Here is a 288,358-nt window from a genome sequence, read left to right as displayed (position 1 = left end):
CATGATCCAAACCAGCAGTCATCTTAATTTAATGGTCAAATGCAGACTGTATCTCAAATACTCCAAAAACAGTACATGCTCTTTTAGCAATTTGAGTAACTAAATAATTGATCCTTAGACCTTAAAATGAACATTGATAGAATGTCTTATAGAATAAAATCTTAACATATTCAACACATGAGGACAAGTGCATCAGAACAGATCTTATTTATTCCTGCAGTTGCTTTTCATGGGTGAGTGATCATATATATCATATATAGCATTTTGTGTCCTTTATAGCAGATTGTAATTGGAACTTTTATAGCATTCCACATTTTCTCCACATGTATGTCTGACAAAATGAATGTTTATTATTGGTCATTTTCAATAACTCTGTGAACCAATTTTTTGCGATAGATTCCCTAAATACAGGGTTAATATGCAAACGCAGATGGCCCTACCTATCTATGAGTCAAGTAACAAGCATGCCACTGTGCTACCAGATTGTGTAATGAAAAAGATAAATAAATGTGAAGTATACAGCAAAATTTTAATGATCTGAGGTCTGGTTATAGAGACAGTCCCGTTGATACGTGGTATGAAGTGGTGGAGCACACCTGCCTTCTGCCTGCTTGACTACCCACTTTTATTTACTCACTCTCAAATTATTTCAGGCTTATAGTTGACAAAGATAAATGGGAGGATTAATATATATTGGGCTAATCTGGAAACGTGCAATAGGGAGCGCCAAGGCTGGATAGTATTTCCCTCAGGTAACCAAATGCAGGCCCACTGGATTAGGATCCATTTGCAGTAAGGCTTAACTGTGATCCAAAGCCATTAGCAGAACATGGCTGCAGGAAAAGGAAAGCAGGAGAGGCAAGACACATTTTAACTGCATACTGCTGACTAATTCTGTTGTTCGTACAGTGAGGCATATGCAGAAGTAGTAAATATATGCTTTAATGCAGTTTAAACTATATATCTGATGTTGTTCTAGTCTTTATTTATTCGTATTTGATTATTTTTCAAAAACACTCACAGCAAAACATGACATGGAATGACTGTATGTTTAAATGTACTACTACTAACAAAAAATCCCTTTAATTAAATAAATGGACTGTTTTGTTTTTTATTTCTGTAGGCTACTGGTTTGATACATGCAATACACATCATAAAACAGTAGATGGCAGTAGAGATTAAGCATGAAATTGGAAAGCCCTCCAAATGTTTTCACGAAATCTCTCAACAGAATTAGTTAAATCCAAGCCCTGGTCAACAACATCTTTAGTAGGTTTAAGCAACAACTTTAATTTGAGCGTGACCTTTTCTGCTAATCACAGCCAGTCCGAAGAGAGCGCTATAAAACACAGAGCAGCTGGTGATAAAGAGCCCTTCACATACGGCAGGTGGTGCGTCTATGTGCGTGCAACATCTCTGCTCCACACAGCAGACCCGGTTATGGCTTTATGGCCCTGTACATGTCTTCAATCCTGCCTTCTCCTCAGGTAAGACCACCTGTCGGAGGCGAGATAAGGCAGAGAGAGGGGTTCTGTGGCGCACAACAATTATTATCAGCTTGATCAAATCGACTCGTGTGGTGTGTGCTTTGTGACAAACTCATTTTATAATACAAGAGAAGGCTACAGCAGCTTTTTCAACGCGTTACCCTGCCTCTATTTTTCCACATGAGGGCACTGTTGCCTTCCCTCCAAAAACGCAGCCCCAAATGAAATAAAGTGACTTGTTAGCTGTTTTTCAGTATGCCTACTTTTGCAATCTCGTGGGAAAAAATTGCTGAAAAACGAAAAAAAAAAAAGAGAAAAAGTTTTTTGTTTTTTTTTTTGTTTTGTTTTTGAGTCTTTTTAATAACCCGTGTCATGGCATCTGTGGCTCCTAAACTCTGAACATGTAAGTGTGTACAAGGTAGCCTATCACACCACTTCCTCGTGTAGTCAATAGAGTTCTTGATTAATCTTTATTGTATTTTCTACAATCTTGAGACTTAAAGGACGCCTCTGATGCCACCACTCTCACCAACACCACCATCGAATTCAAATAATTAACATAAATTACAATGAGAAAAGTATAATATAATATAAAAGACACAAAATAAAGACATGAACAATTACAAAAAACATACCTCGCTGGCTAACCCATACTTTGGAGGCAGAATGACCTTTTAACACAAGTTTATTCATTCACTTTATTTTACTACTGTTTCTCAACCAGGTGTGCGTCTCTAACAAGGGCCCAGTGGAACCGAAAAAAACAACAACAGTTCCTACCTGTTCACTACCAAAATAAAAGCACAAAATCTTCTCTTATGCGCATATTACTTCTTATTCAAGAATTAAATATAAAGTAAATCAAAATTGTGCCAGTAAAATAGCCTTATGGTGCTCTAAAAATCTGAGTAAACGTTACGCAAAGTGCTTTTCTCTGACTGTTTTTCTCCTATTTTTCTTCATGATTTACCAACATGCCTGTGAGATCAACAGATTAAGAGCTAACCATTTTTCATCCGGGTGCTCTATACTTTTTGCAGCCTTCATGCGCACTAGGCCTAAATCGAAGGATCTCTGAACAAACAGTTCTTTATGACAGAGAGCGAGGTGAGTGGCTTTAAACACTACAAGGCAGACATCTCACCAAGCAAACACGAGAGGCACCGTGCGGACTCATCCACTACCTCCTGATTTTGTTATCAGAACTTTGATTGACATTACTTCTACCTCAGTGATGCCGTGTGTTGGCTAATTGTAGTATAATGTATAATCTGTAACACGAGCACAGGCCTATATTTTATCTTGAGTGGGGAGTAAATTGTATTATAATCAAAATTTTAGTGGCGGTTGTGTCTTTAAAGGGCATGTATAACGCTATTTTCTCTGTGTTATAATGTTTTCTCATCACAAACAGATCTTGAGTTGTGTTTTGTTTCATTCACACATGTTTAACACTCAAATCCTGCATATTTAGGCTGAGTTCTTCTCTCAAATAGAAAACACTTTTCCACCTTGTGATGTCATGTGGTAATATAGGAAGTGTTCCACTGTGTTTTTAAAGTCCATACACTTTTACTAGAATCATTTGGATAATTTCAGATCTGGAGTTACCAATTTCTGCTGAACTAAAGGTACTACTAAAAGGTATCTGTTAACTTGAAAACAAAAAGGTAGAATATGTAGCATGTGTTTACTGCCTCTGGTTGGTTTTAAAAGGGAGCTGTAATAACAACTAAACCTTAATCTGTATATTGAGGTTACATATGCATTTTGCTTATTTTCAGTATGAACAGGCCATGGATGTGAAAGCTCAGAACCTCCAAAATTTTACATGCTCTGCCTCTAAGTAAATTGTAAGCTATTTATTGATTCTGATCTTTATTGTAGCCATACAAATTACAGAATATTTTGTCATAATTAATGCACAGCTCCTTCAGCACTTAATATAGACACACTTTTAATCTACTGTTTAATAAGTGATGAACTAATGACTAATTCTTCCCTTAACACTTATCCTATCACAGCATACAGGGAATTGCCAGTTTTCTTCATGGGCTTTAGCAGCTTTCAGCACTTACATCTGACTCACTCTCACCTCATGCATCTGAGAGAGTCTCAGCCACAAAGTGTAAAAGCAACAAATCTGGCAACCCACAGAGCTGTAATGTTAACAGGTTTCTCCTTAACCTGTTCTGCTTTACTGTTTCTTCAGTGTGAAAGTTGATGACAGATTATTTTATTGCTTCCCCACCTTTTAAATCTCAGAGTGCAGTTTATCTGAAGTGTTGAGGTAGACTGTTACAACACTGCCTGCTAATGACTGGAACACAGCACAGCTGCACATTTCAATTCAGTACGTTCTAAATAAAAGACAAATAAAAGACCCAACGCACCCATTATAGAAATATATATTTCCAACATACCCAAACTTAATCATATACACTTAGTAATTAAAACATACTCATAAGTTTTACTCTGACAACCATCAAACAATGGTTCAAAAGCATAAAGTGGATTTATAGCTTGCACTGAATACTATATAAAATGTAATGTATGTAAATAATGTCTATTTAAATCTACTTGTAATGTATTTTAAGTAGACATTATGTAGTATAGTTTGTTTTTGTAGATTATCTGTAGAATTGCAGTCACGTTCAGGTGTTGGTGCTGGTGATATGAGCACCCATATAGCTCCATATACAACAGACTGCCATGCTTTATGCTGGGACACTTGTTTTCTTAAATCAGTGTATACCTCTAATGGTAATGCCTTATAAATAATCTATCTATATAATGTTCTCTTTCAGTCCTGAAGTTTTAACAAAAGCTACCCACATGGCTGGACAGCCAATCAAATCCACACATGGCAGTGATACTGGCACATCAAAATCGTTTTTGGGCATATCCATTTACGGATGTTTCAGCCAAAGATTTCAAGCGTCTAACCAAATTAGCAGTCAAATTAGCAACAACATCTGCTATGTACGTTAACGTCACAATTTTTAGGGGACAATACAAAATGACCGCAGATGTAAATGCCCCTCTTTTCTAGTCGGGATTTAAAATCATAGTCATTAAGATCACCATTGTGAGGAATAGGAAAATATCATTCAAGGAATCAATATCTATTTCCATATGACAGAAAAAATAATAATAGACCAGAAAGCTCATGCAGATGGTTCATGCAAGAATGGCTGTTGAAAGTGTCCATCTAAATACTGGTGTTAACAGCACCAAGGAAAGAAGCAACTGCCACAACTGTCATTCAGGCTCCTTTTTAATTCAAACAATTTCACTGCCCATATCTTTCTCACCAGTGCAGCTTATTTTCTTCTTTCACGCAATTTCCTTGAGTCCTGTTTGTGTGCTGCCCCCTTCAGCCCCATGGTTTAAGCAACAAATCCCACTTGTGTGTCCTCTGAATGCCTGACGGACATCTTAGCCAACACTTGATGAAAACTCTGTGATGGCCTTTTTTGTGTTGTTATGGTTTGGGTCTTTCCCCAGTGCCAGAGGAGGACTGCTTTTGCAGCCGAGTGTGACCGGGACACTTAGTGGCTCACATTAACGACTCTAATTGGGAAAGTGGGCTCCGTTTCAGGGTCAGTGACACACTGACTGGCATGTGAGGAATGTGGCCGGGTGGCACTCTCAACAGACACCTTCACTCAGGCTTCTGTCAATGCTCTTTTAAAGCAAGTCTAACAATGGAACCAACACAAACGATTACAAAGACACAATGTCAGGCTGAACAATTATAAGAAAATATTTTTACCACACCAGAAGTATTTATATCTCAAGAAATATAAGGTGCTTTAAATCTTGGTCCACAACTGTTAAACTTTCTTCAGCTGATTGCATCTACTTATGTTATGTTGCTCCAGCAAAAGGATAATGGTAATATAACTATTACCATTAACTGCAACTGAATCACAGTTTGAATGACTGTAATTAGCAAATAGCAATAGCATGAATGTGTCATATAATTTCCTGTACTGTAAAATGTCCTATCTCCGTGGGGTCTTTTCATGCGTATAAAAACCTAGGTCCTTGTATGTCTGCACTAAATATATTTAAAACACAAGTAGGACATGTTACCACAATTGCAAATGTGTTGGGAAAAAAACAATTGAATATTCCTCCAGAATGGTTCTACTTACTCTTTCTTATTGACTAGCCTTTACCTATACTCATTTACACTTTTAGCCTGCATTTAGACATTTACTTTACACATTTAATGCCCTGTTATTGCAGAGTGTATTTCTGAAATGTGACAGCATAACACTGAAGCTGAATTGTTTTTCAGATTATCATTATGAAACAGACTTTCATTATGAAATTCGTGCTTCTCGCAGGAAATGCATTTTAAGAGCATATTTCTGTCTTTCCTTTCAAAGCCTCTACTGTCATGGGAAACCACTCTTGAGGCACTTTGAGCTCTTTCAGATTCCCATCCGAACAGTGCAGACATGTTTTGGTCCTTTTGTTCCCGTCTGCTGCAGATATGTGTGCTTTGTTACCCAGGGAGTGGTGGGCTATTTGTTATTGTTGCACTGTGAACAGAATTAGACGAGCTGTTGCTGCTTGGCAACTTGGCAAGTTTCACTCTCACATTCTGCTCCCCTTCGGCATCACCTGGCTAATTTATCAAACGATTGATGTGGCTTGCTTCACATTGTGCTCCACGCCCTACCAGTCTCATGAATGAAAGCCTTGTATCACTAAAAATGTTCTTTTACACACGGCTGTATGGTCATTTTGAAAAGTTGCTCTCTTTTGTCGCACCTACTAGATTGATAAATATGCTTTTGTCATAGTCTGAAACTATGATTTACATATGAATCCGAAGGAATGCAATAATTCAGTCAATTTCTATCTACCTAGTAAATGTAAATGGCTGGTTATTAATGTGTTGTCTAGCTCACTTCACCACTACCAGCTGCAAAGGCAGGCAGCTCAGATGTGGCTTTCCTAATACCTACACTATGACTCCTCTATTCTAACTTAGCTGACATTGTCCTTTATAATGTGCAATGCCTTTTTGATGTTAAACAATACTCTGCTCTACGACAATTCAGAACACAGGTCCTGCATGTCTTGAAAGGGTAGCATGTTATAATCTTTCCTCATCAAACACAAATACTTGCATATTTCAAACAGAAAACACTCTTCTCCACCTTGTGATGTCATGTTGTAATACAGTAAGTGCTCCAGTGTGTTTTTAAATTCCAAACCACTTCACTAGAATCATTTGGATAATTTCTGCCTTGGAATTGCTGATCTCTACTGAGCTAAAGGCAAAAGATCGCTGTTACCTTGAAAACTACCGCTAAATGACGTCGCAAGGTGGACTGGAGGATTTTGAGCTTAGGAGATGTAGACAGACTAATAATGCAGGATTACTCAAACGTGTGAATGAAACAAAACACAACACGAGGTATGCTTTTGATCAGGTAACATCATTCTAACATGCTTAAAGCTCACAAGAGTTCATTTTGTGTAATAAAGGACATTTAGGCTTAAATGTTAAGTTTTAAAATCTGTATAGTAAACTACTTTGTTCTTTCTGCCCTGTATGTAGTTTTAATATATTATTACAATTTCCATCACTGTCCAGGTACATGTACTGAGAACCACATATTCAAATATGGGTACCCCCCCAAAAATTAAAGGTACCCAGCCCTAATTCTTTGTATAATTTTAACTATAGTCATGATGTATGCGTGATCTTCAGTGATATGTGCTTGTTGCAGAGGAAAGATGGAGAGAAGAATTGAGGAAAAAAGGTGTGTCCCCAAGTGACTCAGTCTGCTCCCCTGCATCAGCTCCCCCCCCCGCATACACACACATCACACACACCACACACGCCACACACAGTATACAGGAGAGTGGCAGTGCAGCTCGCTGATTGCTCTCTGCATTAAACAGGTTAATCTGTGCAGGAAAAACAATACTATTTGACTTTGTCAAACACTCCTGATCACACATATCGTATCAACTGTCAACACCAAAACAACAAGTCCCACACAGTGTTTAGGTTTTGATTTTGGATTATTAAGATATTGTGGCTGTGATCCAGTGCCCTGTGGGTGACCTATCATTTGCAACACTGCATGCCAGCTCGTGACCTCATGCACACACAGCCATGACACTTGATGAATGGGCTCCGAGGTGAACCCTACATGTCTGTCCCAGGTCAGCTCTTTGTGCTGATCCTTGAAGGGAGTGGTCAGCTTGTCCAGAGTAAATTGATGTTGCTTCCAGGAAGGAGGCAACTTAAACAAGAGCCCATAGTAGGACTGGCTCGACCTCTTTATGTGTAACTAGTCTAACTCTCTCACTCACTAGGGAACAAAGGGAAACCACTTTCAGTTGTCAGTCAGAGTTCCAGTTTACCTTGATAACTCTGGCATACTGTCAAACTTTAATCTATAATAGGTGTGTTTGCAAAGCAAAGAATGCCTAAGAATGATCTATTTGCTTGTATCTTAGGTCGTGTTTAAATGAATGCATTACATAAACTCTTTCTGTATTTGTTTGTAAACATCAGGAGATGACGTGCTGAGTAAATTTACTCTGTGTGTGTGGTCACAGAGTGCAAGTTGCACTGATTCATAAAGCCTGCATAGCTGTTTGCTGGAATGGATATGGCCTTGGCCATTTAGTGTATTGACACTGAATAAATAAAAACATAGAACATGCTGAGATGCAAAGACGATATACAACACAAGTTTAAAATATGCTGTCTTGTAAACATGTATCATGCCCTCCCAGTTTTGAAGTCAAATTTAACTTCCATCCTGTGACTCTCTTTGTGTTTACTTCGATGCTCTTGTCATGACATGGAATAAGGTTTCCTCTTTCAGAAATAGCCCACTCATTTACAGCTCCGCCTGACTGTTCTGTGCTAATGTAGTAGATGTGAAGTGCGCCGTCATGCTGAACGTGTTGAACATGCTCTAACAGACTTGCCGCCTGGCTCCTGTCTGCTCCTCTGTCTGTACTGCACCTCAGAGAGGGGATTATGGGCCTGGAGGACCCACTGTATGGATGGCGTATGAATGCGTGGAAGCGAGGTGACAGACGGGACAGATCGCGTCTCATCACCAGTAAAGCCTCCAGGCTCCCAGAGGAGAGCAGAGCATCCCTCACTGAGCTACATAAAGGGCCGCCGCAGACCAAGGCCTGGTCAAGGCCTAAGCTATAGAAGCCCTGACATCTGGCTTTCTTCTATGCTCCATCGCCAACCTGCTCCCCAGTCTGGCAGCTATATGCACATCATTATTGTGCCTAATGCGCTCTTGAATCAAAGTCAAAATTTCGGCCGGTTATGTGTTTTTATTGCCAACCCCAATTTAACTTCATGCCATTTTGTTCATAGTGTGTTCTACCTACATACTGTATAGGACAATGGTGGTATCAGTCTATCAATCTCTGCAGTACAAAGTGTGCTCTGTGTGTTGCGTTTTGGCAAACAAAGTGTAAAGATAAAATTATGATGAAACAATAAAGGCAGGCTCAATCATTTTGAGGGAAGATACACAGCAGGTGGTAGGAAAAGCTCCGACAGAACCCCTGATTTGTGCAGAATTGTGTTGCTTAAAGGATATGGCCACCAGATGCCCATTTGGATGAAAATCTAGGTTTCAGTCTAATCTGTCAATTTCACAAGCCAAAAACGTGTCAGCTTCATGAGGCAAGCTAGAAACTTTAGTATGAACACTGTTCCAAAAGAGTTTTTTACTTTACTACACTGCGAATAGTTAAGCATGTGTTTACAGCTTGATTACAATTATGTTTTATTAATCTTACTTACAAATATAAAGCCATAGCGTTTTTCTGCTGGAACCGTGTCTTGGCACTGAGCGGAGTGCACAGACCTGAGCAGTCCTAGGATTGAAGCCATAGATGGCAGTGTTTTGCCTTCTTTTCCTCAGCCCTGTCTGCTCGGGAGCCCTGCACACTGTGTTCTCATGGAATATGCTTTCACATGGCTGTGTCAAGGCAATTTATTACTTGGCACTCCATATTATTTGCTCCAGCGCCATGTTCAATTATTAAACACATAACCACACTTTCTTATTTTCTCATTATAGAGGCAATAACACAGAATAACAACAATTATATTTTGCCAATTTATAATTTATTTTATAACATTCATGTTTTAAACCATAAAATAATTCAACTTTATTTAATAATTTTCAATTAATAAACTTTTGTTTTTAATTGTGAATCATTTAACATTTATGCTGACTTTTGTAATATTTGATGTGTACCTGTATTATTTTACATTCATTCATTATTGTGTATTTTAGGTAAACTGGTTTCATTGCATTTACAGATCTAACATCTTTTCTGAAGATTTGAGAGTGGTATAGATCTTTAGCTTGGACTTGCTTTTATATTGGACTGAATCATAAAATGACACTTGAGATAAACAGAATGTTTACTCTCCCCATGTGAGCAGAGGCTGATATGTAAATGCTGCCTTATTCTTTCATCAAATTTGCATTTAGCCTCTTAACCAAACACTACATGGCTCCAATTCAAACAGTGCTAATGATGGGTGGCTCTTTATGACCGATTGCCATATCGGCAAAAAGAGAAGAGCAATTTAACCTGCAGTGAAAAGACTAGAGCAATGTAGCTGTGTGAGTGGCGGATAGTAATTGGATGAAGTTTGCAGTGAACTGCCTGTGTTTTGATGCTCTGGTGGCTCACTGCGCTTCGGCTGGCTCTTCGCCTATTTATCATTCCCTTTTTATCTGCTGCTGCCAGACCTTTCCACTGCTTCCATTCTCGGGCCGGCTAATCAAACAAGTTTTTAATAAGACTAAACAGCATCTCTACAGTCGGAGAACAGGCTCCAGGAGACAACGCTCGTCACCTCTACGAATATCAATGAATGCTCCAGTACACTGCTGCCTCACAATCAATATAGGCACAAAACTTTCCAATAGCCTCTATCATCTCACTTTGTCATTTTTATTTCATAATGATTTTTTTTGTTTTTGAATTACAAGTTGAATACCATCTGCTAGGCCACTTCTTCCTTCTTAATCATTTCTGTAGTATTAAAGCACTTAGAAGGATAAAACTTCCAGGTACCTTTAAAGCAGCCAGCCCAGTGCACTTTCCCTCCCTGTCGTAAGATGAAATTGATGTCCTGCAGCCTACCGCAAGCTCACCAGCTGCTGCTTGTCAGCACAACCATAGAGAAGTTAACAAGCTCAAAACAAAACAAGTGACAAACCCCAACAAAGAGAGTGGACGGGGCCTAGCAGGGCTGGAGCTCCCATTGGTCCACCATCACCAAAGAAGGCCAAGGCAGAAAAGGGAACCTTGACTGGAGTCTTGCTAGGTAACTGAAGGCTCTGTGTGTGGAATGTGTCTCGCTGGTCCCTGTATCCCACCCTGTGAGTCCTCTGGCCATAGGTCACGCAATTTGTCTTTGTTCCAGATGCCTCAATTATGTATTTCCTTCCTGATAAAACGAGATGTGGTGCCCTTGGAAGGGGACAACAAACCCACATTTGAGTGTGCCTGTCAAATTGCTATCTAATTGTTGCAGGGCTGCAGGGGGAGCTGATATCTGCCTTTCTGTGGCCACCGGCTGCCGGCCCGAACGCTCACAAAGCCGGGGATGCCACACACATTCTGTTTGTTCTACATGAGCAAACAGATTGTAAACTGGCTGATAATTTTTGTTCTGACAATGTCATTTACGGCTGTCAGCCTTTTGTCTGCTCTGTTTGCTTTATTCAAATATGAACCGAGTGGACCTCCCCTCCACCGCTCACTTCTGCATTAAAATCACATCAATTCACTTCCATTTTGTCTTATCTGAAATTCATTGGAGGCAATCACTTGGTTGAATGCCCAGCTGTTGCCATGGAGACCTAAGGTCCCGTGTGGACTTCAGAAGGATTAGGAACTTCTGAGATTTAAGTCTTGAAGTACACAGTTGCTTTGTTGCGTCTCCCTTTGATTTGATGAGGAGGAATTTGCCTTTTCTAACTTCGGGCAGAGGTGAAATAAATCTGTATATTTATTAGCATCCTTTTGCCACATTGATAAATATTCATCTACTTTGCTTCTTTCATCTTCGGCGCAGGCGCTTCTCTAGCATCTGTATTCTCTCAGTGCTTCTATAACAAAGACACTAGCCCCTTACTGCTCTGCCATGTTGGGTGGCAGCACTGGCACCTTGTCACCCTGCTGTGAGCCTATAGAGTGCACCCTCCCAGGACACCCAGCATCAGTCCTGAGGCATCTCCTCTTTGTTGGGCAAGGTCAGACCTCAGAGCAGGGCTCTGAAGCGGGTGCAGATGTGGCTGTTTAGTGTTTGGTTTTGTCTGCTCTCTCTCTGTCTTGTCCTCGCTGCTGCCAGGGTGCTTAGCCCATAATAAAGAAGGCCTTGGCTCCTGCTCTGTGAATTGGCTTTTTGATTTCCTTCGCCTTTACAGCCAAAAGTACAGAGCAAACATTGTGAAGTAAATGGATTCATTTTTAGTTGTGCCAGGCTGTTTGTGCACCACTGAGAGCAGCTCCTTTTTGTCCTTTTTACTATTACTGCGAACATCTATTAGAGTAGCCCTAATTGTGTGCACTGACAGACAGTTTTCAGACCTTAATGCATTCCAAACATATTCTCACATCTTTTGAAGCGTCTTTAGATTTAAACAACAAAAGGATCGGCTCGATCAAAACACTAACGTTAAATATTCTGTGGACATATACAGTCATTTGCATCTAATTTCCTTATTAGATTGTCCCATACAACTCAACTGTTTGTTTGCAAGAGCAAACAGCACTTTCTAAAAAACGTCACAATTTTGTATAAAATGTTGGACTCCTATAGTGTTGTAAGTGTTGAACCATGCAGTCAGTACTCTATCCTGAGTAAAATGCCAATAATATTCAAAGGTTAAAAATTGGAGAGGTAAATAGTAGTTGCCTCTACTGACGTGGTGTCACCTGGAGCATCTAAACAATCAATGCACATTTGCAACTTGATATTTACCTACCTTTGACTTCATTGGCAGCCCTTTAATTTAAGGTCATTTTGTCAGATATTGCATGACTTCACAAATACAACACTGAATGACTAAAACTGAATGTAAAATAAGATAATTTTATGTTCCCAATATGTGGTCAAATTATGTTAAGTTTTAACAGTTTTAACCATACCTTGCTCTAGGTAGAAAATTAAGCTTGTTTTCTCATTAACAGGTTTCTCTCGCTGTGAAAATTGCAGATCTCTCAAAGATTTGCACAGACGTTGCCAAAGGTTTTGACAGAGTCTTGCCACTGCCTGTTGAGACACTATTTCTTCTATGGAGGAGGATTATTCTCAAATACCAGCCACTGTTTGAACAAAAGGAGCTGATGACGGCAAATTAGGCCTAGGCTTTTTCTGTTGGGAAAAAGAAGAGAAATCTCTAAGGTCTAACACGGTGGTCCCGTTTATTTACAATGATATATTCATGTCTTGCTGACAAGATTATGGAGGAACAATGGGGGATATGGGGATGTAGAGGATACGTACTCTTGCGTTAAGTAGATCATTGCTCTAGGAAAAGCTTTTTCTGAGAAAAAGTTGATGTGATGCAACCGCGTGGGTTCCACTTTGGTCAAGGACACATCTCAGTGGTTCGTTGACAGTGGTTGGTGCCAAGATAGAATGGAAAATCAATGCAACTGACCCGTCCAAGCCAGTGTACCTATAGGCTGACTGAGGTCACTGTCAGAAAGATCTGGCTCAGCAGAGTACACACAACTTTGAAAGGTCCACTGGGGCATTATTTAACTCAACAGAGATATTGCACATCAATATTGCTGCTGAAATGCATTAGTAAGCAAAATACATGCCAGAAGAGGAGGTAGAGGCACAAGTAGATCAAAGATTGAGATCTGACAGTGAGTGGAGCCTCCTCTGCTGTGTTCTGCGGCCTCTGCTGGGGCTGTCTGCTGCACAGTTGGCTGTGCTATTGATCTCATTTTGGCTTAAGACACTTCATGTACCCTGAAAGAGCGCAGCACAAAGCAGTGACATTGATAGGGCCACACTGAGGTGGGTCTTTTTGTCCCTGCCTGTGTGTGGGACCAGGGCTAATCGTGGGGGGTGGGGCCTTACGGGCCACCGTAGAAAGTTAAGATACTCACAAGCTTCTTAGGGGTTAAACTGAAACACTGGGCCTGCCTTCTAATCTGCCCGTGTAACACTTTTCAAGTCATCAGGTTTGTACCATGCCTAATCCTCCTAATCTACTTTGTTGTCTAGACATCTTCTGATGCCCAACGTAATTTCTAAGCATATTTTCAATGTTGTAGATATGGTATATTGTAAACATAAAGCGTCTCACTGATGCTTTGCCAAGGTTGACTCCCACAGTGAGTAGTGTTTGTACTGAAGGGTTAAACCTCTCTTTGTACACTGTCTGAAAGGGAAAGTCATCTTCCAAAGCAGTGGCTGTCGACAGGGCTGCCGTCACACACAGACCGCCTGCATGTAGCCACACGAGATTCCCGCCTGCACATCTGGCCTTTATTTTCGTAGCTAAGGAGTAGCTAAACAGTCACAAATCCGAAAACAGATTTGTTTTTTTAGACCCAGGTGGAAGAAATGTCACTTGGAACAGATGGAATTTTCATGCATACTGAAATTTCCCTGCAGTTTATGTTGAGCAAATCATTGTTTGGAGCAGACAGCATCTTCTTTTTGTGGTATTTTAAAGGAGTCCATTTTGATAGGATTAGCCCATTGCAGGGGCCTTGTTATAGCAGATTTAGTTTTGTAAATGTAGGAGCTTTATTGTGCTCTTTTGAAAGAGAGGTGGCCACCCAGATTCTGGAGCTGGAGACTCTGCCGGCAAAGCGCAACTGATGCGCCTCCCACAGAAGAGCAGCAGCTTCCGGAAGCCAAGTGGGTCATTGATCTGAAGCATAGATAATGACTTATATTTAACTGGAGAGATGCAGGTGAAGAAATGCCACCACAGTGCAAGCAGGGCACAAATGATGGAGGCCAGAGCAATTGAGTGATTTCTCGTTTAACCATGGCGGCAGCTAGAATCAAAGGTTGAGCGTATGACATGTTGTGAGACAGTGCACTACCAGAGCTGACCTTTGACCCCTTCATTTTCCTTTAAGTCAGAGTGGCCTCTTGCTGCCAAGGGACTTCTAAAAATCTGTCTTCAATCTGGAGCATGGGAGGACAAGATGTAATGAAAATATTGGTGCATAATCCTGATTTAATCTGAATTTGGTTTCATTTTATTGATTTGTATTGAATTATATTGCAGTGGTGTCTTGACAGGGATTAAGCTTTAGAATTACACAGAGCCCTTTGTTCTTATCTAGCGTTTCGCTGCCACTGTGTGGCTTTACAATGCTGCAGCATGTCACTTTAATAGGGTGTCCCTAATGAGATCATAATAGTGATCTGCTGTTCTGATTAGCATTCAATAGACTTTGATCAGCATGTATTATCAGATTACTCAGATAGCCCACCTTTGGATTAAGACAAGGTCCACCCTCATTGTGTTGTGTGCTAGTGAAGAAAGAAGGGGGTGTGGGACACTGCAGATTAGGCCCAATGCCTCCTTTGTATGCGGGAAATACCACTTTATCAGGCAGGGCTGTGTTGAGCCACGGGGTCCCTCTTCCAGGGAGGCACTGTGATGTGCCTCGGCCTCTCTGCTTTTGTCAAGAGCCAGTCACCAGTGAGGGATGACACACCCCAATCCTGCCATGTTTACCCAGGGAAATAATCACTAATTTTGGAATAATCGGGCCTCCCGCTGACCAAGACTAATTGAACAGTTGCATGCCTGGAAGGAGATGGACCAGCTTTACACTTGGTCTGCCTTGTCAATGTTGTTTGGCCATGCAGCTCTCAGTGATTGATCCCTTGGGCCAGGCTCTCACTATGCAGCAGAACACACAGAAACAGGCCGCACATATATAGCACATAATTAGTCATGAATATGCCTCTGTACCCCTGCTGAGATGATCCCAGCTTTTAGGAAGAGGAATGCTGGATTACCCATCACTGCTATTTGGACAAATCCAAATCATTGTGACGCGCAGTGATCAGCCCGAGAAAAATGTGACCCAGTCTAACCCTTTGGAGAAATTGAATTTCATATGTGGAGATTTTCTATTCATAACTACTGAGAACATTTCCATGTCTGCATTGTGACCTGATGCTTCAATGTTATTGCCAGCTTTACCAAATAAAGCAGCAGTGTGCACTAATGCATGGGTCAGTGCAGTTGACATTTTCACAGCTGGAGTCAAAATATGAGTCCAGATTTTTTCACAGAGGATTTAAGAAGGCTCATTCCCTTCCAGCCCACCAGTACATTTGATCATAGTTACAAAGTAACAAAGTCATTCTTTGAATGAAGTAATGGAAAAAAATCTATCCATCCTTTTTACTGACATCAGACGGCTTAATACAACAAAGAAACTGGTGCAAGTGGTTCACGCTTTGTTTGCTTTTACAAGAAAAAATGTCAGAGCAAAAGTTCATCGTGAATATGACAAAATATTATTTTAACTGCCTTTTAACTACAACAAAACAATCACAGAAATATACAAATTATGAATGATTGTATTATTCATTTAAACTAAAATATTAATGTTATTAGTATGCTTCAGGCCTCACGTTAGGGGGATAATCCTTCTTTAATATGTGTAAACTGAATGTGGAAAAAGATGTTGTTTATTTACTTGAGGCGAAGCAAACACATAATATATGCTTTTAAATATTTCCCCAAACACATTTGCCACAAATGTTCCAGTAGCAGCAGCACACACAGACAGAGCCCGGCACAGGGAGTGGGCTGATATCAAGGTTCCATCTGCTGTCAGATCAATATTTTGTGCAAGCCTTGTAGGCCTGTCTGTTTACCCTAGGCATCTGTGCTGCGCATACCAACCCTGCACGCTGTTTGAGCATGTGACTGTGTAATAATGGCAGATAGGGGAACTAATAGCCATTGCAATATCTGTATCTTGACCCACTGTGCCTCCTCCTAATTGATCTATAGATTAACATCAGACACATCAGTCAAGGGTTAACCTTTTCTGTTAGCTGCACTGTCTTTGCTGTGGATTATCAAGTCTTTGGAGCACTGACAGATACTTGTAAGTGAGAGGCCAAGTCTTTAAATTTTTTTCTTCATCAATTTTATTTCATTTAATTTGAAAGAATACGGTGAGGAACAGTCTCTTAACAGTATACATAGGACAGTACAATCCCTCCTAGATATTTTTTGAAAACTATATTTTCCATTCATGTAGGCCGTTGTTTAGAGTTTACCTTTAAAGAGTGCCTGGTCTTTAGCTAATCTTTCACTCACAAAGTGTCTTTCCTGTGCTGCAGACGGCGGAGGTCAGGCCAGTCCAACTGCGCTCGGCTCTCACTTCCCCTGGCCTATATGTACACTTGGTCTGGCTATGTAAACTTTGACATGTGGGTGTCAATCTCTCCCATATTTACCATGGGCTTTATCAGACCATGATTAGTTTTCCGAGCAAATTTGGAGGTAAAAAGAAAAACACCACGAGCAGTATGTAAGCCAACAGTGCGTGTGCCACTGTTGGGCACTGCATATTTACAAGGGTCCGGCTTGTTTTGCTAAGGCTTTCTCTGTAGGTACATGTCAACTGAGGGCTTGGGAGACAGGGCTTTATCAACAAGGAGGAGAGGGTGTGTTCACATGGTGTCCACTGCAATAGACCTGTGTAGGCTCGGCTTGGCACTGAAACTAAAACTTCTGTGTAACATAGAAAGAAAAGGAAATGGAAATAGTACTCGACTCCAGGCAGTTAATTTAGTCTCTGACTGATGTCTTGTCAAAATAATATTTTTCATTTATTGCCTCGCACAGTGACTGCATAGACATTCTGGAGATTGAACTTGATAGGATTATATTTGTGGACACTGGTCAATGACATATGAGAGGCCTAAGTGTTTGCCTCAAACAAATGGTCCCCACTAAACGTGTACTCAAGCCAGAGTAAATTTGATTGTGGTGAGTGGAGAGAGGAGGCTGCCTCGGCCATTCCTGTAAACACGGGAGAAAAAGAAACATTTGCTATGACAAGGATAAAGCAAAGATGATAATAGCATGCAAATGTTGGCACATGTGGCAGACCAGTTTGCTTTGATGGACCTTGAAGTGTACTTGCAGAATAATGACACTGACTTTGTCTCCTTCATACCCCTCTCACAAATCATGTTTGGCAACAGTGAAAATGTACATCAGGCACTCATCACAATGCACATCCATGATATATAATTTTTTTTTTATTATATGCCAGCACAATATTATGAACAACATTTTTTGCAGGTGGTTTGTACATCTAATGCATCTGGTCATGCTGCGAGTATGTAGCTTTATAATTCAAATTTCAGAAAAGTATTGTTTGTTTGTATTGTTTTAGTCATGGTGAAAAATAGATGTATTCTTAGGTTATCATAAAGGACTAAAACAGAGCAGCGGTCAAACTGAGTGTAAATGGTCTTTATAGTGACCAACAGCAATGTTGTCTCAGCATGACTTCAACACCAGTATGTTCAAACTCCTCCATGTTGGGCTCTAATCCTGAGTCAACTGTCTTTATCCACATCAATCTCACCACCATTGACACAGATCTTATCAAAAGTTATTAATTTTCAAGTTCTTTTTCCCATGTTGCCAAGTCTGGACCAATGAGATTGCATTGTGTGCGGCGTCATGGTAACCAGGGGGAAGCTTGGTCTCTGTTTAATAAACGGACCTGAGCGAGGGTCCCATATTGACCACTCAGGAAGAGATTAAACGCTGGTGACATTTCTGAGGTGGAATTTGCAATTTCCACAAATATGAGGGCGTCCTGGAGGCCGGCATGACAGCACATAAAATCAATACAAATAACCTGAATCCCTAATACCTTGATCCCTGTTAGTGGAGGGATGCATTACAACTAAGACAGTGGAAGTGGAGAGCACAGGCCCCCCGTGCACCCCCCGCTGGCTGCTGCGGCTCAGGGCTGGATGCTATCGACTGTCTCCAGACCAAACACACACGCAATAACAATGATGTGCAGCACTGCTCCCATTCTCTGCATCTCTCAAACATAAAGCTCTTACAAGGAATGCAATAGAAAGCTTGTCACATGTTGTCTTTTACTCAAAAGTCTCTTTAGCACAGGGTATGAAATATAAATACACAAAGCTAAAACTGTCTCAAAACTTGCATAGTGTCCTAAAATACATAGAATTTAAGAGGCCAGGAAAACAGTGAAACAAACTCAGGTGTTCAGGCCAACTTATACTCTTATATTATATTAACTTTATAAGCATGACTAAATTAGTTTGGTTAAATTTATCCATTTAGAGACAATAAAGGCTTATCTTTTTGTACATTATCTAACAGTAATCCAAGACAGCCTTGAAACAAGAAATAGAATAGATGGAATATAGATGGGAAACAAATATATATATATTTTTTTAATCTAATTTTTCCATGCCTTTAGTATTATTCTGTTTTACAATGCATTTATTATGTTTTAAGAGATCTTGTGGTTTACTGTGCATATTGAGAATAATAAATTTTTGGCAATAAAAAGTATAAACTTTGACCATGATATTATTAATTTTGGGCTTACCTGTATGCAATTAACAGTATCTTCATAAGTAAACATATTATACTTCATAAATGATCACTGATACCATTCATAATCTTATATAATACTTTAATATGATTTTTAATATTAATGACACTTAAAGGTTGAAATAAAGTTTGCATATAATAAATATATATTATATTATTATAGGCCTGTGTCTAACCAATAATACTGTGCTACTAATGCTTAATTGTTTGAGTAATACTTGAGTTACCATAGCTATTAAATGGCACACATCACGTTACCCAAAGCCAATATAAACATCTGTATTGATATAGAGACTGTGAAAAAATATATCTTTGTGAACACATTGGCCACACCCGTCGTGAGTCACCACTCTGCGCAGGATTAGTGGGTTTACCCCAGCTTTAGCCGAGGGGAGACGCAGCAAAGAAAACAGCTATCCTTCTTTATATCCCCTTTTTTCCTCTGTTGCAAGAGCCAAAAATGTGATGGGGGGATGGTGTAATTTGTCGTCAAAGGTGTTCTTCTCCATGTCTGACTGGAGTTTTTATTCTTTAATCTCTCACAGAAGGGCAGGTGAGGCAAGGCAGGTGCGTCTTTTACAGCTCGCACAGCAGTTGGCCGCTCTTCAAAGCAAAAGGCTCTGTAAATGTCACACAACTTAGCGTGAAACAAAGCTACTCAAATGGGGCACAAGTTGGGAAATTTGCCTGTATTGTCAATGCTGGAGAATGTCTTTGTGGACGGGATAGCATCAGCTTCAAAAATCAGCTGTTGCTTCGTTGTGATTGTGGTGTGGAAGGAGTTGGCTTTCTATGGAGCTGATAACAGTGCACCTGCCCGAGCTACTTCCTGTGTCTGACCAGAGCGAGCCCAACCCCTCCCACTGTGTAGGAGAACTACAGGTGTTCATGAAACCACTGGCCTTTAGCATGCACACTCTATTGTATAATGTCCCATCTGGATTAACTTGTTTCAGTCCCATAACCTCGTGGTAAGGGGAACGCTTGTTTTTATAACACTGTGTTCTAATACAGTTGCTCGTATATGTTTTTATGCTGAAAATAAAATAAAGAACACTAATATTGACTAATTATACACTATTAAGCATTAGTTAAATACATAATTTCATTCCACTCCAACCGCCCACTCCTTTGCGGTTCATAGTTGGCTGGATTTGATCCCAGCTGCGTTGGGTGTGGGGCCTGAACAAGTCTATTGCAGGCCTAACATTAATACAGTAGATAGACATAATGGGCACCCCAGGGGGAAGTATTATGGACCTTGCCACTTTATGAATGCACTTTACATGCAAAGATTGTCATTTTATATTTGTTATTTTATATTATATTGTCACATACTGGTCGGGATACCTGGTAGTTTGAGGCTGTGTGCTAATAATAATAAATGCTTTGTTAAAAAGGATTGGCATAGAAAATCATTTGCTTCATAATGTGTAGGCATGAGATTTGAGATTGAGATTTATCTATTTATTTTGGGCAAGAAAGACATTTGCATTCTTTTACAACAGAATATATAACATTAATGAAATCATAGCAGAAATAACAGCAAAAAATAAATAAATAAATAAAAAATTTGCCCAAAAAGGAGTGGGATGAAGAAAACTTTTAATTTTTATTTAATCCCACCCCACTCTTCTAATCTAACACAATGAGCTTTCTTTTGCATTTTTCAGACATTTTACATTAAACTATATGAACTATTTACAAGTGCGGACAAAGAGTCACTGTTATAGTTTGGTAACAGAACTGTATTGTAATAATACATAAGGATACCAACAATGGTAAGGAAAATTAACAATACCAACAATGGTAACAGATGGCACAAACCAGCAATGGTAAGGAAATAACAAACATAAACAAGAGCTACAGAAGGAAGTATTGCTCTAAATATTAAGACCCACTCTCTATATACTGTGACCAGACCAGATGTTTATAGAACAACTTAAATTTCTGGATATTTTGTTATTGCTTGAGATGTGTATCCAGACTGTTCCAGAGTTTTACACCACATACAGATGCACAGAACCTTTTACGGGTAGTTCAAACATTGGGCAATTTGAAATTTCCATACCCTGTAAAATGATAAGTTCTCTCTCTCATTTTGAACAAGCTTTGTAGATTACTTGGTAGTAATTTGTTGAATGCTCTAAATAAAATTACCAGTGTATAATATTTTACAAGGTCAAGAATCTTTATGAGCTTGGATTGAATAAAAAGATCATGGGTGTGTTGTAATTTCTGTTCTTTATTTCTATTTATATCTTTATATTTTATTGTGTTCTGATTTTATATTATATTGTCACATACTAATGGTAGTTTGAGGCTGTGTGCCAATAATAATAAATGCTTTGTTAATATAAAAGGACTGGCATACACATTTTTGTAATGATGTAATGAAAAAATGCTTATAAAAAGTACAATTATTTTGTGATTTATAGCAATGACTTTTTGTGACTTTTCATTTCCAGTGTAAATTGTTCAACCCCTCCGACTGCTCTCTTCTTCTTGGTCTTACTATTTGTTCTTATACCTCCTCGCGCTGTTTCTTTTTCCAGGAGAATGTGATGACTGATCCCTGATGGCAGTGTCCCATAAAGCTCACCTGTCAGGAGGCATTACATCTGCACGTCCTGCTGGAGAACAGTGGGAATCCCTCCGTGCTGATACCTTAATCTGGCTTTTTCAGGACCCTCCACCCTCCTGGAGTGGTCAGCGGAGGGACGGGAGGAAAGGGTCCGGGATCCAGCTGACCCATGACGCTGAACTGCAGGTAAAGCTCTCAGGAAATGACATGCCCGGACATAGCGACTTCTCAGGTTTTTTTTTTTTTTTTACTCTACCCCTCCCTACCACAATGTTTGCAGGAGGGCGAGATTTCAAAAGGCAGTGCCTGGTTAAAGCCGCCATCATCATTACACTAAGAGGCTAAACTGTGGCGGCGTAATGTGTGTGCCGAGTTACTCTGTCTGTTTGAAGGGCCCTCAGCATAAGTGTGTCAGCTGTTGACACTCCCCATTTAATATTGTTTGAATTTTTCATCAAGATCCCAAGCCCTGTTACAAGAGCCCTTTTGTTTTCAAACTTGTTTGTACATTCTTTGTGTGTGTATTTGAGGAGGCATTTATTAAGTTTGCAAGTACCTTTTTCCCTTGCTCTGTCAATGTTGGTGTATACACTTCATTAACTGGCTATACCGGCGCACTCTAGTGGTCTTTGAGGTAGCAGATTTTAGTGGATTCTTTTCATTTGTGTGGATTTTGTAGCTGTGAACCTGAAAATATTTAAATTTGAATACACATTTTGAAATGAAGTTTTACCATTACAAGATAGGAGCAGTTCTGTCATGAGTTTCTTGGAGGTTGTGGGCAGATAGAGTTTAGTAGCATTTGAAATTAAAATAAGAGTATTTACCTTTAAATAAACAGCATCAGAATCTGTATTTTTTTTTATTGTTTTTCTTGGCACACTCTGTTGGGCCAAGCAGCTCCTGTTAATTATTTACTTAAATAGATATTTTTTATCCAAAGTCTGAACAGTTGCCTTTACCCTTTACCCTGTTTGCCATTCATCCAGCCAGCTGGCATCTGTGATCATTTATATAGTATATGTATATTAATTATATTAGTCCCTCACATGTAGACTCTTTTGTGGCCCTGGTAGAACTTACAATGCAGGTCACTAAGAAAGGGTGACAAAAACACATGCAGTTTAAATATAGCCTTCCCTCAATGCATTTCCATTAAAACAGCTGGGTGAGTTTGTGCTGCGTGCATTGAGCCACGTGAAAGTTGATTCTGCCTTTGTGCTCCTATCTTGTCACTACTCCCCCTTTACTGCCTGCCTTTTGTTGGCTGCTTTGTGTGCGCGCCATCCCGGTGGCAGAGTCAGCCTCATAAAAAGAGTTCATTTTGAATTCACTGGCCTCCAATGAAGATGGGAACTTTCTTTTTGTGCCTTCGTCCATAAATTGTAGCTAACTCACTGGGCCCTGTCAGCCTTTCTCAAAACATTGTTTATGGAGCTTTCTTACCATTTCCTCATTGTTAATTCACCCATGGAGGTAATTGGCCTGATTAGTCTGAGTCTTTAGCTGCCATGAGACAAACCTATACTTAATGTTGACAGTATATGATTCACATAACAATGCTTGTCATATTTAATGTGAGATATAATAGTATAGTGAGGTGTGCTGCTATTGCATACGTTGTTTATGTGGCCTATCAGTTCATTATTGGTTGTACTTCAGCCTAAATTACAGTTCATTTATGTATATACATTTTTTTGTAATTTAACAGATCTGTGACGATAGTTGGCATCTCCAATGTATAGAATAAGTTTAAAGTCAATTTATGGCTGGGACTACCATGTAAAAGATCAGACTATGCAGGTTAAGCAAGTTAATAGTAATAATAGTAATAAAAACATATTATGATTGTTTTGGAAGAGGTAGAAATACCAGTTTATAGTTTATCTTAAATCATTTACACAAATCTGCTGTAATCATTAACAACAATTATTTTATTGACATTCAACATCACACATAGGCAGAGTTGAAATCATAAATAAATGTGACTGTTTGCTTGTAATAGGTCTGTATTAATCAGTGTCAGCGTATGTTGTGGGTTCAGGAGTGTGTTTTCATTTCGCTGTCAGTTATGACACATTAGCGCTTTCATTAGCTTTAGGATGAGTCCTCTGTGTCTACAGGTAAAAGTCAACAGGCTGATCCCACCCACGGAGCAGCTGTCAGGGACCTGAATGAGCCTTTACCTGGGAGAGCAGCGTGGGGCAGGGGGCCGGGGGAGTGAGGGGGGTAGGGGGGTAGGGGGGAGCAGGGCGGCCAGTCCAGGGGGTTAATGGAGCTCTGGATGGGACAGCCTCCTGTGTGAGATGGGATCTTTCAGGGAGCCCGTCCTTGTCATTTTCCACTAGCTAACTCATTGTTCCACCCCCTCTCTCTCCTCTGTCTATTCACTTCACTTAGGCCCTTTCTGATGCCAGGCGAACACACACGAACAAGCAGCGACATGCGCACTTGTCCACACACACAAAACAACACAAACCACAAAGTCTCTAAAGAGCTTTCTTATCTTATCACTATTGTCATCGCTCTATCATCCACAGCCAATCCTCTTGTCTACCTACCAACACAATTAAAGCTTTCCTTACTGTATGGACCATCTATAAACTATTTTTTCATCTCTTTTAGTATTCTGTTTGTAGTGTTGTTTGCATAACGTATCCGGTGCCAATTATGTACCCATGCAGTATTTTCATTTAATTATAGGCTTTACAAATGAAAATCCACTTATTTCAATGGGAGAATATTTTATGTAAATCTGAACTGTGCATTTTAATTCACACAGTAATAAAGAGAACACAAACTTATTGTTAAAAGCATGTTTATTGAATCAGTATTTCATAGCTATAGTTTGATTATTTGAATTTAAACTGTTTTGTGGTGCTACAGTACACAATATAATAATCAAATGGTAATAGTGTTCCAGTGCAGTGCTTTCCTAATTGTCGGTTATGTTTGAAAGTACCAGGGTTGATCGAACATTTTAATACAAGTTACAAATATGAATGAATGATCACGACAATAATTCAGCTATTCAGCTATCTTGGTTTTAAAAATATTGTATTATGAGTTTGGAAAAACAGATACAATCTTGACTTATGTTGTCCTCAAGGTCTTCTGCCTGGAGAGGTGATCAAAAAAGCGGACAGATACCTTTTTAAGATTCTGACATTGGCATTAAAAAAAGCTACAACAAGAAGCTGGCTTGAAAGGACATAACAGACAAGAAATATATTCCATGGAAAGACTGACTGACTGACTTTTCTGCGACTGAGAGGACACTTCATTCACTTTCATCAAACTTTTTACAAAATGGTTGAAATACAAACAAAAAGAGACTTGATTCACCCTTCAACATCCTTGTTTTTTGTTCTTTATTACACAAAACTTGAAAAATATATATGTTGTATTAGGATGTGTATCAAACGAAACAGATTTCCTGATCCCGTCTTAATTTTCTCTGTTCTTTTGTTGTCGGCAGTCCATCCTCTTGTGTACCTCCTGTACCAGCGCTGACGGAAAGGATTGTCTGGTTTTATTAATATGACAGGTGAGTCGGCCCAGCTGCTACCTGTAAACGTATGCGTGTATGCATGTGTGCGTGTGAGCGTGCGTGTGTGTGCGTCAGGTAGCAGCTGCTTCATACACGCAAAGCACAATTCATATTTTGATATTTTACACCCTTCTTATCAGCTCCAGCGCACTGTCCAGACAATCCCAACACTGCAGCCGTATTTGTACCCTATTGCTCTTGTATATTACTACTTTGTTTACTTCCTGGCTAGCAAATTGCCGCTGTAATCTTCACATCCCCTTCGAGATAGCCCAATAACACGCAGTGCTTTTGTATCTACACTTTATGGGGCAACTCATATGTCTAGGTTTAATACTGAGCTATTGACTCAAGTAATTGAACACAAGGGATGCTGGGTCATATTCATAAAACATGCGGAGACAGCGAGGGCTTATTGGAACGGCAAAGGGGCTCCACACCGGGTGCTGTCGTGGCTGTGTGGTGTTGAATGCTGTTCAGGTGTGACAAAAGGCTTGACGTAGGGTTTCCAACTCAGTTCAGCATCATTTATCACACGGACAAAAGCAGTTAATAAAAGGGAGGTTACTAATTGTGCTAAACAAAGTTGCTGTCACCTGTAATTGATGAAGAAGCAGAGAAGGAAATTAAGAAGAGGCAGGATATAGACGCCACATTTTGAGGACTTTTTCCTATTCAAGATATAATATTTAGATTTTTATATTGTTAATTGCTATGGTAATTGTCCTAATGTTTCATCACTCTGGAAACAAAAGAAAGAAAGGGAAAAAATATTATTGTACAACTAAACTGGTAACGTGTGTGATTTGTTTGTTTGAGTTTTAGTGTTAATAGGAAACATAACAAAACAGTTTTATTGGATATTGTTAATAATTTCATTTTACTATTTGTGCTAAACAAAGTTGCTGTCACCTGTAATTGATGAGGAAGTGGGGAAGGAAATTAGGAGGAGGTAAGATATAGACGCCACATTTTGAGGGCTTTTTCCCATTCAAGATATAATATTTAGATTTTTAGCCAATATTTAGCCAATGGATACAAAAGAAAGAAAGAAAGAAAGAAAGAAAGGGGAAAAAAATTATCATTGTACGACTGAACTGGTAATGTGCATGATTTGTTTGCTTGAGCTTTAGTGTTAATAGGGAACATAACAAAGCAGTTCTATTGAATATTGTTAATAATTTCACGTGTTTTGACTTCAAAAGGTTTTATATTTTTGTTTTTAATTGAATTGTTAAAATTCAGCCTACACCAGTTGGCTTTTATTTTGGAGTGTTATATAATTTTATTGTTAGAGTTGATTTGTTTGCTTGAGTTTTCTTGTTAGTAGGGAACATAACAAAGCAGTTCTATTGGAAATTGTTAATAATTTCACGTTGGTTGATTTTATTAACAAATTTGCTGTCACCTGTAATTGATGAGGAAGCGGAGCAGGAAATTAGGAGGAGGTAAGATATAGACGCCACATTTTGAGGGCTTTTTCCCATTCAAGATATAATATTTAGATTTTTAGCCAATATTTAGCCAATGGATACAAAAGAAAGAAAGAAAGGGAAAAATTATCATTGTACAACTAAACGGGTAATGTGCGTGATATGTATGCTTGAGTTTTAGTGTTAGTAGGGAACATAACAAAGCAGTTTTATTGGAAATTGTTCAAATTTCACATATTTTGATATTAAAAGGTTTTATATTTTAGTATTTAATTGAAACATTAAAATGTGACCTTCATCAGCTGACTTTTATTTTGGAGTATTATATGATTTTATTGTTAGAGTTGATTTGTTTGCTTAGATTAGTTTTAGTGTTAATAGGGAACATAACAAAGCAGTTCTATTGGATATTAATAATTTCACGTTGGTTAATTTTATTAACAAAGTTGCTGTCACCTGTAATTGATGAGGAAGCGGAGAAGGAAATTAGGAAGAGGCAGGATATATATGCTACATTTTGAGGGCTTTTTCACATTCAAGATATAATATTTAGATTTTTATCTTGTTAATCGGTATGGTAATTGTCATAATTTTTCATCACTCTGACACCCATGGATACAAAAGAAAGAAAGAAAGAAAGAAAGGGAAAAATTTGTATGCATAGATTAGTTTTAGTGTTAGTAGGGAACATAATAAAGCAGTTCTATAGGATATTGTTAATAATTTCACGTCTTTTGACTTGAAAAGGTTTTATATTTTTGTTTTTAATTGAAACGTTAAAGTTCAGCCTACATCAGCTGACTTTTATTTTGGAATATTATATGATTTTATTGTTAGAGTTGATTTGTTTACTTGAGTTTTAGTCTAAGTAGGGAATATAACAAAGCAGTTCTATTGAATATTGTTAATAATTTCACATGTTTTGATTTTAAAACGTTTTATATTTTTGTTTTTAATTGAATTGTTCAAATTCAAGCTACACCCGTTGGCTTTTATTTTGGAGTATTATATGATTTTATTGTGCATAGTTAGTTAGCGCAATATCTCTGTGAATAACTAATGCACAGATCCATTGAGTCTCACCCACTGTTGGCTCATAAGAATTAAAGCCCTGTAATAGATGTAATAGTTGAGCCGTCCATATTATTGAGTAACAGAAGTTAAGAGACGCCCAGGCACTATAAAGCAGCTCTGAACAGAAGTCGCACATATTTTATTGGTCTTTAGTGAGGGAGCCTGCAGACTGGCTGGCTGATTGGCAGATAGTGACGGCCCACTTAGTTAACACAGTCTGAGGACAGAGCCGGCCCTGCGCTGACCCGTGACACCAGCTCTGTGGCATGCTGGGTAATCTGTCAGCCCCATCCACCAAAACTCTACCGTTAAAGTTTTATCACTTGGCATAAAAGAACAAATGCAACCTTGGAGGGTCATTTTCTAACTGACCTTTTGGAGAGAATGGAGATTTATGTTGTCACTAAGTGCTGAGGAAAAGTTTGGGACATATTTTTAGAGTAGGGCTGAAGAAAATCTTGTGTTTGTTCAAAGATACAATAATGAGACTTGGATTTCAAGATCTTCCATGAAAAATCCGATATTACGCAAAATGGACTTTAACTTTAAGCCGTGTAATAATGTTGTTACCTCATCAAAAACATACCTGGAGTTGTCTTTTGTTTCATTCACACTTTCATTAAACCCACATTATTAGTTTGCCTGTTCTAGGGATGTAACGATAACCGAAATATCGTGATATTGTATCTCCAAATTTCTCACAATAATATCATGGACCATCACAATATATCGATATACAAGTCTCTTTGCTTAAATTAAGAGTTCTGGTGCAGCCAAAGCTAAATAAGATTAAAAAAAAAAAAAGACAGAGGGAACTACATAGACCATGATCCTTTGCTCCATTTCAGTGTAGACTACATGAAGAAATAACAGTTCTAAGCACTTGTAAGTATTAGTTCTTTGTCAAGGCATTTTAAAAGGAAAAAGTCACATATTAGCCTCAAATATCGCAATAAATATCGTAACGTGAGATGTATATTGTGAAACTATTGTACAGAGAGATTTGAATATTGTTAGATCCCTAATCTTGAGCCTCCCCACCATATTGTGAGCTTTCCCACGGTATCTCAATAAATATCGTGCCGTGAGGTTCATACAGTGACAATATCGTATCGTGAGACTTGGATATTGTTACACTCCTACGCTGTTCCACCTTGTGATGTCACTCAGTGGTATTTTTCAAGTTAACACTTACCTTTTAACTTTTGTTTAGTAGAGATTGGCATTCCAGGGCTGAAATTATCCAAATGGTTCTAGTGAAGATGTATGGAGTTTAAAAACACATTGGAGCACTTTCTGACATCACAAGGTGGAACAGAGTGTTTTCTATTTAAGAGAAGAACTCCTAAATATGCAGGATTTGTGCATTAAACATGTGTGAATGAAACAAAACACAACTCCCCGTCTGTTTATTATGAGGAAATGACATTATAACATGGCTTAAAGCTAAAGTTTATTTTGCAGACTTATGTTATAATATTGTATCCTCATGAAAAACAGACCTGGAGTTGTGTTTTGTTTCATTCACACATGTTCTCACACACAAATCCTGCATATTTAGGCTGAGTTCTCTCAAATAGAAGAGAGAAAATTATGTAATATGGTCCTTTAAGTGAAAATGCTTTCCACTTTGGGACCAACCTCTTGAGATAAACAATCAAATATGTGTTCCCACAGTAAATGGTAGTTGCAGTGCATTGAAAGTCATCTAAAACCTACACCAAAATTTATTTTAATCATGCTTCTACTCTATGGCTTGTCATTTTACCTAACTTCTCTTGGTGCACAACTTAAGTAGGTAAACCCTATCAGGCAAGAATCTCATTTTCCATACAAAACGTATTACTTCATTCAAGGTGTGGGCCTGCCAAAAGACAACGGGTTAATGCCGCTGCTTAGTGCTCACTTTGCTCTTTTCAATTTTTCTAGTATTGTCCCGAGCCAGATCAAAGCAGCTTTCATGTCTTGCTTCATTACTGGAAAACTTTTCTTTGATTGAGTTGAGTCAGCTCAGACAATCAGGGACTGGACGACTTTCAGCGCCGCACAATGAACAGGCCACAAAGATGTTGCCTCAAATCCCCTCTCGAGATGCCCCCCTCTCTCGCTCACTCTCACACACCCCCTCACTCACTCTCTCTGTCACACACACACACACACCCACACACACTCTTGTCCTCCTCTCCAACATGGCGGAGAATTACAGTAAGACCCCGAAAAGTGCGGATTTGTAATTCCTCTCGTCAGACTCTGCTCACGGTTGGCGCGGGATAAATCCGAGCAGGAAGCTGGAGACGAGATGAGCCACTAGCAATATATACTAGCCAAATCCTGTGTGAATAATGGGAGAGATTGTGCTTCAGGAGGATATGCATTTTACACAATAAGCACAGAACATCACTTTATAAATAATGTCTCAGTATCAGTAAATATTGAACAGGTAATTGTGAGTTGTAGCTATAAAAAACACTGCACTTTAATATGACAAATTAATGATTGATTCAATTACTGATAATTAACAGAAATAATGACTAAATTACAAGTTTGCTGTCTTACTCTCATGTCACAATTTATTTTAATGGGGTTAAACCAGTATTAAACCAGTGTAAACCCTTTCCGTCTGTTGACTTCTTCTTTGTATTGTTTCGTTTTTGACTGTGCCTAATGACCAAAGAAGTAAACAAAGCAACAGATTTAATGTTATCAGCTAATATCATCCAAAATACTTATATTACACACTTATTAACTATATTATTATTAACAAATACTAACAGTAGCTATGCATAATCATTTGTACTTAAACATGATGCGTGCGGACAACACTATAATCATTTGCAACATAATTCCGTAGTTCTACAAAAATAGAGAATTTTTTTTTTTGTTTTTGATGGAAACTTGCTCCATGTGGATATAAGTGTTCGATTATTGTATTAAATAAACACGCAGATAAGCCATTACCAGTCCAAATGTGCTCGAAATACTATCCAGATGTATGTATTGTGTTCATTTTGTACATCTTTAAAAGCAACTAACAACTAAGTTTAGTTGATTTAAGCTTAAACGCTTCACTTACACACACCATTATTAGAAAAAAAGTATTTTATTTCTGCCTGATCCTTATTGAACATTTATGGTTCTTTCACACTCTCCCTTTCGAGTAGATTTAGTCATTGCTTGCTCACTTTATTCTCAACTGTGTGTTTTTATTGAAATTTAGCTGACATTTTTGTTTCCATATTTTATTCATGCAATTTCCACAAGAAGTTCTTTCTTTAATAATTTTATTTCACATTGAAGATAGTGGTCCATATCACATTTTTTCAATCCTTTTTTTTTTTTGAGGTGAGCAAACAAAGCACAGACTGAATCCTTGAACACACACGCCTGCCTCTGACTCTCAGAATTGGGCTGCAGAAGTCACCAAAAGTGCTTTAAATTTGCCCCAAACTTCTGGCCTTCATCTCCGCCACATTTTCCCTTCTTTATTGACACTATATTACTCATTCTCCTTTACAGCTTAATTTCCTCTCCTGTTGATTCAAGTTGTTTGTTTTGAAATATTTTTATCATCTTTCCAGTGATAGTAGTTGCTTTATAGGTCTCTGGTCATATCTTAGAAACCTCCATTGGCTAAAGACAATCCAAATATTTGTTTCACGGAGTAGAAAATTGAAACGGGCATAAACGGCGTCTATTGTGAATTTTCGGGCCTGATAATTTTCTTTTCTTTCACTGGGATGGCCAATCAGAGGGGAGCCTTTGTTCTGTTATCAGCCTCTGTTCATTTGTCTGTGAGCGGAAAAGCCATTTTAAGATAAAGCGTGATGTGATCTGATTGTGTTATCATGGCCCTGTGACTCCCCCTCGCATCCCGCTGAGCACATGACAAGGTTAAGTGCTGCAGCCAGGTCTGACTTCAGAACCCATAAACAAACCTACTGCTACTTCTTCATTAGCCAATACTCCAGGGCTCTTTAATTTGTTATGGCCTCCTCTTGGCGTTTGGAGAGCAAAAGTGTGCAGCCCTCATACAGCATTTGACACCAGGGTCAGTGGAATTGCCCCACTTGAACCAAAAGACATTTAGTTTGGTTTGGAAAGTGAAAACTGGAACACCATTAATTTGTTTGCTCTCCCACTAGTCATGACCACAGCAAATGCCATCACCTCAAAGGAGCTCTCGGCCATCCTCACTTTTATTTGTTTGTTTCTTTGGCGTCTGTGAGAAGTTGTAGAGGCTGGCCTGCGGCGGACACTGGACTCAATGGGGGGATGACTATATGGCTCTAGCAAACAGTACGCTCAGGCCAGTGCAGAGCTGTATGGTGCGGGGTGGGGGCGCTGACGCTGATGGGAGGGGTGGGGATTCATTTAGCCAGGCATAGCTGCTCTTGTTTGTGGTTGTCCCTGACAGCGTCGCCAGTGCTGCTCCAAAGCACCTGTGTTTGCTCACTAGCTTTCCCCCAATCTGCTCGAAAAACGCTGTGAGCATGTCACATGGCGGCCAGATAGCCCAGGCTCCATGGGAATACAAAAGCCGGGGCTTTTAGAACAGTTAATCATTAATGGAGGCCTCTCTTTTGTTCCCATTCAGCTCAGCTCTGACACAGCTCTGATATTACATATTGTAGACAGGTCAGACGTGGAAACGGCCAAGTGCGACGACAGAGATGGGCCGTGGAAGTTTCCTTCAACCAAGGCCATTTGCATCTGTACAGAGAAAAGCAGAGAGAAAACAACTTTAATTCACACATATTCTAAAGTGATTATTTAACACTTACATAAGTCTTGTCACTATTCATTCTCCATATTTTCAAGTTTGGAAAATAAAGCTTTAAAACATTTTAGATAAAAAAAATCCTACCCTTTTTTCTATTTATAAGAGGGTCAGGCAATGCTGCTTCATCATTTTGTTTGCTTTTTGTGTTTGTCAAATTTTGTCTAAGGCCAACAAAAGGTGTTATATCGGGCTTAATAATACTTGTTGTAGCTGCTTTCATTATAGTCCTTTAACTCTTATATTCCTTTCTGCAGTTATGATTACGAATTCATCCCTGTCCAAATGACTATAAACGCTCACAGATATGGCTGAAACGGCACTTTACTAACCCAGCAATTAATTAACATGCCCCTAATCTCCGTTTGCTCTCCATCTTCAACTGTCAATGAGCAGCCCGAGCTCATTTTACGCCTGTCAAAGTAGGATTTAAGCAATACATGAACATTCCCAATTTCACAATAGCACCACCAAATTTATTTTCCAGATTACACATGGGTACAAAGCTCTAAAAGGCATCATCTCTTATCATTCATTTAGCTCGGCATGCCAGTGGTTCATTATAAAGGAGAGAGCCCCCCCAAAGTGCTAACAGTGTGCTGGATTTGGAGAGGTCGGCCGGAACATTTATGGCTAAAAGTGCAGCACAAGAACAGGCAAAGTGGCCACTCAAAGCAGGATGCTCTAAGCACTAAAGTCAATGATTAACAACGCACATTTAGCCATATCTCACTAAGAGGAGAAGTAGTCGAGATAAATAGGCCTGTGTTTCGGGGAATAAAGTAAAAAGGCTCTGACTGCAGTGCAAACATACCAGCCCTAATGTTGGTTTCTTTAGGAACTTTTCTTGTAACAATTCAACTAACTGTTCCCAAGCTGATCTACAATAGTGAAGTGACTCATACTAACGTCATATATGACTTCCTGAAACCTGTTATCAAAGCACAATAGTATTTTTGTTTTGTTTTTTTACTGTTAAATAAAAATTGTTATCATTTAAAAGCATCTGAGTCGTAAATCTACCTTTTCCAGCTTGCATACAGTGTTTATTTGCAAACCCTGGTCAAAGATGATAAGAGGGCAGCAGTGTCACCCAAATTGTACCCCGCAACCAACGCATGCACAACCTACATAAAGAAGCAAAAAACAGAACAAAAGTGCTAATAAATTGTGCGTAGGCAATAGGGAAATAAATCTAGTTAGAGGATAGGCTCAGCATGTTTCAAACAAAAGTTCCTGTTTCGGGTGTAGGGAAGGTGCACGGTTGATGGATAGCTCAGCAAACATAGTTGACATACCTGGCCAATGCCATGGACCGGTCACAACCCAGGACTGAAGGGGACATTGTGTTAGCATTTGAGTGAGTGTGTGTGTGTGTGTGTGCGTGTGTGTGCGTGTGTGTGTGCGCGTGTGTGTGTGGACCCGCCTCTCTCTACTCGTGCCGTGGGGAACACTTTAGTCAGCTACAGCCCTGTTTGACAAAGACGCAGGCCTCTATATAAATCCCATCCGACTATTTATTTGATGCACACTTGTATACCTTGGCATTGTTGATCCGCCCTGAGGGAGTTGGAATCTCGGAAATCTGAAATAGTCAGGGTGCAGGTCGGATTTGTACTCGCAAATTTTCAATGCAAGCCATGAACAGCAATAATTTAACAGTTTCTGATTTTTTTCATACCATATTTATTTGATCTTTTAAAGCATTTTTAATACAACATGAAAGCATGCGGTAGTATTTTTTATTACTATAAATACTAAGAAGTGAGTGGCTTGGTTCAGGTAGTTGGGAGCGTGGGAGTCGGGTCAGTGCGCTCTATTGGATGAGTGGTAGACCTTTATGGGGAACACCCAGGAATGTTTAGTTAACTCGCCCGTCGTATTCAAGCATGTGTGTCAAAGGTGTTTACAGGGTGTTGACATTCACACTCTGCCAGAGGTAATATGTGGAGGCAGCCAGCACTCAGCCTCATGCACAATGAACGGAATCATATGGAGGAATTATAGGAGATTTAAATAACGGTTATGATAATGATTTTTACATTGGTGATCAACACACACACACACTCATTTATGTTAGAAACATGATTCTCTCCTCTTAATATCTGAAAGAGACATTTTCATTTTTTAACCTAACCTGCTCTGATTACAGAAATTTAAAATAATTACATTTTGGAGAGAGTACATTTTGTAAACTATTTTGCAACATTATTATTATTATTATTATTATTATTATTATTATTATTATTATTATTATTAGTAGTAGTAGTAGTAGTAGTAGTAGTAGTAGTAGTAGTAGTAGTAGTAGTAGTAGTAGTAGTAGTAGTATTATTTATAAATTTATTTATTTTTTTCTTTTATTTTTATTTTTTTTACTAAATATAATAATAAAAAACAATTAAGCAATATGCAAATTGAACAAATCACTTTTGCAGGAGTTCTGGGTTTGAGATCTAATGATTCTGTTCCACTTGGACCACAAATGTGCTCTTCATCACACCTCAGGCCTTATATTTGCTTTGAGCAAAATTGTTACTTATGTTAAAGTCTAAGTAATTTCTCAAAAAAAAACCAAAAAAACAACAACAACAACATATATATATATATATATATATATATATATATATAATATATATAATTAAATTATTATTATTTTTTTTATAAAATTTAAAAATATTGTTTATAATTGGCTTAAAATGCATTGTTTGTCTGTTTGTTTATACATATTTGTTTTCTTCTTTGTCTATGTAATGATAACATCATATTAAATAACTGTACAAATAAAATAAAAACATATATTTGGTTATGAGTTTATTGATTAAACATAGTGTAAAAGTGTAATTATTAAGTCTACTATCATACCTTATTACGGTCATAAATAGTCTATAAAGAAATGTCATATTTTGTAATATTTAACAGCTGAGGCAGATGGTAAATTAATTATTAACTGAGGCATTAAATATCATAAAAAATTATATTGTTCTAAATAATTACATGTTACATTCTCAAATTATAATTTTTGTTCCTGTTCTTCAGTGAACTGTCCTTTGTATTTGTCTGGGCCATGTTCTCTGTAATACTTTTGCATATTTACATTCTATTACAAATTCAAATGCAAAAAGCCACACCACCGTCTGACCAGGATTAACTTTTCCTACAGGGGATGCCAGTGTGGACGTGATGCCCGTGTGCAGCCTGTCAGTCACATGACCACCCACGAGCCCTGTGCCCCCCTCAGCGCTGCCGCCCCCGAGGCCTCACCTGTGGGAGCGTGGTCCGTCACATTAGAGGAACAGCTCTGCTCTTACCCACATTTAGCTGCTGAACCTCGGCGCTCCAGCTATCACTCAGGGCACGATTGTTTAAGGTAATTGGAGGAGTGTTGTAAGTTTCCTATGAGTCACCCGCAGTTCTTTTCTCCACCCATGAATGCTGGAAGATTGTAGGTCGTAGTGAAGTTAAGAAAAAATAGAGCCCTCTTAACTCATAAATTACACGGGCACGGACAACCTTAAGCGGTGTTGAAATGCCTGGAACAGGGCTTTATTTGAGCGCTGCTGGAGCGTGAAGCTCAGAGCACCACCCCACAAGCAGCCCAGCTCTCTCAGCATGCACAAATAGACTGATTTATCTTGTACCTGCACGCTGACAGGCTAGCACAGCGCCACAGCACACTGAGGTGCAGCTGAAACCAGCTCTTAATATTTTTAATGATGCTGCTCTTTGCTCACACCACAGGTCAAAACCCTGTGTAAGATGCCTCATATAAATGAAGTGGTGTCTTAAAATTGAGTATTTGTGCCAGTAACAAAAGGACTCTCCTTCCTGGGACCTGTCTTGGCACAGCCGCTGGCACTTTGAAATGTGAGCTGGTAGATCAAGAGCTTAGGCATTACAATAAAGCATTTGTGGCATTGTTGTTTAAGCACTGTATCCCTGCGCTCATCACTTCCTGCGTTACACATACAAATGTGGGAGCTCTTTTCTCAAAGGTTATTCTGCACAACATCATATTGTGGTCCGCTGCATGACCACCCAAGGGGTCGGGGCCCGGGGGGAGGGGAGGTGTGTTTGTCTTTAGGCCAGAGTCTGCTCACATGCATGAATATGCTGCCTCGTCTTATGTGTATTGATCCTGTGCTACGTCCCGCCATCTTCTATTTTCTTTGTTTGTTTATTTTAAATACTTTCACTATTGTTGTTTTACCACACCAGACTGAAACAAGGCACTACACTCATGCTCCCATTTCCTGCAGTGCAGACCACATTACATCTATTGAGTGTGAATACACATTCGGCAGCGAACTGGTCAATGTAAATGCAAACACACACCAACAAGCCAAAACAAAAGAGCACAATATGGATGCTGTGTGGGCCCGAGCCACTACACTTGTTTGCCCTCTCCTTGGGCTGGAGCTGCCATTAGGTCATATAATGAGTGCATCTCATTCCACCTCGAGAGCCCTCAGCCGCTCTCTACTTTGGCTGGAAAAGTACAGCTCTGTGCGCTCCATAAACAGGACTCCTCTCTGTTTGCTTCACTTTTACAACGTCTCCCATCTTCTTTGAGCTGCAGTGGCCCTCTGAAACCAGAACACAGCATTGGCTTATGCAAAGCACGCTCACTATCTCGCCCAGTGCTTGACTTTAGAGGAGAAGAGGAGAGGGGTCAGTTGTTATACCCCTCCTCCATTCGTGGGCAAACTAAGCGCGATTCATGGCCTAAACGAGTGCACATGCTAAGGTGAACCGAGATACACGCTCGATAACCTTCCAATTAGACAACACAGTGATGTCAGCCGAATGCTCGTAGATAAATGACCATACAGTATGGTGTACAATAGGAATAAAAAGTGTAGGGCAGCTGGACCCTTATCTGGCTGTGGAAGAAGAAACCAGGCAACAAAGGGAGGCCTAAGACTAAGAAGCTTGATGCATGGGAAAGCCATGGGCCGGCCATTGTGGCTGCCCTTCTGCTGAGCAAATAGTCCAAACTGTTCATTCCCCATCTCCTATTCTCTGGCCCGTACATTGTTTGTGTCCTTGCATTTCATTCTGACTGGGGAAGATTGCTCTCAGGGCCAGTGAGCAAACAGTCCAGAAAAGAGCCAGCTATCTCCTGCCGTTCCCAGGAGAACTAGCATTTTTATTTCAGCTCCAAGCTGTCAAAGGATTGAGAGTTTATGTCAGGATCCTGAATTAATTGCTTTAAGCCTTGGGGCCGACGCCTGCGTTTTTATCACCAAATGTTCGGTAAAATGTTTCCTAGCAAATTATGCACCCCCCCATGCCACCTCTTCCACTGGCCAAACATTTGGTATTGGATACATACAGGATGAGTTTCTGAGCACAAATGATGTGTTTAGTTGTTGTGACAGCACAATGGCGTCAATAGTGATGGGCTATAGCACGGCTGTCGAGGATTTGGTGGAATAAAGGCAAACAGCAAACTTTTGTGTGTGTTTTTTACCCTTTCCATGACGCTAGGTACATGAGCCAAGCTTGGCAATAAACAGAATAAGCTTACAGATGCCTCAATAAACCATCACTGTTCAGACATTTGGTGGACTGGGCTGTAAGGCTCCAAACTGTCCTCTGAACTGCCAAACTCGCTCCAGAAGCGTCTGTCATCTGCAGCTTCTGCTTACATAATAACTATACATTTGGATATGCAGCCTGTCTATAGAGAAAGCTAGATCCAACTAACTCCTTTTTATCTCCTCTTCATCATTTTCACTGCCATCTCTCACAAATGTCTCCTCATCGCACAGGTTCAAATCAGCTCCAACTTTTTGGCTCTCATACAGTCTCTTAATTAGTGTTTCAGATCAGGATATCCCAGTGAGATCTGAGCGAGCACACCGTAATGTTTTTGTTTTCAGCACATCTTTATCTTTTGCAGAAAAATGTTTTAGACTAGGTGGACTTTCAGAGGCACACATAAATTAGTGAACCTGTTTCTGCCATCTGGACACCTTTGCTTCTCTGTACACAAATCCAACCATGGCATTTGCATTTCCAAAGCATTGGAAATATTGTTTGTTTTAATAAGCCTTTTAACAAACTATGTATCTTTAGCTTTTGGAGGACGACAGCTGACATGTTGCAGTAATGATTAGTTGAAAAACACTGTCGTTTCCAAATGGTTTGCATATGAAGGATGCCTGGTTTGCATGAGGCCACTTGTCCAGCTGTCTGAAACAGTACACTGCCTTAACAACACTAAAGCTTCAAATGGACGAGAGATTCAATAGTGAGGGCTTTGTTAAGATCACTTTAGGGAAGATGGATGGGTGACCAAATTACTATGCTCAGTTTATCTTAATACAAGCTTTTTTTTTTTTATTTTAGACTTATTTTTTTCTAGATTTTTTTTTTACTTTTATAATTTTTTTTAATGCGATACATACATTTCTCAACACTTTTTTTTTCAGAAATTGATTTCAGGATGTGGAGTTTATAATGTGAGTACTTTTTAGATTTTGGTGCTACGTATTTTGAGTCTTTTTGAGTTTTTGTGCAATGTAATTTGGTGTATAATGATCTAGGTTTTGTTGCTCAGTAGAAAAACATGTTTTTTAAGGTTACACAATTTAAGATTCATCATTCTCTGTCAAAATCTCCACAGGCCCTCCTCACCTTACGCTCATCCTCGCTTGTTGTCCTCTATAAATCTTGCCCAATTGACTTCCCAGATCTGAGCGCATGCTAAGTGACAAGTGCTGTGATGTTTGTGTCAGTGTGGAGCAGGCGAGGGTTAAATAGTGAGCGTCAGGGGACCAGTGGAGTGACGGCCTCATACTTCAAACCTAATCTGCCACAACAACCTCCTCCCCACCGCCACTCTAAATGCCTCCGCCGTTTATATGAGATTAAAACAGGGATTAATTTGATTGGAGTCAGGGTATGGGAATTCATTAACGGGCTGACAGTGACACTATACACGGGCAGAATTTAATTTGAACTCGTCCCATGGGAAGCAATAAGGGGTGGTGTTGAGATAGGGGTTTTTAAAAGACAAGGAGCGTTGTTGTTAAAGGCTTTTGACACTGTAGTGGGGTGATTGGTTGGGAGACTGCGTGATGTAAAAACGTGAAACATCTCATTTGGTCTGATCTGAACATTTTGGGATATTGTGGTGCGGCTGTGCAGGAAAAGTTTGCACGTAAATGTAAATAATTTCTCAAAATGACAAAAACTGTAACGCATATAATAGGAAATTTCAGTATTATTCATTTTGGGGGGAAATTTTTTATGTAATTTATCTGGGCCTCAACTCTCAGCAATTAATAAAAATACCCAAAGTAATCCTTTGTTTGTTTAGTATCTACTGTCCAAAAATCCACACATTTTTGGTTCAATTGCAAATGTATTTCTATCAAATGGAATTTAACAGCGGAATATACATAAACCTGTCGATAAAGCCTTAACAATAAATTCTGATATATTGTACAGAGCGCTTGGAAGCAAACTGAATTAAAAGAAATGGGATCAAAAGATTAAAATTTTCTCTTTTTCCACCCACATGGATCAGGACGAGCTCTTGACACTCACAGAACCATGACCAGCCTTTTTCACGCACATTTGGCCCTCACTCAAACCGTATTAAAATCAGCACATTATTTGAATGTCAGTGATTCTCATGAATGTTGAAATGCCATATCTTCTTTCGGCCCTTTCCCGACAAGCAGAAGCAGTTGTAAAAGGAACGGCATTAAATTCAACTAGCATTCAGATTACAGAATTCGCCCTGCACAGAACCGGTCTGGCATTCACTAAATTGGACAAATCCCATTGTAAGATAGCCTATCAGGGGTGTACATGTCCACATAGGAGAACATATGCAGACAAAATATTGGGTAGTTTGTTATTCCGGAGGCGGCACTTGGGGGGCACACGGGCTTGTTTGCCTTTGCCGGGAGAGGAGATTGGATTGGGGGTTTAAATGAATCGCTGGCGCACCACGTTTATAGGTTTCATTAACTTTTAATGAGTTGGGTGTCCTTCGTTGTGATTGGCTGGTGAAGATCTGGCTCTACTTCCTGGATCTGGAGCACTGGGGAGATGTTGCAGCATGCTGTCTTTCATACACCGGCCTTGTGTTGCTAAATGGGAAAAACTTATTGTGTTGATCTGCTGTATTGTGCCAATGCTTCAAGTAGGTGTGAAGCAATGAGGAGCTAGTAGAAGTATTATTTTTATTGTGGAAATGTGAGAGAACTCAATGTAGACCCAAGAAAAATATGCTTTTCTTGCGCTGATGCAAATTACTGTTTTTGAATTTGACTCTAAGCCCCATAATAAAAATAAAAAAAACTAATTAAATAGATAACGCTTCAGCTAACCATTTTGACTTCAACATTGCTTTATTTATTTTATGTTCTGATTAATTTACTTACTCTTTTTTTATTTCTTTTTCATGTATCAACTACTGCTCCCTTTATCGTTCATATTCTGTACACCTTTTGCCATACTGAACCATGAGACCTCTATTTATAGGAAGACAAATCAAAGAAATGGACCATATTCTCCAGGGGAATAAAGGAATCTTAGCAAATCGATTATAGCAAAGCAGACATCTAACTGACATATCATTTTATGGCAACCTTTTCTTCCAGAAGATCTCAGAGTGCCATAGGGAAATGCCTGTAAAAGCAAATATAATCAATTTTCTGGTAGTGATTCCAAACTTCATATTTTGAGCATCTTCTAATCTCGCAGCAATATAGTATCTTTCTGCGTGATTGGACACCCGCTTATTACCTGCATGAAAGCTTAGATTTCTCCTTGAGCAGCTTATCTCCCCTGTGTGCCTGAGCCTCCCTCCTCTGAGCCATTCATCTATATTTTATCACATTTCTCTGAAAGTGGATGGAAAGTTCTCTTTTTTCCCACATATTTACATTATCTCCACAGATTTCCAGGACGGCCCTTCTTGTGATTGCCTGGGTTTGGTGAGGGGCCGAGGTGCAGTGTTCCAGCAGGACAAACACTGACCATCCATCCACTTCCAGACACATAAAAGCTGCAGAGACAGCAGCAGAGGGGTAGAGAGGGGCTGAATGGTGCTCTTTAGGTCAGTGCGTCCCTGCACCAGCTGCCGCCGCCGCCGTGCACTAGTCAATGGGCATTGTTGACGGAGCTGTGTGAGTGTGTGTGTGAGTGGACATGATGGAGTCCCACACAGGAATGTCACAGAGTGGTGTGAGAGGAGCCCGGACACATCACAGTCTGAGGCCGCATTCTCACCCGCTCACCGCCCGCCTCTGCCCTGCTTTTTCCATACGCTCAACAGGAATCACACCAAATACCTCCAGCTTATGGGATTTCTTCTGGAACTACACATTTTGTACAAAAAAGGTCATTAGAGCACCATAGGAAAATTGATTTTATAGTAATTATTAAATGGTGCTCATGTTTGCAATGAGCTATAATTTTCTTCAAAATAATACAATGAATAATGTTTTTTTTTTTATTGCTAAATCTAATTTGAAATAACAACAAAAAACTAAGCGTTTAATATATATATATATATATATATATATATATATATATATATATATATATATATATATATATATATATATATATATATATATGTATATATATATTTGCTTCTTAGGAGTAAAACCTACCAATTATTAAACCATAATTCTATATTTTCCTTTTTAAATTATTATTTTATATTGTGCATTTTGCTTATGTTTTATAGAGCTTGTGTACGTATTTTTCTTAGGCCTATTTAGTCTATTCATTAGCCATTTAAGATTGCCCTTCAAAATATTTGGTAAGAGGGGAAAGTGATACGGCTTTGTTCAGTGAAATGTCCAGAGAAAAGCTTTGAAAACGAATCCACATATGTGGCGCACGCACGCGTATCGCGGTGCCACGGCGCACAGGCCGCCCGCTGAGCTGCCAATGGGTGGCTGTAGGGCTCTGACTCTGCGGGGCTTTAATATAGTAAGGGCCGGCACTTGGGCCGCTCACAGGCTGGATTAGCCGTGTTTCTGCTCAAAGAGGAGTTAAGTCCCGCTATCGTGAACGGGCCCTCCCCTGCAATAGGCTGAGACAGAATTACAGCTTGTTGGACCGGTGTCCCGCCGTCTCCATGGAGACAGATCTACTTGGGTGTTCTGGTGCGCGGGCTGCAGCACGCTGCTATAGGTGCGGCAGACAATGAGCCAATACACTGCTCTTGCATGGCATAATATGATGCACAACTTTGGACATAATGAAACCAGAAGTAACACCAGGCTTGTCTGGGGACCAGAGCCTGCATTTAATTTTGTTCTCGTAAAACAACCCGGGATATCTGCGCTTTTATGTTTCTCGTAAAAGTCCAGTGGCCTGATAAAAACACGGTATCTTTACAGGTCTACAACTGTTGACACCCATGGGTGGCACCGCGCCGTAGACTGACTCATTCGGTGAAAATAGAGGCCCAAATTTGCCTCAGCTTTAAAATCCATTGCCTTGAGACATCTGCCTCCATTCATAACGAGGCATGATAAGAAAGAGGAAACAGTTAACAGGCGTGCCATGTAAACGGGTAAGCTGCAACTGCATATGTTGATATGGCCTCAACACATATAATAGACAATGCGTAAAAAGTAACCCTACTTGTTGCGGAGCATGAGAAAGTAATATGCAAATGTGACCGAGAACATGCAAAGAAATCACGTTAGAGCAGTAAAAGGCTCAACAGGCTTCAGGGCTATCCTTTATCCTGTTGCTATAACAACAAATGTGCCTATCTGTGATGGTGTGCCAGGAGCCAAAGTTCCGCGTCTGAAAGATGGACCCATGAAAAAAAGGAGCTGTGTGCGGGGAGGTGGTCCTGGGCACGTGCACCCCTAGGCTTTAGAGCTGATTGAGGTTGGGTACCTTTGAACCAGTAACACCGAAAGGCCAGTCCCATTTCCGTGTGTCTGCTGGAGGCTGTCCCTGCATCCACATCATGCACTGACCAATCAACACTTACACGTTATTATTATTATTATTATTATTATTATTATTATTATTATTATTATTATTATTATTATTATTATTATTATTATTATTATTATCATCATTATTATTATTATTATTAATCAATAATAATAATAATAATAATAATCCGTGAGTATTAATAACCATTCATAATAATAGGCCTTATAATAATACGAGTGTTACAATAAACGCTTGATATTTGTTCTACAAAATACACACCAGTACAAAGCAGCAGATCAGATATGAATTAAAAAACACTCAGAACCAATACATTTTTTTTCCCCGTCAAATTCAACCCGAATTGTGTTTGTACCCGGACGTTTGATTCGTGCGTAAAATGAAGACTTCCAGTTATACGATGTTTTACCGATGCAAATTACGCGTCGCTCACTGCTTTTCCCGCGCAGTACATCACTCTCTGTCACAACAGCAAGAAACATGAGGCAAGCCCCTGGATCACACAAGCCCCAGATGCCTCAGCTTTGCACCACCCTATCTCAAGATTCAATCCTTTCTCATGAATTTAGGATATGAGCCTCCTTACCCCTCCTTCTGCGCTCCTGGTCCGGGAAAAGGCCACCACCAAAGCAATATCTACATCCCATAGACGATTTTAAAAAGAGAAGTAAAAGCTTCGTACCTGCGCAAAAACAGCCGGTGCTTGACTGGTTGTTGGCAAGCCACACAGGAACCCATTGTAGAAGCTCGCCTTGTGCCTTCTGCAAAGGGCTCCAGACATCACGGCATTTATTTGAGCTCAAACTCTGTCACTGTTGACTTTAGCACAAAGCAAAGATTTCACTGCCCCGCTAGTTAAAAAAATGATTATTTTACCGAGATATCGATCAGTGTGCTATAAAAAAATCAGCTTAGCATTATATGTCTAAAATGAATAGAACCAAATTTAATGTCTGTGTAAATTTACAGAGAGCTACAGCGTCCTATTCAAAGTTTACACTTGTGCAATTTGGTTGGTGTGTGTACTTTTCCTATATGTGGGCATAGCCTCGACTCTATTGTTTATTCGCCTTGTTTATTCGCAGATCATGATGTTTAAATTGTGATCTGTAAAGAGGGCCTGGCTTATAAACGCACTTTTAGACCCTAGTTGCGTTCAGAAGGAGAAGGACCTGCGTGCAGGTGTCTGCCTCAGAATGGCCTTGGATTTGAGCTGTTAGCCGGACACAGGAGAAGAGCGCTTGGGGTCCTGTCCTACAACAACTACAACTACTAACCTATATCTTATCTAACGAGAGGGGAGGTTCCGACTGCTTTCAAATAGACGCAGGACAATGGGGGCCCAGATTGTGGGGAGAGAATTTAAAGCGCGTCTCTGTTCCCAAATCAGCCTCCTTTTCCAGCGGCCATTCTCCTGCGCCGCGGGATGCTGGTTTATGTGACAAAGACACTTAATCTTGTTCACTCATCTAAACTGTGAGGTGTGTGTAATGGGGATGAGTGGCAGCTTGTCACACAGAAGTCAGAGTGACAGTAGGAACCAAAACACAACTGACTGTGGGAATTTGAATGATTGAAAATCCTTTTACGTTTCACCTTTACGCACTGACAAAAAATATCAACAGTGTCTAGTTTTGATCAAAAATATGTTACAAAAAACAGCTGTAATATTTTAAACAAGATTCGCGTTTTGTGTCTTACACTTTTGCACGTTAATCGTTTATTCCCTTTGAGTTCTTCTAGTTTGTGTTTGGGATTATTAAGCATATGTTTGTTTTGTTTACTTTTTCTGCATGACAAATGGAGATCTTTGTGCTCATGTTGACCAGCAAATCTATTAATCCCTTCTATTCGAAACAAAAGCGTCGCTTCTGTAAGAGATGTGACTGTATGAAAATAAATTGTGCACGCGCTTCAAGTGTTTAGGCTCCTGATCATAGTAGATTCACTTTGGCGTGTAATCTGTTTAATAATAATAATAATAATAATAATAATAATAATAATAATAATAATAATAATAATAATGGTCAGAGGCAGTGATTGTTCGAGAAACAAAAGAATAACACTTTAATATAGATTCCTTTCTTGTCACTACAAGAATACACATATACAAGCCATAAATAGAATTACACAAATGATTGAGCGTAACGTTGAAACCAAACTCCGGTTGTGTGAGTGCATGAATGCAAATGTACAGCACGCTCGTCTTTGTATTTCGGTTTGTTTTATGTCTTTGGGTCCTTTCTTGAACAGATCTGTTCACATCACTTGAATTATTATCAGCATTAAAATAATCAGACTACAAAACAAACTGGACAGCTAAACCGGTGGGAAAATATTTCAAATACATATTGTACACAAATTCTATAGATTTTTACAAATGTACAAATAGAAGAGATGAGTCCGTGTGTATTATGAGGAGTTCATGATGGGCCTAGAATACACGCCTTGGTAATATGTAGTGTCCGGAATAGAGGTGGAATCTAGACCGGTCTTCCCCGCCATCGAGCCCATGGAGAGCGCGCCTGCCATGGGGGAGCCGTAGCCTGAATAGTGCATGACCTGTTCGTAAGTTTTAAGGTCCATTTTGTGGTGATGCTGCTGCTCCGACATGAGGTTGTTGATGGAAAACGGGTGGTTGAACGAGTAGTGATGCTCGGGTTTGAGGTGGCCGTCGTGCGCGAGCACTGAGTGATGCTGTGACATGAGGTGCTGCTGGCTCTGGGACACGGGGGATGCGGCCGCGGCGTGCTCCGGGCTCAGGGCCTGGCCGCTCTTCATGTCCGCCAGGGCCCTCTTATGCTCCCCGGAGGACGAGTTGGAGTGAGGGGACTCGTTGCCATTGCAACTCTCAGAACTGCTGTGGGAGCCGTCTCCTGATTTCCGAGAATCCTTCATGGATAGTTTCTTCTCACACTTGAATCGCTTCTGTCTCCGCAGGTAGCAGCCGTTTTCAAACATGTTTCCTGAATCTGGGTGCAGAGTCCAGAAGGAGCCCTTCCCGGGCTTGTCCGGGGAGCGGGGCACTTTGAGGAAACAGTCATTAAAGGAGAGCGAGTGGCGGATGGAGTTCTGCCAGCGCTGTTGGTTCTGTCTGTAAAAGGGGAACAGGTCCATGATCCACTGGTAGATCTCAGCTAGGGTGAGCATCTTGCTCGGGGACTGCTGGATGGCCATGGTAATAAGGGAGATGTAGGAGTATGGCGGCTTGGCGTGCGTGTAGCTCCTGCGGTATGTTTTGGGGTCCCTGGAGCGGTTGATGTTGCTCTGTCCGTAAAGAGGGCTCATGGCGTTCATGTTGGTGTATGAGCTGATGGCGTTCATAGACGCGGGCTGCGCTGTCATGGGGCTCATGCTCGGGCTCAGCGCCGCGCTCATCGCAGTCATACCCGCGCCCATACCATTCATGGCCCCGGTGCCCGGTGACATGCCCGTCATGGAAGGACTCATGCCAGTATTGACGTAGGACATGTTCATGGAGTTGGCCGCCATGTTGGCAGTGCTGCTCATGCCCGACATGCTCATGTAGGTGTTCATAGAGTTCATGCCCAGGCCCGTGTTCATGTTGCCCACAGAGGTGTAACACTGCAATGAGAAAGAGCCGTTAGTTCAGGAGCGCGCACACTGAGAGAACACTACTACTTTTATTTTTCTCTTAAATTAAGTGTGAATAAAGCGTTTTAATTGAAGTATAACACATGTGTCATTGTTCCAGCTTTTGTCAGTTTAAATAAAATTTCAAATTCAAAAAGAAACCGACCATTAATGGAAACTTATGTTTTAGAGAGGCACAAATTATTTGTTGATCTCTGCGAAAATTATAGTCTGCGTGTCCGTGTTATTACGGCCGATCTGTCAAAAACGCGAGCAAAATCTTTATTAACCCAGACTGCTTCATGTTCTCCCAATGAGGAAGAATACATTAAAAAGTAAGGTAAAATGTTTTAAATAGTTTTAGCCTCATTTCACACTGTCCAAAGTTCCCATAGCTGTATTTCACGCAACTTTGGTGAGGAGAGCGCGCTGCGTAGCTTCGCGTTGAGATGGGGGAGGATTTGGAGGCGCCTCAAGTCAATATTTGATCACAAAGTTAATATTATCTCAGGGCTAATATTGAGTTGTATAAAATGGGATCGGCTTTAGACAGGGAAAGAAATATATATTTAAGGTACCCACCTCGGGCTCTCCGTAGTAGGTGCTCCAGTCGGTGTGTTCGTGTCCTTCCATTTTAACTGCTCCAAGCATCATGGAGGACTTCCACAAAGCGTCTCCCAGCAGAGGAAAAAGCCAAAAGTGCGGGTCTAATAGGTGCTCGTAGACTGGGGACCACTGGGTTTGTATCGGCGGTGTATCCCTTCAGTGGAGGACAGACGCATGTGATGGCCGTGCTCCGTCTGTCACTGAGTGCTGTTCAAATGACGCTCCGTGCTGCCTGTTAGCGCTGTGATATAGCAGTGTGCGCCAGACAAGCCTCCAATCCCTACTTCTACGCCTTGGGCCCTATTTGAATAATCTCCTCGCACCTAGGCGTGAGACTCCTCAAGCTTCTACACCACACCCCCACCCCTTGACGTCCCCAATTGTACACCTGCGGCCAATCAAAAGAACAGTTTCATATGAAAAGCTTCATTAGAAAGTTCGTTTATTGTAGGATCTGTTTGTGTTTAAAGACCTTTAGGAAAATAAGGGTTGCTCGGAGATGCCCCTGGAGCGTTTTTCTAAGCAGAACCTACAAGAGTGTGTATTTCACTTTGACCAAATTTTTATACAGAATTTCACCATTTCGCATTTTAGAGATTACATGTTGTTTGGAGAAACGTTTTTACGCATGGCAACGCGGAACAGGAAACACAAGAGGTTAAAGTCTAAAGGTGTATGGATCATCTAAACATAAACTTCTTTACATGTTCATGCTTATTTAAGCATATAGCCGAGCCTATGTTATCTGAAATTACTAAAAAGTAAAAAAAACAAAAACAAATTAAACATATGCTAATCAAAGCCTAAACCAAACTTTTGTAAACAATCTACACTGAATTGAGTGCTTGGGTTTGCTTAATTTTTCTTTTCTTTTTTTCAATAGTTGTTAATTACTACTTCATTTAGTAAAAGTACAAATACTTAGAGTAATTCTTATTCTTTGGGGGAAAGTTTTTGTGTAATTTATTTATGTGGACCACTTAACTAGTATTTGTAAAAAACAAAAACAAAAAAACAAAACAAAAAAAAGGGGTGTTTTGAGCGTGGGTTTGTAGAAAACTGTTTGATTAGAGTTCAATAAGTCAGCCAACGCAGCATTACGACGCCCTCTGTCGGTCATTTCTAATTAAGCTTTTTAATACTCCATATTGTTGTTTTATTATTACAATTAAAGTCTAAATGCAATAATACTGTATGTTTCACTTTGATTGTTTGTGCGTAATTAGAACATTTAACAAATTATTTATAATTTTCTTTAGGTCCAATGTATAGGCCCAGGGAATAGCCAAATTAAAAACAGACATTGTATATGTTTGTACATGGGTTTCACGTGCGTCCTTTTAGTGTGTAATGAAATATTGCTGACTGGCTAAATGAGATCTATTCACACACAGCATTTTTTCATCCAAACTTTAACAACAGCTCTATTTAATCTTTCTTTTAGCATTCGTAGTGGATAGGCTATCCACTTCAGATTCGCCCCGAGGCCTCAGTTTCTCCCGCCGTACTGTATATTTGTATGGCACAAATATTAAGGTGAGGCTGTAGTCCGGTCGGCCACGTGTCGTTGGTTGTACATCTATTTGAGCGCATATTTACGCAAGAGCATAACTATCCGCATTGAGCCCCATTAGTAAAGGCGAGTAAACCTGTCTTGTTGACGAGGGACTAACAGACTCTGCTTAACTTGGAAATGAGATCATGAGAAAAAAAAAACTGTGTGTATTTGAGGACTGAGTATTGGCACTGCACGGAGAGTAGGACATGGTCAAATCTGTGCTTTTTACGCATCGCCTTTGCGCGGTCAAGTCCATTTTACAGCCTTATGTTGATAGAGCATTAGCATAATGATAATTCAATGAAAACAAATAGGAACGTGTTTGCACTCATACGCCACATATTTATTCTATGGTGGAGGATATGCCTTTAATAAATCAAGAGGTAAAATAGGACGAGCGCAGTGAGCATCTCAAATATTATACACGGATGTGAGTTAGTGCTGACCACAAAGAGAACCCAGGAAGTACAATCCAGATTTATAATTAATGAAAATATTTTCTCATAGCTTTTATTAAAATGTTTGCTGTAAATGCTCTATTAAAATTTGAGCCGGCCTACCTAAAGTTACATTGGAATGGTCGATGACCTAGCAAGCATTATGTTTCTGAAAAAGATATGTAGCTAATTCTGTGATTAATATTTAACCAGATAGCATTTTGTCACTTGGCTGAAGGTCACATTTTGGATTTAGTCAAAAACAAATGCACTCCAGGCATTTAAGCATACCCTACATTTATAAAATATGTTTACTTTTGAGGATAAATATTTGTAATTATTGGCATTATTAACCATTTTGTAATATTTTGTAATGTGTTTTGGGAAAACATGTTTAGACGTTTTTTCTTAAAAATATAAAATATTATATCTTTATTCTGACTATGTTCTTAAATTTTTCTTGAAAACCTCTATTGTAGCATTCGTCCTTACAACTCATTTATCACCTCAGATTAATTAGGCTCCATAATAATTAGTGTGACATTTGGTACATCCAGGTGTCATCCGTTTAGTACCTATTACAAGAACAATAACCAAAGTGTGAAAAGTTACATTAGTGAGAATAAAAAGGTGAAAGTCTCACACCTACATGTGTTAGGGCCCTAAAAGGTCCTTCTAAAACCCAGAGTGGGTCTGCTGCAGGTCCCGTCAGATTCTGCTGCTGTCCAGAGGGGCATGGGGCAGCCTATGGGGGTAGAGCTTTGGAGGTGGAACATTCCTTCAAACACCCAAGGGTTGTTGGCGAGAATGTGTTAACACTAAGATTTTAGATTGGATTCAATAAAACCTGGAACAATTAGCCATTGTCCTTCCCAAATCCTTAAGACTGTCAGAGAAAGGCCAGTGTCAGATAGTTACTCAAAGCAGTTATTAGTTATTAGCAAATAGTTATTTTTTTATATTTGTACATATTTAGTTTATTCCTTATTGTTCATCATTTTAACCTCCATGGTCCAAATGACCGTAAAAACATAATTTATTCAATTCAAGGTCTAAAGAGAATTTCAAAATCAGAACATTCCCAAACACAGAAGGGCTGCTGTCTTAAATTTACCATCAGTGAATTGTTTCAATAAAGCAAGGAGCAGTTTGAAGCCCTCAAGTATGGCAAAGAGTAAAAACCTCACTATAACAAGATTTCATCTGAAAATGTCCACTCATACAGTTGTGTAATACAATGAGAAATTCATGTACACCATTACTAATATTTCTCTATACTAGTACGAGCTGTGTACATGATATAAGACAAATGTCTGTCATAATCATTCCCCTCTGAGATTACAAATGCTTAGACAGTAATTGTTTTATTATATGTTCCTTTATTGAAAACTACTGACATTATATATTAATAATAATTGAATGAATTAGGTCATTAAGCATATCTTTTTGCCAACTCTTTTATATATTGACTAAAAGTATGTCTTTGAACCTGTATTTTAGATTCGACTGAATAAAGAGGGGTCCTACCAGCACACTTTGTGGTGAGTACTTATCAGAAGAGGGTAAAGGGGTTATAAGCGTGTAATTCATCAGAATCTGAGTAATAATCCAAAGTGCCCTCTCACAGAGGGGCAGAGACACTGTTTGCTGCCCACTTGTGTGGGGACGGTAAACATTCCAGAGCCGGGCTGCACTTTGGGCTCGCCATTATCTGCCACAGCTGTGACAACGCCTGTTGGCTGCAGGTTTGTGGCTGGCCACACTGTGTTTACCTGGAAATGAATCTGAAAAGCGACTGGACTGGGAAGGCACACAAGCGGCTAAATAAAAACTGAGAGTGGTTCCTGCAGAGGGAGGGAGTCCACAGTTATTGCACTGGCCCCGGTGGGTCAGGCAGCAAACACAGCCCTAAACGCTCTAAGGATATCCTCAAATACGCACCGTTTGATTCTGACTGGAATGTGGTTGGGAATGCCATCCGATATGTCTCATGTTGACTGTATCCAAGGCCTCAGAGATCCAATACTTTCTCCTTGTCATGCTAAAGGGCTCATGTTGACCGCTGGCCTTTTTATCAAACAAGTTGACAGGTTATCTATTGGACCACAGGGAGAGACACAAGAGATCCCCAGAGATGCACAGATCACATAACGCTGAGGCAAAAAGTTCTCACTCCTTTTTTAAAAATATGCTACTTCTTCTTCTTGCTACTTATATTCATAATTGCTTTTTTGGAGTATGTTTTGTAAAGATACAGTTATGCATTTAACATTACTGACAGCATGACAGTAAAGCAGAACAGAACTACGCAGCACTTGGTGGGGAATGTGATGATGCAAAGTGACGATTTTATTTTATTTTCAAATACTACTTAGTACTTCTAATCTAATTATTTTCTTTGTGAGGCTGTATTTGTTGTTGCTCGAATACAATTCCAAAACAATTTAAGAAGATGGTGTTTTAGTTGTTAATTAATAGAAACAAATTCATATTTTGAATCATTACAACGTACACCATTTCTATATTTCCGTTGTGGTGTTTCAATGTACGCTGGGCTGAAGGATGTGGCAAAGAAAGAATCAGATGGATATTTGATTCAGTTTCATTTTTTAAAATCGTTTTTTCTTTCAAGAGAAATTATTTGAACCCAGAAGCTCACATATTGACCAAATTAAAATGTGGTAAACATAAAATATATCTATAGACAATTTATGCAAATACAGTGCAAAGATGAAAATGGTAATTTGACATTGGCACATTTATGTATCTGTGACATGTGGGTGACTTGTTGTACAGTTGCATAGAATATGGTATAAATGTAGTCCTGTATTGTTCACTGTAGGCACAAAGTTACTCTTGGAGAATGGGCTCCTTCTCCATCTTAACTTCACAAACATTGACACGAATGACCATTTGAACTCCAAAGTGTCTTTAGAGACAGAGGGTTAGCTGTCGACCTCTCGATTAAAAGCTGATCATTGACAATTTCAAACAATTGGATTTTGATTAGTGTAAAATCCAATTAATTGCACAGCCCTAATACACACCATTAACAATTTTGTGTATTCTGCAAAACTACTCTACTGGATTATTTTGCCAATTTAACTGTTTCGATGTGTATCTTCCACTTTAAAACAATTAAATTTCAGTACCTAATCCTCTATAAGATCTCCTCAGGATGATTTCTTGCTGTTCTGGAAAGTTTTCTGCACCAGGCCCGCTCCAGATGTGTATTGGAGCTGGAAGATGTCATATCACCCAATCAGCACATTGTTATTCATTGGTGGGCCAACTGCAGAGTCAATACACATTTAATCACACTTCCAAGGCAATTAAAGCAGGAGGGGGGTAATTTGGGGGGGCAGGGGTCTCCCGGGACGCAGCCCTGTATCTGAATATTCTACAGTCAGAGCCATCCCATAATCCAGCCTGGGTTATGGAGGTCCACACTCCATGCTGTCGCCCGTCACAGGCCTGTCTGTCTGAGCTGATGAGAGGGTAAACCTAGATAGTAATTAAAAAGTTATCGGATACAAAGACACGCTGCAGGGAAATTACCTATTTATTTGAATAGTAGTAAACATAGAGTTACACAAAACATTATATTTGTATGTAGAGAAGACTGTAGAGTGTATACTGCTCAAGCTCTATATGTGGTATTAAACTGTTATGATTTTTATTTTTATTTTTTTTTTGAAAAAAAAATTACGTCTATTTTTTCACATTGGTGTGGTTATGTCATATTGATTTGATATAATATATGTACCATCAAAATAATTCATTGATTTAGCTATATTTCAGAAAAAAATGTAGTATTTTATATTAGAATTGCTGATCTTAAACCACAAGAGATGTCAGATGAAATCTGAAAATGTGTATTACTTATTGACATTTTAGTGACAAATATTATGGTCTATAGCTACATAAACATAAAAACATGTGCGTTCAATAATTCATATTCAGTTTTAAGATCTTACAAATGTGAGATGTCAATTTTTTTAATTTATTTATTTATTTATTGGAATCCAGATTCTGGACATTTCATTCTCTTGGCTATAACTATTGTATTCATAGGTTTCAGCGTCCTGGCACATGCAGCATTTTGAAGAATTTGGTTTAATTTGTTAATTGATATAACAAGATTTCTTAAACCTTAACTTAATCTTATTTTTTTTTTTAAAAATCTTAAATCTTAATCTTAAACTTAAATGGATATCATAAGCTTTTTATACAATATATACAAAAAAACAACCACAAAAGCTGTAGCATCAGTACCTTAATCAGTATTATAAGCCATAAATGACTTAAATGGATCAATCTTTTACAGTCTTTAGATCATTTTTTTCTCCACAATGACTACAATTCCTCCATTTCCTGCATCAGCCATGTGTGAAAAGCTCTTGACAAACCTCGCACACACGGGCCTTCATCTTGGCTCTACATCTGAGAGAGGCTTTTGCTCTATTTCCTTTTTCCATCAGGCAGTCAGAGGGGCTCATATCTCCCCTGCCCTCTTATCTGTATGCCGGGGCTGATGGGTAAATTCAAGTTTGGGATTACCTCTTGACGGCTGACCTGAACCCATCATCTCATTATCCCTTTAGTTTCCACGCAACAAAATTTTTCACTGGGCTAAACGCTGGCTTCATTTGCAATGCATGGGGTAGAAATTAAAAGCTGATAGTGGAGGATTTATATATCTAGTCTACACATTAGAGCAGGGCCTATATCTTGTGTTGTCTGCTTCCTGTATGGACCTGGGCCCATCCATATGCAGATGACTAATTTGTAGTGTTTACAGAGCAGCACAGGGGGAGCGGGAGGCTGAAAGGACTGCAGCCTACGTGTCACCCGCAGCTAAAGCCTGCCCCAGCCCTACAACATAAGTGTCCAATCTGTGTTTACTTACCCGTGGACACACCGGTGGCTAACTCTGGCTCTGGACCCGTAAATTTTGGCTTTTTACAGGCAGTGACAGCTAGCAGGCTATTGGGAACAGGGGACCCAATGACACAGGCACTCAAGAGATTAGCACCTCATCAGCCTCCTGCAGCTTCTGACAAATACAGTCTCGGCCTCCTTTAAGACACAATGGGGCGGGTAGTGTTAAACAGACCCCCGCTAAGAGTGGCCCCCGCCCGTTCTGCCAGGGTCACAAAACTTCCCCAGTCTGCAGTGAGGCTTCTGGACCACAGCTGCTCATGAGGGTCCTTCCCCACAAGTCCCCGGCCGACCCCGACCCCAATTGGCAAGATGTGTGTGTTTCAGGTGAGCAAATATTGCCACTTGCCTGAGAGTTGAATAGCCATAGCGCTGAATGAGGGGGGTTGTGTATTGTGCCTTCCTGCTCAGGGACGGGGTTGCACATGTGGTCTTACGCAGCCAGAGATGAGACCTGAGACCGGGCTATGGGGAATCCTGCAGGCACAGCTGGAGTCAGCAAATCAAACACACCTTCAGCTCATCTGCATTTGCCCCAAGCGAGACACACATTTCCAGTGCACGCTTCCTGTCATGGAGGCCACTACAGTCAACGAGCAGACAAAAGCGTTTACAAATGATGCCACACACATACAGGGGATGTGTGTTTGAAAGTCCTAATACACATTTAAAGCCAAACAATACACACTACAGAAACATTTTATGAATAAACAGCTGGATCCAAATTAACAAACATCACAACCATCTTTTTACACCTAATTGTCAAATTGTAGATTCTTGATTGTAATGTGAGCTGCCACTTAAATACTCATTACATTGCTGATTCATTATTTATTGTCTTTGTCATTATGATCAGTTTAGAATTTGGTATAGGTTTGTTTAGTATATACTTAAAGTAACATACATGAACATTCACACACAGGCAGTGGCTCCCTCTTTTCTGCATCACTCGAGGAAAAACTAAAACTAAAACACAACACTACCCAAGCCAGTCCATCTTTCCCACAATCAGGGAATAATGTTGCTCCATAAAATGCTTCTTTATAAAAAAAAAAAAAGAAAAAGATATTTACATAACTGTACACTGTAGAATATACTTCTTTTCCCCAGATGAATGTGTATGAAGCAGCATTTGCTATTATATAAATTCATTCATGTTTTGTGTGCCTTTTATAACATAGTATTGAATGCATTTATACTTTTTGGGCACAGATTCTGTTAAAAATAGCAGTATATCAGATCTATAGAAATAAGTCATGGTCTCTGGGAGAGTGAACTTAACTGTACAATTACTGATGGTGAGTGGGAAAATGTTTGGAGCAATACAAAAATATTGTGTGTTTGCAACAGGGTTAAAGCAACTCAGCTTATAGTTGTCTCCCCTTATCAACGTAATCAATTTAAACCTAGCTCTTCACCGTTGTGTTTGAGGTGCAAGAGCAAGACTGGTGCCCTCACACACTGTTTTTGGTCTTGTCCAAAAGTGCAACAATTCTGACAATTGACTGGACAAGAAATACAAAAAATTCTGTCTGTAAATTTGACTAATAATCCTTTATTTCTTTTGCTTGGTGTAATTGACCTCATTGTGAAGGACAAGTATAACAGAAAATTGTACCGGATGCTGGCTTTTTGTGCTGGAAAAACTCTACTAGTGAATTGACCAGACCCCCTCTAAAACTCAATGGTTCTTGGTTTTGTTTCTCTCGATTACTTGACTTGTCGGCTTCATCAAAAGGACAATATTTTTAAGAAGACTTGGATGTATCTGTGTCTAATATATGAATGGGCCAATGTTTGTTTTGTTTGTATTGCTTATATTGTTATTATTTTGTTAATTATTTTGCTTAGACTAAAAGGCAATAAAATATATATGCAAAAAAGTCATGAGCTTTTTATATAGAAAAGAGACAAACTGATGCTTTTCCATAAATATTTTCAACTCAATTACTATGTTTGTCATTAAATTATAGTTGCATCTATTACTCTATACTATATTCTATTTACAGCAAGTAAAAAGGTAATAACTAGGAAGTGGCTTAAACCTGAGTGACCAACAATTGAGAACTGGACTGATATTGTGCAAGAGAAAAGGTTTCATTTTTATTGCAGGTGCAGCTGGACTTTTTTTAAGATGTGATCTAAATGGACAGAGTGTGTAAAGCTGGTGAGATCAGACTTCGTATTAAACTACTTCAATGTTGTGTTAATTTGTGAAAGAGGTTCTCTGGCTCCCCAACCTGTTCTGAGTTTGTATATTTAAAAAAAATGCAAAAGGAGGAACGTGTGATTTCAAGAATTGCATCTGTTGACCTGTTTCACCCACATTAATGTGCAAACAATAGCCTCATGTAGCAGTTATGTGTGATGTGACACTCCATTTAAGGTCTCCAATACACACACACGTCTTCTGCTATAAAGGCTGCTGCAGAGTCACATGGGTCTACAGTGGAGCAAACGGCACACTGAGATTGCATTGAGATTAGAGATACGCTCTTGCCCTTTTCCAAGGACACAGTAATACAGTTGTATGCTCAATTTGAATGACTCTGAATGTAACCGTCTTAATATAGTTTATTGAATTGTAATAGCTTGATATTATTGAACTTCCTAATACACTTTTATTTATCATCCTTCCTCAGACAATGTTGACCAACCAAAAGGCCAGCAGCAGAATGCCATACCAGCGACGACTACAGGGCCAGCTTAGGTAAAGGCTACGTGCTGCAGACAGCTGTGTATTGGGCCCGAAGATGATGTGTCAGCACTGAGACAGAAGACCACCTTGATCCCCCGTACCATCACCCCCTCTGCCCCACCTCTCTGTAAGTTCAAACACACATGTGGGTATAGCCGCTTTTTGCCGGGGACACTGTGAAATGGAACCCAAAGACAAACAAGATCACTCTCTCTCCTCCCGGACCAGAGCTTGTCTGGGGTGATGGGGTTTTTGTTGTTCCGTTTGTTTGCTTGTTTGGTCTGCAGTCCATGGATACCCCAGCGTGGAGGAGCGTATAGAGAAGAGAGGACGAGTGGAGGAATGAAGGAATGAAGGGAAGGAGACAAGGATATGGGTGAGGAAGCTAAGGAGGACAGACAGACCTCCCCGTGAGGTGACAAGAGGCCTGCTGAGGAGAGACCAAAGCAAGGAAGCTTGACAAATACACAAACAACAGGATCAAGCATACAGACACATATCATTGTTTCCTACTGTTATTTCACACATAAATCTGTGGTCCCCTAAGCTGAAGGTCAAAGGATCAATTCCAGCTTGGACCAAGTTCTGTCATTGTGTCCTTAGGCAAGACACTTCATCCACCTTACCTAGTATGAAAGCAGTGTGCGAGTAATTGCTAGTGGTCAGATTGGCAGCCTCAGTTCCATCAGTTCGCCCTGTGATTTTTTATTATATTGGTTAATAGATATATTTACTTAATATTTAGAATGTATTTGGATAATAATTAAACAGCTAAACGATCAAATTGAGTGTGAAAGATGAAATGTCCATAACAGTGCACCTTTATAAGCTTTCAAATAAAGTCCATAGTTGATTTTATTCATAGAGTGACACCTTCTGGACACACTGAGGACTGCCTGTTTTGGAGAGAAAAGCCAGGCTTAAACGAAAGCCTTCATCTATAGAGATTATAATAGGTTGAGAACTATATGTGTCCAGATTAATTACCTCGCTGATATATTATGGATCATCATTATCAATATAAACAGTTTAGAATTTGGTTAAAGCATAGGTTTGTTTACAGTAGACAGACAGCTCTAGTAGTAAAAAGACAAAATAGTTGAAGTCATACTAATTACTCAGTAATCATCATATTACATCTACCATAAAGTAAATTCACTTTTTATGGAAGTCTCAAGAATCAAGTGCATGTAGTGATGCCATGTTTTACTCTGGAACAGCTACTGCACCATCATGAAATAGGGTCTTTTTCTCTAAGGCCCGTGGGCTGACTCCAGCCCTCCACGTCCCTTTGACTGGACCCCCAACCCCCACCGCTTGAACTGGCCCTATGAAGCAATCCTCAAAAGTTCATGGCCTATTTTACTTTTTGGCAAATAATAACATGTCTGCATCTTGTATTTTGTAGATTTTTTCAGTAAAAAAATGCTATTTATATGAAGTATTTATATTAAAATAATTATATTAGGTATTTACATTTGCCGCCAAATTTTTGTCACCTGACAAGCTCGAGATCAAACAGTGATAGGCAGTGTAGTTAAGGATAGTAAAATGACTCATATTAAATTACAAAAACTTGACAGAGAGTGCTGAGTTTTCAAAGAACAGTGGACGACTGATTGTTTTTTTGTTCAGTGTAAGGAGCAGTTGTCTGATATGTAAAGAAAGCTTGGCAGTTTTCAAAGAATATAATCTTCCTCGTCAGGGTCATACAATTCTGTTATACGGCCGACCCGACCCCTGCCCCCATCACAGTCAAGAGCCATAATGTGGCCCCCAGTATGTATGTACACATTTATATTGGCTTTCAAAATACATTATAAAGTGCCTACAATACATTATAATGTGCATACAAATATAACTGTTGAGTGTTATACAGACCTATTATTTGGCATACAGTTTGTAGTTCTATTCCACTTTTTAACTTTCAACCTAAAATTATTTAAAAGTCAACATGATATTGTGTTGTCCTGCTCAGAGTCCCACTTTTTAATTGATGAATGCATGTATGAATTGTATAAAAAGTAAAATTTACAAAGAAAACATGATCATTTGGTGTATTTTTTTCTCACAATTAATGTTGTGTGCACTGGCTTTCTGAGTTTTAATATGTTGGCACCAATGTCTATCCCAATCTCTCTATGCATTATGGACTAATAAAAGTGCAAAATCATATTGTGTTATTGCATTTATTAGCTAGTCCCTCTTTTTGTACAATATGAGGTCTTCACTCTTGTGAGAATGTCAGTCAGATTGCACATACAGTCAGCCAGTGGGGGGAGACATTGCTCTGAGTATGCTACAGGAGCCCACACATTTTGCAACATTCTTCACAGACGTTTTGCTGCTCACCCTAATGACTCATCATGAATAGTGGTTTGGGGATTACCCTTTCATTACACACATTTGACCAGCCTGTCTGTGCCTTCTCCGGCGTGTGTCTAATGTGGTTTTCAGACCTTGCAAACACAGACCTTGAAATTTAGCAAAGAAGCATTGAGCAATAACACAAACTTCATTACGCTACTTCAAAATAGCAAAAGTGATGCACCATAATCATTTTAAGTCTATTAATTTAGTTTTCAAAGTGGTCATTGTGTACATGCATGGCCAGTAGAAGTAAGAAAATTATAAAAATAAGACAACCCAATTTTTAGATCTGATTTTTGCTGTGTGTTTACATGCCCATGAGAAATCTGATTACCAAAAACTGACATATGTTTGTTGATTAATGGATTTTAGGAGTAAGATGTATTTGAAATGCTAAAATAACTCTTTCAACCCCTAACATTTTTTCTTTTATTTTTGTTTGTGTCACATTAGTTAGCTTTTTTCCATTATTTTCCTTGTCAAAAACCAACACGTGTGAACAAGCTGAGAGAAATCAGATTACTCACATAATTTCAATAATATAACTCAGAAATCAGATAATGATCATATTTGTGCAGTACATGTAAGCATAGGCAGTGTTAGCATGTAGTCTTCCATAGCCACGCTCTCCTCTTTAAGTATGTCATTACTCTCTTGTGGTAAACTGCTCAGTGCGGTCTGTCAGGCAGCTGTGGAGAATGGAGATTGACATCTGAAACCACTACACACACACTCCGCTGGATGATGCAACAACCTCCAAATCGCTAGGCATCATTAGGCATTGGTTTGCTAAAATTTAAGACAGAGATTTGGAAAAAGAGGCTGAAAAGAAGCAGCTACATTTCTTTTGTTACACCTTGGCAGTAGGGGTGATATAGAGATGAACCAAGATCAAAAGTTATTTCTAAACTTTATACTGAAATACAGAGCAGTGGGGTCAATGATGTTAAATATATAAAGGAAAAAACAGGAAAAAGAAGGAGGGTTTGTGATTGGAAGAGTGGGAAGACTGTTTGAAGAATAATGTGAAATGCATAGCATCCATCAGTTGGAGAGAATTTGTCCGGAAGAATGTAATACGCTTTTTTAGGGTTTTAGGGTGCCTTCACAGGTTGTTGCTATGGGCAGGGATACCTCTTGTTGGAGAAAGTGTGGGACGGTCATTACCACATATTGGGAATGCCCAGAACTTTCACATTTCTGGTCTCAGGTTAGGAGCAGTATTGAAAAAGTTCTCTGTTACTTGACTGTACAATTTTGAGACAGTGTACTTTGGGATAAGGCTTGCCCATCTTATAGAACATAAGAAAAATATATTTATAATGTATTACTAGCTGCTGGAAAGAAGTGTATTACAAGAACATGGCTTAGTGATAAAGTACCTTGCCTTAAGAATTTTTACCTCCGCCAAGGAGGTTATATTTTTGCCGGCGTTTGTTTTTTTGTTTGTTTATTTGTTTGTTTATTTGTTTGTTTGTTTGTCTGTTAGCAACATAACTCAAAAAGTTATGGACCGATTTTGATGAAATTTTCAGGATTTGTTGGAAATGTGAAAAGGAAGAACTGATTTCATTTTGGGGGTGATCCGGAAGAAATCCTGGATTCTGGATCACTTTGAAATTTTAGTTAACATTGTAGTAAATGGGGCCAAAAATTTTGTTTCTCAATATCTCGGTTAATTATTGACCAAACCCCATGAAATTTGACTCAGGGATGGACAATGGGATCCTCTTTCATATTCCAAAGGCTGATCCGGATCTGATCCAGAAGACTGATTTTATCGCAATTTATATAAAAAATAGGGGTAGTCCTTGGCGGAGGTCTGCGCTCTCTGAGTGCTTTTCTAGTTTTATTTTGTTTTGTTATGATTACTCTTTTTATTACCAAGCTTTTTTTGTTAAAGCTTGATAATCTTTGTAATACATGTACAGTGATTTTGTTTATATTTGGAAAAGGAGAAAGGGGACTATATATGACATGCTGTGTCAGTGTACAATATATTTTTTTTCTTTGTTTCCAAGAAACTTAAATGGAAAAATAAAATCAAGAAGCAATCTGTTAAGAGACATTTTCAGTCGCCCTGTGTGTTGAGATCAGTTTGGAACACATTAAAGTTAAAGATGTTTTATTCCATAGGTATCTGAAATATACAAAACACTGACACCTGCCAATCCAGTGGCAACATAGACCATAGATAGGAAGGAATAGGAAAATGGAATGTACTCCCAACTTCTGTGCCAAACTGTCATAGTTTCAATTCATACAAAATGGACGATAAAAACTTCATATACAAATGTAACATCCAACGGATAGAGTCTTTGACAAAGGAATCACGTTCAAAGCATTGTAACACATATTCAAGAAATAGATCACATGAAAATAGGTCTGTAGACAGGAGTGTGCTGCTCAAAAAGAGTCCATGTTGCACGTTGCTGGCTTGGGGTGGCTCCATTATTGCATTAAGAAACTTTTCAGAGTTTGGTTTTGAAACAAGTAAAATACTCACGATGTTAATTTAAACAACAAAAATAACAAAATTAAGAATACATTAAATTGAACACATTTTAAGGAAACAATGAGAAGACCATTGTGCCACTAGCAGCTCATTCTCCTTGGAGTAGAGACATGTACCTGCTCGTGTGGCTGTGCGCTGTACCCCCTTCTGTGCTCAGGACCAACCTGGGTGTCCAAGAACTGTAGCAGCGTATAGTGTTTTCTGTCCATTTGCCATGTTCATTTGTAAATAACATAGTGCAAATGCCTAACACAATGAGTGAACTGAAAATTAGCCTGTTCCAGTTTTAAGACAAAGAATGAATGGACACCGTGAATCCCTTGTGACAGTTGCCCTTAACTCCTTATTTGGGTAAGCTCTCTGGTCTCCCATCCTTCATTAAAAAACAGACATTAATTTACGTTTTGCATTTTGTATTGCTGATTGTATAGCTAAGCATGGAAGATTCAGACTTCACAATCAACAAAAACATAACACAAACATGGAATGACTTAAGTTCATAAAAGGAGAAGTCAAGAGTTTTTTGCCAACAGTCACTTTTTGTGGTACACTTCCCCCACATTTCCTGATATTTCTTATGTTATTTAAGTCTCTACAGGGCAATTCCCCACCTTATTTTAAAACTGTTTCCACAACAAACTGTTCTGGGGGTTCTGAAGGGGAAATCCACAGCTCCCAAAGTGTCAGGTTAAAAAGTCTTTGCACCAATATCCCACGTGCACAAAGTGTCCTTCTCCACTAGGGGTCCTCATCCATGTCATCTAGGTTAGGAGCCATGATGAAGTGTTTGGGGTAAACAAGACAGTGCTCATCAGCGTACTCCTCCCAGCGCGCATCATCGCTCTCATGGGTGATGTAACGCTCCCCTCGCCGCGTCTCAAACTCACGCAGGTCCAACCATGTTTGGTAGTCCTGAGGATGGCATCAACAGCTCCATGTTTACCCCAAGTCATATATACAGTATATACAGTATTATGTGATATAAAATGAAATATGCTACTCACTTGTAACCAGGGATGGCTCAGACATTTGTCAACGCTATATCTCTTTCTCATCTTGACTTGTAGGAGATTATTGATCAAATCAATAGCTGTAAAATGTCCAAACATTTGATTAGATGTACAAAATGTAACAACAAAGAAGGTTTTTCTTACTGTTTGTTTTTTGTGTTCAATCATTTTGTGTAATAACAAATATAAAAACATGCTTTTCTATTGAATTCATAATAAATCAACCCATACAATTGTAACTGTAATATACACATATGTCACCTGTATGTTATTAATTAATACATTTGGTATAATTATGAATCACTTCATTACATCAGATCATTACATTGTATTTAAATAATTATAAAGGCATTTGAATTCAAATGAAAACACTAACTAACATGGGGAGCACATAATTATTTACATGCTAGCAGTATATTTTTTTACCATTGTTGATTTTTGATACCATTCATTCAACTTTTTATAATGAGGAAGCAAAAATAAAAAGGGATTTCCATTGACCACAGTGATGATCTGTGATGTGTTAAAATGAGATTGGCAACAAGTGGGAGAAGAGTTTCAGTCTGACGCAAAGCTACCAGTGCACCCGCATTACCCACACATTACGTAGTGAAATAAACTTTTACCCTCTGTGGAGATGTCCTTCCAGGGAGCAGGGGGGTACATAAATGCAGCGTTCTGTATCTGGTCATTAATGTCCTCGTCCTCATTGAAAGGAAATGTCCCACTCAGGCTCACATACACAATGACCCCCACTGACCACATGTCCAAGGAGCGGTTATAGCCTTTACTACGCAGGACCTCTGGAGCCAGGTACGCAGGCGTGCCCACTACCGACCGCCGGAAGGACTTCTCTCCAATTATACGGGCAAATCCAAAATCACACAACTTTACCTAGAGGGGTTAAAAGACAGTGATCAACATACATTTGAACTGTCTGGGTTTACAAGTGACTCACTGCAGTGTTTACCTGAGGAAAGGGCTCAGCAGAGGCTAGTAGTACGTTTTCAGGCTTTAGGTCACAGTGAACTATGTTTTTGAAGTGCAGATGCCTCAAGGCCACAAGGATCTATAGATATTAGAACAAAAACAGGTATTGTGAGAAATAAGGTACAACTTTACTGTCCCTTTAGGTCTGGAGACAGTCATTATTGGTATTTTTCACATCAGTAATGCATCATCATGCTGAACTATATTCAAATGCCCAATAGATAATAATCAACAAAAATGTTCCCCTTTTGAGATAAATTATCCACTAGTTCAGCCATTAACAGTGTATTGCCAGTATAATTGTCAGACAAATCACTAAGCATACGAATACCTCTAAATGCTTCCATCTTATTTCCACATACATCCATATGCTCTCCTCTCATCATCTCATTTATATTAAAGAAGTCTGTGGAGTTAGCTCAGCACGCACGTCTGCCTATGGCCCTGTACCAAACCTCAGTGCGGCTGGCTCTCCGTCCTGACCCTGACTTTGACTGAGGACCTCCAGGCCACATCAATACTAAGCCTGCACCAACTAATGGGGCTGTCCTTAATGGCCCCGCTGCTGTCTGGGACTGTGCAAAGGCCCTGATGCCCTCCCAATCAGACCGCAAAGCCACCAGTGCATTGCAGGCTGTAATTCACCGCCAGGGAGGAGGTTGCGATGCCAGGCAGACCGTCCCTGTAAACAATTCTCCTCAATAATGTAACCACAAGAATAAACAGGCCCCGGAGCTAAGGCAAAAACGCTATGTGCAGTATGCCAACACAGGCTAAAAGCGTGTGCTAGGAATACGCAGAAAGTAAGCAGAGTAATAAAACAATTACAGTCAAGTAAATCAGAGAGTAGAGAAATGCCAAGTAGGTTGAAACTTTAAGCAGTTTCCAGCAGTATTAAGCAGTGATTCTCAAACTGTGGGACATGGGCTGCCTCTGGTGATATGGGCGGATATGTGTTTTATTTAGAGACAAACCTATTAACGCTTTGTGCTCCTTCAGGTTAACCATTACTTAAAATGTTCTCTAAAGACCTGGTATAGTCTCATTTATTATAGAACATATTTAGTCCCACGTTTAGATCTTTCAGGCCTCCAAAACTACCATCAAAAATATTATCTTAGGTGGTACTTGGTGTGAAAAGTTTGAGAACCACTTGCTTATTGATTTTCAAGTAAAAATAAAAGGAGCAATGGTTACACCTCTGACCTGTGTGACAAGGAATTTGGTGATGCGTTCAGGTAGTTTGCTCTTCTCACTGGACAGGATCATCTCCAGCATATCGCCATGCAACTTCTCCATGACAACAAAGACTCGCTCTGGTGTCTCAAACATACACTCCAAGTTGACGATTCCCGGATGATGCAGGTTCTAAGAAAAAATAAATGATTACTATTTAAGCCGCACTAAGAGGTTTTTGCCTGTTACATTTAGAAGCATGGCAGTACCTGTAAAATGGCCACCTCATTTCTAAGCTGACTCTCCTGTTTAGTGGGAAATCTCATCTTGTCAATGACCTTGATTGCCACATCCCTGCCGGTCTTGCGATGTTTGCCTTTAAAATATATTTTAAAAAATGTTTATAATCATGAATCTGAAACTTAGTAAAGAGATTACAAAAAAAATAAAATAAATAAATGTCAGAAAGAAAATAATGCATGGGCTCTCTACCTCCATAAACAATGCCAAACTGTCCAGATCCCAGCACTTCATCAGAAAATATTTGATAGATTGAAGCAATATCCTGGAAACAAAATGCACATAGAAGATAGTTTATATTTACAATTTATGCACATTTAATCAATGCAAGTAAATACTAATTCATGAAATATAAATAATGTATAACTTCTGTTTTAAGCTAAGAAAGAAAGAATGAAAACCTGAATGAAGAAGAAAGAATAAATTGTGGGCAACAGTAGCTACCAAAGGAGCTGCTAACAACACTCACAACCACAGTAGCAGCTAACTACTGTAAAGGGTGCAGGCAGGCAGTGCTGGGAAATTGTGCAAGAGTCTAAAAAAAATTCTCACCACATTCTCCTGGATCTGGCAGTTAGACACAGATATGCTGATGGACAGCTCTTCTGCAGAAGAAACACAAAATGTTTCCACATTCAACAACTTCAGTTTGACCGATACCACAGAATTAAGCAGCAAGTCAACTTTTCACTGCACTTTTGTTTTGAATGTTTCTGCAGCTGGAGGCAATATGTCACAGGCCAGCACAATGAAGCATTTTATTACTCATGAATTGCATATAAAATTGATCTGGTGAGATATGTGTGACAAAACAGAGTAACTATGTGATCCCTTTTATTATTGGAAATTTATACAGCCACAGACCCTTGTTGTGCATGTTTCCCCAGTCATTAAAACCCAGAGATAAAAGGCAGAGAGAAACAAGACATCACAACAAACTGTTCAAAACATTTTCCAATATGTAAGAAGACTTTGATTTGAATACCATATTAATTACTTGATTAACATCAATAAGTACAGTACACCCAGTTTCTACTGCAGTAATTAAGCTGAATGTTTTTGCTCTTGATGGTGAACACATGATTAATGAATACTGAGCTTTGATAATGGAATTTCATTTTCCTTCATTCAAATGTTGCTTGTGGATATCATGCACAATACACATAACCACAACCACATGGGAAGCAAGGCTTGACAAAAGGCACTGTCATTCATTATACAGGATATATACAGGATATATATTCCTGATTTTCTGTGTATATTCAGTGGTTCAAATTTGTAATGCTCCCCAAATAAATATATACCCTTTATATCCTATATTATTATAGTATGTCATGCAGTCTGACTTACTGTGATCTTTGCCCGCTCCAGTTCCACAGGCCACACTGGGCTGAGGGGTCACTGGCATGAGGGCCTGTCTGATGGCTTTTTCCCAGCCCTGAGCCACATCCAGACCCACTCCTGAGGCGGCCAGAGCAGGGCTGTGGTAGTGACTGCCATTATTCTCCCCCACATAGTACACCATGGTGGCCGTGATGATCTCAAAGCAGTGTGCGTTACTGCCCTGTGCCAGGTTCCGGTAGTCCCTTGGTGGTTCAACCTGGAGGATCTCAGACAGAGGAATTTCCTGTGTGGAAATACATTGAATTAAATATACAGTATACACAAATGACAACAAAGAAATTTTAACAAAACTGCAATAAGAGCATGAGGACCTGTATGAAAATCTAATACACTTACTTTAAGCACTTAAATATAACAAATAGGTCCTTAGTGCAAGTCAACAAATATATCCACTCACACTCTGGTGAAGTTCTCTTCCTGGGAGTCGTTATCACGCTGATGTTTATAGTCCAAGTGCTAACCTAAACCTACCCATAGCAGCACCAACAGAGAGGACACTTGGCTTACACTTTAAAACTCCCCCTTCCTTTCCAAACTCGCTGTCAAATCAAAGCAAAGTGGGAGGGGCAAAAATGAAGAAAAAGTTTCAGCCAATGGGGGTTGAAGGAGGCACACGCTGTAGCCTCCATGTGGCTGACCACGGAGTATCGCATGAAGTGCTTGTGGTTAGTGCACCTGGGTCACGTGAGAGGGCGCTGCGGCGGCACGAGTGCCCCACTTCCCTGATTACAAGGCAGGCCAACAGGGCCCCCTATGAGCACGAGCCTCTGGCGCTACCACAGCCACACAAGACCAAAGGGACTGTATCTACTGTTTCACCACAGTGTGGGGGGGTATGGGGGTGCATGCTGGAGTACGGCACGGCTGACACAGAGAAGCCCCTCACCCCATAAAGCTTCTTCAGAGAAAGCCACAAGTACAGGAGTCTCATCTTCAAAAAGGCTTTATGGGTTCCAAATGGTGAAAATGGTTGCCATGCCTGGCAAGCAAGCCACCACTAGACCATGCTAATCAGATAGCAAGAATAAAGAAAAAGGGAAGAGGGGACAGTAGCCACACACTGATGAGAAGTGCCTTCAGACCTTCACTTAAATAAAAGGAAGCCCAAACAGAAGTCCCAGATGCAGGGGGCTTGTGTCTGTGGTTAAAACACTTAAATTAGAAACATTCTTCCTTTTTCACTAAACTGAAAATATTATATACTCACGAACCCACCCATTGTAAGGTGCTACTGACCCATGCCAATACCCAAAAAACACTTGAGGAAACATTGAGATGTTTTCTCTCACAGAGTGTGAGTAGTTAACTGTTTCTTACAAAGAAGTTGCAAAAGTTGCTGTTATATACATGGAATAGCCATGCTGGATCTGAATCACTATACACCCACAGTGAGGAGAAACACAGAGCGACACAAGTCCAATGTAGTCCATTTACAGCACACACAACCACATGTCCAAGTCTTTTTCTCCAGCAACACATCCCACCTGTCATCCCAGTGTGCCACTACTGAGACTGTTAGCTCATTCTATAATCAGTAAGGACACGATTACACTGGACCATCCCAACTCTGATACTGTGACAGGACAGGGACAACATAGGTCAATCATTACCAAAAGCATTCATTATAAAAGAACATATAAAAAAATATATGGATATACATATTCAAATGTATTTTTTGTTCTACGTAATGTAAAGTAATGTTTTCAGTTTCTGTGAAATGCTATAAAGTAGGGATGCATGGTATCAAAGTAACAGCAGACTTTCCCTTCTTACAGAGACTGCTGCACAAGAGAAAAAATCACAGGGAAATTTGAGCAGAACATACTGACTTCAGTGGCTTGTACATTTGCATTGTGAACCGTCGCCCATAACCTCTCTTACTACTCATGAGCTTCTACTTGAATTATATGTATAGGCTCAGGATATGTGATTACATGATGCTTACTTTATAGAACTTGGCGCCAGTGTCATTCTGGAAGAGGGTCAGACTCTTGCTGTCCAGTCTCCAGTAATGTCGCTTCCGCTGTTAAAAGAGGAAACTGGTTACTCCATATGTTAAAGTTTATTTCTGTATTCACTTTCTGTGTGTCTGTGTTGTGGCTCAAATGATTTTTTGTGGGTTATACAAAACACTTTATATTCAGTGGCGGTAAGCTACTCCCGTAACCGCTCATGCACATGTTTCAGACAAGTCAAGGCACATGCAGAGTCTTGTACAATGGAACCGAGAGTGGGATTTAACAACTTTTCTTAGCCACTGTTGTGTCTCCCATATGTGGTGCTTTCATGCTTACCAGGTTGTCCCTGCTGGTATAGTGAACCATCCAGCCCTCCTTCACCACAGTGGAGCTCCGCCTTTTAGTGTGTTTGATGGACTGGACCACCCGCATCAGGGGGATGTTGCTACTAGTGGAAGGACTAAACACACAAACACAATAACTGAATTAGACGGTGCTGTAACTTCTTTTTTTAAATTGTAGTTTGAAATGTAAATTCTTAAAGCATTTTTGACAAGTGCAGAATATCTGTTTAAAAAGCTGCCTCTGACTTTTGAGTCCAAATGTGAAAGAAATACTTTAGTGTTGAGTTAGTAGTAAGTCACAGTTTGTCATACATGTGGCACCTTATAGTTTTTATGGGCTCCTCGTCCTTCTCTCTGTCTAAAAAGGGTGAATCCATGTCAAACATCCTCTCGTCTGGTGTGGATGGCTCCTCTGGGTCGTCCAGACTTCGACTGCCATCAATGTCGCCACTGTCTACCTCCATTGTGTCCATGGTAGTGTCTGAATCTGGACCAGGGCTCGCAGGCTCTACATACACAAGAAAGTTTCAGATGTTCAACAGTGCTATGATAATGTCATCAGTGACAGACATTTCCATACCTCCATTGAAATCCACCTCCCCCAGACAGTCTCTCGGTACCTTTGAAGCACATCTCTTATGGCAGTTGAATCGACAGTCTAGTAAATACAATATACACATTTAGAGTTTTTGAATGACACCTGGAGCACCTCATAAACAGTAAATATAATATTTACCTTTACATTGCATTCCCTGTCGAAAAAGGCCCTTGAGCAGGCGTTTACAGTACTGGCAGATAGTGGGGCGGGTGTACGTGTGAATAGCAAAAGTGTGTGGGACTTTAACCCGACCCAGAACCATCTTCTCCATCCAGATGGGCCGTCCACTCCATGAGAGAATCCGTTTACCCGCTTCCTGATGGGACCTCTGCTGCTAAAGATGAAGAATAAATCAGACATGTGAATCAACACAAGTGGAAAGAAGAAAATCTGAAGAAAATGAAGAAAAACATTTGTGGTCAGTTAGGTAAACAGACTAGACAAATCAGTATAATAATGAAATACATCTGATGGGTGTAGACTAGAGGGAAAAGGTTTTTATATTATCAGTGTATTATTAAGACAAAACAAAAGACAAACAAATGTCTAGCATACTTTTCGAGTTACTTTAAAAGAGGACAGTGACATCATTTGGTTACTCTACAGTAAACTCATAAAAATTGTCCCAAAAAACCAAAACTAAATATTACATCTTTCAAATGGGAAAACGTTCTCAAAATGTTGCATATAACAAGCTATGATTTTTACTTTAAATTCACCAATTTAGATTTGTATGTTTCTTAAATGAACTTTCTACCATATATGGACACTAACTCATTATAAAAAGAAAAGATGACATCATCTAAAGTTATTTTAAAAAGTAAAAATGTACCTCATCCAGGACAACCACAGCACTCTCAATTGGAGGGGGCCGTGGGGCTGACAGCGATGGTCCGGGCAGTGAGACATTAGACAACCTTCTTTTTTTGAATCCAGTACAGTTGTTCGGGATCTTAAAGGCACAACGCTTGTGGTAGTTTAGCCCACATCCTGGAAAAATATGTAGGAAAAAGAATAGATTATAATACATTGGTTTAATACTCAAACTCGTGCTTTGATATGAGATATTGAGACAGTGAGGATGTGTAATGCCTCAAATTAACCACAAGAGGACTCTAATGAGCTGGTGAATTTATCACCTCTAAGAGATTAACTAAATAATAACTATTAGGTTACACAGCATCAGATTGTATTTCACTATGTAAAAGATCAGCTAACACTATTAATGTATATAAAAAGACATTTTCTATGGTATGTATCATGTAAAAAATAATAATATTCATTCAAATACCCTTAGCACAGTGGGGACAGAGGTGTTCAGATGTTTTTAAGAACAAACCTTCACACTTGAGGCCCTGCCGGACCAGGCCCCACAGCATCTCCCCACAGTAGTCACAGAAGGTGGGAGCTTTGTACGAGTGCACGTACAGCGCATGAGGGCGAATCTGGAAGTCTTCAACTGTAGCTTGAGCTAAAAACAGTGGAAAAGAAGAAATAAGTAACTAAAGTGATATTAATAATTAATAATTTTTACTCTCACTTTTTCCTCATAGCCCATAACCCCACAGATTAGTGCTTCCCCACTACTTATTTTTGTTTGTCCTATCCTTGTTTTATGTTAAACTATTGTCTTTTAAGTGTCTTTGAGTTACCATTAAAAGCACTATATAAAAACAATGTACTATAATTATTATCATTATTACTATTAAGTTAAAAATAATAATGTAAAGTAAAGTATACATGGAAAATAAAGTTCAGTGTAAAATTAAATGAAGAGACTAGCAGAGACTTTGCAAATGTGGAATGTGTGTATACTTTATCATCCACCGTGCTATTACTGGAAAGCAGCAGCAGAGGGCATCACATCTGCACGGACGGAATTTGGCACCATTTTGACACATATATTTGAACCTTTTGGCACCTGTGGCACATGTAGTATTTTAAACATAAAATGTTGATACATTTGGGAATCATCTAAAATTTAATAACACGGCAAAATATCCCATTAGATGCCACAGATTTCTTTAGTAATCTTAAAATATTACTCCACACATTCAGATTTCAAGGTAAAGATTAACACAAGTTAATTTTTACATTCACACAAGCAACAAAGCATTTGTTGGTAACACCACTGTGGGAATGTGTGAGTGACTGTGTGCCCACAAATCAAATCACAAATAATGACACTGTAAATGCAATTAATAGCTCACAAAACTCATCTAGTAAATGTGTGGTCATATTATCTTAATAGTAAACCCAATGACTGACATGTTCCGGTGAATCAGGTGACAAAAAATAGCAAACTTGGCGGAAAACTGCCGTCACCTGATGTTTTGTGCAAACAATAGCCTAAGGCTCTAATGTGTTTAGTGCAACCAACAACAATGTAACAAAGAGTAAATCATTAAGAGCTGAGACACAATCACATAAATGTGTCCTTTCAACAAGAGGCAATTTACAGTTTATTATGAAGAGATTTGTGTGTGTGTAATCATTTCAAGGATCTCCTAAGATGTTTGATCCAATATAGTCCCCCGTCCAGAACACAGCTGGTGAAATTTGGAGTTTGTTTGGAAAGAGAAGAAAGCTACTACAGATCACATGTCAGAGGGGGGCATAGCTTCCATCCAAAAACACATAAAAAGAGCATTAAAGAGTCATTTCACAAACATCTGCAAAACAAAACAGTGCTTCTTAGCAGTCACTGTGTTATGTAACGCTTGTCACGCTAATTAGCATCAAGTACGGCCAAACACAAAATCAGCACTTCTTGCATGCCAAATACACTATCTGTAATAGCAATTTTATAATATTATAATTTGGTAGAACTAGAAACAGACAAGATTTGCTATCTTTCATGACAATTAACAGGTAGATATAAAATAAAGTGAATAAATCTTAGGTCTCGCACTATCATGGAAACTTCACAGTGCAATATTCACTGTAATACTGTGAGGACACTTTTTGAAAGACAGGGGCATTATTAAATCAAAATGGAAAAATANAGAGATTTGTGTGTGTGTAATCATTTCAAGGATCTCCTAAGATGTTTGATCCAATATAGTCCCCCGTCCAGAACACAGCTGGTGAAATTTGGAGTTTGTTTGGAAAGAGAAGAAAGCTACTACAGATCACATGTCAGAGGGGGGCATAGCTTCCATCCAAAAACACATAAAAAGAGCATTAAAGAGTCATTTCACAAACATCTGCAAAACAAAACAGTGCTTCTTAGCAGTCACTGTGTTATGTAACGCTTGTCACGCTAATTAGCATCAAGTACGGCCAAACACAAAATCAGCACTTCTTGCATGCCAAATACACTATCTGTAATAGCAATTTTATAATATTATAATTTGGTAGAACTAGAAACAGACAAGATTTGCTATCTTTCATGACAATTAACAGGTAGATATAAAATAAAGTGAATAAATCTTAGGTCGCACTATCATGGAAACTTCACAGTGCAATATTCACTGTAATACTGTGAGGACACTTTTTGAAAGACAGGGGCATTATTAAATCAAAATGGAAAAATAAAATAAAACATTCCTGATTTTAATCAATAATACACTTTATTCTTAAATATTCTATATCTATATATGAAAACAGACAGTAGTGTTGAGAATGTGGGTGTAAAACAGATACAGGACACAGTGTCAGGCCAAACCTCAAACCTCATGGTCCACTGTGCCCTGACCTTGTGTGCACATCACAGCCTGTTTACTCTGCACGGCTCCAATCACATCACCTACAGCAGGAAGCTACAGGCCGCTGCTTTTAGTCTGCAGCCAAGAAAAAGCCACTTTCTCCATCCCACAGACATGAGCTGAGACTCTCGACCACAGCCACGACAGGTTGGTTAAGTGCAATACACAACAGACAAATTTAGGCCGGAAGACAATTGGGAATGTAGATTGTTGTGCTCAAGAAATTCCAATGTGTGTTAACGCTGCACAATTTTGGAGAAACTGCAATTGTGAGTACATTTGCGATCAGTGTTTTTGAAGTTTTAAAGTAGGATTCTGCTCAGAGCACATGGGAAACAACATTAACATTTGAGAGAAGACTGAAGTTTGGCCTGATAATAATCTTTTGTACTTCTGTTTGTAGAAGTCTAAGCTACAGGCACAGCAAACTTTTTGATAGGAAAGACAGGATATTAACTAAATCTAAATAATTGTAGCTTTTATAATTTGAGAATTGCACCAACTCAAATTGCATTTTCAGTTTGACTGTGATTAATGTATGTTCTGTGAAAATCTAAGATGGATTGTCAGGATACATCAACCATGTAAATTTAGTGACGCTTTCTTCCTGGATATTTCTGCAATGAATGTTTTTCCCAATGGTAAAGCAAAACGAAGCTAACACCATGGATTTAGAGAGATTGTACAGATTAGACAAAGAGAAAGCAGCAGGGAAATGGAGAGCAAGATCGCCGACACAAAAGCAGAAGACAAACAGAAACAAAAAAGAGGAAGTTCTTCAGTCTTCAATCAACATTCCTTAGTACTGATGCCTGGTGTAGCCTTAGATCCTGCTAACTATACAGTCAACCCTATCTAAATCCCACAAACAATGCACTCAGCCCTGGAGAGAGGGGCAGATCTGCAGTGCAGGTGGTGTGAGGTGCCTCCCAGTGGAGACAGATTACAGTGGAACAGAGAGTCTAAGCCTGTTGGGTCCCTCAGTGCCACACACAAAGCACCATTTAAGGACGGAAATGATGAAGAAATGACAAAAAGCACCTGTCGAGCAACTAACAGTGAATATGAAGAAATGAATGACTTTGTTCCTCATACTGATCCATCTCAAATGTGGATTCATATTAAAACAAATAAAATGGCTTTCAATATTCATTTCCTAAACATAAACAATACAAACTATTAATCATTGCCATTTAACACAAAGTAATCAAAGTCTGAACTCTGCTCCAAACCACATGATTTTACTGGCAGAGAACTGGCTGTGAACCACTTGAAAAACCCAAGCTGATCACTGACAATTAGAAACGACTGAATCTCAATCTGGTATACAATGTGATTAATTGCACAGCGCCATGCCAACATCACAAGTGAAGTGTAGCACTTGAGAGGTGGGTTTATACAACAAGAAAAAATAGGCCAAGGACACATACAGATTTAATTTTAGTGATTTTGTAGAAGAACATATTGTGATGGCAAGAGAACTGGGTCAGAGCATTTCACAACAACTGCAGGTTTGTGGGGTGATCATTTATGGTGCAAAAGTGATCTGTTAACTGTGTTACAACAGGTAAATCCGAAGGGTGGCCTGGACCAATAGATAAAAAAAAAAACAGCTGTTAGGGCATTATGTGTTAGCTTGATTCATCAGCCAGTTTCACTTTGTGGAAACCGCCTGACCTGATTAGAATTTGTTCTCTGAACGGTAGGTAGGTACTTTTTTATTTAACCAACTGCTGCTGTTTGGTTGTGACATACTGTATGTAATGTGTCGCTAACGGGGCTAACTTGTATAGTAAGCTTTTCCCAAATCCCATAGGAAGAAGGGCAATAACATCTTTCCCCTTGATAAAATTCACCAAACATTCTCTTTGTTCCAGCTTTAAATCCTCGATCTCGGGAATCATTGCCAACACAGAATGTATGGTGTCCAAACTCGCACTTCCTGGGTTCTTGCAAACCGTCTAGTGTATTCCGATTCCTGACCTAGTAGTTGGATAGAAATGAAATTGAGCGGAGGCACTAGGTGGCACCAATCTGGCTAATTATGTGTGGTCCAGCTATAGATTTACAACATACTGCATGTGTTACAAGATTTATTACACTGGGCATATACTGCACGCTGGCCAAGCACCCACCTGAGAGAACCACTTCAATGAGGTCCCCTTCGTGGATGTCCTCCGCTGAGGTGAGACGCTGCAGGATGTTGTCATCGTGCAAGTCGTGGCGGAAGAGCAGGATCTTGTCATACATTCCGAAGAAGCCACATTCTGGAAACTGGGAGACAAAAGGAAATGTGAAATACCATAAAGGCATGTGGATTTTGAATTGAGTCATACAAAAGATAAAAGACTAGCTAGATCGTAAAACACGAACATTCATCATAATCTAGTCAGTTTAAGATGTCAAGATTATTCGGCTAAATCATAATATAACAATAATACAGCTGGTCGCATAGTTGAGCAATGATAATGTATTGGGCAACAATAATGAAATAAATATTATGGATTTCACTGTTGTTTGGTAATGGTGTCAACAACTGTGAATAATTGTAAAATTGTGATGTTTCTCCTTACAATAATTTTAACACAAAAATGTAATATCATTACAACAGTAAATACTAGACTACGTCTCTCTAGCAAAACTGAGCATTTCATTTGTTTTTATCACATCATCCCATCACTTTGCACTGTTTACCTTGTGAACTCATGTATATTGCGGAGATATTTTTATTACTTATTTCTAGGGATGTAACAATATCCAAATTTCTCGGTACAATATTATCACGATATGCATCTCACGGTACAATATTTACTGCGATATTGTGGAGAGACTAATATTTAATTTTATTATTACTTGTACATATACATTTATATAATTATGCCTTATTTTCTTATTTTACTCTTGCTATTTTTGCAACTTATTTAGAATTTATAATTACTGCTTATATTTTCTCTTTGTCATTACAATATAATGTAATGTGTGAGCTATAGGGGTGTAACGATATCCAAGTCTCACGATACGATATCGTCACAAATGAACCTCACGGTACAATATTTATTGCCATATCTTGGAAAAGTTCATGATATGGTGGGGAGGCTCACGATTAGGGACGTAACAATATTCAAATCTCTCGGTACAATATTTACACAATATACATCTCACAGTATATTTATTGCAATATTTTGTGGAGGCTTACAAACAAAACTGTTAATATGCAACTTTTTCCTTTTAAAATGCCTTGACAAGACTTAATCCAAAGAACTAAGATTTAAAAGTGCTTAGAACTGTTATTTCTTCATGTAGTCTACACTGAAATGGAGCAAAGGATCATGGTCTATGTAGTTCCCTCTGTCTTTTTTTTAGCTATTGCTGCACCATAACTCTTAATTTAAGCAAAGAGACATATAATTCGATATATTGTGTTGGTCCACGATATTATTGTGAGAACTTTGACGATATGATATCACAATATTTTGGTTATTGTTACATCCCTAGTGAGCTACTGTGTCCAACCAAGTAATTTGTCCTAAAGTTTGTCAAAGTCAAAGTGTAATAGTTTTTGTGTAAGTATATTTATTCTACAGATGTTCTTATGACTTACAATATATGTAAATGTATAATAATAACAATGTATATTGTGAATAGAAACAGTGATAAAATGAAGACAATGATTCACTACAAAGTTGCAGACTCAACAATGTCATTCCAAATATCAGGTCCAACTGTAGCAGACACAAGGAGTACAGCTGAGCAAATCGCCATTACAGTCACATGATGAAGGAAGAAGGGTGGGTCAGGGAGACAAGGAGAAGGAGGAGGTAAACATCCTGAGACGAGTAGAGGAGAGTCAGCGCACAGGAAGTTCAGCGCCAGTCAAAACTGAGTCACTTCCTGTGCTGAAGGCAGCTCATAGCCTGCTGCAAACTCTCCAGCAGACAGAACACGCTGAAATATGGCATACATGCAACCTGGTCCTTATCAAGAGGCGTCTTTGAATATCTAGAGGAAATGTCACATCACTCCTCCACCAGGAAGTTAAAACCACCTGTATGTTTCCATTTGGTCCACTCTTCCCCTTCCCTGACACTTTTATACAGTAGAATCCTCAGGGAGCCTCATCTCCTGCACAGGATAATAACATGAGAAACCAGGAAAGTTTCTGTCCGGAGCTGTGATTTAACTGTGAGACCTGGGTTCAGCCTTGATGCCCAGAGCAGTGGCACAGTCCGGCCCACCAGCTGTTTCCATGTAAAGGAGGGTCAAGTACAATGGGCTTCATGAAACAATACAGCTGTAATGTAGGGCAAAAGAGCTGGCGCAGAGTCTGGGCATGGGACACAGAAGACACCTGGATCACGTGACTGCCAAGAAATACACAGTCCTGGAAACAGAGGGAGATACAGGGCGCTGAGAAAAATGTGTGTATCATTTGACTCCTGTACACAACTTAGTCAAGGGTCATCTGTCAAGAGGCAAAAACATCTACATACAACCACATACAGCGACAAGCAACAGTGTTTTTCAAGGCCGGCCTGCCGATATGCTAGAATGAAATGTTTCTACTCAAAACTTGGGTTATGATGACTACAACCTCAGTGGTGTCAAAGTGTGAATAAAACATGAATCATTGCAATCCCAAGCAAAGGTGATGATATCCTTCCTGTGCTGGCTGCTGTGTCAGACTGGGGTTGTGCTAGTCACCCCACACACCGGATCTGGCTTCACATGTTTGAACACAAAATATGTGTATGAATGTGAACAGCCACCTCCTCTTGACAGCCCACGTGAGCCACTTTACAGAACTGAACACTTACAGAATACAGGCAGTGGCAAACACTGTATTGCTTCCATGTAATACAATTTAAAAAATACTGTTCGATGGTCCACTCTTGGATGAATGATATAACTTTCATGATTAAAGTTAATAAATCTATCTTTAACCTTATTCAACAGGCACGACTACCTCCACGCACCACTGTGTGTGAGGTCTTCGGTGAAGCTAGAAGAATGAGAGGAAAGGGCCTTTGCACTAGTCCTCTTTTGTTAAACTGCATAATCTGCTATTGATATGCTAAATCTTGTTAAAATGAATAAAGATACAAGATAATGTGAGGAGCCATATCTAATAATCTGTTCTTTGTATGTGGCCTTTCCCTTCCGGCCTCACCATCAAGTCATGTGCAGTGATTTGCATAATAATTCTGCATTCTATCTGATGCCCTTTCTGTGGCTTTTATCCAGGTTTAGAAGTGGCACAAAGAGAAGAAAACTCTATTGTGCAACTCCAGAGGATAAATCATACTCCAAACATGATCTTTATCCAACTGGATGATTTTGACAAATTTGACATCTCAAAGCCTGTGTCAGATGGTTTCCTGCATGTGTCTGCTGTCCCTGTAACACAACATAAAGACTGGGAGAGCTCTTAGTCACAAAGGACATGGGAGTGCGTGAGGAGAACAAAATGTGCATGTTGTGATGTGGTCAGGCGTTTGGGCGTGCATGTGCGCTGTACGGCCAGAGGGGAAGCAGTGTGCAGAGCCGCTGACAGATGGCCATGTGATTACAGTAAGGAAAAGTATGCTGCCTGTCCTCAGCCTGACTAACACCTTTATTGGGCTGGCACAGGACCAGACCTGAGACAGTTACACACAATGTCCAGCTAAGGTATGGAAACAGCAGCATGAGCAAGTAATACAACAACTGTATTCAACTGTGTAGAGTACTGCACTATAAACAAATAAGATTTATAAATTGTTACATCTGTAATACTTCTTGAAAAAGAGTAAGACATTTGTGTAGTGTAGTGTAGTACTCTATATATCATATATTCATGTATATATTCATTCAAGTATGTTCATCATTGCAAACAATTGCTACTAGACTATTACTGATGACTATACTTGAATTAATGTATAGTAGTACTACACTATAAGCTAATATGATTTTTTAATTTGTTTCATCTTAATTACTTATGCATGAAAAAGTAAGAAATTTTGCATTTGACTGGGAGTGAGCAATATAATGATGAATATAACTATACCAACAGTATAGAGTACTGCACTATAAGAAAATATGATTTAGATGTGTTTTAAGCGAGGGTGCGAAATAGTAATTAGTATTAATGGTAGTTGTTGTAGTAATGATAATTACAACTATGAATATAAATAAATAAATACAAATATAAATATAAAAATAAATACATAAATAAATAAATAAAATGATACAGCACTACAGCAGCATAACTATTATTGTATTATTGTAAGCATTTTTAGTTAGCCAGCCAGTTAACTTCCTAATCTCTTGACTGTCTTGAATACATTCATTGAATACAAACGATCTTTTGTTTCATTTTGATACATTAAACAGAACCTGTAGGCTACTGTAACAGTACAGTGTTAAATATTTGTAAAAAGTTGTAAAACATAACTAGTCATCAGGTACTGTGTGTAAGAGCAGTCAGGAGGTGAGACCCCAGGACACAGAGCCGGAGGTGGTCAGATAAAGGCGGTCACAAGATTCATGACACAAGGTTTTTTTTTATTTCACACATAAATGAGCCCATTGACTAATACAAAGCTTATTACTCAGCACAGCTAAATACTAAAACATCCTGCTACTTTTTAGTTAGTGGCAAAACTGTTGAGGCTTAAGAAAGATTTAGCCGATAGTAAACAGGATACATGTTGTTCTCAAATACTTCACTGGAATTGTTATGTTATTATCACCAATCGGACTCACTGTCTTTCGATTTTTTGTCCTCTTATGCACATAATAAAAACAACCACAACACTGGAATTTTAGAATAATTATCAATGGTTCAGTTACCTAAACAATTACAGGTGCAGAGTTGTTTTTAAATTAAACAAATCTAACAATTATATGATGGTCATAGACACAGAACTTGATGCTATATCATGTCTTAATTTCTTAGTTTATATTCGGAGTGTGAAGGGTATACATATACTACAATATTGAGCTACAAATCTTGCTGCCCAAAAAATGAACTGTACATATGTTTCTTTGTCATTTGAAGTGAGTGCATGGAGGAAAGACTGAGAAGCATGCTCCATTTCATTTGGACATTAGTAGCTGCTCCTCTGTTTGCAGACACAGGCCAAGAAAAACACAGTGCAGCTGGAGGCGGGGGGGGAAGCTATACGGAGCTGAAGGCTACTATCCTCATATGGTTCCTATTCAAATGTGTGGAGGATCTGGCCACTCATCCACTCCACAGAATGCACATGCTCGCCCTGCGGCTTCCTCCTGAAGGGAAACTTCTCTGTTAGCAGGACACACAGCCCCCGGCCAACAACTGAGGCACCGCAGCCTTCAACCCTCAGCACAGACTTAGGGTCATAGGGCTGCACCATTTTGGGAAAAAACTGTGGTTTTCTGTCAAATATTGTGATTGCTATTAGATTTGTGATATGTTGAAAAAGTTCTGTTCTGATTTTATTCATAGTGCAGATTGTGAAGATTGTGAAAAACTCCAACAGAGAAGACTGAAATATGAACTGATAAAGTAATGCATGTATCTCATATATTTCTTAAAATGTTTGTAGAGGTCTTAACTAGACAGTATACATACAACACTATGTTTCTATAAAATGACAGAATAATTTGTTCTTCGCCTCAGACAATCTATTTTTCTAAATTACTGCGGTCTTTGCCAATTGATAATTACACAAATTCAAATTGCAATAAAAATTTAAAAAAATCTGCCTCTAGCAGTTGGTAATATTTAGACTAGAGTGTTGCATGTGCTAACCCACTAACACAATATCACTAACAGCTGCTGCAGCTAATAGGTAATGTGTAAACTGCCATTGTAATTGTACTTCGAAAGTAGAGTATGTGGCAAATGTTTGCAGAACTATGGTTATGACACCTGCTCTGTCAAACCACAGAGTGCACTGGTAAAACACCAAACTACACCTGTGCCCTGTTGTCACCACTAGTCATTGTTTGGAAAATAAATGGGAATCATTAGTAGATTGTGTCTCATAAAGCAGAAGATCCACAGACAAACCACCAGTGGAGTGGACCAGTTGGACCAAAAATACTAGTGTGGTTCAGTTATGAGGATATAAGAAACAACTGACTGCAAGTATGTACTAAATATGCACAATGATCCTGCAGCGACGCACACCTGATCATAGGGCCTCTGGGGACAGCACACGGGTTGCCTCTTGCTCCTGATTGGTTGCCTCAGTAAAAATATAAGACAGAAGTTTTTGAGTGAAGACATTTCGCTGCTCATCCAAGTGGCTTCTTCATTTCTGGTGAAGAACTTTTCTTTTTGCTATAACCAAAGATAATGAAATTTACCTTAACCATACATTTACCTTAATCTTAAGTTAAAGTTATTTTGAAAGAAGTTTCTGTGGCCTGTAGACAAAGTACTACTAGTACATACAAATTAAGAGAGAAAAGTCTGATCAGATCAAGCTAAATACTGAAGCAACAGGCCAAATCTAATCTGTGATAACTGAAATGGACAGCAAGTGCAGGGCAAAGGAAAAGTCATTTGGATGCAGCGCACAAGCTGAACCAATAGCCCTACTCCACAGACCACAGGATGATTGGAGGGTACGAGTCAAAGGAATATGGAAAAAGGGAGGGGCTCAAACTGGCAATGGACAGAACAGCAAGTACAGCTGGAGAAAATTATACAGTGACATAAGAAATTAGGCTCAAAGGGCTGATTACTTCCTATAACGTGAACCTGAAAAAGTCAATTAAATACACCAGTCTATTAAATGCACCACAATTGTGATCAAATAAACTGATAACGTGTAACAAACTCAAAATGTCTCTACTTTTCTGACATAATTATGTTTCCTATACATAGCTTTCCCTGTTGGATATTATTGCTTTGCTTGGAATGTTCCACAGTATCGCATTAAACTTCAAGAAGATAAATGATGCTACCAGGCCATGATACAGAGAGGACGAGGGTGCTCACCTGAGACAGCTATAAATGAATAAATACAAGACAGAAGATCAATAATATTTCTATGGAGACAAGCAGGTGACATACTCGCAACCAGAAAAGATACGGAGTGCAGCTTTTTATTAATTTTGTGTTTCAGAGAATGTCCCAAAGTGTACCTAACCCTGTGCGCATTTGTCACAGTTGATTTCCAGCAAAAGTGCTGATGATGGCCAAGTGCAGTCAGTGTTAAACTAAGGGGCAGGTGTGGTTAATATGTGGAAGTGTAATATCCTCTCTTGGTGAACTTTCAATGGCCACAAATTTATGAATGAAGTCAAGAAGTCCCACAGGTGAGTGACTTCAGAAGGACATGGTGTCAAAATGCAGACCACTTCAATTACATTTAAACCCTGTTCAGCCAGCATTAAGAGATTGGAGTGATGGGGGATTATCTGACTCTGACCAAAGTCAAGCAAAGTGGGGAACATTTGTGTGACCTACAGCGCTACAATAAATTCAACTTAGTATTTTTGACAGTTTTGGCTCAAGCTTAACAGCAGCCTCGCATGTTTCTGTGTCTCTTATAGAATTTACCAGCAGACCTGCCCAAGCCACTAGTGTTTTTCACTGGGGGACCCTCTTCTGTACTCTGTCATTGCCTGACTCTTGTGGCCAGGACCTCAGCTCCGCCTTGCCACTTGACGTTTAAAAGCAGAACAAGAAAGGAGAAATGTGCATTACAGATGGTAGAAATTACTTAGTACACTTAACATCAGAGAACATTTTCCCTTTTTCCTCTGTTTCGGCCTTTTCCACTAATTACTCCAAGACTGAAGAAGTAATTGACTTTTGAACAAGCTGTTTTTATATTAACAAGTTATGGTTCATTGTTATGATACACTTTTACTGTTTTACTTTTATGTCTAAAATCTCCTAGCTACAAGAAATGCATATATAAAGTCAGTTACAGATACTACATACTGTTTTTGGAGCGTTTTTGATATACGACCATATACCGGGTGCTTTCCAGGAATTTTGTACATCATCATAGATAAATTCTGTGTGTTTCTGTATACTCTGGGGTAACACATGGTTGCCAATTTGAAAGAAGCATGCAGCTGTGAACTTATGGCGTATAACAGGAGATGTGATTTATCTGATCAATATTGTCTTTAGTTGTAATGTTTTTTTGTTTATTTGTCTCTTTGCATTACATTTCTTCACATTCCTGTTTCCTGTTATGGGTAGAACTTACTCAATCATAAGGTGACAGTTAAGTTTTCCATTGACATAAACTATGTTATACAAGCTTTGTGCAATCGTTTAAGTACATTACAAAGATTATGCAAGTGCTGTTACATCACTCATGAGATGTTGGGCGCTAAAGTCATCGCTTAGTCGAAATAAACTATTCACTTTTCCCGTGGCCTAGTTCTATCTGACCCAAGAGAATCACATCATCCTCCAAAAATGCGAGAGTGAAGAAGAATGCACTGCCTGGCCAGACTGGCGGTGCGGGCTCACCAGCTGGCTAACTGGGAGCCATTCTCAAGGAGTCGTGAACTTTTGTACACCCACAGCTTCTTACACCCTGGTAGTTGCATGAGAGGAGGACTATAGCACCACAAAACAGGAAGTGCTCAACAAGTGGAAGCAATGGGTGTTTATCTCATGCCATTCATTCAAACCCACCAAACAGACGGGGCCCCGCAAAGAAACAAGAGAGCTGGACCAGCCTCTGAGGAGCTGTCAATAGGACATCACCAGTGAGATCTACAACGGCATGGTGAATTTCAGCTGGGAGAGAGTCAACAAACAACAGGGCTGACATAAGTATTATGCATTTTCCTTCTCAGATTTGGAGGAAACTATAGCTTTATCAAATCAAACTTTCTGAATGAAAAAGTCATGTTAATGTGATATCTGTTTATTTTTAAATGGACCGTGAGTCAGGAAAAAGTTTGAACTGAAATTAAATTTCTGGGGAATAGATTACATTAAAATTGCTTATTTATGGTGTTCAAATCTTCATATCTCTTAAACAATTTTGAAATTATAATGTCACATAACATATAGTCATGATTATAGATTAGTTTAATCAAATATGGTGTATTCAAATTATTGTTCACCTTTTTGTAGACATGACCACAGAGTGCACTTGATCTGAACCTATATAATACCAGACTAACCACTAGCATCAAGATAAATGTGGTCCAAGAGCCACGATTATCAAAACCACATTCAGATGAGTACAAAACACAGACTGAAAGTGAATCTAGTGCATGGTGTGTGTGCCAAGTCATGTGGTCAGCTCCTTAGCCTGTGAAGGAATGAGGCGTACAAAATCTATACAATGCACTGCTATACTGAAGGGCTGCATGACCCTGTCAAACAATGAGATAAATTCAACGCTAGAAGGCCCAGGAAATATATGAAATATTACCCTTAAACCCATGAAACTTTATACACAGTAAAAAAGAGCAAACAGCCATCTGGAAATTTCACAGCTGTCCTAGCAGAGGCAAGAGACTTGACTGGGAAACTCTGTGTATCCCTAAGCTATGGATGGTCACAAGTACCTATAAAGAAAGAGCCTGCTTCAAAGTAAATGAAGAGAACTGAACAAAAAAGGAAGCTAAAATGAGGCTATTGAGTCCAGCACTGGCTCTAGGCCATGTAACCAACTATTGATCTGTGTTTTTACAAAGGCCAGTCACTCAGAGTTTGAACTATGTAACATCACATCTAAAAAACAACAACATTATGGCATCTGAGGTGTTTATGGTGTCCTCCCGAACCAACCCCAGAATAAACTATGACCAAATATAACAGCATGAAAATCAACAACCCTTTGTTACTACGCTTGTGCATGTCCAAACCACGTCCAGCTGTAAACTGAAAACAAGGAATGATTTTAGTAAAGGAGAGCATCATTCTGCAAATATTGTAGAGTCATGTTAATAAAGCTGGCCCGCAAAAGAGAACATACTTGTAGAGTTGAAGTCAAGATATTACACAAGTCAGGTTATTATTTCCTTGTGTTGCTGTTGCGGCCTGACACCTGAGTTTGTGCTGACCAGAGACATCACGGGGGAACTGTCAACGCCTTGGCTGATGTCATGAGCAGGAAAAGCAGGATGAGCAGACTTCTATAAAGGATCAACACTGTCATGCAGATGCAGCAAGAGCAAAAGCAGGGAAGGACAAGGGAGTGCAACAGAAGGATACAGTCATATTTTCCAATAATATCAAAGCCATATGGTTGGTTTTTAAGAAGCTGCCAAGGCTTTGCACAATATGGTACAATTCAATAGAAACTGTAGTTACCAGACTTAGACAAACTTTATTGATCCACAAGGGGAAATTACTTCTTACTATGATAATAGCAATTTTGTGCATTATTCATTCACTCCACACTTGATGGTGCTAAGCTATATTGTAGCCACAACTGCACTGGGGTAGACTGACAGAAGCAAGGCTGCCAATTGGCGCCATCAGACCCTCCGCCTATCCCAAACACCCATGCACACACATTCATGACTAGGCATGAAGTGTCTTGCCCAAGGACATTTCCACTTCCACCCCACTGCTGCACCTGGTATTCCCAGCAGTGCTCCATCCAAGTAAAAACTTGGTCCAACTTTTCTTGATTTTCAAGATCTGAGGAGATCAGGCATTGACAAGGTGTTAGTGCCTCAAATATTACACAATATACAGCGCCCTGATTATGATTATGATCAAATATGGAAAAAAAAAAACTTCTCAAAAACTCAAAACAACTCTTTTACTGTGTTATAATCATTTTATTGTAAGGCAAAAATATATATAATTTTGGCTGCCGATGCCAATTATTGTCAGAAAACTCTAGATTAACTAATATGGTGTGTTTGTATGTGTTTTAATTTGTTACATTTGTTACAGTCTTAATTAGTAAAGCAGTGCCAAGTATGAGCCAGAGTAACTATAGGCAGAAAAACTTTATCTTCCCCTAAAGAGGTACATAAAGTATAGAATGTGGGTAGTTTAATACTACACCATATTATCATGTGACAGGTTTGCAGTGGCCATTCTGGCTAAAAAAAGACAAGAAAGGTAAAGAGAAAAACAAGAAACTGTTCAGGGACAGCCATTTGCAATATGTCAAGGGCAACTTAACTGAAAAGGGTTGAGGACTACTGCAACTTCCTTCCTCCTTAAACAACTTTTCTCATTTCTCCCAATCCTATGTGTATTACACATCAATAATGTTTTTTTTTCTGTTCTATGGACACACTGTTCACCGCTCACTTGAATCAGCAGACCTCATAAAGAACAACAACATTACTCCGCTTCTCTGGAATGCCAACTGGGACATTGGACCAGCTCTTATCTGATATCCGATGACTTTTACTTAAAGTTAATCAAAGTAACATTTAAACAGCGCAAACACTTGTGATACAGTATACAAACAGCTACTGAGGCTGATTAAGAGTGCTTTGTTTAATCACCATCACTTTTATTTAGTTGATGATAATTGCAAAAGCAAATTCAGTAATCAACATTATTGGCCAAAGGCTGAAACACAGCGTGCTGTGTATGCACGCACACAGACGCAATTTCATTATTCCAGGTTATGGAGCAGCAGCAATCCATCAAGATTACAGCTGCAATAAATACATTCACTAAGCTAGGTGTGACCAATAATGTGCAGTATGTTATGAACAATATGTTTAGTGTCATATCAGGGTCAAAATGAGCTGTTTGATTAAGAGCTTTGCAGTTTTAAGTATAAAATATAGTATGAGAGTATTTAGTATATATAGAGAGAGTATGAGCCTTTGTGTTTCCAAATATGAAGGCTCATGTCTCTGATTTGTTGATCACATTGTCACACATTCCAAAATCTAAGGTCATCCCCATTGTTGAGGCTATAGACCATTGTAAACAAATTCTTTGATGCACTACATCATAGATTTATTTAAATATGTTGGACAATAGCACTATGTACACCATGGCCATGTTATGAAACACAAACAAGGGACATATAGTATTTGTAGGCTTACTTCAAAATGAGCAGACTTTAATGGGAGGATGTTTACCTTCTGGTCCACAATGGAGCAGACTAGATCTTTGACAGATGACAGCGATGGGTCACTGGGATCTAGGTTGACTGTTTCTCTAGTCAGGCCAATTTGCAGCAGGAAGGACACCCCTTGGAAGGAACCGCGGGAGTTAGTGGGGCTGGGGGCGTTGTGGCTGCCGTTTGATAGCCGTGTGTAGACTGGCCCAGGTGGACTTGGAGACGGAGATGGGGTGGATGGTGCAACTGAGGGCGGAGGGTGGTGAGGAGGGAGAGTGTGGAGGAAGGCTCGAGGTAAGGCTGGGGGAGACGAGGCAGACATTGGAGTTTTTCCGATAGTGACGTGAACAATGATTAAGTCTCAGTTGTATTAAAATGTGTGGATATCCACTCAAAGAGTCAAAAGGTCTATACAGTAGTCCTCTCTTTTAGTGAGTTACATTTGGTCTCTTAAATAGGAACAATCTTATATATCCAGTCCTTTTTATTAAACTGTTATAAGAGTGGCCCCCAACACTCTGCAAACACTTCAACAAACTTCATATGGAGCTCCTTCTCCGTGAAGTCCACTGTGACCACAGGATGCCTGTCACCACAAACACACATTTTAGTTCATTAAGACAAACTTTTCATCCTTACAAATAAGGTGATGATTAAAAGTTGGGTATCAGGGGTGAGTTCTTGGAGCCTACAGTGGGCTACTTCTTACACACTGAAACGATGCTTAGTGTATCACAAATGTTTAACATAAGACCCATTTTACTCCGAAAATAAATACACTTACAACTCTAAAATAGTCTATAGGATAATTAAATTGTGAGCCGGCAGATGAGAAATACTTTTTCAAAAAACATCTGGATCCAAGGCTCGAACACATCTGCACCCCTCCTACTTGTAAGTGGCTCGCTGGCAGAGCACAAGTCTTGTCTCGAATGCCAGCAAAACAAGGTTATACAAGGATCTGGATTTGCACATTCTCGTCAGATTATGTTGCACAGTAACTGTATTTTTGGCCAAATGTTGGGTTGCACCAAAACACTGTGGTAGATGTGTGAGAAAAACGCGTTACCTCCACAGTCGGCGAAGGGCGCCTTTCTTTCCATTGTGACTGAAGAAACTTTGTAACTTCATCAAGTGAGGAAAGCAGTCCCGAAACTTTACTGGTCTCCTCTCGCAGCCAAAAGCACGACGGCGCGTCCCGGGTTAGATTCAGAAACATTAGAAAAAGTCAAAAGCGCGACGATGTAGATCTGGTTGCTCATTTTCTCTTATCTTTATTCCAAATTGTAAATTCATGCGCATCTTATTATCCTTCCAGCTGTGACTACTCCCCCTGCTTGACGAGAAAAGAGTAGCGGCCGCGACTGGGGCTTGGAGTCTTTTATTATATCCGCATAACTGACTTTCCATGTGAGCGAAGGAATATTTGAACTACACTCCCTGTAAAGCAATGGCGCCCACAACGGTGCACGAACCAATGCGCATGTGCCTTCCTTTTCCGTTATTTTAACAAGGGCTGCCCAGAAAAAAACTCTGCACTTCAGACCATACTAGAAACTTAGAAGTGGAGTTGAAAGGAACTTTACGTGCAGCTCTAACTTAATTTTATTGGTTTTACGCACAGACTTCTGTTTTATAAAGGCTTTGGTCTTTGGCTTTTTGGTAGCCTACAGGGAAGATGTTTATTACACTGTCAATAACAAATTAATGAATTAAATTACAAGAATTAAAACAAGACTGCTATATATCTAGCCATTCCTTATGAAAAAATAAAACACACACAATAGAAAATAAAATACATGAAAATGTTTATTAACTGGACAAAATATACTTGAAATAAAATCTTTTACATTCTTAATACTGCGGAAAAGTTTGGTCCACTGTGTTGGCCCACGCCATAAGACCACCACAAATGTCTTTCACTGTGATTTGGTCTATTTCTGATCCACTCATTTCTTCCAATATTTTCACTGCCTTTTGGGAGAAATTGCCCAGCTTACAGATTACAAACACTGGAAAATAATAAGACAACATTTTAATACCATATCATGCATTACTAATAGCTTGCTGTATATTCAACAGATAAGACTAATACTGTTTTGCCATCTTTTGTAACTGAAAATTTAAAAAAATGAAATGATTAGATTCATACAAGGGGAAAGTTAACTTTAAAGTTAACTTTAAAGTTAACTTTAGAGTTAACTTTAGCTCATTGGTATATAAAGACCACAGAGATAAATATTTAGAACACTAAAATAAAGTTAATGAATAGTGATTTTTCAAGCAGGCCAGCTGTCCAGGTTGACAGAACCTGCTTTGGAAAAGGGATTGCCTAGCAACACCATTACAATCTGTTACTAGCAGTGTAAGATATGCCACCACGCACACATTTTGAGACAACAGCATGGACTGTGAATATGTAAACTTGGCTTTACGTGTCTGGTCATTTTAAAAAGCATGAATAGTCATGAGTGGTGTTTTGATACGTTACCTGCAGGCTGGCAGTCACCTGCCATCTGCTGTTTCAACTGGCTGATTCTGTCCCTTAGTAACTGGATCTGATCACTCTTCCTCTCCTCTAAACTTGAGAGTGGGATGTCTGGCAGCAATATAAGCAATATAACCAGGCAAACATATGGAGGAGAACACATGATCCCCATAGACAGAGCCATATCTGGATCTGGATCAGAAGGATACTGAGGGAAAAGGGCAAGTGGCATATGTCCACCTCCACATCGGGACGCACATCCAAGAGAATATGGGGGTCAGTCCTGTCCAATATGGTTTTATATTCCTGCAATTATGATAAAACTTGAATTACATTTTAAAAAGTAGGAGTACATACATACATGTTGATGTTGTTAAATGTAGAAATAATTAGTTAGGAAACCAAATGACTCAGCAGTGGGATTGACTGAAGGTGCTTTAAATTAATGGATACTCTCTAAATCAGTAGCTGTGCTGTGTCTAATTGAAACTCTTGCACAATCTTCATTAGCACAGAATCAGTGTTGATAACATCTGTGCACATAATGACTCATCTGGTTTGAAAGCACCCATTCTGCTGGAATATTAAATAGCTCTACACTCTTGTCCCAAACAGAACATTCTTTTCCATAACAAAATTATCAGGCCAATTTTAGGTCATTTCCTATTCAAGGCTGGGTCACTACTGAGATGCTATCAGTTTATAAATGAACATAAAATCTTAGAAAATTGGTGGTAATTTTATAATAATCATGGCCAAGTATAAACAGAGCATAAATAACACTTGTTTTAAACTTAAGGCTCAATACCTTCACTGTAATTCGTTGATCTCTGGAGAGGAGTTTGAGATTTTGACACTGAAACACAAGAAGCATTTTCATACACACAGTGATTGACCATAACATTATGATACCCTGTTTAAGCCACAGACCCTGCAGTAATATGAAATAACCTACTCCTGTAATAGAAACAATGGCTGGATACCTTAGGGATGTACTTTTAGTAGCAGGGAAATAAGCTCACAAAGAAATGAATGTCACAGAATGAGACAACTATCAGTGACAAAGCTTAAATAACAATGGACATTTATACAATGGAGAAATTAAATGGGAAGTTCACTGGAAATGGACATTCTACCAATTACTGGTATAAGTGGGACAAATATGCCAAGCTACATTATGCCAAACAATATCTACTAGTTTTTGAATTGAATTGTTGTTCCCTCTGTGTGTCAATCTTTTATTGTTTATTTTATATGTGTTTTTTCCTATAAAATAAAAATAGATGTAAAAACGTATGTAATAATAATAATGGTTCTCAACTATTGGACCAGCCTACACAGTTTATTTTGGTATTAACCCTTTATAACCAAACCAACCTTATCTGTTGCAGCCGATCCACAAAAGGCTTCATAGTCCACAAGTTGGGTAACACTGGGGTTCTCTCCACACACTGCACAGTTGGCCTGTTTGGGTCGGAGCTTGATGGATCTGAACCTGGTCTCCAAGGCATCAAACATTGCAAGCTGTTGGCCACAGGAAGCTAGCATGCATGGTTAAGGAAAAAGGCTACTTTGTTTCCCTGCTTCTATCCCCTATCCACCTCAGCTAAGAGAATGGAATAAGCTGGCATCTGTCCTGATTGTGTATAAATGTCATCTAAACTGAAACTAAACAATGCTTATCAAGGCCAGGTGTTAGCAAGTGTGTTACAGTACAATAGAAGAACAGGATGCAAAAAATATATCTTTTATATGACCATAAACATTCAGTCAGTCAGATAAGCTCAAAGAGTTTGTAAATTGATGTCATATGGTAAAATAGTAGAATTGTTTAGTGCACTAAACAAAATGATACATTGCGCATTTGTATGGACTATAAACAAAGGATGCAACCACGTCCTGAAGCAATCTTGAGAACCTCCAGCGCCTGCAAACACCCCATTATACCTGGAACTAAATCGACAAAAATACTTTATAGTAAACATTAAAAAATGTAATAGATGCAAAATGCAGTCTGACTACTACTCTAAGAAGGATATATGTAATCCCTCAGTCATCCAGGTAGATTTCATAGATAGAATTCAAATTTCTTTTGCAATACTACTATTGCAGTAAAATGTTGCAATTGTAACTGTTAACTGTGGCTTGCTTTGTTATTGCAAATATATTTTAACATTTGCAAATATCTATTTACCACATCATAAAATTAAGCTTATTAATCTTAATTAATCACCAACAAGGAGTTTAAAATATACATACACAAATGGATTTTTTCACAAAACAATAATGAAAAGTTACTAACCTACTCCCAACACCCCTCCATCTGAACAGTTAGTCACTGTCTCTGGGGGTGGAGGGACAGGATAGAGACATCTGTAGCATGGGCCTCCTTTATAGTTGTAAACTGTTAACTACAAATTAAAATACAGGTACAATTACAAATAGACATTAAACTCAAAAGTATTTTAAAATTGTATTTAATCTCACCTGACCCTCCATCCTCAAAGCACTTGCAGACACAAGTGGCTTTCCGCTTAAAACACAGGCATCATTCACCAAATAGCGTGTAGGGACATTGTCTGAACAGTCTGCCACAATGTCATATGTGAAATTAAAGGTTAAGGAGATACATTCAAGACTCACTTACTAAGGCAGTGCCAAGTGTGTTATGACATGTATACAGTAGAATGAGCGTGATGCAGAAGGATATTGTTCAATAAGTTGCAAGGCATTCTCCGATGATAGTTGCAAGTGGTAGGGAACACACTCCACATTTGGGTTCAGCCTGTGGATGCATTGTGTCACAGTTAACATCCTTAATAAATTCATATCAGGCATTATATTCTATCTGACTGGACGTAAGAAATGAGATACATTTGGAATTTAACAAACAACAACTCCCTCTTGTGGCTGTACGAAATATTTGCCATGACAGGGACAACTTTTAAAAAGTCAAAAAAGGATACGCTAACAAATATTATATATTATGTATATTGTTTAACATTTACTGGTAATTTGTAAGTCTTTATTTACACCCTTAACCGCCTGTTTTCCTCAAGCCTTAGCATAAGCAGTAATGTTGTAACAACCTTTGAACTGAGTACGTTGCTGACAAAGCTTTAGCTTGTCCTTGGTTCTCCTCGCCATGAAGCACCTGTCTGTGAAGATTACTAAGCTCGACCTCGTCATAGTCCAGCAGACCAAGGCGTCCTGTTTAAATTTAAGAACAACATATTAATCAAACTATAACAGTTCAAGAAAACATGGAAGCACGTAGCAATAAAATATAATATTACCTATGCCTGCAGCTGCAAGATACTGAGCAAGAGGACAGCCCAGCCCTCCACAGCCCACAACCAACACTGAGGTCTTAGACAAGTTTAACTGGCCTACAAGCAGAGATGTTTGAATCTGAAAATGTATTTAGTATTTAAGAGACTTTATGTTTTATATTACGTTGCACTACCTTGGACACCAAGCTCGGGAAGAAGAAGTTGTCTGCTGTAACGCATGATCTCTTCATTAGTAAGTGAAGCTTTGGCTTCTAAAGGGGATAGGGGCTTCACCTTTTCCAGCAGCTCCAGAGTGATGCTTTTGTTCTTGAAAATAAATAAATAAAACATAATATGCAAATCTGAATCTAAGATAAAATGCATTATTCTGTCTATATATAAACATGCTACAAAAATTACCAATAATTAGTGAGATCATTAACAGTATATTCTTCCTATAGCCTATTACAGTTCTTTGTGAGATGTTTGATTTTACCTTTTCAAAATGAGACAATCTCTTCTTTAGAGCCATAATCTCACTGTCTTTCTCATTGAGCAGCTCTTTTAAGCGTTTCTCTTCGCGTGCGTCCATTACTGTTACAAAGCAAAGTATTCCTTTAGAAGAATTTTGTAGACGCACTTATAAACACACACTGACAGACATGCAGTCTGGCGGCTCCAGCACAAGAACACATCTTGGCTAATCTTCCGGGTTTCTACGTCACAACACCATGTGGTTTATGACCACGTGGTTCATGCCATTTGAGTTATAATCACTATAGTTTCTACGATTTATTGCCTTTATCTAGATTTTTACAAATGAGTTACACTAGAAACAATAAGATACTTTTGTTCAGAGGCAACTTCATCGTAAATAATGTTAATTGTAATTAAAAGGCGCGAAAGGTGATAGGCTAAGTCGATAAAAGTAGTCAAATATATATATATATATATATATATATATATATATATATATATATATATATATATATATATATATATATATATATATATATATATATATATATATATATATATATATATATATATATATAAAGAAAACTTGAGCATATATTTTGTATTCTGAGTATATTTCACCACTGAGTGAATGGACACGCTCACAGTGACGCGCAGTGGCGGTGCGCGGTGTTGAACGGCGCTGAGAGCCACGGGTCCTCCCTCCTGCCTTTCACATGATTCGTAAGCTTGTAGAGAGGACAGCCTGGAATGTGGAGAGGAGCGACGACAACGATGGCTGAGCGGACTACAGCGTGTTTCTTTTACACGATGGTCATAGTGGTGACATATATCCAGTCTAGTTATGGGGTCCCTTGGACACAAGAAAAGGTAAGATACCTATTGCTTCTATTCCTTTCCACCTTGGCCGTACATTGAGATGTTTTGGTAATACTTTTTCACATTTAAAAGAGGCATATCTTCTGTTGTTTACAGTTCATTAAATCTCAAAATTTCTGTTTATTAATAGCACATACACTACAAATAAACAACTTAAAATTATAGTTTATAATACATTTTTGAAATGAGTGCTGTCTTGTATAGGGGAATATATAATATATATTAACAGTCTAATTTTGTGGACTCTGATAAGGTCCATACTCAGGTAAGCATCTGTTGTGAACAGTAATTGTCATTGACATGCACTGGAAGGCTGCTTGGTAGTTCATGTTCATGTACTCTCGTCTTCTTTCTCCCTGGTTGCTATGGCAGCAAGGCCTCCATCATTGATCCTCCACAACTGCACATCTCGATATTTATAGACTAAACTAAGAGGACCCCCCAGTTAACCCTGAGTAAGCTTGGCAAGCTTACTTGTGGGGTGTACTGGTCTTGTGACCACATGAAATTACAACCCTGGAGTGGAGCTGCTCTCTCTAATTATGGCAGGGGTGTATGACTCATAGACAACCCCCAACAGGTTTCGTAAGAGCATGTTTTGATTCTGAAATACAAAATTGTATTTTATTTTATTTTTCTGAAGTGAAGAAAACTGTGTTTTACCTGTGTTATCTACATTCGGTTTAATTGTCACCATAACAACCAGGGGTTTGTACATGTGACCTTTGTGTTCAAATCAATAATAAAGTTTATGGTATTAGACAGTCAATATTTTTTCACTATTGATTAAAAAGTAAAATAAAGATAGTGAATAATCAATAGAATTCTGCTACTTGCTCTGGTAACGATATCTGATATCTTGGTTGAGGTACCTCAATGATACTGTTACATAACAGTATCACTGGCACATAGTAGACCATGACTCGGCTTTTTCGATTGTGTCAATAATGTGTCATCAAACCACTTGTTTATAATCTTAATATACTGAATAACTAGTTGGGGTATCACAGCAAACATTTATCTCTTTACAGTAATTTTATGCATGAATCCCATTCTAAAACCTACATTTAATATGTTACTCTTCCTTTCAAATAGTTTGTGATGCCTTGAAAATGCTGTACGTTTTGTCTTTTAGCTGCAGCACAGAGCCACCATGCTAACACCAGAAGAGATCCGGACAGCTCTCTCTCACACTAACTTGGATCAGATGTGGCAGAGGGATTTAAGACCGCTTCTTGTCACCAGGTACCCAGGATCTCCGGGAAGCCAGGCTGTACAAGAGGTGAGTAAATATACATAATTCTCTGTCTACACAATAATAGCCAAAAAGTGTAGTATGTAATAGTCTTATAACTTCTCTATAGCACATCAAAACAACCTTGGGATCTCTGAGTGCAGGATGGGAAGTGACAGAAGACAGGTTCATGTCTCAGACTCCATATGGCCCCCTGCCCTTCACTAACATCATTGCCACTCTCAACCCTTCAGCCAAACGCCGCTTGGTGCTGGCCTGTCACTATGACTCTAAGTACTACCCCCCACAGTTCCATGGCAGGGAGTTCCAGGGCGCCACGGACTCTGCTGTGCCCTGTGCCATGATGCTTGAGCTGGCACGGGCCTTGGATGAAGAACTTAAAGCTCAGAAGGTTAGGAAACACTTTTTATAGTAACTCAATATGCTGTTTTGACAAATTGTTCCTTAGTTGGCTCATGTTTCTATGTTTATGATGTAAATCTACCAATAATGAAAAGTACATTATGTATTCCAGTGCTGTTTTGCTTTGTCAGGTCGCTGTTTGCCCACAAAATAGACAGAGACATGACTCAGCCGAATTCTGCTGTCTATCAGTGAAGCATTCAAGAGACATGAAAAGACTTATTATTATTATTAGAGAAACAGTGAAGCTTTAATTTGATCATCTAGAATGCCATCCTCACAATCAAGTTGACAGAGTTAAATAACTGTTGAAGTATTCATCAATTAAATAATTTAAATCAAAAATCATAAATTCTTTGCTGTATACTAATTTGCTGATCTGCCTCTTAACTATTATCATTTAGTTTCTCAAGTGCATCTGTTGTTTATACAAATGTCCACAAGGGGTCAGCAGAACACTGTGATTGAGCCGAGGAGTGACATTTCATTGTCTTGTTAATTGCCTCATAGAGCTCCAACCCCAACCTGACACTGCAACTGCTCTTCTTTGATGGAGAAGAGGCTCTGTTCCAGTGGACAGCCTCTGACTCTCTGTACGGCTCTCGACACCTGGCTGAAAAGATGGAGTCTACTCCTCACCCCGCAGGAGCCACAGGGACCAACCTGCTGCATGGCATGGTATGAACTCCCAGCAGATCACAGTCAATATAAAAAAGATCTTTAAACAAAGGAAATTCTTCAAACAGTTCCCTAAGTTACTAAAACCTTCTTGTTTCAGGATCTGTTTGTCCTGTTGGACCTGATTGGTGCCCCCAGTCCTCGCTTTGGAAACCAGTTCTCCAGCACATTACGCTGGCTCACCAGACTCCAAAACATAGGTATAATCTCTTACGGACACATAAGTTTTTCTCTGCCACCTTTACTGTCCAAATATAAATGTGAATTCTCAATTTAAGAAGAGAGCGCTTTCAACATCTAGAGTAGGTTGAATGTAGAGTCAAAATCCTGACACTGTGATGAATATGTTTTATTAGTCTGTCCCTCCACTTTGCATGTTTTAACTGCATGTGCACTGCAGCACTGGTGTATTATTACTGCCCTGCCCTACCCTCTGCAAAGTAACAAGGTACTGACCTGATGTTTTTATTGTAATTTTTTTATCTTTTTTTTTTATCATTGTTTTCACAGAACGCCGTCTTCACTCCATGAACCAACTCGTGGATCATCCAAATGACATTCAGTATTTCTGGCCAAATGTTCCTGTAGGCCGTGTCCAAGATGACCACATACCATTCCTAATGAGAGGTACTTCAGACTATACTATGTTCAGATTTTATTTGTTTTACTTGTCAGATAATATACTCTTTACTTTCTGCACAGGTGTGCACGTTCTCCACCTCATCCCCTCTCCATTCCCAACTGTCTGGCACACATTTGATGACAATGAGCAGAATTTGGATCGTGCCTCCATTCAAAACCTCAATAAGATCATTCAAGTCTTTGTACTTGAGTACCTCAATGCCAAACCAGCAGTTTCTACAAACCCATCAAATGCCCCATGAAAATCTGTATTAGAAAATATACTGCACTAAATCTATGAACAAGAGTATCAACAAGTACACTGATATACCGTTGTAGTCAAATGTATATAAAATCAAATACTTTAAGTAACTCTAAGGCCCCATTTTTTCCTCGTGAAGGCTTCAGTCACCATCATTCAGATCAGCACACACGATCCTCTGTGCTAAAGCTACACTGCCTTCTTTATAGTCCCTTTTAATGCTTAGACTAGAAATCTAAGAGTCAATGTTTGTATTCCAGCCCTATATTAGGAAGCATGTTCCATATGAGATCTGTTAATATTTAGTTTAGTTTGGCTTTAAATATTTGTATTTAGTATACAAAGTATATGTATATGTTTTTATTTTTATTTTCTTCATCCAGTATATACACTATATTCTCAGTTATTTACAAATAACATGACTGAGTATATATCTCTCAGTCTCATCAGAAATAGTATTAGACTTTCAAGTGCTGGTATTTGTGTATCTTGCCATAATTAGTTTGATCTAAATGTGAGAGCCAGCATAGTATAAAGTGCCAAAGTTGAACTTCCTGTATTTTGACTGTAAAATAAATGTTGATTCAAAAACATGTGTGTCTTTATATGTTTTAGCAGGTTTTTGTTTGGGTGTATTTTTCCTTAGAAGTATTGGGGATAAAAATACACTTACAGGAGTATACAACACAGAGTTTAATTTATTCAACAATTCATTCTGTTCTTCATTGGGTAAACACTTGACCGTTTTTGCCCATCAGCCTTTATTTCATTCTCTGCTCCAACTCCCACAATGGCGTTAATCGTGTTGACCTTACTCAGATTGCACTAAATCTAAATACTTCAAATCTGTAATTAGCTAAAGTGAGAGTAATATTCCTATATCCATATTTTAAAACCCGCAATAACAAATAGGCTTCACACTGAGTATGTTTATTCCCAGGAATGTCAACGACAAGTCCTATAAAATTTTAATTAAAAAGTAAAGTTATTATTTCACAGTGACGCCAACAGATGGCAGTAGACTATAAATTGCTTCAGTATACAAACAGAAAAGTAAAACTGAGTAATGTGACCCGTGTGAAAACAAAAATTACATGATTTGATTAGACCAAATATGTGTTATGATTAATAGACCTATATTTGTTAAAGCCTTCAATAAAATTAGATCCAAGGCCTAATTAAAGGTAAGTTAAGGGTTAAATTAAAGGTCCAGTTAAATTCTGAGATACAGGCCACAGAAATGCTTCATACATGTACTTATTTGCCTTCGGTTTTAGTCAAGGCAAACAGTCCTGTGTAAAGATGATTGAAAAACAAACATTAAAGCTACCACATGTAATGAGGACGCCTCTAATTTCAAATAAGGGTGGAGCTTTACAAACATCACAACAGTCTCGTTCAAGTGACATGTGTAAATTTCAGATTATATTAGTACAGCTGTTACAATAGAGAGTTATAAAGTAGAGACGGTTTCAACGGTGGTCATATGGATATTATTTTTGCGATCAAGACGCAGTTGACTACAGCTGAAACTGTCTCAACTCTGAACCACTCCTGTACGAATGAGAGATTACACTCATTATATCATTTTATCAAACATTAAATATTTTAAAGGCGTTTCCATTAGTGAATGATAAAATATTAAGAGAAAAATAGGTAAGATATAACCTACGAGTTAGACTTCGTGCCTACTGTTTCCTTTTTGCGTGACTGAACTTTCTACATTCTGCTGAGTTGTATAAAGTCCCAGCATTTTTCCTGCACCATGAAGGCACCACCACTCACACGCCTGTGCGCCTGGGAGCTGTGGGGACTCGGGAGCTGTGGGGGATTTTAGGCCGGCCTCCCGTGCTCTAGTCATGCGTGGACAGAGTTGAGAAGTGACTGAAGTGTGCGCTCCGAACACAAACACACGGGAACTCCTCGCCGCAGCTTCAGAAAATGTGACAACTCTCTGACCGTGTTTTGTTTGACTTTTTCGCCACAATTGGCACACTGCTCTACATTTTTAACCCGATAGTAGCCTTTTGAAGACACCATGGAGCCGATAACCAAGTGGACCCCAAAGCAAGTTGTGGAGTGGATGAAAGGTACGTTTAGTTTTGGATACATATGATCAGTTTTAGTGAAATAGGTCGTATGGCAGATAGCATAGCCCGTTGCCTGAACTATTAACCCCGAGCTGCCCAGATTATCTCTGGTTTCGTAGATACTGAGCAGAGTGAGTGACAGCATACTTGTGCTGCACGGAGGCGCGCTCATAACAATAGAGCTGCATTTTTGAAGCTACTTGAGTCTGTTCACAACCTCCCAGTGCAGTGTCAGCTCAGCTCTGTTCGACTCATCCTGTTACAAGGGAGATGTAGCCTGATCAAATATTGCCTATTCTGACAGTAGCCCCTTGTAGCCTTTGGAATTAGAGCACAGGTGGTTAACGTACGTACAAAAAAAAAAAAAAAAAAAAGTCAACAAATTGTCTTTATGGTCTGTATGATACAACGACAAGGACTATGCCTTCTTGTAATAAAATGGTTATTTCATGATGGGTATAGTCCAGTATACATTTCATCATCTTGAAACTGATCATCTTTTAATTCTTAAAGTGTAATTCCTTCGAAGAAAGTGGCGTCAGATAAAACTAATTGGTTTCAGAAGCTCAGGGGAATTCTTTCATAATGACAGTGACATCATGATTAGTTTTTGAACCTGACCTCAGTCACAGCATTGGTATGTCTAGTGTGTGCTGTAAAAATTCAACCAGTGGGTGGAAGTTGTCCTGTTGCTGTCATTATAAACACAGCCATTGTACTGTGTATATTATAAGACCTGAGAAGGAATGGTCTGTTTATCACACCAGTGAAACACACTTTCCTCTCAAACATTTGCTTACTATATCTTAAAGATGCCACAGTAAGGCTGGGCGATAAGTCGATGAAAATCTAATCGAGATCTTGTCTCAGTGGTGATATTCTGCTTTGGTCATATTGTTGTACTATTTCTCACAGTGAAGTTATTTTAAAGTGTACATGAATCATGATAAAATTAATATTGGGATCTGGCTGTGATTTGCCATATCACCCACCTCTATGCCACACTCACTCTAGTGGCTCCCTGGCCTGTGCTCACAGCTGGGGAGCTAAAGGCGATTGTGTGTGCTGCTTAGCCTCTGTGTGCCCATTGAAAAGAGCTGTCCATGGCTTGCTGGGACACAGGATTAGTTGTCCCAACTGGCTCCAATGCATTCAGTCAAGTGAAAACCTGACTCAGCAGTTGCCCCCAAACCTCTGGATTTGCAGACTCTTGCAAACATTCCATGTGTGGACTGGTGACAAAGATAACTGACATTTACTTTAATTCCTTTAGACCTTTATCAAGTATGTTGTTTTAAATGACAGCCAAAATATTATAATATTGCTTTCACTGTTATGATTTGAAAAACGACTATAAGCCTTGGAGGCATTGGAGTACGATATAACTGCTTGAGTAATCGAATACACCATAAGCAACAACTGTGGCTCTTATAACTGTCATCTACCATTTAAACATGTAAGGCAATACTTCTTGTATGCTGTATGCTCAACTTGAGTGGGGGTATTTTGAGGCTAAACTTTTAAACCTGTGAACAAAGAAGGGTATACCAATGTACCAGACATCTGCTTATCTATTTTGCAGTGATAAAAATAAATTCATGCTCATAAATGTTTAATTCTGGGGAAAACTCTTGGTCTACTGACCCACAAAACTGCAGAACTGAACTAAAACAAATGCTGTTATTGTTTGCTTAGAGTTTGGGTTTGGGTTTGGCTGTGACAGTCTGCTAAAAGTTGCTTTAGTCTTAAACTGAACTTAATGCAGCCCTGTGGTCCACTTTGCCTCAGGTTGTTTTCCAGTTACACAGGGCTTCTTTTGTGTATTGAGACAGTTAATGACTTACATTGTTCAAGGGGCTCAAACACAGTAGCTGGTGGATGTTTATTACAAGTGAAAGGGCTTTTGTTTTTTGACTTAAAACTCAATTGTTTTTCAGAAGTGCAGATGCCCTGAGGAGTATTTCCTTCAGCATTAGCTCTGATCCTTTAACACGACATGTGGTGTGGTGTGATGGCCAAACCATATGTCATGTGTAGCCCTTTAACACGTCGCCTTCTTCAGTACTTTTTAATGAGAGTATGCAAATGCCATTGTTACATTGTTGTGACCCACGCTATTATTGCATGCTGTATACTTCAAAGTCGCACGCTGCTTGTCATTTGCTAAATATGATCCTTATTCGTCATTATGGAAGCTGACATTGGCAAGACCACTGAATCAAGGATAGTTTGGCTCATCAGGCTTGTAACTGTCAAGTCCTAAACTGTTAAGTGTAGGTGTGGCATCTCATACAAAATCCAAAATTATAAATCCATAAATTATTTTAATTATTGACAGGTTTTCACCTTGTTTTGATGGAGATTTTTAGTTGTTGAGTGAATACGTCATTTATGGCTTAAATACAGCTCTTTGGATTTCACTTGGGTGCCAAGAAGTTAATTAGCCTGTCAGGAAGGTAGCAAACAAGCTCTGAATCTGCTTTTATCTTTGACCAGGAATAACAGGATTGTGTCCAAGTCCATGCCTGTCAAATGCTCTCTTCTATGAGGTCATGAAGGTATCTCTCTCTGCATTACAATAAAGGCATGCGCCCCTGTGACCCATATGATCTGTATCTACTTCAGTTTCCTGTTTTAAGTATCTTTCAGTAACTCCCACCTTTGTCCATTACCAGTTTCTTAGTCATTCAGTTCTAGTGTTATCCTATTGTGTCGTATTGATGGGTAGATAACTGTTTAGCTTTGCCCCTGAACTGGTCTTTTTGGATTTGTGACTGCGCTGAAAGAGGACTCCCCCTGGGGAGAGTGGACTCAAAAGAGTTCCAACCCTGTCAGTCCCTGCACTGCCTGTTTCTCACAAGGCCTCATGTCACAGCCCTATAGCCCTGGGATACTGGGCATATGGGAACTTGTGCAGAAATTATCAATAATTTAAAGCTATCCAAAAACACAAAAGAGCGCTAATGTTTTAAAATGATAGCACAGCGCCCTCTGGATTACCGTACAGTCAGTTTGGATTTGCATTTATTGTCCATTCAGAGGCCATTACAACAACAGGAAACCAGACCAGTGTCCCGGGTGTGTTCCTGTCAGCTGGGAATTCACCACAATGCCTTTTTTATTCAAATAAAATGTGCATTGCAAATCCTTCAGTTGATCTCTGCTTATTTGACCTGTGAGCTACTTGTCTTGACTCTTGTTTCAGTGTTGCCCTGTCAGATGACCTGTTTAAGCCATGGGAATACTGTGCTGCAATGCAATTTGAGGGGCTCTGTGCAGATTTTATACTGGCCATGAGGTTTGCTTTGGGTTAATTCATGCCATAACATTATCATTTTTTAATCAAACTGAAATTAATTAGCGAAACACAATTGATTTCAGTGCAATAATGCCTGCATATAATGTAATATTACGCGCTCTAGACCTCCATAAACATGTTCTAAAATGCATCCAACTCTTATATATTAGTTTCAGCAGTTCATATTTCAGTGTTCAAATGTTATTGCTCCTGGACATGTGAACTAAATCTTTGCAGTTCTAATAACAATTGTAATATTTGTAAAAAAAAAAACCAAAAAAAAACAACATATAGGATCATATTTCCACACTTATTCTTAGGTCATAACACCAAGGGCACTGTGGTATGACAACCATGGGAGAAAGTGTTGGTAGTCTCTTCAAAGGGTTTCTAATGCCTACATGGTCTGATAACCTCAGAACACGAGAGGCATGCAGACGTGGGCTGTTTTTGCACCTACCAAACCAACAGTCCAAAGAATGAGCTCTCAAAACACATGTCCCAGTTGTCCAGACACCATCCAGGGCCAGAGCCAGAGGTTACATTTAGGTGATTTAAACCCCCGATTGTCACGTGGCTACCAGAGCCTAATGACATTATGACTTAAAAGGTGCATTGTGTAACTTTTTTGGTGGAGGAGCTGTCAAATGTGTTTCACCATGGAAATGTTATTGCCTTGTCTGGAATTTTTCACAGTAATTCATTAAACCTTTGTATCTTCATTAGGGATGTGCAAAAATATCGAAATATTGATATATCATATCATTTCATGTGATGATACAGTATTCGCCATTCGCATCGCCAAGAGTATTTTTTGGTATATTTTATTAAATTATTTTGCTACAGCTACAATTTTGTTGCTTGTTCAGAGGAAGGAAAATCGTTTATGTGACACATTTGACATTTTCACCATTTTGATGATTAAAATGTTTGTGTTTCATATGAACTTTCCACAAGAGTTTAACAAAGACTTTTAGTATCACAGCCATGATTTAGCTTTTATTTTTTATTGAACCGTATCAAATCAATTTGAAATATATTTTATAGAATAAATATATATTTAAAGAATTTTATAGAAGCTTACTGTATCAAGATATGTATTGTATCGTGGCCTATGTATCGAGGTATGTATCGTATTGGCAACTTCTTAATGATACCCAGTTCTAATCTTCATGGAGATCAAACCAGGCCAAGTTCCTGGTCAGTTTTGTGGAGAGACAACCTCACTCACTGTCAAATTGGCTGTTTTTTTGTTTGTTTTGGTTTTGTTTGTTTTTTTAAGAAATTTCTGAGCTATAAAACCACCTGTAATTTAATAAATATAAGGTAGCTCTGTTTAATGTCATATAATGAAACTTTCAAAGCAAAGTTTCATTATATGATACAACAAGCTGATGGAACCCCAGTCGAAAAGTTATGTAGTGTACCTTTAAAGCACATTTATGAAGTGTTGGTGTTAGCAGCAGCACTTGGGCTCACTATAGCATGGCATTTGGGAGAGTGCCAGAGCAGAGCTAGTTTTGAACATGTTCAGACTAGTCCAGTTTCCTGTCACCAGCACAGAGTGAAGTTCCAGCTGGTGCTATGCCGTGTGGCTTGCAACGCACGCAACTAGAGGAGAAAGTAATTGCAGTCTGTAGGTGAGCATGTTACTCCTGCAGAAATTATACTTGTGAGGAATACTTGTGATAAGGGTTGTCAAAACATAAATCAAATCAAATCCATGTACTAATTCAGGCTAAACTAGTTTTGAAACTGTATACCAATTGTAGCAGTTACTGATTCCAAAATAATATGAGTGGATCATTTTTGACCACAAGATAATATTGCTTAGTTAAAAGTGCATTGTGTAACTTTTCTGGTGGATGTCACAGGTCAGATCTGTGGAGAATGTAAGAGAATGTAAGGTAAAGTTGTTTAAAGGGACAGTTTGGAATTTTGGACATAGGGTCTCATTTCCTAGTGAGCCAGAGTGTTGGAGACGTGTAGATAGAGACACTTTTTTTAAACAACAACTTTTTTAATGTCACACTGTGGAACATTCCAGGCAGAGCAATGACACATCCATTGAAACAAGCAGGTGTTTCTATCATTCTCTTGTCTATTGTTGTCTGTTTTGTGTTTTCGTTGTGGTATTGAAATCACATTGAGTATCAAGCATTTTTCCCTAGTATCAAAATGAATTAAAACAGCTTTATATAGATGCAGATTAATGCCCAGAATTGGATGTAACCTTTTTTACCACTGAAAATAGATCGCTTATTATATCAAATAATCTCATTACAATGCATTATCACATTTCAGTTGAATTTGTCAGCTGTGTCGACTCTGTATTGTTGGCTGCCTGCTACATTAGAGAGCGATGAGTGATAAGGAGGGTTAATGGACCAGCCTATGTTTTCACAGAACGGACGGTGCACTGATGAGCCTAACGTAAATAGATTCTGTGTTTATGTTTCATCAGGAATCTCCAAAGCACGTGCCACAGGGTTCAAAGTTTACTGTCGTTTGTTTGTATGGCTTTATAATAGAAATGAAACTCCTTTAATAGGTGAAGCTGATAAGATATGAATTTGTGAAACTGTTTTGCTTCTGTTTTGATATGGTTAGTCATTGGGAGTTGGTAGAAAATTCCCATGGTACTTTTTTGGACTTTCAGCTTTTCAAAGATCTAATGCCATTCACTGTCTGTTGATCATCCACAGTTTCCTGTTTTGTTTTGTTTTGTTTTGTTTTCTAGGATAATTTGTCATTTTGCTATGGCACCTGTAATGGAAAAATATGTAAAAAAGGGAGTGGTCATTGTTTTGCTTGGGTTCTACAAAGAATCCACATATTGTTGCTAATGATGCATTGCACCTGGGAGCCTCTTTTGTGTCTGCTGCGTGTTGTAATCCATGCGTTCTTGACTATATATTTATCAAAACAGGTCTGTCACTTTGCTAATCCATCTGACCCAGAACTGGAACAGGTAAACACACAATCCACCTGTATGTAAGCCTAGTAGTATTTTTTCAAATGTAACAGTTATAGGAGTGTAATCAATCTAAAAGGGCCCATATTACAACATTTTCTGATCAATGTTAGAATGTTTCCTGTCAAAAACATACCTGGACTTTTGTTTTGTTTCATTCACACATGATTAACACACAAAACTTGCATATTTAGGCTGAGTTCTTCTCTGAAACTGAAAACACTTTGTTCCAATTTGTGATGTAATGTGGTAATACAGGAAGTGCTTCACTGTTTTTGAAACTTCATATATCTTCTCCAGAATATTTTGGATAATTTCTATTCGGGAATTACTCATCTCTGCTGAACAAAACATAAAAGTAAAATATAAAAAAACAACAACATTCTAACATGCCTTAAAGCTCTCAACAGTCAATTTTACATAAGATATGACCTGTAAAAAAAAAAAGTATATACATTTCCAAGTCTGTTATGTTGTCTAAACTAGATAATATCATGGCTTATGTGGCCCGTGGGTGACAAACTGTTGTACTGTCACTGTGCATGACTCACCCTCCCACACCTGCATGGAGAACTGGATCGACTGCCCACAAGACTGCAGCCTCCAGTAATGTTTTAGTCTTAGGTTGCACGGTTGGACTATTTGTTTATTTGTGTCACGCATGTGTGGAAGGTCCTTGGTAAAGCATCTACCATATGTGATAGGATTTGAGACAGGGAGCCTACATGTTTTTGAATATGGATTGTAGTTTTTTATTAAATGAACAACCCATGTATATACAGTTTGCTGGATTTGGTAGGACTTTTGCCAGGCATATTCAATTCAAAAGGCTCAACATGTATATAGTCATCCCAAGTGTATCCATACAGTTGTGACAAGACATAAATTAGCGCATACTGGGTGCTGGTATTGGATATCTGCTTACAAATATCGGTTCTAGTTTGGAAATGTATGTAATAAGAGTATTTACTGGTCAAAGTTGGTACAGAAACTCTCATAAAATGGTTAGAATTTTTGTTTATGCAAATTTGGTCATAGTTACTTATGAGATAAATAACAGCTACCTAATACGTTTGGATCTGTTTTGTCTTTATTTTTGTATAAAGGAAATAAATACTGTTTTCAATCTTTGCAGTGGTACTTGTTATCAGGTATCGGTAAATAATTAACACCATAGTATCGGAATTAGTATGGGAACAGATTTTCTTTTTATGTATGTATTCTGTGCACAGTTTCAAGTACCATAAACTATAAAGTTTATGACAGGAAGAGCCAAATCACATCACAGTGTCCACATGGCCAAAGCCACCAAAATGGTGTTAAATTATGAACTAGTAGGTCAAGAAAACTATGACTAAAGATAAAAGAACCTCCTATAGCATTGCTTGCCTTCAGTCTGCCTGGCACCACCCTCATTTATAGCACATAGCCATACAAGCAGTGGAAAATATAAGACAATTTAAGAAAATTAAGCCTTATGCTCGTCTTTACCATGTCTACCCCACAAAACCAAATAAGCATTGTCACAGATCATAGCAGCACAATACCCACTAAGTTTAGCTGGCTCCTTGTGGTGTTGATGCGTCTGTAAAAAGTGCACTATTCCCATGGCTTTCTAAATGAGTTGAGTCCATTTCCTGCTTCAAGCCCTGCTCATCTTTATTGTGGTTCGCATAGGCAGCCATTATGGGGTTGGTAAATGGGTCTGTAATCAGTACATAGGGCCACCCTGATCATACCGCGTACATGTCATGGGAATAAAATGACGAGATGTTTATATCTCCATAGCCATTGCTTTGAACCGTGGTTTAGCTGTAATGGGGGCTTACCTGTTGCACATAGTTATTTTCTGATGCCTAACTTGTCCGTCTCTGCGTCTGCACTTAGTTTCTCACCATTTGCGAGGCTCCTTGCAAGTAGAGTGGTCTTTAATTATAGTTTTGGCGTTGAGAACTGCAGCATCAGTAGTAGTGTTTTTTTTTAAAGCACACACAAGTCCTTCTTAACAAAGCTAACTTGTTTGCTTCAGAATGCTGCTAGACGACATCATGATTCTGTGACTGTGGTCTTATATTGCCAACAAACAGCATCAAAAATATAAAGTTGGAACTTGGACCCAAATGACAAAAAAAAAAAAAAAGGGTGGAGATTGAAGAACTTGTGCTCTGGGTGGGGGCGTTGCGGATAGTTTTGCGGTGGAGCCTGCACTTTATAGGCTGTTTATGCTGGTGGTAACGAGCTGTGGATGCCTGGTTGACCGACTGACCAAGAGAGTGGAGAGTGATGGGTATTTACATAGACCCAAAGGTTACATGGCTAACCCTTTAGTATTTTTCTTTTCCTACACCCAAACAGTAGTTCCACTTACCTGCACTTGTTGACCTGACCTGCTTGTGAACTCCATATTGTACAGATGTAAATGTCAGACAGGTACATTTGCATATAGGCTTTGTGACTTAAGCAGACGACACTGTCAACAAAAAGACATAACCACTTAAGATGACATTTTGGAGTTTAGTTGATTTATTAAAGGTCATTTGATGGTTATTTTGTCTGTTGTGCTATTGTGTGTAAGCTATAGGTTTGCATTGCAGTGTAGACAGATATAGATAAAAACTGTTTTACAACTGCCACAATCACAACCAAATAAAAAAAAAACACATAACATTGGACAATGCCTTGGACAACCCTTTTGTGCTCAATTATTTCTGATATTTGAACTTACAATCAAATGAGGTATAAGTTATTGTACTGGTGTAATGATATATACAATATTTATTGCGATATTTTGAAGAAGCTAATATAATAGTAGATGGGACACTTTTTTTGCTTTTAAAACACCTTGACAAGATTTTGGTGTGAATTATTACCGTCAAAATCCCAAGAATTCAAGTAAAAAACCTGTTTCTTCATGTTGTCTGCACTGAAATGAATCATGGGATATGTAGTTGTTGCTACTATAAAACCATGCAAAGGAACTTGTGATTCGATATATATTGACAGCCCATGATATTATTCTGAGACTTTTGACAATACTATATCATGATATTTCATTAGTTATTGTAATGGTAGTTTGCAGTTTAGCGAATGACAGGAGGAAACTAAAGCAGGAATATTTCAGAATCCTGTGTTATGTGGAAACTGGGTGGGAATTTTGGTATGTGAGATAAGGCTGGTTACGTGGTTTGCCTTTAGCATTTTAAACCTGTTCATAATTGAGAAACCACACGATGTGTAGGTGTCTCCAACTCGTTGACCTATAGACAACAAGTTCTTCTCAACTCCAGTGTGCCTCTAGCAGTTTGTGTCTTTTTGTTTCTTGTCCCATCTTGTCCTCTTTCCTTGTGACCCTGTGTAACCATGAATTAGATCTCACCAATATCTACTTATCTAACGTCTAATCTGAATAACAAATGATCTCAAAGTATGTCTATAAAAAATGTGACTCTGCCATGTGCGTTAGCCAGAGGTAAGGATTTAGCCCAGGGATCTGCTCCAGTCTTGTGAACTTTGACCCTGACTCCGCCCCCTTTTCTCTCATCAGTCATCGTCCGTCACCTCTGAAGAGACAGAGGTGGCTTTGTGCTCCTCAGCTGCCTCTGCTCACTCAGTCAGGAAGCCCACTTAGCACACGTCACTGCCATTTTGTAGATGCCAGTGTTGGAGATTAGGGTACATGAAGTGAAACACCCTTTGTTGGTCAGAGGAAGTGGTGATAAGATTATAACAGGGTCACCCAGGGTCACAGCCCAAAGAGGAGCCAGACCCAGACTGAGTCACCTGGCATGTATACCTGACAGATTTTAGAACAGATGTCAATGAGCAAGTGTCATACCTGCAGGGCTGCTTTGTTTGGATTACTGAAACTGAATTAAAATCTATTAGCATCTGGGATGTAACAATAACCGAAATATTGTGATATCGTGTTGTCAAAGTTCTCACAATAATATCGTGGTCCATCACAATATGGTAAATGGTAAATGGTCACATTTTTCTATAGTGCTTTTCCACCTTCAAGGCACTCAAAGCGCTTTACAACAAGGAACCACTCACCCATTCACACACACATTCACACACCAGTGTACGCAGACACTGTGGGCAATGTGGGTTAAGTGTCTTGCCCAAGGACACAACGACAACATTCATCTGTGGGAGCTGGAATCACACCAGCCAACCTGTGGGTCAGTGGATCTGACCGCTCAACCTGTGATGTTTTTGTCAAGAGCTGGAATCGAACCTCCAACCTTCAGATCAGTGCAGCAATAGCTAAAAAAAAAAAAAAGACAGAGGGAACTACATAGACCATAATCATTTGCTCCATTTTATTGTAGACTACATGAAGAAATAACCATTCTAAGCACTTTTAAATCTTAGTTCTTTGGATTAAGTTTTGTCAAGACACTTTAAAAGGAAAAAGTAGCCTTAGTTTCAGCTTTTTAGCCTCCAGAAAATATCACAATAAATATCGTACAGTGAGGTTCATACTGAGATGATATCATATCGTGAGACTTGGGTATCGTTACACACCTAATTAGCATATGGTAATATATTTTATGCTGGTCTGTTACAATACAATAGAGGTAAGATCTTAAGACCGAGCCCAAGCCCGAAGGGTCGGGCTTGGGTCTAAAATGTCAATCATTACTTCGGGTCGGGTCGGGCTCGGGCTTCAAATAAATATATGTTTATAAAATGTATGCTAAAACGATGTGTGAATACTAAACTAAGGAATACTTGTTATAAAATAAATAATATGAATAAAACAGAGAAGTAATGTAATGTAATTGCTATTTAACTACTAAACAGGATCCGCAGAGCCAGAGCTCTGCGCACGTGAACGCCCCCTCTTAATTTAATAGTCTTCCCCTCCGCAAGTCTGCATCTATTTTGACCTGGTATCCCCAATATGGAGGAGCAAGAAGTTAAACTAAAGGCAGGAGAACTGAAAAGACAAACACGCACCGGTAAGAGTGAGGTGTGGAAAAGCTTCAAATTGATTGTTGAAAATGCTACAGAAACTTGCGTTGGCTTCGCTGAATGTCGTCAATGTGGCGCTTTGCTTTCATACGAGAGCAAAAAGACTGGCACCTCGACGCTGAGCACTGCTCCTCCTCCCGAGTCCTCACAAATAAAATATGACATTTCGGGTTTGCTTCGGGCTCGGGCCTGCAAATCAAGTTAATTGGTCGGGCTCGGGCCGGGTCGGGTTTTAATACCCGCGGGCCGGGTCGGTTCGGGCTGGATTTTTTAGGCCCGATCTCACCTCTACAATACAAGTCAGATACAATACAAAAAGTAGATATTTATATAATGATTTCCAGATTACAGTGTTTATTTGCTCTACAATATTCAGATTAGTTTTTCCAAATGTTCTTTTTTTTTTTTTTTAATAAATTTTCTTTTTTTTTGCAAACATCAAAAGACAATAAAGAAGAACAAAACATAGGACATACAGTTATACAATCCTGATAATTGTATACAAAAATTGTATACAGTACATTACAATTACACTACATTTCCAAATGTTCTTATTGGAGCAGATATTGATACTAAAATAATTCAATAAAAAGAACAAAAGTTGGAATTTACAATGTCGTAACAGAGCTATATCAGAACTAGTATAAGACCACATGATACATTAAAAATGGTGTCTATTTGGTGTAGTAACTTACATCTGATATTGTGTAAAATAAAAGTATCTTTTAATCACCATGATGATACCGAAGTCAGTTTCAAGCCTTATCCTCAGTGTTGAAATCAAAATCAATAAGTTTTAATGCTGTGACAAGACACGTTATCATATAGAATATCATGAAACACTCATTATGTTCTCTCAGTAGATGTATCATGCATACTGAGTTCTGTTGTAGGAGTTCATAGTGCAAAAGTGACCCATCCCACTCAGCTGTATACAGAAGAGAACACAGCATCACTACAGAGCTTGTGTTGCCCTGTCCTCTGCTCCCTGTGGATGGCCAGCCCTGTCTGTGTACTGCCTTTGTTGTCCTCCTGTGAAGTCATGCATTAGAGGCCTGCTCAGTGAGAGAGAGAGAGAGGAGCTATTTTGTTTCTAATTACAGCACATCCTGGTCCAGGCCTAGACCATTGTACCCGAGCACCGAGAATTCCCACAATGGAGCTCCTCTGTGAAGAACAATGACTGGAATTCCAACTGGTTCCCTGCAGGTTTAGAGGCAAATAAAACCAGCAAAGTTACAGTAGCGCTTACTATTCTACCCTTGCTAGTGTTCCCACTGACCAACCCCGCTGGGAATACTGCTGCATGTTACTGTGTGTGTGCATCATTTGAGTGTGTATAAGGGACTGGGTGGCTTGTTGTTGGGAGGGGTGGAAAGTGGTGGTGGTGAGAGAGTTTTCCCATTCTTTCAGTTGGGGGTGGGAGACTGATCTCTTCTTTTCGAGTGTAATCCACCCGCTGAGAATGGAAATGCTGATGTTCCCAAAGGCGAGGGTACAAACTGGCCAACATGATACATTTTTAAAGGTCCTATATTAAGCAAAAGTGAGTCTTGTAAGTTTTTAGTAATCTTGTTACCACGTTAAAACATACCCAGAGTTGTGTTTTGTTTCATTCACACATCTCTGACTTACCCTTTATAATTAGTCTACATCTAATTATCTCAAGTCTACATCTCCAAATCTTAACATGCTCTGTTCCACCTTATGATGTCATGAAGAAGTAGTTCAAGTTAGCAGCTACCTTTTACCTTTTGTTCAGCTGAGATTGGTAATTCTGGGTCTGAAATGATCCAAATTATGCTGGTGAAGGTGTATGGAGTTTAAAAATACAGTGGAGCTCTTCCTGTTTTACCACATGACATCATAAGGTGGAACTGAACGTTTTTTGTTTTGAGAAGAAATCAGCCTAATTATGCAGGGTTTCTGTGTTAAACATGTATGAACAAAGAATACGGCTTGAAAATCGCAGCTCGAGCATCCCATTGTCTCGGCGGGAACGCCCCCCTCCTCCCTCCGGGCACCCCCTTCTCTTGGGCAGCACACGGGTACCTGCTGTGCCTGGGAGAGAGGGAATGTTCTCGCCGGCATTTAGTAGTCCGTGTCATGCACTATGATGTATTGGTTAGAAAATCAGCATTCTGTATCATTATAAAATTAAATGTGAATATAGCGAGACCAAAAGTTGAGCTTTGTTTATGTCATTTTACCAATTCCTGAGGAGTAATTTGACACACATATTTACTCTATTTGTGTGTGTTTTGAGACCATATCATTTTTGCATGTTTTGTATATATGAACAAATGTGTTGAGATATATTGGAACTTGAGTGTATAATTAATTCAGTGTATATATATATATATATATATATATATATATAATTATTTATTTTTATTATTATTTTTCATTTATATGTATATAGATGAACAAACTTAGTTTCAAAAAAGGTACAATTCATGGGAAATTTCCAGCTTGGGGACCTTTCAGCCAGGGAGACATTCCAGCTGATTTCCATGAACGAAACAGAACACAACCTAGGGTATGCTTTTGATGAGGAAACTTCATTATAACATACATCAGAAAATGACGTAATATGGGCCCTTTAAGCATGGACAATGATACCCAAAACCTGATCTGCCGAAAGAGATGTTAAGTATGCTAAACCCCCATTACATTGTTGAAGTGGATGGCAGATTGGACCGGGGTTTGTTCTAGTGGTTTGTTTCAGTGCTCACATAGCTGTCATGCTGATAACCTGGTGAGAACATGATCACTGTTTATTGACTAGGCCGAGGTGGGTGGCAGAAGAGGGCTCACAGCAAAATGGCAGGTGCTCCAGTGTGTTGCTGTAATTACCTGCTCTCTGAGAATCACTGACAGATCCCCTTTGTGAGTAATGAAGTGTATTGTGCAGTCTCATAGTAATATTTTAAATACACTACCACGCAATATGATATTTTTATGCGTCTGCTATTTTAGAAGCAGCCATTTTAAGTAGGGGTGTAACGATATCCAAGCCTCAGGATACGGTATCGTTACAGTATGAACTTCACGGTACAATATCATGGGAAAGCTCACGATATGGTGGGGATGTAACAATATCCAAATCTCTCTGTACAATATTTTCACGATATACATCTCGCAGTACAATATTTATTACTATATTTTGTGGAGGCTAACACGCCTCTTTTTCCTGGACAAGATTTAATCCAAAAAACGAAGACTTAAAAGTACTTAGAACTGTTATTTCTTCATGTACTCTTTACTGAAATGGAGCAAAGGATCATGGTCTATGTAGATCCCTCTGTCTTTTTATAACTATTGCTGCACCATAACTCTTAATTTAAGCAAAGAGACTTGTAATATATTGTGACAGCCCACGATATTATTGTGAGAACTTTGATGATACAATATCACAATATTTGGGTTATTCTTACATCCCAAATTTTATGTCAGTCCTCCATGTAGTTTCCATAGAAAAAGATTGGTTTCAAGAAATCTGGTACTCAATATCTAATTCTTTGCACGCTTACAAAATTATTTCTGGCTCAAGATCTAGAGAAGGGTCCCTTGGGTGCGTACTACCCCTGACCAGCACCATGCGGCGATTAAGTCTTGGCAAAAGTTATACTCTTTATACTGCGTGGAAAATGGTTGCTACATCATTAAAGCTGTGCTATGTAACTTTCTGAGAGAGATGTTATTGCGTTGCCTAGAATGTTCAACAGTATGACATTAACTTAAATCATACTTTACTAGAATCATTTGGATGATTTCAGCTCTGTTATTGCTTCTCTACTTAACTAAAGGTAAAAAGTAGCTATTAACTTGAAACTACTTCATGATATCACAAGGTGGAACAGAGAGTTTGAGCTTTGGAGATGTAAACAGAGTGATAATAAAGGATTACTCAAACATGTGTGAATGAAACAAAGCTCAGCTCCAGGTATTTTTATGAGGTAACGGCATTCTAGTATGACTTAAAATTCACAAAGTAAAGAGTAAATTGCCCCTGGTTCCACAAAGTCTGTTTAACTGAACCATTACTACAGTAAATGTGGGCAAATCTAATATCATTACTCCAAATTCGCACATTGTTATCACACAAATGAACACAGCAGCAAACAAGAAGTACTATTTGCTTAGTTGAAATTATGAGAACAGTGAATGTTTTCTCAACCGAGTGGCAATGGGAATGCAGTTGACGTTGGTGCCTCTGCCCTACTGCACCCCCTTTTGCTTTGGTTTGAAGGCATTTGCCAAGTGCTTCTGAGGCCATAAAACTCTTCCAGAGCTTTCATCCCGGGCAGGCTTTTGAAATCATTCACACAGGCTGCCTCAGTGCCACCTCCCTTTTAACCAATTCACAATAACCTGACACACTACTAGCCCCTTTCTCAAGCCTTAATGAAAAATGATAGTGGCACAAACACACCCACAACAGGCGTTCATCTAGGCACAGTAAAGGTTTTATAAGCGTTGCCTTTATTATTTTGCCTGTGTGAGTGGATAGGTCTAGAGGGAGGCTCTAGTGATCTCACATGTAATGCTATTGTGTTCTCCTAAGTTCTCCTATTTGTTTTTTCTTTAGTTTTTAAAATGTCTACTATGTATATTTTCTGGTAGGATGCATGGGAATGTTTTTATTTTACCTAGAAAGTTCATTAATCTTATCTATTTTGCATTTATTGAATTATAGGTGTTTACATGTCATATTAATCCCTTGAAAAACCACATAATGGCATTGCCTAATTGCCTCAGTGGAGAGATACATTAATGCCATACTATGGAACATTTCAGGCAAAATAATACCATCTCTGGAGTAGCTGTCAAATAGAGTGGAAATCAAAAATCAGATATTATCCATCCATCCATTTTCTTCCCCTTTATCCGGGGATGGGTCGCGAAGGCAGCAGTCTGAGCAGGGATGCCCAGACTTACCTTTTCACTCACTTTTCTGCGAGAGCCGAGAGACATAGTTCCTCCAGCGCGTCCTGGGTTTTCCCCGAGGTCTTCTCCCGGTGGGACATACCGAAAACACCTCCAGAGGGAAGCGTCCAGGAGGTATCTGGAACAGATGCCCGAGCCACCTCAACTGCTCCTCGACGTGGAGGAGCAGCGGCTCTACTCTGAGCTTCTCTCGTGTGACTGTGCTGAGGACTGAGGAAACTCATTTCAACCACTTGTATCTGCGATCTTGTCCTTTCGATGATTACCCAAAGCTCATGACTATAGGTGAGGGGAAATTGACCGGTAAATCGAGAGTTTTGCCTTTCAATTCAGCTCCCTCTTCATTACAAGGGTCCAATACAGTGACCGCATCACTGCCGATGCTGCACCGATCCGCCTGTCAATCTCATGCTCCATTTTCTCTCACTTGTGAACAAGACCCCAGACACTTGAACTCCTCCACTTGAGGCAGGGACTCTCCACCCACCCAGAGAGGGCAATCAGATACTAATCAATACTGAAACTAATATCAAAAGTAGATACTCATTTGAGCAAATATTGACAATCACAACAGATCAGTGGTAAGTTTTTATTGTGGTATTATAATCGGTATTGATTGAATTAATTAGTATCTGACTCAAATTTGAAATTTTAATTTTGTATCAGCACTACTCTGGAGACAAGCAGGTTGCAGACACTCCACTGGAAAAATTACATAGTGCGCCTGTTAATATATTATGTTATTTAGCCGTTTATAATGCTGTTTTTGGTTACATTATGTCAGTGCTTCTCAAATAGTGGGGCGGGCCCCCCTGGGGGGGCGCGAGGCTCCGTCAAGGGGGGCGCGTTTGACCTCGGGGAACATGCTTTTTTATTTTTTTATTTTGATTTTTTTTTTACTGTCCTAGAATAAAGTGCAATTGCACTTCCACTACATTAGGGGGCAGAGCGCTCTCATTGGCAGAGTGTGCGCAGGGAGCATTCGCTCGGTGGTGTAGGAGTTTTGTTTGCACTGAGCATGCGCGGTTTGCACACAGCACAGAGTTTGAGTATGAAGTGTAGACACGAAGTGTAGCAGACCCTCAAGTGACACCATGAAAACATATTTAACAGGGATGAGAAGACAGGCGGAGAGAGACGGAGATAAAGAGACAAACGAAAATCTCCCGAAAGCTAAGACGAGGAAATATGACAAAGCGTATGTAGCGCTTGGCTTCACTGTGACTACGGTGGGAGACGAGGAAAGACCCGTGTGCTTACTGTGTCTAAAAATGTTGGCAGCGGACAGCATGAAGCCCAATAAATTAAGGTGTCACTTAAATACATTACACCCCAATCACTCTGATAAGCCGCTTGAGTTTTTTTCAGCGAAAACGTGCCGAATATTGCCAACAATCATCCCGCTTTGTGACTGCTACTTCAGTACTTTTATTCTCTTATATGTTAATAAGGATACAGTGTTCAGAGGTGTACTTATAACAGTTTTATAGACAAATGATACTATTTATAGTCACGCGGGGGGCGCGAGATGTTTTATTCTTCCTAGGGGGGGCATGACAGAAAATAATTGAGAAGCACTGCATTATGTCATTGTGTTGTCTGGAATGGGAGAGTTCCTAGAGCTTTCTTCTCTGTACAGAACACTGCATCCTTCCACAGGAAATGTCTTTTTAACCCAACAGGAAAGAGAAAGTTTACCCCCATAGGAGCTGTGTTTTTGTTCAAATTGCATTAGCATGACTAGGCTGTGCACATTTTGGAGTGGACTTCTTTCCTCTCTTTATAAGGACTAGGTTGCAGAGTTTTGGTATTTAAAGGGTTAAGTTAAAATTGAGTGAAGTCTTGCCTGGGAATTAACATGCCAAGGAATGAGAGGAATCTAATCAGCCTAACTGGAGCAGACTTGTGTACAGGCTAATGGTTAACGTGTCCTCATACATTTGCCCCTTGAATCGGCACAGACTATTGTAGCTCAAGCAAACACTTTGTTCAATGATTAAATCTGTTAACATTAGATTTTATAATGGAATTTTAATGGCCTTGGTCAAGGTCTGGCTCGACAAAAAATGAAGTGGCAAGATAATTTTGATATTAATCTTTTATTATTCTATTAACTACTGCAAACACACTCTTTATCAGATATTTATAGAGTTAGTAACACTTTTTATCACGGCTTTAGAAACTGGCAACTTATTGGTAATTACTTTGCCAATATTAGAACTCGGCCACTGGGATTTTCATTTTCAGTGATAGCCGTATGTCTGAAAAGAAAATGTATTATTCTGAAACAAATCAAGGAAGTTTTACAGTTGCAATTACAATTTCTCATTAGTATCTTATGTTTGGGCTAGAGGAAACCACTATCGTTATATTGTAATCTATGTGTGTAGTAGTGTTGGATTGAGAGTTCTGCAGCTGACAGGTCTTGGAAAAAAAAAAAAAAAAAGTTGGTTCATTCATGTGCAGCTGCCTCTCGGAGCTTCTGCAATGGCATAGGCGATGGCTGTTTACTTCTACAGCAAAGAGAAGAGCACATGCTCACACAAGAAGTCACTCTTAACATTTGTCCTATGCCCAGTTGAATTGAACAATTTTACTGAACAATATAACATTACATGAACGGCATTAAAAACAGTATTGTGTTCATGTTCTTAAAACCATTCTAATTTGTGCAGAGAGACTTTTTTTCAATACTGTATCCAGACCTAATTGTATATCTTTATCTCTATTAAAGTGACAGTTAAAAATGCAATATTTAACTTTACACTTTATTGACCTTTGCATTTGGCCATTAACGGTCCAACTGAACTCTTATTGGGGTTACAAACAAGAGGGAGGGGGGCATCAGCCTGGCGCGTGCTGGACACTCCCACTTGAGCACAAATATAGGCAGCCATTGTTTAACTAGTCTAACGGACTTATAGGTTGTAGCCGTTATGCGCCCTGTTTATTTAGGAAAGATAGTGGTCCCACCTGTTCCTTATCTCTACTGCGCACGCACAGGCTGCATGGGAAATTGCTAATAAACCTGCTTAAGATCCACAAGTTATCCCTGCTAATTTGTTATGGAAGTTGTTACCATACTGAAATATTTCATTGGCTTTGATTGTTTTTTCTTTATATATACATTTTTTCAATACATTTATGATTTTTGTGGTGTGTTTTAGGTTTGGACGATGGCTTGCAGCAGTACATCAACAACTTTGAGCGGGAGAAGATCAGTGGTGAGCAGTTGTTGAAGATCACGCATCAGGACTTGGAGGAGCTCGGGGTGGCGCGTATTGGACATCAAGAGCTGGTTCTGGAAGCTGTGGACCTTCTGTGTGCACTGGTCAGTAGACGTCCACTTATCTGAACAACTGAACTGCCCCCTCCCCCTTCATACTATCATAGCCACTTACTATGCATGTTTGGAGTTTGTGGAAGAGAAGTGGGGGGCCTTTTTCCACAATACACAGCAGGGTAGACAACCACCACACAGAGATCTGGGGTTAGGAGTTCTACGTAGCAATTTGAAGCTATGTTAAGTGGCTAAAGACTAAACAATAATAAATGATTAAAAATAGACCCTCTCACATTCAGAAAAGTTTGATATCCTCCAGTATGAATAAATAAATAAACTGGGATTATATGAGCCCACGCTCCATCTGAAAAAGAAGCATTTTCTCTTCAGCACATGGGATCCATTTAGACTTTTTATCACTTCCTGTGCCATAAAAGTCCCAGATTGTGGTCCCGTCCCTTTTTTGATCTATGTCAGCATTTTTTCTTTATGTTCTCTTAAAATGCTTTACGTTCATCTTACGAGGCAGAGTTATTTTTACACTGAAGAACCATAAATTTGCATTTAAAACAGCAGCTTGTATTTCAATATGTATTGAAAGAATATGAAAAATGTATGCCAACAATTATTCTAATCTACGTTTCTATGCCTTTTAAATGGTTCTCTGATCTTTAAAGAATTATTTTGAGTTAGTTAGACTACTGTACATGTGGTATAAATGTTTATGCTTTCCACTGATTCCAAGGGGCAAACTAAGGCCTTCATTTGATTGGCCGCAGTGTCAGTGCTACTTACAGGGCCCACCAGCAGCACCCAAAACCCAAACATCCTGTTCCAAACTGTTTTTTCTATCTTTCTTTGTGTTATGTCAGGGACTTCCTCTTGCTACACTAACATTACTAATTACTATTTTCAACAGTGTTTATGAATACTGCACATATTTTAGTGGGAGAATATCACCCATACTTCCCAATCTATCTTGTTAATAAATTTTGATCTAAATCACATATAATAAAGATTGGAACAGAGGCTCTTTCTCAGATTTCAGCACTTCTAAGAGCAAACTGCTGTTTGGGGATTTCAGAGCATTTCAATTAGTTTTACAGGACCTCTTTGAATTTAATGACTTTTACAGAGCCAGAGTGGAAATCTTTCACTTTGATTTGTTCTAAGACCCCCAGTGCCAAGCTATAAGATCAAGAATATTTTGCTGTGTATTACCCATTGAGTTGGAAAGTGGCTGGTATGGTTTTGACATTAGTATCAGATGTGGAACTTGACTTTACAATCAATAATGGACATCTATTTTTAGAGGCTTATACACATACTAAAATAATTTATTGTACGTATTAATCTTAACTTTATAGACGTTATAACCAAAAAACGCATAGCTCTAAATACATTAAAGAGTGTCATATGTACATTTGGTTTCAATATAACATGATATTTATGGATTTGCTGGATAGTTTGTGTGCACAACCCACAATAATGGTGTCCATAGGTGTCCATCTCCCTTGTGAAACTGAACTGACTGAATGACTATAACATACTGGATATCCTAGACTTGTTCTTCATTAAATAGTCTTGATTAGTCTCAAATCAAACACTACTACTCCTACTTATTGAATCAACATTAGCGCTGTCTAACCTGCAAAACCTCTTATTGGATTCTAACCTTTCACATAACTTTTAAGGTCTTGTGAGAACCTCGTAAACACAAGGAATGAACATGCACAGTCAACCAGGCCTGAGAACGCAAACTTTGCTCTGTTTGATAAAAAAGTTAAGTGATGGCAATGCACATTTTTACAGCATGCCTGCCCCTGCAAGCTGGATTCATTAGGAGATTTTATGCAAGACCTCACCTAATACTGAATTTGACAGCTTTTCATACAGGTTATCCTCAGGCCTTGAAATGGCTTAAGCGTTTTATATTGTGAATGTGTAGGTATTTTTTTTATACTACACTTTTTTTGTTACTCTCGATAGGCAAAAGCTAGAGATTAACAAAATTAATATTGGAAAACATGTCAAATTTCATCATTTTTTCACAGACTTCTGCTTAATCATTGTTAGATCATTATTTTCACAACTGTATTCATTTTTTTTATTTTTTTCAATTTCAGAATTATGGAGTTGAGACGGACAACTTGAAGAATCTGGTCACGAGGATGCGAGCTGCCACCAACAGCCTTCACATGGCCACGTCAGATCGCAGAAAAAGCCCTGCTTATGATGGCAGCAATCCACGCAAACCACCAAATGACTTTCTCACCTCTGTGGTCGAGCTAATCGGGGCTGCTAAAAGCCTGCTGGCATGGCTCGACAGGTAATAAAGCCTGGATACTGATTTCAAAATATATTCACGCTGTTATTGACATTTGGACATATTCCTGTAGCCATCTGGAAAAATGTATCAGTCTATAAAAGCAATATAAAGACAGGTTTGCACGATTAACCCTTGTGGGATGAAATAAATTAGCTCTATTTTTGGTAAAGTTGATGTCATACAGTGAATAACAAACGTCTTATGTAAGATGTCTGAACATAAAACTGCTTGGAACATTTTAAACGGTTTGTATTCACTGTTTTTGAAAAATCCATTTCTCCTTTGTGACTTTCTTATATAATCTTCACTTCCAAGTTGTTATTAGATTGAACCACAAACCGAAAAATGTTAGAAATGCAGCTGTGGGTTACGGCTGAAGCATGTGTAGCATGATAGCGTTGCAACACTTACATTGCTGAGGACAAGCAAGTCTTAAAATGTGCAGTGTCACCTGTGAACAATTAATGTTGTTGATTGACACCAAAGATGCAAAATAACAAAATCTCTTGTCTGATTTGACTGTGTTTGTCTACAGAACGCCTCTGACAGGAATCAGCGACTTCACAGCCACTAAAAATCAAATCATTCAGTTGTGCCTGGAGCTAACTACCACTGTTCAACAGGTTTGTACAAACTAACTATAATTTGTAACCAGCACAAAATGTTTCACATTTTGCAACACATTCGCTTGGGGTGAATTGTTGGCATGCTTATAGTCTCTAAATATGTTATGGTACATTCCTTCGTAAGTAAAGGCCATATTTCTATGCCATTTCATACAGCATATGTGAAATGGCTCTACAAAATTCAACAAGAGCACAGTTATTGGAAATGTGGTCTGGCAGCCACCACACCAGTCTGAAGCCAGTCGTCTGAGCACAAATCTTGACTTGAACTTTGGCTGTTTTCTGCTCTTGCTGCTAATGAGGAGACCCCTCTGTGCAGGGACCCTTTAATGGTAAACAATTCTTTGTCCATAAAATCCTCTTGTGCTCTTTTCAAAGCCTGCCAGCTAACGTTCCCCAGGCTGTTGACTCCCTCCTATGTGGTTCCTGTTTTGCTTTCCCAATCTGCTTAAGGAGGACTAGGACTTCCTGTGTGTAGGCCTTAAGATTGGGGGGAAAATGTTATCCCATCTTTGGACAATGCTAACCGTTAAAGCAGAACATCCATTTTATCCAAATCACAACATTTCCTCAGTGAATTTTTCAAGCATTGCTTCAGTACACAGCTGCAGTCTGCCTCATAAACCATTCATAAACCATTGGAGTAGATTCAGGCTCATATGTCAAACAAAAGAAGCCTGGTTAGGACTTTTTTCTTTTGAAATTTATTACCATGTGTATAGTCTACTCTTCTTAAAGTAAGCATAGATTAACAAGCAACTCATTTTACACTAGGGTTAGGGTGCAGATGGTGTTTTAAGGAGGTCATAGCATCTAAATAAATTCAGTTCCCAGAGTGCACATTTCCTGGCGGGTGTCTGAAGTTTCAGTCACTGTGGTGATTTACCATGGGTGGCTCAGTCATGGTCATCCAGAGAAAGTGGGGGGATACACATTTCCCACACTGCCATCTGACATTCAGGGGTTAAGGTGTAAAATAAACTCTTGATAGGTGATGAAAAACGCCTTGTAGGACTTGACTGATGTCCCCTAACAGCTGGAGGAGGTGAGGGTCACATGTTCGCCTCTTCTAAAGCACTATATAGAATTGTATGTAATAATCATAAATATTTTTTTCTATTCTGTGGGATTATAAAAAGGCATGCAGCCCCAACGATCACGAAACATAGTGCTGTCTCATTCATGGACTTCAGCCAACAATAAGAGCTTTTCACATTTCAGAATTTATGTCCCCTGGCTGAAGGAAGTCTGTGCATACTTACAATGGGGCAGAGTCATAAAAGCTCAAACTCCCTGCCCATCCTGCATCACTTAACATTGCAGAGGTCACGCGCTCTCTAGAAATCCCATTTCCCATTGTTTAAGCCTCTTGTTTCTCCATCAAAGGAAAAGTGTGACCAAAATTAGCATTTGCATAAGAGCTGCGGCGTATTTGAACATCTTTTGATCACTTTTAATATGGAAAATGGAAAATGATGTAATCCTGACTAGTATAGGGCAAGTTAGAGCTAGAGTGTACAATTATGACAAAAAGAATGAATTTATTTTTTCTTGTTTCTTTTTTGTTTTTGTTTTAATATTTAACAAAACAAAAAAACAAACACCCCACTCCTCTTCACATGTTCTAACACAAAATAAGAATTGCTTTTTAACAAGAAAAGTTCAGCTACTTATTTGGACTTAGTTGGCAGGTGGAACATTATTGTCAGACGTTCATTCCCCAATACAGACTACAATGCCTAGCATATTAGTAGGGACGTAATAAGTTCTCACAATAATATCGTGGACCATCACAATATATCGAATTACAAGTCTCTTCGCTTAAATTAAGAGTTATGGTGCAGTAATAGCTAAAAAAGACAGGGGGAACTACGTAGACCATGATCCTTTGCTCCATTTCAGTGTAGACTACATGAAGAAATAACAGATCTAAGCACTTTTAAGTCTTAGTTCTTTGGATTAAGTCTTGTCAAGGCATTTTAAGAGGAAAAAGTAGCATATTAACAGTTTTGTTTGTAAGCCTCCACAAAATATTGCAATAAATATCATACCATGAGATGTATATCGTGAAAATATTGTACCGAGAGATTTGGATATTGTTACATCCCTAATCGTGAACCTCCCCACCATATCGTGAGTTTTCCCACGATATTGCAATAAATATCATACCGTGAGGTTCATACCGTGACAATATCCTTACACCCCTAATAAATGGTGGTGCCCAGTGGAGCACATGGGGCTTATGGTGCAGTGGTGGCTATAGTGTTTAGGTGCAGGTTTGCGCTCGGTGCCAGCATATCCTCAGTTGGCCACTTCATTGCTCAACCATGCAAATCTGCCCTGGTGTCAGATCAAAGGCTGTGGACTGCCGTAGACAGTCATCTGATCCAGGCCGGCTGTGGGATCAGGTCCATAATGTGAGGGATCAGCACACATGGGGAATTGTCTATCAGCCCCTCTGCTTTTAGTTGATCTGGATTCGGTCCACTGTGAAGCCAAGTGTTTTGACTAACATATGTTAAAAGGATTATGGCCATGTGAGTTGAATGAAACCAGCAAAAGCCTGACTCAGTTCACCCTGGCTATGTTAGAAGTACATAATAATAAATAGGTTTATTTAAAAACAGTCATAGATGTATTTTTAGCTCATTCCCTGCCTAAGACAACAAAGTGGTCTGCCAACACTGAACCATGAAAAGTATGCTGTTGGATGTTTTGTACAGGGAAAAATCACTGATGCTGTTTAAAATGCTTTTCGGGGAGTACACAATATGGAAACAATGTCAATTCTTCAATTAAACAAAGAACAAAACACAAACAAAAGCACTTTCAAATTCAAACACTCAACATTATCAAAGTTAATAGTTTTCTTTTTTTTCTTCTTTCTTTTTTTTATGACCATTTCCTAAAGTCCTTGGCTTTACATCATAATATTTTGAAAACATTTTATCTACCTCAAGACGAGTTTTAGCTTGAGGGCACAGACGGGGAAATCTCAGTGCTGCTCTGCAAACAAACACATTGTAGACAAGTGTATTTGAAAATAGACACTCCCCATCAGCCTGACAATATACAAGCTATAGAACTGGTTCAGTCTTTATTAGCTGTCAGCTCAAACCATTTGAACACAGAGTTGTTTTTCTCTAGGGCACAGGTCTGTACATGTCACCAGTCATTGCAAGGCCCTCACAGAACCAGTTTTTATTTTACTTTGACTTTGAGCTCACAATGGTGGACCCAATAGAGAGCATCCTCCTCTTTCTTTTAGTGACAGGACTCTTGTATATGTGTTTTGATGGATGGCCTCCCTCAGGGCAAGAATAGAGTTATTCCCATAAACAGAGCACCCCTGTAATCTGGAGCCCTTTCACTCACTACACAGTTGTCATGGGAGCCTGTTGGTTCAGCTGTGTCCAGTCCAGCAGCACTCTGGACACTTGGAGTGGACAGTAGCCACACCGCAGCTGAATTGGCACTTTCAGCTTGTTCTTTTGCACACCAAGTTACTGTAACCGGCGGACCTCTCAAAGCATGACCATTCACTGTGTACCATTGTCATTATAAAGGCAGCGTGGCTTTCTAAAAACATAACTGCTAGATGAGATTTTCTGAACATTTTACAGTGAGTTACTGTTTCATAGTATGTCATCTTCACATTGTTTTTATGCTGGACTCACTGTGGTATTTACATTACAAAGTAGTTGAATGAACCACATATATGAGACTGCCTCAATAGAATTTTGGCCAAGTGGTCATTTTTATACCAAAGCTGTTTTTTCTGGCCTTGTTTTATTTTTCTCAGTTCTATATCTGGAATTTTGATGATCACATTTGCCAAGCCCATACCCATACTTTCACCTCATGTCCTTGTAACTTTTGAATGTACTGTTCTCTATTGTCTACTGCTTTGAATCAAATTGTTTAATTTTATGTTTCAGGACTGCAGTGTTTACGAGATGGAAGAAAAGATCCTTGATGTTGTAAGTACACACATTTTTTTTAAATAAAAAGCTACTTTTTAGATTGTATTATGTTCTTGTCTTTTGTATAAATTATAGGCTCACTTGTACCATTGGGATTCCCAGAGAGGGTTTGGTTCTTAACATGTTTTACTATCAGTAGCTGTATCCTGTCACTGACGTTATGCAGACCTCTTGAGCTAACACTTTCCAAGGAGCTTTTCACACTTTGTCATAGATATCGTCTTTGTGATGTGATTTCTTCTCATTAAAGTGCAAATGCCCAGTTATCATGTTTTTCTAAAGTATTATTTTGTATGGTGGGGCAGTATCTATGGTAAATATTTATCATAGGCTTACATTAACCAAGTGGAAGTTTGTGAAGAAAATTTAGGGAAAAAAAACAATATCACATCTGCCAAAATAGTCAAACTAAGTAAAAGTAGGTAGGACAAACTGAATTTTCTCCTCGCCATAAGAGTAGGTAAGGTTTTTAGATAAATATGATCTAAATATAATTGTTTTCTACATTTTAGGGCAATGAGTTCTCTAACCTGCCATGCACACTTTACACTTATCGTGTCAGCCTTGTTTTTACTGCCCTAGCTCTTTCTTTAGGCTGTACTATTTGGTGCCATGTGCATATTAGGAAGGGGCGTCACAGAGGAGCCTCTAATTTGGACAAATTGATGTTTTCCTACCCAAAAACAAGCATTAGTGTACACACTATGTAAACTATCTGTGTGTGTTGTGAAGGCATACATCCTGCTAATAGACCACTTATGGCTTCTTTTACCCCATTAAACAACACGAACACAGAAAATGAGATATTTTGTGTGTTTTGGTGTCACGAGAAGTCAGCATGACATTTTAGATTATGTTCCTTATTATTTATGCACCATGTTTATGTTTTGTGTTATCTTTTTATAGTCAAAGATTCTAAACAACATCTGCGATCAAACCGTGAGAACTACATCGGATCCCCTGATGAGCCAGTCTGCCTGCTTGGAGGAAGTTCAGCTGACCAACATCAAACCGGGAGAGGGCCTGGTAAGGAATGCTGAGATTTTTTTTTTTTTAGACTTCTCCCCTTTCACCCCTAAACTGCTTGTCTGTCTGTCTACCCCATGTGTTCTCAAGCAAGGAATGTCCACAATGTGTGTCCAATTGTGATCCCTGCATTTGTCTAGCCTGTCTGAATAACCAATAGCAGAAATGATGCAATATTGCCATTTCTTTTCCTTGTAGGGTATGTACATCAAATCTACCTATGATGGACTGCATGTTATCACTGGAACCACAGAACATGTAAGTATGGCATTCAACTCGTGCTCTCAAGTCTGCTGATTTTGCACCCACACACGATTAATCCAATAGTGGGAATTGTTTTGTTGGAGCGCACAAACAGCCTCCACATAAAAGTCTTATCTTTTCCCACAGTGACACGAGCTGTGAGTAATGTGCCTACATCAATACCACGGTTTGAATCCTGACGCCTCCAGCCTGGAGTTGTGATTCAGGGCTTGAATCATCAATAATAATGACTAGTTAGTCCCAGTTGACGTTGACATTAGAATGACTAAATCTAATATTGTTACATAAAGGCTCTGCTGAATTTCTCAAATTTCCAAATATTTCTGTTCCATTACCAGTATATGTTAAATTAATCTCTTAGGTGCCTCAGAGGAGTTTATTTTTTTTACTTCTACTCCTCTGATTTCCTGTATTACTGAAGTTTTTATTCCAGTCGAATCAAACTAGCTTACACAAATCTAAAACCTGTGTCTTTTTTCAACAGTCACCAGCAGACTTGAGCCGTAAAATCCATGCCGGTGACGAAGTGATCCAAGTAAATCAACAAACAGTGGTGAGTCTTTAAATTTCATTTCCCACCTTCGTCATTCCCTTTTACGATGCTGCATCTGTCAGTACATTTTCATCTCACAAGCATTGGGTTGCATTTTGAAATGAGTCACGATCTTTCAGGTGGGTTGGCAGCTGAAAAACCTCGTCATGAAACTAAGAGAGGACCCCAAAGGTGTAGTGCTGCTGCTGAAGAAGAGACCTACAGGGACATCAGGGTTTACTCCAGCCCCACTAAAGAACATGCGCTGGAAGCCCCCTGTGCCACAGGTAGTAAACATGTCCTGGAGACTGTAGCTGCTTTCATGTGGAGAGATCTGCAGAGCTTGTATGTCTACTCATTATGGACCAATTACCACAGGTTTAGGGAGTTGGTTCCAAAAGGACAAGCTGAGACAAGTGTCGCACTGAACCACCCATCAGGAAAGCCTGTTTATGAGCAAAAACAAAGGAATAATAAAGTACAGTTCAAGTGTTATGGAGTGTGTTAAGCAGCCAGGACAAAGAAATGAGGATCTATGAGCTCTATGAGATATATTACTGATAAATGGGGAAAAAACAACACCACAGAACTACTGCCTGCTTAAACATTGCTTGTGATATGGAAGAATGTAACAAAATGAAAAAATAAATTGTCCGTATCTGAAATTGGCACAGAATTCCTTGAAGCAACATCTAGACTCAAGCAATGTCTTTAATTTCAGCACCCACACACAACATTTTAACATCTTTTAAAATACACAGCACTCTATAAGTAAATGATATCAGAAAAGCAGTTCATAGCTTTGTGCTCTTCTCATTCATGTGAATCCCCACCTCTTGGGACTTCTTCCTCAGTCCTACTTCATCAGAGAGGAAGACAATACGCTTGTTGTAGACTAAAGATCGAGGCTCCAACATTGTACTTGTGTGTCCTGAGAAAGCAAGATGAGCCTTTATCTGATAAGAGTGTGTTTCTCAAAACAACAAAGTCACTCTCAACAAAAAAGAGGGCAATGTCAACTCGTCTTCCAGTATCTTGTTCTGGCCGGTCTTGGATATCAGAGGGAGACATCTGAGTTTATGTGTGATAAAACGAGTGAAATTACTCAGGCAGATTTACAAGTAAAAACACACATACTCATAGGGGATTCTTTCAGTGCTTGGTGTAACATTAAACATAGCATTTAGGTCTAATGTGATTGCCAGCAAGTACAAGCAGTATATTTAGTCAAGGACACAGTGTTGTTTGGTGTTGGGGAAACATATCTGTGGTGAATGAGGACCATTTTAACTACATGCTTTGCCTGATATTTTCAGGCACACTTACAGTTTTTCCATACCTCAAACAAGAAGGTTTATACATGCATTTAAATGTCTCACCACAACTCCTCCCAGCTCCAGAGCAACCATCTTTAGCAATAATTCATGTGTCTCAAAGGAGCCTTGATTTGCTGTTGATAGTGCTGTTAAATTTAAAGGCTTGTGTTTTGTTTTCCAGAATAATACCTCGCTGATCAGAGGCCAGTCCCCATGCGACTCTGCAAACGGATCAGCCAAAAAAGAAAAGCCAGCCATTTTGGATCTGTACATTCCCCCACCTCCTCCAGTGCCATACAGTCCAAGGTAAACCACCACTTATTATTATGTTTTAGTAGAAAGTTGTCTTATTAGTCTTGATGGGAGTGGGAACATTAACCAAGCCATTTATCCAAAGTTTCATAGAGGTCAGAGGGCATGTACCACCCTGTAGTGCTTCTAGTAGTTAACCCTTGACACATTTCCTCACCCAGGCCTTTGAGGTTGCAGCATAATGAGGGTGTACTTACTTGTAGTTGTTGTGTAGGTTACTATTGCAGACTAAAGCCTTACACAATGTTTTTTCCTCCGCACAGAGAGAACAGAGCAGACACCTTCTCCAGCATCAGTAAAAGACCAAAGGGCTCTGAGTCACCAAACTCTTATTTAGACCAAGAAGGCAAACCTCTTTACAGCCTTGGAGACTATGACAAGCTAAGCGTCCCTATAGAGGCGAAAGTAGTGCAGCCCAGGAGGAGGGAGAACAAGCCTTCGAGAGGTCAGTTTTAGACAAGTGAAAATTATGGCTTAAATATTTGAGATAAAGTAAACTAATGTAAAAATTGTGTTTTAGGCAAGCCAAGGCCTCTTTCTATGCCAGTTGATACATGTGTTGGACTGTATGATCCATATGCTAAACCATGGGCACAAGGAAGAAAAGGTATGCTTATATTTTCTTATTTCCTTCAAATAAAAACCTCTAAAATTAAAATTTCAACTTCTTTTTAACAAACAACTACTTTTGTCTTGAAGGTGAAGATCTTTTGTACAGATACCTCAGCAACGAGAGGATCCCCACTATTGCAGAGGAGGTGCCAGCCTTGTCACCGCCCTACAAGCCGACAGGAGATCGACATCTGGTCAGAGTGGACCACATACGCGGCAGCCGCTACTACTCCAACTCAGAACTGCACAACAGCGCCACCATCCCTTATCAGGAGGACATCAAAAAAGCCCCCGTTACTCAGGTCTCTAAGCGCACCACAGCAGAACGCTCACTACTGGTCAGTTGGATCACGCGGCTTAAGCTATTGACTCACTGATGATGCACTTCCTGTCCGGGGCTTCCTGTTCCTGTCTTGTGTCTTCCTCAGTGCCTTCTATTAAAATACATGAAGCTGTATTTTAGCAGCTCTGGGCTTTCTCACACTCCCCTCTCACTGACCTCCCATGTTTCCCTGGTGTCACTAGCACTAGCAACTACTACTCTTCAACCAACCCTGCTTAGTAGAACTTACTGTTTTTGTCATTACACATTTAACACTGTCCTCCATGTGTCTCACTGCGAGCCCCATTCCAGCCTCAAGAAGGACTTGTTCAGGTTTAGGACACTTGTGCCACTTCAGGTCATCCATGGACTCTTCTGTACATAATAAGTTAAATATTATCTTTTTGCTCTTTGGTTATTTAAACTCCACCACCTGCCTGATATTTCCTGAATTACTGGTTTAAGTTGCATTAATGGTCAAGACATTTTCGATCTGTATATTCTGGTGGTTGGTGGATCAATGTTTATTTACTTGTGAGTTTGTGTGCACACTATTTGCCAATGGTTGCCTCTTGAAACCTATGCATATCTCTAATATTTGAGTTAAAATTGATAAAGCTGCCTTGGTGGGAAATGTTCTTTTGTCACTGGTAAATATATTCATTTAACGCTATGCATTTAATTCAGTTGAGGTTATATTGTGATATGCTTTACAAACTGGCTCACCTTTTAAAGGGCTTATCCAAACAACTGGTTGACAGTAATAACTGGTTTTGGGAAGTCAGTGTTTTGAACCAACCTTTAAGGCCAATGGCCTACTTTAAGTTCAATAGGAAAGACAAATATAACAGTATTAATTAAAATGATAGGTAAACCATGTCTGTTTTGCTTTATCTGCTTTTTGTAAGATGTGCATAGCATTATTAAAGGTTCCGTTGACTTGATACCTTTTGTATTGTCTTTATTTTTTATGAAGTGCAGGACATATGCTGGATGTTGCGTTTATACAGTACTATATACTAAGAACTATCTACATTATGCATAAGCCAACTGCCCTGCTTTGACTTTTTAAGCTGACCTTCTTTGTCTCTGAAACAATAGCTTTGACTTACCATTTCTTGCATATCGAATGTTTTTTGCCTGTGAATTGTCCACCTACTATCTACTAGCTTGTGTTCCAGCTGGGGCCCCATATGGTCAGACAGGTTGCTCTGTTTGAAGTGTTATCCCTGCACATATGTTAGTCTTTTAAATGTTTAACTGGGAGCTTAGGGTTACCTAGTGTGACAGCTTTCACCTTTGTTTTTGGTTATTGATTTGAAGAAGCATGTGCCTGAGAGGGAATACTAGAAAGCACCTTTTATCATAGTGGCCCTTCTCTGTGCCTGCTGTGCATGATTGTATTGACTGAGAAGGATTCTACTCACTTTTCTGTCTCTGCTGCTTTGCTGCGCTCATATTGCCTGGTCCTCATTAATTTGCACTTTCTGCACATTTGTGGTCTGCCTAAACACTACCTGCATGATTTCTAACCTACCACTAAGACTGCTAACCACTAACATGTTATGACTACACTGCTCCAATCTTCACAGAGGATATTCTTAGCAAATTGCATGTTAAAGTACAAATTGTTGAATACGTTGAGTTGTGGAAATCACAGACACATAAATACATCCTAATACAGATTTGTTAAATTTTAATTTTTCAGTAATAATGGAAATGCACTTAATTATCATACAACCAAATTAAAACTAAGCAAAAATCTACTGCTTTGGCTTTCTCCCTGTGTTAACCCACCCGTTCTTGTATCGCAGGGACTCGACTGGCACTCTAGCAGTGACTTCCTGAACCGGTGAGTGCCTCTGTTACACTAAAATATGCTGAGATGAATATGATAGGTCAAAGTTGAAACATAAGAGCAGGGTGGGTCCAATTCTTCAACAGGGAGGAACTGTCTTGTCAGCTATGGAATCCCTTTAAAACCAGACATGGGGAGCAAGGGGCAGTGGGTGGCCAACTGTTCAGTAATGGGAAAGTATTTGATAGACATCCACACTCAGATGGGGTATGGCAAGCAAACTGTGTTACGTATGTAGTAGTGGTAATTGTGATGGTAAAGTAGTAGTATTCAGTGTATTTTTCTCCATTCTACCCATACTACGCAATTATTTTGAAGTGAACAGCCATTCATTTTGCTGGCCTTACTAGTATAATGAGATTGTACATGTCACAATATATCAGTACAAATTGGTATTTACACATTCATACAACAGAAGTTCAATTGCTGGCCCCCGATGATGATGTAACGGACCACACTTGTGCCGCCCACTTGCAGCACATTTCCACATTCGGAAATATCCTCTCAAATGCCACTGTGTTATGAATCATTTGTTTCTGCTGGTGGGGTGCCATTTCTATTATTATCTACTAGCCATATGACGATATTAGAAAAGACTGCTCCTATATGATCACGATCCATAATGTTCTTCTAGATATAAAATGAAAAATATAATACTTGTTTATGTTATGGTAATGAGTAAGCATCCTTTTAGCTTTGTTATTTTCAATTATGGCACCCATACAAAAGTCCTGCATTTGTTTCACGCTCGATGTTAGCGCATTATTCACAGTTGGAGGATAAAGATGCTGTTGTTGTGAATCTGAGGGATGAGCAACAGGTGACTCATTCAGTGCTGTGATTATGTGACAACTGACACAATCTGAATGGCACAAAATTTAATAATGTGTCAGAACAATTTTGGCTTGATGTCTAGGGATTTTCACAGCTTCCATAGAGGTTAAATGGGCCTATATATTTGACAGCACTGTGCAATAGGTTTAATGAGTGTGAATGGGGCTGGTAAAATATCTAGAAAGGTCAGTAATGAAACAAAGTCTGAATCAAAATTCTGACTCATCATGTTGTAGTAAAACGAATTATGTGGCTTTTGAGATAAAACACCAACTAATGCCTAAAATGTTTGCAGTGTTGTCAGATTACAAAATATGAAATCAAAATATATTCAGCCCCAATTGTCTATTTTATAAGATCAATCATTTGAGAGTTGTGATGATTTTGGGGTAAAATACTCTACTACTACGTGTTTTGCAGTGTTTCTTTACATATATATATATATATATATATATATATATTTTTTTTTTTTTTTTCACACAAATTGAAAAAAATTATCTAGGATTTTTGTTACATAGTAATATCCTCATACCCATACCATAAGTATACACATACACGCAGATGTACATACATATACACGCACTTAAAAAAAAATTGAATTAAATAAATCAAAATTAACATTGTAGCGTAGAACCAGGGTGTGCTTTAAAACATTACTATATACAGTACTATATATTATGCCAAAGACTTATTTCTAAACAGACTGCTAAGCCTGTTACATATTTCTAATTGGAGCCTCTTAGTCTTGCATGTTATCTTTAAATAGTGATTTGAGAAAACAAGTTCACAATCAGATAGCTGGAAAAAATGAGCGTGGGACAAATGCCTTGAAATTGCTGGGTGAGGCCTTATGGAATGAAATCTAGTATTTTGAGCACTGGCGGGGCGAGAAAGATCCAACATGTCTGCCCATGCTGCTGTGGCCAGTTGCCAAATGTATTATCAGAACCAGTGAGTGACAAGCGTAATAGGACGTTAGGAACGAGTAACTATGTGTTGCAAATTTTAACAAGTCACAAGTTCATGTTGTCTTATTGCAGAATGGCATGAAAAAGACAAAGAAAACATCATTTTTAATTGTGTTATTTAATATTTTTTGCAGATATAACCAACCGCAAATCCGTTCCTGGTCTTTCTCTCAAGCGGTATGTATTTTGTCATTTGCACAAACACGATTCATCATACATGCATACATATTGGATGTGGTGATTCACTATATTTATACACATAAGCATAAGAACTTGGCATCAACTGCACAATGTTAGGAATGCCCTCATGGCTTCAATCTTCGTAGGAGGAAGAAGTCAAGCTGCTCCAAAGTAGCTCCATTATTTTTCATACAGCGATATAGGACAACATATTTTTCTACTTACTGTTTAACTAAGTGGGCTTTACAAAGGGTTGGGTTTTACAATGAAAAACGCGCATTAACACAGTATCTATAGGCTTTTGTTGTTATTGCGGAAAGGGAGTGGAGACACGTGCGCATATTGTACACACATGCTGTTCCGCTCCAGCATGAGTTACTGTCAATCCACCGGGGTCAGGAGATTAGGCACATAGAGGCCGGCCATGTTTGAACTGATTTATGGTTCAAGGGCACAGTGTTGTGGTGACAAACAAGAAAACCCTGACCCCAATGCCAGACATGATATGGAATCCAAGATGCAATACAAAGCCAACAGAAATGGTTTATGAGCTAAATGTATTCACGGGTGAACTCTGGAGTCATCACTAGCAGCTACTGAAATAGGAAAGAGAGTGATGAGAATGATACAGTATATGAGACTGTACAACAGAGGTGGGACTAGGTCTTTATTTTGCAAGTCTCAAGTAAGTCTCAAGTCTTTGACCTCAAGTCCGAGTCAAGTCCCAAGTAAAAGACAGGCAAGTCCAAGTCGAGTCTCGAGTCACCGGCCCATAAATCCAAGTCAAGTCCAAGTTGTCTGCTTTGAGCTTCGACTCATTTCAAGTCTTTAAACCAAAATACCAAATATAGCTTAGAATTTTGCAATTTATATGCATTTTTAAAATTGTACTTTAAAAAAATCATAGTATATTTATATAAGAGTATTTATATAGTATATAAGAGTTGTACAAATTTAGTTATTTTTTCCTTTTAAAGTGTCTTGACAATATCTTAGTGTGAATCAATACAGTCAGAATAGAAAGAATTCAGATTTAAAAGTGCTTCAAATCTTCTCAAGTCACAGACCTCAAGTTAGAGTCAAGTCCCAAGTCACTGACCTTCAAGTCCAAGTCGAGTCTTAGTCCATTTTATCAAGTCAAGTCTCAAGTCTGACTTGAGTCCAAGTCACAACTTGCAAGTCCCCACCTCTGCTGTACAACGATAACTGACCACACCCTTGTACCTAATAAAGTCCTTGGTTTCAATGATATTACTATTAACCCTAAAATATGTTGATAAATTGTTTTATGGAAATGTTTAGAAAGTTTGGATACTACATAGACTATACAAAATCATACAAAGAAATCTATTTTTAATCCTGCATTTGAGGAGAAATAATGAAAAGCTATATTTAGCATTAATATTTGATTCTGGATTGATTTTTCTTCAACCAATCACATATTTCCAGCAACACTGAATTATATCACTATTTAAATGATTTTTTTTTTTTTCCAGTGAATTTTACCACTGCATATCATGATTAGTTGAATCAATTCCCAAGCACCAGAACCATCAGAACACTTGTTGAAAGTATTTAATAATTTGCCCACTAAGTGTATTCTTTCCAGTCCCATACCCATCCCCCTTTAACCCAGTGTGAGATTCCTCTGCCAAATAATGGACACACTGTTTAGCTCTTCTCCCCATTCTCTCCCCACACACAGTTTCAGATGGAGAGATGCTTGGCGAGGGTGGGGTACGGGGGGCGTTAGCTAAGTACCGTGACAATTCTCAGCATGGATCCTAATGGAAGAGGGGCAGGACAATGGTGTAACCAATTTTCAGTTCTCAGACTTATGGTCGGGGCCTTTGACTTGGCTTGCACCCGGGATTACCTCACTTCCCCCAAGACCAACAGTATATGATTGTCCCTCTAAAATTATATGCTGCATTAACCCAAAATGGTGTGTTTAATTGACATGTTAAAAGAGCTATCCTGGCATTGTGAATGGGTAGGGTTTGGGGACTATGGTTGCAGGGGACCCTTCATATTTGCCTGTGTACACGTGTTAAGACGGATAATGGAAAAGTGGGAATGGAATGAAAGCTATGATAATACAGGACTCAGGAATGTGTGTGTTACTGCTATACAAGTACATGCACACTAACGCCTGAAGTTTCAAGCCAGTGCAGATAAAATGTTATGACTAGGGACTGCACACCCAGCTCCCTGCTAAAGATGGCAACAGAGATGACAGTGAGATTTGAGATGCACATTTTGTGACAGGAATCAGAATTTTCTATCATAACATAAAACCAATATTTGTTCACGTGTGTTTCTCCATCCAACAAGGAGAAAATTAATTATCAAGCCTGGAGTCAGCATTTACAAGATAACCGCAGATTTATCAATGATAAGGCACAGTGCATTTTAATTGTTTCCCCTGGATTAGGACAAGTAAGATTCACATAGGTCATAAAATGGGACCCAATGACCATAACAATAAGCAGAGATGGGGACCTGCAAGTCGTGACTTGGACTCGAGTCAGACTCGAGTCACTATTTTTAGGACTTAAGACTTGACTTGATAAAATGGACCAAGATTTGGTACTTGACTTGGACTTGAAGGTCAGTGACTTGGGACTTGACTAGGACTTGAGAAGACTTGATGCTTGTCCTAAAAAATATATGTTTTTAGGAAATACTTTTTTCTTTTCAGTTGATAAATTTTAAAGGAGCTAACTGGAACATGTTCCTCCCTCTTCTCTGTTACTTTGAATGTAACTGAAGTACTGTGATATGGTATCCTCAAATGTACTACAGTAATATACAGTACAATACAGTAAAACAGAGGGAACTATATAGAACGTGCACCTAGCATTTCAGTGCAGACTACATGACAAAATTATTATTATTAAGCACTTTTAAATCTGAATTCTTTCTATCTGACCATAATGATTCACACTAAGATCTTGTCCAGCCGTTTAAAAAGGAAAAACTTACAGTTCTAAAACTCGTATATAAATTCTCATACATAAATGCACCATGACTTTTTAAGTACAGTTTAGTTTAAAATTCATAAAAATTGCAAAAATCTAAGCTTGGTGTAAAGACTTGAAATTATTTGAAGCTCAAAACAGATGACTTGGACTTGACTTGGACTTATGGGCCAGACACGCTCGACACTCGACTTGAGACTCGACTTGAGACTCGACTTGAGACTCGACTTGAGACTCGACTTGAGACTTGCAAAACAATGTGTCCCGGTAATAAAGACAGTATTGATGTTACCTTGAGGGAATCCCTGTGTTTATTTTTGCCTGGCCAGACAGACTTTTACAGTACTTCTTAAAAGAAATAGGGACTTTCTCGCCTTTTTTTTTTTTTTTTTTAACAACGTGTCGTTAGCCGTTAGACGGCTACACTACAGAGGAAGCGGTGCAAATAGCATGGAAGAACCACAGTGACACCTACCGACCGTGTTCTGTAAGTACTTGCATATGGTGCCAATTCGTTTGAGCAGCAAATCAAATGTTATTTCGAAAACACTTCAAACTTTTTAATTTGTTAAATGTCGCCAAGCGCTTAATTTGAATAAAACCAAGACGTCCCTATCTTTTAAAATGTAAAATAGAAAACACCCATTCAGAAAGCCCTGGGTTCACCTGAAACCGCCACAGCCGCGCTTTTCTGTTGGACATGTTTGCCAGAATTTGGTCAGATTTTGAGCAGAAATGTCGTGAGAAATTACAGTCACTGCGTTTGTGGTGGAAGGTAAGGCGTCTGTGCTTTTGATACCTCATTTCAAAACTTTATCAGCATTTTCTGGAATAAATGAAGTCGCATTTTAGCTCTACATGTTTGATGTGAAACACAGGTGTCCAACGTAGGCGAACTGCTTACTCCGGAAGACGCACCGAGGTTTGTGCAAAACTGTTGTGGCTGCACAGCAATTCGATTTTTCACTTGGCTAACTTTCAGAAAGGATTCCAAATTTGCAGCAGATCTTAAAGCAACTTAAAATAATGCATCTAAATTTGCCACTGTATACATATTGGGCAGGTTATTTCATTTGCCTCATCTGTGCACTTCCAAATGCAATGCTTTTTCTTGTTTCAACTATGCATATGCTTTACAGACTACATCCCCGTTATTTTCCTAACATTGAAACTATTATAAAATTGTGTTTTGGGTCAAATGTATTGGTGCTTTGATTAAAAAAAGGAACCTGTGTACTCAGAGGAAGTTAGTCAATGGCTGTGGTGATTTCACAATAACAAGCAGTAGTATTTAAAGTCAAAGGACAATGCTGCTTTATTGGAAATCTTTACATTTTTGGACATGTGCACATTATAGAAGACGTCTGTAAAAGGAACCATTGCAGTCAGATTAGATAGGTGTGGCTATATTCAACTAATTAGGTAATATTAGATTTTTACTCAGTTTAAGGTAATTGCCATTTCACATTCTACAGTTTTCTGCACAATTCAGAGGAAATTATGTTGAGAAACCTCTGATGTGTCCTCTAATGCGTGTATGTGATGTCAGAGCTTCCTGTCACAGCAATTTGGAAAAAAAATCTTGTTTTCTTCTCATTAATGCAGAATGCTTACCTCACCAGACCTCTGAGCTGAAACTGTCCTTTGTTTTCCTTCAACAGGCTGCCTTCCCCATATCTGTGTCCGCGCCTATGGCTGCCGATGACTACAACCCAGTAAGATACTTGTTTATTTCTGTTTTATATTTCAAATCCATACCCAGCATGCACAAACTTAAAAAAGAATATATCAGTATAATGTGAACATGTAGATTTCACTCTAGTTTAGTCTGATTTAAACTGTGACAAAGTTAGCATAAGATAAGAACAATAAAGTAGAACTAAACTTTTGCCTGACTTTAAATTTCTTAAGTTATATGAGAAATTTGGCTTACTAATTAAAAATTCAAATTGAACCGGTAAACAAGCAAAACGCTGAAAAAAAGCCAATACCGAGAAGTGTTCTAGTTGAGTTGAATACAAAGTGGCATAAGTGCATGTGACGGAGAGTGTGAAACAGGATGTTCCACGCTGCTTCTTCTCTGCTCGTCTGTAGTCTATATTGTGTTCCTCTTCTACTCTTCCTGTCATGAACTTTCTTTTTCTTCTCCTCTGCAGGTCTCCCTCAGACACAAATCAAAGAAAAAGACTCGAGGAGGTAAGATGTGGGTTAGCGTGATTGGGTCTTAAATGTAGTCACATGTGTAATTTAGACACTTTAGGGGCGTGTGGCAGGGTAATTGCCACAGTGCTTCTTTTCAGTGCCTGGTTAATTTCACTTCACTGCTTGTTACTATCTTGGTGTCTTTTTGTATATTTCTTTAGTATTTATTTATAGCTAAAACAGGTAGGCTGGATGCAGATTATCTAGGTGCCAACCTGAGTGTGTTTGCCCTCTTTTTATTTTAGGGTGGGTGGAGATTTGATCAAAGTTTGAAAACAGTGGAAATATTTTTACCTTCCTCTCATCTGAATTTGGGACTGCCCTCTTCGCTCCAGTACAGAAGACTAAATTCTGTCTTTACATTATGCTTTATGTATAGGCAATGGTACAATGAGCAGAAGGAGGATCTCAGTCAAAGACCTTGGACAGCCAGATCACCAGGGATGGCTTTACAGGAAGAAAGAATCGAAAGGCTTTCTGGGGATTAAGTGGAAGAAATATTGGTTTGTTCTCAAAAAGACTGCACTCTACTGGTACAACAATCAGCTGGTAAGTTCATTATGCAATGGCTACATGATTCATTTCTTCCCCTTAGCAGTTTTAGGAAATGCTACTAGTAACCAACCACTCATCATCAAATAAATCTTCACCACTATACTTTTTCAAAATACTAATTAAAAAGATTTTTCTGTGAAAAGTTAAATTATTTTCTAAGGATTCAAGATGTAGACTGTGATCTTGGTATTCATGACTATTTATTATGTTAAAATTACTTAATTTGTTGACGTGAAACAAATCCTTTATTGATACAGGTTAGTATCTTGAAACTTTAATGTCTTATTTTCCGTTGACCATAAAATCTAAAATGTTTTAATTAGAGGCAGGATTGTATACTGCATACTGTAAAGTGGTGAATCTGAAACGTGCATGTGAAGTGTGAAGCAGCACCGGCTAGTTTGTCAATGACTCAGTCACAGCTGTGTCACTGCAGCTAAAACCGTAACCACACTCTAACCACTATTATACATCAAACTAACTATTACATTTGAAATAACCTGGTTTAACTAGCATAACTGACATACAACTAACAGACAGCACATTATTGTATTATATGATTATTCTGAAATAGGAAAGTTTTGGGTTTATTTAAAACAGGGGACATATTCACTTTATTAAAATAAGTGTGTTTCAAACACTTTTGTAAAATGTTATCTTTTTATATTGTAGAATATCATGTACAATAGATATCTTGGTAGTATCACATATATTGTGTATTGTATCATTTTTACTATTAACTTTTCTTGTCAGGAAGTGGTGTGACCTTAATGTGTTGCACAATTCGTGTTTTGCAGGCTGAAAAGGCTGAGGGATATATTGACCTCACCAACTTCATGATCGACAGAGCCATAGAATGCAAAAAGAAACAGTAAGCTCATTCTTGTTTGTGGAGGGTTACCATTTTTGCACTATACATTTTGCTTTCAACTTTTTCTTTTTACAGTGCCTTCAAAGCCTGTCATCCAAGGGTCATGATGTTCTACTTTGCTGCTGAGAGCCATGATGAAATGACTCTGTAAATTGCCTTGGAACTCAAGCAATATAACATTGACATTTATGTGGTTTTAACTGTGTTTTTGTGTTTTCAGATGGTTGAATAAGCTGGGGTTAGCTTCCATTCATTATGAGCCAGCGGAACAACACACAGTAGCTGGTATGTCCCTTTATTACGAGTTACTTTTTTGTTGGATATTTGTACATTGTATGCATATTTCTTTTACTTATTCGTCATTGCTTGATTATCAGATCATGATAACTTAAACATGCCTCTAAAAAGTTTCCGTCCTATCTTTCAGAATGTTATAGTGAAGCTAGTGACCACGAAGAGACTGAGACCCCTGAAATCCCTCCTCCTCCGTACTATGAGGAAACGTTACAGGACCGCGTCGATGCCTCTTCTCCACCTGGAAGTACAAATCAAGTCAGTGTTGGGCTGAAGAAATCACTTTCAATTCTCATTTTAAAATGCACATCTAAAGAAGTTTTTGTTCTTCAGGGGACACTTCCTCCACCATACTCCTCCACCGCACCAAGTGAAGCTAATGGTTCCCTGTCCACCCCTGTCAGTACTATGACCTCTCAGGACTCCGCCTCCTCACTGGTCAAACAGCGGCAGTCGTGGATGGACTTGGTCACTCAGGCATCTCCTTCTACTACTGAGACGGCAATAGTGTGCTCTGTGCAAGTACACACACAGCATGAAGAGGAGGAGGAACAAGAAGAAGAGGCCATAACTCCACAGCCTAAAGCAGGGTCTGAAGCAGAGGGTCCAGAGAATAAAGAGGAACCAGAGAATACAGGAAATCATGAAGCTGAAGGTGAGATGATTTTCACTTTATTTCTGCTTTTTGTTGTCTACATAATGTGCCTATAGATATAATGCACATGTAGCCTAACTGCATTTTAACTCCATTGCCTATGAAGTATGCTAACCTGTTCATTTAGTGAACAATGCCCTTGTTGTTACAGAAGACCATATGCTTTCAGATGAGTTGGAGAAGCTGTACATACACCTCAAAGAAGCAAGCCTTTCACCAATTGGAGACCGCAAACCATCCACAAAAAGGGAATTCCGGGCATCCTTCATAAAACGGTCCAAAAATCATACAGTTAATGATAAACTTCACCTCATTAGGACTCTAAACAGCACATTGAAGGTATACTTTCATTGTGGTCAGTTTTTGTTTTCACAAAGTTGTATTTCCCTAATTTGTTGTCTGTATTCTGTTTAAAGTCGAAAGAAGCAGATCTTCAGGTCTTGGAGCAGTTGCTAATGGATCCACAGCTCACTGCAGAGAAGTTCAGAGAATGGAAAGATGCCAATGCACCTCTAATGCAGGAAATCTGCTGCAAAAGTGACCAGCAGGGGACGCCAGAGGACACAAACTCTGAAACATCTGAGGTTTCCACTTCACTGGTTGAAACTAGTTTATAAGGACTAAAGAAGCTAAATATGGACATTTATTGTTTACATGCACTGCTGTAATATGAAAAACTACTGTTACTCCCCCTCATATGAATACATTTATGAAGAAATTGTACATAAGTTACTTTTTTAGGTAAATGTGAATGTTTTTTGTATTTACCTGCTTTTTTTGTTTTATATTTGTTTCTTACTGTCTAGTACATGTTTTAAAGTGTCCCTTTTTTCTTTTTTACTGGTTTTATTGTATTATGGGTGCTATGCACTGACTAAACCACATTACCATGAATATCTGTGTCTCCCTAAACATTGTTGCCTTGGTGTTAAAATATTGCAGAGCAACACAGTCTGCACAAACAACATTAAACATTTGCCATGATTTTAAAATCATATTCTTATCTTCTTCAACATATGTACAATAGGCTAATACTTATTGCAGTTGTATTGCCTAAGATCTCATGCATGTTTCTTTAGCCACGGCTGCCTGAGGGTGATGGAAACAAGACAGATAATTTACATGTTGGTCCCTCTGTCCACCACCAATCACATTGTAAAAACAATGTGCCCTGGGATTTAAACTTTGAGTTTGGGTCCTCTACAGTAGTCTTTACCAACCATGGATTGGTTTCAGATTTTTAAATGTTTAAATTGAATAGTATTTAAATAAAAATGTTTGTAGTAAATTTGCTATCGGTCTTTACAAAGCTCGGGGGTATTCGAGACGTAATGGTACTTAATTGCATTATTGGCTACTAGATTAATAAACCCTATTTTGAGTAAAATGCATTATGTATCCCTGGTAAAATGTCACAGTCAGAGTTGCAGGTCTGAGTTGTGGCCGTTGGGGGTCGCTGGTCGCGCGGATCTCCTCGAGTCTAGCGCCATATTGGCTCTTCAGTCTCCTCCATCTTCGCCGAGCGTCGAGCATGCACGTCCTAAACCGGTCTGAGGGGAAAACTCTAAACATTTTTAGGCCATCTGTGAGGTGAAACCCGTCGTCATGGAGGCGGTCAAAGCTTTTAACAACGAGGTTTGTGTCAACAGACTATGTTTAATGCAATCAAACCCATTGAGTATTATGTGATTTTCTTTGCATTTGCCATTAGCTGAGGCTAGCATTAGCTTTCCTAGCATAAAGGAGGGGTGTATAGTCATATACAGTACAAGGCCTCTTTGTGTTACACTCCCTTACAACTGTGTTAAAGCAGATCAGGTTGTATTTTACTTGTTATAAGCATGGTGTGCACCATAAACAAACACGTTGTGTCTTTGCATACCAACTTGTGCATTCTATATGGGAAAACACAATCCCAAAGCTAACTGCTAACTTAAATCTAGCAATTTAGCGTTACGAGTTGGCTAATTAATTTGAACTGAATACTTGATTTAGAAACTGCGTGATAAAACATAGAAACCAATTTAAAGGCTTTGCATATGACACACCGCCTTTGTGTTTGCCCATAAACATTTTGTTATGCAAGTCGTACTGCTTCTATAACCAAAGGGCATCAAATGGCTTGGTGCACCTCGGCGGATAGCCAGCCCACCGCTAGCCGAATCATGATGTGCTATGAGGTCTCCGAACCAGTACAAGTATCCTTTTGTGTGTCCTCTTTAAGCATCATCTTATTAAAGCATCCTCTGAGCATTCTGATGAGGATTGAATATTTGATGCGGAGGGATTAATGACAGTTCTTCATGAATTCATGACTTCAAGAATGGCTGAAATAACAATAGTTATTTAACATTAATCGTAGATTAGCTATGTTAACAAGAAGCCCATTTAGTCTCATAGCGTTCTATAATCTACCACACATAATTTGACACATTTTTTATTCATTCCAGCTGTACTCGTTGAACGAGTACAAACCGCCCATCTCCAAGGCCAAGATGACCCAAATCACCAAGTCTGGAATCAAGGCTATTAAAGTAAGTATTAATAATAAGACAGGTATTGAGTAGGGAATAAAAGACCTACACAACCAATATCAGACTTGACTTTTCTGTGGGAATGGTAACATTTCTTCATCACGTTGACAAAATGCCCTCATCTTCAAGACAACATATAATGAGACTTCCCTTTGCTGTAATTTATATAAAAGTTAGATATCCTGCAATTGCTTTCATATATTTATTTATATTTATCCAACAATTTTGCCAAACTTAAACTGTTATCTGCCTAACACTTGTAACTTTTTTCTACCTGACACTTTAACTTTTTTGGTTTAATGTTTTTTGGTGGATAACACCGTGTTCTTCTTGTATCTACTTAATATTTGGCTTACTATGTTGTCCAGTGGAATGATAACCAGCCTTCTGATAGCAAAAATACTTTTTTTCTTTAGCTATGATTTGAAAGAAAGTTTCTCTGAAAACTGCTGCACAAATCACTGACCCTTTTATTTGAACTGTTGATTCTGAAGTTACCATTTTCATTAAGCTGTTCTTTGTCTGCAGATATTTAAGATTCAGTTGAAATTATGCATATTGAAAAGTTTCATAGTATTCTTGTAGTGTTTGTGTTTTGCCTGTGAATAACACCCGTTTATCTTCCCTCAGCAGCTCTCCCAGCTCCCCCAATGCACTGAAAGTGAAGCAGGAGGATGGGGTGGAGAGAGTTACAAAGAAATAAGAGAATCCGTAACCATCTTAGGTAGGAGTATGGGTTGTTTCACAAGGAAGCCTAAAGAAGACTTAAGTGATTTAAGTCTAATTTTCCTGCACACATAATTTGACATCTCACTGCCACATACTTTGGTATTTGCTGGCTTGAGGTTTGGGCTGGTTAAAGGAGTAATTTACTTGGTTACAATGTTGTTTAGATGTTGGTGTTGTGAGTACATTGTAGATTTTGAAGTTGAATACACTTTGAGTTGTAAATTATTTGAATTAACGTGACACACAGACATGTTCACCCTTTTATTTGATGGGCATCTACCATTACTCCATAACACACTTTGCATACATTTGATAAATGCTTTTGCATTAGTGTGGTGTTTGCTTTTGTGAGATGGACTGGGATATTGAAGTGATATTGTGATATTAGTTCATTATAGATTTTTAAACACCATAGCTTTTGTTTTTTCTTACACATTTACAGATAATTACAGAGCATTTGTCCACTGATCTGAGGGTCAGAGGTTTGAATCCAGCTTCAGTTGGTTGAGTGGTCACTTGTCCACAGTTTGGTGGTTTCCAGCTCCCAGAGCGCCTCATTGTCGTCATGCGGCCTTCACTTTGTAGTTCGTGCACATGAATGAATGTGTGTGACTGGGTTAGTTTGGGATGATCCTGTGACTCAAGAACTCTGCTGCATTCTCACAACTGACACAGTAGAGTTACATTTAAGTTCATAAATTGTTATGTTTCTAAAACTATGCAGTTTTTTAGGATTTGAGCAGCGTGTCAAATAAGGTTGAAACAAGTTAATAGGTTCATCTCAAAATATCTATTATTGATTTAAGCATCTAATTTAACTCATTTAACTGATCAAATACAGAAGAGGTTTTATCACTCAGACTATGACAAAAATTCTTCCTAATGAAGAGGTCTAATGATCCCCAACTCTTTTTAAGCTTTCACCATAACCTTGTTTTAGTGTACCTTTACTCCAGTAAAGCATTCAAACTACAGTATTGTCATTGCATTTATTTTTATTTGAGAAGGAAGTTCAGTGCCACAAAAGCATAGGACATTAGGAGTTTAGGAATTCACTAGAGGCATTTGTTATGTGCTGCATTTAGGTTTTACTGTTTAGAGCTTCAACAGTCATCCACATATGGTGCCATCGAAAAATCTAACTAAAGCTACATTTTAGCTAAACGTGAATGTAACATTGCCTTTTTGAGGTTGTCTCCCTCAGTCTGAATCCACTGCTGACAAGCATAAGACTTGTTTAGAGTAATTTGTTATGCTAAAGTAGACCCTGAATCCATTGAAGACAAGCATGAGTATGCAATGTGAGCAGCCCTTTATTACATAGTTTAATTCAATTGTTGCATAGCTGATATTTAGTAGGTATGTTGAGGTTATTTCAGTGTTGAGCAAGTAAATTAGGTGGTTATTTGCTATTTCTTCTCAAAAACGGCATTATGGTATTGTAGTAGTCCTGCACATCATGAACAGAATTTGAAAAACCTCTCATTTTGCCTGTACACAAAGATCATCAACAATGAAGTCAGACAGCGCAGGAAGCAGCCCCAGCAAAATCCAGATTTCATTAGTTTTAGTGACTAAACCAGGGGTCTCCAGCCTTTTTCCCTCTGAACTACCTTTGTAAAAGGCAAAAGCCAGAGAGCTACTCACTTTAACAATTGTAAGAAATTGAGTATACAGTATGAGAGCCACTGCTTTAGGTGGGGTGCCTATGAAAGACAAACCATTATCCATTTATTAGTGCTCAAACACAGGAATAAAAATGACACTATACAGTTGTAATTAATCAGATTTTGGTTATTAAGCACAATACATATTCAGAAATCCATTGCATCCACCCCCTTCCACTGCATGGAAGGAGGTGTAGAGCTACTGGTGACTCCTGAGGACAGGTTGGAGATCCCTGGGCTAGACCCCAGAAGTCCATATGGCACAATATCTTGTGTTTTGTGAGTCAAAATTGCCACAAGCTTGTGCAGCAAAAATATTAAATAAAGTAAATAAAAATTAGGCCAAAATTTTGAACTAAACGGCACAATTTATTTACTATAGTAAATATTATCTTGTTCTCATGTACCCAGTCTTGTCTATTGTATTGTGGAAATTGTGTTTTGTCCTACCTCTAATATAAACATTTTATTTGAATTGAAATAAAATATCTATAGATTGTGATGTTATCTGAAACCCTGAACCAGCAAACATTTAGCAGTTATGTTTTAAACATTTGTATTTGAGCAGTAGAGTGGTATATTCATTAAGCACACGATGAGTGATCTCAGAAGATAAAGAGATTTCGGAGGGTTCAGTGATGTTTGATCCTATTTATTTTAGGCCCTCATAAAAATATTTATAAACTGGAATTGAAATCGAAATTAATGAGCACGGTTTAATTCTCACTGGCAGTGTGCATTTTAGACATATCCAGGAGCATTAATATGTGAGATGATGTATGGAACTATGAACTGCTTAGCCAAAGCAAAAATCAGTCAGCTAAGGCTGTAGTCCTTCAGTCTAGTCAGTTCATCGGTTGACTATATTGTTTATAATCAATCTTCATTAAATCAGTTGGTCAGCTAATAAAGATTTTTTAGTTGACTGTACAGCCCTCATTTCATCGTGTTGTCGGTAGAAATGAAAACTACATAGTTACAGGGTGCCCTGTCTAATTTTTGCAACTTGGATTTATCATTTTTTACTGTAACACTGTTGTTAGGTAGAGCAGTGCACCACCAGACAATCACTGAGTTTGATCTCATTTCAGATCTTTTGCGGAATATCCTATCAGCTACTGAATCATAAAATAATTTATATTGGCATGAGCCATTTGGATTGCCATTTTCATCTCTGGAATCCTTTTGGTTTAAACCTAAAATGCTTTTCTCATCCTCACTAACTAAATCCTAACTCACTCCGCATTACCTGCAGACCTGCAGCCAATCATTAATCAGTGCTAATGCTCGTGGATTTCTAGTGGAGGTTCTTAGCTTTCACATGAGGCATGACCTGTTCATATACTTAGTAAAACGTGTATGTGTCCTCTATATGCAGGTTTAGGTATTGGGAACCCGGGTTCAGTGGTGGCCCTTTTTTTTTTTTTTGAACAACTGGTGTGCAGGCTACCTACAAAACAGTCTGTTTTGCTTATATTTGATATTTTTCAAGCACCTCCCTGCAAAGTGGCAGTAAGTTATTTGCCTCTTGACATACAGCACTTGCACAGAAGTTCTAATTGCTATCTATATTTATTAGGGCTGTAGTTGTTTAGTTACTTAATTGGTGGTTGACTTTTTAAGAACTGATAACTTTATTTGGATTATAAGGATTCTAATGCACAACAGCTGGGAGCCTTGAAATGACTGGATAGTTTATTCTGCCTTTTCACATACAAAGATATTGTTTATTCATACTTCAATGTATACAAGCTTTTTTGTTTTTGCACAAGAACCTAACAATTTCCAGAGCTTAATTGAACACTGCTGTGCCTTTTAATTGACTAACTGATGTACATGCATGTCTTTAGTCAATCAATAATTTCTTTGGTTCTATTGTGAGCAAGTTGTCATAGTAATGTCAAAGGATTGGTTTAAACTGTTACATATTTAGTTTCAGTTTCTCTTATGAAATTGTTTTTAGAAGTCTAAAACTAAGGACACACTACACTATTTAAGCCTGATTTTCTTTTTTTCAGTCGACTAGTCACTCAGTCATCACTAGCTGAAATCAGTTGCTCCAGTTTCTTACTTTGTACAACTTACAACTCTTTACATGTTTGAATTGTAAAGTGTGCACAGGACTAGACCTCACTTGCAGTCATCCAAACATTTTTGAAAGTTTTAGCCCAGATGCTAAAATTCAATCCTCATCGTATTAATAAGTAGTATTAGTAGTAAGAAACGATACATAAACGATAGCAACAGCAACACGTAGACACCTAAACAGCAGCTTAATAATATAAAAAGTACTAGTTTTACCACTCAACAACCAAAGCTAAAGCTGAAATAAACATGAATCCTCTCCTCGTGTTGCTGACGTTTGCCTCATAAATAGGACTCCAAATTACAGGGTTGCTTTTGATCAAATTCACACAGGAAATATTTCTTCACTTCTGTCACCACTTGTAAATGTCTCTCTCCTCTCTAGAATCCTGAATGAGATTGCACCTCTGCTAGTGCCACAAGTTTGAAGTGTTTGTGCGGCCTTTGGTGTGCTCTCTTCTAATTGTCAGTTGCTTAGTGTGGACCCTCAGTCTCTGTAGTCGCAGAGTAGAGTGTGGTTGTGTGGATAATCCAGAGCATTCTAAATTCTCACAACTGGGTCATCTTAAGGACATCAGCTTCAAATCATTTTGTAAAATTATCTTCCAGGCACATGGAGCACCAAAGCAAGCTTAAAATGACTGTCTGGACATTTTAATAAACTTTGATGACATGAACACTATTCAAAAATATCTAATGCATCAACTACCATTGACAGGAAGTCTCAGCTAGTCAAGTGTCTCTCCTTAAAGCCAAGGAGCTTTTTACTGTCCACAATAGTGCAGTATTTCTTATATTGTTTTCTCCCCTAATCATTATGATGATGAGTAAATGCTGCAGTTGCTTTTTTGTCCCTCTATGGGGCTGGTTGCTTGTGGTCCATATGTTTTGAGTGAGGCTTGAATCTTTTGTGTTTATAATACATTTTTGGGGTTACTGTAGTGGTATCTCAACTGCACCCATCAGCTCTGGGTACGGTAACAGTATGAAATTAATCATGTCTAAGATTAAACTCAAATCTTCCAAAAGCAAGCCATTATAAGGCAAAGGAAACAATCAAGTGATTAGGGAATGACTTGTAAAATTATTCCAACAACAACCTTTATTCCTGTGAATGTCATTGTTGTGCTCTTATGGTGTCCCTGTAAGGCTGTCCCAAATCTATGGTACTGCTGTCATTTGCGATAGATTAAGAACTTTTACATTGCAATATTATTTTATTTATTAAATAACATAACATAAATTATTGACTTCATTTGATAAAATCATCTGTGGATTTACCCCATTTACAGATGGTGTTTTTGTGTGTAGGTATCTTAGACTGTACATATACAGGGACGTAGCGAGTGCTAGCCGGTGCATTCCATATAGGAGGCTCTTGGCAGCAGGCTCTTCTGACTCCGTTTGACTCTGGCTCCCATTGACTTGCGTTGGAATAGTGTGGCCCTTCTCTCTTTAAGAGCCTTGTCATTTTGGTCTTAAAATGTTCATGTTAACCCACTCTACATGATCCTGGTGTTTATTTTCCATTATTTTGTCTGTTAAGAAAAATCCTATTCATAATATAGAGCCTGGCTCTGAATTTGCCTCTACCATTAGTATTGCGAGCTTTATTTGAGTGGAGCTGAAGGCTATGGGTGACATCAAACTCACTTAGTCCACTTCTTTATAGAGTCTGTGGCATTATGTATGGTGCATATTACCCAAAATACTGCTTGTTTTATTTTTATACAGTTATTACTGTCCCAATTTACTGTGACTTTTAACTTTGTCTTTGGGTATTATGTATTTTGTGTCAACTGCTTCCTTCTGTAGATGAGCTCTCTGCAAGGAGAGAGGCAGTCATTCCATTTCTAACTCCTTTTTCTAATCTGGCTTTTTTCAGGTGCATCTGAGGAACAGGACCTCCTGTCAGTTTAAATTATCACAGTGTTATTATAATTAATCTTTTTTTCCCCTTTCAGTTCTACAAACATGTCGTCCAAAGTGTAGAGAAGTTCATACAAAAGGTATGCTGCACATTTATGTTATTTCTATAATCTAAACTGACTTTCGTCAAATCAATAAAAAAATGTCCCTCCCCAGTGCAAACCAGAGTACAAAGTTCCGGGGCTTTATGTCATCGACTCTATTGTCAGACAGTCCAGACATCAGTTTGGGACCGAGAAGGACGTCTTTGCTCCACGCTTCAGCAAAAATATAATTGTGACATTTCAGCATCTCTACCGCTGCCCTCCAGATGACAAGGTCTGTCTTCAGTTTGTTTATAATGTTCTAAAGGTCAACTTGGGACTCAGTGAAAATAACTTGTTTACTCTAATTTATCTAACTTGGACACAACCTATTCCAGCATTGCATGCTTGGTGATGGTGGTTGTAGTTTTCATAGATATGCACCAATCCATCTTGTTCAATCCTGGTATTGATCATTCAGAGTATCTGCCAATGGGCCCTATTCACAGATCCACCCACCCAGTTCGACTTCTCTCAAAAACTGCGGAGCCGCACCTCCTTCTCCATTCATTGTGTATTGGGAATTAGCCAAGCCATGCTGAAATAAATCTATATTTAAATTATAAACGGAGGACAGTAGGTTAAAGAAAATACATTGTCGTAAAGGTCTTAACATTCTGTCTGTGATTATCCAACTGCTGTCTGATATTTAAATATAGATTTATTTCACCACTATGCTTATTCCCAATACACAATGAATGGAGTGGGAAGTGCGGCTCTGCAGTTTTTGAGAGAACCAGAACTAGCCAGGCGGCTCTGTGAATAGGGCCTATATCATCAAATGCTTGATTTCATGGTCACAAAATGCAGCTGTAGCTATGTGCATGATGAAACTGATCTTGGGTTGCCATTGCCTTAACCTACAGATAGACATACTAGTTTTTCACATTGTCAGTATATGGACCGGCTGCAGGAGCTGAGGTTTAGGTCGGGAGGTTGAAAGTTTTAAACCAACTGAATGTTGAAATTTGAACTGACAGCCTATGTGGGAGACTCATGTTTGGCTCCTTCTACTTTTTGGTTGGACAATCATCTCGATTACCAATGCACAGAATTAAAACAGAAATAAATGGGACATCGTGTCATGTTTTTGTTTTAATTTTGTTGCCTATTTATTCTTTATTTGATTTCAGAGCAAAATTGTGCGAGTGCTCAACCTCTGGCAAAAAAATGCAGTTTTTAAGAGTGATATTATCCAGCCGCTGTTGGACATGGCAGCAGGGCTTCCTCCTCCCAGTGTCACCCCAGTCATGTCCAGCAGCGCGGCTCCCATCAACAATGCCACTCCAGGTGAGTCTGCAGAACACTTGTGTATTTAACTGATGCATGTTTATTTGCTTACAACAGTTATCATCTGTACAGGCACACCGGCCACTCCTGCCACACCCGCCAATATTGTTCAGGGTCTGCCGGACTGGGCTTCACAGATCTCCAACACAGACACTGTCGCTGCTGTGGCCCAGATCCTACAAAGTCCTCAGGGACAGCAGGTCAGTGACTCTCTCAGGACCACCTGGGTAGTTATGGAGTTTGGACTGAACCTATGACTCAGTATTATACGTATCTGTGTGCTCAGCTACAGCAGTTGGTGCAGAGTTTGCAGATGCAGCAGCAGAAGCCCCAGCCTTCACTGCTGCAGGCTCTAGATGCAGGTCTGGTGGTGCAGCTACAAGCACTGACGGCACAGCTTACTGCTGCAGCCACAGCCAATACTTTGAACCCTCTGGAACAGAGGGTCTCCTCTTTTAACAAGGTATTGCCCAGTGCTTGTCACAAGTTTGAATACTCTGCAGTCACTTTGCCTAAGTGTTCTCCTGTCATTATAGAAACTTCTTGGTCCATTTGACTTTGGAAATGATTCTGAGCGTAGTGACGAATCTAAAAAAGATACATCATCCCAACTGTAAGTTGTAAAGGATGTTATATTTTGTCCCTGTGTTTTGATCTAATATAGTTTGTTTTTATAGGCCAATAGTGTCAGAGCCCAGCTCTCTGTTCCATCAGTTGGCCGAGCAGCTGCAGCAGCAGAACCTGGAGCAGTTTCAGAAGCAGCTCCTGGAGCACCAGCAGCACCAGAAGGTACAGTCTTTCACTAGCTTTCTCTCTTTCTCTCTGTTTCTCCAAGTTAGAACTACAAATAATGGGTAAAAAGTGGAGAGCTAAATGCTGTTGTCATTTGTATAATTAACCTTAATAAATATGTTTTCTCTAGACAATGGGTCTTGAAAGTAAAGACTTTGGCCAAGACAACAATGTAGCAACTGCTCAGAGCAGCAGCCAGCCTCAGCATTCTGAATCTGAGAAGTTAGACGATTCTATCGATAATCAACAAGAGGTATGCCAAGTCAAGCCAATGTCAGTTATGTTGTGTTGATACATGTCAAACTATTTAAAAAAAAAATGTTATGTAATAATGTCAAAGTGTACGGAATCAAATTTACAAATGCACAAAAAGTATATATTTTTCTTGTTTTCAGGATATGGATCTAGATGAGGGCCCAGATGGAATGGAAGAAGAGATTGTAGAGACCGAAGAGAAGAGGCATGTCAGCACTCGCTCAAGAACACGCTCTCGCTCTCGCTCTCGGTGAGCTACCTTTCCAAACACTATTGCATTAACAGCACAAATGTGTGTTTTGATAAAACCGTTAAGGATGGACTTCAACAGCACAAAATACTCTTGTAAGCATTTCGTTGCAGTTAATAACAAATGAGACAAAAACATTTCTACTGTTGCTATTTTAGATCTCCCAAAAGGAGAAGGTCCAGGTCGCGCTCAGGCTCTCGAAAGCGCAAACACCGAAGGCGCTCTCGTTCTCGCTCCCGAGACCGTAAGAGGAAATCCTCTCGCTCCTATTCCAGTGAGAGGAGAGCCAGGGAGAGGGAGAAGGAGAGACAGAAGAAAGGACTGCCTCCAGTTCGTTCCAAAACTCTTAGTGGTAAATACTTCATTTGTTCATGCTTTTAGACTTCTACCTTTTGATTTGGATTTCTGACCATTATTTGCCTTTTTCTTCTGCTTGTAGTGTGTAGCACAACTCTGTGGGTGGGCCAAGTAGATAAGAAGGCAACCCAACAAGACCTTACCAACCTCTTTGAAGAGTTTGGACAGATCGAATCTATAAATGTAAGCTGTGTCTCTTTTTTGTGGTAATTGTTGTAATTAAACATGTTTGCAATTCCTAACAGTTAAATTATTTTGTGCAGATGATCCCTCCCAGAGGCTGTGCCTACATCTGTATGGTCCATAGACAAGATGCATACCGTGCCCGTCAAAAACTCAGCACAGGCTCCTTTAAGATAGGTTCTAAGGTCATTAAGGTACTTTTATTAAGCATAATGTAAAATTGCAGAGTTGAAACCATTTCTTACGTGCACTTGTTTTTGTGCATCAGATTGCCTGGGCCCTTAACAAAGGTGTAAAGCAGGAGTACAAGCAGTTCTGGGATGTAGACTTGGGTGTTACCTACATACCTTGGGAGAAAGTGAAGCTTGATGACCTGGATGGTTTTGCAGAAGGAGGAATTATTGATCAGGAGACTGTAAATGATGGTAAAGTGACTGTCTATTTTGACCTCTTTACTAGTTAATCTTTCTAGATTTTCTTTAATACATTGGTTCAATGTTTTTAAAGAGTGGGAGGCTGCAAAGAATGCAGAAACTGCTAAAGAAAGTGCACCTCAGCCTGTGGCTGTTGACACTACACCTCCAACCAACCCACAGGCAGAGAGCTTCAGCCAGCAGGTCACCATGATGCCTGTGCAGGTATGTGTGTTCGAAGAATATTCACAAAATCTTCACTGTAGCAATTTCAAAGGAGAAAAAATATCACCCCCTCTCTGTAAACAGCTTCCTGTTGCCCCAGCTGTGCCCAGTGCAGTGGGTTTGGTGCCTCCTTCATTTTCAGTGTCAATGGGAATCCCTCCTCCAGGCTTTGCCCCACCACCCTTCTTAAGGGCCGGGTTCAATGCCACTCAGCCCCCTCCAGGTAGTGACTGATTTCAAATCATTTCCTTTGTAGACTGATTTTAAGACCTGACATTCTTATCAAGATATGTTGTATTGTGCAGGGTTTTTACAAACAACACAGGCAACAGCACCTACATGTATGTATTTTTTCTTTACACTAGATTGTTGGCTCAAATCAAAAAATATGTACATTTATTTTTCTCACTTTTTACACAGCCCTTGTGCAACCTTCAGTCACTTCTAGTCAAGATGGTGTTAAAGATTCACCATTTGGTGCACTGATCCCTCCAAGCAGCACTATTCCTGGGAACTTCATGCCTTCAGCCATCCCTGGAGCTGGTGTGTTTACCCCAATGGGACTTCAGACGCAGCAAGCTGCTAATGAGAAAGCTCAGTCTGAGGGCATGGATGCTGCTGCAGAGCTCACACTGCAGGGTGAGTCTTACAGTGCCAGTAATTCACTTATGAACAGCTCAAAAGTTTGTTTCCAACAGACTCTCCCTTGTGAATGTGCAGGTATGCAGAATGCAGTGCGCAGTGGCATGGGCCTCCTGGGCATGCACCCCTCAGCGTCTCTCACTCACCCTGGTCTGTCACCACAGCGCCTCCCTGGGCTGCTGCCTTTAGATGTGCGCCCAAACCTGCTCCCTGGAGCTGGGCGCTTCCCCCTTCTCATGCAGCCGGGGCTTTTAGACGGCTCCCTACAGGCCCGACCCAGAGCACCCTTCTCCCAGTTGGACCATTTTAATAGAGCCCCCAATCTTAATAATGAAAGTTTACCCAAAACAGAAGACGAGTCTTCCTCTGGGGCTGATGAAGGGAAAGACCAAGACTACCGTTTCCCCCCCATGGAGAAGCCGAGCACTGGGTTATTGCGCACCCCTCCCCCAGAGCAGCGAGAGCCCCTGGGAGGCCCTGGTAGCGGGCGACCTCCCTTACTGCAGACCCCTGGTACACAGCCAGCCAGAAGCAGCCTAGTGGGCAGGCTACAGGCTCTAGCCGGCTTCACCCCTGATAACCGCTGGAGTCAGACCAGAGGGGACTTTGACGAGCGTGATCGCCCCACATCAGCACAGAACTTCCCCAGTCGTTTTGACAACCGTCCTGGAGGGCCAAGTGGACCAACACAGCCCTGGAGCCGCGGAGCTGGTCCCTCTGCACCTTTTGACAGTGACCTCCACCAAGATTTAGATGAACGCAGGCGGCCGTGGGACAGACAAAGGGACCGGGACGAGCGAGACTTTGATTTCAGAAGAGAGATGAACGGTGGTCGTCACAGCCGAGAGCGAGACAGGGAAAGGGAAAGGGACAGAGACCGAGACAGAGACAGAGACCGAGATAGAGACCGAGATCGAGGTAGAGAGCGCCCTCGGGAGACCGAGCGCGAGAGGGACAAAGAGCGTGACAGAGACAGAGGGAACTGGACTCCCCTTCTGCCCTTGCCCACGCCTCTGCTTCCAACTCCACCACTCAATCCAAACCTGGCTCTCAACCCAGGCAAAATGTTAACACCTCTGAAATTAAACCCTCAGATTCCACCACGCTTCCAGTCCCCTCCACTGGTCCAGGCCAGGCCCCCACTCCTGGGCCTCAATCAGCCACAGCCTTTAGTTCCAACCAAATCCCCCCCTTCAGCACAGAGCCAGGAGCCTGCATCAGAGCCACCGGAGGAGAGAGCAGTTTCCCCAGTGCCTCAAAACCAGTCTCCTGCTCTCCCACAATCTCCTGCTCTTACACAATCCCCTGCCCTCCCACAATCCCCTGCTCTATCCCCGGAGAATCCAGCTCCTTTGAGTCAGTCTTCAGACTTTGTCCCGTCACCGTCTGAGTCTGAGACCCCTCTGCAGACAGTGTCACCGGCTCGCCCAGTCACCCTGTCCCCTCCAACCATAGGTTCTCCAGAAAGTCCAGCCCTGGTTCAAGCCTCTTCCCCTCCCACAGAGGCGTCCCAGGAGGCATCCCAAGAGGCGTCCCAAGCGGCGTCCCAGGAGGCCTCCCAGGGAACGTTCCAGGAGGCATCCGAGGAGGCATCCCAGGACTCGTATGTGACGGGCCTGTGTGAGGAGACCAACCCCTCTCTAAAGGAGGACACCATGCAGGAGGAGCACTCCCAGGATGATGTGGGCTCCCCCCCGCCCTCCTGGGAGAATGGACCTGGTATGGACACTAGCATGGCTGAATCCACAGCAGAGTCCACTGCAGAGCTCTGCACTGACTCTGCGCCCACTAGAGGTGAAGAGCAGCAGGAGCAGCCTGGCTCTCCTGAGGACATAGTGAATAATGCACAGAGTGAGTCCACGGAGGAAGCTGCCAGTCAGCCTGTGCTAGACTCTGTCCCAGACACTGAGGGGACATAATCATCACTCAGTAGGTACAAGATCATTTTGTAAAGCGTTTCTCTTCTTCTCTGTACTCATGTCAACAAACTCCCAGCACCTCCAACACACTGGACATTACAGCTGATGATTATTGACTATTTTAATTCACCAATGCCAGTGTACCTAAACGGAAGGCTCAATAGCATACTAGAAAAAATGTATTTTATTTTATTTCTTTTTAGTTAAAATTACCCCACACATTTTAATTGACCTAAAGCGTGGTGACTTTTATTGAATAGCCTGCTAATGTTTTAATTGTATATGGGGGAATTGAGCTTTGACCTTCCTATGGAAGAAATGTAGAAATTCTGGTTCCCACAATGGATTTAATAGACTTCACTCAGTACTTGAACAGAGCGGTTTTAGTGAGATTCTCTTCTGTACAGTGCTGCTGCAAAGGTCTGCAATGAATGCGCTTGTGGTGTCCACTATTTTTCTTTACAACTTCTACACACAAAAACTATTAGTGCAGATGTTAAAATTGGAGCAAGAAAATTTTTGAATGTTGTATTCTCAATATTGACATGTAATCTGTTTCTGATCAAACCTGAAATCATGACAGGAAGGACTGAGCAGCAGTATGTTTTGGATTATGATGCATATTGTTTTGGTCTGAAATAAATGCTTTGTCTGTTTCAACACACGCTTTAGAACTGTTCACTGATCCAGGACCACAGTAGTGTTCTGGGACCAGTTCATTTGATGTTGCTGCTTAAATCCCCCCTCCACAGAGCACAGAGCACTGTGCGACGTGTAGTCTGTAGTTTCTAAGCGTTAGCTTGGTGACTCTAGAGGTTGGGAGGTTGGGGCTGTGCCTTTTTGAACGGATCCTTCATGATGCTACCCACAGTATAGTATGACCTCAGATATTGTGTACAGTTCAGATGGATCTGCCTGAGACCTGAGCAGTAGACTGGTCTGTCCAGCACTCACAACTACGCTGTATACTCCTCCATCTGTGCATGCAGGCCTGTAGCCATGTTTTAACCCTGTCTCTCTTGTACATTTCAAACTTGTAGTGCTTTACTTTGAGGCATATTAGAAAACCATAGTCTGCTGTTTTCAGTTAAACTTGTGATGATGAATAAAAAAAATTGAAGGTGCATCAGATTTTCTAATTTTATTGAGTCTTTAGGGAATCAGGGTGAGTATTACATGAAATGTCTACAAATACAAATACTATTTTACATATACAAACTAAACTGTTAACAACACCAAGATAAAGTACACCTCTGGTACCTAGATAGAAAAAAACAGGGTCCATTTGGACTACTATGCAAGAGCCAGCTGTCTTTACCCTTGTAGCTCATGTCCCGTCCCAGCTGCAACAGCTGGAAGAAGAGCTGACACTGCACACACAAACACCACCACACTGTACTATGCATACACCGAACCCAACATCAGGGAACACAAGCGCCACTATTTATCTAGTCTGTAGTGGAGTCTGCTGATGCCACCTCAGCACTTTGCTTTAACAAGGAATGGCACAGGACAGTGGAGTAATAAAGTATTATACAGCAGAATATCTATGCACTGAACTCTTGAGTCAAAGATTCAACTGGCCTACACACTGGTTAATGCTTAATGGCTAATGGCTAATTGGCTAATACTAAAACACCCATACTATAACTATTAATATTGCTTTGGCTTTATATATGCCTTTCACGACATCCAAAGCTCTGTATACAATGCATTATTTTTTCACTGTACAGCCAACTGCCCTGAGATAGCCTGACCACTGATCTGTGCCATTGGCCCCTCCAACCACAACCAACACTCACACCACATTCATACTAGGTGAGGTGGGTGAAGTGTCTTGTCTAAGGACACACCAGTATGCCCTATGCAGTAGACCCACTGCAGCCCATTGTGGCATCTGGTATTTCCAGTGGTCTCCCATCAAGTACTAACCAGACCCAACCGTGTTTAGCTTCTGAGATTAGATGAGTTTAATCACTTCCACACCACATGGGCAAGGGGCTCAAGTGTTTTGCCACAGCTCATAATTGCACAATAGCTTCTGAGCCACTGCTGTCTCAAGTTGTAGGCTACGAGTGGCATATTACAAAATATCAGTCAGCCCTCACTAATATTGTACTGCATCTGACATTCATTCCCATATATCAATATTTTACATGCATAAACCACATATCTTGCTTTATGAATGTTAGTACAATAATGGTGCTTTTTAAAACTAAGAATATAAGATGAGCTGTATGTGTCTTTTAAACACTACAGTGTCTGGCTTAAACATGTATCTGAGGCTCTGTCACTGGTGCAGACAAACCTCAGTCTGGTCCAATTGAACAAAGCAGCTCTGACCTTTAGTGCAAGATTACCCAGCATGCTCCACTAATGAGTGTGCTAGCCCCAATGGCATGGACTGAGTATTGTCCATACTTCTGTGACATGTGTGTTCAGAGATTCTGGCGTAACAAATGACGCAGTGACACTTTCTTCTTGGTGACATGTGCTTGGATTTTAAAAATGTTACATGGAAGGGTCTGTTTTTTATGTTTTCATTTTGGGCATCATAGTTTAGTCTTTGTTTTATTCTGTATCAGTTCATTTTCTGACCACTAGAGGGTAGTATGGCATCGCAGCAGGTGCCAAGACCATAGAGCAGTGAAGGCAGACTGAGTGCGACAGTTAAAAATCTGCAGTGCTCACCTATCTTACCTTACTCTCTGACTAAAAAGTCTCCTAGCCCTATATCCACACTCAATCCCTTTTTTGAAGTGCCTGTTCAATCAAAATTGCTTTTATAGCTTAAGCCAGAATCATCTGATAGCCTACCACTCTATACCTGATTTGTGACCAGTATCTGAGTGGTGTGATAAATGGATTTGGGGTTATTCAGTGCAAGCTTGGCCTGTTTCTGCTGCCCCTCAGTTGCTGCATTCTAAATTGATTAAATATATTGATTCTCTCTTAAAGCCTTCTGTATTCAAAATCTGTTTACATCTACTGGGCACATTATAAGCCTGCTTTCTTAGACAACCAGATCTCACATTCCTAACCCCCAACATCCATCCAAAGCAAAGCGCCATCCTTTATATATCTTGGTTGTTATGGATGAGAGGAATCCCCTATCTCTCCTGCACTCAGCCGCCACAGTAATTATTCACAACTGTGGGAGTGCACTGCGCTGCTCTCTGCCAGTGCCTCATTGGTGCCATGTTATCAGGGCCAGCACACTCGCTCAGACCGGGCAGAGCTGTCCGTGCTGCTTTTACCTAGTGCTGGCTGTAGAGTCCATCTCTCTGTAAGCCTAAGGACTATAGACAAGAGTAGACAAACTGGCTCACCTAGTTTTAAATCTCCAAATGTAAAAGAATTGGGAGGTACAACGTCTAGTCGTGCAAAGTGCAAAGACTCTTTAAAGCTTCTAAATCCTTATTGCCTGCTGATCTTCTCAATTAGAATAAAACTGTAATCCAAAGTAAATTATGCAGTCAGTCCATCACATCAAAATCTCTACTCTGAAATAGTCACACACTGTTACTTTAATATGGAAAACAACACAATCCATCAAACTGTTTTCTTTGTTCTTCTACTATAAATGTTACACCCATTTAAAATTCTGATATACTAAAAACATTTATTCCAGAATAATCTTTTTAGAAATTCAACAAACTTTCAATCCAATATCTCAACGGCCTAAATCTCATACATCAGACTGTTGGCTCATTATATATGTATGTTTAACTAAAAAACATGTACATGTTGTATTGACAGGCTCTCAAAAGCTTGAATAGACTTGATAATGCAACCCTATAAAGCTTTCTCAGTTCTAACCATGATACGATGAACCACTTATTTTCCTCTACAAATTCACCAAAGAGTATAGAATTTTAGACCTCTGCTGCCTAGCCCCATTTCCCACCCTTTAATTTCCTCTTTATTCATTTTAGAAACGTGTCATCTTCCTGTGCGGTGCTCCCATAGCACAAATACACTTTTATCTCTGTGATGATGGCTCAGGTCTGTTTGCCAAGCTGCTGTTTGCACACTGAGGAGACCGCGTGCTATCTCTCCTGTACATGCCTTTCAAAGCCTAACTTGCTTTACCCACATCAAACATTGTTAGAGATACTACAATGGAAACACAACACCCAAAATTACAATGTGCTCAATGCACAAACTGCAAGATTGATGTCTTCAATTAATTTACTAGGGTCCCCAATTACCCAAATGTGTTTACATACCATTATCTGGCCTGACTTCCTGTCTCATTTATTAGTCAGGAGCAGAGTTCTATGGCTTCCGTTGTCCCCTCCTCTCGCATTGAAAGTGAAGGGCCAGGGAGGTGCCGGGGTCAAAAGTCACCACAGTTAGCAATGACACAGAATAAGAGGTTAGCATTTAGCCTGATTGTGTTGATTTTTAGTGTGTTTGTGCTTTTGTAGGGTGACGAGGGAGCCTATTAAATCTCGCAACGTGAATGTGAGGATGTAGTTTGTGTAGGATGAAGGTACATGGGGATTGCAGTAGTGGGGCAGGATGCTGAGCTGGTGGTTAGAGCTTTGACAGTGCAGCACTTTGAACTTTTGGGAGCATGATCAGTGAAGACCGACAAACAGACAGTCAGGTGAAGAAAGCCCCACCAGTGTCAGTCTCCCAGCGGCTTGGAACTAGTCACATCCACTTTAGTGATGTGGAGGCTTCAAGTTGTGTAATGGAAAACAATGAACAGATAGTTATAACAGAGGAGGGTAGTGACTCTGAACTTTGGTGCTTGCTCACGTCAAATTTAATAATATACTTAAGTCAAATATTTTAGATTTCGGTGAAGTTTTGGCAATAGAGTCTCAGTAAACAGCCTGCGGAGACTCTAGCTACCCTGAATGCTTTCAAATCTGTATTACTGTTTCAAGTGGTTACAATAATGGGACCGTTCCAATAGCAATAAACAACTCCAAAAACTGCTGCTCTGTCTTTTGAATTGTCGATAATAGTCCTCAAAATGGCATCCATAATCGGGGAAAAATCATGTGACTGAACTACATAAGTAGGGTAACACCAATACACACAACTACTGCATAGACTACTTTTGGGATATATTCTACTAGTTCTAATCTATTGAATTACAATTACAATCATTTTACCAAAGAAGACAGTGGCAGCCATTATAAACTACTAACTACTAACTTCTAGAGTACTATTGTTTAAAGCTGAAAATCATATTCTATTGTGTAAAGAAAGTGTTTTAATTGTTTGAAATTTAACACTAACCACTACTATAAACTACAGACCTTCCCATTTGTCCCTTGGAAACATGATCACATAGGTAGCTTTATTCACTTCTGTAAACAAATTGTTAAACACATCTTGTCTGTCACCATGTAGACATATTAAAGTGTGGTATTGAAGCCTGACTCAGCTCTTCCAGTACATGTCACACCTGGTTTATCCAGCTCTACAGTTGGTCCCATTGTTCCCGTTTTGTGTATGCGCTTTCCCACATAAGAGAGCTACATTTACTCTGCCCCAACACCTGCTCTGTGTGTGAGCTACTGCAGCACATAGTAATTATCTCTGAAGACTGTATGAATATGACTGAGGAACACTGGGAGCATTGCAGACAAACAAACTACTACAAAATACTGAGTCATCAACACAGAAAGAGAAAGAAGAATTCTTCTTAAAAGTTATATATTATGCAAAATTGACTCTTGTGATCTTTAAGACATGTTATAATGTAATATCAACATGTCTGGAGTTGTGTTTTGTTTCATTCATACATGCTTGAGTAACTCTGCATCATTAGTTTGTCTAAATTTCCAAAGCTCAAAATGGTCTGTTCCACCTTGCGATGTCATGCAGTGGTAGTTTTAGAGCATTGTTTTCCAAAGACTGGGTCATGACTCTCAAGAGGGTCGCAAGAGATTTTTTGAAGGATGCCTGATATGCGCCTAATCCGCTGTTGCGCTGTCCTCCTGCACTCCGGACTGGAACCAGCTACAAAAACACAGACAGGTCCACCTATCTCATTAGAAATGTTGAAATCTTAAGACATGTTTTGTAAATTCTAATATACAATATCTTTTAGTACTTATTTTATTGACTGTTTTGTTCCAATATTGCTGGTTCAATTAAAGTTGAAAAGAAAAAGAAACAGTCTACATTTAATGTCCAAATACGTGACTTCTGGATCCTTTTATTGCTGCTGCTTTAATCACTGTTTTTCATTCTTTTAAACTTGAGTAATTCTAATTGTTCAGAGAGACACGATCACTCAGTCAACAATAAAATATCCTCATTAATGTTCAATAATGGTCAAATCCACCTTTATTTTGTGATTTATGAATAATGTTTATTGACTTGGGTTGCGAAGGATTGTGACTTTTAAAATATGGATCCCCAGAATAAAAGATTGGGAAACACTGTTTTAGAGGTAACAGCTACCTTTTACCTTTTGTTCAGTAGATATGGCAGTCCCCAGGCTGAGATTATCCAAATGGTTTTAGTGAAAGTGTATGGAGTTTAAAAACACAGTGGAGCACTTCTTGCATTGCCACATGACGCAATGATGTAAGGTGGAATAGAGTGTTTTCAGTTCAAGAGAAGAACTCAGCCTAAATATGCAGGATTTGTGCATTAACCGAAACGTGAATGAAACAAAACACAACTGTATGTATGTTTTGATGAGGAAACAACATTATAACATAGATCACAAAATAATGTAATATGGGCCCTTTAACTGTGATTTGTCTCTTGCAGTTTGTTTTCAAGTAAATCACAGATTATGTACCATGTAGCAAATATTTTAATACTATAGGACTGCATAATTGTGGGAACAAATTGCAATTTATGTTTAAAAAGTAGGATACTGTTTAGAGTACACATTTTAAAAAACCTCCATGAGCCTTTGAGAGAAGACTGAAATTTGAACTGATAAACAAATACAAAAATCAATAGCAAACATCTAATCCAAGAATCCCTCAGAAATCAGAAGATGTTTGTAGGTCTAAAGTATAAGTAAGTAAGTAAATATTTATATAGCGCTTTTCACTCAGAGAGCATTATTCAGCATTATTCATTCAGCTCTATACCCTGGTGATGGTAAGCTACTATTGTAGCCACAGCTGCCCTGGGGCACACTGACAGAAGCACGGCTGCCATGTTCCATATAAAGACAGTTAGGGTTGGGTATCATTAAGAAGTTGCCGATACGATACGTACACATGCACTTTCGATTCAATATGATATATTTTAAATCGATTCAATATGGTTCAATAAAAAATCATGGCTAAATCATGGCTGTGATACTGAAAGTCTTTTTGTACAAAGTTCATATGGAACACAAACATTTTAATCATCAAAACTGTGAAAATGTCAAATGTGTCTCAAACGAGTTTCTTTCCACTAAATAAGCAACAAAACTGTAGCTATAACAAAATCATTTAGTAAAATATACCAAAAAATACTGTTGGAGATATATCGATACTGAATCATCACATAAACGATACAATATATCGATCTTTCAATATTTAAAGACAGTGGACATTGCCCATTATCTAAAAAGCTCAACATTTTGTTGCGCCAACTCCAATTTATATTTGACTGTGATATATTGGCAGCCCTACTATGAGTAACTATTTAGACTAACAATATAAAGTCTATTGTTGGTATCAGAAGGTTTAATAGTTTTAACTAAGTTCAAACTCAATAACCATTTTATTGCTTGTTTTCTTGTACACTGATTGTCAACATGCTGCAGGGCATTTACACTCGAACAACAGCACTAATAAAAGTGTGTGCAGTAACCTTGTGATATCTATAGCACTGACAAAAAACGTTAGCCTTGGGGGAATAGGCACAGTTAAATGTACAATACACCTTTATACTGTAATATTGCTTTCCTTTGTAGTCTCCTGTACTGATAAGCCCCACACACAGACCCAGTATCATGCACGTCTGCCCTCCCTCCTGCTGTCCTCCAATCTGTCCAGTCCCCTCCACTTTGTCACCAGCACCTCCGCGGCTCCCTTGACACCCCACTGATTGGATTAAACATTCATGATCATGTTTATTAATGACCAGCAGGCTTAAGGGATCTGACACACCGATCTTTGCTTTTCCAGGACACATATGGCTATACCGTTTAACATTAACAACATGTAAAGAGAGAGTTTCTGCTGCCTCTGGACTCGTATCCGCACTGTCCCTGAGGTGGAGGGGTTAGACTGAGGAGCTTGCTGGGAACATCTGTGACAGGCCGCCTCACAAGAGACTCTTCACTGACAGAAGAAGTCCCACGGGGGGAGAGAGGAAGAGTATTTGCTTAGGCAGGAATGTAGACTTTTGTACATGAAAGGGCCCATTTTACGCTATTTTCCGATCTATGTTATAATGCTGTTTCCTCTTAAAAAACATACCGAGAGTTGTTTTGTTTCATTCACGCATGGCTGCTGTCACAAATGTGCATATTTAGGCTGAGATTTAAGGTAGAACAGAGCATTTTGAGCTTTGGAGATGTAGATACACTAATAATAACGCAGGATTACTCAAACATGTGTGAATAAAACAAAACACAACTCCAGATTAGTTTTTGAGGATGTAACATTATGATAACTGATTAAAGCTCTCAAATTTGTGTAATATAGGACCTTTTAGTTTAGTAGTATAATAGTAATGGCTATGTGACTAATAATTAACAAATCACTGCATAATACGAAAGTTAAAAGGAAGTGAATAAATATAGTTTGAAGGTAGAGAGATTGTAAAAGCGAGCAGGACGGATACATTTTAACTAAGTTGAATTTTACTTTTTTGATGTTCAAAGGAATCTCCAAAACTGCTACTGCAATGATCAATATTTTATAAAAGTGAGATGGAAGGCTCAGTAGAGACTCAGCAACAGATCATGCATATAGGGAGTGAAAGCTGGCCAGTGTGGTCCCATCCAACAGACATGCAGTCATAAAAGCCTTACTAAGTTAATATGAATTGTGTATCATAGTTTTTTGTAAATGCCACTGAAGATAATATGGTCATAACACAAAAATAGTAAGGGTTAAATGTTAAGCAAAATAAGATGATATAATAATAAGTGTTCATGATGTTATGTTATGTCAAACTGGATTTCGATAGTAAGAAAAATACTTCAAACTCAATACTGATTTTAATACCACAGTGAAAACTCTTTAGATCAGGGGTGTCAAACTCAAATTCTCGGAGGGACAAAATTAAAAACTGGGACAAAGTCGTGGGCCAAACAAAATATTTATTGAAAAATTTCAACATCTGCAGGTTTCTCTTCTTTCGAGATATGTAATGTTAAACCTTTTCTTATTAAAATAAATGTTTAATAATAGTTTTGCTTAAACACTGAATCCAGAACAAGCATAATATAATAATAACAAATGTTTAAATAAATAATGTCTCTATAGTATATCTGTAGCCGGCGGGCCAGTTCTAATACATGTTTGATATGATCTCACGGGCCAAATATAATTATATCGTGGGCCAAATTTGGTCTCCATGCATGAGCTTGACATGTCTGCTTTAGACAATAGCATATAATTTTCTACGAAAAGTATTTATTCTCTTGCAGTACTATGTGGTCTTATTAGGTCTGATATCCATGGGTTTCTGAATAATGAAAAGCAATGACAATTAGGAATAAAAACAATATATGTATAGTCATTAAATCATCTCAAAATGTTGCATAGACCAGGAAGCTGATATACATGAAAAGATCCAGACCAGGAAGAAGTTATGAATTTTGTTCTTGTATGTATTTTTTTTACTATCAATACTTATATGTTCAAATGAATACCTAATACAATACCCTAGTTTAGTACTGATCAGTATCTGCGTATACATTTTTGACAACCTTACAAAATAGGACTAAAGATGGAATAAACTGATCATCATTATAGAAACACCAGTGGGAAAAAATCCATACTACTTTTTGATCATTCTTATAGATTTGACCTTCCCAATTATCTTCAGTGTACATTACCTTTCATCATCCAGGCCTTGTGATCTGATACAAAAAGCTCACATGTTTTGCCCAGCGGTGCGTGTATATATATATATATATATATATATATATATATTTGACAGATGAGTGATGAGACGGGCTGCGCTGATGCTGCACTCCTCACATTCTCCTGTCTGCTGGCTCCTGCCTCCTCCTCTGTCCTCATTATCCTACCTCTGTGTCTCCACTCCACTATTATCTTTTTATTCAGTCCTTAGAGTCGTACCGCAGACTTCATTTTCTGTGTCACCTTTGTACGGGGCATTTTTCATCTACCCGTGAGGACAGTCAAAGCCGGGCATGCTCTGTCATTGTCCACGGGCTTACCTGAAAGTCATAATAAAATCACATTGTTTTAAGTTGGTCAAGGATATATGCGGAAGCACAAATGAACAGGAAACATTATGATGGAATTACTGGGGGTTAAAGGTCCTAAATTATGCAAAATGGACTCTTGTGAGCTTTAAGCGATGTTATAATGTTGTTGCCTCCTCAAAAGCATACCCAGAGTGTTTCGTTTCATTCACACATGAGTAACCCTTTATTATTAGTCTGTCAACATTTCAAAAGCTCTAAATGTTTCACCTTAAAATTCAGGGTTTGTGTGTTAAATGTGCATGAAAGAACAAAACACAACTCCAGGTCTGTTTTTGATAAGGAAACAACATTATAACAAGAAAATAGCGTAATATTAGACCTTTAAGAAGAAGAAGAAAAAGTATCTCTTGTCTTGCAGTGATTCGTATATAGTGCATAGACAATTTTCCCTCTAGCATTACTTTACTTTAGGGGTAAATGCAACACATAGTGAAGGTAATTAAAGGGACAGTTCAGAATTTTGGACATAGGACCTCGTTTCCTAGTTATCCAGAGTGTTGGAGACATGTAGAGACACTTCCAAAATATATTCCATCCATTCCGTGTATTTGCAGAGGTCGCTGGTGCTAGGCTAGTGCATGTCAATGGCCATAGTTTTCCTGCCACTAAAAACAGTCTTACTCACTCCACAAAACACCCGAAGCAAATCTATTATTACGCCAGACTGTCGATGTAAATGTCTGTGTCGACAGAATAATGTTTGAAATAAAACTAACCTTGCATCGCATGAATCGTTGCATGTAGAGGGACTATTTTCTCATATATCAGTCCGTTGCTGCTAAGCTTTCTATCAGGAAGTACAACTAGCTGCTGCTGCACAGACATAAATCCTTCAAATGCAAGGTTGGTTTTACTTCTAAAATTATTCTATAGACACAGGCGTTTACATCGACAGCCTGGTGTAATAATAGATTTGCTTCGGGTGTTTTGTGGAGTGGATAAGACTGTTTTTAGCGGCAGGACTATGGCCATTGACATGCACTAGCCTAGCACCAGTGACCTCTGCAAATACAAGGACTGGATGGAATATTTAAAAAAGTGTCTCCACACATCTCCAACACTCTGGCTCACTAGGAAATTAGGTCCTATGTCCAAAATTCTGAACTGTCCCTTTAATCAAACCTAAATCTTTTTCTTTGTGCTTTTACTGGCCCCTAGTGGTTGAAGACATCACAAAGCAAGTAGTTGGAAGTGTGAAATCTTTATAAATTCTTGTTTTGTGAACCCACCCCAGAAGGATGTTACTAAAACAATAAATAAAAGTAAAGTAAAAACCTAATTGAGAAAAACTGCCTTGTTGAAATGACCTCGGTGGCAGTTCAGACAGAGGGGTCAGAGGTCCCAGAGAAGGTGGCGAGGACATTTTTCTTTTGTCCCAACTGAAATATGACCTGCCCCTTTACTGTGTCCTTCTCTCCTTTGATGGCCACAAGGACACTAAGCAAGGACACAGGGAAACACTCTAGGTACCTAAACATTATGAAAAGGCTGAATCTTAAGTGACCATGGGGAACAAACAAAGTGTGGAATGAAACGCACCTAGTGACCTTGAAACAAGACACTGTTCACTACACAGTCAATAGCCGCAGTACTATTATAGAAGAAAGCATTAGACATGAAAGCGCCATTCATCAGTTCATCTGTGTAATTACAAGTCAAACTGCAGACTGTGCATCCAGTGTAGCAATTAGTGGTGTGTGTCAGCTGTAAAAGTGGTTTATCAATCCTTTTTATTAAGGCCTTTTAACCAAACAAGGAGGGCCAGAATACAAAGAGCCATCATATGACTAAATCAAATCTTAATAGTAGAATAAAATATAACGTTTTACAATAGTTCTTGTGTTTGGAGCTAGTGCAGTCTTAAGTCTTGGGGTATTGTGTCTTTATATCAGAGGTGGCATCAAGTCGTTGTTCTGTAAGTCTGAAATAAGTCTCAAGTCTTTGACCTCAAGTCCGAGTCAAGTCCCAAGTCAAATACAGGCAAGTCCAAGTCTAGTCCAAGTCTAGTCCAAGTCATTTCAAGTCTTTAAACCAAAGTACCAAATATAGCTTAGATTTTGGCAATTTCTATGATTTTTTAACTAAATTGTGCTTAAAAAAATCATAGTATATTTATATATGAGTATTTATAGAGTATGTAAGAGTTGAAGAAATTTTATTTTTTCCTTTTTAAATGTCTTGACAAGATCTTAGTGTGAATCATTACGGTCAGAATAGAAAGAATTCTGATTTAAAAGTGCTTCTCAAGTCTCAAATCACTGACCTTCAAGTCCAAGTCGAGTCCCAAGTCTTACTCCATTTTATCAAGTCAAGTCTCAAGTCCAAAAAATAATGACTTTAGTCGTGACTTGAGTCCAAGTCACGACTTGCAAGTCCCCATCTCTGCTTTATATTGTAATATTTTAATAAATGTATTGAATAAACATTTCAAATGTATCTTTATATCTACTAACACATTCAGTAAGTAAAAAAAAATGGTATAGTAATAGTTATAGTCAAGTTATCTGTCAATATGGCAAAAGATGTCACTGTTAAATAAAGCTCTACTATCATGTGCATAACTGGCCAGCAAGAGTGGTCTATGATAAACAGTACAGTACCTATTACACACACACACACACACACACACACACACACACAACACAAGAGACGTCAGAGCCACAGCAGAACTAATCCACTTTCACAGCCCAAATAAAAGCTCCCACATGCACACTGCCATTAGTTATTATTAGACTAATAGGTAAACACAATGATGCACGTGCATATGGCTGCATGAGAAACTGAAGAACACAATTTTACAAGCGCATACAACATCTGCTTTTGATTAGGAAAACGCTGAAAATGTGTCTGTATACTTATAATTTAGGTTTTAGAATCTAGACAAGCAAATCCCTGCCACAGGAATAGAACACCATTAATGTATTGTGCCAAAAAACACTATAAACCTGTTTCAACATGATCTAGTACCATCAAAGTTACTTTAATGAGACTGGTAGGGACTGTTTGCCTGAGCTGTACATGCATATGGACAAGTAGGGCTGTCACAATAACAAATTTTGAAGGACGATATACATTATATTGTTGAAGAAAACATATACAAAAATTGATAATATTAAAAAACACTATCACTGACTCAATAACCCTAAAGCAGGATTTTTCTATTCTATAAGTACAATATTGTTAATGAACATGAGCTGCAATACATAAATGAAACACTTAATGAGTCATAGTCAAGGTATTTATTCAATCCTCTACAGCTCAAATCTTCAGAAAAGTACAAAACACAACAAAACGTTCCACACAAAGAAGCAGTACTCACAATGAATACTCACCCTCCGAAGTTATTCCAGATTTAAATGGACAGCTTGGAATTTTGGACCTAGGACCTCATTTCCTTGTGAGCCTAGTGAATGTGTGTGTTGACAGAATAATATTTGAAATAAAACTAACTTTGCATCGCATGAATCGTCGCATGTTGAGGGACTATTTTGTCATATATCAGTCCGCCGCTGCCAAGCTTTCTATCAGGAAGTACAACTCTCTGCTGCTGCACAGACGTAAATCCTTCAAATGCAAGTTTGGTTTTACTTCTAAAATTATTCTGTCAAGACAAACATTCACATCGACAGTCTGGTGTTATGATTGTTTTGCCTCAGGTGTTTTGTGGAGTAGGTAAGACTGTTTTTAGTGGCAGGATAACTATGGCCATTGACATGCACTAGCCTAGCACCAGCGACCTCTGCAAATACAAGGACAAGGACTGGATGGAATAATTAAGAAATGTCTCCGCACATCTCCAACACTCTGGTTCACTAGGAAATGAGGCCCTATGTCCAAAATTTCAAACTGTCCCTTTAATATATTGAATGATAAGTCCATAGAGTATTTATCTTGACAGGCCTAAAATCAATACACTTAAAGAAAAACATTTTCTCACAGTGATTCTCCACGGAGATAGCCACACAACCTACAAGCATTGTACTACTCAGCTTGTAAACAAACCCTTCCAGACAGTTGAAAGCATGCATCAGTTTTCCTTTCACAACTCACCGTCATCCATTCCTCACTCACTTAGCCCAGCCCTCACGCAGACCTCAACCTAAGCCGACCCAGACCAGACATGCAATTTAGTTACTATGTGTTACATCTATAGGTGATGATTTTGTGGGAAACCCTTGAGGTATTGGCGTGTTTCTAATTAGGAAAGTCAAAACGAGCAGATTTTAACAAGGCGATTTAAAACACTTCCTATAAAGCATTTAGGACTTAATAAATGTGGGAATGTCAACACTAACAAGACTAATTTTGCAGTGATTTGTTCCTGTTACTTATTTTATAACACCAGAAACAATGTCATACTTTTGTTGGTTTTGAATACAGATCAAGCTGATTTTTCCCCTTTCTTTCCAAGTTTCCAGACAGCATTGGGGTTAGAACATACTAGAATGAGTTTAGAAAAATAAATCACATTATACCCTTAACACAATAGCAGCATTCAAACCAACTGGAATCAGCCGTTACTACTTTGCAGATAGTGAAGGCAGCCTTTGTGTTGTGTTTTATGTTTGTCACCTTATACCATGCAGCAGATGTTAGTAGTAATTTGAACTTGTGATGGCTCAGTCAGGTGTTCTCTATTCTCTGGACCTTCCGTGCCAGTAGCTTCAGAGCAAAGAAAAAAAGAATCCCTAACAACAGAGTACTTTGTTTCATATAGTAAACAAGTCCTACTCTTGTCTATTTTTGTTCTAATTTTATTATATGGCAATCAGGCGTAACATGACCACCTTCCTCATTTTATAATAGCCACGTTTTATGTTATTATGAGCACCTAATATGTAGGCCCAAACTCACACAGCAATGGTCTGTGTTTCATTCTATAAGCAATTTTAGATATGGTCACTTATCAGACAACTCAAACCAGCCTCCAGTCTTCACATGCATCATGGGGCACCACTGTAGAGCCCTTCTACCTCCCAATTGTCCAGCCATTACAATTTAGCCTCTTGTCAAGCCCTTTTCAGTCTTCCTGCTCTTTCCTTCTTCTAATAAATCAGCTTTTCAGGTCCACACATGAACCCGTTCATTCGTAGTCCAGTTGTGATATTTCTTCCGTTTGGACACAGTGCAGTGCCTCTGTGTCAGACCTGACTCAGTCTGGAGTGAGGAAAACATGATTTTAAAAGCCTAACAATTTCCTGGGAAAATCCTGCAATTCTGCAGGTGCTGCAGTGTAGAGATCTGCTGTAGATTTGCCACAGGACCTCTGAGAGGCTGTTAACTAAGCTTTAGACAACACTGTGGATTTATTGAGTCTTAACTAGCATAACAGAAAAATACAACATGATATTATTTATCATTTATAAAAAATGAAACAAAAACATTGCAGTTGTTAGTTTATTTTGATACACCCAAGGAAACACACACAGTTACCTTCAGACATTCATTTGTCCTTGTCCTTGACGGGCTGTGGAGGGTTAGACCTGCTGTTTTGGGTGTAAGGTGGGGTCCTCCCTGGATAATCACTGGTTAAACACAAGGCAAAAAGACACAATTACAGACAACTCTTGACAGAACCAATAATATTTAGACATTTTTCACTCATTGGTTTACTGGTGCAAGTCTGTGAAGAGTTCTAGAATACCAAATACTGTAATGCAGAATAATGTTGGTGAGCTACTGCAGCTCACAGTTCTTGTCTTCATTGATTTCTCATTAGTTAAACCTGCCCGGCTCGATTAAAAGGCCTCTCTGAAAGGGTGCGTTTTTTTCCTCACCTCATCCTCCCCCCGCTCCAGCTTATCCAAGTGCTAATGCTGACACCCTTTGTCTAGTGTACTTTGAAGTCACAAACCCTTTTAGGAACAAGTGAGGGTTGTTACAAGTGGTTTTGATTTGAGAATTTTCACCCCAGCCCTGTCTACACTAAACAACGTGTTTCTTGTGTTTTCTGGCACACAAGCTTCCTTCTAGACGACCGCAGAAAGCACCTCAGCTGGCTTTTGAATTGACTGTATGAGTGAGCCAATTTTCTACCAAGACATTGCAAGACATGACAAATGAGAGGAGTAATTACATAGAGATTGAGAATGGGGTTCACAGCTCAGCAGTTCATACTGTGGCAATAATGGCCACATCAGATTATATAGAATGGGAGAGGTGAGAGAAGCACTTAGCAGGGCATCCCTTGGTGCAGAGTGGACCATTGGGAAGCCTGGCCTATTACTACAGAACAAAGCAGTGATGACTATGGTATATGACTGGCCCAGAGGTGTGGGGAATTCTCATTTAAGAAGCTAGACTTTGACGTTGAGCCTGCAAGCATATCCGTCAGTTCAGTTGTATACTGTAACTGACCGATTAGATAATCACATACTCATGGTGTATGCAAAAGTGTTACAAATGCAACACTGAGAGGGAGGTGCAGTAAGATAATCACTTAATATATACTGTAAAGCCAAAGACAGTTTTTAACAAAATTACTGACAACAAAATGCCTGCATCCGTTTGAGCCATCATATTGCTGGCTCTGCTGAGAGTCTGGGAGTGGTCCTGATGGTAGGTGGCCGGATCTCCTTCAGAGCCAATTATGAGTAATGAGATGCGGAGTGACCAGAGCTCTGATAGCTGTGAGACGGCACACATGGACTGAATATACAGTCAAGTACTGGAAAATACAAGAGAAATGTTAACATTATATATACGTTAATGTATTAGTATTAGCAGTATGTCTACAAGTTCCAAAAACAGCACCAAATAGTGACCATCATTATGATTGCAACAAGTGTATTTATCTTACAGTAATCTTGAGTGGAGCTCTAATAGAGTCCTTTGAGCTAAATTTGGCCTCTTTATTGCCTCTTCACTTTGTAAGAACTTTGCTGTAGATATAGCCTACTTGAAAATACCACACTGGCCGTCTCAGGAGAATGAATGATAGACATCTAAAAGTATCAGGCTATAGATAGAAAGTATGCAGGACTTATTAGCTACAAACACGTGCTGGCTTTACTTACAGGTATTGTTATGCGTGGGGCATTGTGGGAGGAGGAAGCTGTGAGCATTCATCCGTGTTACTGCCCAGTGAGCAGGTTGATGAGTGAAGAAGATAAAATGTTATCTCAAGAAACCACCCTCGCATTTGATTGTATCGGGTAACTATTTGTCCAACAGGTTTGTGGGAAACTAGTCTCTTATCAGACAGAAAGGAAAAAGGGCACAATATTTTGGTATCAAGTCCATTGTGGTGTTTTAATAATGGCTGGGAATGTGCGCAGGGAGTTTTAATACAGGCTATAAACCTTACCAACAATGAAACTTTGGGAGTCTACTTTACGCACCGGTTAGTTTAGTCCAAGTATCGGCCTCACCATTCCCTGGACACCGTGAGTTGTGCAGAAGAGCCGACTGGAGCACCTCCGCCCCCATCCTCCTCTTCTCCGAGTCCGTGGGAAGGAGGAGTTTAACCCCACATTGACTGGGAGGAGTCCGCAGTCTCCTGGCGCTCCGTCCCACGAACATTTGCAGCGGTGGAAACGAGAGAAATCGTGGACATACGGCAGAAGAAAAACTAGTTATATATTCATAGATGTAAACAAACATTATTTAGATTAGCCATCAAGGGAGGAACCACGTGGATGTAGTATGCTAGCGCGCTCACAGTGGAGACATTAACCGGTAAGTTGAAGGCGAACTTATTTACAGTCACTGCGAGATCGGCTTTGCGCGCTTCTCATTCAAATATACGCGGAATGTTATTTGAAACTTTGACTTAAAGTTTGTGTTTTTTACCTTTGGGAAAATGTGGGCTGGTTTGGCTGTTTTTACTATATATACGTTGTAGCTTACTTGGTATATGATGTGTTGTCCCGTATTAATTACTTCGCTATGGAGACATTTAGTGTTTGTGCGTCTTGCGTAAAAGTGCATAGCGCATCCATGTGAACCAAATTACAGTTTCGTTTACATTTGCTCCAAATAGATTGTTTTTTATGGCAGCTGTTACTTTCCCTAATTAGACCAATGTGATAGTGACAGTGTGTACGTTGTAATAGCCTAGGTGATGCAGTGCCTGCGCCTTGGTTCATAAATTACTGTCCTTTAAACTTAATTAAGCTATCATACCAAGGAGATGTCTGGTTTGTTACTCCATTTCACACAAAGTCTCTCAGTGGGTGCTTAAGGAGTGTGGAGATGTTCAACATGTAGCTACCAGTACTGTCAAAGCCTTCTTATTGCTTCTTCTTTCTTTCACCTAATTTATGGAGTGAAAGACTGGGATCAGAGGCCAACCCGTCTCAACACCAGGGCATGTTTTATAGTTGCCTTTAGATGTAATTTAGCCTGGCCTTTATTGTCATTAGGCCGTGTGTTGGGGTGGAAGGGTCTTCCTAGCTCATACAAGACAACAAAAGGAATTTGGAGACCCCTGGAGTGTGAAGGGCCTGCCCAGGGCAACCACAGCCAAAATGCAAGGTGGAGAGCTGTGAGTGTGCCATTTGGTCTTGTGTTAGCTCTGCCATGGAAACCTATGTGTGTCTTAATACCTTTGCACACTGCTGGGGAGAGCTATAAAGAAAACAACACTAAGCTAATGTTTGACCTAAGTCTGGGATAGCCATTGATTTATATAAGGGAGTGGCGCGGAAGAGTTAGACAGAAAATCTTTATACCTATATACTTAACTTCAGCAATTTTCATATCAGGAAATACTAACTAATTGAAAATCTTCTGTTTAAAGGTCTGGTTTGTAGCTGTTGGGTTGTTTTAACCATTCTTTTATTCCAAGACAATTTAATTTACTCTCATGGCGTGTCATTTGTTTGTCCAGTTTTGGTGTGGTGCAGACTCAGACCAGGCAGATGGAAAGACACATTATTAGATCACCATAATGCCTTAATTGTAATCTGATCAGTGTCAATGTATCTTTCTATCCAGAACTGAAAACCCCCCTTGTGCTTATTGACCTGATCTGCAGAAGACAGTAGTTTTTCATATGATCCCCTCCCGTCAGTTCAGTAGACTCCTCAGAACTGCTTATTTACTTACATAATCTGTTGTTAAAGCTCACTGCCTGTTTTCAGAGATTGGTAATTGAACCAGTGGGTCAGGAGCAGCAGCAGGGTATGCATACTTTGGCATTTGCGGTTCACATTCTTCGAGGCCAGAGAAAAGCCACAACCACAAGGAACATTGTGTTTTTACAATTCTGTTTTCTACTATGGTCAGGCCTGGGTCTTGAACTTTGGAAATGGTGAGGGAGTCTGGCTCTTCATTACTTGTTTATAAAGTTTTTATGACACGGATACCACTTGGAGGGAATGTCAGATGATGCCGTTGTTTACAAGTGGGAGCTAGTTCTGTCCTTATGTGGGGTAATGTGGCATGAACTCTGCTCATATATTTAGATGTTATTAATTAAATCCACTGTTCAACAAAATTTTTATGCATTCAGGATAGTCCTAAATCTTACATAAACTCATATCTTATATCTCAGAAAGATAAGAATCCAAATTGCAGTCATGATTTTGCAGTCCAAAGTCACACCAAAGCCATATTGCCCATTTTTATGAAAAGCATTATCAAAACAAACCCCACATTTTCTAGTTGGCCAATCAACACCCGCAATGTAACATCGTCGCACATAATGTGTCACAATAATATCATGGGTCATCACAATATATCAAGTTAAATTGCTTAAATTAATAGTTATTGTGCAGCAATATACAGTAGATTAAAAAAAGAAAAAAGAGAGAACTACATAGACCATGATCCTTTGCTCCATTTCAGTACAGATTACATGAAGAAATAACGGTTATAAGCACTTTTAAAACTTTTAAATTCTTTGGATCGTGACAGAACCAAAGTCTTGTAAAGGCATTTTAAAAGGAGAAAGGAAAATATTTTGTTAATAAATTTTGTTAGCCTTCACAAAATATCACATTATTGTTAAAACATTGCAGAGAGACTTGGATTACATCCCAAGTAATAACACCAATTAGTTTTAGTATTTGTTGCACTGACGTCACTAGATTTACAAAAAAGTAACGTGTGCTGTCTCCACAGGCCATTTTGCAGAACTGTGAGTGCACCATTGTTGTTAATTGTAAAGAGCTTGAACAGAGGCTGAGAATGTTTCCTGTCTTCTCCCAGCACATTTCTCTCCATATAAGGCTGTGTGCATGTGACTTATCAGGCTGCGCTAACATCTGTGCTTACTGTCACACAGAGATGAAGGCTTTCCACTGTTCGGAGGTACAAAAAGCTGCTGCCGGGCCTCACCATGGCATAGAGAAGTAACAGCAAACTTTTATCAAACACTGCTTAGATTACAACATCTTTTCAAGTAGTTTTACACAAAGAGGCATGCGAGAGGAGTTTCTATTTCTCGCTCCAATGTAGAGATTATATTTGGGTTGCGCTAGGCTAGTGTATACCAGCAGCGTCTGGAGTGGTAGCTATAAAAAGCAGGTGAATTGAAAGTTAGTGTTGACAGGCGGTTGGCTTTGACTTGAGTTTGTGGCCTCTTTATGACACCACAGAAAATGCACTGACCTTCTCTGGGTAAACCCGAGTGTTGAAAACAAATACAGTGATATAGAAAAGGTAGTTTGTCAATGTAATCTCATATTTTTTTTTCTTACAGTTTAACTAAAACAGCATAATTTTGATTCATTTGCATAAAATGAGTTGTCATGTTATTGTGTTACTAATGGAGGTTAGGTCTACCTTGTGTGTTTAGTGCATTCTTTGCTTTTTTTCTTATTTCACATCTATAATTAAATCTTGAGAATGACATTTAGACTTGGTATACTTAGAAACATTGACGGATTTGTTCAGTCAGCTTGAGTTGTCAATCCAAGATCCCCTACTTTGTCACACAAGTACGAAAGCCTAAATCCAGCCTCACCTATAAGCACACATACACACATACACAGCCGTTGCATTAAAATCTTTTATTAAAAATGACCAGTTATGTTTGTGCAGAAGATAAAGATGAAATAGTGATGGAGGATGGAGTGTTATCCAGCAGACGACTGGGGTCAGAGGTGAAAAAAGGAGTGGGGTTTGCTTTTAACCAGTGCCAGACCACTCGTGACTTCAGATTTTCATTAACCTTTAGGAAATAACTTCTACGCGAGCCAGTACCGCTCCTTAACCAATAGGCTTGTAAATCAGAGGCCAATTGAGGTACATGAAGGAAAAAGGCCCCATGATAGCAATAGATAAGCAGTGCATGTAATACCTCTGTGACTAGTAGACTGTGTACAATATTTTTGTCTGGACAAAGTGCCATATCAGCAATATGACAGTGTGAGTTATGGAGCCAGTTGTTAGATTATCAAAATGTGTAAATGATGAGATGGTGGTTCAATGCATAAAGTGTGAATATATTGATTTGCTAATGGGGGGGGCGGGGTTTTTCATCATATATTTTAGTAAGGAAAATGTCATATACAACATAAAAAAACAGATTTCCATAAGCCAACTTTCAGAGTATATAAATACATATTTCTTTTGCAGATCATTTGAACACAACGTTAAGTTACTGCCCAAATATCTTAGCTTTATATTTTTGTTTTCGTGGATTGTCCATTTGAATATCTTTCAGGATTTCAGCACATAGGCCTGTCACGTTAATTACAATATCGACTTATCGTTAAATATATGGAAGATGGAACAATCATTTTTGTTACTTAGTATTTGTCATGGGTACTTTTTCTTTGTACTAGTGGGAAATCCTTTATTATTTCAACTGCAGTATGGTCAGATTTGAGCTGTAGAAGGTTGAATTATGAACTTATTACTAACCATTAGAGATACAAACTAATTACTAAGTGTTGCATTTAGGTATTTATGAACCTCATGGTACAATATTTATTGCGATATCATGAGAAAGCTCATGATATGGTGGGGAGGCTCATGATTAGGGATGTAACAATATTAAAATCTCTTGGTATGGTATTTTCACGATATACATCTCACAGTATGATATTTATTGCGATATTTTGTGGAGGCTAAACAGCTAAAACTGTCAATACGCTACTTTTTCCTCTTAAAATGCCTTGACAAGACTTAATCCAAAGAACTAAGACTTAAAAGTGCTTAGAACTGTTATTTCTTCATGTAGCCTACACTGAAGTGGAGCAAAGGATCATGGTCTATGTAGTTCTGTGTCTTTTTTAGCTATTGCTGTACCATAACTCTTAATTTAAGATGAGAGACGTGTAATTCAATATATTGCGATGGTCCACGATCACGACTGATGATACAACGTCACGATATTTTGGTTATCGTTACATCCTGAGTTATTTATTCATGTTAACAGCCATAGACTCAAAAATCTGCACCATATATGCCGCATATGCCACTCATTTCTTAATCAACCAGCTGTCTAGTTGAGCTGAGCAAAGCGTGTCACTTCTACAGGTCAATCCTAATAAGAATTGAAATCATGATTGATCTGCCTTAACTCGGTCCAGTGGTCTTAAGCTCCTCCTAACTAACCTTGCTAACCTATTGGGAAGGCAAACACAGCTGGTGCCACGGGGCTAAGTGTCCACTGCAGAGCTGTCTCCCATTGGCGCCGCGTGTCAGCTATTGTCCTGCAATGATGGATGGCCTAAATTGTGGATATGTATTCACTGCAACACATATTCCACCTGTTTATAAATGATTGGCATGTTATTGAGTCCATGGCGGTTGCACTTGTACTAATATTATGCAGGCATTGTGTAGTGAAACAATAGGATAATATAGTGAAATAATAATAATAAATATCATCGTAGTACAGAAAAATAACAAAAAATTTCACACTTGTGCAAAAAAAAAGTGGCCATGATAAATATTGATCTCCAAAATTATTATTTTATCTATTATGTATTGAATGATAAATCGATATCGTTTTTATCGTAACTAGTATCAGTACTGTATTTTTGAATATAGCAAACTGTACTTTCAACAAATAAAAAAAAAACATAAAAAAAAAAAAACATTAGACAAAAGATTATGCGGTTGAAACCAATGTTCTCTCCAGGCTCCTTTCTTTTCCCCGTAGGCCACATAAATAGGGAGAATGACCTTAGCCTCCAGCTTGGTACTCTTGACTTAATAAGGGCTTAATAACTGAAGATGCTGCAATCTGGTCACTCGGAAAAATGGACAGATGCTGACGCAAAAATCAAAAGTTATTTCTATGCCAGAAGTGTTATTGTGTTTTCTAGATTACAAAACAAAATGAAATTCCACATATTTAAAGTTATACTCTCATACAGATTATAATGACAGATGAAACTGTCATAATAGTCATGTTGTTTCCTTTCTTCATCCCTCTTCTTATCTGCACTGGATTCTTTGAAAGACATGAACTCCTCTGGACACTATTTGGAAGCCATGGTAATTGCATTATACAGGGGGAAATTTCAGGCCTCATTAGCACTAGCCTGACTGACCAGACTCCTCCCTCCTCTAAATGTGTGTGGTTTGATCTCCAGGACAGATATACTCCTTTCCTCCATCTCTCCATCTCCAAGCTTTGTCATGTTAGCTCAGCCATTTGACAAGTGGCCAGGGTAAACACAGACTACTTCAGGTCACTATGTAGTAATCTTGGCATCTGCATGTACCACCAAAGAAGCTAATGATTGCAAATACGGGTTTTACTTGGAGATTTGTCTGTACCGAAATCAAAGAATGTTTTGTTGTGATCTAATCCAGGGTAAGATTTTTCATTAGACTTTGCTTCAGTATGTTTTCAAAAAATATGTGTGTGGTCCCATTTTAGCAATATTCACTTTGATACCGAAGATTAACTTTCTCATTTTGTTTCTTTGCATAACTTCGATTTCCTTCATCTGCAAAAGTCTTTCAGCTTCATATTTTTCTGGCGTCTGACTGCCAAAGACACAAGACATGAGACCCTCCGGACTGTTACATAAGCACAATTTTACCAAACAGAATTACTTTTTCAGTCAGAGGAAAAAAGTTACTCATAGAGCGATGAGTGATCTTTGCCACCCTGTACTGTCTGGTTGTTTTTCATATTGATGTGAACAGGTGCTATGGACTGAGTTTCATCTAAATGTGCATCCCATTGGGAAATAAAGAAATCGGAGATGTCAGATTCTTATTGAGGCTATGCCAGATAAAGCAGATTTTTGGCTGTTGCTGAACTTGTTGCACAAACTCATGCATTTTAATGCCCTTCACCTTGGAGTGTCCAAAAACATTCCACCTAATAAACATGTTTTCCAGCAAAAGTGAGTTCATGTACATGCAAATTGCCAAAAGTCAACTGACAAGTTACTATTCTTATAACTACTACTGTAAAACTACTACTGTAAATAAATCACCATTATACTATATCAAGTTATCATTTAGTACATGTTAGATGGAACAATATTTATACAGTAGTGGGTGCTTTTTCTGTGTAGTAGTGGGGAAATTATTGATATTTTTCTCATCTACGATTATATTTGAGCTGTAGAAAGTTGAATAAAGAACTTCTATGATTCATTATCGGTACATGTTTTTTTTCTGCTATTTATTTCTTGCAGTTAGAGCTTTTTAAAACAGTTTAGAATACAATAGTTTTTTGGTTATAATTCTGCTTCAGTTTTATTGTGTCAGCAGCATAAATTAGTTTCAGTATTATTGTTTATCACCTATGTTTTATTCAGGAATATATTCACAATTTGTTATCGTGACAGGCCTAACTGTAAGTATTAATGCTATAGATCCCACTTTGAAAGACTTGTTCCTTGAAGGACGCATTTCTAACCTCTTTGACATTTGGAACGGAGATGTTTTGAGCCTATTGAAGACAGGTGTGTGCTGTGCTGTGACGATATCAGGGGCTATTAATAGTGTTTGACATTCACCCACCATTGGAGAACTCCTCTCTTAATATGCCCCGACGTTAAATCTTAATGTTATAAGTACTCATGCCAAGAAATTTACAGACTTCCTTTTGGCCTGGCCCTGGTTTCAGTGAATATAACTGCATTTCAGAAAGGTCATCAAATTGGTAATATAAAATGCTATCAGAAATTCAAGACTATGAAGAGAGTGATAAATTTAATAAACCGGTAGACAGTTGGTGAAGGCCAGAATCAGGTTTGGAAGCAGAGAATTGGCTGCGCTTTCTTTTGCCAAAAGGAAAGTCCCTGTAGCTTACTAATTTCATTTAGACTTTTTTGGATCCATGATAGACTTTCCAGAGAACCTGCTGCTGCCCAGGAAGGTCATCCAGCCAAGAAAGAGCCTCAGTCCTTAGCAATGCAATTTGAGGCAGTGCTAGGACCACATAAAGAAGATACCTGGTGTTGTAGTTGGTTGTGGTTCAAACAGAAATAATATCCCTGCTCCCAATATATATTTTTGCATTATTCCGATAATTACATACATATTAACCTGGAAATGTCTTTGTTGAGAGGTATTACACAAAACTAAACAACTGTAATATTCACCACACTGCACTTTTCTGTTCTTTATATTTTAAGCACTGTTGGGCAAGTTACTTCAAAACTGTAATGCGTTATGTATGAATTGTTGCTGTCATTTCAAAGTAATTTGTTACATTACAATATAGTTACTCTCACCAATATAACTGTCACTGACTGTCAAATAACAACGCCATATATGGACTGAACCAGGACTATATCAGGACTAAACTAAGGACTGAACCAGGACTAAACCAGAGCTAAACCAGGACTAAACAAAGTCTAAACCAGGTTTAAACCAGGACTAATCTTGGACTAGGACTTGGAATCTAGGATCGCCCCTGAGAGAACAGCAGGGTGTCCACAAAGCGTGATTGGGAGTCAGCTGCGATTAGTCCCGTGGGTGTGGAGCTCTGCGCCGGTCCTTTCCCCTGCAGTTACCTGACGGTCTATGACCTGTTCCAACACTTGGAACTGTAACAATGGCATTTCACTGTTGCTGATATCGCTGTGATTTTAGTGAATTTGTATGAAGAAAAACAAAAAACCCACCACTTTAGTCCAGGTTAAAAAAGCATTGTAAGGCATGCTACTGACATTTGTACCAAGTAAAATATAAAAAGTTTTTCCCTGTAATGCCTTACATTACTTCGTTACAGCAAAAAGCAACGCATTACAGTAAGTCATTACTTTTATAACGCGTTACTCCCAACACTGATTTTAAGCAGTTCTTTTTGTAGCATTTTTATTATTATTATTATTATTTTTTTTTTTACTTTGCAAATCTCCTAGTGTCACATTATAATTAGAACTTTGGTATGCAGTTCTTTCATCTTTTGGTACAAATATGACTACTGTCTCTCATACTAAAAGCCCAATCAGAACATGGCTGTAAAAGGAATAAAACTGTCCCCTATAGACCACCGTGTTCTCCACAAACACAACCTCCCACGTACCACCTGTGAGAAGTTGAACCAATGATCTTTTGCTGCTTGTCCTTTCTTTCTCTCTAGTTTTGTTCCATCTCCCCTTACACTCTTTCCCAGACCAGTAGCTCGTAAGGGCCATTTCACTCCTCACTCTTCCTTGGTGATTTGCTCCACTGAAGAAGAAGACCATTGTAGGCCGCCCCAGATGGGATATCCTGCCCGGCCGCTGTGTGAGAGAGCAGAGTGTGGAGTTTTCTATGCAGTGGTAGTGGAAGGAGTGAGTCACTAATATAAGAGCGTGTATCCTGTGTGTGAAACAACTGGACTGGGCCTATCAGACTGTGCAAATGAGCCACTGTGTAGAAGACGGCAAAACTCGGATCCATCCAGATAGTTCTGCTTCTTACAGCCAGTAAAAACACCGACCAATTTGACAGCTGAAGTTAAATCTAAGTTATGTTTTGAGCCTAAAATAATGAGCTCCAGGCTGTAAACTTAAAATGTCAAAATTCAAGTTACTAACAAAAAAGTTGATTTATGTTGTTGGCAGGTTCTTCTGGAAACATGGCATTGTTCGAACCATTTTGAAATCATTGTTTTCACATTAAGTAATTCAACCACTGTAACTTGCAATACAATCCCAAGCAACAAAAATGTCTTAACTTTACTCTTTATCATGTCATGTACTCAAATCTGTCACTATCCTCTGCTTATTTGAGGAGCAGCCGGCCTTGGGAATAGATCAGTTCCTCTCTTTGATCTCTTTTATAGGAATATTTTCTCAGCATATCAATGAGGATGCAACATTTTTTGCAGTGCTGAACTTTTCCAAATCCTCTTGCTCTGTCCGCTGTGTGACAGGATTGAGAGTGAAACTGGGAGCAGTGAAGTCATTCATATAAAATGATTCCCCCGCAGCGCTGCCATCTCTTCATACTAGCGTTACCCTGCCAGAGAACCAGCCCGACAAATGACTAATGTGCAGTTTGACTTTATGGCATTCACACAAGAACCTATTACGTTATATGTTTTCTCACACTTACGGGAAAGACTAGATACACGTAATCATAGCAGCTCCTCCCAAGTTCAGTGATAAGATTTTTTTTCTTGTAGTCAGCAGTCTTTGAAAAGATGACAATGGAGAGATGCCAAAAATAAACTGTTCTTGCTTTTGTTTGGATATCGTATTTTGTATTGGTGTTTTTTAGATTCTATGTGATGATCTCAGATGGGGCATTGATTACATTGTATTTTTTATAAGAATTATATAAAAGGTGCACAAATTTTGAACCTGATCATTTCTATTTGTGACTTGACACAAGAACTTACTGTGTCCAAAAATCTGCATTTTAAATATATTCATTTTAGTGCCCATCTGTATTAAATAGGGGTGTAACAGTACACAAAAATCACAGTTTGGTACATACCTCGGTTTTGAGGTCATGGTTAGATTCATTTTCGGTACAGTATGGGAACAAAATGGAAAACTATTTGCTTGTTTGTGTGTTTATTAAACCAACAATCTGTTTTAACATTATACAAACAGGAAAATTAAATAAATGCAAAGTGCTGCTTGATAATACTAATAAGTTAAATAAAATATTCTCAAAGAAGCAAGAAATGTATGAAATATTATAAAAAATACAATGTCCCCAGCAGATGAAAATACACTTTTGCTAGAGACAGAGGTTGCGGGTATTGGAGGGGTATGTGGGGGCGCAGGTTCCGTGCTGGCGAAAGGCAAAAGTGAGGACCACGGTGCGACGACTGTAGTTTTGCAAGGATTTACGTGGTTCGGAGGGACATAGTCAAGGTGGGCAGGAATTGTTGTCAAGGCGACCGCCCTAACTATAAAGCACTGTGGGAAACCCTGCTACCCCAATCACAGACGGGTTATCTTGTGAATATTAAAGAGCTGAGCCTTCCATGTAGCTCCACATGTAGTGACGGAATGTAAACACACACAAATTGCTCAAATTTACTTGTGCAGTGCCACCACACTTCCCATACCGAAACGGTTCGGCACGAATTCATGTACGGTTACACCCCTAGCATTACATATTATAGGCCCATATAATGTTGTGATGATGATGTGATTTTAGGCGAATAGCTCCTTTAATGCTGTAATGGAGGATTTGGACTGACAATTGTCCTTTGCCACATATTATTAAAGGCCTATTTTATACATTTTCATTATGTTAATTACGTGTTAATTGCAACATTAGCTTAAGCAAATCTATACTCACCAGTAAATAAACTAGACCTGTTATGTTATTATATAATTAAGAAGACACAATATCTGAAGTCTGTTGGTGGCTAATAAGTGGTCCATTGCTCTAGTTGTATACAAATCTTTGACTCGTCTAGGAATTTAATCTATAAATGCAACTGACAGCTCATGTCATTTTAAATAATTGCCCAAATAACTGCACAATTTTCTTGACCATTTGCAGAAATACATTTGTATCTTTAGGCTTGCTTCCGTACCCACATTACAGGCCAATTTCCCCAGTTTCCATCAGCCAGCCCTGCGGTCATCTCGCGTGGACAAGTCGACTCTACTGGAAACTTGTGGTGGCCCATTTTATAAAAACAATAATGATATTTTACAGTATTCATTTTGGCATGCTGGTCTGTGCTAATAATAACAACACTGTAAAAAGAGACTAACTTGGCTGTGCTGACACTTTGGTAACGCCTGCTGCTGTTTAAGTCACAACCATGTCATTAGAATCATTAATCATTTCTGGTTTTATGATTTCCCTTATGGGAGTGATTCACTTTGTTTTATTGTGTAAATGTAATGCGATTATGAAATTATAAAATGTCTTCTGCCTCCTCTTTGTGTTCTGTTTTGGCACAGCGTTTAATTGGCCTCCAAGTCGGGCCCTGGAGCAAATGGGTCATTAGTCAGTGGGCATCGGTTGTGAACTGATGAGAATGATTTGTGCATCTTAAGGGTGTTCCAGACACTCATGCTGCTCTGTGCTAATCATGCTATCATACACTGCCACAGGGAATTTTTTCTTAGCCAGAAACTATTTTAACAAGCAGGAAGACCACGCTCATTCTTTCCGATCTTTTACTCGCGTCTAGGCTGTATCATCGTGGGCTTCTGTAGGGAAATGCAATATTGTCTAGCCAACGCTGGGGTGCTGGAGCCAGTGGGTAAATTCAATATGTTTTTGTATACAGCAGACTGTGGTAGAGAGACTCCATTTTGTATTATTATGGGGCAAAACACTTTCGCAGACGGATGAAGCACGCAATTCAGTTCTGCATTTTCTGTAGGTTTCTTTTGTCTAGTGGGTTTCATCAAATCTGCATGCGTTTGTATTGGCCGAGGCTGTCAGGACGATTTTAATGTACTGCATAAAACGTAGGTCTGTTGGCAATAGTGTGTATGTTTCAAAGTTAATAATAATCACATTTCTAATGATCAAACATGTTTAATTTAAATTTTCCCTTGCATAGTCACCACTGAATCATTTGCCTCCAGTGCGGTGAAATATTGACACAGGAATGCAATATTCGACTGTGTCACACTAAGCAACCCATACATACTAATTACACTGAATTACTGAAATAATTCTTTACAATTTGAATTAGCTGTTTATTAATCCTACTTATATAACTTTGTTTAGTCATTAAGTTGCAAATAGGGTTGGGCGGTATCCAAAGTTTGATACCATTAAACCTTCTCAGGATTTTACCGGGGTATATGGTATTACTGTATTACCAAAATGTTTTAGTACCACTTTGGTAAGCTAGGAAGCTGCACTGCTATACAGTCTATGTGTACAACCTGCACACTTATAATCTCTGAAAAGTTTCCCATGAACCATCTCCAATGCGATACACGCACAGAATAGACTCACCATCAGCTGCATATCCTTTGTCACAGAAAAAACACTCATAATCCACTGAGTCGTGTCACAAGGAAAGAGCTGCTTTTGCAGCACTTATAGTTTATACAAATGAGCCATGCGGTTTCAAGTTTCGTTTCTGTAAAATGTAAACTGATGTGCGCCTGAAGTACTAGTATTTTAAATTTTTTAGGGGCACCAACTCATTTGCGGCCAGACTTGCCATCTTGTCTTGGTCACCCTTATGAGCATCATATGACAATGGAACGAAACTAATCGAACGTCATCTCCCCATGCAGTTAAAAGAGACATTATAGATAGGGATGGGCATGATTAGTCGATTAATCGATAATTGATCATTAAGAATTTCATCAATTACGTTCATTTTAATCGACAAACCGAATGTAGGTTGCTGTGTGTAGCGTGACCAAACAGGGGTCCGTACATGTAGCTCTCTGCACTCAGAAGGAGCGAGACACAAACAGTCGGTCAGTCTGCAACGTACTGAAGTGCAAATGCAAACGATGTGCAACGATGACTTGTACAAGAAAGTCCACGCTTTCCGTTCGGGATAAGTGGGAGGCCATGTGCACAGTGTATAAAGCAGCACATATGTTTCGGTGTCCAGTGGGAAAAAGCTTTGCCAGGTGAGAGTCGTGCAATGTCAATGACGAGTCCCCACCCCCCGTACGGTGTCCTGCTTCTGACAAACGCAAATATGGTCACACTAACCTGTATTCCACTGAATCGTGTCTTTTAATCCGACAGAAATTGACCGCATCAGCGCACAAGAGCTGTAGTTTTATCTTCGCTTAATTTATGCAAATTAGCGATGCGGTTTTAAGTTTCGTTTCTGTGAGAGTTGAGCAAAACTGAATTAAACACATTATAATGTCAAACGGATTGATGTGGCTCTTGAGTCGTTATGGTTTATATGTCATAAAGTTGAATTTATTTATGCAGATTAGTAGTGCAGATAATTTTAATATAAAAACGTTAATGATTAATCGATAATCGATCGTTAATTCTTCCGACGATCGATTAAGAAAATTTCACCGAATGCCCATCCCTAATTATAGACACTATTAGTTTTAAATTCTGAGAGCATTAAATTGAAAATATAACCACACCTTCATTTGTGCTGAGCAAACAAATGTAAGAATCAATAAATTATATTAGGTCCTTATGTGCTGCAGATTAAAAAAAAATGTTAATGACTTTTTGATACCGCGGGATACCATAATACTGTATTATTGCCCAACCCTAGTTGCAAATTCTGTACTTTCTCTCCACAACCTCTACTCTATGTCTATGTGGGTGGACAATTTTCTTTCTCTTCTACCCAAACCTAGAACAGTATGTTTTTTGGAGTAGTCAGCTATTCTCCTGCAGGGTGATCCATCCACCCCATCACCCCAGCTTTAGAACACTGTGAATAAATGCCACCCTTGTGCTCTCATAATGGAGCGGCTTGACCTCTGGTGACCCCTGCTGCTCGGAGCATCTGTCTGTCGATTTCGCTGTCCCTTTCTTATAAGACATGTCCTGGCTGTTACATCTGCCCGATACAAACCCTAATTCAATTTGTTGAGGAATTAACTTTACAAAATCAAAATTAATGGTGATTGTACTGTTTTTGAAAGTCATACAAGATGTTGGCGATGGAAAAAAAAACCCTGTTGATTCTGTAATTGCGTTGATGTTACTCGGTGGGCGCTCCACATGTCGAATACATAATGACTACTGGAGACCTCATTGACATTCTTGAGCCTGCCTGTATGGATGGGATAATAATGAGTTTGGCAGGGGTCTTAATTGAATCCTGTTGGTTGGAAAGCGTTACACATGTGGCACAGCTGCTAGCGCTTAGCCTAGCCCCGCCGCGCCCCTTGTGCCATGCAGTGCCCGCTTTTCTTGGCCGGCTTGCTCTGCGTTATCAACCGCTATAAACCGCATTCCTCCTTGAAAGCGCTTTGAACCGCGTGGACAAAAGAAGTTTGTTTTGCGAGAGATTTGTCGATGGCTTTTCAGAGGCAGCAGAATTAACTCACGTGGAAAATACGGCCATGTGACCAGAAGAACAGGTTTAGGCGTTTTTGTTTTGTGGCATTTATTTACCTCTCCCAGACAAACAGTGCTACTGAGAGATGCATTGTGGCACACCTGTTGTGGATTACTGGGTCTGTAAAGGTTGCCAACTCATTTTCTTCAACCGTGAAATCAAATCTTTCTTAAAGCATTTGGCCTATTTAAATAATAATAGTCCAAATAATTATGACTTTAATTTTAACAGTAATTTGGGTAAGACTGTCTCGCAGGGCGATGTTGAATCATTTCTTTTCTTAACTCTGGTTCAGTATTTTTCTCATTCTTCAACATTTTTCTAAAGTTTTCTTGAAAATATGCTGCTGTGCTTAATAATAATCAATAATGAAATCTTGTGCAGTCTCTCTTTAAGTGTCAACCCTGTTTCCTTGCTATAATTGCTGGATCAACAATGCTAAATAAAATAATAAAAGAATAACCTAACTACTGAACATAAATAAATGCTTCTCCCAGTGGCGTTTGTATCAATTCCTCAGACCTGATATTGATACCACATTCTCTCATATTAACCTATGACACACTTTCTGAACAGAAGTAGGTCAGGGGTTGTTCTCGGCTCAGACTTTCAACCCAGACAAAAGAAAAATCTCAAATTAGCATAAACACGTGAAAACCTGCCATTAGGTGCACGAGGCACAACCGGTTACACAGCTCTCTGAAATCCCTGTATTGTTCTGGAAACTTTTGTTAACATAATTCAAATTTCGTATGTTTTAGCCATCAAAATTATTGCCATCTTGTTTTGGGCCCTACACAGACACAATCAGTCTACCCATTTATCATGCCATGTTCTGTCACATACCCAGTGCGAAAGTAAAGTTACAATACATACAGTTTTTAGGTATCTGTATTTAAGTTAAGTAAATGTTGACAGTGGATACTTTTTACTGTTATTTCACTACATTTGAGAGCATGTATCTGTACTTTCTACTCCACTACATTTGAGATCTGGACTGAAAAGTAAAAAGTACTTTTCTTTATGTTTTGAGACCTGCTGAAATGGCTGAAATTTATTTTTAGCACAATTAATTTGGTTTATGTTCTAACATTGAGCAAATCAAATGCACAAAAACAGCTAAAAAACCATCATCAAAGACATCAATTGAATCAGCCCAATTCTTTATCAAAATCACCACATTTGATGATTTGCTGCAAACAAATACTTCCTTAGATTTACTTAAGTAGATTTTTTCAGGTGATACTTTTACTTGAGTATTTTTTTATCTGGTATCTGTACTTTTACTTAAGTAACAAAACTGAGTACTTCTTCCAGCACTGCATACACCTGCGCTTTCCATGTCTTCAGATATCTAATACCCACAGACCCAGGACTGGTGGCAGGAGTGCGTGTGTGTTCTCCTGGCTCCTCAGCAGCTGTCTCACCCATCACTGGAGCTCACAGGATGCTGAGCAGACAGTGCAGCTCACGTTTCCTACTCCCTATCCGTGCTCGATTTGTGTGTTACCAGCAACTTGACCTGGCTTGGAGCTGCTGCTGCTGCTGCAATAAAATCAGTTGTTTGATAGCTGGAGAGATACTGTGGGGAAAGATAGGATTGCAGTAAAATGGTCATCTTACTGTTTATTGCTTTGGGATTTTAAACGCGTGGAATATTGCTTCTTGTACTGCTGCTTTTAAGATGTTGCTGTATCCAGTTACTCACTAATAGAAATCTTACTATGTAATAGTAGTAGTATGCAGAGTAGAAGGAGGATGTGAAATGAGCTAAACCTGTTTTGGTATATTTTTGAAAACACTAAACCGATACTTGTGCTTTTTAATTGTAATTTTACTTTAAGCTAACACATTTTGGAATGTTTCTTTTACCTGTGTTGCACAGAAGTAAATATATGCTTCCACTCTGTCTGTGTATACATGGTCGGCAGTACGTGATGGATGGTTGCCCCGATCCACACTGCAGTCTTGTGCTTACATGGATCTAACGGAGGTCCAGGCCTGATGCAGCTGACAACTCCTCCTTTATCCTACACTAGTGCCAGTGTGCTCTGCCCCTCCACACACACGCACACACTTCACCATGCTGTGAATATTGAAGCATATCAGCCCAATCATCACATTCATTTTCATTTTGAACAGAAGAGAAATTGCATACTAGCTCATGTAATGCATTTGTAATGTGATTCTGGAGCGCTGTGTGAGCGGGGCCGGTCTTCAGCAGTGATAGTTTATTAAAGACAGTTAATCCGACATTCTTCACAAGGGATAATCCGTGTGTTGTGTTAGTTTGGCCTCTTAACATCTTTTGTTTAGGTGTTTTTAAAGCAGTGCCTACTTGTGGAGTTTCCAAATCAAGCTGAGAATAGATTTGATTAACAACAACAAGAACATATTATTATGAAGTTTGCCAGTAGTTTATTCAAACAAATCAATGAAATCTTTAATAAAAAACTAAATAGAACTAAAATAATAAAACTAAAGTTTATAATGTAAAAACACTTAGCACAAAGCAGTTAAACATAGTCCATTTTGTTCTTGATGTTCCATTTAACAATGTGTCTAATCTGACATCTATAACAGCCATGTTTGACACCTACTATTTGTGTAAACCACAGGCTTTGTGTGGGGGCAAGTGCCTCAGGTAATAGCTGCTAATGGTTCGCTGAACATCACTTGTATTGTTGTCCTAAACTTGGCCCTGACAACACAACCGTCCGGACAAGCCTGGACTAGCACCTGTCTGACCACTCCACCTGGATCATCTGAGCTTTTGCCTGTCATTGAGTCATGGCCTCGGCAGACACTGTGGTATCGACTTAGTAAAAATGCTGAGCTAAGGTTATAATTTACGTAGACAATCTTTATAAATCTGATCCTACCTGTCATGGATAATTCACCCTTTGTTTAGCCTGGCTGCAGTGTGGTCCCAGCGCTTTAATAGACCATCAAAAGATACAGAGATGCCAGCTGGAGTTTACCATGAGCATATGGCTGCTTTGGCATGGGCATGTGGCATTTGAATTAGCATATCCATTAGCTGCAACCTGTCCGCACACTGCCAGCACAATTCAGAATGAAACTTTTCGACATTGTTTCAGGTCTAGAGCTGGCTGTGGGCCATGAGTGGGCTCTTCACTGTGGGAGAGGGCCACAGGGGCCAAACTCCGGCTGGCGTCAGGGATCCTCAAGAATGTCTGCAGGGATTAGAGCCTGGCAGTGATGAATAGCAATAGGAGTGTCATACACATAGTTACGGTAATTTTTATATTATTAGAGCTGATTTGTAAAATAAAAAATGTAGTTGCATAAATTCATTACATTAGCATAACATCTAGCTGAATCTAATTCAAAGCAAAATATCCTCTGCAAACCACATTAAATATTCTGTGGCTCTTCCAGCATTCATTATAGCCTGGTCATCTATCAGACATTCTCAGTTACTGAACAGTTTACACCAAAGCTTTTGGAAGTTGTGACTTTGTGGCTCTTTCTTTTATCGGACCACATTAGCAGCAGGTGCATGTGTGTGCTGTGTGTGTGCTGTGTGTTTGTGTGTATTTGTGTGTGCAGGACAAAGCCAGGCCGCGCTTGTTTGCCCTGGTACCCTACATAAAGCCGCATTCAGCCGCCGCATGTCGCTTTTATTCACACCTCTTCTCGTCTGGGCTCTTTTCTGTACACTTTGTCCTTTTCTAAACTGCCTCTGGATTGATTTGTGTGGCACCTTCAATAGATTTCTCCTCCCTGATGTATCCAGTGATTGAAGCCACACGTGCGTCTCCTCTATTCAATTACAGTGCATGCGTGTGTCAGAGCTCCCCAAATCCCCCCAACCTCATTGTTTTGTGGGTGTGAGCCGCAGTGACCTCTACCAGCTGCTTCTATGTGACTGATTCTGTGCTGATGGTCAATGAAGGCTGATGGATCACCTCCGGGAGGCTGGAGTGTGTCCGCCTCACCTGACTGCTGCAGTGGGCATTGGGCCCGGGCAGTAATGAGCAAGTGGCCCTATTAATCACTGCAGCGTTTGCACCGCGTCTTTTATGACATATGATCTTACAGAATGAAAAGGACAGAATACACTTTTCAAATAAGTGGAATATAATGCATGCACTGAATTATTGAATAAAAACATCTCTGCAGAAGCTGAAAAAGTGTTCAAACCTTGACTCTATACCTGAACTTAATTCTGCAGTCACAGTTCTTTATTGATCTTGCCGCGGGTAAAGTTCCTGCCTCTCCACATCTCACACTATTGTCCACTGTTTGTCCCTCAAAGCGCTCTTGTCTGCGTTATCTCTGTGGAGATAATGAGAGCGTTCTCTGACCAGGGGAAGCTGTATGTTTTACAGCCTGTACCGTCTTCCTGGGCAGGGCTGGGTGTGTGTTCACCTTGCAGCCTTTCTTATCTGACCTGTCCCTCTCACGTGCCTTATGCAAAGTGTATTAGGCATGACTTTTACTGCAGCAACCGTGTAGGGAGGCTCTGCTGTGTGTTTGCATACATGTAAATCTGAAATAAAGGGCATTTTATTTTATGGAAGTAATATTTTCCGCATAGTAGCATATTTTTTAAACTATTACTGATGCAATATTATGTTGATATTTAATTTAAAAAGTAGATAATAGTTTTTCTTCAACTAATGTTTCAAATCTGCTGTTGAGGCACCCATGCTTGAAAGGGTTTTACTGTCAATCATGAAGTCATGTAACTGTAACTTAAGTGGATGCAAATATGTGCTATGGCTTGTCATAGTTGTGAGGTGAAACATCTCATCATATATTTTTATAATACCTTCAGTGGTGGTTAACTGAACCACTGCAGCACAGATATTATGTGGCCTCTTCTTAGTCTATCACTAAATCCACACAGAGAAGTCAGTCAGGTTGAGAGTTCACATGCTCACACACTGACATGCCCTTCACAAACTTGAGCCCTTTCTCTGTTCATTAAAGTTGCTCATTAGCAGACAGTCCCTGGAGCACATAACAGCAGCACCTGCATGCTCCCAGCTGTTTGACCCATCTCTTCCCATGCATGTATCCGCCAGTTGTTTTTCCCCTTTGACCCTCTCCTCCCTGCGTCTTTCCCATGTAAATCTACAGCCACAGATCAACAGGAAGACCCCCAGCATCCCTTGGGGATAATCTAGGACACTTCCAAAGAATAGTCCTGTTGTGCTTCAAACAAAAGCCATACTTCCTCTTTCTGTAGGGTGCCTCACTCATTCTATTAAACCTCAAATGTCCTGTGTTGTCATATACGTCACTAGATGCTATTTGTCAAAAAACAGCAAGGGCACAAAGCTGAAAATAGAGATTTCACTGCAGGTAACAGAAGAGGGCGGACAGCATCTGGCGGGCGGGATAACCTCAGAATGTCAGAACTTGAGACAAGTTTGTAGACCTCAGAATCTTCAGGGAGTAGTGAGACGATAAGCTCAAAACAAAAGGACTGACCTTTGACCTTAGTTAAAACATCCCAGCTTAAGTAAATTCCACCAGACTGCGACCCCCATTTCCTCTGTTACCCAAGAAAGAATTTCCCCAGATACTTTTTACCACAAGGAATGAGCAATTAGGAGTAATTAGTGTTGTTTTGACCAGCAGACATTTTTATTCCCCCATGTTTGATGAGAGCTGTGTAGTCCCCAGCGTGCAGCAGTATCACACCATTAGTGATCCTTTTTCACACAACAAAATCAACTAAAGTACTGCGCATTCTCATCTTATCATTTGTCAGTTTCACTTTGTCACGTTTATTATCAAGAAGGACAGCTTTTGTAATCTGTCTAAATTAATGGTGCTATAAATCTTTTGCATGAAAAAGTTGTTATCCTTTCTTGTTATCCATCTGAAACTTTTCTCAGACAAATTAAGAGCTCTGAAGCACAACAACTTATTTTAATTAAACCAAAGTGATAAAATCACAAAGACTGTGCACTGAATGTTAAATATCTAGTGTTTACTTTTTATATTGGCCTTTTTGAGACTAAAATAAAGCTAGAATTGAATTTATGAATTACAACTGGTGAAACAGTCAACTATAAACAACTACTACTTAGTTTCCAACTAAATTAACCCATGTCCAGCAGTATAAATAGTGTGCCAAAAGAGCATGAGTCATTGTTTTATGTCTATTATCTTCTATGCTGGGCAAAATGACAATAAAAATAGAATCATGATCTGATTCATTTGACAATATGCTATTTTGGTTCAAATGTTCATATGGCTTTAGTTAAATCCTTGAGACAGTATACAATAAATGAGAATCAAGGCTCTAAAAACAACCCCTACATTGTGCTGTATGTTAGTTAATCCAGGTCTACTGTTAACCTGTTGAATGTGCATGTGTGTGACAGATGCAGGCTTTGTCTGGGAGCCTTTGTAGCTGTGTGTTACAGAAAGGCCATCAGGTCATCTGAGAGCTCTGTATCAACACTGTGTTAAAGACTGAGCCTGAGGCAAATCTGCAGATAAACTCTCACTCCACTGCACCACCACTTCAGCACATTCTTTGGGATGGCACTGATTTCAAACGGACTTTAGTTATGGGTGTGGACCTGTTATTCTTTTGTAATCCGCCATATAAGATTTATGAATGACTATACTAGTTCCAGCCACAAGAGGTCAGTAAAAGGATAAATGTGTTTTGTGTGTATTTTTTCCATGAAATATTGCCGTATATGACTCACAATGCAGCAAAGAGTCTGTCTTCAAGTAATTTTGTGCTATTTTAATTTATGTATTCACCATATCATCATATTGCTTCTATGTGGAAAGATAAATCTATTCATAATAGTGTAGGATATTCTTGGTGCGTGAGATCCAATTTGGTTCTTAATTGATCCTAATTGAAGGGTCAGATCATTTGGCGACAAGCATCAGCCGCAGCACCTGCTCTGTGTATGAATATGCAAAAGTGCAGGCTCCTTAGCTCCCTATAGCTGTCTTTCTTTCCTGGTGCCTCTTTCTTTTGCCTTTCTTCCCTGCGTGCTGTTAACTAACCTTTTAGCTAGCACCATCCAGGGCCTAACAAAGGGCTTTGAGAGCCGCCCAGACTTGTCCACGGGGACCATTGTGCTGTTAACAATGTTGTTGAGCCCTAATATTGTGTCTTCGGTGCTGACGCGTCCAATGTCAAGCAGGAGGTTGATGGAGGACTATTCCACAGCTGCTCATGGGGCCGTGACATTGAGAAAGCGCTTTCAGGAACACATTTGTGGAGATGGGGGTATAGGAATGGTAGGTGTCATGTTTTCCATTTTGCACCCGTGATGTGACAAGTTCCATCACACAAATGGCATTTTAAAAAAAGTCTAAAAGAGAGGTACAAGGAGTAGAGTGGCACGCTTCAGTTATCTGATCACATACTTGTTGTGTTTTTGGAATAATGCTCTAGTACTCTGATAATTTCTGATTGATTCATAGTTAGTTGGAAGAGAAATTACACAAAGTAAGTTTAACTGGATAAGACAGAATTTGACTTTTCCAGAATAATCTAGGAATGGTCTTGATCACAATCGGAACTAGTATAAGGCCACATGGTAATATAAAGAACTTCACACATAAATTATTTTAGACGGGCGTTGGAGGATAAGGAGCAGCCCAAGAACATGGAAAATCCCACACACCGCCTTACTTGCAAATTGTGAAATTTATTAGGACAAACCGTGCAACGTTTCGACACTAGGCCCTCATTAGGCAAACAGAATGAGAGCTCAGGTGGCCACCTTAAATAGGGTGTGGCAAGCACCCAAGGGTGACAGATCTTAAAGGAACAGTGTACCGAAAACTGCATAATTCAAGATAATCAACATACAGTGTAATAATAATAATAATAATAATAATAATAATAATAATAATAATAATAATAATAATAATAATAATACAATGTTAATCATAGTAGAAAAATCATTGAATAGAAAAATGAAATTGAAGAATAATAGAATAGAATAGAATAATAAAATAGAATGTTGATTATCTTTGTTTTTTGAATTATGTTGTTTTGGGTACACTGTCCTGTTTGTCCTAAAAAAATTCACATCAGACAGTGTGTGGAATTTTTCTCTACATTGAAAAAAACAAACAAACAAAAAAAAAACATTGTGGTATTGAAATAGGCGTCAAAAACATAGCCTTTTCCTTACTATCAAAATTGTGACACTAAATAAGTGCTTTTACACACTCCAGAAATGAGTCTTAAGTATTTTTGAAGCTGGAGTTTGGTCTTTAAATTAATGTAATGACACTGGCTTTGATGAGGTTCACGCTTTTATTACTCAAATCATCCAAAATCGAATAAAGGGCAGCTAAATAAGCATTGTAAATGAACAAAGTGTCTGTATTTAGTAACATTCCTCCTCTTCAGTGCAGCATGGAGTTGTGCTGCGGCTTTGTGAATGGGTCCAGTTTGAGTTGGCGACCACAGTTATGCGACATGTAGACAAATGAATGCATGCATGTGTTTAAGAGACGACAGCGGTCTTCTGCCTCTGGAATAAGGCTTAGTCACCCAAAACACTTCTGCTACTCAAAACACTTTTACTTTCCAGACTTAAGAACACCCAGCCTTGTTGCTAACTTAATTTCCCTTCTATAATTTACAACTTTTTTCCTTATTCTTTGGCATAAACTTCGCTCCACCCATTCCACTTCACATACATGCCCCTTGTGCTGCTACCTCCCTGCTGGCCTCCTCTTGGGGTCATTGTGGTATTTAGGGTCAGACAAGGGCTCCAGTCATTCCCTCTGTAGCCACCTCCCTCGCAGCCAGCTTTGCACTTTCTCAAACTCATTGCAACTTCTACGGAAAACTTGCGCCTGCATCCTTGGAAAAGCCAGCAGTCGGAAAAACAACTGCAAACACACCATAAGCATCTCCACTGTCTTCTGTTGAGATCGTTTTCCTCCCCGTTGCCGTGGGTTACCCTGGGAGGGCTGTGATTCGTCAGTCTACTCACAAAGCCGGGAGGGAGTTTCCACGTGTCTTCCAAAAGTGTCTGGGGTGTGTGCATGAGTCAGTTCAGAGTGCGTGTGTTGCTTTAAGACTTCACTCAGGCAAAACCTACACCGGGCAAGTCTACTTTTTCACATCTGTAGTTCTACAAAGAGCCTGGAGATTAAAGCCCAGGCCACAGAGGTAAGGGATGTTATATAGAATTGCTTTGTTTACTGCTGTTTACTGGTCTAGCTGGCAACTTGAATATAAAGGATTCATTGTGAAGGCTATTGACAGGTGTTGCTAAGTTGCTAGCATGTTGCATGGACTTTTTAGCCTTAGTGTGTATTGATGTACGCTGTGAAGTCTGATAAACAAAGTTGCCATTCATCCTCGGAAGCACTTAGATGAATATTGTATTGTTATGGACAAATACAGACAGGGATTGCATCAGCTGAATGATTTATGAATCTTAATAGAAGACAGAAGACAACATTAGATTTTTTTTAAAGGAAATTTTAGTATAAATAGTATAATAAAGTTAGAGTAATTTAGAGTAGAATAAGTAAAAGCAAATGTTTTTTGTGTGTGTGGATTTAAATCATAGATGTAAAACGTGGCAAAGGAAGAAAAAGAAATTCCAAAAGTAGCTTGGATGAGCTGCGAAATGTATTCAACCAAATAAACTTTTGTCTAGTTGACAAATTTAATTTCTTCTTTGCCCTGGATTCTATGGACGACTGAGGGATTTTACACCCCTGTATGTAAAACAAAAATATTTTTAACCAGAAGTTGCAAGTAGAACCATTCAGTTCATTTTCCAACGATCTTATATAGTTAAAACATTTCATTTCTACCATAAATTGTGAGTACAGTCTAAAACTAGTTGAAAATACTTAAATTTTGTTGGCACCAGTGTGGAATAGCTATGACATTTGTGTTTAAATCTTTCAGTACTGCTTGCGATGCCATTTTTGGTCCAGAGCCAGGCGCAGAGCTTTGAGAATATATAATGAAAAAGTCCAAAAGACACTTAACAAGCACTTTGATGGATGTGTGGTGGCTTCTTCTTGATCTGCCACACTATATTACGGGTTTTCACTGTGATTCATAGAGGCAGTTCAGCTCATAAGCAAACAACCCCAGGACACTGTAAATCTGGTTCATATGACAAAACTTGGTGGGAGATAGACCCTAACCATCCATGGCTCCAGCAATATTGTTTGGATTGACTTAAGTAACCAGTATAATTGCTCTTGTGGCTTGTGCATTATTTTGAATACATTTACTGTCGCTTTAAGAGTCTTATTGTCACCGTGCCAAAGGAAAGTGATAAGAGAGCAGTCCCATGGGCAGTGATTTAACGGGAGGAAGGCGACTTGCTTGTGTGCTTGTGTGTTAACAGCCCCTACAAATAACAAATGAGCTCATACTTCCCTCTTATAACACAATAACTCGCCAAGTGCAAACCTTCGAGGCACTTCATGCGCATTTGATTATTTGACCTACTCATTTGTCACTTGTTGATTCATAACGGCCAATTGTGTCACGGAGGAAATGTCACAGCCTGAGCAAGCAGAGTTATTATTATTATACTATTCAAATTTGTTACTACACCCTGGCTGCAGTTTTGAAATGAGAAATGTCTTGCAATTATTTGTAATAATAATTAAAGGCATTTTTTTCATTTTAGTGTGTAATTAAAGGACATGGTGTGCTTTTTACTGAATCAGAAAAAGTTGTATTTCAGTGTCAGTAAATACAATAGAGTTCACAAACCAGGAATGTACGTTGGCAATATCATAAACATAAAACAAAGAACAAAATAGTAAAATGTAGGGCAGGGTATCATTAAGAATTTGCCGATATGATACACACCTCGATACATAAGCCACGATACAGTACATATCTCAATACAGTGCACTTTCGATTCGATACAGTATATTTCAAATCGATTCGATACAGTTCGATAAAAAATAAAGGCTAAATGATAGGCCTGATACTAAAAGTCTTTGTTAAACTACTTCTTGTGCAAAGTTCATATGAAACACAAACATTTTAATCTTCAAAACTGTGAATATGTCCAATGTGCTGCATAAATAAGTTTTCTTCTTCTGTACAAGCAACAAAACTGTAGCACTGTAACAAAATAATTTAGTAAAATATACCAAAAAATACTCTTGGCGATGTATCGATACAGCAGCCCACGATATCGATACTGTATCATCATATTAAACAGTACTATATTTCGATATTTTTGCACACCCCTAGTAAAATATATTTAAAATATATTTAAAACTTTCTATTTCTCTATTTACACAAATGTGTAATCTATACTCTGTCTCTCTGTAATTGGACTTTCTCACCTGCTTAGAAGAGTTGGATCATTTCGTGTGATAAGTGAAGTTGCAATATACTGAGCTAGTTTAACGTTGGCATGTCTTTTACTGCATTGTTTTGTGGCTTTCCTTTTCCAAAACCAGCTTCGTCTGTTAGTCTTTTTTAAGAGTCATTGTGAACACTGTGCTACCTGTATTTATAGCATCAAGGTGTGGTCCGTTCCTTGAAGTTGTCCTCCACCAGACTTTTTAAAGACGTGCCCAGATCCAGACTAAACATTGAGCTTTCCATGGGCGTGACCTCGAGGGTGTCCCGAGAAGAATGCCAGGTCATGGGGGCGTGCAGAGGAAGGCCGGGGTGCCTGTGGTCCTTTGGCCTGGGAGCAGATGGCCTCTAGGAAGCCATTTTGGACAAGAAAAAGGAAGAGGGAGGGGAGGTCTTATGCCAGGGCTTAAAGGAAGACTTGTTTTGTTGTTGCACCCAAATCGCTTCACACAATGCAGCATTTCAACTGGCAGCAGACGGCGAATGTGTGTGTTTGTGTGTGTGCTTGGAGGATTGTGCGTTTCCCTCTAAGCCTTTCATATTTTGAATCAACTTTGGAGACAGAAGTGCCAGTAGTAGTGCTAAAAGAAAGAAGTCAGTGTGACAACTTCGACAGAGTGCTTTATGCCGATTCTTGTGTTGTGTGCAGCTGCTTTCCTGGAGTTTCCTTCAAGAAGAGCTTTGTTTTCTTGTAAAATTGTTATATTTGAGTGCTATCCTAAAATTGAAAGAATAGCATGCATAAAAGTACTCTGTGTTATGTCCCTCGTCCTTTCCTCCTGATCAGGTCATCAACACAGTTCAAGTTCATTACCAGGCCTGCATGTCTTCAGCCAAGTTTCCATGATAGATTTACACACTCACATTGTAACATTCATTCATAAACCTTATTCCACTCAGCATGTTCGGGATCGTAGGTGTAAAATTAGGCTGAGACAAAAGCACTGGCACATTTACTGACAGCCTAAACCATTTTTCTGAGGTCATCCGAACAAAACATCTGCCTCCTAGAATGCACAGATTCACATTGTTGGCATAAATTCTGTTATGCTCTTCAATACGTGTATCATTCATTCATTTGTTTTTCAAAATAAATTAAAAAATAAGAAAACGAAAAAACAACTATTTTCTTTATAATTTGTCTCCAAAACCAAAATTTTTAAAAACTAATAATGATTTGTGTTGAAATGAATAATGGAAAAAATGGATAATGGCCGTTGACTTAAACTGTGATGCCGGCCTTTTGCGCCACATACGGACTGAACCAGAACTGAACCAGGACTAATGTTGGGACGGGCCTAGACCAGACCAGGACTGAGACCGGGACTGGGGCTGGGACTGAGACCGGTTTAGACCTGGTTTACTCCTGCTTTAGTCCTGGTTCAGTCCTGGTTCAGTCCTGGTTCAGTCCGTATGCGGCGCAAAAGTCTGGCATCACAGTTTAAGTCACGCAAACGGGAAACGGCCGTTATTATGCATTTAAACACAAAACTGAAAACTGAAAAACAAATCATTATCCGTTTTTTCATTTTGGTTTTATAGTTGGTTAAAATAGTTGTATTTTCGTTTTCTTATTTTTGGTTTTATTTTGAAGAACAAATGATACACGGATTCTCTTCATAATGTAATGTATTTATCTGGAACTGGGACTGACACAAATATATTGGATCCTTTTCAGCTCATCACATCTTGGCTCTTTAAAGGTACACTTTGTAACATTTTTGTTGGAGGATTCACCACCACCTTGTCTCCTTGTAGTTGTTAGCTCTTTGGTTCCACAATATGGCAATGATAAGTGTTTTTATTGCTCAAAAAGACCCTAAAATCATGAGTTAGGGGTCGCATCTCCACAGATCTGACTTGCTGATGAATGCGTTTAATGCCGTACTGTGAGACAATGCAATAACATCTCATCTTGGAGACAAACTGGTGGCAAACCCTTCCCTCAAAAAAGTTACACAGTGCACATTTCACCTTTAACACAGTTTCACTATTCCCTCTTTGATGCATTGGATTCTTTTTCTGTGAACCATTTAGTCAGCAGGTACTGTTTAATCTCACTTCAGAGTCGAGGTGCATCCAAGCTACAGAGATAAACACTTAATGCCGCCGATCACTTAATCCCAAAAGGTTAGGGCTTTTAACAGAGGGCTGTTTACACCGTAACCTCATCCGTACTGCATATGCGCCGCCATGCTTATAGCACACTATTTGAAAGACTTCCTGGACAGTGTCAGTTACATGCATGTAAGTAGGTTATGTTCAACACAGATGTCCTTTCTCTGCTGCAGGGGCCAGTCCTGGTTTTGGATCCTGCACACCAGATGAATTTGTCAAGTTAAAAAAAAAAGAGAGCTAGTATTTCCAAAGTTTAAAAATAAACATCTGTGGAGTAAGCAGCAAGGCGGCGCTAAGAATAACGGTCGCTAGTTTCGATCAAAAGACCATACGTCATGTGCTGTGGTAGAGGTGGAAAAATGCAACTAATGTTTGGTTGGGAGAGATGATTCAAGGAGGGCAGTTGGAAACGTTGCACAAGGGTGGTACCAGTATACTGTACAGGGCTTTTCTTTAATGGAAAGGCTGTTGTAACGCCCTAGTTTGCCCTGAAATCTTGAGAACATTTAGGCCATTGTATAAAACTCTCAATGGGTGTTTGGGTCTGCCAGTAGCCGGTAATGTGCACTTGCCATACACTGTGCTTTGGTAAATGGTGTGGATTAGATGTGCTCTTAAAGTGGCACCTGTCATCAAACTCGGAGGTGATTACAGGCGGAGAATTACAGAGCCGTGAGGTGAGGACGGAGCACTCAGATGGGATCTCCCTGTTCTGTGTTTCAGATGAGCTGGACGACTGAGGACTATTTTGTGCGATGAGGTGGAGAGAAGAGGCGTCCACATAGGAGCTGAGCTGTGAAGAGGCCAAGGTGAGGTGAGTGATAGAAGGGATTACATGGGATTTAGAATTTATGACCTAACACTGTCCTTAAAACATGGGTTAGTTTAGCGATTGTTAGCGTAGCATCAATTTATTTTCTGTAAAATGTTGTTCTTTGGGAGTTTATGAGAACCAAATCACATCTACTGTGTAAAAATGGTCACTGACTGGAGACTATATGACCCATGCCAATAATAGAAAATGATGCAACATAAACATACAGTACAGAAAATGTTGCGACATAAAAATAAATGCAATATTTATGGGTTTCAGACTGATGAAAAACTAGGACCGTTGCCATAGCAATTAACCATTCAAAATGTAATATAATTTAAATGGGAAGAATTCTTAAAAATGTTACTAGAAGCTGGAACCCATGAATACAAAGAAACTATAGACCTCAATTTAAGTTAATGAATATAGCCTAAAATCAATTAAATCTGCAAAGTTTAGGAAAGATTATTCTGAAAAAATCCTTTCAACAGATATTTTTATCGTATGATATCGTATCATCAAAAGTCTCACAATAATATCACGGACTGTCACAATATATCGAATTACAAGTTTCTTTGCTTAAATGCATTGTTTTATAGTAGCAACAGTTTATAAACATCAGAAATTACATATCCTATGATTCATTTCAGTGCAGATAGCATGAAGAAATATGTTTTTTGCATGAATTCTTCAGATTATGACTGAAATAATTCACACCAAAATCTTGTCAAGGTATTTTAAAAGCAAAAAAATGTCATATCCGGTTAAAAATATTGCCATAAATGTCGTACCATGAGATTTGGATATTGTTGCATCCCGAATATTTAGTGCTATGATTGACCATGACCATTTGAAATTAAAGTTTTGCAACATGGTCTTAAACTACTTATTGCATATTATGATCTTAATCAAACCTCCGTAATCTGCCCAGGGCTATAATCCATAAATTGTTGCATGAATTCTATAGAAGTGTTGCGTAATGCCAGCCCACACAGTAGTACAGCGCTCCTTCTCTCCAGGCAGCTGTTCTCTCTCTATCCTTCTCACTGTCAGTTTTTGTGCACTGGTCATGGATCCCTGTTGCTAATCCAGTGTGTGTTGTCCGCTGCCTGGAAGTGATTTTGCATTGTCCTGAGCTTTGTCACACATAACAAGCATAACATGAAGCCAGCTCATGTCACTTGGCTTAGCTGAGAAAGAAAGAAGAGAGAAAGTACTAAATTTGTGATGGAGTAGCGCTCGCAGTATAATGACCAGCTGCTGCGGAACAATTTATGTTTTAGCTATTTTAGAGACATAAGGAAGATGTGGACCTACTGCTGTTCGGAAAGAGGAACAGTAAAATTAATGGTGGTTTGTTATGCTTTATGAGTAATGGGTTAATTTTATACTCTCGATGAGCTGGCATTATGTCATACCGTATCATTCATTTTACTGCCATATGTGTGGAGAGATGTGTTTTCCAGAATAGTAGCTAAGGTTGTGTATTGGCAACAACTTGATAACATGAAAGTATCACTACCTCATCTGTTTATAGTAGTAGATATTCATATCACCAAATTGTGTCATCAAATTGAAATCAAGTTTAATAATTATGAGCAATACTTTTTAATAAACACATCTTTATCATAAAACACACAAGTTCTTCGCTCCAAAGAAAACACTCACCTTGTGACGTGGTAATACAGAAAGTGCTCCACTGTGTTTTTAAATATCATACACTTCACTTGTAAAAAAGAGCTGTTAACTTGAATTTACTGCTTCATAACATCACAAGTTGGAACAGAGCATTTTGAGATTTAGAGATGTAGACAGACTAATAATAAAGGGTTACTCAAACATGTGTGAATGAAATAAAACCAAATCTAGACATGTTAACAATATAGCACGTCTCAAAGCTCATAATAGTCAATTTTGCGTAAGTACACTACGGGTCAAAAGTTTTAGAATGCCCTAATTTTTCCAGTTATTTATTGCAATTCAAGTTGTGCAAGTCCAGTGAATAGCTTGAAATGGTTCAAAGGTAAGAACTGAACAGCCAGAGGATAAAAAAAAGATAAAAGACCAAAACACAAGTCCAAGCTCTGCCAAAATTACCTCAGGAAAAAAAAGAACAAGATGGTGAGCTTGAAAACATGGAGTGCCCAGCACAGTCTCCAGACTTAAACCCCTCGAGCTGGTTTGGGATGAACTGGACAGAAGAGTGAAAGTCAAGCAACCTACAAGTGCCACACATTTATGGGAAGTTCTGCAACAGACTTGGAAAGAACTTTCTGAAGAATATTTGATTTCTTTTGTAAAAAGAATACCTTGAGTGTGTTCAGCTGTTAATCTGCCAGAGGTGGACACTTTCATTAATCAAAAGTTTAGAATACATTTTGGTAAGCAGTAGGGATGTAATAATATCCAAATCTCTCGGTACAGTATTTTCACGATATACATGTCACGGTACGATATTTATTGCAGTATTTTGTGAAGGCTAACAGAACTGTTAATATGCTACTTTTTCCTCTTAAAATGGCTTGACAAGACTTAATCCAAAGAGCCAAGACTTAAAAGTGTTATTTCTTTTTGTAATCTACACTGAAATGGGGCAAAGGATCATGGTCTATGTAGGTCTTCTTTTTAGCTATTGCTGCATCATAACTCTTAATTTAAGCAAAGAGACTTGTAATTCAATATATTGTGATGGCCCACGATATTATTGTGAGAACTCTGATGATACGATATCACAATTTCAGTTATTGTTATATCCCTAGTCAACAGTAAACAGTAAACCATAAAAAAACTGGAAAAAGTGTGGTGTTTTAAACTTTTGACCGGTAGTGTAGGTTGTTTGTTGTGAATATGTTCATTCAGTATCATCTGTCATTAGTATATTTGGCATACATTTCTTGATGTTCTCTTGGTAACCTGTATTTTCATTTTCTAGGAAGTCATGGGTAACTCTGAGAGTCAGTACAGCATCCAGGGTCCTAAGGGCACCGTCTTCCCTGGAAAGCACAAGCCTCCTTCCCTAAAACCGCGCCTGTCCAAAGATGATGCCCTCTCTCCTCACTCGTGGTGGAAGAGTGCTCCGGTGGGCTCTGGTTACAAAGCACGCTGTGTTGGTCGTGGTTGTCTGTCCCCCCCTAAAAGCCGCCAGCCTTATTCCACCCGTCACTACGACTACGTCACCAAGAGGGGGAGCCCTAGCTGGCAACGCTCTTCCGCATGCGGGATAAGGAAGCGGCATCTCTCTGACGATTATGATGACAATCCATATGGGGCAGAGCTCAATGGAAGTGCCTTAAACGAGGAAGAAATTGATGGGCAAGAGGACCAGAGCAGTCCTCGGGTGGTCATCAAGAAGGATGGAAGTCTCAGGGTGGAGTTTACCAACACCTCAGGGAACCCACTTGTCTTGGATGGTGCAAATGGTCCAGTACAACTCCTTAAATTTTCTCCTAATTTGGAACCACCTTCAACTCCCAATTCTGCAGAACCCAATATGATTCGTAGTGGTCCACCCCCTGCGTCTACCTCCTCCACTGCCAGGACTAGCAAAGGCAGTTCTCTTAGCTCCGATGGCTCCTGGTATGACTCTCCGTGGGGGCCAGCCACAGAACTGTGTGAAGCAGAGCAGCCTTGTCAGTCTGATAGGACACTAGACAACTCCCCTATCCACCAAGTAGACTCCTTTATTGAGCAACCTCCTATGACCATCTCTGATCTTTACCGGGAACCTACAATTGCAGTTACATTTCCTACAGCTAGAGACTTGACTTCACAGCTAGAGCGCCCCCTAATGGACTTGAGAATGCCGCGAGCATCATTTGCATCAGTGGTAGATGTGCCTTTAGAGGAAGAGAGCACTGAATCCAAGCAGTACTCCTCTTATACTTTGCCTTGTCGTAGACCCAAAGCTCATACGTTAAGTGAAGGGATGGAGCAGGAGAGGCAACTGCAACAGGAGCTGAGCAGTCAAGAGTTTGGCTTTTACAAGAAGGACTCCATCAAGAATCGGATCAGACGGTTTAGTGACTGGACAGGCAGCCTCAGTCGCAAGAAGAGAAAGTCCCAGGTAAGATTACACAACTGACATAGACTGTTATTCAAAATCTGATATCACTTATTTCCTGCAAAGTTCATGCAATAATCAGACATCCCTGGTATGTTCTTGAGGTGATGATAAGATTTCTTTGGTACTGAGTTGAATCCTTTTCTGTAGAATAGTGTTGCAATGAATGACTATGCGTTTGTATGGAAACCATACACCCATTCATGTCCTGTTTGCATCATATGTTCTCAAGAAGTCAGTTGTGTAAAGATCTGCAAAACAGGATAGCCTGAAACTAGGACATTGTATAGTTTTACCTCTACTTTGGAAACAGTGGGACAGCACAAAATGAATATGTATCACACAATTTATTTTAGCTGGTGTATGTCATTTAGAAATGCTTTTACGAATTCAACAACCAAAATGGTGCAAAGTATAAAGAATATTTAATCTGATGGAGAACATTTGTAAACCGTGACCGAACCCGCGTCTGTATTTATAGCCTTGATACAACTGGCTGATTCATTCAATTTGCTTTTCCTTGTAAATTCAAGTAGAGTGTTTGGGGAATAACTGTAAGCTTTTCAGAGATTCAGTTGGAATGAAACTAAACACAAGCACAGACTTAACCCTATCCCCTTTCCATGTTAATGAATGACATTATAGTTGCACTGGCTTTTGTTTAGCAAAGATTTACTGGTTGGCCCCACAGTTTTTTGAGAGTTAATCTGCTTAGAAGGATTGCTGCTCAGCCAGCTGTGTCCAGTAAGAAACTAAAGGCCAGCATTGTGGTCTTAATAGACATTTGTGGCTCTGTCCTTGCATCTAAACGGCATGTAAAGCAGTGAAATAGAAAGGATGTCCTAACTTGACCCTGTCATTTGCGTGATGAATGCATAGGATGTGATAGTCTTCATTTTAAGTGTGACAAGGCTTTCACTAAGATCAGTAATGTCCACCACTAAATCTCACAGATCACTGGAGCGCTACGCTAATCTATGGCCATACATGAGGGCTTAGCAGAATGGCCTGTGCCCACTGGGGGATAATAGTGTTCTGCCGCTTAACGGCAAAAGGTAAACTTGTTAACTTTAGGTTACTGATTTAAACAAGCATATTTCTTATGTTGAGGATTAGGGATGTAACAATAACCGAAATAGCATGATATCATATCGTCAGAAGTCTCACAGTAATATCGTGGGCTGTCACAATATATCAAATTACAAAATCCTTTGCTTAGATGCATTGTTTTATAGTACCAATGGCTAATAAACATCGGGAACTACATATCCCATGATTCATTTCAGCACAAACAACATGAAGAAATATATTTTTACATGAATTCTTGGGATTATGACAGAAATAATTCACACCAAAATCTTGTCAAGGTATTTTAAAAGCAAAAAAGTGTTCCATCTACAATTATATCAGCCTCTCCAAAATATTGCAATAAATATCGCACCATAAAATGCATATCGTGATAATATCTTACCGAGAGATTTGGATATCTTTTGATGTTAGTGGAGGAGAAGCTCACTGTTGTTGTGTTCCTTGAGTTAGACACTTCATCAGAATTGCCCACTCCAGTCACAGTAGTTGTTATAGTTAATTTAAAAGAAAACTGTGTAATAAATACAGTTTTAAGAAGAAAATTATTATCCTAATGCAAATAAATTGTAGTAGTAAAGGTGAAAGTAAATGTATACTTCTTTTTTTTTAATATGATTAACTGTTCCATAATTGCAGTGAGAGTCAGGTTGTTGAAGTATTCATGTATAGAATCAGGAAACCGTGATTGACATTATACGGTCTGTCTGCTCCCAGTTGCTGCTGTAAGTTCCTGCTGCATTTACATAGTTCTTCTGGGAGCACTTTTGCTGAGTGCCCAGTCTCCTCCGTCACAGTAGCTCCTTTCAGCAGAAGCTAAACCAGACTCCTGGCTTAAGTCTCGCCGAGCTGCCCCTCCACTGCAGCGCCCTGTTGTGGTTTAAAGGTCACTACGAGATCTCTGTGCCAAAGACCAGGGACCTTCTGTAATGAGAAGCAGCTGGGGACTGTGTACACTGAGTCTAAGAGAAAAGAAGGAAATGTCAAAAACGGCACACCCAATGTTCACGACATGTTGTTTATGTATGAAATTGTTAAATAGTGAAATTGTGGTTCAGAGGGTTCATGGCTGTCAGTGTGGTAGCTAAATATAGAAAAAAATGTTATAGTTGTAACTTGTATTACTCTTATCGCCTTTATTATTAAAAAAATCTTATAAGATGTTGAAATGAAATGTCATTTTAGTACAAATATAAAGCGATGTAATGGAAATGGGTGGCTTTGTCCTCTCCTGATCATCAATTAATAGACTTTAAGCCAGTCCCCTGCAGTACAGCTATTATGAAATGTATCTTTTTTGTTTGTTCACCTGTTAGGTATGTGGATACAATGGAAGCAACTATGGGCCTAAAGTGGAAAAAAAACAACTTGGTGATCAATGTAGTTGCAGAGCTCACAAGTACTACACTTGGAAATTCAAAGCAGACAAATTATGTCCTGTTGAATAAAAATGTTTAAAGTGGCCAAAAAATATGATGACAATGAGGTTCTAGAGCCCCAGTGCTGAGAGCACTCCACTTGGTTGCTAGGGGCAAAATCGATGCTGCAATCTAGTCAAGTGTTGGTAGACTAGTCATTAGGCATGAAAGAGCTCACTTCCATCAAGTGTTCATTTGGGGAATAGGGAAGCCACAACAGAGCTGGAAATTGTCTGAGCCTGGAGGGTTCCAAGCTCCCAGGTGCCATTGCAAGAAATTTGTCCCACTTTCTGAGCCTCAGCGAAGATTCAGAGCCGGTAATGCTGACTTTGAAGTAGCTCTGACTTGGTTCTTTGGAAATGTCTACGCTAATTTTTTGCACTACCTAAGGTCTAATTGAAAGTTTATAGAGAGAACATTGGTTTCTCAGGCTAAAAATTGCAAAATGCATCAGTATTTTAATTATGACCAATAACAGCGTCAAACTCTGATGGATAGACGGCTTGATCAAAGCACTTCCAAGACATCCACTTCTATAGAGGTTAGAATCAAAAATGGTTCACAGAAATATATATAAAATCTGTGTGTAATATGTGTTTAATTTCAATGCAAAAGTTAAACAATACATCTTTAAGACACTGGATGCTTTTGCCGTTTCTTATCTGTATTGGCAAATGTACTTTATTTCTAACTTTAAAACTACTACTTTCTATTTTGCAGGATTCTGGCAGATTCAACCCCAGCGATGCCTTTGATAGCGGCGTAGACGGCCTCACCACTGACACCTCCCCCTCCCAGGTCTCCAGTCTCTTGTGGTTCTCTGGATCATCTAGAGCCCAGTCTTCAGGGGCCATCCACCAAAACACCAACGATGCCCTGCGCCAAAACATCTACGAGAACTTCATGCGTGAGCTGGAGACCGGAACGGGACAGGGAGCAACGGAGCGACCAGACCCATCCACGGGCACTGAGGAAGGGGACAGTGACAGTGAGTCAGCTGAGGGCTCACTGGAGCAACTGGACCTCCTGTTTGAAAAGGAGCAGGGCATGGTGAGGAGGGCGGGCTGGCTCTCCTTCAAACCCCTCGTCACGCTGCACAAAGACAGGAAGCTGGAGCTGGTCACACGCCGCAAATGGAAGCAGTACTGGGTCACTCTAAAAGGTCAGAGTTATTATCCCACTGTGCATTCTTAATGAGTGAAACAATGTGCTGAGTTGAATTTTATAGGGGATTTAGGTGGATTATACTGATTAATAAGGTAATTCTGCATTCTGGAGAGGATTTATATGCTCTAAGTTTGACATGTGATGACTAATCAAGAAATGAGCTAAACAAGCACAATATAAATATTTAAAAGACAAAAAAACAAATTTGAGTTGGTGGGAACATAGTGTTTCCACTGAACCACTGTCGCCCTTGAACAGAGTTTACAACCTTTTCTCAGTATGATGAGTTTGAATAGAAGATATAATAGATAAGAGAACCTTTATTTGTTCTACAATAAGGAAATTGCAGTGTTGCAGGAGAATAGAAATATTCAACCAAAAGGGTATTTAACTATAGAAAATAGACCACACACAAAACAAAATCTAAATTTAACACAACACTGTGCAAGTAGAGAAATACAGGGCTACAACACTCTTATGTACAAAATAAACAGGAAAAGTTACCATTGAATTGTACCAATGAGTTCACATTCTATGTTAAAAAACTGCACATTATTAATAGAAGAGTATGACACGTGTACCTGGTAAGCAGTGATATCTGATAGAACAAGCAATAAAGAGCTTTCTTTGTTGAAATTAATATAATTATTGTATTATTATTTAGATATTCTGTAGCCCAGTAGAATACTTATCTTACATATGTAAATGTAATGTTCCTTGTTGTTTCCAGGCTGTACGTTGCTCTTCTATGAGACCTATGGTAAAGGTTCCCCTGAGCAGGACATGTCTCCTCGCTATGCTCTTCTGGCAGAAGACAGTATTGTCCAGGCTGTCCCCGAACACCCCAAAAAAGAAAACGTCTTCTGCCTCAGTAACTCATATGGAGACGTTTATCTCTTCCAGGTACATAACGCCTCTTCTCTTTAACCTTTTCCTTTGATGTATTTGTTTAATTTTAACTTGATAGAGTCACCACTGGGATTATACTAAAATTACAACTGTCACAGCAAACTTGGCTGCCTGTCCTTCTGGTAGCAGGGTATCACATTTCAATTTTACTTGAAACTATTTTAAATTGTAGATGTGTAGGCCAAGTACCTGGAGAGTACTGTGCGTTTGCCCATTGTGCCTACTGACCTACATACTGCTAACAAATTCATATCCATCCCTGGTTACTGCTGAGCAGCCTTCTCTAAGCTAAAGAATATACGCTCCCAGACTGCTCTAGGTGACAGTGTCTAGACCTGCATCTAATAAAACAGTGCCATATGGAGCTGACAAAAGCCCAGAGGCAAAGAAAGATTCACAGCACCAAGGTTACATCCGAGCGTTTCTGTTCACGCATTTGTTTGTATTGAGTCATTCTAGGTCTCAAGGAAACATTATTGATTTCATAACCAACATGCCAAATGAATCATGCAGATTATTATGAAACAGATGATTAGCAGTGCATATTTTCAGTGCATAATGAGTGTGTGTACAGAATCAATCAATCAGTTTTTCTTTGATTAGACTGTCACAACCTGGCCTACATCTTATCTGATTGTGATACGTGGTAGAAATAGACAAGAACAGGAGACTCCCCAATACCATTACATTAAACTGCATTTAACGTAATGGTATCAAAGCTAGTGTCTCAAAAAGTTGCACTGGTGAAACTGTTACCAGGGTGAAAAGAACAACAATTCAAAACAACAACAAAAAAATCCAATTTGTTTAGATCTTTATAAAAATTAAAAATGCTTTTCTGCCCGTGGTTATACGATTGCTTCCACAATATAGCATTGAAGTTAAGAGACAAGCACAGGTCAGATCTGTGTAGAAGTGACATTTTCAAGGTAATTTTGAGCAGTAAAACCGGTAAATGAATAAATACAAAGTAAATAATGTCAAATGCCATACAGTGGAACATTTTAAGCAAAGCAATAACATCTTCATGGAGACAAGCAGGTGGCTGTCTCTCAAACCTCTACACTGCACCTTAAATGTTTTTGTGGTTCCAGGCCTCTAACCAGACAGACCTGGAGAACTGGGTGACTGCGGTCCACTCGGCCAGTGCGTCTCTTCTCGCCAAGCGTCAGGGTAAAGAGGACACGGTGCGTCTGCTGAGGAGTCAGGTACGGGCTCTGCTTCAGAAGATTGACATGGACAGCAAGATGAAGAAGATGGCCGAACTACAACTGACTGTGGTCCATGACCCCAAGAACCGCAAAGCTATTGAGAACCAGGTAACACACAGGAATTTAATATAATGTATGCTTTATCATTTTAGACAAGGTTCATGTCTTGTAATGTAAACAACAAAAGAAAAAAATTTAAAATTTTATTAGAAATTCCCCTCCTTCTCAAAAAGTTGACTGGATTGAAAAACAACCATTAGCCTATCATTAAAGATTACTTTACTTAAGAAGACTTTTATAGTGCCACAATCATATTTTTTCTAATCTCAAGTTGAGTTCCTGCTAAGAATTGAAAGAACTGAATTGCAAAAATATATGCACCTCTTAACTTGATATATTCTTTATGTTCTTTTGTGTTTGTAATGTACTTCATTTTTTGGAATGGGGTCTGCACAATAAATTCAGGGATTTAAAAAAAATCTTGTACAATTGATGCAGCCATTGTGAATGAACACAACATTGCAATATTTCTTCCTGTCAGTGGGTGAAATGGCCTAAATGCATCAGTCCCCAAGCGTTTTGCTATAGGAACCCATGGGAGCGGCTCAATCCCAGAGCATCAGATTGTAATTCCAGATGTTTTAGAGTAATGGTCTCTCTGTGAGCATTATCCTCTTCCTCCTCCTCCTCCTCTGCGCAGCCCTGGGGAGGAGCTCAAGTACCCAGCATGCCACTGTGGCCCACATACAGCAGATTACACAGGGTATAAAGAGCCAATAATCTAAAGCTCAACAACAACACTAATACTGGTAAAAGGACAATAAGTATTTGCAGGGGAGTGTGGGAAAGTTGAACTCAATCACCTCCATAATCTATCTGGGACTGCATCAGCTCAACTGCCCCAGCAAGTACTTTTGAACATTTTTGTATTGAATATTAAAGGGACACTATGTAACTTTTTTGGAAGAACTGCAAACATAGAGATGTTCTTGTTTTGCTTGCAACTGAACCAGAGCTGAACCAGGACTAAACCAGGACTAAACCAGGACTACTCTTGGACTAAGACCACCCCTGAGAGAATCCCGAGCCCGTGGAGCAGGGTGTCTGCAAAACGCGATCAGGCGTCAGCTGCGGTTAGCTCCGAGTGGCGCGGAGCTCTGTGTTGGTCCTTTTGCCCGCGGTTACCTGATGGTGTAAGTGGGCACACCTCTGGGCCCATCCCGACACTTGGAACTGTAATGATGGCGCTTCACCGCTGCTGATATTGCATGATTTTAGTAAATGTATGAAGAAAAACTAAAAACCCACAACTTCAATCCAGGTTAAAAAAGCATTATAATGCACTTTACTGACATTTGTACTGAGCAAAATATTAAATTTTTTTCCCTTTAATGCCATACATGCTTTACAGCACTTTATGCTTTTATAACATATTACTCCCAACACTGAATAGAAATGCAGGTGACAAACAAGTTACATTGTGCTCCTTTATTTAAAAAAAAACAAAAAAACAAAAAAAAACATAATTAGCATTGTAAGGTAGGGGCATTGCTTTAGCTGTGCTCTATTCTTCTATTCTTTGTGAATGCTCCTTCTCTTCTTGCCTTAGTGACAGAATTTCTCTTACATCCAATTTCCTTTCAGACTTTCCTGCTACAGATCTCTCTATAGACAAATTCCTCCATGCAACCTCCATAAATGGAAGCAGTCAGTCCTGCACTACTGATGACCAATGGGCTTGTCACTGGGCTTATAGACTCTTAGACGACCAGTATGCAATGTATCTGCTTCCAATTACCCCTGGATGCCACCTCAATCACAGGGTCAGGATGGTGCACGGGGAGAAAAGTGCCTCGAGGTTGATGATAGATTTAGAGTTTTTCTGTGGATCAACTACAACTAAACTTTGATGTATCCATGCACACCCCCCACCCATGTCTGCGCCAGAAAATGTCTTTTGATGTCCCTACGTGCTCCCCTTAAACACACTCGCCCTATGATCAAGTTGCATCGGAGGGCCTATTTTGCATTAAGACCTATTAAGACAGCAGATGCCAAATAAGAAAAGATGAGCATCACTTACAAGGATTGCTCATTTGTGCCAGGGTTAATGGCTCTGAAATGCATGTAAATAATTTGTGCGTGCAGTCCAGATGGGATCTTGTTTTTAACTGATGGTGTTGTTTGTCTAAAAGCACTGATTCGGTCCAGTCTCAGAAGGCGGTCCACAAACACTGACTGCATCAGCATTTTGAAGGGACAACAAAGATGCTCACTGGAATACATGCTCCTATTAAGTTTCTTGCTTGCAGCTATTTTTGAACCACCCCGAATAAAGCTGCCAATATTTGACTGCTGGAGTGTGATTTTGTGGTAGTTTACTGCATTTGGGATTTTAAGTAGTCAAATTTTAAAGGTCCTATATTAAGAAAATTTAGTAATCCCTTATTATTATTCTTGAATAATCCTTTATAATTAGTCTGTCCCCAAAACGCAAAACACTCTGTTCTCCCTTGTGATATCATGAAGCAGTAGTTTTCAAGTTAATAGCTGATGTGGTCATTTAAAGCACTGTCTCTCCAAACTTTTTTTCTGGGGACCCATATTTTAAAAGTCAACCTTCGCAAACCAAGTCAATAGACATTATTTGTAAATCACAAAATAATGGTGGATTTGATCATTATTGAACATTAATGAGGATATTTTATTCTTGACTGAGTGATCATATCTCTCTGAACAATTAGTATCACTCAAGTTTTAAACAGAAAAACAGTCAGTGAACCAGCAATAAAAGGATAAGTCGCTTTTTGTTTTCAGCATTCAATTGAACCATAAATATTGGAAGCAAAATAGTCAATAAAATAATTACAAAAAGTTTTGAAATTATACAAAACATGTCTTAACATTTCAACCTACATGCAGATCGTGACAAGGTGACCCGAAAACCACCCGAGGATCTATTCTTTGGGAAACAATGATTTTAACTAGTAATAAAGGTAACTTGAAGTAGTTTTAGTAAAAATAACAGAAGTACAATATATGCAGTAATAGTAGTAGTAGCACACTGGTGGTTTTGAAAGAACACAATTTGCCCTCTCTTTTTCAATAAAATTCAACAAAACTGCAAAAAAAAAAACCTTCAAAATCATTCTTTCCCACATCATAGTTAGGGCCAATTTTCCATTTTTTATGTGAATGACTTACATACCATACTCAAGATCACCTCAAAAATGTCCATGCTTTAAATGTCATTGACTCAAGGTCTGTTAGTCCACCTGTGCTGATATACGAGCCCTTTCATGGCACATTGCACACAGTTTTACACGCTTCCATGGTGATTTGTGTGCGAATTTTTTGTTTACGATGTTTAAAAAGCCAAAGGTCCACAAAGCACCGCCTGGCCCATTACCGCACTGTGCAATGTTAAGGAATTCCATCAGGGTGAACTGTAATAGGACAACTCCACAAGGTGCACTATTGTAAATGAACTCAAGCCATTAAACCCAGTTGTTATGGCGAGCTGTTTAAGTAAAAGTGTTCCCATTAAAAGTAGTCTCCAGCCAAGCGACTAAGCACTTTCTAAAGCTTACATATGCAAACAGCAAGAGGACGAAGGACGCCATAAATTGTGTGTGAGGAGTGTGTTTAAAAGTGGTCTGGACAGTGTCACTTTGCTTTCTGAATGTACATAAAGTAAATCCAAGGGTTTACAATGCATGAAGTCAGATCTGCAGTCATTTGTGCTATCAGGCTTTTTGCACCTCCTCCCAACATCTGCAAGCAGTTAAACCAAATAAGTTTTACTGACCCTGGGTTGCCAATTCAGCTTTGTCCCTAAAATGTCCACTAATTTAGATTTAAAACTTTTTACAGATTCAGCAGTGGGAACAGAACTTGGAGAGGTTCAACATGGACTTGTTCAGAATGCGCTGCTACCTGGCCAGTCTACAAGGAGGAGAGCTGCCCAATCCAAAGAGTCTACTGGCCATAGCGAGCCGACCTACCAAAACCACGCTAGCCCGCCTGGGAATCTTCTCTGTGTCGTCATTCCATGCATTGGTAAGGAACATATATACATTTGAGTATTTTTTCAGTATCGTAGCAGAACTGTAGCCAGGCTGGTGCCACCTAGTGCCTCTGCTCAATTTCATTTCTCTCCAGCGACTAGGTCAGGAATCGTAATACACTAAATGGTTCACAAAAACCCTGGAAGGGTGAGTTCAGGCACCAGCCAATCAGCGAAGAGCCATACATTCTGTGTTGGCAATGATTCCCGAGACTGAGGATTTAAAGTCGGAACAAAGAGAATGTTTGGTGAATTTTATCAAGGGGAAAGACGTTATTGCCCTTCTTTCTATAGGATTTGGGAAAAGCTTAATATACCAGTTAGCCTCGTTAGCGATACATTACATACGTCATGACCAAATAGCAGCGATTGGTTAAATGAAAAAAGTACCCACCTACCGTCAAGCGAAAGAATTCTAACGCTGCAAGGTCAGACGGTTTCTACGAAGTGAAGAGTCATAGGTGTAAATGTAGCTGTAGCAGGAATAGCAAACATAAGGCTACGTTTATACGATGACAGAAGACGCAAAAGCAGCGTTGCGTCTTCACTTTTTATTCCGTGTTTAGACAAGCATTTTCAGAAGGAAATCTGTGTGCATACGGTGACGCAAAAGTGTGTGGAATTCGATTGGGTATGCATGCCAGGTGGTGAAATGGTGACACTAGGTGGTGATGTATGTGACATTAAAGTGTACGCGACGTGAGCAGATCTGACAAGAGTTTTGCGTCTTGGGCAGTATAGATAGAAATGCTACAGTGGAGCATATTCAACTTTTCCGCTCTGGAGGGTGGTTTCAGATTTTTGTGTTTTTAAGCCCCAAAAATGCTGTCACCGTCTAAACGAAAGGCACTTCTGATAAAATATATGTCGTTTTTACCCACAAGCGTTCTCGTGAAAACAGGCCTTTACTCTCAATTTATAGTTTCATCATGTAACTTTTCTAAGGTCCACCACCTGTTTGTGTCAGTGGAGAAGTCGAATACCATTATCTGGAATATTCTAGGCAAAGAAAATAATATCACTCTAGAGACAAGCATGTAATGGTTGAAACAATACTTTTAATACTTGTACAGTGAGAATCATATGAGAAAGTGTCTATAATGTTAGCCATGGAAATAATTGCCCTTTTTCCAGTCTGCCTATTACACGAGCAGGGCTATGTAACAAAAGAAAGGAAGGCTTTTTGTATTGCACATAACCGTCTCTCACTACACCTACATTACTGCAATTCTATGTAATTAAGGTAAACTGATAAAATGACATTTGAGTGAGAAATGGATGTCATTACTGATAACTGTGTGTATCTGTCCAGATTTGTTCACGTGATGAGGCCACTCTGAGAAGGCGTTCACTGTCCCTCACCTGCAGACAGAGAAAGAGAGGTCTGTTCTCGTCCCTCAAAGGCTTGGACAACCTGACAAGGAGAGGCAGAGAGAAGAGACCGTCTGCATCACAGGTACACACACAGAAAATAATAGGTCTTTGAATGCACCATGGACGTCAACAAACCCAGCAGAGGGTTCATTATATTCAAAAGGCATAATCACATATCAGACCTGTAGATTCCATGTGTGTAATTTTGATAAAGATGAATAGGCTGGAACAATGTGCTGCATCTTTTAGACTACTTCTGCTTTTGGATAGAGTACATTGTATAGAGCAGTCATTTCAAATTAAAAATAATAATATCTCAGTTATACCTCAGTGGATCATTTGAACATTTTTATGAAGATAAAACTTAGATAGTATTATTGTTTTGTCACAGTTTTCTGACATGTCATTATAATATTAATTATTGCAACCTCAGATATTGCAACCTCAAGTATGATTTTGCTCATATTTTTCAATGTCTGCCTCAAACCTTAAAAGCGGTAGTAGCAGTTACAGTGGTCCCTCATTTATCGCGGGGTTATGTTCTAAAAATAACCCGCAATAGGCGAAATCCGCAAAGTAGTCAGCTTTATTATTATATATGTTTTAAGGCTGTAAAACTCCTCACCACACACTTTATACACTTTTCTCAGACAGGACAGTTACAACCCTTTTTGCATCCTTCTTAAAACTTATTGCTGCTGTCGTCCTTATGTTATTTTCCTCCTTCTTTATATAACGAACCAAAGATTCATTTAATTTAATTTCCGTAATGGCGCCCTACAGCCATGTAACTTCTTCAGCATGTCCAGAAGTCCAACTTTCTGTGTGATGGTTAATATCTTCCTCTTCCTTTTGGGTGCAACCTCAGGAGCCTTTGTCAGTGCAGAACGTTTCGTCGACATTGGGGGTTTTGTCTTGCAGAAATACAGCACTTCAGAATCACACTGCTAGAGATCGAACATTTATGTAAATGTGGCAGCTGACTACATTCTGTACTGTGCAGGAGACACGGCATGGAGGAGATTGACTGACAATGGTCTACAGTTCCTCAGCCAATCAGGACGCAGAGGGAGGAACAGGGGAGAAAAAAAGCATGCAAACTTACACAAAAAAAAAAATCTGCGAAACAGTGAGGCTGCGAAAAGTGAACCACGTTATAGTGAGGGACGACTGTAAACACATAAAACAGAATTACATCCAATTCATTATTTAAACCAAGAAGTTGTGTTTTTTATTTTCCTTCAGCATGATTTAGCTTGTAAAATGACAGAATAATCTTCTGTGAGTCTCTATTAGTTATAAAACTCCTCAGGTGGTCTGGATTATCCCAGTGCTTAATACAGGATCATTCCGTACATGTGTTGAACAGCTCAAAACCATATCCACACTCTGCCTAATATTATGCAGGGTCTTATACTTAGCCCCTGCGTGCGTATTCTTTAAATAAACAACCAGAAAACATTTATTGCTCACTTTACTTTGCCTCAGCGAGCACTGTTAAGAGAAAGCAGCTTTGACTTACGATCCCCCCAAAGCAGAGTTTATTAATTAGAAGTACACAAACTCTGAATCCCCGGTGAAGTTGGAGAGCAAACCTCCCATCATTGAAAGCGCAGTGGGAGCATTCCTTACCCAGGTGCTGTGGGGCAAGGGGGCTGGAATTCTCTCCCAGGTTAGTAATTAGACTCTTTATTTATTGATACGGGAATCCACCACTCCTGCAGCCTGTGGGCACACTGCACAGAACGCTGGTGGTCTATTTAGAGAAGCAGGAAATGCAAGTCTTGAATGGGGCAAAGAGAAAAACATTATCTTTTCATTAACTGTGATGTGGTGTAGTTTGCAGGTTAGCGTTGTTAAATGCTAATCGGCCTCCTCGCTAAGTGACATCAAACTGCCTACAAAGTGTTCCGATTTGCTCTGCTCATCCATTAAACTAAGCCCACCCTGCTTTGATACGGCTGCTCGTCTAGCAGAAAATGTGTTATCTTGTGCGTTGTTATTTTTCTACAAGGGAACTCCTGCCAACCCAGCCAGTTCTAATGAAGCCCAGTTGTGATTTGCAGCGCAGAAGGCTGAGGTGGCGCTGTTAGCACAAATATGAATTATTAAAGGCCATATGTGGTGAAAGGCATTCTCCCCGCTCTCTCTCTCTTCCCCCTTCTCCCTTCGACTCTCCACAGTCACACAGACTCCGGCAGATGGCTGGTGTAAAGATGCTAAATATTAAAAAGCTTCCCTTTTTCTCTCAGGTCATCTTCACCTCAAAGGCTTCCTTCAATGTCTCAGTAATATGGGAGGTCTTTCCTGTTATGTGACTATTTTTGGGCACTGTAAGTCTTCATCACTGTGGGTGGTGGGATTTTGATCTATCTAACAGATTGGAACAGGGAGTTATGTGAAGTTAGTTTGGATTAATTAAGTTATTTTCTTTGTGTGAAATGGTACTAATTAAAACCCTGTCTTAGTTAAGATTCAGGAATGCTTTATTCACTTTATCGCACTTTGCATTTGATCCTCAAACCTGTCAGGCGCAATGGCCATCACAGTGTAGGACCTGGGGATCCATCTCCAGATCTTGAGCAAGACTTGGTCAGGACTTCCTTAAGCCAGGAGTTCATTGTGCCCGTTTTGAGCCAGTTTTTCACTCGTGCAACTGTTTTTGGGATCAGCCCGGGTTTTGGCTTAATTGGGTGTCGTGCTTAGTGTAGTATTGTAGGTCGCAAGAATATCAAACCTATTTGAAATCCTGTCGCCTCTCATGAGGGTTTCGCTCTGTTGAAGTAGTTCCACGAGCTGTGAACTTTTAAACTCTGCGATTTAGTTGAACAGCTTGAGCTGGGGCTGAGTGAAATGATCGAAACGGTGTACGTCTGGAATTAGTAGGAGGATTTTACCTATTGTGCATGCTTTTGACTTATGTTTGTAAATTGAATATTAAAAGTTATTTTCCTGATCTTGTGTCAATACCAAAAACAAACATGATTTACTTTTTTCTTATCGCCACTCCTAATTTCAAGTTTTACCGCTTACAGATTCAAAGTACTTCTTCTAGCCATGACTACTGGGTTGAGACTTATTTTGTTTCCTTCTGAGATCCACTGTCACTTTATCTCTCTCTCCTAACCTAAAACACTATGTAATCTGAATTTTCCTTAGCCTCCTTTTACTACTCTTCCCTTCAATCTCTAAACATCAGAGAGCTCGCCTGCAGCCTTTGTACCACAATTTCCATACTGACTCATCTCTGTTGACGGAACCTAAATCCCATTTAGCCCCGCAACCGTGTTTCTGACAGCCCTAGCCCTAAAGTCAGCCATCTTTTTCCTCTGTCTTCTTTTCCTGTCCAGGGTTGGATGTAAACAGTGAGTAGCAGGCTTTGTGGGAAGTAGGCCAGGGAGATGTGAGGATTTGTGTGAGCGTTGGTAATGCACGCTAAATTTAGTGTACGTTTACAGAAATGCTATAAATGTGCAAGTGCTGGTGAGGGAGAGTTACTGCAAGGTCAGAGCAGGGTTTGTGTATACTTGAGAAAACGTAGGGGTAATCCTATCCAGATCCTTAGTTAGTTTGATCCCGTGCTTAGGAATGTTGGTTTTTCTGCCTGATTTAAGGGTTAGTGGTTTAATGGTACCTACCCCTAGATTAAATAATCCCTGGTTAAACTGAGTTTGTTCATTTGTAATTGGTCATGGTTTGGGCAGTGTAAAAGTATAAAATTCTAAATTCTAGTGTAATGTAATGCACCATAAATGAAAGAGAAATGTGCTCAAGTTTACCTATTTTTTATTTTATTTTATTTTTTATGAAAATGCATAAAACAACATCAGACATTTTAAAATATATTTTAAGGAATGGTCACATATCAGTGACAAACCTGCAAACTTCAGTCACAACGGGGCAAAAGTCAACAATTAGTAATGTGTGTGTCTGTAGATTTATCAAAAAGTGATAGATTTATGTGTGAACAAGAAAAATTTGTGGATAGTGCATAATTTCTTCTGTCTTTTTAATAAAAACTTACAAACCAGTCACCAGGAATCAGTTGTATATTTGTAGCACTATGGGCTTTCCTGGCATTTACGCCTGACGCCTGAACTAACAGATAGCCAGGTCATCTCCGTTTTATTAGGGTTGTCTAAACTTAGCTTTGGAGTGTATAAATGAATAAAAAGTGATGTTCTGGGAGAGTTCAAAGCGGGGTTGGGCGCACTTGAGAAATAAGGAGTGGTGATCCATGCAGGCAGATACTTAGTTAAGTTGTGATCCTCCATTCACCCCTTCCTCACTGTAGCTCACCAGCCGTTCAGCTCTAGGGGATGTTTACAGCAATAAGACTTTGACTTCAACTTGTCACTGATGATGCCTCTTTTGCTCAATGACAAAATATCCCCAGCAAAATTCCCTGTCTGAGTGCGCGCAGCAGTCGCACCAGCCAAATAACGGATGGCTGGCTGTCACCGCTGTGTTATAGACTTGTTAAAGCCCTCACAGTCACCTACAAGCAGCCAGGCTTAGCCCCGAGCACGCACACACAGCACCACGACACACCTTTCAATCACTTGGAGGAGACCGGAGGAGATCAAATGGAGCAAAAAGAGGAAGGATTTCCAACACACACCGGTGGAGATGGAAAAATTGTAGTGATTTTCACATCATAACTATCTGTCCGCCTCTTTGTACAAAAATAAATCTGGAATGCCCAATATAGCTTTTATTGTCTTAGATTAGATTGTCTTGGAAAAGTGATGAAAAACATATTATTTCATATTTTGAATTGACTTTTTGCACTATTAGCCAACCTGACTTTTTTCAGTTGGTTGACATAGGTTTCATGTTTTTGTGTTTGTTGTTATTATTATTTTGACTGTATGCATGCTGGTGTGCTAAAATCTCCCCTCCCGTTCTGGTCCATAGAACTGGAAAATAGGGTTGCAGAGAAATATTTTTGATAAAAGTGTTAGAATCTTGGTATCCTTACTGACACAGAGCAGGCTGCCACTATTGGAGTCTCTAAAGCAGTATCAAAGCACTGAGTCACCACACGTACTTTTTAATTAGCCACATAATCGTACCACATGCGTCCAGTACTGTTAGCAACCCAAATCATTTATGAGTCGATTAGCATGGTGCCCCTGTGTCTGGTAGTCTGCTCTTCTGAACGTCTTTTTATTCCTTCCAGATCTTTGATGGCGACTGCGTGGGTCAACCGTATAACCTCCCGCCAAGAAGCTCAGAGGTGAGCCATAACCAATGCCAATGCATGATATGTCTGGAAATTCCTCTAACATCTGTCAATTCAATCTCGTGTCAGTATTGTATGTATCGGATTATGGTTTTTAACATCGAGCAGACATGGCAGGCAGGAGTGTGCTGTGTGCTATATGACCTCTGCTGCTTTGAGCCTTTGATAGTGACCTATACAGATATAGCTGACATGTGTATTACTAGTACAGCATGAAAGCAAAACCCTTTTATGTCGAGGTGTAGGTACAAGATAAGAGCGAGAATCTGACAAGAATTTTACTGCGGCAGAGAAATGCTTAAATATTTTAGGCATGGTGTGAATAGCCTGGATGCTCCATGTGGCATTTTCTAGGTTTGGTTGTCAATCAGTGCAATACAGTGGAAAGAGTGCTTCTACCGTATTTTCCAGACTATAAGTTGCTCCGGAGTATAAGTCACACCAGCCAAAAAATGCACAGTGAAGAAGAAGAAAAAACAGAACAGCGAACAACAGGCTGAATAGGTGTTAATATGTTAACGTAACATATTAACAGTTATTCAGATAATTATAGCATAAACAACAGAACATAAGTTTACCACACTCACAATTTCACTCCGTATCGCTAAATCCATTGAATTCTTCATCCTCAGTGTCACTTCTGCGTGACCTCCAGAAATAAACCATAGACCCATGATGTAAACGGAGCCCCGCTTCCACTTCTGTGTAGTTGTCATCAGACTCAGCATCAGTTCCTGTTAGAATTATTCTAGCCTTTCTGAATCCCGACAGGATGGTTTCGGTTGTCACTGAAGTCCAGGCTTTGTCGATCCATTCACTGACTTCTAGGACAGTTGCATGGTGCACCCTCCTGGTTGTCGTGAAGCTGTGTTCTCCATCCCTGCTTTCCGCCAGTCCCTCACAAGTTTCTCGCTCACTCCTAACTTTCTTTCTGCTGCTCGATTATCGCTTTCGGCTGCATATTTCAGTATTTGTAGCAAGACAGCGGCTTTTTCTATATGAGGCATGCGCAGTAGAGTGCGAAGTGACAGTGGTACAGGAGTAATGGTAGTACTAGATACTGATACACAAGCCTAGAGTGCCCTCTCGCGGCTGTCAGCCTGAAAATTTTAATATGTAAATCTCACCGGAGTGTAAGTCGCAGGACCACCCAAACCAAGAAAAAAGTGCAACATATAGTCCGAAAAATATGGTAATTAAAGCTTCTATATGATTCAGAATTTACTTTTATGAGCTTTAAGCCCCCTTAGAATGTTGTCATCAAAAACAGACCTTTCGTTCAGTTAACATTGACAATGCCAGTGCTGAAGTTATTCAAATGATTCAACATCTGTATTACCACATCACATCCCAAGGCAGAACAGAGTGTTTTCTGTTTGAGAGAAGAACTAAAGTTGCAGGATTTATGTGCTAAACATGTGTGAATGAAACAAGGCACAATTCTGGGACACAGCATTATAACATGGATCAGAAAATAGTGTAATATGGGCCTGTTAAGTGTTTTTTTTTTCCATATAGCACTCAAAAGTTTTTAAAATGTTGACTGTTTTAACAATAATTTTTAGATAGTATAGTGTTTTTGTTATATACATAGATAAAATATTTATAAAACAATGATATCACTGGTTACCTCTGTCCCACCGGATGATATAATTCACACAAAAGTCCGTGGTTACTGTGGCTACTGTGAAAAAGCAGCCTTTGTGGGTGAATATAATGAGATCTAAGAGGAGTTTTTTGGAACAGTACTGCCTTTCATTGGGTTAACACGTTACTATGGCCCTAATTGCGGCTGACTCCTTGTGGTTGAATGCTGGTCTTTAGTTTTGTCCCTCCGTGAATGTGAGAAAAACAGTGCGTCAACAGAATCCATTTTGATTTAGTGAGGATTAAGATTGTTCGGGGTGGGAAGTGGAGAGAGACAGAGGGGCGAGTGCGGTGCGATTGATTTTTGTCGACCCATACAGTTCCTTCTATCAGTCCTGATGACTTTGCCTGTTGTCCTACTGTGGTCCCAGATCCCCTCAAATACACCATTAACCCCAGCTTTTTCTACGAATCCTTTTGAAGTGAAGTCAAGTGAAGGGGCTGTTTGCATGCACTGTATATGTGTTAAGTGTCCCTATTAACAGCTCATACCTGCCATATGCTTCTTCTGGCTGGTTTACATGCCCTCCAGGGACTATGGCGCTTTCGTACACTATAGGATCTATTATGAATAAGCTTTTTTGAAGGGTGGACCTGAATAGACAACAGCTGGCTTTTTACAAACAAAAATAGTTCACTTAGTTTGAAAGGAAATGACCTACTAGCCTTTTTTATTTCTACTTTCTTGATGAGGGAAACATCACCTTCTTTCATTTATTGTAACAAGAGCCTTGTGAGAACTAGACCTTAAGATATCTAGACAAGCAAAAAACAAACAAATCGTGCCTGTATAAAATTGTCTTAATAAATTAGTAACACCTTAGTAACACTTAAAGATTGTCTCCCACAAGAACCATAAAAGGAAAAAGACTAATTTTAGATAGTCAGCTTTTGGAATTTCCATGGAAGCAGGTTCCATTTTAAACTCAAAAGAAAAAATACATAAGCAGTAAGCGGGTGTGTGCATGAGAGATTTTGAGTTATTACAACTTTAAAACCAAATGTCATATTTGTAAGTCACAGTCTATAAATCCTAAGAGGTTACCACGGCCAACTTTGTTTACAAAATCCTACTTTGTCAGCCTTTAATAATGATGTCATCTTGTGCTTTGCTTTAGCGACATCTGGGCCAAGAATTAACCGGCCAACTGTGTGTTTAGTGTATCCCACAATCCCAGAGGCCTGACAGTTGTAAGAACAGGAGGCCTGGATCTTACATTAATCCACTGCAGGTTTTTCAGGATTGCTCTTTTCTTGGACACAAAAGCCCCAAGTCTGTCTGTTACACAGCCCCGAGCATTCTCATCAGAGGCTCCAGCAATGAAATCACACTCACTTCACCTGCTTCCCTTTTCACTCCTTTAAGAATTACTGTGGTACTGTGATCTCCGACATCCTGATCTTCTGTCTGTGTCGCCGCCCCTCTCCACACTCCACTGCCCATCAATACATACAATGTCAAGAGACTCTACTGGAAGCTGAGGGACCAGAACTAGCCCTTCTCTGCTGCATTCTGTCATTACTGTGCAGAGGAAAAAGAGGATGAATACTTCTTTAGCATATAAGACATGGTTTGCTTGTAATATTTGTGTTACTAAGACACTGTATGCTTTAAAGGTGTAACTTTTCAGGAGCGGGGTTTGACACTTGCTTGATATCAAGGAGTTTACCTAATGTTAAAACGTGGAACATTCAAGGCAAAGCAATGACATTTCCGTGGACACAAGCAGGTGGTGGACATTTCAACAGAAAAGTATAATGCACCTTTAACATATTCCACTAAAGGTGCTTAATGGAAAAGATGTTTTGGCTAATGATTTTAATACACAAATCACCTCTTTAGTATGAAACATTAGTACTCGTTTCTAGTTCTCTAAACTAACATAACTCTAAATTTGATATGAGTATCCTGTTTGACATACATTTGTCAGCCCACCCAACTTCAATACAACCACCCAGTTGGTGAGCAGACAGATGAGCTGCTCATCTCTTGTTTCCTATGTCTCCATAAGTTTACATGGTCAGACTTGCTGATTCACTGGAGATCTGGTGGTCTTGGTTTGGTCAGAGTGTATCCCTGTTCCCCTCAGCCTTGATAATTGTGGTCTTTCCCCACCAGAGACACGAAGTCGCAACCAAAACCCCAAACTCCCCAAACACTGAGCACCCCTTCTTTTAATACCCATTCCAAAACCTCAGTGTTACTGCCACCAACAAATAATTACCTTCTAAAGCTTTGCTTTGAAATAGACTGGCCCCTATGTATTGCATCACGTGTGCCTATAATTGCTTGTGGCTTTGGTTATTGAGTACACCGATATCATTGAGACGTCTAGACATGTGTACATGGTCATTATGAGGACTATTATTTGAAGAAACTGCAGTCTGAGCTGTCAAATGAATCCCTGAAAGTCTAATTCTATGACATTTCTGCTTGGCTGTTTGATCCATGGCCATTCATTTACACTAATGGAACTGTATTGATTTGTGGGCCATAACTCAGAGTCTGCCACATTCACTCCTCTAGGCCCCTCCCACTCTCTGTTTACTTCCTCTTTCTTCTGCCTCCCTTTCACCATCTTATTTATGTTCTCTCCAGAGGCTGGACGTCCTGAGCAGCATTTACTCAATGTCGCCCCCTGAAGGTGGAGTATGGGACAGCAAGGCAGATATGGTTATGTGTGTCTACATGCCAGACGGTTTGACAGTACAGATTCCAGTGAGGAGAGACCAGACAGCGGCTGACCTTCTTTCTGTGGCATGCAAGGTTGGTTTGCAAAGAAGCTCTCACGTTTACAGCAAAACAGTGAAGGAGAAGATTTTTTTATAGTGCACATTTCAGACAAAAATGCTGGGAAATGAGCTTTACAGAGAAGCACTGCATAAGCAATAAAAATCCCTCAATAAGTTCTAGACTATGAATTCACATCAGTTTAGGTAAATATTGAAGTCTTTCACATTTTAGGATTATAAAAATCACTGTGTGGGCTATACTGGTGTACTACACATTTGTAATTAAAATGAATAGTAATAGATAGTATCAGAATGAATAGTGGTTGAATTGTATGTTTTCTTTAACGGTAAGTGTAATAGTAAATCTAATCATCATTATGGAGGGTGCACACTTTTTCTACTGATCTTTTTCACCTGCTTCTTTTTATAGAGATAAATAAGTCTAATGCCATATTGTGGAATATTCCACTGAAAGTAATTTCCATGAAAACCTAACTACTGAAAATCCAATCTGGTATGTTGGACCAGATTGCAATGCCCTTTACCCACACAGTTCTTTATTTGTTTACTAACCACAGTCCCCATTTGAATACTGGATTTCCCATAGCAACTATTCTGCTGATTCTCTTCCCAGGGGTGGTGCGTAACACATCTATTCACCCATTGTCTGACTGACTTTTATAGACACACACAAACACGCGCTACTGTCCCTTTGGGTGAAGCCATTTTGTTTAGTGCAAATTTCTCATCACAAAAGTGTAAGGCCTGAATAATTCACGCCTCGGCCACACTGCAGCTGTTGTGCGAGGAGCCGCGGTGTGAAATATGGAGGTAAAATTGTCACTACATGTACAGCTCTGAATACTGTGCTTGTGTGTTGATAGGTAAAACAGCTGGATCAGACTCTGCACTGCTTACGCCTGCATAGAACAGCAAGACAAGAAGTGGAGATCAGGACTGTGTCACATGATGAGATCCTTGATGACCTGGTAAGGGTTCAAATATGAAGGATACACTCTATTATGTGGAGTCAGTTCACTTTAGCTGATTTGTTTAACTCTTGTCGTAGGTCAGTGATCAGCTAGAGGTGGTCCCTATTAATGTGTTTACTCTGCACATGAGCAAACCGAGCAGCGCGGCAGATTTCGGTGAGTCAGCTTTAATCTAAATCTTTTGTTCTTGCCGTATGTTAAGTTATGCACATTTTTAATAACTTCCGCTTCATCTCCTGGCAGGTTTTGCAGTTACAGGGCACATAGATGGGCAGAAGAACAGCAGGATCTTTGTCAGTGAGGTGCCTTTGGATGGGCTGGCCTATTGTCAAGGTGCTTAACTGTCCATTGTGCTAAGAATTGTATTACTTGATAGCTGCCCAGGAGATGTGATGCTACCGTACATGTCTATTGTCAGACTGAATGGCACATTTTCACCAGAAGTGCCGTAGATACACTCGACTAAATAGTCCTGGGATATAGAGGTCCACATCCCATATAAATGACAATGGACATTAAAACCCTTCATAATCTATTACTCTACTCTAATGGTAAATGGTACTTATTCTTACAGGTGTGGGGACTTGCAAATTGTTGACTCGAGTCATACTTGAGTCACTATTCTTAAGACTTGAGACTCGACTTGGACTTGAAAGCCAATGACTTGGGACTTGAGCTCTGTGACTTGAAAAGAATTTATGCTTTTTCTAAAAAATATATGTATAAAAGAAAATATTTCCTCTTTACAGTTGATACCTGCAGTGCTTAATTTTACAAGAACAAACTGGAACATGCCTGTCCCACTTCTCCATTTGTTACTTTGAATGTAAATTAAGTACTAGTAATAGAAGTAGTAGAACCATTCAGTAATATGCAGTACAGTACAGTAAAACAGAGGGAACTACAACTCTATTCTGACCATAATGATTCACACTAAGGTCTTGTCAAAACATTTAAAAAGGAAAAATTTGGATTTCTACAACTCAAAATATATAAATACTCTTGTATAAATATACCATGGCTTTTTAAGTACACTTTACTTAAAAATTCATATAATTTGCAAAAATTTGGTATTTTGGTTTAAAGACTTTAATTAACTTGAAGCTCAAAGCAGACGACTTGGACTTGACTTGGACTTGCCTGTATTTGACTTGGGACTTGACTCGGACTTGAGGTCCCACCTCCGACTCATAGCATATAATTTTAATTGTTACATATGAATCGTAGCAATCGGTGGGTTAAACATTGTAAAAAGTTTAGTTAAATGTGTCAAAGAGAAAGAAAAAAATCCATTGAGACTGTAAAATCATTTAGAAACAATACATTACATTGTTATCTAAATATGCAGTGACGTGACAGTTCTGCAGTATTGAATAATGTACAGTCAAATAGCATTTCTATTTGCTGATTCCCTTCTATTTCCTATTATATTCTTAACTCTGTTGTCCCTCAGGTCTGCGCCCAGGTGATGAAATCCTCGTCCTAAATGGTCAGTGCGTCTCCGGTTTGGACTTGGCTCTGATCCAGACACTGTTTTCTGAGCCGGACCTTCACCTCAGTCTAAGGCGGGACCTCCCAGAAACATCTCTCCCCTTCAACCACGTGGCTCCTCCCTCCAGACACGAGCCCAGGCAGCACCACCGGGCCAAGTCTTCATCAGCAAACTCAAAACCACAAACTTGACTGGCAAACGCATCAGTCTTGTTGGAGTTTAGAGTTACACGTTGTTTTTGCGCTGTAGCTAAATGGAAGACAGTTGGGGAAATTGTCAAGGGACCATAGCTTGACAGATGGTGAGATAAAAAAGTAAGATTCTTCTTGTCTATGCATCTTAAAGTTATTGTTAGCTTACATTTCAAACAAATTGCTATGCACTGTGGCAAAAAGCAACTAAATTATTCAAATTCTCTGTGCATGCTCTAATGCACTAATTGCTTGTTGAACTTCTGGTGAAAGTGAAGTATTTTCTCACCTCAGCCACATTTACATACACACACAAAAAACAGTTCCTTTTACTTTAGACTTCTGCTTCCTTTGCGCTGACTCATTAGGTTGAAAGAACATGGTTGAAGGCACTGTGTGAAGTTTGTTTGCTTGGTCGTCCATCCTCCGGGGGCGAAGACAGGACCAGAACACCAGGGGCTTCTGACCACGCTGGGCTTATTACAGTTTGCAGATGTGTCTCTCGCTGTCATCTTGTTCTACTGGGGAGTGAACGTGTCAGAGCTGAGCTGTAAGGTTTTCATTGTTGGTAGACGAATACAGCTGATGCTCACTTGGTACATACAGTGTGGTGGGTTGATTTTAAGCAAGGTAAGCTTTTGAGGTCTGCTTTTTGAAGTATGAATAGGACTGCAACTAATGATTATTTTAGTGATTCAGTGATTTTTCCAATTATTTGTCCACTTGTCAAACCATTATTTCTACTGTGCATTGAGAGTTTTTAAACAAATTAAAGGTTGAAATATGGTGACTGAATAGATACAAATAAATTATATTATTATAAAATATATTACTGATGAAGAAAAAGTTTTTTTGTTTTTTTTAAATATTTTGCTTGAATAATGGCTCTTTGTTATAAAACGTGTTCTTGCACATGTCAGTTAGTGATTAGGAAAGTACAATGAAAGTGGTTTATTAGTCAACTAGACATCCTGATTCATTGTTGCAGAACTAGAAGTAATTTATAGCCTATTGAAATTTTGCCCCATTTTACCAGCATGAAATGTATTATATGTAAAATATGTAAACTGTTATGTACCGTCAGTCCAAACTGTTATAATGTTGTCCTTTTTGCAGCCAATGTGAAGTGTCATTCTAATAATAGTAATTAGTTAGTGAAATATTTCCTCCACTGCTGGCATAATTGAACACAAAAGGATTAATGACTTGAAGGCCTCATTACTGTAAATGGTGCGATCAAAGGAGCCTGCGGTTTTCCTCATTCTCGTCTCTAGAGGGCGTATCGTTACAGGCTGCATGATAAGGTGCTATGGTGAATTAACACTGTTTTAATATATGCCTCTGCTGGTTTTCACATACTGCCAATTATATTCTAATCTGTCCCTCTACAGATATCGTTTAATTATGTAGACAACACAAATATGAAGGCAAGAGACTTTTTCAAAACATTAGGTTTAAATCAGTAGTCTGTAAATGAATAAACAAGTTACTGTGGTAGCAGTAATAACATTTATTGTCATAGTAAACTCTCTTTGATTGAAGTGTTTTAATAGTAATTGTGGTAGTGTGGTATTGTGTTCTTTTACAAACCCTTCCACATGCAGAACACTTTCTCTGAATAGATTTTTTTGTTACGACTTCTTACTGTTTGCCTTTGATTGGGCTTTGTGCTCAGTAGAAATACAGTCCAAAACACTCCGTTGTTGTGAAGACAAGCACACACACTGCATCAAACAATTATCCTAACACACTTCCTCTCTCTCTCTCCTTCCAGATGTGCTCTGTGCAGCTGACGACGGTGCTCCCCTCTGCGTAGAACTACAGAATGGTCACTCCCACTGCGCACACAGGCCCATACAGCACAGCAAGGTAGGAGGAGCTAAACACTCAACAAACTGCAGCAAGGTTTTCTATTGTCTTCTCTTAGACACACAGACAGACTTGTGCACTGAAATGTCCTCATGCCAACTTGGTGTGGCTGATCTGGGCTTGTCAAAACTGGCACCAATTCACAGCATTACCATAATTGGGATACTTAGCCATGGGTGTAAATACAGCTTATTAGTGTCACGTAGAAGAGATGTCGTGCACTCCCACATTTTTAAACTTGTCTACGCCTAGAGGTGAAGATACATAAGCAGCTGTCTAGTATTTTCTTCACACTTCTTACGTCTGCCCTACTCGCTGAAGGCTCAAAACTATTTTTTATTGAACAATTGTTTTTAGATTTATTTAAACAATCCCACCTTGTATAGCAGACAGAGCTCAGACTGCGCTCATTTGTTTACCATGGTGCTTTAAAGTGGTCATGTATTTGAAATGTATGCCCGTGTATTTCATATGTAAGCCAACTTCAGTCATTAAAATGAGCTGGAGCCTATTCCCATGAGCTATATGCATGAGTGTTGTGCTAATGGAATATGGAAGAATTCACTTATAGAGAGTCAGTGTGTGGTCATTAGGAGACAGCATATGTTAATGTATTGATGTGGCTAGGAGCTTTGGGGGAATTAAATAGTGCGTATTAGAAGAGTAGTGGTTTTAATAAATACGAGGGTAATATATTCTGAATGATAAGAGGATGTGGTGAAAATCTGAGTGAAATAGTGGAAGTAAATGGTAGCAATAGTCAAATAATAGTAAATGATATTAACTTGAACCCATTTGATGAAAACTATGTGAGCTTTTTGATAGTTCAGAGGGCAGTATGTTTTATATTCCTGACTATTACAACTGATCAAGGGCAGTTTGATGCTTTTATTTAGTTGCTTTTAAGTTTATTTTTGCTTTTGGCTTTCCCTCCTTCATTCCCCTGAGCTAGTATTTTGCCTTCTAGGATCGAACAATTAGCATATTATTTGGTTTCACATCAAGGCCTTTTTCTTTTCACTTTCTGGAGCTCGGGTATGGCACAAATTGTCCAATGGCGTGTTATGTTTTGCAGCTGGATTTACCTACTTTTTATGCAAATGTGTCTAAATTTAAAATCGCCAGCAGTGTTGCCCTTTGCTATGATAGATTCAGCGATTGCAAAACCAGGCCACATGTGAAAGATTGTTAATTGCCACTGCCCCGGGCTCCGCTCTAATTGTCTGTGTCAGAAGAAGCCATGCCGTGTCTGACCTCAGATCAGCCTGGAGGTGGATTACGAAGGACAACTTGCCCGCTTCTCCTCTCTATTCAGACTTGCTCTTTCTGTTTGCCCGGCGACATTAGTCAGTCCCACTGTGCTCAGATCTGCACTGCACCACTGCTGCTGCTCTGCTCCCTGCCGGCTTTGTCTACAGCAATGAGCGGAGAAAGGGAAGGTGTGTGCATAAATAAGAGAGGGCTCAGTGCATTTGTGTGTTGCTGCTGATGTTGCCAGATAAAAAAGCGGCTGTGTGCCTTCATGTGGAATATTTAGCCACTGTGAAGAGGGCAGAAAAATCCCAGGGTGAGATTTTGGGGCTGCTAAATCAAATTTGAGTGGAGTTTAATAATCATTGCATGGACTTTGGTTTGTTCTGTGAGGCGGAAAGGGAAAAAATCTCAAGTAGTTGGGCAGAAAATCAGTATTTATCAGCATTTGTTATGTACGTGTGAGCTGTGAAAGTCAATAGCGACGAACAAACTGGAACGAATAATTTCAAGGCACTTGTCACAGCATGTAATCAGCCTCACCGCAGCGTCTACCTTTTGATTAATTGCTCTGTTGCATTCCAATTTGCACTTATTACATGAGAGAGATTTGTGTACATCTGGGCTGAGATGCTTACTAAGCAGTGCTAACGTTTAGCAACAGGATGGTGATCCCTGTCCGCCCGAGTTAACCTAATGATTCCGTTCAGAAAAAGCCTGTGCAATTGGTTTGGTGGAGCGTTTATGAGCCTAACCAATCGATTGAAAAAAGTCAACCCGATTGGTCCCGCATAAGTCTCCTGGGGAACACCATGTTGAATTGATTATGTATGCACTGCAATGCTTTAGTGAGGGTTGGGGAATGTGTACTGCCCAAATTATATGGTTTGTCTTGTTTTGTTTTTTAAAAGGTTGAAATCTTATTCCAAATATAGAAGTTGTGGGATACAAAAACATTTACCCCAGAAGGACTAACTGTATTAATTATAATCATACATTTTATTTGATAGCACCTTTCAAGACACTCAAGGACACCTTACCATAACCGCAATTAAAACTCCAATTAAAACTCATTAACAGCTTATATAGTTTTAATAATGAAGACTATCTCAATCAGTGTTAGTAATTTGTACATTAATGCATGTTTTCTCATGGATACACCTTCACTGTTCCCTCTGCGCTTTTAACTGGTAAATATTTTCATTGGAACAGACACAAAATACTAAATCCTCTTAGGCAATCTTTTCATATTTTCCTCATTCATAGTTGACCTTGAGCTCCATATTGTGTTCTACCCTATTTTTCTTCTCCCGGCGTGCAGCCTATTGACGCAAAGGTTAGACAGTAGACATATTAAGCTCCTTTGCTGTTTGCCAGACGAGACGTTTTAAATGGACTTATGAGAGACTCCATCTGACTGTCACTACACGCAGATTTAGCCTAATTCTGTGGTGGCTGTGAGTTGTAGCAGGTGTCAAGTGAACCTTTGGGAATAGAATAATAATAGAAACTGGTAATGGAGCATGATTCTTTTTAAACAGGTCTCTAGAGTAAAAGATGTTTAACAATTTATGAGCCGGGGTATGTTTAAATGTAAAGGGATAAATCATGGGAGACATTTTACCACATTTTAATTGTAAATGTTTCAGTCGACATTTTATTACTATAGTGTACCGTATTTTACGGACTATAAGTCGCTCTGGAGTATAAGTCGCACTTTTTGGGAGTATTTATTTGATAAAATCAGAGACCAGGAACCGAAATTTCATCAAAGGCAAGTTATAGTAATAACAATAGAACAGAGAACAACAGGCTGTTAACATCACGTATGAACAGTTCTTCAGATAACTATAGCATAAACAACAGAACAAGTTTACCAAACTGTCCATCTCACTCCAAATCACTACATCCATTCAATTCTTCATCCTCGGTGTCATTTCTGAGCAACTCGGTGAACCATAGACCCATGATGTAAACGGAGCTTTCTCTTCTGTGTAGCTGTCATCAGACTCAGCATCAGTTCCAGTTAGAATTATTCCGCCCTTTCTGAATCCCAACAGGATGGTTTCGGTTGTCATTGAAGTCCAGGCTTTGTCGATCCATCCAGTGACTTCCAGGACAGTTGCATGGCGCACCCTCCTGGTTGTCATGAAGCTGTGTTCTCCATCCCCGCTTTCCGCCAGTCCCTCACCATATTCGGCTGAATATTTCACTACTTGCAGCAGGATAAATGCAGGAGACATGTGCAGTAAAGCCAAGCGACAGTAGTACAGTAGTAGCAGATATTGACACAAAAGTCTAGAGCGCCCTCTTGCGGCTGTCAGTGTGAAAATTTTAATATAAAAGTCGCACGGGAGTACAAGTCGCAAGCCCACACAAACCATGAAAAAAAGTGTGACTTATAGTCAGAAAAATACGGTATATGGACAGAGGAAACAAAGATATATTAGAAAAGCTCAAATTAAGTTTCCTCATCTTCCTTCCTCTTGTGCATGTCTGGCTGGCAGTTCTGGGCATCACTACGGCTGGTGTGTGTGTGTGTGTTATGGCTAAACCTATCAGCCTCCATCTGCCTGTGAAAGGGCCGATAATCTAGGATTACCTCTGTAACTAGAGTTAATACGATCCGGCTTTGTTAGACTAGCCCACTGTACACTGTTGTAGTCCAGTTACTAACACAAAGCAGTGGACAATAATAGAGAGGCTTCCTGATGTGTTAGCTGTAGTTGTCATGTCCGTGCCATACAACCACCTGAGCTCCACAATAGACTTGTTCACCCAGGACCAGTCACCAACCTTGGACCCGCTCCTCACCATGTGCTGGGTCTGGCTGCCAGGAGTGAGGGCTCAAAAGATGGACCATTTTTTTGGACCGGTTCTGAATGGCCTTGGATGTCTACTAAAAGAAAAGCTAGTTTACCTGGCAGAGGAAATATCAGCTTGCTTGTCCTGCCAAAGGGATGCCAAAGGAGAAGAGAGGATGGTAAATATGGTGTGTTTATGGTGACAGCAGGTTTATATTTTCCAAAACTAGGATTTATAAAAGAGGTAATTTTTGTTTTTCAGTAACTTATTTCAAAGCTGTACTCTAAATGTTGAAATGACTAGGCGTGTGCAAAAATGTCAAAATATCGATATATTGTATCGTTTAATATGATGATACAGTATCGATTCCATGGGCTGCTGTATTGATATATCGCTAAGAGTATTTTTTGGTATATTTTACAAAATTTTACTGAATTATTTGGTTACAGCGCTACAGTTTGTTGCTTGTTTAGAGGACAGAAACTTGTTTATGCGACACATTTGATGTTTTCACTGTTTTGATGATTAAAATGTGTGTGTTTCATCTGAACTTTGTACAAGAAGCGGTTTAACAAAGACTTTTAGTATCAAAGCTATGATTTAGCAAATATTTTTTCTGAATTATGTTGAATCGTTTTAAAATATATTGTATTGAATCGTATTGAATCGTAAGCTCACTATATTGAGGTATGTATCGTATCGGCAACTTCTTAATAATACCCTACCCTAGATATGACCAATGTTTTATTTCAGTTATGGTAGACATGATTTACTGACATAATGCCCCTTCCTCACCATATTCCAGTTCATTGATGTAAAATGGCCTTGAATCCAGTTTACCCTTGTGCTGTAAAGTCTATTATCTCTTCCCATAGTCACGTCTGCACTGTTGTTAGCAGTGTAGTACCAGATGGAGTGTTTCCAGGTTTCAAAGGGCACCGCTGCGTTTCCTATTCCAGACCTTTCAATGCCATCATGTTGTTAAATGCCAGTGACAAGCCTTCCCACTTAACCTTTCATTAGTTTCATGCATCATGCGGGGGTAAAAAAAGGAGTGCTCTGTGCTAGTCACTAGTGTCTTTGTGCTAGCAGAAAGTGAATAGCCTTGGGGACCTCAGTACATTGGGTGCTTTTAATCCAAAACTGGCTTCATTATTAAAACACACTCCCTCTTTATAGTCCTTGGAGATTTAGCGTAATAATATTTGTTTAGGATGAATAATAAAAGCCTAAATGAGGAGAGGCGAGCTCCAGGACCAGCCCTCCCCTCCCATCTCTCTGTCTCCTCCCAAACACTCACTATGATTTATGAGCGCCTCTTAGCGAGCTTTGAGACGGAGATGGCATTGTGGCACTGTGGCCCAGTAGCACAGAAAATGAATCACCATGCATCAGGGCGGGCTGGCGGTCACTCGGCCTTCACGTCCCTCTCATGGTGTCACAGAGGGGCAGGTCTCGGTGAGGGATGGGTGGCTCTGGCTGCCAGGGACATGCGTGATCTTCACCTTTAGTATTTTGTTCCAGCTACTGTATAGTGCCATCTAAATTCAACGTAAGAGATGGAAGTTAGTTGAAGTCTAAATCTCAAACTTTAGTTATTGTATTATGATCAATCTAAGGAGTACAGAATACAAAATGTTGTTTTTTATTTTTTAGAAAACAGAAGTTGCAAATAGTACTTTAACACTTAGGAGGGCTTGGTCTATATCTATAATGACTCATATATTTATTTGATCCTCTACACTCAAATCTTTTTGTGTATACTAAAAATAAGATTTTTTTCCCCACTAGTGGAAAGAAAATGCATACATGATAAATACTAGAGATGTAACAATATCCAAATCTCTCGGTATGATATTATCACGATATACATCTCGCTGTACGATATTTTGCAGAGGCTAATATAATTGTAGATAGGACACTTTTTTGCTTTTAAAACACCTTGACAAAAGTTTGCTGTGAATTATTACCATCATAATCCCAAGAATTCAAGTAAAAAACATATAACTTCATGTTGTCTGTGCTGAAATGAATCATGGGATATGTAGTTCCCAAAGTTTATTAGCTATTTCTACCTTAAAAATGCATTTAAGCAAAGGAACTTGTGATTTGATATATTGTGACACCCCACAGTATTATTGAGACTTTTGACGATATGATATCACGATATTTCGGTTTTGTTACATCCCTAATAAATACTGATAAAAATATTCCATGTTGCATCTATCATTTATTGAAGTACTGGTATAAGTCAATATAATAATTATTGTAAGACACCAACCTTCATCACATTCAAATATGCAATTATCTACCTTTTTAAAATTGTAAAATAATTTTGAACACCTGATACACCTGGCAATTTATATAGCGGCGTTGATTTGCTTGAATATAATTTCCATATGATCGATTCTGTTTATTTACATCTTACAAATAGGCTCACTCTGGTGTTCTTTTAGTGCTAGACTTGTGCTTTGATTTGAGCAGCGTTTCATCTACAGAGGAGTCCATGAGCCTTGTGCATAATGACTGCACTGGAGCGTTAAAGGGAGATAGAGACAGAGTTTAGCGTTGGTCTCGCTGCCTCCTCCCAGTCTGACAGTCTGAGCAAGTGTTTACACCCACCTCAGGAAACCAAGCACCGCAGTGTGACAGGAATGAGACCAAATTACATTTATTATCTTACGGCAACAAGGATAGATGTGCTAATGGTTTGTAATGGGCCATAGAGATAACAACACACAAAATTGCTCAGTTGTTTTTTAATGGCATACAATTCATACAATTCAAAAGTGGTTCTTCCAAGGCATTACTGACAAATAATCATATTACAACAGCTTAAATCGAAAGTGATGTGCATTATATTGCTCATTTATACATTGACTTTTAAAAATTCCTTGCGCAGTGCTCTAAAGCTAAGCCATTCACGTTTGAGTGTGTAACTAACCAGCCAGAACACTCCACATTGTACCAGTGTTACTGAGAGACAGGATGCTGCCCTTGGCCTCTCCATTCTCCCCTGTCTGGAAATTACACCAGGGTCACACAGACCGAGCAGGGAGAAACGAAGCAACAGCTCCTGCTAATGGACAGGGAATTAAGATGGAAGGTGGGCCGGCAGAGGCACTACAGATGCAGAAAACACTACGCTAATAAAATGAGACAAAGGAGCTCTAATTGGGAAGAATTGTCTCCATTTGCAAAAACGGAACTGCCATTCCTTGCTGATTGATATGCACAAAACAAAACTAGCTTCTAGCAGTTTTTCTCTGCCCACGCAAAAGACTGGCAGGATCGATGCTCTGTCAAAATCCACTCTGCCTTCCAGACCCAAGAAAGGGTACTGACCTTGGCCCATAGTGGAAATATAATACATGACTTGAGGCGGCACAGAGGAGGTAGAAGAGATGGCAGACAATAGTATAGATTTTCTCCCAATCTCACTGTCGAGGTTGGAAGTTATACGTTGGCATACAAGATACAGAATATAAAGAATGAGAAACTGTTTTTTGGTTAAGTAAGCAGAAAGTAAGGTGTGCTGTATAAAGTTATAATTGTTCAATATTTTGTCTCATATAGGATAAGCAGAAACCAATTTCAACCACAAGGGGTCAGTAAGGGAACATATAATTTTTTTTACCCCAAACTAGAATATCCTTGTGTGACAAAGTGGGCCTTTGTCCCATTTTACCCAATAAAGTTACAATAATTCTTGGTTCTTTTTGTTAATTATCACATTAGACCTTGTTCATTTAAATATACTTTATTTGTTAATTCATTTCAGTTTCCATTCATCATATTTCCCTGCAGCTCCACATGGTCCAAACAAAAGAGGGAGCGTGCCTCATGTCAACCATTTTTAAAAGCTTGGAGGCTGGACCATGTGGAGGGAAGACCTGGTTTAAGCTCTGTTTCATTATTTTTGTGTATTTGGTTTTATAGTTTATGTTCAACACAAAGTTCAGCTTATGTTAAACATTTTGATTTTAAAAAGGGACTAAGGCCCATAAAAAGAAATCCTCACTTTGCTTTGAAGAGTAACCTGGAACTGATACTCACCTGGAGGAGGTACTTCCTTCTGGGTGGGGTATAAAAGCAAAGCAGGTGTAATCAATTGAGAGAGACTTCTGTGCAGGTTATTTGGTGCTTTTGGATTTGAGTTACTTATTATTTTCTGTTTTATTTGAACAGTTTATTTGTACTTTGTTTTACATTAACTCTGGAAGTCTGTTTTAAAATATATTTTGTCGTGTCAAAATCGGGTCAGCTTCCCCACACCTTGACAAACTATAAGGTAAAAGTTGCTCCTCCACCTATATTTATAATGGAAGACTTTTTAGGGTCAACAAACATACTCCCCAGCCTAGATAAATGCAGTAAATGTGCCTGTATACGACAACTGCAATATAGCATCTATGTCAAATCAATGCGAAAAGTACTGACACCCTGAGTAGAGATTTGTCGTGCATTGTTTATCAGTATCGTTGCTTGTGACCTTTCTGTTTTCTATACAACCAAATCACGTAGAAAAGTGCTTGGAGACATACACAAAATGACTTAACCTTCTTCTTTCAACATCAAACGTTGACAAAGCAGTGTTCCCTAAATTGACTAAAGCCAGCGCAATATATGAAGTGTCAGAAACATGACGCATAGCTGTCAGCCATCAGTGGGAGACCTGTATAGGGGATTTTCAGGCAGCACTCCCAGCCCCTTTCTCCTTCACTCCTTCTCTCCTTCTCCTCCTCCTCTGCCAGCTCCCATCTCGGCCTCTTAATTGGTTATTTGGGAGAGCTGTCAGCCTGTCGATGGGATTGTTGTTGCGGCGATTCCTGAGTCATGACAATCTGTGCCTCCCTCTCCTTTCAATCTACTCACCTCCCCTCGTCACGACTCATTGCAGGTATCCTATCTGGCCGTTTAGTGATGATACCGATCTTAGCAGGGCTGTATGGGGAAGTCAGTCTTATATCAAAGCTTAAAGTTTTTCAAAATTGTATTAATTCTGTAATATATATTGGTTGTGATTAGATTTGATTGTATAATTATTTTATGCTGATATTTTTAATTAGTTCACAGTTGGTGCATATGTTTAATGTGGCCTGGAGAAAGACTGAAATGATGCAACTGCAAAATGAAGAAAGAGAATCACATTTATTCCGAGTGTGTTTTGAATGATTGAATCTACAGCAGGTTTATATTACATACGACTAGGGAAACAGGGTATTTTTTTTCTCTGCAGAAGACACTGTTTATTCTAAAATGTTTTAGCTTATGAAATTCTTATATGCAACCATTCCAAGTTTGTCCTGTTGCGATTGGTATGTATCAATCTTGGCAGAAATATATATAGAAATATTCATGTGTGCGTGTTTGTATCCATAGTTTCTTGTAAATGTACAGAATGCTTTCTGTGGAGGTATGTTGACTGTTAACACAAGCCTTGAGCAGCACACAGAGTTCTGAAGACTAGGGCAGACCTCCCTTTGGCTCCGGGGGCTTGTATCTGAAATAAACAGCAGATATAAGTGTTATCTGTCTCACTGTCTGGTGCTGTACTTCTGAGCTGTTCGATGAAAACGTCCCTCTGATATCCTTCAACACCCATTTGCTTCACGCAGACTCCCACATTGGATCTTGGGAATGTGATGCTTTTCAAAAGTGAAGGCTCTACACGATTAGGCATAGCATTTTGGCCAGTGACGAGTGATGTGGAGAACACAGAATGTCACTTGTTAGTGGGAGGGATATGGTAGGCTTCAAGTAAATACATTGGGTAACATTTTATATTACAAGAGACATGATACTTTCTTTAAACTTACTTGATCTTTGCCTGGAATCAGAACACACACTTCTTCAATACTGGATGAAGATGTGAATCTGATCACTGGTGAATGTCCCTGTTTCAAATGGCTGTGATTGACAGGTGGATTAACCAATATGGATGGTTCTGTCCATATGGGGGAAAAAAATACATGAAAAAAAACATTGCAGATTTCTGCAGAATCAATGAACAAAGCACTAAACTCTGTTAATCTGAGGTGAGATAAACTTGATTTTAATTGTAAATGATAGGTGATGAACAGGCTTTTTTGTTTCACCTGCATCACTGAAATAAAAAAATCTGATTGCACGATCATGATTTGATCGGGCTTGAGGAGCAACAGAGGGTGTGGGGACCAGACTCATATCAGTGTGTGTGAAATCTTTATACAGAGAGATATCATTCTGGATTGGCAAACTTGATTAAGTAATGACAAGCTGTGTATATAACAAGCCCTAAGTACAATGTAATCACCTGTCCTCAAAATGTTGTGAAAATGAAGTGTGAGGATTTAAGTGCGTTATAATTCAGCTCTTGTGGGTTGTTCTTGGTCCACGGTAATGGTTACTAATAATAATTGAAAATGAGAGAAACCTTTTCTTAGTGCCCATTTGCAGGTAGAATATAAAGGACATCTGACATTCAATCTATGCCAATTTACTATGCAAATTACTGCACACAAGATGCCAATGATTTTCTGTGAGAATCCCAGCAGGGACCACGGAAGAAGTTTGCATAAGTCCAGTAAAAATATGCAGAAACATCAATTTGCACCCTGCAGCTTTTCCTACTGTACTAAGCTCAGTCCGGCGCCGCCATGCCAGTCCCCACATAATTATCAGGCCACACAGTGTGAGGAGTGCCTCCATTGTGGATCACTTGAAAAGAGAGGCTTAGCTCAGGCGCACATACAAGTACCAAACCCTCCCTCCTTTTTCTGTCTTGTCTTTCTCTTCAAACCTATCACTCTCCTCGGCCATATTGTTGCATAGGAGGCTGGTCCCCCAAGTGTGTGTGTTATAATGAGGGAGATGATGAGCTGCAGGCTTATTAATGACAGCTTTCATTGTCTGTGGGCTGGCTCTAAGTGAATAGACTGTGCAAAGGGGCTTGGACTGAGAGCACACTTGTAACTGAGCTAGTATGAGTCATAAATACTCCAAAACAGGTGGAGTAAAATAGTAACACTTACTGATCAAGGTAATAGATTGCTCCTGTGCAGTTGGTCATGTAATCTTTGACATAGCATCATGCTCACATATGTAAAAATCAGAGTTAACAGATGTTTAGCCTGGCATGACAATCGCCCACAACACCATGGAGTTGTGTGACTCAGTGAAACCTGTTATTACATGGCTACTGCCATTTTGAGACCTGGTCAGGCATTAGAAAGGAATGGCTGGGAGTGGGCAGCAACAATGCTTTTATTATCTCAAACTTGAAAATATAATCAGGCTTTTTTGGTGTTATAAAACCTTGTGTACGTGATTGGTGTAGTACTTGAGAAAATTTTAGAGGAGACTTGTTCTTATTCAGGTTTTCAAAATTGTTTTTTTTTTTTTTCTTTGCAGCAGTTGTCCTGTACAGGATTTGTGCTTCAGAAAATATCTGTTACACATTTTAGTACAAGAAATAATACTATTATGTATGTAACGTCTGTATGTATATTATTTTGTACCACTTTCCTTTCTAACTCTTTTGTTGTACATACTGCTGAGTAGTTCTCTTCTTGGACTCAAAAACATATTTGCTTTAATAACTCCAGAAGAGCTTCCACCAGTGCAGCAGACTGTAACAGGGAGCATTTACTCCTGTGGTTATGTTATGATCTGGGAAATAGTACAGGGGGATGATGTGATTTATAGTAGACTACAAACCCTTATCTGCCACCGGCAAGTCTTCTCAGTGTGGTGCCTACAGCTCATGTTAATTTCCATACCCCAGGCAAAGAGCTCTGATCTAGAGATGTGAATTACCTGTTTTACACAAATGGTAGAGCACGCCTGTCTCCGTCTTATCAGGGGCTAAACCTCTAGTTTTATTTGAAGGTATGCATTTCTAATAAAATTCCCTAAATGATATGTTACATGACTATTTCTCCAATGTTCCTTGTGCATATTTCATCCCACTAATACATGGCTCATTGCATAGTCAGATTTATGGAAGTGGCCCAGTACTGTGCAAGTGTCCGTTATACATGTAGAAATGTAATGTAATGTGCTGTAATGCTATCTGCTCGGGATATCCAGTTAGTCTTTTAGATGCATGGGAAAGCCTTTGATGCAAAGCCAATTAGCATAGAGTGCATAGCTAAATCTCCATAACGCTCTTAGTATCCCAAGGGAAGAGCTGTCCATGTACAGTGCAGAATTACATACATCATTATTTTATACAGTTGTAGGGCTGCAGTCATTAGTGGTGAAAGGGGAAGTAAGAGAGCGAGACTTTTTATAATGATATGTGCAGCTTTATGGCTCTCCTCAGTGTCTCCAGTGTGGTCCCCATTTTATCCAATTGGTTTTGTTATTATCTGCCTAACCTAAATTCTCCTCTCTCCACAGAGCGTAGATACAGTGTGTACATTATACCATCCACTCCACGAGGGAACTGTGGGTCCCATTGGTCTGATGGACGACCTTAAGCCACCTCCAGCACAGCGAGGTGCAGAGATGACATCAGCACCCATGGGTGAGGCCACCCTGCTCCGACCCTGTCCCAAACACATGAGTGTCACCGAGAGGCTGCGCAAGGTCATTCAGGAGCTGGTGGATACAGAGAAATCCTATGTGAAGGTGAGACGCTGACCAGAATCCACTAATACAGCATCAATATTGAATGAAACATGTTTATTTAATTATTCATAGACGGTTATTAACTATGCTTTAACGGTTCAAAGCAGAAACATGCCCAAACTGCAGATTGGCAGAGGGAGTAGAATGTCATGTTTAATATAATTTGGTGAAATAAAACTATTAATGAGTTAACAGTGGAGTAGCAGATTATGCTGTTTCTCTGTGTTGATTTGAGTCGTTGACATTGTGTCCCTGGCAGTGGCGGAGTTAACAATTTGGGGGCCCGAGGCCAACTTGAGTTTGGATCCCTCACTATAATGCACTTTTGTTGTTTTTTTTTTTTTTTTGTATTTATTTATTTTTTTATATTTATTGTCTGTTTTTCACCATTGTTTTTGAGACACACACATCTTTCCTTGATTAGGGTGGATTGGAAACTTGTCTTATTAGTTACATCACCTACTAGATAACAAGGGCTGAAAGTTGTTTTATTTTTTGCTAGTATAATTACATTTTTGTTTACATCCATTATATATGATGATGATTATGTTCAAGTCAGGGTCAAGCTGACTAGTAAATTCTAACATGAAAGGGGAGATGCTTTGACAGTTAAAATAGACTTGACAATCAGAAGCTATTTTGATGGATTTTTTATTTATTTATTTTATTTTTTTTAAAGTAAATCACTCATTTAATGTCATATTGAGAGAAAATTAAATTGCTCTGAGGCCTCGGCCAATGGTGGCACTGAGGACAGTTGTTTGGGGGCCCCTCCAGGTTTGGGGGCCGTAAGTGACTGCCTATTTTTGCCTAATGGTAGCTCTGCCTCTGGTCCCTGGGCAAGGATGACTTTTTAAAAATCAACTGACAACTTTTTGTAAGATTAAGAATAATTGGTATATGGCAAAAAAGTGGTGCTGCCTCATTTTCTGCATTATTCATCTCTTTGCAGCCAATTTGTTGCACTCAAGGTTTCCCAGTCTGACCTTTGTACCTCGACACAGAGCCATATTCATGATCGCACCGTGAAACTGTCATGGCCGACTATCCCCTCTTTGTTCTGTGCTCCTCGTTTTTCATTAGCGGCGCCCTCTCTTCCTCGCTGTTGATTTGTAATTGAAGGAAGGAGCCGGTCTTTCCACCGCTCCTCTCACACAGGGCCGATCTGCCCCCTTTTTGTGCACCATTGACTGTGCTATAGCCCTGAGGTGGCTGGTGGGAGGAGGATGAGAAGGTGCAGGAGACCTCATAAATCAACCTAATGAGAATATCCCCACTGATACTCAGACAGGCTACAACCACATTAAAAGCTGGAGGGTGGGAGAGATAGAAGGAAGCAGCCGATGCAGAAATGAGATGAGGGACTGTGGGATGGAGATAGTTGGAGGTTATAAAAGGAGAAATCGCAGTGTTCATATGAGTAAGTAGATTTTAAAGAAGTGAAACATGGCTGCCTCATTTGTAACAGTGTTTTAAATTTGTTCACAGGATCTCACCTGTTTGTTCGAGATCTACTTGAAACCTTTGCAGAGAGAAACCTTCTTGACGCTGGATGAGGTAAGAGATGCAAAAGATTAAAAAATAAAAACAAAAACACGTAGGTGGGTATGGACTATGCAGGCCATCAAATTCATTGTTATTAGTCAGGGGTGGTGTGGATGTACTAGGCCTTATCTGTCACATTGTTAGCAGTCAGAGGACAAATTAGCATAGCCCCGCAATGATATTATGGTGTTCCAAGGGGACACAGAGATAAAGGTGAGCACAAGAGCAGACCCGGCTGTGTTTCCAGTGAAAGAAAGCATCCCACATCTAAAGCTGATCTTGTCTTCTAATTAGATGTAGCTTAACATATCAATAATTGCAGTGTTCTAGTTCTCCAGGAGTGTGCATAGGGCTGTGGCGTGACCTCAAACGGAGCCCGGCCGCTACGCTCGAGACGCACCAGTAGTCGATAGGCCACGAGCTCTAGGGCAAATTAAAAGCCCATTATGGGACAGTGAGACGTGTCCAGACACAGAATGGATAAGGGCATGTTCTGCTTTTAATGAAGGGTTCCTCTGTGTGTATGTGCGTGTGTGTGTGTGTGCGCGCGAGTGAAAGAGAAGGTGCGTTTTGTCCCTAAGTGCCCTGTTCTGAGATGGAGCCATCAGAGTGTAGCTTTTATGACACTCCAGGGGGGTGAATGACTGACTGTTATGAATTACGAGCTATTATAGTTCCTTTTTCGTATGGCCTTACACACACCTTATAGAAAGGCCATAATAAAAAGGCATGTTTTGAGAATATTTGAAGTTCATAGACACGTGTCACTTTTTACTCAAAGTAGGTCTCTAAATTGTAATACATAGTCATAGTGGGAGGTGCTGCCTGAAAGCTACTGGTTAAAGCTTGCATTCTCAGTCTTGAAACACTTTTTTTCCCCGTTTTTTGCTGTGTTATTGTTTAGTAGTAGTTGTAGCAGCATAGTACAGAGGTAGTATTTAGTATTCTTTTAGTAGCATTAGACCAGCTTTTGTGATCGTGCGGGAATCATATGGATACCAGAACAATAGAAGTGTCAACATTAGAACTTTTATTCACTTTTTTGTACTACTTGTCCTGGGAATAGACTGCAGTTGCATCACTTATTTCATATTTGACCACGTATTCCCCCTGCACCTCTCTTCAAACAATTTCTTTGCTTTGTCCCCAGATGGAGAGCCTGTTCGGGAGCCTGCCCGAAATGCTGGACTTCCAGAGGGTCTTTTTGCAGACGCTAGAGGAGAGGATCGCCTCTTCACCTGATTTCAGCACCCTAGAGACCCCCTCACAGTTCAAGGTGAGTCATAGCACACTAAATCACACTATTGATTTCATGTCTTCAGCGCAGACCCAGTGACACCCTGTGTATATGACATTACTCTTGAATTTGGTGGTTCACAATAGAAAAGTAAGATTTATAAATAAATTTGGGCGTAATGACAGAAGCAGCAAAGTTTATTTATTAGTCTGATGTGAGGTGTGAGATGTATTGTGGCGCTATGGTTCACTGAATGAATGGAGAGGTGCTGATGGCACAGTGGGTGGGCAACTGGGTGTTTGGATGGTCTCCAAAGAGAAGGGTGTGAGAGTGCTTTTCTTTGACCCGTTCACACTTCCATCTGTTCCTCTCATACCTTCGTGGGTCAACACGTACCTTCCATCACTATGTCATTTCTGTTTGTCTCATATGGCACTATGGTCCATTTTCAGAAACTGCTCTTCTCTCTGGGGGGCTCCTTTCTTTACTATGCGGACCACTTCAAGCTCTACAGTGGATTCTGCGCCAATCACATCAAGGTTCAGAAGGTTCTAGAGCGAGGTATGTCATGCACCCACAGTCAATAGGCAGTAAAATATCAACCACACTGCAAAAAAATCAATGGGATGCAGAAAACAATATTCATTGTGGTAAACAACAGATACTTTCCATTGACATTATTAAGAAAGTTTAGCAGGTTCATAAGCATTCCACTCTGCATACAAACCAATACTTTTTGTTTTTTGCTTGTAATAGTTTTTAACTAGTAAATTTGTATGCATACAAATTGAAACCTCATTGTTGTGTGACCTTCTAGAGTCACTTCCTTGCACTCGTGTTGCATCAGAAAAAAACTTAAAGTTTGAAGTTTGGGACGACATGGATCAATGTTGCACTAAAGTGATGAAAGTTCATGATGACAGAAATGCTTGAATACGTACTTTACATAAATGAGACATTTTCACAAACCTCTTTGCTGCCAATATATAAGTACCTGTCTGACAAGTAGACACCACATCAATCTACGTTAATTCATTTCTAAACATGTGGCCTTTACATAACCTTGTGCGCTAACCACAAAACATTCAACCATGGACGCCTGCTAGCCGCAATAATTTCTTGTGTTTCTCTCAGCATGTGACAGAGCTGGAACTTTAAACATGATTTATGCCTGTTGCGACGCAAACCTTTCTGGGCATATTTTGGAAAGCTGCCCAGCATTGAGAGAAATGCTGAAAGAAAGAGCTCACTTGCTGCCAACATTGGGGAGGGGGGATATTGCCCCCAATGCACTGCTTAAATCAGCCCATTACCAGAATTGCGTAGGATATTCCTCGAAGTAAGCAGAAGGATGGACGTTTAATAGGATTAGACAGGAGCAAAACACGTCAAAAGTCTCTGGTGGATGAGAGCGACCTGGAGGAGAATACAGCACAGCAAATATGGTTTTCAATATGACACTGCAGGAAAGGAGCACTCAACAACCTTAGTTTAAAAAAAGTTGAGGCACAGCTTAAAATGTTAATATAATAGAATGATGCATCTTCACAAAACACATACGACAGTAGTAGTCAAGGAGGATTACAAGACCTCCTTGTACCAGTCCCAAGCCAGCATAAAGTGCAGTGTTAGGAAAGGCAGGAAACTACCAGTTAGTATGTCAAATACTAATACATTATTTTCACTTCAACATCAGTTTATTATTCAGTACTGCCATATGATTCTATGTAAAACCCTCAGAATTCAGTTGTTAGTATTAATTCCATCATCCAAGGACACTGCTAAAATCCGTTGGTGTTTGTCAGAGCCTTAAGTAATCTCACGTCTCATCTTCCCTTACCACCTCCTGCTTCCCATCATGCCAAGGGGCGCTGGGTTGCCTAGTTTCACTGTTTATTTGTTGACTCGTTAATTGCCTGCCAATTACTGTGGGAGGTGTCGATGCAGCTGCCTGTCTCTAGCTGGGAGTGCTATAATTAATACTTTAATAGCCCCCCTCGGTACACATCACTCGCTGTAGAGGGAAAATGCCATCACCTTTATTGAAGACTCATTCTCTGCTTTTACTTTCAGTTTCACACAGGGATGTTGTCATAACTGGTACCGTTTTCTCCAGAGCTCCATTATAAAGGAGTACTGGAATGATGTGTTACGATGGTCAATTATAATGAACGTTTTGTCACTTTTACCCCCTGTACTGCAGTGATCATGGTATGTTGCACCGAGGCCTCTACCACCCCCTGCTGGTGACATTGTAGTGTGTCACAATGGTGCACTTGCTCGTCATAAACTCTGCAGTGTGTTTGAGATCAGGGTGGACCTTGTGGCCATCCATCGACAGTAACCCAGAGTTTGATGCATCATTAATCGTATAGATGAGCGTGGAAAATCATGCGAATCATATTCTCTGGCCTTCAGTCATCACAGCCCGAGCTAATTAGAACGCCTTTGAGCGATCAGACAGCTATCCGCCACAATCAACACGGCCAATGAGTTCAGATGAATTATGCCCCATAGGCGCTCTTGGTTTTACCATCACTGAGTTTCATGCATGGGTTTTGGAATAGGAACATGGGTTTAATGTTGTGAAGTGCAAAACAGTCCAGAGGCTAAGGAAAATTTAAAGGTGTATCAATATCCATAATACACAAATATACACAAATTTAAAATACATACAACACAAAATTTAAATATAATTTAAACCTATCTCCTGTCTCAAAATAACAACATAGTACTCTGATTTGCTCAGGTTTGTATTAAGTTGTCCCTGTAGAACGCAGCACTGTCAAATGTATTTCATTACTCAGCTGGCTCTCTTACGTCCAGAAAAAAGTTACACTTTTTGCAATTTGTGTTTAAATGATATTACTCAAAGTTCCCACCCTGCTTAAAAAAGGGTTTTGATTCCATTTAGATCAGTATATAATTTAGGTCACACTGAACAACTATTTTTTACTGTTCCTACAATAAAAAAAGAAATTGGCCGCAGAGCATTCAACTTCAAAGCTCCAAATGAATGGAACAACTCACCCTCCTCAATCTGATCAATTACATCGATCCATCATTTTAAGGCATCAGTCTTCAGATACTTACATACCTCCCGCTCCTGTTTTCAATAAAAATACACTTTTATTTGATGTACTTTCTGTTGTGCATAGAGTTGCTTTTTTTCTTCACTAATTTACAAATATAGGTGTGGGGATGATAAAATCAGAGCTGTATATCTTAGGATCCTGTATTGTACAGCGTGAATGTTGTCTGTGTGTTGTGTGAATGTTGTCTTTGTGTTTTGTTTGTCTTTTGTTCTGTTTTGATTTGTTTTTTCTTTTTTTTGTAAACATTATTTTTGTTAGTGTATTTAGGGCCCTGTCGCAAATGAGATGCTACATCTCAAGGTGCTTCCCTTTATATATAAATAAATTTGATTAGGGAAAGTAATAATAATAATTAAAAACTAAAAATGAATAATCATTATCATGGTAACACAAAATATATAGTTCAGTTGATTGTGTTTTCATTTTACCAAGCTGTATCTTTTTTAAATTCCAGACTAAGAATTTAAGCTTGTGGATAATCCGCATTAATTCGGTATGTCTGTTTTTGTAGCTAAGACCGATCAGGCCTTTAAGGAGTTCTTGGACGCTCGAAACCCCACTAAGCAGCACTCGTCCACCCTGGAGTCCTACCTTATTAAACCAGTCCAGAGGGTGCTCAAGTACCCCCTGCTGCTCCGTGAACTCGTCTCCCTCACTGATGCAGACAGCGAGGAGCACTACCATCTCTCCGGTATGAAAAAAATGTTTGAATGCAATTTCCCAGAAGCACGACTAGTTAAAAATATAGGCTCCATTCACTCCTGTCACTTACCGACACACTGCTTCGAGGACACTATATGTTGTGATATGACATGACATAGAGCCAATATAAACCCGAGTGAATCCCTGTCAACATGTCTGCTTTGTGTCCCCGCAGAGGCCCTAAAAGCCATGGAGAAGGTGGCCAGTCACATCAACGAGATGCAGAAGATTTACGAGGATTACGGAGCCGTGTTTGATCAACTGGTGGCTGAGCAGAGCGGACATGATAAAGAGGTGGGATTTGTTTTGGTAACCATTGTCAGTCTGGGTTAAAATCAGAGAACTGCGCAGAAACATGGTAGTTCTTTGATTCAGCAGCTCAGAGCAATGCGGAAATCAATCTTATGCATCAGCTGGCACAACTTTACAGCAGTTTCAATCAATTTTATGAAATAATGCCATTTTGGATTGTCTTCATCTAGCAATCACAAAATGTCTCTTGTCAAAGTTACTTGAATAATTGAAATTTCCCATTATTTCTATGATTACTTCAACTAAAATATAAAATGTCCAATAGAAATAAAGAGGTTAACTTACAGTATTCATTAATTCAATTCAAAATCTTGTTTATATTACATCTATCATAGAATAATTCAAGACAGTTTGAAAGGAATAAATTATAATCAGTAAGTATATGGCTGTATAGATGTTTGACTTTGAACGAGTCAAACTTTGAGAAGTTTTAAAGCTTTTAACATCAAACGATACAGTGCATAATTGAACCCAGCGTTCCATTGAATGATCAGCTCAAAACTGTTTATGCGCTCATCTTTGCATTATCTCCTGGGAATTAAATAGTTTACAAATTGATGAAATATTTATTGGCTTGTGCTCCAGAATATTCAAAGTGAATGCTAAATCATGTTGTCTAAAGTTGCGTTGCGTTTCGGAGCTCATAACAGTTTTTATATTAGAATAAAATATCATCTTTCACCTGGTGCACAAACAAGTTCATTCTTTGGGACCCCGAGCACAGACTTGAGTGCTTAGTATGTATCTCACAGTAGCTCCTCTGCAAACAGCACCAGTCTATTGTTCTGCTCCTGTCTTTGTGCTTTTTAAGATGCCTAGTCTCACTTTGTCCCTCTGACTCCCCGCACAGGTTGCAGAGATCTCCATGGGTGAATTTCTCATGCACTCTTCTGCGGTTTGGCTAAACCCACACCCTTCTCTGGGCCGGATGAGGAAAGACCCTGAAATGACTGTGTTTGGTAAGTAGATGCTGTCCAACATTGCATTACGGGGAACATAGCTTAAAACCTACACGGGATATATCAAGTTTTGATGTTTTTTTATTGTTACTTGGTTTGGTGGGAGAGTACGTAATGTAAATATTTATCATAGTTTTACATCAGTTAAGTGTCAGTTTCAAGGGTGTAGGTTTGGTCTCAGTTTTGGTGGACATTATCAGCTAATTATCAGTCCGGCTGCTAACGGCGCATGAGAAGAGTTCCGTTTGGGAGGTGCACTTGTGGTGATAGTTGCTCTTTTTTTTTTCCACGTCGACTCATTATAAGACAAGTTTAATTGAAGATGAAGCTAAGTAAGTTCCTTTTCAAAAGTTTTTCAAAGTTTGGTTTGCAGCGTCTTCACTCACACTTGCTCAAGCCGCCATCTTCGGGTGCTGCACTGTCCTGACACTTCCCCAGTTTAGGCTCCTGGCACCACTAATGACATCACTCTGTTGCTGCCAGTGAAACAGCGGCAGGGGTAACCCTGTCGTCATATCACTGAATACATCTCAGAACGTCTAATGAACAAATTGTGAACTAAAACGTCTTCAAGTGATACTACTGAGTTTGAAAAAATATCGGAATAAATATATATTTTTGTTTATTTAAATAAAATGGCAAATATTGATAGGGACTATTTTGTCTTCCCCATGTCCCCACCGTAACTATGCAAACCTATGCACTTTGCCAGTTTGAGGAAAGGAAGTAGAATCAAAGCCCAAAAATATAGGAAATAGACAGTTTTGAATAGATAGTTTTGGCCCTTAACATTAACATTAGAGGTAAAATAAGTAAAATTATCTCTACATATGCCATGTATGTGTCCAGCCAGGAAGTAAAAATGTAAACTTGCCAAAGTAAAAAAAAAAAGGTAAAATCAATCTTTCAGTAAAATAAGCTAACCCGTCATATGAAGTAATCCTCTTTTTAAGAATGATGAAGACATATTTATTTCTACTAAATGTAACCATTTATCTGGGAAATTATTCTGAATACCACCTCTCTCACTGTAAGCCTGAGTTATGGTTCTAGCATTCAAGCTGGCATATCAAATGCATCTGTGGGCTGCTCTGGCTCAGCTTTCCCCCACGAGGCCTTCACTCAAATCTAAAACTGCAATGTGTTCTCTTCTCACTAGTATTCAAGAAAGCCGTCATATTGGTCTACAGGGAGAGCAACAAACTCAAGAAGAAGATGGTAAGTGCTCATGGTCATTCATTTTGTACTGTTTTTAATATGGAAATGGCGTATCACATTGTTTCTTTATTGAACAGGCAAACCCGCGATCGGCACTTTCTCATGGAGATTCGGACGTGTTTAAATTCCGGTGGCTCATCCCCCTGTCAGCGCTGCAGGTCAGACTCGGAAATACTGCAGGTAAGAAGCGCGCGATTATCCCCATTAAATCACTCACAAAATACCCCCACTAAATCTTCTCTTTACCCTCTGCATGTCCCCAAGCGCCGCCTCGGGCCCTCGGCACACACACACACACACACACACACACATACGCATACACATGGCTTCCTGTACTTCTTGGGGACATTACAGTGATTTACATTCATTTTCTGGGGACCAATCCTACCTTTTAACCATAGTCTCTGTTTAATAAATTTTTGTGTAGCCCAATATTATAGAAATGTTGATTTAACCAATAAAAAGTCAGCAAATCAAACCGTCAAAAATAACAGATAACAGATAAGCAGATTAACCTATTACTACTTGCCTAACGTTAAAGGTGCACTGTGTTCTTTGCTATTAAAATGTTTCACGGTATGGCATTAATCGTTTCCATCTAGCATTTATTCATTATGGCATTTATTAGTTTCTATTGCTCAGAAATACAATAATGACCTGAATTGTAATGTAATGTAGTGCTGTAACCTGCATATCTCCCTTGTGATAGACGAATTTACTCTATACTGTGGAACATTCTAGACATTATTCGTAAATCACAAAATAAAGGTGGATTTCACCATTATTGAACATTAATGAGGATATTTTATTGTTGATTGAGTGATCATGTCTCTCTGGACAATTAGTATGACTCAAGTTTTAAACAATGAAAAACAGTCACTGAAGCAGCAATAAAAGGATCCATAAGTCACCTATTTGGACCTACATGCAGATCGTGACTAGTCAGGCTGGCGTGACCTAGTGCCGCCACTCAATTTCATTTCTCTCCAGCGACCAGGTCAGGAATCGGAATACACTAAAAGTGTTAGTTCGGGCACCAGCCAATCAGCGAAGAGCCATACATTCTGTGTTGGAAACAATTCACGAGATCGAGGATTTAAAGCTGGAACAAAGAGAATGTTTGGTGAATTTTATCAAGGGGAAAGCCCTTCTTCCTACGGGATTTGGAAAAAGTTTAATATACCAGTTAGCCCTGTTAGCGGCGCATTACATACATCCCAACCAAATAACAGCGATTGGTTAAATTTAAAAAAGTACTCGCCTACCATCGAGCAAACGAATTCTAACACTGTGAGGTCAGACAGTTTCTACGATGTGAAACCAGCTGATGAATCAGGCTAAATTGTGACAAGGCAAACTAAAAACATTTCTTACGACCCACCTGAGGGTCACGACCCAATCTTTGGGAAACGCTGTTCTAGAAAAGCAATAACATTTTCATGGAGCCAAGAAGGTGGCGGACCCTCCATTAGAAATGTTACAACAATTGGATTTATTTCAGTTAATTTGAAACTATGTTGTTGATCTCATAATAAAGGACTTATGTCATGAAGACCAGATTTTTCTCCCTATAAAGAGGCTAGGTCCTCACATATTTCAGTCCCCACATAAATACTGGCTCACACACCCACTATCTTTTGTCACTGTGTGCGAGCTCCCTCTCCATCGCCCTTAGAAATCATATAAGTCATATTTGGGGCAGGTGATTAAAAGCTTCTATTTTCTTTGTGGCTCTCACAGGGACCGGCGCAGAGAGCAGCTGTATCTGGGAGCTCATCCACTGCAGGTCTGAGGTGGAGGGGAGGCCCGAGACTGTCTTCCAGCTGTGCAGCAGGTCAGGGATTAAACTCAGGGTGGAAGAGAATTATATAGTGGGCAAAGATATTTATCATTTCTAGTTTTTGTAACCTTGTGCCAATGTAATGTCATAAAAATGTGTTAACAGGGTGAGATTCCTAGAGTGCCTTAAAAAGATGGCTTAAAAAGTAATGTGAAATACATTTTGGAGCTGCAAGATAAATCACAATCGAATTGAAACTTGCCAAAGATGCAGTTTTTAAAATACAAACTAAATATCGTATCTTTATTTTGCATAAAAACTGCTAACCATATAGTCTAGATCAATCACAATCTCAGTGCTTGCTAGAAAAACCGCAATTAGATATTTTTCCAAAACTAGTGAGTCCTATTTAATGTACTTTAGGAAGCCATAGATATTTACTCATGATGTCCTTTGTGATACCAGCCTGCTCATTTATCTTTATCCCTGAAACTGAGCAATATTTTCTCTAGTTCTTCCCTTATAAATCTTGCAGAATGCCACTCATCCTTTAGATTTCAAGGCCTTTATATATTTTTACAATCCATAAAATTGATCCTGTGAGGTCACGCTATCCTTCTCTCCGCAGTGTGCCCGAGAGCAAGGTCAACATCATCAAGGTGATCCGCTCCATCCTGAGGGAGAACGTGCGCAGGAACATGAGGAGTGAAGGAACACTGGAGAGGAACTGTAAGGAGCGGCTGGCCCCCCTTCGCAACACACTGCCTTCCTCCGCCCGCCTCGGTACGCTCTGTGGATTTTGTTTAGATACATCTGATCTTGTCTTAAGAAAATATATAGTGAGTTCACATTTGGTGCCAGATCCTGCTTGTTGGGGAGGTTCTTTATGAAAACATGGAGCTATTTTCGTTGGATGGTGTCCTGTAATGTTATCTTAAAAATCAGGCTTGTGATGCCAAGTCTGATGATGGTATCTCATGTTTCCACTGTATTAAATGCTTGAAGGGCATCTGCAGCTTGTGTTTGGCAGAGATAAGCGTGGCCTATCTGACCTCCCTCTTACCTCTTTTGGCAGGTTCCTCCAGAGCGTCCTGGCGCTGTAAGAAGCCAGGAGGCGATTTCTCTTCTCAGACTGGGAACACTAAAGCTGGACCCGACTCTGATGAAGGCAGCCAGAGCAGTGGGACCTACAGCCTGTCCAGTGCCACTCCTCTGTCCTCTTCTGCAGACACCACCAGCCCTCCGTCGCAACAGCCCGCCCCTACCTCTGTGAAGGAGTCCGACATACTGAGTGACGAAGATGACGACGGCTTCAGCGAGACCAGGAGAGACAGTGGAGACAGCAGCTCGCCCACAAGTGCCATCGAGGCCCAGTTCATCCAGCTCCAGCTCTCTGAAGAGGCCATCTTAAAATGCAGCTCGGCCCCTCGTGTGCAGCCTGAGGGAGGGGGCGACACCCCGGAGATCCAGCCTAAGCTCAAACAAGGACACTCCAGCGCGGTGAAGAGAAAGGGCAGCAGTGTGAGGAGGAACCGAGGGGCTCTGTTAAATATGAAGGAGCACAGTCGCTCTCTGGACAGCCAGACAGACACAGCACCAGCAGATCACCTGAATATTTTGTTGGAGAGAGAGTTTAGCGTTCAGAGTTTGGCGTCGGTCGTTAATGAAGATTGTTTTTTTGAGCAGACGGAGAACTGTGCGGCAGAATGCAGAAATGTCATGTCATGATAGAGACAAAACAGAGCACAACTATTCATTTGTGTCTGAGCCTTTTATTAAAGCCATACAGACCAAAAGGTTCTGATTGTGAGCTTTTATCTCAAACATGCTAAGAAAATATCATGACAGCCAGGCGTTTACTGAGCACTAAATCACAGGTTTTCTTTGGGTTTCAAAACAAAGATACTGTTTTTCTTTCCTGTCAGGTGGGCCAAATTGAATTTCAAAGCTTCTAGTATGCTTTTATATAAAAAAAAGAAAAATCACTGCTCAGGTTTGGTCCAATTTTACTTGATCATCTATGCTGCAGCGACAAATTATGTAAGATCACGTGGGAAAGAATAATGGGAACCGACCATAGAGCAGACTTCCGGAGCCAAGCTGGGAGAGGCCAACTTAAAACAGGAAGGACATGGGGACTGTGAGAACCAAGCCTTTTGCTGTATCGTGCACTAAAATACACTGTTTGCCTATACAACAGAAATGTATCTGTACAGGTGTAATGTAATTTTTATTTATTTATACAGGTCCTGTACATTGGTAACGCTTTAGGAGAAGGCTTGAACTGATACCAAGTTTGTTAGAAAAATCTTTAAACGGATTTCTTCACATTTTGCTGTTGATTTCAGTGTATATGATCTTCTTATTTGATCTTATCTGTTTATACTGCCTTCTCTTATTACTGTCTTGTAAATATTTTGTACCTTCAGAACACTTTTCTACACATTTGACACTGTAAAAAGATTGTGTCAACGCAATAACTTGCAATAACTACCACAGATATTGTTCTAAATACTTGTTTGCCTTAAGTGCAAGGTACTACGAAAAGCTGTTACTAAAATAGACCTTTGATGGTAATTCTTCTGAACTTTACTATGCCTTTGATGCTAGCAAACCAAGGAATGTGAATGCCTCTTTCTTATCAAGCTATTTTATTAATAAAAAAAAACAACTCTGGTAATGTTGCTTAATGCTTCTTGCTTCAAATGACTTGGTAGACAGGTATGCAGCAGGGGGCCGCTGTCTATCTCCAGCACTATCCCAGAGTCGCTACAGGCTCTGATTAGCTGTTCAAAGATACACACTTCTATAGCCTCGATACATGCTCATGACAGAAGTGGGACAGTTCTCAAACGCTGTGCCTCCGCGGTCGAGATTCGCACATTCTTTTACGTGGGCATGTGTGAAAATTGCATACCGCCGCACGCTGAGATATTTCTGTAGGGTAAATATGCGTCAGGTTCGGCAGTTTCTATTTGTAATAATGTACGCAGTTAGACATAAAAAAGCAGTTTGAGCACCGTTATAGACATTTTTTTTACCAAACCCATACTACTGTTTGAATGTGTTTTACTTAATACTAGGGATGTAAAGATATCCAAGTCTCACGTTACAATATTGTCACAGTATGATATTTATTGCGATATCGTGGAAAAGCTCACGATATTACGATATTATACATAATAACAAGCCTGACATTATAAAATGCTTTGACCAGTCATTTGGTACAACATTTATTGTCATATTCCAGGCATGTAACAATATCCAAATCTCTCGGTATGATATTATGATGATATGCCTCTCACGGTACGATATTTATTGCGATATTTTGAAGAGGCTAATAATGTAAGATGGGACATATTGTGACAGCCCACGATATTACTGTGAGACTTTTGACGATACAATATCAGGATTTTTTGTTACGTCCCTACATTTGCAATACTAAAACAATTAATGGCAGAGGTGGCATCAAGCCATTATTTTGCAAGTCTCAAGTAAGTCTCAAGTCTTTGTCCTCAAGTCTGAGTCAAGTCGAGTCTCGAGTCACTGGCCCATAAATCCAAGACAAGTCAAAGTTGTCTGCTTTGAGCTTCAAGTCATTTTAATTCTTTAGATTTTTGTAGTTTCTACAACTTTTAAGGTAAATTGTATTTAAAAGCTTATGATATATTTGTAAATGAGTATTTATATAACAGTTGTAGAAACAACTTTTTTTTTTTCCTTTTTAAAATCTTGACAAGACTTTAGTGTGAATTATTATAGTCAGAACAGAAAGAATTCAGATTTAAAAGTGCTTAATATGAGTTATTTTGTCATGTACTCTGCACTGAAATTGGAAGGATCATGTTCTTTGTAGTTCCCTCTGTTTTACTGTATTGTACTGTATATTACTGTAGTACATTTGTGGATACCATATCACAGTACTTCAGTTACATCCAAAGTAAACGAAAAGTGGGAGGAACATATTCCAGTTTGTGCCTTTAAAATTTGGCACCACATGTTTCAACTGAAAAGAAAAGTATTTTCTAAAAACAGTTACTTTTTTGGAGAAGCATCGAGTCTTCACAAGGCTCAAGTCCAAGTCAAGGTCCAAGTCATTGACCTTCAAGTCCAAGTGGAGTCCCAAGTCCATTATATCAAGTCAAGTCTCGAGTCCTAAAAATAGTGACTGAAGTCTAACTCCAAGTCACGACTTACAAGTCCCCACCTCTGCTCAACGGTGATGGAAAAATGTATTGATTTTTGTGATTATGATTTGATTAGCATGTTTTAATATTTCAAATCAAGGCACATTTCAAACTAATCCAGAACCAAGGGAAGACTGAAGTATAGACAGTTTAAAAATAAAATAGGAATCTTATACATTTCAGTTCATAGTGATCTGAACTACAGGGTTGGCAAGGTTTATACACAATAAGATCGCAGATGGTCAGTGGTTTTGTTTTTTATACAAAGCTTTTCCACATTCAAGGCATTCAAAGCGCTTTACATCAAGAACCACTCACCCATTCACACACACATTGACACACCAGTATACGCACACACTGGGGGGTAAGTCCAAGGACACAACAAGCTGGGGCTGAAGCTGGAATTGCACCAACGACCTGTGGATCATTGGATCTGACTACTCTACTAATGATGTCGAGAGTGGGATTTGAACCACAGACCTCTGGATCAGCCACTGACACACATTTAGGTCACATATAGACAGAGTATTTTGTTGATTGCAGAAAATATATTATTACGTAAATATTTGGACAATGTGACCATTCAAATTGCAATTTTCAAGTTTATTTGTCAACACGAGATTATAATTTATATGTAACAACACACCTTTGCTAACCACAGGATATTAAAGCTTCTGACTCTTTTAATATTGATTTATTCTTAGCATGGGCAGATCAGTCTTCTTTCCCAGTAGATTTACATGGCAACAGACAATAAGTAGCCACATACCTCATCATTCATTATGTCCAGCACTGCAGCTAATTAGGCCCCACCGCTCCATCACACTCATTTCTTTTACGACGTCCGATGATGAAATTCTAATCTTGTAATACTCAGGCCAACAATTACTGCATATACTTAAGTGTCTGCCCTACGCCTGGACCTAGTGTAGAGCTACGATGCCAAATGTCCAAACTGCAGCTGTCTGGTTTGAAAATCTGATCGTGGATAAAGATTTAGACGCCAGCAATCATCAGAACTTGAGTGAGCGCTCCCCCTGGCTCGCCTACCCCATCACACCATCTGCCAGTTTGGCGTGCTCCAGCCTTGAATGTTCACTTTGTAATCTGCGTTGTTATTTAAAGAGAAATGTTTGACATGCAAAACACTTTTTAATCACACAATGCAGCAGAGTTACGCTATAGAGGATTAGTCTATAAGAGAGCCTAAGAAAGTATGTGGTATTTTCAGATAGCTGTTGAAAAGATCAGAGACAAATCCTTATAGGTGATGCAATTTACACGCATACAATTTAGAAAAGCACATAAGCAGCCAATGACTAAATACAGAATTTTAATAAAATGGTATTAAAAGTTAAATCCTAGGAGTCTTTTTTAAGCTGAATAAATTCCAAGCTCTTCACCCTCCTTCTTTAAGCTCCAAGTGAATGAGCAATCCTAAAGAAGATTGAGAAAAAGAAATGGGTTGGATTATAAGATTTCTGGCGATTTTACAAGGTACACTGTTCTAGAAGTTCGTTTAAGTTTCAGGCAGCATTAGTAAAACAGTGGATTAAGTCAAATAATTAAATAATCAAACATTGGACAGCAGCTTGACATCATATTCCTGTATATATTGAAGTACAAATACCATTCTGTCCACAAAAACACAAATCTAGGTATGTTTCTGATAAGGAAACAACATTATACTTTGTCAAAATTTTGATGAAACTTGGTATATAGGTAAAAATAGCCAGAAAAGCCTAAATTTAGTTTGATTGGACCAACAGTTTCCGAGATATTGCAATTTCATTTTTTCACTTTTTTGCGTGGGTCGCTGAATTTCAAACCGCATTTACTCAGCAACTACTGGGCCGATATCAAAAACTAAGGTATATATGGAAAGCGGAAATCAGGAATCCAATCAGCATCTTTTTTTTTTTGCATTTAAGTACTTTTGAATTACCTTTTGATCTATATTTTGACCTTGAAATTGACAATAATGGACACGCCCAACCTCAATGACACCAGTAGAAAAAATGTAGCCTTATACATCTACTACAACATATACAAAATCTGGGGTTTTCTTTTTTATCCATTCAGTGTATATGGGTATACATTTATACACAGAGAGTCCAAGTTGATATACTCTAAGAAAAATTGTCAATTACACAGTACCAAAAGTCACTGAAAATTTCACAACTGTCTTTTTTTCATGAAATCAGGATATTTACTACTTCAGGACAGGTCATTATGCGAAATGCTGTAGTTTCTTGTCGAAGATTATTGTTGAGTGTTTATCACACAGTGTATGTCTGAATCAGATTTCCAACAAGGATCATCTTTGGATGGCTAGTAGAAGGTCTTGGTTGGTCCATGAGGGTGCATGAACTTTATCTTATAGACACTAAATTCTTCTGAGACCTCCTCCACCAGACCGGGCCTTCGTGTTCATCTTCATCAAATCAGGGGGGTTTGCCTGTTCACTCAGTTTGTGGACATGCATCTGTGTCAGGGAGACAGGGGACAAAACGATGGTACTGTAATGTTCCTTTGATTGTCAGTCATATACACTGAATGGATATTTGGCACGTCTTAAGATGGGAGTAAGTCAACATCTAGGTAAATTTGTGTGAAAATAAAAAAAGAAAACCCCTCCAGATTTGTAGTAGTTGTTGTTGTAGTAGACATATAGAGGTACATTTTTTCTATTGGTGTGATTGAGGTTGGGCGTGTCCTTTATAGTCAATTTCAAGGTTAAAATATAGGTCAAAAGGTAATTAATCTCAAAAGTACTCAAATGCAAAAATAAATGCATAAATGGGATACCTTGGTTTTTCATATCGGACCAGTAGTGGCTGAGTAAATGCAATTTGAAATTCGGCGACCATGCAAAAAAGTGATAAAATGAAATTGTGATATCTCAGAAATCGTTGGTCTGATTATGCTAAAATTTGAGATTTGGCTTTCTTGGCTATGACTTACCCATACACAAATTTTCTTTGTAATTGGACAATGTGAGGGTTCAAATTGTATTTTTTTTTTTTTTGGGATGAATTGAGGTGGAATGACCCATAGATCAGGAAATAGCATATCCCTTTAAGTTGTGACCATATAGCATAATAGAGAGTGAAAAATGGTATTTGCTGATATAAACCTAAAAATGCACCAGTAATCAGAAGATATTCAAGAACAAGAAAATACGAGTAACTAGGTTTTGACGCTTTGTTGCCATGTGATTAGTTTCTCTTATCAAGCATGATATTCAGGTACTGTATACCTAATAATTTGTGCCACCTTGTTCCCATTTCTAAATTACCCCTGATGCTCACAGACATTTCTCTTAGCTCCCAAAAGGTGTTAAGTGAGCTGGAGTGGATGTAAGAAATGGGACCGAAGAGAGAAGTAGGAGGAGGCTGAGTTACTGCACACTAATATTCACTTTAACACATTCAGTGGGTGGCTAACCTGCTTTCCTCGTGCATATCTGCTTTTAGAAGTCATGAGAAGAGCCCAAGAGCAGACTGAAGCCAGGTTTTGCTTTATTTAGCTGCTGGATTTTAGCGTATACCTTTTTCCCTTTTTCTCCTAGGGTGCAGGGAGAACTTTTTAAAAATGCATGCTTATGCCAGGTGGAAAATGTCAAGGCTTAAGAGCAGTTCAGTGTCTTTCGGCACAAACAAAGGCTCTTAGTGCGCGACTTTTTATGACCTTTTTTTGTCCATTTGCTGGTGCAGATTCTTTGGACCAGGGACCAGCACAGGGATCACAAGCTGCAAGACCACCACTGTTTTTTAATTTGAGACTGACCAATTTAGAGGAACAAGCTCAAAACACGTTGTCAAGGTCCTCAAATCACTGGCCATTGAGTACAAAATGGTACACATACAGTAGAAGTGGGACAGGACACATTTCCCACATGGCGAGATGAGACAAGAGACTGACAAGAGAATGAGACAATGAGTTTTTGTGAATCTGAATCTTTTTCTTCTTAAATTTATTATTTATTTAATAATTTTTGCTGCCATTGTAACACTGCTTTTTAGAACCACAGTTTTTCAAAAAGTGTAACTCCTCAGCATGAAGTACTCCTTCTCTTGTCTCCAAATACAAACACATCACAAGAATAAATCTTACAAGATCATTTCCCATGTGACAGTTTTATCTTGAAAGATCTTATCTCATCCCTAACAGATACTCACCAGTGTAGAGAAACAAGCTCAGACTATGCTGTCAAGGTCCTCAAATCATTGCCCAACTTTAATACTTAAAACATGTTCAGACTGAGCTCAAAATGGTTCATCCATAATATAATATAATAAAATGTATCTGTTTTATGTAACGGTGTTGGTTTTCATATTCCTGTCCGGTTTACTCCTCTGCTGGCGGTTTTGCCTGAGCTCCTCTCTGTACTCGTAGTCAATGAGGCTGGAGTCCTGTGAGCAGAGATGTGCGTACACTTCACATAGTGCTCTAAACTGGGGGATCTTGAGTTCTGTGGAGCGCAGAGTGGGGTCTATATCTGCCTTCTGGATCATCTCCTGTGTCAGCTCCACGCGACTCGCCTCTGGGAACAACTTTCTGCAGAGAGAGAAATAATAAAGGAACGTGAAATCATGGCACAGACCGCTGCAATCAGGTGGCTTTGATAGCTTAATGATCATGCAAGTTTAATGGCATTGCATTAAAAAAGGAGAAATTATCCTTCAGCTAGTATTTCACATCTATGCAGTTAATTGAAATCATACAAAGAACTTGAAGTTCTTACGAATTGCAAATTATCCCCTAGTGCCAGACCACATTGTAATGAGAAGATGGGTGAAATCAACACAATTCTAATGGATAATAGTTTTATTTTTAGAGAATACCGGTCAATAATAAGGAAGCATCATCCAGTTAAAGGGTCAATATTACCTTGTTTTCTGATCCATGCTATACTGTTGTTTCCTCATCACACACATACCTGGAGTTGTGTTCTGTTTCATTCACACATGTTTAATACACTAACCCTGCATATTTAGGCTTTAGTTTTATTTTTCAAACAGAAAACACTCTGTTCCACCTTGTGATGTCATGTGATAACACATTAAATGCACCAGTGTGTCTTTAAACTCCATACACCTTCACTACAATCATGTGGATGATTTCAGATCTGGAATTGCTCATTTCAACTGAACAAAAGGCAAAAGGTAGCTTTTAACTTGAAAACTACCACTACATGACATCACAAAATGGAACAGAGCATTTTGAGTTTTGAAGATGTAGCTAGACTAATAATAAAGGGTTATCCAAACATGTGTGAATGAAACAAAACACAACTAATCCCAGGTATGTTTTTAAGGAGGTATTAACATTCTAACATGACTTAAAGAGTAAATTTTGCCAAATATAGGACCTTTAATGCAAAAGAAGTGACAAAGTACGTATCCATTAACGTGGTCCAGTTTCATATTTACAGATTATATACAAATAGTTTTCAAATATAAGCCAATTACTTCTTTACTTGTAAAATATTACCTATAAAGCTGTACTATTAATACAATCAGGTAATACTGGGCTATACTACCTCACCTATCAAAGTGGTAGTAAGTAATAATCACTTCCACCCATGCTGCAGATGCTTTTTAGGGGCATGGTGCCTCCTCTCCAATTTGCTGTCGCCAGAGCTGCCAGCCCACGGCTGTTACATAAAATATGCTGCCTTGTCTTCCTGTGCCACCTCAATGACTCATAATTGGTGCTCTCTTTCACACAGCCAATGTTCTTTTGTAATTCAGGCCCACGTTCTCTCACTACAGAAATGGGCTGATGATCATCTGTGGATGTTTTAGTCCAGCTTCTACTGGTAATGGTGCTAGGAATAACAGCATATATTTGATTAATGAAGTGTTTTGAGAACCAATATACTGGACAAGAAAGACATAATACGTAATTTAATGGCAGTATACGTGCACTGATGTAAAAATGCACTCCTGGTACTATTGGAGTAGCCATTAGTGATGAAATATTGATTATGGGCGACAGTAGCTCAGTTGGTAGAGCGTTTGTCCACTAATCTGAAGGCTGGCGGTTTGAATCCCGCTCTCGACATAAAACATCACCGGTAGAGTTACACATACATACTACCTATATACTTTTTTTCTATCAGTGGACATATTGATGTACTTGATTGGTGTACATGACCATTGTCCTTTGAGTGTCCACTGAAACTTACTCTAGTCCTTTGTAAAAGTGCTTCCGTCTAAACTGAAATACGTTGCGCACGACCTTCTCCACCAACTTGAAGGGCTGCTGGATCTGAGGCTGAACCAGAGGAGTGAAGTGCACTACTCCCACGTCCACCTATACAACACACAGGAGACACAAAGGAAGTAATCCACACAACAGGGGCCAGGTGCAGTACATTACAGTCTATGACAGCTGACCAGGGGCAATACAGACAGATTTGAGATAGAAGTTTAAAATGTTTTGAGAAAGTGAACATTCAAAGACAGAGAAAGTGGGGATAAGCACCAGAGATTATAAGAGCAGAGGAAGAAAACAACATGACGCAGCAGGTCTTGGTTGGTGAGCCACATCCAGTTGCCACAGTAACACCTGTGCGATGGACCATAGAAACTCAGACTCCCTTTTTTGCATCTGTCTGCCGTGCTGTTGTTGTTGCATCACCACATTCTTCACTGTGACTTCACTCTGACGACAAAGAGATCCACTAATAATTTGATTACAAACACGATTACAAGAGGGGCACGGGTTGGCAAAAAAAGGGAACATGTTGTGCTTGATGTGGAAGAACGAAGAAGAAAAATATTACAATTATTAAATTAAAGCCAGAAAATTAAATTCAGATTTATTTTTTATTTTATTCATTTACTTTTTATTTTTTTAAGAATGACTTTAAGACAGATGCTGATTTTTTTAAATCCAGAACAGCAGATGGCAAATAAACTGTGCCAGTGTTTTGGGGTGGATACATAGGGCTTTTCAGTAGGGAGGGACAGGCTCACCAGCCTAATTAACTCATGGAATGTCAGTATGGATTGCACTACTTTACATGAGAAAAGAATAAGACAAAAAACAGTTAGCTATAGCAATGATTTTTAGACATATGCAGCCTTTAATTATTTTGTACTTTTTGACTGCCTCAGCTTTTTCAACTTTGTATTTGAGACTGATCCCTACACTGAAGTAGCCAGGCTGGTGCCGCCTAGGAATCAGAATACACTAGATGGTTTCCAAGAACCCCAGAAGTGGTAGACACGAACCGGCCAATCAGCGAAGAACTGTGAATCTATGAAGTCAAACTCAAGCGCCTGTGTGGGTCCCTTTTGTGGTACAGCACAACAGTAAACAAACGGTCAAGATGGATCAAGACAAAGACATACATTCTGTGTTGGCATCGATTCCCCATATCGAAGATTTAAAGCCGGAATAAAGAGAATGTTTGGTGAATTTTATCAAGAAGAAAGATGTTATTGCACTTCTTCCTATGGGATTTGGCACATTACATACGCCATGACCAAATAGCAGCGATTGGTGAAATAAAAAATGTACCTGCCTACTGCTGAGCGAACAAATCCTAATGCTGCGAGGTCAGACGGTTTCCATCAAGTGAAACCGGCTGATGAATGAGGCCAACACTGACTTTTGCACAATCTATACACATCCAAGTAACACTCCTGCCCCTAAAGTATATGCAGCCTTATTTCACTATACACCTATAAATTAATGTTTAAAGAAGGCTTAGGTTGTGTATTTCCTTTAATCTAGTGGTACTGGCCTATGCTGGGGTTTATTCTCAATAGCCGGCATGCTAAAAAGTGCCAAAACTGTCCCATGCTGATTAATATGTCTCTCTCTAATTTAAAGATCTCCAAGTATAAGGGTAAATGCTCTCTGCTGGAGGCCATGTGTCCTTATATAATCTATGGTAATGAATCCACTGCTACTGAATCATTTGTACTGAGAGAAGCTGGTCTCTCATAATTGGACAGAAACAGAACAAAACTAGAGAAACACTGTTGGATCTTCAAAAACTAATTATTCTGTCCGAGGCTCACGACACCTCTGGAGATTACCATAACAAAAAACGAAAAATACTAAATCTGTATTTTTCGTTTCATTTTTTTCCTGCTCACCTCATTTGAACACAGCCCAGTATTTTCCATATATATTCTGAAGGTCACCTAAGTAAATCCACCGCTCTTCTGATCTCCAAATCTGAATGAAATGAGCTTATGATGGAGTGGAAGGCATCTTCCAGTTCTCCTCGTGTCAGACCTAAGTCAAAATGACACACCATTCAAGTCCTCCTGCCTCTCTCAGCAAAGACAGCTCGAAAGCTCAATCTCAATCACCTCTCTTCTCTTTTTCATACACAAATGCTCTTTCTTCCTATCTCTGGAATAAAATACCTCAAATTTGAATTCTTTGCCAACTATCAAAAAACCAATAGATCCATGAACCCGTGGCAAATGTATGGAGTAAGAAAGCTTTCAGAAATATTCATGTGCATAGTGCAGAAATCTGTGCATATTTGTCTGTAGTTGAACATAAAATAAATATTCATAAACTCTGGAATGAGTCGAGTTGTAAATAAAATGTGTTGTGTGTATTTTATCCATCAGAATAAGAAATGTAAAGTTACAACATCAAGAATTACAATCACAAAAGGAAAATTTACGATTATGCTTTCTTCAGAACGAATACGAATTTACAGACGTGACTCAACTGTCAAAAATACGTCGGTTTTAGTCCTGCTTTAGTCCTGGTGTAGTCCTGGTTTAGTCCGGGTTTATACCTGGTTCAGACCTGGTTCAGTCCTGTTTTAGTTCTCCGGGTTCAGTCCTGGTTTAGTCCTGGTTTAGTCCTGGTTCAGTCCTGGTTTGGTCCTGGTTTGGTCCTGGTTTCTTCTGCTCAATAAATAATGCCTGTGAAGTGATGACATATTTTTGATAGTCGAGTCGCGTCTGTGAATTCGTATTCGTACTGAAGAAAGCATAATCGTAAATTTTCATTTCATGATTGCAATTCTTGATGTTGTAACTTCATTTCTTATTCTGATGGCTAAAACACACACAACACATTTTATCTATGACTGGACTCATTTGAGGGTTTATGAATATTTATTTTATGTTCAACTACAGACAAATATGCACAGATTTCTATCCTATGTGCATGAATATTTCTGAAAGCTTTCTTACTCCATACATATGCCAGTATATAAGCCTCCTGTCTGATTGTTGTGACTGACGCTGACAATGAAGGAAAGTCAGTGTCACTCAAAGTAATCACTTTTGTATTGTAAACGCTTTTTAAACAGAGGGCAATATTCTTTTCTTCTTTGTCTGCAGTCTGCTTGAAAAACAGGAAAACAAGAAAGTCTAACTGTAGTCTGAAAGAAGCACGGAGGCGTGTAATTACAAATGTGACTCAAGGTGATGCAGCGAAGACTGTACAAAAAGAAAGCCTAACTTCAGAGCATTGGGGAGGTTTAGGACAAAATTCTGCTTTTCATAAAATGTGACAAAAACTATCAAAGATCATTATAGTAAATTGTCACCTACTCAAACAAGCAATTGATTGATCATGTACAAAGCTTCACAAAATGTACCCTGAACTACAAGATCTTGGTAACTTGAGTCAAAGTCTGGGCACTACTGAAGCCTACAACACTATTATAAAAATGAGGGACTTCCGGTTAAAGGTTTTCTATGGCAAAATATCTGTGGAAATGTCTTCCATATTTTCCAGCAGCTTCATAAATCTGCCCCATCACCAAATCATCATCCAACACTGTCAACAAAGGACATATTCTGTCCATGAAGAATTTATCCACAACCATCATGGTAAGAAAGACAAAAATGTAAAGGCAAACAATGACAACGCATTAGTGAACTACTCCTGAGCAAAACTAATGTTATGGTCATGAATAAAACATAAGTAATAAGTCATTCATTAATAATTAACTTGTGAACTCAGACTAAGTCTAAAATGAAAATTAAAAATTGATTTCATGATGTAGATATCAGCATAGACAGAGATTTGTGCAGTTCGAATGCTACAGATTACATGTCTAGTAAGGATGTAACAATAACTGAAATATCATGACCCTGTATCGTCAAATCAGTCTGAGTTAACAAGTTACCTCTATTTTATCCATGACCATAATGTTAGTTTTGCTCAGGAGTAGTTCACTAATGCGTTGTCGCTGTTTACCTTTACGTTTTTGTCTTTCTGATCTTGATAGTTGTGGATAAATTCTTCATAGACAGAATATGTTCTTTGTGGATCTTCTTGGATGAAGATTTGGTGCTGGGGTAGGCAGATTTATGAAGCTGGTAGGAAATAAGCAAGACATTTCCAGAGATATTTTGCCATAGAAAAGCATCAACCGGGAGTGACGTTTACCCTACATCGCGACATCTGTGAACCAGCCTTTGTGAAAAAAGGTTTAAATGGTGATAAAAATCGAATCATGATCTCATTCCTGTGGTAATCTGTTCTTTTGGTAAAATCATTGTTATTAACTTTTCTATATTTAATGCTGTTCTATACTCAGCCACAGATGCTTTTTCCCCAACACTTCTCCTATTTAGACTATGGTTCTGAGTGACTGGGAGCTGGGTTTATCACAGTAAAGAAAAGTATGAAGCGGTTGTCTATTTACCTCTGTAAGTCAATAGAAAAATGGGCTGTCGTTCTTGTGCATTAATTCTCATGTACATGAATCGAGACGAAATCAAAATTGTGATCTTGTTCAGAGAAATAAGACCCACCGCTAAGCTGAATTTAATGCAAGATAAGACCAGTGGCTTGGAAATCAGCTTTACATTTTGGTGATTTTTTGATCTTCTATTTTTTTTTTTTTTTTTTTTTTTTAGATGATCATATCACGTAGCGGCATGGTCCTGGATGTTTACAAAATTCTTTCAGCTTTAATTCCTGTCTTTCTTGTCATGTCCTTGTTTACTGTCTGGCGTATAAATCCAGGAGGCACAGCAAATTAGTCCAAGGACATGGATGTTGCAATTCAGTGAACATCTGCCGTTTCGTTCGATGGAGAAGGCAAACTGCACTCTCTTATCTTTGAGCTGATATGTGAGCGCTTGACTACTGCAAGATATTTCATCGGAGGGGCTTAGGTGTTAATACATACTGTAAGCGCATGTTCTGTACACTGTCTTTAAGTTAAATGTCAACTTTTATCATGTTTAAACAACAGCGCGCGGCAGCTTCATGGTTAATTTGCAGAGCCGCTAATGCTTCGTGCTCTCCCTGATAGTCTATTATTAATGGACAACCCTTTTAGTTCACACAATGCATTTTAAATCCCACGAACATGCAGATGTAAAAGCTACAGTCATTTTGGCTGACACAGGATGGGATAAAATGATGAGTAAATGTGGGCAGAAATAGAAATAAAAGCAACAAAAACATTGACTTTCACTAACAACGCAACAACAAGGTTACTTGGCAGTGTTGAAGAGATTTAGAATTCAACTGCAGGAAGAAATCAAAAACATTAAGAACGGGCTTAGTATAAAAGGAGTGTTAAAAAGGATAACAATTATTACTAAGAACTGTTTGTTGTTGCAGTAGTACAAGTAAGTACAAGGGCTGGCAAATATAACAAAGAAATTCATCAAGATTTTTTCCTTGTATTCTTTGATCCCTATTTTTTCTTTCTTTTCATGGTCTAGTTAAAAACAAACACAAATGGCTTTCAATATTAATTTTCTGAACATACAACAGAGACTTTTAATCACTGCCATTTAACACAAAAAAATAGCCACAAAACATTCCTTCACACTGCTCCAATCACATACTGATTTTTTTTAACGATCTCGATAAAATTTGACTAATTGCACAACCCTAACAAGTACTACAATTTTAAAACGCTTTCAAATATCCTTCTACGTCTTAGTCCCAAACTCACTTTCCCAGTCTTGGGGTTGTTTTCCACCATTTCATGTTAGATCTGAATTCCCCCCCCAAACGCTTCTATCATTTCTGTGATGTGAGATAAGACCACCATGTGTTATCAGGCTGCAATAAAAAAAAAACACGGAAATGCATTTAATTTGCGTCTCTACTGGAATAATTAGGCCATTTATATTCCACACTTCATGATTTAAGAGAAGAGCGAGCAGACGAGGAGGAAGAGGAGGTGGTCGGGGGGAGTCGATATTGGGACTATACATGCGGTAGAGGCAGTTCACCCATCAGCTTGTCCCAGTCACTTTGCAGCTATGATTTATGTATGGCCTTGCTACATGGCTTCACTAGGTACCACTGTAATATATCCCACTCACTGCTATTCATCCTCCCCTTGATAACCCCAACATGCACGGGAACTCCGTCTTAAATCACGTGCTGTCACTGTCACTGTCACCTAGGCCCTCCGCCGAGAGACACTGCGAACGTGCTCGTGACCCCCCAAACCTACCCCCCACCTCATCAACAAACCCCAAAATACCCCTCCACGTGAACACAGGAGGCACTGACTGGCACTTTGACCCCAAACTGACAACCTAATACCAGTTTGGACTTGCCATTGCTCATTTTTATACCCCTCCACATGTGCTGTTTACAAAGAGGGGCATGAGAAATAGAAAAGGGTCCTATGCTTTTTCTGTCTTTGTTTAAACAGCGGGTGAATCATTAGTGCTAATTTGGCGGCTAAATTAGATTGTTATGTAATGATCCGTCCCTTGCTCTGGAAAATTCTTCTAGCTTTGATGCACTTAAATCCTGCTAATTTCATTGGGGGCTTACTAAAACAAAGACGGCAAGCCCTTTTGGATATAGGGTACCATGTGTTAGGCAAGTTAATGAACAAGTAGAGTTGTAAATATGAAGTAGGTAGACAAAGGAAATCATATCAACAAAAGTAAAAGGGTCCACAAGAATGAAGCCAGATTTGTCTTTATCTAGGGTTCTGGCCAAAAATTAAATATAGTATCGAATAGAAAAAAAATAGTCATTTTTTTCTGCTTTAGTCCTGGTTTAGTTTTAATTCAGTCCTAGTTTAGTCCCAGCTTTGAAATAGCGATTGTTTTTGTGTGAAGGCACCCAGTTCATTTTCATTTTCCCTATTTTATACTCCAGGTTTCCAATTTTTATCCACACGGCTCCAAGAAATTGTCTGCACAGTGGGCAGAGTTGGATACACAAAAAAATCCTTTGATCTAATTTTTTCTTCATTGTTTTTTCATTAACAACAACAAAAGAATAACACTTTCTTATTATTATAGCACTTTTTGGTAAACCAGGTGTTTTTCGCACTTCCTTGTAATGCTGCAGATAAAGCTCCGAGATAATCTGAAAAACCACCAATGGCTTTTTACATGTGATAAAAAAAAAAAAAGTATATTACTCTTGAATCCCCAGACAGAGCTTTTGAAAGGGCAGCACAGAAATGATCACTATCTAAAAGTCACATGTCTACCTTTGCCTGAAACCCCAGACCTTTTCTGTCCCATTTAAATGCAATACCCTTCGATTCCTGTTAATAACCTTGTGTATTTTTATTCCTCATACATTTGACCTTGCTATACAGCTCTACTCACCACTCTATTACTCCATTGCCCTGTGGTTCTCCCAGTCCCTTTTTCCCATTTCCACCTTGACATCTCTTTCTGGGGAAGTTCTTGCCCAATGGTGTGTGAGCGGTAATTTGTCATGTCTCTGTAAGCGGAACCAAGGCAAGATGGCAGCAGCCCCAGGGCACTAGCCTGTAGTAGGTGTACCTGAACCACCATCACTGGCACTTACATAATAGCAGGTTCAGGGAATGGAGGCAGTTACAGTTATAGCTGAAACCCGGGCTACAGAAAATAAAAATGCATTAATCATGACAATACCTTGAGCAGACCACTTCCATTACATCAAGAAGTAAGGGAGAGCCTCTTAAGAGATGCCTATGCGCTGTACATGCGATAGCTGACGTTGCATGATGGGTTTGAGGAGAAGTGGTTTTGGCATTCTGAGCAGCAGGCTCCCAGCTAAAGCTCCCAAGGAATCACCAAGCATGCAGGACATCCACGGCCCTTCCTTTGACAGGGTCAGCTCCATGGAGAGATGCTTTCGTCACAGAGCGCCTTGAAACTGTGGCTGAGAAAGAATGTGAACTTGCTTGGCAAAATAAGATGGCATGGGAAAATATTTTGTGGCTTTTTTGAGGGGAAATTAAGGAAAAATTTAACCGAGGCAATAGTGCTTATCTAGACACATTATCCATGTTTGACCCTGGCTGGGTTACACAACATGATCTCACTGACAGGACTGTCTCTGCCAACAGACATCACCTTACAGTGGCAATGTCGCCTGAACATGGCAAACCAATTATAGAAGAGGAGGACATAAAAGAGGGGAAATGCAAATGGAGTGATAAAAGCCCCCTGTGTGGGAAGAATGGAGGGGAGTATGGACAGCCACATGAGAGAGGCTAGCGGGCTCAGCTGGGAGGTGAGAAATAAAAAGGGGGTTATCGTTATAGTAAAAAAAGCACTATCTTCACGCGTATCTGCCTTATGCATTCTCTTTTCACTCTGCTCTCATCTATTCAATTCACTTCGTACATATTTTTCATCACAAGATAAGCCTTTAGGTTCTTCTTATATCATATGACAGGTCACACACTCCATACTTAATGTATCTGCTAGGGAAAAGGCATTTTCTTTCTCTTGCAGCAGAATCCCATAAGGAGAACAGTGTTAGAAAATGACAGGAATATCACACTGGAGGCAATGTGTGGTGTGATACCTCAACAGGCCAGCGCCGTCTCAAGGGGTTTGTTCACGAGGAAAAGCAAAACACAATGGGGGGATGGAGAGAAGGTATACAGCGCCATTCCAAACAAGCAAATCAATAGCCGGACATATCAATTGCTACCACAACCTGCAATACCTAAACAACATAATTTTAGATGCTCTTGCAAAAAAAAAAAGTTATTTACATCGGTTTGGTCAGCAAAAAAAAAAAAAGTATTTGCAAAGAGTTATTTATGTAGCCAGAGCTTTTTTTAACACTTCAATTTTGTCCTTTTTTGTCATTCTTGATGCAGAAGCTGTCCCTCCTAGCCACTCCCTCCCGTTGTATGCCCTTTACAGAAAAGGAGACGAGGACAGAAGCAGGGGAGCAGCTGCGGTGGGGTATCCTGCTGACTGATGCCTGATGGAGCCCCGGGGAGGGTCACTTTTTAGGCTTGGTCGAGTGTACACGCTGCCCCTGGATGCACAGATAAGCAACATGCCTTTATAGGAAAACAAGTTTCATCAGCAGAGCATCATCTACACATAATTATGGCAGGTTTAATGAGATTAGCCCCACCAGTTGTTTTGCTAGAGCTATGTTTGGAAACCTTATCAGAACCCAACATCGCGGCTGTTTATCTCTCAACAGCAGCAGGGATGCTCCACAGTGATTATTACTATAGAAAGCTTTGGGGAAAGAAGGTGAAAGAGAAAGATATGAATTTTAATGATACATTTTAAGAGGCAAAAAGCTGGCTCATATGAACTTTGGAGACACAACCATAGTTTACTTTCTATCCAAAGTAGGTGGCTCACTTTATTTATGGGGAATCTGGAAAAATGTCATGGGCCCATCTCTAAATAGGCCTAAGCAATAAACTAGATATGCCCAATAAAAAGTTTCATTTATAGAAGAATGTAAGCTAATAGCCTAGTACACACCATTCTTGTAGGCCAATGTTTCTCAGTTTTATTATTACAATAATAGGCTATAACCTATTATATATTATTATATAAAAATATATATTGTAATAAAACTTGTGGGAAATCTTATTGCTAAATAAAATCCAGGCTATATTTGAACTACTTTAAAGACCCAGTCCGACCTACTCACTGAAGCCTACAGTTGGCACAGTTTATGGCGATGATTTGAACATCACAAATGCGAGTGCGGAACGTCGCTAACTGCTCTCAACTGTCTAAAAGGACGTGATGACAGTGCAGGGCAACAGTGATGTTTTGTTCGCTGCTTTTGGACTTGTGATTGGTTGTAGCGCATCTTTTCAGCAGCTCCCTCTCTCTCTTTGACACAAACAGAGTCGCTCGCACCGGCAGTAGTGAGAGTGCGCGGGGGAGCGGGAGCGCTGCTACTGCTGCTGTTTCATCGCCCTCCGCTTGCTCCTGTGTGGTCTGCGCGCTACAGCCGGGATGTCCTTTTCTCTCACGCCGCCGTTGCTAAGGAAATGGATGGCTCTTTGGCATCCGCGGACCGGGCTCGGTTCTTCGTGTCGCCCCCTCAGCCTCAGACCACTGCCCCTCGGTTTGTGACCACTGAGTGTTTACAGGAATCACTGCGAACAACGTGACGCGTCAGCGCCAGCTCTGCACCAGCCGGGGTGAGGGATTATTTCTCCTGCTTTCTCAAGCTCGGAACATAATGGACCCACGAACTGAGGAGTTACGCATTTATTCACTCGAATTTAAGGAGACCTGACTGCAAAATACTGGACTAAAACGAGCCTGTAAGTCTGACAATATTTTACGTTTAGCGACAAAGTTTAACAACAAACTCGGATTAAAACTTGGAGTCAACAATGAAAAGGACTGTCACAAGATCTATGGATAGTTTATAAGGTGAATATAATTAAGTTGAGGGGGCACTGCAGCTTTAAGTCCACATTGCTTTTGCAAATACCACTAACTCATTTGTCCCTCTCCAATATCAGCTATGGGGCTCCTGTAGGTAAAGGAGCAGACAGCACACAGAAAATATACCTTGCACAACATCCTTTAGAGTAGTGTTCACCTCTGTGCTTCCATTACTCATGCCTCATGCACATCTCTTTTGTTTCTATCCAAGAAAGTGTGCTCCAGTGAGGACGACCAGGAACGAGGACCAGGGTTTTATTACAGTCTCCTCTGCTTCAAAGGACAACAGACTGGGGATTTGACAAGCATCTGGACAACGAGGAGAGGAGGATAGTGTCCAGGCAGGGAGTCGTGCCTGGTTGTGCCTGATGAATGCTGCCCGCTGAGGACGGGGGCTGAGGCACAGAGGGGACTGAGCAGAGCATGGCATCTACAGGCATGCAGATCTTTGGATTTGTCCTGGCTCTCTTGGGCATCTTTGGGGCCATGGTGGCCACTGTGTTGCCCAACTGGAAGGTGAGCGCGGACGTGGGCTCCAACATCATCACGGCCATCTCTCAGATGCAGGGGCTGTGGATGGACTGTACCTGGTACAGCACAGGAATGTTCAGCTGTACTCTAAAGTACTCGGTACTGTCCTTACCTGCATACCTGCAGACCGCCCGGACCACCATGGTGCTGTGCTGTGTGTTAGCTGCCCTGGGCCTGTGTCTGGCTTCTATAGGACTCAAGTGCACGCGTTGGGGAGGAGGCCGCCGGTCCAAGCGACATGCTGCCATAGCCAGCGGAGGGTGCTTTGTTGCTGCAGGATTTTTGTGTCTAGTGCCCGCTTCCTGGTTTACCAACGAGGTCATCACCAACTTCCTGGACTCTAGTGTGCCAGAGAGCAATAAGTTTGAGCCTGGAGGAGCTGTGTACGTGGCTTTTGTTTCAGCAGGCTTTCTGTTCATGGGGGGATTTATCTTCTGTATGTCATGCTCGGGGAAGAGGCACGGCCCTCAGGACATGGTCCTTCTCCCTCCCCCAGACAAACTCCTGCTTCAGCAGCAGCAGCAGCAGCTGCTCCAGCAGGAGCTGCAGCATCAGTACTGCTCGCTCTCGCCCTTAGACAATAAGACGGGCTACAGCCTGCAGGACTATGTGTAAAACAGCACCTCTCACTGTGTACGCTACAGCTAAAAGGAGAGAGGCCGGAGGGGAGTGTGATGCTCGCGCGTCACATTCGGCTTTACTCCAGGTAGAGGAGGAGTAACAACCAGGAGGGCAACAACTCCATTCATTTATCCTGTTTGATGTTCTCACTCCTCTCTTCTGTTTTGCAAGCACAAGCAGAGAAGGTATTCCCAAAGCAGAGTGTTGGAACAAACAGTGAATGTGTAAGGAGCCGCTGTTATGGGGCTGCAGAGTCGAAGGGAGCCACTAACCAGATGCAGACATCCTTCATCAGTAAATCACTCAAATTGTTCCCTGGAGAATGGATTAAGCAAATAAGGAAAGCCTTCCGTGTAGATTTTTTCTCACCAAAGGTTTGAAGTAGAAGAAGAAGCAATCATTTAGCTGCTATTTACAATCGTTTGTATCTCTTATTTAACAAAGTAGGCAAAATATAGCCTATAAAATGTCAGTAGACATGATTTCATAGCAAGCCATTATAGTGTTTTGTATATTCACTATAGACTGATATGCAGATCTGATTGAAATAAATGGTCATATTTTTGTTAGCTAGTAGAATGATATCGATATTTTGCCTCTAAAGCATGCCGTGTGAGCCTGATGGTGTATTAATACAGCGGAATGCCTGGTAGAGTCCTAGCCACACAATGCCTGTGCCTGAAAAGCTGTAGAAACATGACCCTGCTGTAAGTGTTCAAAGCGGACTGTCAGGAGGACTATGTGGGCTGCTGGACTGGAGCTGAGGAGGCAAATGCAGACAAACTGCCTGCCTCGCTCTATGCTAGTGGAAATATGAGAAAGATGGAGAGAAGAGGTTAAGAGGACAGACAGAATGGACAGTTTGATAGGTGCTCATAAACAGAACACCCTGGCTGTAAGTACCTGAGCATTAGAACCCAAGTGTATGCGTGGACATGCATATCACCGCTCACACACGTGCTCAAGTGTGTGCTCCTTCTCACAGTAAACACTCAGACATGCTCGCTTTCTGAATGTGCTTTTCTGCCCCTTTTCATCCTCCTCCACACTGCCATGGAAACAGCATCCGTCATTCAAACATCTTTATTGTCTGCCAGTTTGTGCTTGTCAGCTAGTGATTTCAACTTGTTTAAGGGGGGATTTTCATAAGCTTTAATCAGAGCCACTTCTCGCTGCACTTTGCCTAATCCCTTTTATTACTCAGTGGCGTGAAGCGACATCCTTGTTAGGTGGTCAGAGGTTTAGAGAAATATACTTATTTACAATGCTCTGCTGTTGTGTCTGGGCCAGCTGCTCGAGGAGAGATGAACAAATGTTTAATGGTGCAGTGGTAAAGACGCAAAAACACAGCAGAGAGAGGGAGAGGGTTCTTGAGTCATGCTTGAGTGAATAGCTGCCTGGCAGGGGGCTAAAAAAGGTTTGAGTCATTCTCCATATGTCATTCGGTTTCCAAGCAAGTGAGTGGAGTGCATAAGCCACCAGTCCCCACCTGTGAAAGGTCTCAGGGTCCTGCATTTTAGCCGCTTCAATACGCCACACACACCATTCCTCATTTTACGTTTGATCGGCGCCTTTTATTTTAAAGCCGCCCTCTGTGGCCTGCCTGTGTCAAATGTCACATAGACGGGGTAGGTGAAAGTGAAGAAGGTAAACGCATACAGAATACAGAGACTACACTAACAAGGCAGCAGCAGAGGCAGAGGAGACCAGACAGACCTTGGCAGTGATGTACAGAAGCGCATGTTCTCTCCGTCTCTCTCATAAACATACAGCGTCCTGGGGGAGAGCAGATGGCTAGGCACAGATCGCCACCTGCAGGTCGCTGCCGGCACACCACTGGCATCTCTGCGGGCATTGGTCACCAGAGCCAGTTTTCCGCCCCTCACTGTCCAGCCATCTTTCACAGCCAACAAGACTGGCCTCCTGACAATAACTGCCCAGGCACCATAACCAATGCAATAAACCAACGTAAAGAATGTGCCATGTCATCAGCTAATACTGACACTTTATGTATTCCAGAGAATGTGCCAAATCCTTTCACAGTGACTGCTTTGATTACTACTGTCTGGATATGTTTGGGGTTATTTTTCTATTGCGTTGTTTGTACATGAATTATACATTTGCAGATGTTTTATGGATTTGTGATTTGTTCTGCTGGACTAAGTCTCGAGTCGACTAGATGCTTGTGTACAGCCCAGTGCAGCTTCCGAGGGTTAGTTTAAATCCTCTTTAGACCTCATTCCCCAAAGCACAGCAAGACTTTTCAAAAGCCCAAGTGTGACAGCCTTGAGTATGGTGTTTGGCGAGTTATTAAAATGTATTTGATTCAAGTTCACTGCAGGTCTGTGAAACTGTACACAAGTATCTATATGTAGTATGAATTACATAATATATCCAACATATATAGATTCAATATCCTGTTCATATCTTCTTTATAAGAAGACTGCTCAGTGCACCTTTGTCTTCTTTGTTTGACCACAGTTTATTTTACATGGCTAAGCATTCCAAGCTTCCAGGACCAGTACCACACAAATGGCACTCTGAAAAAGGGAGCAAATTTGACTGAACAGGATTTAGGGTGACGTAGAAGCTAGAGTTTCTCTTTTTATGTGGCTGTGCTGCTTCATCATCAGCAAGAAATTTAATTAGCTAATAAATGTCCAGAGTGCAAAGTGACTAGGTCCTTAAAGAGCTGCAACCCCACTGCATACACTGTACTGAAATATTGAGTAATGGTTTTGGATGAAAACTGCAGCTTATTTTTGTGGATGCTTTAGCACTTTTTACTTTGCCGGAGAATATTTGTGATGATGAACGGTTCACAAGTTCTGATACACACTTGTCTCAATGTGCTTGTGCAAGTAGTTCTATTTTCTACCAATAAAACTATTTTGTGGAAGCACCATGCTTACTTTATTATTGTGAGTATTGTGAAGCCTTATGCGCGTGTGGATATTAAGTGCCAAATGTACAGACTGTTGGATGGTACAGGCTGTGCTGGGCGGAGGTGGGCATGCTGCTCACAGGTTGTCCCGCAAAGAAAGTAGCCTGGTCCAACTAATTCCTTCTTAAAATATGACCACATGCAGGTTTTAAATTTTAATATCTTCTTTTTACTGGGAAAGAGGTTTGGAGCAAGTTTAGATTTTCTGAGATTTTCTGAGTCTAGTCATCATTAAGAGAGTCAGTTTTTAAACCTCCCAAAAGATCAAAAACTTTAACAACCAACAGATAATCAGTTTCATCAGTAAACAGCACTGGTCATATTTTGTTTTCCTGAGATAAGTGAAATAAGTTTTGATAAGATGGCAAATTTAAAGCCATCAATGTGCTATGTTACAATGATCAGTTATGCTCAATTCCCATATTGCTTTCTATGTACAAAGTTACCTCCCAGTAGCACTTGAGTCCTCATTAAAACTGATGGGCATACAGACTTTTCATACATTCCTAAAACAAACTGGATTATTTAACACTTTTTTCTTACTCTCCAAACTCCATTTGGTTATCCAACAAGAGTGCAGATCAACTAATCCTCGCTCTCATGGGGAAAAACTAATAAGTCCCGCTCCTCTGTGTTTTTAACCTACATTTTTCCATCAAAGAATCTCCACCCAAATCTCCCCACAGCTCTCAAATACCAGCTCAAGAGAGGTGAGGGGGAAACGTGGGGGTTAATCACTTGGATTTTCCTCACATGGCAAATCCAGAGATTATTTTATTGACCTATTCTAACCTGCCAATAGCCTTTTACAAACCAGCAAAACAAAACGCAAAGACAATGTATTGCTGAGTCTGCAGAATAGCAAGCAGCATAGTTGTCATAGAGGAGACACAAAGAGTATGTTAAAGACAAGTCTGTCACTTCACAAAACACCATAACCGACTGCCCTGCCTCTATAGAACAAACAGAGCCATGATGTCAGCCTGGTAAATGTAACACACTTTGGATAGCCATTATGTGTACATAGGTCCGTACTAGAAAACTAATGCAACCATCAACTTGCAGTTAGAATGACCTTTTGTTGGCTCGCCTCTTCCAATGCTATGAGGCCAGGGAATAATAGCGATGACCTTGGCAGTGTGCTAAACTGCTGAGAAAGGCAGTAAAGGCTATGGAGATGACAAAAGCAACGCTGGCGAGGAAAAACAATGCACCCTGACAGTTCAAAAGGAGGAGCATTAATATTTCAGCTCTGAGTGCGGGGTGAGGTGTTTGGATGGAATTCGTAAAGCTAAAGGTGAAGGAGGCTAAATGTTTGTAGGTTAGAAAAAACATATGCTTTCTGGAAAATAGTATTTCCTCTGGCAGACATATACAACTATTACTGGGAAAATGGTTGGTATATGGTTAAATATGTTTAGTGTGGTCATATCTCTTCAGCCTTAATAAACATTTGGATAAGGTATACGCAGTCTGAAACAATTATAATAAACTTCAAACCAAAACACTTTGTTAAATCAGAATGCATGAATCTAACTCTTATATATGTAACAGTCTATTAAAGGTGGCCATAAAGTCACAATAAATTCAAACTTTCCATAACTCCATAAAGATTCATATCTCTTTTTCATACATTTACAACCATTTTGCCGCTAAGGGGGTTTTCTATACAGAATTTGCCTTTGCTTGAAATAAATGATTTGACGTCACACCTGCATATTTTCCTTTGCATGCACCAACTAAAGTGTGCTGAATCTGCTCAAAACTGCAGTGCTGACAGTGTGCAAAGCGGCACAGTTACCTGTTTGGGAGGAGCAATACATCTCCAGAGATGCTCTCGAGTCACCTTTGCCAACACCGGCATTTTATTATAGTTAGGAGATGGAGGAGAGTATTTTTAGCTTTCTTCTCCTTCCTGATGTATTGAGACCAAGCCTTCAGGCATTCGCAGCGCTGGTACAAAGTTATTGAAATTGCGTTCCAGACACACTCTTGGTCCCATGTTTGACCTCGTTTACGAGAAAGGAAAGGGCTGTAGATGAATTGTGTGTATGGTAGGAGGTGAGAAAATGCGAAGAGGCCAAGTCGATTCCCACTCATTCCACGGAGGTAAAGTGCTGGTCACATCAGGTCACAGAGGACACATCAATCACACCGCCCAACCAGTCTATTACAATGGACTTCAGCAGGCCCTACTCAACGGTCAAGTGGACTATGGAATTCAAGCAATAATTATTCCGATTCCTTAAACACTAATAGGCAGAACAGAGTAAAACTGCTGTAATTATTTAATTATTAACTAAAAAAGATCAAATCCAGTCACAGAGGGGTTAAAGCAAGTGTGACTTTTCTGCTGGTCCAAAGATCTGATAAACAAAGTGAGGACAAACTGTATAATTACCATACATGGAAAAGAAAACCTGCACAGTTTCTAATCTATTACAGGTTTGTATTACAATAGGAGTCTAGCAAAGTATGGAGCTGTGGGTAGTGTGAAATATGGAACAGAAGGGCAAGTGCAAATCCTGTCAAATGATTTAGAATGAGCCTTATTGTGGATGTTTAGCACATTAGTCCTAACTCTCCTCATCTGCCAAGCATAAAGGATGCTCAATGCAGCATTAACAAATGTAATTTTGGATGTGCTCATCTGGCCGATGGTCCTAGACGCTGGTGTACAAGGCAAACATCTGTAGGCCTCTCCTCCTATGAGGCTCAGAGTGGAGGGTGGGACATGATGCTGCAGCCATTACTCAGTGCCAGCTGACGACTGGCCCAGACAACCATCTGCTGGAGGTGCGCCTCACTCTCCCTTCAGCTCCATCTCTGTCACCAATCTGTCTTCTGAACCTGTCTATTCACAGGGAATATACCGAAACTATTCTTCATTGGTTTTGCTTTCCATTCACAAAGAGACATAAATAATATTGATATTTCTTTTTAGTTAATTACATTACAATTTAATTTGAAAAATGACAATATCTTACATTACTAAAACCACTTATCTAACCGTGGTTGAATTAGTATTTTTGATCGCTGAATAAATCTAAATGGCCTGCAGTTTAAACGTGCTTGCTATGCAAAAATGTATGTAATTTGATTTCTGGTGTGATGCACAAAGAACAGAGCCAAGGCAGACTGGAGCAGACCCTTCCCTCTCCTGTTTCTTATGTAAAGAGGCTGTGAAGATGAACCTGGATGTTGAAGACGTAGAGGTGGTTATCACGGGGATGTGCACTCAAAACCCCTTCACCTCTGCGCTGAATATAAATGAGACATCACAGAAGCTGTTTTTCTCTATTAACCACTCCATAGATGCTTGTGATATAGCTGTGATTGACAAGGAAGACCGCTCTGATTGAGGTCACTCAATAATCTGTATGTTTATGTGTGAATTAACACGGAGGCTGAGAATAATGGGGCGGGGGAGGCAGGTGTGATGTGCGGCAGGACAGACACAGGGCACACGGAGCCTCAGGGAACTCCATCAAAGCAGCCAATTGCCACTCTCAGAAACCTTCAAGGACAATCTCAGTCACTCAATGTGACACAGGAGAGGTGCAGTCCGGGGGCGAGCCAAAGGAACAAGACAGACAGATTAAACAGCACGGATAAGAGCCGATCTGCCCACTCTGCATCGATATGCCGCTAATGTAAAATGGATTCAACATTTCCTTTCTCATTAACTCATCAGCCACCATAAGTCTGTTCCTAGGTTAAACTCAAGCAGCCAATCAAGCTCCTTCTCCCAACCCCCTGCCTGTGACTGAACTGAAGCCGTTCTAATTATGGTTATTTGAAAGGGTTCACTAGTTTCATTGCTCTACAGCCTCTGTTTGATTACACACACATATCTAACCCACTTCGCATGTTTTTCACACGCCACTAATTACTCTATATAGCTTTGCACCTGCAGCTGTGGATTCACTAGAGAGAAAGATAATTCAAAAGCAATGACCTAACAATTACTTCAGCACACCACTATTCTACAAACTATATACTGGGCTTCCACTCTTCCAGTGTGGCATATAGAACTTGATACCCCAGTTTAATTTGAACCACTCCACTCCGTCTAGCTATGTTGGCATTCAGACTCAGACAAGTGGTGGGCTAGGAGAAGTCGCTCTGGTTTAGCTCAATATTCAGTACAAGTCAAGTCAATATTCTTTTGTCTTCTACCATCACCCTGTCGAGCAGCCTATGACACAGCCCTGTAAATCAGGTTAGGCATTTTTATAGCCTATGCAATTCGATGTAATTACTCAACTGTGAAACCGTAAACAATGCTGACCTATAAGGCTTTTATGTATAATACAACGTGACATACCAGTAAAAACGAACATCCACAATGCAGTGAGATAATATTAATATAGTCCATGGAGCCTCTACTCTTTTATAGGACCGCAGCAGCAGGAGGCCTACTCATCAAACAGCCATCATCTCTGCTAATGATATCAATCCTACCAAGTGGCCATTAAAACATTTAGTCAGATGGCCCGGATGAGCTGGTGGGAGGGGCCATTTTATCTGCAGTTATGCCTGCACATGCAGTGAGGCTGTTCTCTTTATAGAACACTGTTCTTACTGTTGGAATATCAGCATGTGTTACTGCACAACACAAAATGGATCTAAACAAAATAAATTACAGTGGCTCTGAAATAAGACAGACCAAAGTAAATGTACAGAGAGACAGCTGAGTCTGATAAAATAATCATTGCTGCCATCTCTTCTAAGAGAATGAACAATCAGCACTGGTCCTATTCACTCCACTGCATTTACTCCACATGCCACATGAAATATTTATCAACAGTGGCTCTCCTAAAGAGCAGTGACATCTTCAAGGGACCAACAGCCCAACTCTGACACCACGTTAACACCTCGCCTTTATTTCAGGGAAAGGAAAACATGGTTTCATTTGCACGAGGATGTAAGAAAGCTCAGAAGTGTGCTTAACAAACTCCTCTGTGATCTCCTGTCATCTCAGAGGAACAGGGAAATAGCCAGTACTGCTAGTCCAAAATTCAAAGCCCCTTGGTCGTACACTCTCACTTTTTCCTATTATGCAGAAGCTTGAGACTTAAGTGTTACTCACAGGTAAACAGCATATAAAAAGTACTGGGAACAGCCTGATTAAACAACAGCTTGAGTACCCACTAGACATTGTTAATATAACCTAAAAAGACTCTAAAGATAGAAACAGCACAGATTCTACACAGCCTTAATGAAGCCACAAGGAAAGAAGAGGTATGAGTGATGGTGGCAGCATGAGGGACTAGTCGTAGGATCAGGAGACTAGATCAACAGAGCCTAGATATAGAATTTTCCCTTTTCTGAGAAAAAGGTAGAGAAACCAAAGATATAGTCCAACTATTAGGTTATATTGGCTTTGTGTTACACTACAGTAGTTTTCAAATAATACTTTGTTTAGTTATTTTTCCAAACAAAATGTATACTATGACATGAGCATATGAAGTATTACTTCAGTATTCTAGTACTAATACTTCTATATACACTGTAGAAACTATGTGTAACCTACCTCTGGTTTAGGGACGAAGGCTCGGCCAGGGATAGTGAAGCAGCTGTGCACAGTGCAGAGATACTGAGACATAATGGACAGACGACTCCTCTGTCTGCTGCTTGTGCTGGCTGTTAGGCGCTAAGAAGATGAGAATGTTTTGTTATTAACGAGTTTGACACCATAGACTGTATTTATAAATGGACATAGCTAATGTGCTAACCACCACGTTCCAAATAGGAAGTTTGCATGTGGGCACTTTCGGCTCCTACTGACCCTGGCTCCTATTGACTTACATATTGGAATATTGTCACCCCTCTTTCTGTAACTG

At 39.4% G+C, this 288,358-nt stretch overlaps 10 protein-coding genes across 24 annotated transcripts in view; 6 read left to right on the top strand and 4 right to left on the bottom strand.

The window, feature by feature from the left end:
* Positions 1-45,621: 45,621 nt before the first annotated feature.
* foxa2 (forkhead box A2) lies at positions 45,622-48,042 on the bottom strand. The gene is made up of 2 exons (XM_020919485.2): positions 47,695-48,042; positions 45,622-47,103 (listed from the first exon to the last, which is right to left on the bottom strand). Exons 1-2 carry the CDS (start codon positions 47,764-47,766, stop codon positions 45,931-45,933), a joined length of 1,245 nt encoding a protein of 414 aa, XP_020775144.1. The 5' UTR covers positions 47,767-48,042; the 3' UTR covers positions 45,622-45,930.
* A 13,788-nt stretch (positions 48,043-61,830) lies between these two features.
* Positions 61,831-89,184, bottom strand: prkd3 (protein kinase D3). 5 transcript variants are annotated; one of them, XM_055156852.1, is made up of 19 exons: positions 88,791-88,931; positions 87,705-88,307; positions 75,860-75,998; positions 71,357-71,488; positions 70,850-71,007; positions 70,156-70,351; positions 70,000-70,077; positions 69,741-69,927; positions 69,412-69,535; positions 69,063-69,140; positions 67,064-67,340; positions 66,266-66,318; positions 65,906-65,978; positions 65,683-65,789; positions 65,444-65,605; positions 64,218-64,316; positions 63,874-64,141; positions 63,242-63,327; positions 61,831-63,149 (listed from the first exon to the last, which is right to left on the bottom strand). In XM_055156852.1, exons 2-19 carry the CDS (start codon positions 88,041-88,043, stop codon positions 62,976-62,978), a joined length of 2,730 nt encoding a protein of 909 aa, XP_055012827.1. In that variant the 5' UTR covers positions 88,044-88,307; positions 88,791-88,931; the 3' UTR covers positions 61,831-62,975. The 5 variants fall into 5 exon arrangements, with proteins under 5 accessions (XP_055012827.1, XP_055012828.1, XP_020775043.1 ...); XM_055156853.1 differs by having other exon boundaries at positions 70,156-70,348; XM_020919384.2 differs by having other exon boundaries at positions 87,741-88,307.
* Positions 89,185-89,512: 328 nt separating this feature from the next.
* On the bottom strand, positions 89,513-94,196 carry mocs3 (molybdenum cofactor synthesis 3). Its single transcript, XM_055156869.1, has 13 exons — positions 93,978-94,196; positions 93,676-93,808; positions 93,506-93,598; positions 93,299-93,419; positions 92,920-92,994; positions 92,697-92,814; positions 92,512-92,620; positions 92,100-92,162; positions 91,587-91,750; positions 91,018-91,065; positions 90,419-90,515; positions 90,213-90,320; positions 89,513-89,733 (listed from the first exon to the last, which is right to left on the bottom strand). Exons 1-13 carry the CDS (start codon positions 94,071-94,073, stop codon positions 89,576-89,578), a joined length of 1,383 nt encoding a protein of 460 aa, XP_055012844.1. The 5' UTR covers positions 94,074-94,196; the 3' UTR covers positions 89,513-89,575.
* Positions 94,197-94,655: 459 nt separating this feature from the next.
* qpct (glutaminyl-peptide cyclotransferase) lies at positions 94,656-98,646 on the top strand. Its single transcript, XM_020919731.2, has 7 exons — positions 94,656-94,828; positions 95,973-96,119; positions 96,202-96,483; positions 97,005-97,172; positions 97,273-97,372; positions 97,683-97,799; positions 97,875-98,646. Exons 1-7 carry the CDS (start codon positions 94,709-94,711, stop codon positions 98,054-98,056), a joined length of 1,116 nt encoding a protein of 371 aa, XP_020775390.2. The 5' UTR covers positions 94,656-94,708; the 3' UTR covers positions 98,057-98,646.
* A 1,225-nt stretch (positions 98,647-99,871) lies between these two features.
* LOC110155311 (connector enhancer of kinase suppressor of ras 3) lies at positions 99,872-131,893 on the top strand. The gene is made up of 13 exons (XM_055156443.1): positions 99,872-100,145; positions 119,512-119,675; positions 121,754-121,956; positions 122,492-122,579; positions 126,521-126,562; positions 127,472-127,591; positions 127,790-127,849; positions 128,340-128,408; positions 128,528-128,674; positions 129,885-130,009; positions 130,279-130,460; positions 130,536-130,622; positions 130,715-131,893. The coding sequence occupies exons 1-13, from the start codon at positions 100,094-100,096 to the stop codon at positions 131,002-131,004; spliced, it is 1,629 nt and encodes a 542-aa protein (XP_055012418.1). The 5' UTR covers positions 99,872-100,093; the 3' UTR covers positions 131,005-131,893.
* Positions 131,894-138,294: 6,401 nt separating this feature from the next.
* Positions 138,295-143,635, top strand: ipcef1 (interaction protein for cytohesin exchange factors 1). 4 transcript variants are annotated; one of them, XM_055156449.1, is made up of 12 exons: positions 138,526-138,545; positions 138,649-138,692; positions 139,432-139,485; positions 139,927-139,966; positions 140,352-140,521; positions 141,325-141,398; positions 141,474-141,545; positions 141,619-141,683; positions 141,826-141,950; positions 142,026-142,347; positions 142,499-142,686; positions 142,764-143,635. In XM_055156449.1, exons 3-12 carry the CDS (start codon positions 139,462-139,464, stop codon positions 142,962-142,964), a joined length of 1,281 nt encoding a protein of 426 aa, XP_055012424.1. In that variant the 5' UTR covers positions 138,526-138,545; positions 138,649-138,692; positions 139,432-139,461; the 3' UTR covers positions 142,965-143,635. The 4 variants fall into 4 exon arrangements, with proteins under 4 accessions (XP_055012421.1, XP_055012424.1, XP_055012426.1 ...); XM_055156446.1 differs by lacking the exon at positions 138,649-138,692 and having other exon boundaries at positions 138,295-138,545; XM_055156451.1 differs by lacking the exons at positions 138,526-138,545; positions 138,649-138,692 and adding an exon at positions 139,167-139,220.
* Positions 143,636-143,854: 219 nt separating this feature from the next.
* Positions 143,855-158,364, top strand: scaf8 (SR-related CTD-associated factor 8). Of its 3 annotated transcripts, XM_055161321.1 has the most exons (21): positions 143,926-143,982; positions 144,798-144,881; positions 145,512-145,605; positions 151,327-151,371; positions 151,448-151,609; positions 152,508-152,664; positions 152,737-152,864; positions 152,951-153,127; positions 153,201-153,277; positions 153,342-153,453; positions 153,587-153,709; positions 153,852-153,961; positions 154,120-154,313; positions 154,401-154,501; positions 154,582-154,695; positions 154,770-154,926; positions 155,009-155,139; positions 155,224-155,362; positions 155,445-155,480; positions 155,560-155,778; positions 155,860-158,364. In XM_055161321.1, the coding sequence occupies exons 6-21, from the start codon at positions 152,586-152,588 to the stop codon at positions 157,698-157,700; spliced, it is 3,738 nt and encodes a 1,245-aa protein (XP_055017296.1). In that variant the 5' UTR covers positions 143,926-143,982; positions 144,798-144,881; positions 145,512-145,605; positions 151,327-151,371; positions 151,448-151,609; positions 152,508-152,585; the 3' UTR covers positions 157,701-158,364. The 3 variants fall into 3 exon arrangements, with proteins under 3 accessions (XP_020775293.1, XP_055017287.1, XP_055017296.1); XM_020919634.2 differs by lacking the exon at positions 145,512-145,605 and having other exon boundaries at positions 143,855-143,982; positions 154,582-154,686; XM_055161312.1 differs by lacking the exon at positions 145,512-145,605 and having other exon boundaries at positions 143,855-143,982.
* tiam2a (TIAM Rac1 associated GEF 2a) lies at positions 157,667-260,305 on the top strand. 6 transcript variants are annotated; one of them, XM_055161281.1, is made up of 27 exons: positions 157,667-157,714; positions 204,558-204,648; positions 207,581-208,711; positions 211,933-212,374; positions 213,110-213,282; positions 214,383-214,607; positions 218,373-218,558; positions 219,878-220,021; positions 225,122-225,178; positions 229,431-229,598; positions 230,449-230,553; positions 230,634-230,712; positions 230,800-230,889; positions 232,010-232,216; positions 234,014-234,108; positions 246,547-246,777; positions 248,266-248,334; positions 249,473-249,598; positions 250,012-250,120; positions 253,166-253,345; positions 253,532-253,650; positions 254,519-254,627; positions 255,787-255,845; positions 255,923-256,025; positions 257,586-257,679; positions 258,254-258,408; positions 258,701-260,305. In XM_055161281.1, the coding sequence occupies exons 3-27, from the start codon at positions 207,587-207,589 to the stop codon at positions 259,351-259,353; spliced, it is 5,103 nt and encodes a 1,700-aa protein (XP_055017256.1). In that variant the 5' UTR covers positions 157,667-157,714; positions 204,558-204,648; positions 207,581-207,586; the 3' UTR covers positions 259,354-260,305. The 6 variants fall into 6 exon arrangements, with proteins under 6 accessions (XP_055017256.1, XP_055017262.1, XP_055017269.1 ...); XM_055161287.1 differs by lacking the exon at positions 157,667-157,714 and adding an exon at positions 175,633-175,767; XM_055161294.1 differs by lacking the exon at positions 157,667-157,714 and adding an exon at positions 199,397-199,532 and having other exon boundaries at positions 204,558-204,643.
* Positions 260,306-264,906: 4,601 nt separating this feature from the next.
* Positions 264,907-288,358, bottom strand: part of tfb1m (transcription factor B1, mitochondrial) — a 24,024-nt gene continuing 572 nt past the window's right edge. Inside the window, exons 3-5 of the mRNA XM_055155057.1 lie at positions 288,049-288,168; positions 268,006-268,133; positions 264,907-266,372 (exon numbers count right to left, since the gene is read on the bottom strand). Of these exons, the coding sequence (XP_055011032.1) occupies positions 266,126-266,372; positions 268,006-268,133; positions 288,049-288,168 (495 nt within the window). The 3' untranslated portion in view covers positions 264,907-266,125. The remainder of the gene's footprint in view (positions 266,373-268,005; positions 268,134-288,048; positions 288,169-288,358) is intronic.
* LOC110155622 (claudin-20) lies at positions 278,207-279,562 on the top strand. The gene is made up of 2 exons (XM_020919758.2): positions 278,207-278,289; positions 278,628-279,562. The coding sequence occupies exon 2, from the start codon at positions 278,840-278,842 to the stop codon at positions 279,560-279,562; it is 723 nt and encodes a 240-aa protein (XP_020775417.1). The 5' UTR covers positions 278,207-278,289; positions 278,628-278,839.

Source organism: Boleophthalmus pectinirostris, unplaced genomic scaffold (genome assembly GCF_026225935.1).
Source record: "Boleophthalmus pectinirostris isolate CB_2022bp ecotype Guang Dong unplaced genomic scaffold, ASM2622593v1 HiC_scaffold_10, whole genome shotgun sequence".
Taxonomy (NCBI): domain Eukaryota; kingdom Metazoa; phylum Chordata; class Actinopteri; order Gobiiformes; family Gobiidae; genus Boleophthalmus; species Boleophthalmus pectinirostris.
The sequence above is the reverse complement of the archived record's forward strand: the minus strand, read 5'-3'. Positions and strand labels throughout refer to the sequence as shown.

Coding starts and splice junctions, on each gene's coding strand:
- LOC110155622 (XM_020919758.2), top strand. CDS start 278,840: ATGGCATCTACAGGCATGCAGATCTTTGGATTTGTCCTGGCTCTCTTG.
- scaf8 (XM_055161312.1), top strand. CDS start 143,953: ATGGAGGCGGTCAAAGCTTTTAACAACGAG. Junction 153,710..153,851: donor CTATCGATAATCAACAAGAG/GTATGCCAAGTC, acceptor TCTTGTTTTCAG/GATATGGATCTAGATGAGGG. Junction 154,696..154,769: donor TAGGTTCTAAGGTCATTAAG/GTACTTTTATTA, acceptor TTTGTGCATCAG/ATTGCCTGGGCCCTTAACAA.
- ipcef1 (XM_055156446.1), top strand. CDS start 138,471: ATGTTTGCCAGAATTTGGTCAGATTTTGAGCAGAAATGTCGTGAGAAA. Junction 140,522..141,324: donor ACTGGTACAACAATCAGCTG/GTAAGTTCATTA, acceptor CGTGTTTTGCAG/GCTGAAAAGGCTGAGGGATA. Junction 141,951..142,025: donor CACCTGGAAGTACAAATCAA/GTCAGTGTTGGG, acceptor TTTGTTCTTCAG/GGGACACTTCCTCCACCATA.
- tiam2a (XM_055161281.1), top strand. CDS start 207,587: ATGGGTAACTCTGAGAGTCAGTACAGCATCCAGGGTCCTAAGGGCACC. Junction 229,599..230,448: donor TTCTTTCTGTGGCATGCAAG/GTTGGTTTGCAA, acceptor GTGTGTTGATAG/GTAAAACAGCTGGATCAGAC. Junction 256,026..257,585: donor CAGACTCGGAAATACTGCAG/GTAAGAAGCGCG, acceptor TGGCTCTCACAG/GGACCGGCGCAGAGAGCAGC.
- prkd3 (XM_055156852.1), bottom strand. CDS start 88,043: ATGTCTGCCTCGTCTCCCCCAGCCTTACCTCGAGCCTTCCTCCACACT. Junction 71,008..71,356: donor GCAGGGCCTCAAGTGTGAAG/GTTTGTTCTTAA, acceptor ATATTTTTCCAG/GATGTGGGCTAAACTACCAC. Junction 65,606..65,682: donor ATGAGGTGGCCATTTTACAG/GTACTGCCATGC, acceptor ATTTTTTCTTAG/AACCTGCATCATCCGGGAAT.
- foxa2 (XM_020919485.2), bottom strand. CDS start 47,766: ATGATGCTTGGAGCAGTTAAAATGGAAGGACACGAACACACCGACTGG. Junction 47,104..47,694: donor CCTACTACGGAGAGCCCGAG/GTGGGTACCTTA, acceptor TTCTCATTGCAG/TGTTACACCTCTGTGGGCAA.
- mocs3 (XM_055156869.1), bottom strand. CDS start 94,073: ATGGACGCACGCGAAGAGAAACGCTTAAAAGAGCTGCTCAATGAGAAA. Junction 93,420..93,505: donor TCTTGCAGCTGCAGGCATAG/GTAATATTATAT, acceptor AAATTTAAACAG/GACGCCTTGGTCTGCTGGAC. Junction 89,734..90,212: donor AGGTGACTGCCAGCCTGCAG/GTAACGTATCAA, acceptor ATTATTTTCCAG/TGTTTGTAATCTGTAAGCTG.
- LOC110155311 (XM_055156443.1), top strand. CDS start 100,094: ATGGAGCCGATAACCAAGTGGACCCCAAAGCAAGTTGTGGAGTGGATG. Junction 128,409..128,527: donor AAGTAAATCAACAAACAGTG/GTGAGTCTTTAA, acceptor ACGATCTTTCAG/GTGGGTTGGCAGCTGAAAAA. Junction 130,623..130,714: donor ATGGGCACAAGGAAGAAAAG/GTATGCTTATAT, acceptor TTTGTCTTGAAG/GTGAAGATCTTTTGTACAGA.
- qpct (XM_020919731.2), top strand. CDS start 94,709: ATGTGGAGAGGAGCGACGACAACGATGGCTGAGCGGACTACAGCGTGT. Junction 96,484..97,004: donor AAGAACTTAAAGCTCAGAAG/GTTAGGAAACAC, acceptor ATTGCCTCATAG/AGCTCCAACCCCAACCTGAC. Junction 97,373..97,682: donor CACCAGACTCCAAAACATAG/GTATAATCTCTT, acceptor TTGTTTTCACAG/AACGCCGTCTTCACTCCATG.